Below are 231652 nucleotides of genomic sequence, written 5' to 3'. Positions count from 1 at the left end.
GTGCAGAAAGTCTCAGAAGCCAGTAGAGGTGTTGGGCAACAGTGAATAATAGATGCCAAATGAATATTCATTGAATGACTTGGATGAAACTATAAATGACATTCTTCTCAGGTTTTAGAATTTAACCACACTGGCAAAGAAATAGCTAATTTGTGGAACTGAAGAATGAGAATTCCAAGAAACACTGGAGGTGAGGCTCTAAAGCTGACATTTGATTAGGAACAAATAGGAACATTTTGCTCTTATATCTGTGATCAGAATATGGCAGCATGACTAGATAGCAGGTCATGTGAACAAGATTTAGGGATATTAGTTGACTGTAAGATCAGTACAGGTAATTAAAATTATTTAATTAGGTAATGAAACCTAGAGTAACTATTGCACAGGATGGTTGTTGTTATTGTTTGTCCTTCATTCTCAAAAAAGGACCATGACTTCGGGGAGCTGATTTTATGACTTGCAAATGAGTTACATTTAAATGAGGGAGGAGTGGGCAAGGTCACCTGAAGATCAAAAGTCATATGGATATGTATAAATGTCAACTCCTGCTTTTATTACAGAGATTGTGTTATGTATCATAGATGCCAAGAGGAGGCTCTTCTGGGGAAAATACATATTACATGAGTGAGCACTGTACAAGATAGGGTGTGATGAAAAGCAAGGAGACAGATTAGACAAAGAAAACTAGGAAGACCTGGGAAGATAGAAGAATCAGTGGAATCCTACAAAGAGAAAATATATTCATTCAATGAGCATTTATTAAGGTTCTTCTGTGTGCATTCAGAATTTAAAGACAAAGGGAAACAGTTCTGGCAGTAAAGAAACATATTCTATTGTGAGGAAATAACAAGTGATTCTAGGTCAGGGTACCTGTGACTGGAGGCATCAGTATAGGCTCTGAGCTGGAGGTGGTGCTTGAAATGAGCCTTGGAAGGAGATGGGAATTTTGCCAGAAAAATGAGGAGGAAGAGAGGGTGAAGGACTGTCACCTGGGCAAAAATGACGAGATGAGAGGAACATGCCTGATTTGAGCAACAGCAGATTAGCCAGTTTGGCTGGAAGCTAGAATGTTAAAGACAGAAAATGTCATCTGATCTGATCTGTGGAGTAAGGGAAAGATTCTGAGATGTGGAAATGAGGAGGCAGTGGGAAGTGCAGTCCTGGCAGGGGTTGCAGAGGCAGAGTGTGGGAAGTCAAATTCAGTCTAGTTTGGCTTGAATAGAGAGCGTGTAAAGGAGAGAGCAATACGAAATAAGATTGGGAAGGTGACTTGGAACCAGTAGTGTAAGGGAGGTGGCTCATGGAAAGAGAATTGAATTTAGGATGTGTTAGAATTGCAGTGTCCAAAAAAGAGAATTCATGCTATGGGGGCATTTTCTGCTCTGGGTCAAGCCACTCCCAGTGTATTATGCTAACTTCTGGTTCTGAATTTCAAGAGGGAAGTCAGGAAGACCTAAGTTCAACTCCAGCTTCAGATACTAGCTGTGTGACAGTGGGCAAGTCACTCACTTAATTCTGTTTGCCTCAGTTTCCTCATTTGTAAAATGAGCTGGAGAAGAATGGCAAACCACTCCAGTAGTCAAAAAAGGTCATGAAGATCCACAACTTCAACAACTGAACAACAATAACAGCAACAGCAGCTGCCTTGGGATCCCACTCTGGAGTTTTCAAGGATATAGGATCTCAGATCTTTATTTAGCTGGATGGAATCTTAGAGGTCTTCTGGCTCATGACTTTATTTTATAAATGAAGAAACAGATTCAGAGATGTTAAATGACTGGACAGGGATCCATTTCTTTCTCCACTAAACTAGGCTGCTTTAGAAATGTTGTAGAGGGGATCCTGGTTCAGGTCTATGGGTGCGATTAGTCAATCTTCTTCCCCATAGCAACTGGTAAAAGAAACAAGGACCCTCCATGGTTACCATGTACTTAGAATATAGAAGGAAAGGGGTCAAATTTGGCAGGTTTCACTACATCCAAACATTAGCAAGCAGCCAAAGTCCCAGAAAACATGACGGGAGGGGGGCAGGCAGAGAGGCATAGGGCCTATAATTGGGTTGAGCCAGGGAGGGATGAAAGTGTGATGAGAGGTAGCAGGGGAAAAGGGTTTTGCTCAGGCAAATCTGTCATGAATCCGAGGGATTAGGAAAGCAGGATAAAAATATCGAACAAGACCGAGCCTGATGGCACATCAAGAAGCTCGCCTGATTTAATTGACAAATCCAAGTTTTCTGAGATGTCATGCTGTACACAAGCTCTGAAATGTGGCTCTCTCCAGTGGAGACTGCTAGTTAGCAGTCTTCTGTCTTCCAGGGAGACAAGTTTAAACATTTCCATTTCTTGGGGTTGGATAACAAAATGATCCTGTCTTTAAATCTCTTTTCCAGTATACTATATTTTTGGAGGAAGTCATCCATTTCACTTAAGTTATCAAATTTATTGGCATAAAGTTGGGCAAAGTAACTCCTTATTATTTCTCTAATTTCCTCTTCATTGGTGGAAAGATCCCCCTTTTCATTTGTAAGACTATCAATTTGATTTTCCTCTTTCTTTTTTTTGATCAAATTTACCAAAGGTTTATCTATTTTATTGGCTTTTTCATAAAACCAACTCTTGGTTTTATTTATTAATTCAATAGTTTTTTTACTTTCAATTTTATTGATTTCTCCTTTTAATTTTTGTATTTCGAGTTTAATTTTTGGTTGGGGGTTCTTTTCCAGTATACTAATGATGCAGTTAGGAAATGAATAATTGTTTATCCATCCTAAAGATGACACAAAACTGGCACAAAACAATTAAATCTGTTGGATGACAGAATCTGGATTGAAAATGATCTTACTTGAACTGGAATAGTAGACCCTAAAGGGAACTTCAACTATAATAATCCTGAATGAGGGTTAAAAAAATAATTAAATAAGAATGGAGGACAGGAAGCAGTCATGTGTCACCTGTTAGTTGAAGAGAAGGCATTTTTATGTATTGGTAAAGTGACTTTACTTCATGGAAGTTCCTTGTTCAAAAAAAAAAAAAAAAAAAAAAAGGAAATTTAGCTTAATAGTAGCACATGTGCAAAGACACTCATCCTCATTTACATTTTGAGACTATTAGTCAATAAGCATTCATTAAATACCTATTGTGTGCCAGACACTGTGCTAAGTGTTAGCAATCCAAAAGAAGAAGCAATGTAATTTTGTGAAAAGAACAATGGAATTTGAAGTCCTGAGTTCCTCTCAATTTTGCTCTTTATTGACCAAGTGCAAATGAATTATTTAGTCTGAAAATTCTTATCTTGTTCCTTTTTTGGATCTTCTTTTCTGACTCCTTATATAATCATTTGCCAAATGTTCTTAGTTCTATCTCAGCAATGTGTATTAGAACCCTGGCATAAGAGATTGTAAGATCATCAGTTTCTAACTGGAAGGAAGTGGAAAGGACAAAGAATCCAACCTATCTGTTCTCTCCCTTCTGGTCCCAAGTTTAAAATCTCTTTTTGGTGCAGCTACCATAGTTGCCTTACACCTGATCTGCTTTCTTTCCAGAGCTGTCATTTGGACAACCACATTGGACTTTGCCCTGGAATGCTGAATTCAAAAGTCAGTAGAATATTTGCAATACTTAAATTGAAGAAATACTAGATGTTAGCATCTGTTACTCTTTTGAAATATCCAGTCTTTTACTTCTCTACCAATCCAAACTTCACTATCTTCAAATATACCAAATGTCTTCCACCCTTAAAAATATTTATTCAACATTACTATCCCTTCAAGCCATTTTTCAAAATTCTTTCAATCAAGCTGTCTACATGCCTTTCCTCCACTTCCTCATCTTATTCACTCTTCAGCCTTTTACAATCTGGCTTTCAATTGCATCACTAAATTGAAATTTCTCTATTCAGTTTCATAATTGCTAAATTTAATTGTCTTTTTTTTTTTTTTTCCAATTTTCAACCTTCTTGACTTTGCTGCATTTGACACCCTTTTCTTCTAGATCTTTTTCCTCTTTCCTCTCTGTATTTTCACAACATCATTTTCCTCAAACCTGTTTCACAATGTCTTTTGATGGCTCATCATATTATGTCCCCTCACTGCGAATGTTCCTCAAGGCTTCCCCTTTCTTTCTACATTTTCTCTGTTGCTCTTATAAGTTTAATTATTATTTTTATTCAGACAACTCCCAGATTTATATGTCTATCCTCAATCTCTCTTCTGGGCTCCAGTCCTTATCTCTGCTCACAGAATCACTCTCTTCTTCCATGACGCAAATCAAGTGCCACCATCTATACAAATTCTTTATGGATCCTTAGATGTCCTCCATTCTTAGCTGGGGTTTATTTGATGCCTATTTATTCTGTATATATCTATATGGGTACATGTAAGGTCATTGAAGGAGAGATTATTTAATTTTTTTTCTTTGGATTCATAGTTCTTAGTATTTAACATTGTAAGTTCTTAATAAAATCTTATTGATACTTTAATCTAGTTAGAAGAAAAATACCTCTAAAATGCTCTTCTCTGATGCCTTATTGTGGCATAGTGGCAGCCTTGAATTCTCAAAGTTTATGCTAGCTAAGTATAAATTTTGGCTGCTTCTTCCAATGCTGCAAAATTTTAAAGTGTGACAATGGACCAATTCTGCTGGGCATCCTCAATGGAGTTATTAGTAGGGCACTGATTAGCTTTGGCAATCACTATTCTATAATGGGCCCCACTTTCTCATGACACTATTAATATAGAAATGTAGAGAATAAAAGTTCCCATTTTGATTATTATATGTTGATTATGAAGATAGTTACCAAAGCAATGAAAAAAACCTTTGCCTCAAAGACTTTTTCTTAACAATATTTCCTATCCATACATCAAAATCATTCACAATTTCTTTAAAGCTAAAACAGAAATAAGCTTGTCCACTGTTCTCTGATCTTAAGCCTTAGATGAGGCATAAAATAAATGAGACTCAGTGAAAAGAATCTATTTAAAGTATTTTGCAAACTTTAAAGCACTAAAACAAACAAGTGCTACTATGATACCACTCATTGCAAACAGAGCTGCTACTTTGGGACTTTACGACAGTTCAGTACTCTATCTCAATGTGTTGTTATAGAAGTAGAAAGAACATGAGATAATTAAGCACTGTAATATTAAAGAAATCCATGCACCCAAAGAAATACTAAAGAAAGGAAAGGGACCTATATGTGGCAGAATGTTTGTGGCAGCCCTCTTTGTGGTGGCTAGAACCTGGAAAATGAATGGACGTCCATCAATTGGAGAATGGTTGGGTAAATTATGGTATATGAAGGTTATGGAATATTATTGCTCTGTAAGAAATGACCAGCAGGATGAATACAGAGAGGCTTGGAGATACTTGCATCAACTGATGCTGAGTGAAATAATCAGAACTAGGAGATCATTATACACTTCAACAATGATACTGTATGAGGATGTATTCTGATGGAAGTGGCTATCTTCAACAAAGAAAATCTAATTCAGATCCAATTGATCAATGATGGACAGAATCAGCTATACTCAGAGAAGGAACACTGGGAAATGAGTGTAAACTGTCTGCATTTTTGTTTTTCTCCCAGGTTATTTTTACCTTCTGAACCCAAATCTTCCTGTGCAACAAGAAATTCAGTTCTGCACACATATATTGTATCTAGGATATGCTATAACATAGTTAACATGCATAAGACTGCCTGCCATCTAGGGGAGGGAGTGGAGGGAAGGAGAGGGGAAAATTCTGAACAGAAGTGAGTGCAAGCGATAATGTAAAAATTTACCCAGGAATATGTACTGTAAAAAAAATTATAATTATAAAATTAATAAAAAAAAAAAGGAAAAAGAAATCCATGCATGATTTTCTAGCATCCATCCCTATAACCAAGAAATCTTTTTAAAGAAAAAGGTGAAAAAAAATCAACAAAATCAATTAATATATTAAAAAGTTTATCCAATGTTCCACATTTATGGATCTTCTACTTTTGCAAAGGACAAGGGAAAATATTTTCTTATGCCTCTTCATTAGAGCCATGCTTGTTCTTTTTAATTTTGCAGTGTTTACTATCATTTTTGTAATGGTTCTTTTTATTGACATTGTCTTGTGTATAATCATCTTGTCCCTGCTTATTTCACTCTGCATCCCTTTCCTAACTTCTAACACAATAATATTTCATCATATTTGTATATCAAAATTTGTTTAGTCATTCTTTTTTTTGAGATTTTTTTTAAAATTAACTTATAGTACACACTGTTTTATGGATCATGTTGGAAGAGAAAAATCAGAACAAAAGGGAAAAATCATGGGAGAGAAAAAAAGAAAAAAGTGAGTGTAGCATGTGTTGATTTATATTCAATCTCCATAGTTTTCTTTCTGGATGCAGGCAGCATTTTCTATCCAAAGTGTATTGGGATTGTTTTGGATCACTAAACCACTGAGAAGAACCAAGTCTTTCATAATTGATCATTGCACATTTTTGCTATTATTATATACAATGTATCCCTGGTTCTGCTTGTTTCACTCAGCATCGGTTGGTGTAAATCTTTCTAGGCTTTTCTCAAATCAGCTTGTTCATCATTTTTTGTAGAACAATAATTTGTTTCCTAACAATAATAATTTCCTAACTTCTCTGTATTCATCATACTTTGTTTCTTACAGCACAATATTTCATTCGTGTATCAAAATTTGTTTAGCTATTCTTCAATCTATACTTTGTTTCTAGTTTTTTGCTACCAGAGAAAGTACTGCTATAATTTTTTTGGTGTACATGGAGCCTTTTCCCTCATTGTGACTCCTTGATGTATATGTTTATTAGCAGAGGACTGACTTTCAAGTATCTCTAAAAGGGGAAGATAAATATGATCTCTTGGATTGGGGATGTTGTAGAGCAGCTGTGTTAGAAGTTAGATAGAAAAGGAGGGCATACAAAGGATTAATGACCTTTTTACTTTGTTAAAAAGCTTTCAGTTACATTTTAATCTGGTTCAGGCTGCACTCAGGAGGGTTGCAGACCTGTTAACTGCACAACTGATATCCTTGTAGATTCTTGTTTGGGTGTAGGTTAGACCATGAGGCTGGGAAGATTCCTTTCAATTCTTGGCTTCTGGGATTTCCCCATATCTTTATACCACCCTGACTCCCACCCCTACCACATACTCCTTGATCCAATGACACTGACCCCTTTAATAATTCATGAATCATTTCCTCTTAGCCATGGTCATTTTCTTTGGCTTTCCTTCATACTTGAAATGCTGTTCCTCATCAGCTACCCTGGTCTTTAAATTCCAGGTTAAAACCCCACATTCTACAGGAAGCCCTTCCCAATCTCTCTTGAGTCTCACATCTTCCCTCTGTTGATCATCCCATTCTTATCCTGCCTGTAGCTTGTCTGTATGTAATTGTTCACCTGTCTCCCTCACTGGACTGTGAACTCCTTGTTAGGAGGGACTGTCTACTTCTTCATTAGGTTGGAATTCTGCCAAACTAGTTTAAAAGATGTAAATTTTATAGTTACAGCATTCACAAATTGAAAAACTTGCCGAAATCTCTAACTTGAAATGTTATGGGAGAGAACATTGAAATGTAGATTGGCTGAAGATAACACAGCATCAGTGATTGTAGAACTTACTCAGGATAGCTTAAGGATAAGCCATGTCTTCTTTTTAACCCATCAACAGGCCTGAATGGCATCAGATGAAAAGGAAATTCACAATTTAATCAGTACTTCTGCTCATCCCCTCAGAAAATTCAGGATTTTGGAAATGACTTCAACTAACACTAAGTAATTGGAATGACCTCTCAATTCATTTAGGGGAATACATGGACAGCTAAGCAAATCAGCAGGAACATAAGCTGGGTCATTTGATTTTACATTTCTTAAATTTATGGTAATAAGGAATTTTTTTTTAAACTACTAACATCAAACAATCCCTTAAATATATCTGAGATAGCCAGGTGCCAAAATTGATGGACTTTCTAGCGTTAGCTCTGATTCTATAATGAGGTGCAGTTAGTGTAATTGGTGTAACATTTAAGTTAATATGGTGTTTTATAAATACCAAATTTCAGAGGCATATAAAATACATATAAAAATAATCTATTATCAGGTTGGCTAAGGAGGGAAGTGCTTTGTTTTGTTTTTTCCAAAGCAGCTTTCAGAGAGTTGCTAATTCAGTTGCTAATCTGAATCAATAAAGAATGCCCACACCAATGAAATTGCAGGGCCTTGCATTAGTGTTACTATTAGTTCTCAGAGTGTGACTCATGTATCCAAGATGCATACTGATTTTGGACTGAAAATATATTTTAATAAAATTTGGTAAAGTTCCTAGGTTTGTCCTTAAGGAAATATTGAGCACATAGATTTGTAGCATTAAAATAAAAGAGAAAGACTGAGGTGTCAAGCTAGAGTAAACACTTTTTTTCTTTTTGTATCTTCACTTCTTTAATTTTAGCTAGAGATACAAAGGAACTAACAATAGCTTTTTGTATAGAAAACATCTTATGAGTCATGACAGGTAATTCCTATATGAACATACTCCTTTGGTGATTTAAAATAGGTATAAGTAAACAAATAGGTAGGAGTAAAATAGAATTGGAACACAACATATAGTTGGTGTAAGAAATCTGAGTTTTCATTGTTTTATAATCAGATTTCAAATGGTTTCTGATCAAGGGAAAGCCTGTAAAACTATTAAGATTAAAAAATTGTCATCATTTTTCTTCTTTTCTCTTTTTTACAACATGGTTAATGTGGAATTATTTTTTGGTATCTGCATGTGCATAATGGATATTGCTTTGTCTTCTCAATGGGTGGGAGGACAGAACTTGAACTGAAAATGAAAATGAATTTAACATTTTTTTCCAACTCCTCATTCTCATTTATCCCACAAGTCTAATGTTGAACCTTCTCATTATCTCTGTCTTTCTCTCTACCTATCCAGCCAGTTCAGGCCTTGTCACCACTTGCTTGGACTATTTTAATAGCTTACAAACTGGTCTCCGATTTAAAAAAAAAAAAAAAAAAAAAGGGGGGGGTGGTTTAGTAATTAGGAAGTAATTAGCAGATGCTATTTTCATTGTTCTAATTATAATTGACAGGGCAGTTTTCATTTGTTATTTCTTGAAATAGTGTCTTGGCTTCATCCCTCTCCTTTCCACTTTTCAGAATCCCTTTATTCTTAAATTATCCCTCAGTCCATTTTCCGATTTTCCCATTTTTAAAAAACTTTATTCCAATATTTTTCTTATAAAGGCATTGTTTTTTTTATTTACTTGGTGTATTTTAATTTTTAAGACATCTATTATTTGGGTGTTTTATCCCGTTTCTTGATCCAAGCTATTTACTTTTTCCCTCCAGGGACTTCTTACCTTCTCTTTTCTTTTGAAGACTTCTTCCTATGAATTTCTACTTTCTACTTATGTATTCTGTAGTTTGCATTTTTGGGTGTTTCTGTATCAAATAGTTTACAGTGTCTGGGTTCTCCTATTCATGTACTATCCAACAGTTCCAATTTGGGTATTTTTTGTAGGACCAGACCTTGCCCTATCCAGTGCTTTTGGGCAGGGCATGCATGGTCAGCCCTGCTTGCTCTCAAACTGAAGCACCTGGCTTCCTGGGTGAACTCCCACTCCTGGGGGTTGGTGTCTAATGTGTGCTGGTAGGTTATGAGCTCTGGGTGGTTGCGCTTTGCCTTTTTGGATCCTTCTTTGGCACTTCAGGTCAGAATGCTATGGATCTGAGCTCCTTCTGAGCCTGGGGTTTGAATGATGTTTGTGCATACTGCACTCTGCTGCTCTTGTTGCTCTCCAGATCTGCTCTCTGGGTTTCAGACCACCCAGGGGTTGGCTTTCTTTCTCTTGCTGACTTTTGCAGGCTACAGATGTTCCTGGCTAATCTCATGCTATCACTGACACTTCTGCCTCTTCTAATGCCCATTGGATTCCAATATTTTGTCCTAGTTTGATGAGATCACTATTATTTACATCATTGACTTTTGATCATTATTTGATGTTACTATTTTTTTTCCTAGAGTGGGAATGTGGCAGCTAGTACATTTGCCTGTGTTAAGTCATTTTTGGCAGAAGCGCCTGCCTCTAGTCTATTTCAAATCCATGCTCCACAATTAAAATGATTTTCCTAAATTGTGTCTGCCACTCCTTGACTTAAAGAACTTCAGTTTAACTATCATCTCTAGTATCATATTTTACCTTTATCTCTTTTTTAATCCTTTTTTGGCCATTTTTGTAATGTACATGATCATTGGTACAGTATTACCTGTATATAAATTAAAATTAAGTAAAAATACACATATCATATTATCTGCATGTGTGCTTTACATTCTTAGTAATTCTAAGAATTTAAGGCCTAGATCTGTTCAGATTTGGGACAAATAAATCCCAAATGTGGATGATTGGTGCTTTTGTTCTCTGCTTCCTATAAATGAGAGTCAAAATCCTGTGTAATGGAGAGTTTCTTCTCTGATGCTGGCACTAGGGTTAGAAGATTCCCTGGATTCTGCCTCAGAGACAGCACACCATTATCCACACTTATCTCTGGCTTTAGATGCATCTTTCACCTAATAAATTAAGCACTCAGTTCTGTATCTTGCCCTTAGAAGTCAGAGGAGTTCTTTGGGAGCCCAAAAGTCATCAGATGAAATACTTTTCTTTCTTCTCTTTCTTCCCTTGGACTGAGGCACTCTCCAATTGCAGAGTCATGGCTTCTCCCTCTGGGGACTCATAGATGATTTAGCTGCCTTTGTTCTTTGACAAATGATCATGATCAGGACTGAGAGGAAGGTGCCGAAGACCACTGTGATAATACTTGCAACGACTGCAATGTTGGCTTCAGCTGTAGGAGTCGGGATTTCAGTGGCCTGTAGGAATAGAGTGGATTATTGGCTTTTTTGCTTTTTGGGGAGTTGGGGGTTGGGAGGCCTGTTGTGTAAGCAGTGGAGTAAGAAAAATCCTTCACACTTTTTGACCTGGAAAGGTGGAGGAGAGCCCAGGTGGAGGAGTGTGTGACCCAGGGTATCAGTTTTGGAGACCTTAAAGTGCAGGAAGGCGATTGGACAGTAAGGTTAAGGAAGCTTATAGCTGGCACCCCAGCCCCAGAAGCTGCAAGTTGTGGTCCCTTCAGTGGCAAAGGTGATTGACTGGAAATGTGGGTTTATCTATTAGATTCTGAGGAAAATAGTTTAAATTTTTTTTTTTTTTTTTTTTTTTTTTACTATTTCTATTATAGATTTTACACAGGATAGACTTAAGACAAAGCTTCAAAACCTTTTCCCCTTGAAATGTCTGCTCTATTCCCAGGTAGATTCAAGAGCAATCACATTCAAAAATTTAGGAAACACACATAAAAAGCAACAGACACCATTCAGCAGTGACAAAAGAGTCTGAAAACCGTTGGAAAACAAAGAGAGCTTATAATAATGGGGGGAAAAACAGTTGTGTAACCAATCACTTATTTTCTTTTAAAAACACATAACCACATTAACTTTTTGCTTTATACAACCATCTAGAAACTATGAAACAGTACCACATTGTGCATTTTAAACCTACTTCTCAAGAAGGGTACTCCACACTTCAACAGAATTCTATCCATTTGAGAAGGAAAAAGGAGACAGCTAATAGCGCAGTCACAGTTACAGCATGAGTCCAAGCAAGCGGCAATTCTTTGTCCTCACCATTTCCACTTAACCAAGAGTGGAGAGAAAGTGAGAAAGAGAAAGAAGAGAAAAGAAAGAAAGAAGCACCCGCGGAGGACTAATCACATTTTATAGTTACTTTTGACAACTACAGTTTAGGGCTTCAGAGAATAATCATCATTCAGACCAACACAGCACAGGAAGGGTGAAGAGAAAGGTAATAGTGGAGGAGAGGCTCGAAGACAAATACATTTTTCACCTCATGCCCCTTCCAAATACTGTTCATTGATACAAACCTCTGTGCTAAATCAGAAAAGAGCAAGAAAGTTAATTATCACATAATGTTTTAAAAGCCGAGGTGCTTTGCTGTCCTTGCTAAAGGGCTCACAATTCACTTTACAAACTCAAAAGAATAACATTGTCACAATCTAGTTGTGTTCCTAGGAATTCCTATAGTCTTCCTCCTTACTCCCACCATGCTGGTATTGCTACTGGGCACAAGGAAAGAAGGTCAGACTTTGGACTCCAAGGATAATGAGAAAGAGATATTATAACATCATCCTTGCCCTTAAAAGTCTGCACCTTTCTCGTAGTGCTACAGTTCTCATTAAACTTGTGGTGGTGCAGGGGAAAGAGAATAGGAAGAACTAAGGTTGTATGGGTTATGTTACAGTCAAGTAACTGGTTTTAATGTATACAAGTTGTCTATGTGATTACCAGACACATTGAGAGTCCAAGGCAAACAATGGGTTATTTGATTGTCCTCATTAAGTTGATGGCACCACAAAGCAGAACAAGATTGATTTTTTAAAAATTGCAATGATGAAACAAGTTCCAGCTTAAAGTTAGTATAATAATTCCTCTTATTTCAGGACAAATCCTCATTTTGTTCCTCATGCCTACTAAACAAATTAATTCAGGAGGGTGGTTCCTCAGGAGACGATTGTTTTCCTCTATACTACCAAAGCATTCAAAAGAAGGGCAACCAATTAATGGGTATCCTCTTCCTGGTCAAATTTGTCTTAAAAAAACAAAACAAAATAAATAAAGGAAGGCTGGTGATATCCACATCAAGCTCTTCCAAAACATGTTTTTTCTTTATTAGCAGAGGGTGAATAAGTGCTGGTTACATACTGGCTTGCAACTCCCAAGATAACATTATTTTCTCAAGCCCCCATTTATCTCCATATCCTATACCCAACACCACAATAACCTAATTTTATAGAGATTTATAATAAAATGTATAAAATTAGGAGACTAAAATCAGTAAAGAATCTAAAGTGGTTTCTAGACTAGTAAGGATGTTGTCTGGATGGAGGGCTATTTTTTTTTTTTTTAAAGTAATTTTCAAGGTTCTGTAATTCAACTTTTTTTTGATTTAGTTAAACCAGGCCACACATGTGATCAATAGCAAAGTCTAGATCCTCTGGAGAGGGATAATAAGACAAGCTGATCAAAAGAAGAGTGAACCTGATTTTCTGTTCTCCCAACTTTTAAAAAGATATTTCAATGTTGTTGATTTTTAGAGGAATGTTTATCTTTTAGTTGACATCAGGTTTATATAAAAATTTTAATAGGAATATTGAGAATGGAGTCAAGCAAATCACTAATGTAGAGTATTCACTTTTACCTGAATTGTTAAAATTCAAGAATATAATCGAGTTTAAAAAACATTGTGATTTGGGTGGCAGCAATTCAGAGCAATGCTGTTTTAACTGAATTTATTTTCACCGAATGAAGCATAACTGAAATAGGGAATTTCTAGGGAGTCTCAGGCTTGAAGCCTTCATATGAAGTACCTCTGGAGTCAATTTAATCAATCAGTGTCAATATATCAAGTCCTGTAAAAGGCATGGACTCAATAGGAAGAAAAATGTATTTATTTGAATATTCTTCTGAAAAACAAATTATTTTCCTGCCAACAGTTTAAGTTTTTTGTTTTCTTGTTTTGGTCGGGGCTAGCAGAAAAAGGAGAAATTCCTTTTAGTCATTTATTTCTAAAATACATTTGGGTATAATGAACTCACTCTAAACAAGTGACTACAGCAGAGAAATGAACAGGAAAATAAAAGGAATTGTCCATTACTAATGCATGGATTACTGGGAGAAAAAAAACCTCAAACAGGAGCTAAAAACAAGCAGGTTCTTAGCTGTCCTACTTCTATAGAGTATCAGACTGGTTAATATCTTATATGCTTTGCTTTTTAGCTCTTGCTACTCACAATGCATTTTTCTTCAACAAATGGCAATAATGGTTCACTTTTCTCCAGTCTTGCCTCACTTTATTTTGTCTATTAAGAGGTAGAGATAATTTTTTATCCAGATGTTCTGATTGTATTTAGAATTGTAGAATAATTATGGGTGGGTATAAATTGCAAGCTATCTCAAAGGAGGAGGTTAGAGTTGTGTCTTCAGAACTTTCCTTATATTAATGAGATTAAACAGACTTGGGGGAGGGGGGGGAGGAGTGGGGAAGTACTATCATCATTAATCCTAGGAATTGGGATGTCTTATAAGGCTACAGGATTCATCCTCTCCAAGACTACATATTTTGAAAATGGGAATTTAGTGGTGGAATGCTAAAAGGATCAAATAAGAATGTGGAAAAACAGTAAAAGGATAGATTGAGGAATGGGATTTTGACTTCTCCACATTCTTATAGAGGATTTTACTAAAAGCAATTTCATCTTTGATTACAGTAAGATATGAAACCATTTGTCAAGTCACTCACTTAAATCAAATACACAAACTTATTTGTACATAGAAAATTTTTTTTAGCTTCCTAACCTCTTTCTACATTACCAGTTTTTCTATGCCACCTAACCATAAAAGTAAAAACAAATATTTAATCTTAATTCCTTTATCCAGGGGATATTTTAATTGATTTTTTTTCCTGAAGCAAGAACAATATTAGATTATTTAAACATGTGAATTTTACCAGGGGCTGGGTTGTTTATCCTTTTAATTTTTTGATTATATGACTAATTAATGTACATTTCCTTAAATAGATAATTTGTTTGTGGAGAGCTTTAGGGAAAACTCTCTTAAAAAAACCACGAAATGGGGCTCAGCATTGGGCAAGCTTTCTTGGGTTTGGCAAATGGAGCAAGAAATCAGAGAAATTCTGATCACTTGGCAAAACTGTATATGTTACTTAAAAGAATAGCACAGTCCATACCTTTCTATTAAAAAAGAAATTTAAATTCATGTAGTTTGATCAAGATAAATATGAGAAAAAGCTCTTTGTTCCTTTTATGCCTTTAACAGGAGCACAAAATAATAAATTTAAATAAATATTACATATCTAATATGGTAGCTAAAAGTCTTTTTATTCTAAAATGGATTCTGCTAACTGGACAAATGTGTCCCTGATAATTAAAATTTAAATATTTTTATCTCCTAAGAGAAATAATCCTTATTAGGGACTAAGTTCTAAAATTTGAACAAAGACCAAATTGGCAGTGGGGTACATTGAGGGAAAAACAAACAGACCATCAGGACTCCTACATACTGTAGGCCAATTGCAGGATTTTATGGTAATACATTTTACAGAAATCCAGAAGAAAAATGGATGTTAGTTTCATTTTAAACTGATTTTGGGAACACAGAGTACTATTTATTCCATTTGTACAGAAAATAACCAACCCATCAACTGATATTAATAATTCAATTATAGTAACTCATGTTTCTTGGCAGACCAGTAGTTTATTCCTATGGCTCTAGAGTATACAACAAAATAGTTTAAGTCCAAGTATGAACTCTAAAACCCTTAATCTACCAAGAGCCACTAAATTACTACCACTGATTACTTAAAAAGACTCAGTTCTAAAAACTAAAATTAAAGGAAACCTAATTAAAATACTTCCCCGCCCCTCCATTTTTCTGGCAAAGAAAAATATTTGGCAAAACACAAAAAGAAGGAATAAAAGCCACAATATAAGGTAATGATCCAAAATTTCCCTCCCCTAGATTTATGGTGGGAACAAATTTAGGGAAGATTACCCATATTAAACAGAAAATAAAGAAAGCTCTTTTAAAAAACAACTATTTTTCACATGTTTACTCCTTGACACAATAGTATTAATAGTAACTTCTTTATGTGATCAACCTGTATGATCGTATTTTGGATACAGGGAAGAAGCACTAAGAACAAGGAGGCCATATTACAGATACAGTAGCCATGTTCTTAAAGATTGAATTAGTGATTACAGCTGCCTCTATTAATTTGTGCCTTAGTCTAAAATTAAGGCTGAGAACAATAGAAGTACTTTACTTCAATGCAATTACTGGTGTTGATTATGTACAGCAAGGCTAGCCAAGAAGAGGATAGTTGATAGCTAACTATAAATGTTCAGTGTTACTTCTGCCAATAAAGCCAACAAAGGTAGAGATGGACACTTCAAAATTTTGATTTGGATCTTAGAATTATAGAAAGCACATTGTTGTTTACATTGGTACTAGTTTCTATTATTTGTTGGTAGATAATTAAGGTTGGTCCTTTACCTCCAAATAATAATTATTTTTTTTTTTATGACTGAACTGTCAATCAAGGCTTTAGAACTTATTTTGATAGGTAAGGGAAGTCATAACAGGATAAAGACTAAGTAAAAATAACACAGGCAGTGTGTAGAAGTCATAACTGAATAATGGAACTTTCCTTTAAATGGCAGACCTAACAAACTGAAAAGTATAGTCCCCCTCCCTATGGAAGAACATGAGATCCAATGATCATACATCTCTTATAACCTCTGGGATGAATGGCTATAAAGGCTTCATGAGGCCAATGCAGTATGAAAGATAAAGGTTAATTTGTTCTATGTGCTCAGGAAGATTTCCCCTCCTAGGCAGATTCCTATTTGCTCAGAATCTGGTGTAATTAAGTGAAACCTTTAGGGACTCCCTGTTTAATGAGGGTGTAGAGTCTCTGAAACAGCCTGGTCTCCTAATCCAAACTCTGAGATAGCAAAGATCATGCTACAACTATCCTAAACTCCAAAGCTATGTTATGATAGAAAATCTGGCTACTTCTGCAGTTGAGTATGGAGTATGGGTAGATGTATTCCATCTCTCTCTCTCTTTTTTTTTTTTTAATTCTCAGAATCTTTTTCACAATTTTCACTCAAAAATGTGAAAATGTGAGGATGGACCTGTCATGAGAGGCATGTTCAGGTTTCCAAAGCAGCAGCAACTAAAAAAAAAAAAAAAATCAGAAACAGAAACTTTGGTTTAAAATTAAAAAAAAAGAAAAAAGAAAAAAGAAAGAAATTATCAAACAAGTACAAGTTGTCTCATGAAAGAGGCATTGCACGATGGAACCTTATGAAAAACATCCAAGGATAGATTCCCCCTAACTTTTTTCTTTACTGTTATTATCTTCATTGCACAGGACACAAGATTATTCTCTTATGGTTAAGTATCATAAATAATGAGAAAATTATATATAACAAATACATCCTATTTCCCAGTTTCCTCCCTTTCCCTCCCTCCCCCAAAATAAGAAAAGTTACATCAAATTAAAAAGTAGCTTCGTGAATGAAGGTACTGCTCTAAGTGCACTTTCCCTGCAAGTGCAGCCAGTGCCTTTGCGCTGGATATGAAGGAAAGGAAAAAAAAAAAAAAAAACTCAAAACAAATTTAAAAATCAATGTCCGGTTTTAACCAGTCAAAACCGGGCCAAGCAGAAGCCGAGTAATCTCGGTACTGTCCCATTATTGGGTCCTCGCTGTGCCTGTTCTTCATCCGGATAGTTTTCTATGTCCTTGTGATTGTAAACAATCCTTAAGATAACTTGTTTTGTTTTTGTTTTTTTTTTTTCCTTAAAATGTCCTCTGATTGGCAAAATGAAGTAAATATTTATTTTAAAAGTAGAAAATTAAAATTAAACCAGAAGAAAAGAAAAGAAACACAGTGAGCTTGTTTGGAGTCCATAGGATCCGATCCAGAAGAGCTCGGAAAATGTGTTAAATGTCTTCTCCTGTTTTTAGCTGGAAAGGTACCAGAGGCTGAGTTGGTCAAGGAAAGGGTTGTTGAATAGGGGGAAAAAAGGATGTAGATTTAGATTCAATTCATGTGTTAGCTTCATCATCTGTGTCGTCTATCAATACCTTAGTATCACGAGCCTTGGATCTGGGAATAAGAAAAGAAAAAGAATTACAAAGCTCAGTTATTAAATATAAAAATACACCAATGATGTCCAGTATCTTCTAAAACATACTAGTTAGAATCTATAGCTTGATATTAGAAAAATAAAAATCTGTGCTTATTTCTCACTGTAAGCACTGTCTCATCAAGTCTATAAAGATAATTCTCACATCTATAGCCAGCACTCCAGCTTCATATCATCAATGGCTCATTGGACATTTCAAATTGGATGTCTTATAGGTTAAATATATCCTAAACTCATTTTATATTATATTTCCTTCCAAGGCCACCCCTCCTTTTCTATTTTTTAGACTACACTAACATTTTCTTACTCAGCATATTCATTTAGTCATCAAGTTTTGATAATTCTACATCAAAACATCTGTAACATCTATGTCATCATTTATATCATATCTATAACATCTATATCTACAACACCTCTCATATCTGTCATCACGTTTACCAATGAAATCCAAATCTTTATCACCTCTTGCCCTTCACTTTAATTTTAAAGTGTTCCTTATTTTTTTTAAATTAAGGTTTTTCATTCAGCAAAAATACATTTTCCCCTTCCATAATTGAAAATGAAAAATAAAATGCCTTTTACAAACATGTATATTCAAACAAAACAAATTTCCACCAAAAAAATATGTCTCATCCTGTACTAAGTATTCTCTATTAAGAAGTGGGTAACATGTTTCACCATCAGTTCTCTGATATTGTGGCTGGCCATTATATTGATCAGAGTTCCTAAGTCTTTCAAAAGTGTTGTTATCAATGTAGAAATTGTTTTCCTGGATATATTCACTTTACTCTGTATCGGATCATACACATCTTCCCAGGTTTCTTTGAACCATCCCCTTCATAATTTCTTAAAGCACCAGTATTAAATAATATTTATATGCCATAACTTGTTCAGCCATTCCCTAATTAATGAATACTTCCTCAGATTTCCTTTCTTTGCCACCTCAAAAAAAGCTAAGAATATTTTTTGTATGTTCTTAAGAGGTTGTTTTGCTTAGGGGTAATTCTTCCTTACTCTACCCTCCCTCCAGTTCTTCCTTCTCCCTTTCCCCTTACTTCCAAGCTTTGAATGAAATGTATTAATGTACCTAATTCTCTATATGTATATGCAAATTCTTCCTTCCTTTGAGAAGTTCAGATGAAAATGAGATTCAAAACTAAGTCACAACCCTCATATCTTCTTCCTTGTTTGTAAAGATGTGTACTTATTAGGGACAGCTAGATGACTCAGTGGATAAAGCACCTGAAGTCAGGAGGACCTGAGTTCAAATCTGACCTCAAGACACTTAACATTTCCTAGCTGTGTGACCCTGGGCAAGTCACTCAACCCTAATTGCCCCAGCAAAGAAAAAGGGACGCCTACTTGTGTACCCCAAGTATGTGAGATAATTTCCCCTAATCTTCCTTCGTTTCCCTGTCATCCCTCACCCAGGTATTCATCTTACCCTCTTTTCATTTTTCTCTTACAATCACCAGGACAAAACAGAACCATTCTTAGACTTTGTCTGATTATAGACTCTTTCCTACAGACTCTGATGAGGATAGAATTAGGAAGGATGAAAATATCATCTTCCCATATTTAAATGTAAGCAATTTATCCTTGTTGAGATTCTTAAGATTGTCTGTGTTTCAATATAGCTCTGGTCTTTTCATCAAGAATTCTTGAAGTTCTTTATTTCATTAAAGATGCATTTTTCTCTCCTGTAAGAATAAGCCCATATTCTTTGTCTTTTGGAATACTGATTCAAGTTTTTTGCTTTCTAGTAGTGGCTGCTAAATCATGTGGGATCATAGCACCTTGGTAATTGAATTCTTTCTTTCTGATTGCTTGCAGTACTTTTTCTTTGACCAGAAAGTTCGGGACTTTGTCTATGATGTTCTTGGAAGTCAATTTTGGGTTTTCTTTCAAGGGGTTACTGGTGAATTCTTTTTATTTCCATTTTGCCCAACTAAAGTCCTAATTCTATAGAAAGCCTTCCCTAATCTCAATTTCAATGCTTTCCCTCTTTGAATTATTTCTGATTTTATCCTATACATAACTTGCTTTGGTCATATGTTTACATGTTGTCTCTCTCATTAGATTGTAAGCTCTTTGAGGATATAAACTCTTTTGCCTTTGAAACTTTTTTTTTTAAGGAATACTTTAAAATTAAAGTGAAGAGCAAGAGGTGATAAAAGATTTGAATCCCATTGGTAGACTTGTGATGATAGATATGATTTATAGATGCATTATTAAGATGATATAGAGCCATTATAGATATACAAGCATCAAAACTTGACAACTGAGTAAGAAAGTGGGGAGAACTGAGCATGATTAAAGTTATAAATCTCACTGGCTGGGACAATGTTAATGCTCTCTATAAAAATAGAGGAGGGCTGGGCTCGGAGGCAAAGATAATGAGTTTAGGACATATTTAATCTATGAGACATCCTGTCTGAAATGTCCAATAGTCTGTTGATGATGTACAGCTGGAGTTCAGGAGAATCACTGAGTTGAATATAAATATGGGAGTTATCTTTTACAGATAATTGAACTCATAGGACTTGATGAGCTTTTATTTTGGGTCATGGTGTTCAGTCTACTGATTCTTCAATTTTTTATCCTTGATCTGTTTTCCAGGGCAGTTATTTTAACTATGAAATAACTTATATTTTCTTCTATTTTTTTCAATCTTTTTCACCTTAATTTTTCTTATTGTCTCACACAATCATTTGCTTCTATTTGGTCCATTCTAATTTTCAAAAGTTTTCTTTTTTTGGGGCAAGGTTTTGTATCTCTTGTGTCAAGCTATTAATTCCTTTTCCAATTATTTCTTCCATAAATCACATTTCCTTCTCAGATTTTTCTCTCTAGTATTCTTATTTCATTAATGAATACTTTAAAAAAAGAAAAAGGAAAACACAAAAATAAAGTGAGAAGAACCATGAGGATATTATACACAGTAACATTAATATTGTATAAGGACCAATTGTGAGTGACTTAGCAATTCAATGATCCAGTACAATTCCTAAGAATTTATGATGAAAAATGCGATCCATCTCCAGAAAAAAGAACTGTTGAAGTCTGAACTCAGATTGAAGCATACTCTTAAAATTTTTCTTTCTTTCTTTTTTTTCTATTTATATTTTCTTTCACAACAAGACTAATATAGAAATGCACATGTGTAACCTATATCAAATCCCTTGCGGGCGGAAGGAAGGAAGGAAGGAAGGAAGGAAGGAAGGAAGGAAGGAAGGGAGAAAGAAAGAGAATTTGGAACTCAAAATTTTATAAAACAGATGTTAAAGTTACTTTTACATGTAAATGGGAAAAATAAGATATTAAATATGATGTCATTTTGTTGGTCTTAATCATTCTAGCCTTCTTTCTGATTTGAATGTGATGTTAGGGCCGGACTTGATGTACTTCTGAAGGGTAAGTCCTGTTAAACTACTGTCTTGCAGTTTTGACTATTGAATTGTTCCAACATTTAGGGGTTTACTCAGGTTGAAGACCTTTTTTTTTTCCCCTCTGAGGCTGGGGTTAAGTGACTTGCCCAGCGTCACACAGCTAGAAAGTGTTAAGTGTCTGAGAACAAATTTGAACTCAGATCCTCCTGAATTCAGGGCTAGTGCTCTATCCATTGAGCCACCTAGCTGCCCCAAGACCTTTTTGTTGATGATTTTTTTTTTTTTTGGTTTAATATTTTTTTTCTCCAATTGTAATGTAATGTAAAACTAATCCCTACTGAGAAGGCAAGCAATTCAATATGAACTATACAAGTATAGTCATGCAAAACACATTTCCACATTAATTTTGTTGTGAAAGAATACACAGTCAAAAAAAAAAAAAAACTCAAGAAAAATAAAGTTTGATAAGTATGCTTCAATCTGTATTCAGATACCATGAATTCTCTCTCTGGGGACTGAACAGCATTTTTCATCATAACTCCTTCAAAACTGTCTTGGGTCACTGTGTTGCTGAAAATAGCTAAGTCATTCACAGTTGATCATCTCACAATATTGCTATTACTTTGGACATAATACATGTCACTTTGCATCAGCTTCTGAAAGTCCAGGTTTTTCTAAAAGTATGTTGCTTATAATTTCTTATAGCACAATAATCCATCACAATTATATAACATTACAGCACAATGCCCAAATGATAGGCATTCCCTCAATTTCCAATTCTTTGTCACCAGAAAACAACAGCTATATTTTGTGTGTGTGTGTGTGTGTGTGTGTGTGTGTGTGTGTGTGTATAAAATCCTTTTCCTTTTTGTTTTTTAAATCTCTTTTACAACACAAACCTAGTAGTAGTAATATTGTATCACTTTGTATAGCTCTTTAGGCTCTACAGAATGGTTGAATCAGGTCACAGCTCCACCAGCAGTAAATTCATTCATGCCTCTTTTTCCCCACATTCCTTCCAATATTATGTGTCTTCAATCAATAGTGATTAAGAATATTTTTTCATACAATCATAGATTTAATTACTTCATTAGAAAAATGTTCTTATCTTTTGGTCATTTATCAATTGGGGAATGACTCTGATTTTTATAAATTAGGCTCAGTTCTCTATAATGTTTGAGAAATTATGCCTTTATCAGAGAAACTTGCTTCAAAATTTTTTTCATGGTTAATATTTTAAGTGTATTTCCTTCCATCCTATTTTCCTCTGTTTATTCTATTTTCTCTGTCTCCTTTTACTGTATCATTCTTCAAAAATGTTCTGCCCTCCTTTCTGTCATCCCCCCACCCTGTTCCCCTTATCTCATTTCCTTCCTACTTTCTTATAAGGTCAGATAGATTTTTCCCTCCTCTTTGAGCCAATTTCAATGCAAATAAGGTTTGCTCACTCATTCTCATCTTCCCTAACTTCTCCTCCACTGTAAATTCTTTTTCTTGCCTTTTTTATGTGATATAATTTGTCCCATTCTACCTTTTTCTTTCTCCCAGTGCATTTCTCTTACATCTTTTAATTTTATTTTTTAAAAGATATCATTCTTTCATATTCAACTCACATCTGTGTCAGGCTGGCAAGTCCTCTGCTGGAGTCAGTGCTTTCAAGAAGTATGATCTAAGGCAAAGTTTGATCTTGAGCTCTATAAGTTCTTAAACTGAGTTTTGAGTCTGAGCAACAGTAGACTGGTGCTGGACTCAATACATCATCATCAAGATGGGAAGCTCTGCTATTTCAGTGACAGAACTGGAAGTTTCACTTAGGTCTGTGATGCTGGTCCTGGCTATTTATTTGCAGGCTTCCTTCTGAGCTAGAAGCTGGAAGAGAGACCCTCTCGCACCTAAAGGTCTAAGCCATATTATTCCTACTTGCTTTCAGACGTGCTCCTTTTCAGTATACTGCCCAGGGACTTTCATCATTCTTTACCCCTTTGTGTATGGCCTCTCCTCAATCTATCTGGGATCTGTGACCAGAACTGAATTGAAGAGTGGTTGACAAAGCTTTTAGTTTGCACCTGTTCCTGGTGCCCTAGCACTTGCATATATGTCCCATGGGACACATTTTTTTTTTTTTTCCCCCACGTTGGAGTACTCTGCAGCCAGATCTCACTGGAGTGTCTATGGACCTCTCTTATCTGTCTCTGTCTGCTGATCTGGAGTAGGAAAATAATTCACTGTGACTTTTTCTTGTATTTCCATATGGAATTCAGTCTGGTATACTTTCTAGGTCTGTTTGGAGGAGTCTGGAGTAAAGCTCACTGTACTTCTTCCTACTATCTTGCCATGTTGGCTCTGCCTCTTGCTGGCACACCAGCAGATACTCAGTATAAACTAGTTGACTGATTTCCTGTGTTCCCTGTCTCAAGTTTCTCTTTTTGCTAATTTATTTTTCACATAGATGATAAAAGGCTAATCTTTTTTTCCTTTATTATTATTTTTTTTTTCTGCAGTTAAATGTAAAAACCCTTCCTGTCTTCCCAATCCTTCTCATTGAGAATGCAAGCAATTCAATATAGGTTATACATGTTTAGTCATGCAAAAATACTTCCACAATAGTCATGTAAAAGAAAACAGATCAAAAAAATCCTTAAGAAAAATAAAGTTTAAAAAAAGCATGCTTCAATCTATATTCAGATACCACCAGTTCTTTCTCTGGAGATGGATAATAACCCTTTTCATCATATGTTCTTCAGAGTTGTCTTAGATCACTGTATGGTTGAAAATAGGTCACTCACAGCTAATCACCTTACAATATAAATTGCTGTTACTTTGTATACAGTACATTTTCTAAAGGGCGATTCTTAAAGGATACTTTTTTGCTCAAAAAAAATTCCAGTGGCTTCCTATTAGTTATAGGGTAACATAGAAACTTCTTTACAATATGGCTCTAGTCTACCTTTCCAAAATATTACACACATGCACACCCTGGACCAGACAGACTGGTCTACTGGCTTTTCTTCACAGACAATATTCTATTTCCCAACTCTGTGTCTTTGTACAGATTCTGCCCTATGACTGGAATGTATTTATTCCCTCTTAACTTTTGCCTCTAGGGCCTTCCAAATAAAAGCCAGCTCTTATATGAGGACTTTCACAGTTTCATTAGATATCGAACTTTACATCTACTTGTAAGTAAACATCTTACTTATTATGATAGATAAAGTTCTTGAAGAAAAGGGTTGTTTTGCTTTATACCTTTGCATTCCTAATACTTAGCACAATGTTTAGGAAAGACTAAAGGCTTAATATATGTTTGCTGAGTGAGTACATTAACAAAATTAAGGTATCTAGGTCACTGAAAGTAGTAGTCTCATTGCGATTAAAGTAACAGATTCAATTTGGAGCAGTATGATTAAGAATCAGCAAGGAAAACAAGAGCTTATTTTAAAGAGGAGAGTCAGAATGGTAAAAGGCATGGAAAATAAATTCCTAAAGAATAGTTGAATAACTGATGTCATTTAGCACACAAAAATTAGCTATCTTCAAATATTAGCAGGCATGTCACATTGAAAGGAGAAGATGTGTTCATCCTTTGATGATCTAGAAATCAAAATTGAGACTAATGTATAGAAGTTAAGAAGCAATAGATATTGGTTTCACATGAAAGAAAATTTTCTTGAGAAAGTTTGACAAAGAGAAAACTGGGCTTTCTAGGTTGCATTTCAAGGGAGTGCACTCTATGCATCAGGAGTGTTTCAAATAGAGTCCTGAAGAATTTGTCTGTCTAGACACTCGAGAAGATTTTTTCCTGTATTGGATAGCAAGTTACACAAAAAATCCTGCAGTGTCCTTCAATTTTGATGTTCAATGATTTTGACGTAGATGGCATAGCAAGGTACGTCAGCAAGCCTGCCTCTTTTACTTATTATTGGTGAGACCTTGTATTTACTTAACTTCTATGGGCATCAGGGTCCTTGCCCAGCAAATGAGAAGATCCAAAATTATGACCCTATGATTCTATTTTAAAAGTTTGTATTATTTCCCCCAGAACCTTCTAAATTTTGAAATCAGAATATTGTGGGATTATACTGACCCCTGCTGTTGATGGGTGACAATACCACATAATTTCAAAGAGAAAGACAACTGAATTCATTTTCCTTATTTGATTCTTGTTAAATAGCACCCTGAACAATGAATTCTATTTAGCAAGTACTCCTATATAGTTTCAGAAAAATAGCCTTCATTTCTTCAGTCTTTTTTGTCCTTCTCCTTTATTCCCCAAAGGGGGCACTGCCCTCAGCTTGCTTCCAGTTGTAATTCTTTTTTATGTGCCTTCTGCTGCCTCCCCTTTTCCTCCTCAAGGAAGGAGGAATTCTTCCTTTTCAAACGGAGTTCTCCCCTTGTGCCCTAGATCTGGGCCCTTGTCCTATCAGGTATCTCTTAATTTCTTGTGTCTTCAGTCTCCAGTTCAGTAACTCCTTTTCATCTATCTACAAACAGATTTCCTCTACCCTAAAAAATAAAACCCCCAAAAGCTTTCCCTTCTTTTATGTTACTTCCCCTTCTTCTTGTATTTTTTCTTTAGCTGCCAAATTTTTTTAAAGTGACCTTTGATTGATGCCATCATTTTCTTACCACTGCACCTTCAAACCCCTTATTGTTTCCCTTTCCCAATTTTAGGGGACCTGATATTGCTAGCCCACAGATTAAATGCTTTTCTCTAAGTCCCATAAAAATGTTGAATAGTGTAGGCCCAAGCATAGATCCCTAGGGGCATTCTGCTAGAGAGCTTCTGTTAAATTGAAATGGCCCTATTCGGATCATTTTTAGTTCCAAATGACTAGTTCTAAATGTACCTAACTACTATCACTCAGCCCACACTTAATCTTGTCCAAAAGAACATCAAAAATGACCTTATCAGATTTTAAGTGAGTGTTGCAATGCTGCTAGATAGGAAACAAGGGGTATTACAACAAACTTTCTCTACTCTGAGCTTCTACTTGGAATATTTATGTTTGTGTCGCTTTCCAGGTACCACATTTTTGGAAGGACACTGGTGAAAGGATAATATTGAAAGGTCATGAAATGAGAAGCCGAGAATATTAGCTTGGAGAAAAGAGGACTTTAGGAGGGACAAGAAAGCTGTCTTCAAATACTGAAAAGACTAACACAGACAAGACTTAGCCTTGTTTTTGCTTGATTTTTAAGAAAATCTATTAGTGGAATTTAGAGAAACTTAGAGAAAGACACATTTTGGCTGGACATAAGGAAAAACTTATGAAGAATTAATGATAGCTGAAGAGAAATAAGAGGATACCCTCAACCCATGCTTTCCCAGAGAAAGGAGGTCCATAGGTGTTAGACCCTGAAATGTTTTCAGACCTTTTTTTTTTTAATGTATTGATCAATTGGACTTTTTTCCCCTTTAAAAATATTATGTGGTCTCGGGGGGGGGGGGTCAAGGGAAAGAATACTGGGGACAAACTATGAGGATGTAAATAAAGACTTATTAAAAAAAAAAAAAAAAAAAAAAAAAAAAAAAAAAAAAGAATGATTGCCCAAAATGGCTGCCTTGAGACTGAAGGCCTTCAAAAGGTAGCTACATAACTACAACTTAGGAGCATTAGAGGGGGGGTATTCTGTTCACATACAGTTAGATTAATGGATCTTTGATGTCCCTTCTAAAGCTAAGATTCTCTGACTTTAATTAGGAAGTTAACATTTATATACAAATATGTGTTGTAAGGGCATCTAAGAACACTTCAACCTTTCAGATGAATAATTCACAAGTAATTTTAATTAGTTTAGTTTCCTTTCCCCAAAACAAAGGTAGCTCAAAAGTAGATTCCAGGTCAGGTAAAAATGAACTGAACTGCCTAGTGGAGGCCTCCAAAAGGTAGTGATTTGAGTGTGCTACAGAGAAGAAGTGAACTTATGCCAAAGTTTTAATTAGGAGGTTTCTGCTATAATGAGATTTTATTATATGTATAGCCAGTATCCTTAAAGTCTTACTTTTAAGCTTTCATATTTTAAAACTGCACCAAGAATCTTGAGGCCTCCTCTGCAGAGGAGGATTTATGAAATCTCATTTTCCTAGTCTAAACATTACTTTCTGCTAGAATATAAAAGAACTAAGTACCCTGAAAATAGACATGATACATACTGAGACAGGTAAGGTCGGCGTAGTGTCAGGCTCTGGTTATACTTCCACGTCCTGGTCTTCTGACGGTTCCGCACCCCCTCCTCCTGGTCCATCATTTGCTCTAGCAGGGTTTGATCATCTGCATTCATGGGAGCTACAGAGATGTCCCGCACAGCACGAAATTCACCACAGTTGTTTAGATGTTCATTCTCCAATCGGAAGAAATTCCATACAAACCGTCTTTAAAGGGAGGGGCAGAATGAAGAAAGGAAAAAAAATTATAATGTCAAAATGTACTTCAAAAATATTTCCTCAACACATCAATCCATATCACCTTTAAAACCCCAAGTATGGAATTAGAAATCTAGTACATTTTTTAAGAACAATAAATGGTCTACAGAGCAACTAGCAAAAACTCCATACAATATTACTTTCTATACAGTAGTCCAAAGGATGAAATCAATCAGTTTTAAAGATTCATATAATCTGACATATGCAACCTTTTGAATTACCAAATTTCCATTTTTAGAAATAAAATTGAAAGTAAAAAGGGGGAGGGGATAGAAAAGAAGACAGGGAAACTCAGTTCTAAAATATCTTGGCCCCATCAGTAAAGAAATTATTTAAGATTTGCACATTTAGAAGTAATTAAAATAATTACCATTTCTATCACTAGGGAAAATGTGACAATACAGGGGAACTTGCTGGGTTTTGATTTAGAAAACCCACTGTTTTCTGAAGCATAGGACAAGGATTAATGAAGTTTTCTTAGTGTATGGAATGCATATATAACAATTATGGAAACTTCTATTTACTAAAACTTTATGGCCTTGTAAAGTGCTTTCTGCATAACAATATGGAGTAATTTTATCTCCACTTTATACATGAGGAAATTTAAGCTTTAGTTTCTTCAAGAAACATGTCTATATTACATGGTCACAACAAGTGATCAGAAGAGCTGGGACCTGACCCCAGGTCTCCTGATGGCAAGGTTAGTATAGTTTCCACTACTTTCTCTATGAAGGGAACAATGTCAGATTAGTCTTGAAAGGGCCTTTAAGGCTAGAATTAGGGGTTTATGGTTTTTAAGGAGGAGGGTGAAGTGATCAGAGGAACTGCACATCCCAGAGATTAGAACAATGCTGGGAGGGCCAGTGGCTGGAATGCAGAGGAAGCCAGGTGAAGGCGGCCTGGGTGTCCCAGAAAGGGAAAGAAGAGTCAGTGAAATGCACAGGTGGGTGAGAGCCAGAAGGGACTGGATGAGGAGGCAGGAAAGGAGACAAGAGAGGAAAGAGAGGGAACAGAACAGTTAGCATTACCGACACTGAGAGAGATGGAAGACCAGGACAGGAAAACAGACCCTGAATTCAGTCATTAGGAAGAGAATGTGGATCTTACAGCTATTTCTATAGAGTGACTAGACGACAGCATGTGAATGGAGCAAAAAGTCTGCAAGAGACAGAGCAGGACTTCAGGCCTATCTCTGAGAAGTTAGTTACCAGTGCATGATCCCGGGTTGCAAGGGGGGGGGAAGAGATGAGGGGGTAGCGATGGAGGAAGCACTGGGTCTGGAGTCAGGAAGACCAAGTTGAAATCTCCTCTCAGATACTTCCTAGCTGGGTGACCCTGGGCAAGTTACTTAGTCCTGTTTGCTTCAGATGAGGAAACTGAGGCAAACAGGACAGGACTAAGTAACTTGCCCAGGGTCACCTCCTCTGTAAAATGAGCTGGAAAAGGAAATGGCCTTCCATTTTCCAGTATCTGAGCCAAGAAAACCCCAAATAGGGTCACAAAGAATTGCCCCAACTTAAATGAATGAAGAACAACATGACCCAAATCACTTAAGTCTTCATTTCCTCTTCTGTGAAATGGGTACTTTCACTTCCCAGATCTAAAGGCTAAAGTAAAGATCAAACAAGAAGACCTGAATGCTTTGCCAACTTCAAAGTACTCCATTAATACCAATATTATTATTATTATGCTCCATTATGGAGCAGTGAGGAAAAGTTTGAAGAATAAATAACTGGTGAGAAAGTAGCAGCAGAGTGTAGAATATTCTTTTGGGAAAGAAACAAGTTTGAGGGAAAGCTTTTTTTGAAGGACTAGTGAGACCTGAGAGCATGCCTGAGGAGCCAATAGAGAGAGATGATTGAGATTAGGTATCAAAGTCAAGAGGGATGGTGAAGACAATTTGCTCTGGGATATAACCTATAATATCATTCTCAGACTACTGAAGAGAAGCTGAGGATTACTGAGAACTTTAGAGGAGCAGAGAGGAGAAATGAAGTGACTCTCCTTAGCTTCATCTCTTTGGTAAAGTAGAAGGGAGGTTCATCCACTCAAAGTAATGTGAGAAGGGATAGAGTTGAAGTTTGGAACATCTATGGCAGGTAACATGGTACAGAAATGAATAACAGTTAGCGTGAGCCCCAAAAAGGCAGAAATCTTTTATTTATAATGTAGGACTTCTTTTTTTTTTTTTTTTTTTTTTAATTTTTTATTTTATTTTATAATTATAACATTTTTTGACAGTACATATGCATGGGTAATTTTTTACAACATATAATGTAGGACTTCTAACATAAATAATATGACATCCTGAAGGGTTTTAGATAAATGTCAATAGGTTTCACTTGTCAAAGACAACTTTCTGTTATTACTGCTAATGTCTTGCTTTTCGGAAATACAAAAGACAATTTCTATTAAAATGAGTTAGTGTGTGTGTGTGTGTGTGTGTGTGTGTGTGATATATATATATATATATATATATTTTTTTTTTTTTTTTTTGGCTGAGGCAATTGGAGTTAAGTGACTTGCCCAGGAGTTAGTATTTTTTAAAAAGAAGAAAACCAAAGAAGTTTTTGTTCTCTCCATGTTCCAACCCTGGGAAGTCTGACTGAGGCTTCAAGGGTTCAGCTCTATTTGGCTGCTTGTGGAAGCTGGGTAGTGATAGAGCCAGCACTGAAGCTGGGAAGCCTAGCTGTTCAAGCCTCGCATGGGCACATGTATACTCTGTAATCCTGGGCATATGCCCTAATCTCTCTGAAGAAACTCTCTGAGACTTGAGTTGCAGTGAGGATACTCATCTGCTTTAATAGAAGGAGTTTCATCATTTGGAAGTTCCCAACAACAACTATAGGTCTAGTCACTAATTATCTTTTGTCTAATATAAAAACTAACTTTTTATCAGCATAAGCTGGAAATTCAAATTCTAATTTAGAGACATATTATTAGAAACAGCCAGTTTGTATGTCTTGAATTAGTGGTTTTCTAATTTTTTATCAAAAAAAAAAAAAGTTTTCTTCCCTGGTTAAAATAAATCTAAAAGAAAATTTTCAGTTCATTCACTTACCGAAAAACCTCAAGGGGAGCAAATACAGTAGAGATGATATCCCCAACATGAGGAGTGAGATTTAGGGTGATGACATAGATTTGGATAGTCCAAGAAAAACGCAGTATCACATCCTCAATGATGGCTGAATAATAATAGGCCTGAAATATAAGAATAAAAAGGAAATTATGATATACTTCTTACAAAGCAAAGAATAAAAAATTATATTAATTTTTTCTGCATTATACTCCACAAGGTTTTATTAAAGGTCCTCATCTCATTAGGAAGAAGAGAAAGCTGAATTTTCATTTCTAATCTGAAGCTCAATTTTACTTATAGAACCAGTAAACAAATGGTTCACATAGAGAAATTAAACCAATTTAACACATAAGCTCAAACTATAATTGCCCTTCCTCAGACAAAAAATGCTACATAGTAATCTAGAGTAAACGATTACAGAAACAATTTATGCCCAATTTATAAGATTCTACATATCCATGTAATGACTAGTTAATTCCATAAGAAATTTCCATTTATTAACTTGCTATATCCTTCTTTTATATATATATATTCTATATATACACATATATAGATAGACAGACAGATACACAATACTGAATTTGAGAATAATTAAACTAGTTTTACCTTAAACAAGAATAAAAACATTCTGATCACTTTAAGAAATTAGAACTTTTTTTCACTTCTCTAAGATTTTACTCTTTTGCCTCTCCTCTCTTTTGGGATAATTTATTATTTCTAGTACTATAACTGTTGTATGTTCAGTCTGAACTCTTTTGTACAGTACTTTTTTTAAAGAGTAGCAGCCCAGATAAATCCCTGACCATGCATATCTCAGCCTGGAAAATCTACCTCTTCCTCCATATGCCATCAGGCCAGCTTCTTTCTCCTGCCCTTTTTCCTCCTGCCTATGACTCTGACTTTCTGAATTTCATAGCACTTTAGTACTTTCCTTCTTTCTTCCTCTTGCTTTTAAGCTCCCTTTTTTGTGTCCCCTCTCCCCATTAGAATGTATCCTTGGGACAAGGACTTTTTTTCTGCTTGTTTTTGTACTCCCAGCACTTGGTGCCTGGAACCTGCTGTGCCATCATTGAAGACTGCTTGCTACACTGATTGGAAAAATGAAAGATGGGAGTTCAAATCTTGTCTCAACTCTATATGTGTGACCTTAGAGAAGTCATTTCACTGCCTGAGCTTTTGTTTCCTTCACATTAAAAGAAAAGTTTGTACCACATGGTTTCTGAGATTCCTTCCAATTCTAACTTTAACCATGCCTACAGAAAGATATAGATTAAATCATTTTATGTCAAATCTCAAGTGATTAATCAATAAGTTAATCAATAAACATTAAGCACTTTTCACTAGCAAAGAATTGATCTGGTTTGCTGAGGATACAAAGACAAAATTGTAACAATTTTTGCCCTCAAGGAGCTTACATTTTTTTGAGGAGATAAGAAGTATATACAAATACAAAGTAAAAGGAGGGAGAGTGTTAGAAGCTGGAAAGAATCAGTAAAGTTTTCATAGGGAAGTTGCATTTCCACTAAATTAAAAAAAAAAACCAAAACAGCTACTAAGAAGCACAGGTGAGACAGAAATGCATTACAAACATAGAAAGCAGTCAATGTCTAGGCAGAGAGATGAGAGATAGAAATATTATGTGTAAGAAACAACAAGAAAACTAGTTTGGATGGAGTATAGTATAAGGAAAGGGGAAACAAAGTAGACTAAAATGGAAAAATACAATATTTATACTTCAAGAACCCATGACTCCAAGTGCCCTTTTACATGATAGAGACACTGTCACAGAGAGGTGGCCAAGGCTAAAAATGTTTTCAAACATGGCTGGGATGGCTTTGAGAGCACAAACAAAATAGCCTACTGCTGGACAGGTTGCTGTGAGCACCACAGCACACACTCTATCCCAAAATCTGTTCAGGCTCACATTCATTATTCCCATGACACTATCTATCCAACTCATCTTCTGCCATCCCTTTCTCTTTCTGCCTTCAATACTTCCCAATATTAACGTCTTTTCCAGTGAATCCCGTCTTCTTCTTATGCGGCCAAAGTACTTAAGTTTCAGCTTCAGTATGTCATTCCAATGAATAGTCTGAGTTAATTTCTTTAAGTCTCCTTACTGTCTCAGGGACTCTCAAAAGTCTTCACTAGCATTACCACTTGAAAGCACAGATTCTGTGCTTCCCTTATAAGTTCAACTTGCATACTCTACATTATTAATGGAAAAATAATAACTGACACCATGGATCTTTGTTGGAAAAATAATATAAGTTTTTTTAGTGTGCTGTCCAGGTTTGCCTTAGCTTTCCTTTTAAGGAGTGAGCATCTTTTAATTTCATGACTGCAATCATCAACTGGAATGATTTTTGAGCTCAAGAATATAAAATCTGACACTATTTCCATTTCTTCTCCTATTTACCAGGAAGTGAAGGGACCACCATATGCTAAGGCCTTAGTTGTTAATTTTTTTAATATTAAGCTTCGATTTAGCTTTTACATTCTTGTATTTCACCCTTGTCAAGAAGCTTCTTATTCTTCACTTTCTGAGACTGTTGATATTTCTCCCAGCAATCTTTCTTCCAGCTTTTTATTTGTCTAGCCTGTAATCCTGCTAGGGGACAATATATAGTCTGGTTGTATTCCTTTCCCAATACTGAACCAATCAGTTCTGTTACTTCCATTGCTTACTGATTCATATGGGTTGCTTAGAAGACAAGATAAACTGGTACCAACTCCCATCTCCTTGAGAACTTGCCATAATTTGCCACCCACACTTTAAAAGGCTTTATTGTAATCAATGAAGCAGAAGTAGATGTTTTTCTGGAACTCTCTTGCTTTCTCCACTATCCAGTGAATGTTGGCAATTTGATCTCTAGTTCTTCTGCTTCTTTGAAAACCAGTCTACTCTTCTCATAATTATTGATTTACATATTGCTGAAACCCATCTTGCAGAATGTCAAGCATAACTTTAATGATTTGTAAATTGAATGCAATTGTTTGACAATTTAAACATTCTGATATTGCCCTTCTTTAAGAATGGAATGTAAGCTTCCCTTTTCTAAGTCAGTAGGCAATACTGAGTTTTCCAAATCTGCTGGCATTTTGAATGCAACACTTTAACAGCATCATCTTTTAGTATTTTAAACAGTTAAATGGGTACTCCATCACTTCCAGTAACCTTATTGTTTAACAGTGCTTCCTAGAGCCAACTTGGCTTCATTCTTCAGGATGTATGGCTATAAGTCAGTGAAAAAATGAAACATATGATCTGATGATTTTTCCTTCTTTCAATTTAATCCTAAATTCTGTAACAAGAATTTTGCAAATTACTTACAACAAGCTCATAATCTGAGCTTCTACAAAGTACATAATCAATCTTATTTCAATATTGACCATCTAGTGATATCCATGTGAAAAGCTGAAAAAAACATGCTATAACAAGAATTATCTTGATGAAATTCTATTAATCTACTCTAAGGCCAAACTTGCCTATTAGTCCAATTGTCTTTTGATTGCTTAATTTAGCATTCCAATCCCCTATGGTGAATAGGATATCTTTTTTTTTTTGATGTTCTTTCTAAAAAATGTTGTAGGTCTTCAGAGAATTGAGCAACTTTAACCTCCTTGACATCAGTGATTGGAACATAAACTTGTATTATTGCTATTATGCTGAATAGTTTGCCTTGGATTTGAATAAATATCATTTCATCGGTTCTGAGATTATACCCAAGTATTGTTTTTCTCACTCTTTTATTCACTATGAGGGCTTCTCCTTTTCTTGTAAGGGATTCTTGCCCAAAGTAGTAGATGTAACAGTCACTTGAATTTACACACACCCATTTTCACCCATTTAAGTTCAATGACATTTAAGTGTCTAAAATCTTTCCATTTCTTGTCTGATTACATCCAGCTTACCTTAGTTTATGCATTTCAGGTTCCCATGTGATACTGATCTTTCCAACACTTGACTTTCCTTTTGTCCCCAGACAGATCTACAATGTTTTGGTTTTAAACCCCTCACTTCATTCTGGAATTATCTGTAATTGTAGTGGCCTGATGCTGGCAGACAAAATCTTTTTAGCTGAGTAGACGTTGACAGAGCTCTATCCCACTGACACAACCTTGGAAAACATAGGCTCACTTCCATACTTTGCTAAGGGCTTTTATACAATCTTTATTAGTATTCACATGATTTGGTGGGGTGTAAATTAGACAAGAATCTAAAGTCAAAAAAATTTTATTACGTAAAGATTACATTTTGAGCTAAGCAGATACTGTTCTCTGTTCTCTTAGAAAGATATAGGATCATTAATTTGGGACTCCAATTTTTGTTTTGCTAGGAAGGTTCACATAAGAGATCACAGGAAAAACACTGCTAGCTTTTCAACTATTCCATTCCTGATCATGGCATGACAAGATGACATAGCCTAATAACATAATAGATAATTAAAATGAGCTTTGTTTGAACAAAGTACCTAAACATTTTATTTTATCCATTCTCACAATAATACTCAAGAGGGAGGAGGGAGAGGATGTGTATTTGTCATTTCATTAAAGGAGGGAATTCTCTGATAGGCACATTCTCTCCACTTAGAAAACAAGAGTTATCTAGGAAACTTGCCCAGGCTCACAGCAGGGTATGTTAGAGATGGGCAGTACTCAGGGCCATTCTCTAACTACATATCACACTGCCTCACATCTTCAGTAGGTACTTAAGTAGTAGCATCACTCTACAGAAAACCAAAGTTAAGGCTCAGAGACATTAAGTAACTTGCTTTAAGGTTTCTAAGCTAGCATGTAGCAAAAATGGGACTTATCTCCAAGCCTACTAGCTCGTGTCTCTTCAGCGGTCCTCAGTAATGCTGATACAATACATTTGTCTGGCAAAAAAAAAAAGACATTTAATTATCACAGCAAATTATCTCTCTAATTTGGATAAAGATAGGATTTTTTTTTCATGGCAGCCTAATTTTGTAAGTTTGGGAGTCAACATGAATTAAGTTGTTTAGAAGACGTCCAGGCAATTCTCAGGGATAATGATGAAATCACTTCATTGGTTTTAGTCATAGCAGCATAGTGGAATAGAAAGAACATTGAGAATAGAGTCAGGCAGTCAATAAATACTACTCAGTATCTACTATAAGCCAGGTTTAAAGACACAAATGTGAAAAAGACAGTTTCATAAGGAACATATAATCTAATGGGAAAAGACCACACAAAAGGTAAAAGCGGTGTTAAGAGGAAAAGGAAGATATCTAGTGTAAAGGCATTGTGGAGAAATCCAAAGAAATGCTCCTCCTGAAATAAGAGTTGGAAAAGGAGTTATTTATTCTGCCTTTCAATCAGACCTCAGATTATAAATTCTACTATTTACTATTTGTGACTGTGGACAAGTCACAACCACTCTAAACCCAGTTTCCTCTCTTAACAGAGATAATGATATTTATAATCATTGCCAAATAGGCTCCACCTCAGCAATCTCCACAACCATCTACTAATTTGTAGAAGGCAATCTGTGCTGGTGAAGGAAATATTCACACCAAAGAAACCAGAATCCTGAAACGGTGAGATAATATGTGTACCACCCAGACAACACCAGTCAGGGGTGTTGTACTTTCCCTCTAATGATCCTAAATTTTTTTTTAGTGACTGCTACTCTAATAAACATAAATGTTAACATCTACAACCTAGAAATGAGGAAAAATAACATTAGCTAACACAATGCTTAATGTTTTGACTTATAAGGTATTTTTCTTTACAATTATCCTGATTAAATTTCTTTGGATGTGATTAAGTCTTTTGGATTCTGTATTAGTTCAGCATTGGTTATATATTTCCACTTCCTATCATCTGAAAATTTAATAATAAAGTATGTCACTTATACCTTTACCTAAGGTATGAAGAAAAAAAAAAAAAAAACAAACCCAAGCAACACTGGGCCTTCATTGACTCCTAGGGAACACCACTCCTCCCTTTAGTTTTAATCTGAATTATATAATGGTCCAGGCCACATCTATGTTCTTCACAAGAATAATGTGAAAGTACCTCTCAGATTGGGTAAGATGAAAGGAAAAGATAATGATGAATGTTGGAGGGGATGTGGAAAAACTGAGATGCTAACGCATTGTTAATGGAATTGTGAACTGATCCAACCATTCTGGAAAGCCACATGGAACTATGCCCAAAGAGCTATCAAACTGCATTCTCTTTGATCCAGCAGTGTTTCTAATGGGTCTGTACCTCAAAGAGATCATAAAAGAGGGAAAAGGACCCACATGTGAAAAAAATGTTTGTGGCAGCCCTTTTTGTAGTGGCAAGAAACTGGAAAACTGAGTGGATGCCCCATCCATTGGAGAATGGTTGAATAAATTATGGTATGTGAATGTAATGGAATATTATTGTTCTATAAGGAACAATCAGCAGGATAATTTCAGAAAGGACTGAAGAGACTTACATGAACTGATATACTAAGTGAAGTAAGTAGAACCAAGTAGAACATAGCAACAATAAGATTATGCAATGATCAATTTTGATGGATGTGGCTCTTTTCAACAATGAGATGATTCAGGCCAGTTCCAATTGACTTGTAATGGAAAGAGCCACCTGCATCCAGAGAGGACTATGGGAACTGAGTGTGAATTGCAACATAAGATTTTCACTTTTTTGTTGTTTTTTGCTAGCTTTTTGTTTTCTTTCTCATTTTCCTATGTTTTTATTTGATTTTTCTTCTGTAGCATAATTGTGAAAACATGCACAGAAGAACTGCACATGTTTAACATATATTGGATTGTTTGTCATCTAAGGGAGGAGGTAGGGGGGAAATTTGAACATAGGGTTTTGCAGGGGTGTATGTTAAAAACTATCTATGCATATGTTTTTAACATAAAAAGCTTTAAATTGAAGAGAAAAAAAAAAAGAATGTAAAAGGCTACTACAACTTTGTATATGCCAGATACCGTATAAAGTGCTAACAATCTAAATGAAAGCCAAACCAGTCCCTAACCTCAAGAAATTCACATTCTAGTGGGGGGAATGGGAATAACTAATATATATAAGAGGGGATATAGGAGGGAAAGACTCTGGTATCTAGGGATGTAAGAAAGTGGATTATCCTTGAGAGATGGGTTGAAAACTTTCATAGTTACCTCTGAACAGACCATCATCAATCAATACTGAAACCCCTGACTGTATATCTCAGGCTTAAATCAATTCTTTTCTAACTGAACTTCCAAATGAAGAAGAGGAATTGAATGTCATTAGGCTCCTGTCATATGGCAAAGTACTTGGTGTTGGTTTCATTCCAGTAGAGATTTACAAGGCAAGATCAAAATCTTAATGATTAGATGGCAAGAGGAGGTGACGCCCCCAAAATCAAGGATGCCTCTATTGTCTATCTCTATAAAGGAAAAGGAAATATTTAAAATAAGTTATCCTGTGACAATCACAAGGAGAAAGAGGTGTCTTTCTCTTAGAATCTTGCCAGAGTCCTCTTTAATAGGCTGATCCTTTATCTGGAAGATGTTCATCTACCTGAGAGCCAATGTAGCTTCAGAAAAGGCCAAAGAATGGTCGACATGATATTTGCTGCTTGACAATGCCAGAAGCAGAACAGAAATCTCTATCCAATGTTTGTCGACCTAACCAAGGCCTTTGATATCAGCCATGAAAGGCCTATGAAAGATCATAGCAAAATTTGGTTGCCTAGAGAAGTTCACCAATATTGTATGCCAGTTTCGTGATGGCATGCTTGTACAGGTCCTGGATAATGAATGATATTCTTGTATTTTCCCAGTCCCCAATGGAGAGAAGGAAGCAGGGCTATGTATTTTGTTCCCACACTTTTTAGCATGATATTTTCAGCAATGTTGTCAGATACTTTCAATAAGAAGGAAGACATCATCAAGACCAACTACACAACGATGATAAGTTATTTAATTTGAAAAGACTGTAAACCAACCTTAAAGTGGAAGGAGAGTTGGTATGTGAATTTTTGTTTGCAGATGATGGCTCATTCAATGTATCCTCTGAGGCTGAGATGCAGAGTGTGGATCAATTCTCTGCCACTTGTGCTAATTTTGGCCTCACAATTAATCCCAAGAAAGCAAAGGATCTCCACCAACTTGCACCAGATCAGTTACAGCAAATGGAGAAATTCTGAATGCTCTGGATAAGTTCACTTAATTTGGCCATATTCTTTCCAGGAAGGTACACATGATGAAGAGGTGGATGCATACATTGCCAGTATTTGAGAGGCTCCAAAAGAATTTGTGGGAGACATGTGCAAAAATGTTTGGGGCAACCCTCTTTGTAGTGGCAAGAAACTGGAAACTGAGTGAATGCCCATCAATTAGGGAATGGCTTGAACAAGTTGTGGTACATGAATGTTATGGAACATTATTGTTCTGTAAGAAATGATCAGCAGGATGATTTCAGAAAGGCCTGGAGCGACTTACATGAACTGATGCTGAGTGAAATGAGTAGAATCAGGAGATCATTATACACGGCAACAACAAGACTATATGATGATCAACTCTGACGGATATGGCTCTCTTCAACATTGAGATGATTCAGACCAGTTCCACTTGTGCAGTGATGAAAAGAACCATCTACACCCAGAGAGAGAACCATGGGAACAGAAGGTGGAACACAACATAGTGTTCTCACTTTCTCTGTTATTTGCTTGCATTTTGTCACTTTTTTCTCAGTTTTTCTTTTTTTTCCCTTCTTGATCTGATTTTTCTTGTGCAATTGGATAGCTGTGTGAATATGCATATGCTTTGTGAATAAAGGCTTTAATTTAAAAAAAAAAAAAAAAAGGAAAAAAAAGAATTTGTGGGAGAGAAGAGGAGTAAGAGCAAACTTACCCAATTGAAAGTCTACAGAGTCTTTACACTGCTCTCACTGTAGTATGCCTGTCAAATCTGGTCTGCATGCCAGAAAATTGAACCGAGTCCAAATGAATTATCTTAGGACAATTTTAAAAATAAGAGAAGGTACTGGACCTTGAGGTCTTTTCTGGAGCTGAACTACTAAGCATTCAAATTCTGCTGCAGAGAGAACAACTCCCATGGACTGGGTCATACTGTTCAAATGTGAAACATGCATGTATATAAAAGACTACTTACTACTTTACAGAAAATAACGCCCTCATGGTGGTCAAAAGTGATTCAAGGATACTCTCAACTATTTTGTATTGATTGTGAGATATGGGAGGCATGAGCACAGGCTTATCCAACATAGCACCTCCTCATCAAAGAAAGTGCTGTGGTGACTCAAAAGCAATGTTAGATGAACACAATTTAGAGACAACCCCTTCCCAAATAGTCATACGGCTTTTGTTCTATCTTTACTGAAGAAATGTGGAGAAGCTGGACTGTTTTGACTCCTGCTACTTTACCATCACTACATTTATCTCTCCGTCCGCTTCTCCTATAAGTTCACCTTGTCCTTTCAGCAGCCAAGGATGCAGCTCATCTGTGCTAGGTGACTAGACTTATCAAGGGTATTTACATGCTTTCTTCCTATCTTAACACTTTTTTTGAATACCAATTTCTGTCCTTTCTCGTGAAAAGATGATCTCTTATCAAATTGTATCTCTCTTGGCATTATTTGCAGAATAAATGTGGGAATTGAGTCAAAAGCACAGATCATTCAATTCACACATAAAGAGAATGCCTCCTATAACATACATAACAAATAGTCAACCAGCCTTTCTTCTAAGAACTTCATTTGAGGGTACTCCCCCAACTTCTGAGATAGTTCATTTCTATTTTTGCATAGCTATAATTATTAGGACAATTGTCATGACATCAAACTAAATTTGACCTCCATTACTTTCATCTACTACCAGTCCTGGCAACAAATCTAAGTCTTCTTCCACATAGTAATCTTTCACTTGAACACAGCTGTCAGGTCTCCTCTAAAACTTGTCTTTATCTCAAGAGGAAATGCTCCACAATTTGGAACTATGTTCAAAAAGTTATCAAACTGGGCATACCCTTTGATCTAGCAGTGTTACTACTGGGCTTATATCCCAAAGAGATCTTAAAGAAGGGAAAGGGACCCTTATGTGCAAAAATGTTCATGGCGGCCCTTTTTGTAGTGGCCAGAAACTGGAAACTGAATGGATGCCCATCAGCTAGAGAATGGAAGAGTAAATTATAATATATGAATGTTATGGAATATTATTGTTCTGTAAGAAATGACCAGCAGGATGAATACAGAGAGGCTTGGAGAGACTTACATCAACTGATGCAGAGTGAAATGAGCAGGACCAGGAGATCATTATATACTTCAACAACAATACTATATGATGATCAATTCTGATGGAAATGGATATCTTTAACAATGAGAGGATCCAAATCAGTTCCAACTGATCAGTGATGAACAGAACCAGATAACCCAGCAAAGAACACTGGAAATGGGTGTGGACCACAACATAGCATTTCCACTCTTTCTGTTATTGTTTGCTTGCATTTTTGTTTTCCTTCTCAGGTTATTTTTACCTTCTTTCTAAATCCAATTTTTCTTGTGCAACAAGATAACTGTAGAAATATGTGCATATATATATATATATATATATATATATATATATATATATATATATGTATGTATGTATATATATATACATACATATATATATATACATACATACATATATATATATATATATATATATACATACATATATATATATATATATATAGTATTTAACTTATACTTTAACATATTTAACATGTATGGGACTATCTGCCATCTAGGGGAGGGAGTGGAAAAGTTGGAACAGAAGTTTTTGCAAGGGTCAATGTTGAAAATTTATCCATGCATATGTTTTATTTAAAAAAAAAAAAAAAAAAAAAAAGGAAATGCTCCAGTTCTTTCAATGATTCTCATAGAGCATTTAATAACTCTGGCTGCTTTGCTTTGAATATTCTACAGTTCATCAATGTCCTAAGCACTGTGGTGAGCACAAATGAACACAATCCTCCAGAGGTGGTCTCAACAAGGCAAATTATGGGAAGACCATCACTTTCTTAGCTATGCTCTCAATTTAGCCCAACTTTGTTTTATCATTCTTTGTTGCCATAGAACACTGCTGGTTCATAATAAATTTGTAGTCCACTAAAATTCTTAGATTTTTTTTTTTTGTGGAAAAATTGCTATCTAATCATTCACCTTCCAACTTATACTTTTGAAGTTGGTTATCTGAACCCAAATGTAAGATCTTTACCCCCTAATGAGTTTCATCTTCATGTTCTTCCCTGTTAAGATCCTTTTTGGAAAACTCTTGACTCTATCCATCTATTTAATGAGCATGCTATACATGCCTTAATTAAAATAACTAAGAAACATTTTAAGAAATCCATTACAGAACCTTGGAACATTCTAGGCTTTTTTCACAGGCTGATATAAAATCATTAAAGATTTCGTTTTGGGTCTCGCACTTCAAATAGGTCTGAAACCATCTAATTCTATATCGTCTAGCCCATACTACACCACCTTTTCTGAAAGAACATAAAGAAAAATTATAATTTATAATATATGTAATTATAATTTACAAAGAATTTGTTTAAATTTAGATGGGTTATATCTACAATATTCTTCTGATCTAATTGTTCCTCAAACTTGAAAATTCATTTCATACCCTCCATGAATTCATTATGTCTAGAATAGATTTTACTCCTTATCTCTACCTCTGAGAATTTTTGTCTTTTTTCAAGATTTGTCTCAGATGATGCTTTCCTCACAAGGTCTTAATTCCCTTAGTTGTCAATATTTTTTCCTGATCCAGAACATGTTCTATTATACTTATTTTTGTCTATGTTGTATCCTCTGCATCTAGCACAATGTTTGATATATAATAGGTAGTTATTAATGAATGATTTTATTAATGACTTTTGAATTATATAGTTAAATAAAGTAAGAACTGTGTTCTCCCTTTCCTTCAAAATCATTTCCAGCAGACTTTTAAGGAACAAATTTGCATTATCACTACCATGAATTGACAGCAGCACTTGCAAATATCTGAAATTTCCATAAAGAAATATTCATTTATTCAAATAAAATATTCTTATAAGCAACTAAAAAAATAAAAAATGAACCAAAAATGTATTCCTCATCTAGACCATAATTCTTAATCTGGCAAGAGGTCTGTGGATAAATTTCAAAGGAGTCTGTGAAGGAATATTGGGAAAAAATGAAATCTTTATTTATATTAACCTCTAACTTAAGTTTAATATGTCTTCAATTACTGAATAATTGCTTAATTATTTCATCAATAATATAATATAAAAACAGTCTTTTGAGAAGGTGTTCATAAACTCATGAAATTAAAAAGGGAGTACATGACACACACAAAAGGTTAAGAACCTCTTATCTAGACAATGAGTATTAGTAAAATAAGTTAAGAAAGTCTTTATCAATATGTTTCAATCATCAAATAATATGTACTACATAAGTTTGTTTTGAGGAAAGCACTCAGTAAACTTTAGATACCTTTAAAAAGGTGATTCATTCCTATTATTGTAGCTTGCTTATTGTTTTTCTCATTGCTATTAATAACTAATAGCTAATAATTATATAGCATTTACTATGTACCAGGCACTGTGATAAATGCTTTTTTATAAATATTATCTCATTTACTACTGTGAATTTACCTTCCTCAGCCTTTCTAGAGTCACTGTTGATTCTTCCATCTTTAATCCTTCATCTATATTTGAAATAGCCCCCCTCTTTCAATTAACATCACAGCTCGCAGATTCTTCACAGTACAATGTAGACGTTTTAATGGCATTCTGACATAGCACAGGAAAGAGACCCATTTAAAAACCAAAATCAAAAACAATTCCTTTTTTACTCAATCAGTGATTTCTAAATGTTTTCTCAAAGAAGTTATATAAAAATTTTATGGGTTCTTCCAAAGAGTATTGGATGTGGTGAAAGAAGACTTAAATTTATAACTCAGCTTTTCCATTTATTAAACTTGTTTCACCTTGGACAAGTCACGTAGACACTTTGGACCCCAGGTTTCTCATATGTAAATTGAAAGGACTTGACTAGATGGTCTCTGAGATCTCTTATAGCTCTAAGTCTATGATTATGACAAATATATAAATTACATCCTGTTATAATGAATTCTAAATGAATATTACAATTGTTTGATAGATGTAATGGGATTTGGTTATAAAAGCTTTGTGGAAACTTTTAAGTTTTCTTGGTTAAACCAACTTGCTTTTTCATCATGTCTGCTGCATTAGGATTTGATCTCTAGAATAAGAAAGCTTTAGTATGAAAAGTAAAATAACATAATGGAAAAAGAGGTAGAATTGGAGTAAAAAAAATCATGGGTTCAAGGCAGCTGGATGGCGCAGCAGATAGAGCACCCACCCTGAAGTCAGGAGGACCTGAATTCAAATCTGGCCTCTTAACATTCCCTAGCTGTGTGACCCTGGGCAAGTCACTTAACCCCAACTGCCTCAGCAAACAAACAAACAAACAAACAAAAACCAACTTGGGTTCCAACCCTGGTTTTGCCACTTGTTATCTTTGTGACCTTGGACAAATTTCCTAATCTAGAAACAAAGATTGACCTAGATCAACTTTTTGCTATTTTAACAAATGAAAGATGAATTTACTGAGGAAATAAAGGTTTGCTCTTTCAAGACTATCAACTTATTAAGCAATGAATGTCAACTGCTTAACAAACTAGGATGAGACCACCTCAGCTTAGGCATGGACCCTGAATACAGGGGGAAACAGATTTATATACATTTAAAAAACAATCAATTAAGATTAATTAATTAATTAGGGGCTTTCCAAAGTGAGTAAGGGGAGTAGGACACAGGTGCAATTCCCTTAATTCTCTAAGTGTCTGTATACAATCAAAGAAACATCAAAAAATAAGTGATCAATATGGGGTTAGTTTTTATATGACATATGCTTGAGATGAATAACAAAATTCCCTGAATCTGTCTTTGGATCCGACTAGGCTGTTGGTCAATATGACCAAGGTCCTTGGTTAAGGGTCTCTAAGCATCAAAGAGAAGAATCCAATTTCTTAACCATGCAAGACTACATTCAAATAATGCAATTTTCCCAATACCTACAACAGAACAAAATTTTCTCTTGTACAAGACAGAATTTAGACTAGATCCATAAGTGAACAGAAAGAGAACTAAGCTAGTTCCAGAATTGAGTCATGTGATGGAATCAGTGGCTCATTCAATTCCCATAATTAATCACTGTTCTAGTCCCCTCCATTCCCCCTTTTATAGTCTAGAAACCTACAGACCCTAATCAGGATCATAATTTTAAATGTGAAAAACACTAAAGATTGTAAAGGAAATCAATGATATTGAAATAAGAATGTAAGTTTAACCATCTAAGTTTATGGATCTCAAAAACTGATCCACAGACCCCAGGTTTAAGACTCTCTATCTCTAGCCTAGATAATCTCTTCCAAATTTAAATACATGATTTCTGATACCTTCTCATGTCCTGATAAAAGTTTTTACAAACAAGAGCATTATAAGTACATACCTTTTGGGGGTAGACAATCTCTTCCCGAAGGAAGGTATTTTCCCCAGCATTCCTATCAAAGAGACCCCAATCCATCTTCAGATCCCAGAAGAGAGTATAGCAGGAGCTGATGACATAGAAGACAATCCAAAGATAAAAGAACACAGAGGAATCTGAGTGATCTCGAGCTGAGGGAAAAAAAGAATAGGAAGAGAGGAATAGAAGAAAAATAAGCAGATTTTAATAACAATTATTCATTAATTCCCAATAATCAATACCATAATTCTTTACCAAGTTCTCATAAAAGGTCAATGAAAGAAGCTTTTCATTTAACAGAGCAATTGCTTAATGAAGGCCAGATAACAAGAATCATTCAAATGAGTAGGGGTTTTATACATACATACATATGTATACATATACATATATAAATATAAATATACAAATACATAAATACAAAAATACAGAGAGAGAAAGAGACAGAGAGAGAGAGAAGAGAGAGAGAGACAGACAGACAGACAGACAGACAGAGGAGGGAAGTTTTTGTAAGCTCTTTGCTATGTATCAACACAAAAATGAAATCCAAACACTACTCTGTAGGGTAGAAAAATGTTATTTTCATTCTACTAGAAGATGGCAACTTAAGATAAAGTCTAAAATTCTTTTGACAAAATCGCTGATAACACTGGTTTAAGGAACTTTTAGATTGTTTCTATTATGTACAGAACAGCAGACCTTTCATGTACTTAGTATCTTTTTTATAGTGTAGGCAAGTAGACCACATTCTAAATTTAGATTAAATTGCAGGGAAAGTGGAAATGGAAATAGAATGATAGAGAATTTTCTATATACATGACTTCATCTTTTAAGTTAATGATAGCATCTTATATCAACTTTTCTTTGAGTCTATTTTGTGATACACACAAAATCTTTTTATTATGCTACACTTTATACACTATGCATTAGTGGAGGTAGTGCTCATGTTAATGAAATCATAAAAATCACTGACATACTGAAACATAATTTATTGGTGTTTTATGTTATTGTACTCAATTGGAGAAATAAAATGTTAAATAAGTACTACTGAATCCTTCAGAGGTATACTGTTCTCAAATGTTTCATACTATAGAATGCAAGTTTTAGAACTATCCCTTAGGATATCTTCAACATAGAGAAGATCTAATTCAGTTCCAGTTGATCAATGATGGACAGAAACAGCTACACCCAGAGAAGAAACACTGGGAAATGAGTGTAAAATGTTTGCACTATTGTCTTTCAACCAGGTTACTTATAACTTCAGAATCCAATTTTTACCGTGCAACAAGAAATTGTTTTTTTTTTTTTCCTTCCCAGATTATTTTTACCTTCCAAATACAATTCTTCCTTTGCAACAACACATATATATTGTACCTAGGATATACTATAAGATATTTAATATGTATGGGAATGCCTGCCATCTAGGGGAGGGGATGGAGGGAAGGAGGGGAAAAACTCGGAACAGAAGGGAGTACAAGGGATAATGTTGTAAAAAAAAAAAAAAATTACCTATGCATAATGTACTATCAAAAAAAATGTTATAATTATAAAATTAATAAAAAAAATCGATTTTACACACATATATTGTATCTAGGATATACTGTAACACATTTATTATGTATGGGATTGTCTGTCATCTAGGGGAGGGAGGGGAAAATTTGGAAAAGTGAATACAAGGGATAATGTTGTAAAAAAAAAATTACCCATGCATATGTACTGTCAAAAAATTATAATTATAAAGTTAATAAAAAAAAGAACTATCATTTAAAAATGTTCTCAGTAATTTTGTATTGTTTTTCTAACATGAAAACAGGTCCAAATATACTATTTATACTAAATTTAAACTGGGTATCTAATAAAAAATTTAAAATGACTCAGAATCTATTACAGCTTAGTCATAATGTTTTTCATTTAACATGTTCCAAGATTCAAATATAATGGATATATTCAAATGTCACCAAAAATAAATGTGATTAAAAATAGGAGACAAAGTGTTGCGATGCAAGTAGTATTCTTAAAGATGCAATGGAAGAGGTGTGATAGACCAGAAGCAATCTAGCATAAGACCATAGCAGTCAATAAACCGTAGGGCTCCAAAGACTGAGATAAGAAAGAAACAAACTATGAGACAAAAACTGCTGGGAAAACTGGAAAGAAGTCTTAGAAGATTAACATTTCGTACCACATGGAACAATAAGTTCTAAAAAGATACGTGAGCTACATATAAAGATCACATAATAAACAAGAGGTGCCAGGAAGGAGATGACTTCATAACCATGGACAGAGAAGAAAAGAGTTCTTATCTAAGCAAGGAATAGGGAAAATCATAGGAAATAAAATAAACAATTTTAGTAACACAAAATTAGCTATTTTATGAACAAACAAAATCACTGCCTTGGCTCTAGATGAGAATTACTTAAAGAGGGATTTTTTTTTTGGGGGGTAACAAATTTCTCTGATAAAAGTTCAATATTTAAGGGTTACAGAACAGGTCAAATATATAGCAAGAACCATTCCCTAAATAGATGAATAGTCTAAATATATGAAGAGGCATTTCTCAAAAGAAAGTAAATCACTAGCAATAATATAAATGCAAATCTGAACAATTTTTAAGGTACATGTATATAAAAATATTTGGAGCAGCACTTTTTTGTTGCAGGAAAAGACTGGAAACAAAAGGCATGCTAATTAAGGAACAAATTTTGGTAAGAGAATGTAATGTAATCTTATTACACTAAGACATGATGAAATTCAGAATCATAGAAGAACTTGTATGAACAGATACAGACTAAACAAGAATTAGGAAAGCAATTTATGACTAAAATGACATGAAGTCAAGTTATTATCAAAGACTTAGCTGACCTGCAATGACTGCTAAGGTCACAGATGAAACATATTTCCCATTTTTTGAATAGACAGATTACACCAGTGAAACATAAAACTGTTTTCCTGACTATGCTTCTTATAAGACAGGAGAAACTATAGGGAGGCAATGATAGCAATACTTGAAAAAAGGAAGAAAAGATCACCAATGAACTACTAAAAAATAAACCAAAAAAGAAGAAATTTCAGAAGATGACACCAAGGAGCAAGAAAGTGATGAAATTATTACTAAACTAAAATTGAATTATTAATTCTACCAAGCATTTAAAGACAATTAATTTCAATACTACATAAACTATTTGGAAAAATAGTTTAAGAAGGGATACTGCCAAATTCCTTTCATAATACAAATGTGGTACTAATACGTAAATCGGGCAGAGCAAAAACAGAATAAGAAAATTACAGACCAATCTTTCCTAGTGAATATCAATGCAAAATTTTAGAATAAATTATCAGCAAAGAAATTACAGCAATGTATCAGCAGGATAATATACTGTGATCAAGTGGAATTTATAATAGGGATGCAGGGCTGGTTCAATATCAGAAAAACTATTACCATAATCGACCTTATCAATAACAAAACCAAAAGAAATCATATGATAAACTCAATAGATGCAGAAAAAGCTTCTGATGAAAAACAACAACCATTCCTATTAAAAATACTAGCAAGCATAGGGACAAAGAGAGCTTTCCTTAAAATAAAAAAGAGAATCTATCTGAAACTAACAGTAAGTATTATTCGTAATGGAGAGAAACTGGACACATTCCCAATAATATCAGTGGTGAAATAAGGTGCTCATTATCACCACTATGAACACCAACTAGAAATGCTGGCGTTGGCAATAAGAAAAGAAAAAGAAATTAAAAAAGAAAAAGAAGACTCACTCTCTGCAAAGAATATTATGATATACTTAAAGAATCCTAGAAAATCATCCAAAAACCTACTGGAACCAATTAATTGCTTTAGCTAAGTTTCAGGATATACAATAAACCCACAGAAATCATTAGCATTTCTATATATTACTGACAAAGACCATCAGCAAGAGATAGAAAGAGAAATTCCATTTAAAATTACTGTAGACAAAATAAAATACTTGGTGGTCTATGTGCCAAGACAAATCCAATATGAATACAATTACAAAACACTTTTCACATAAAGTTAGATCTAAACATTTGGAAAAATATCAATATTATAGTAAGATAATAAAAATGACAATTCTGCTTAAATTGATCTGCCTGTTCAATGCAACACCAATCAAACTGACAAAAAATTATTTTATAGAACTAATAAAAATAATAACAAAATTCATCTGGAAGAATAAAAGGTCAAGAATATCAAGGGAATTAATGAAAAAAAATACTAAAGATGGTGGCTTAGCAGCACTAAACCTAAAACTATATTATAAAGCAACAATCATAAAAACCATTTAATGGCTAAGAAACAGAGTGGTGTATCAGTGATACACATGACACAATAATCAAGGCCTAAAGTAATCAATATTTGACAAGCTTCCAAACTTCAGCTTCTGGTATAAGAATTCACTATTTGACAAAAATATCCGGGAAAACTGGAAAATAATATGTCACAATCTTGGCATAGACCCACATCTCACATTCCATACCAAAATAAGGTCAAAATGGATTAATGATTTGAGTATAAAGGATGATGCCATAAACACATTAGGAGAACAAAGAATAATTTACCTATTTTGGATCTTTGGAGAAGGAAGGAATTTATGACCAAAGAAGAACTAGAGAACATTATGAAAGGCAAAATGGACAACTTACATGAAATTAAAAAGGCTTTGTACAAACAAAACCAAAAGAAACAAGATTAAAAGGAAAGTACAAAGCTGGGGAAAAAAATCTTTATAGCCAATGTTTCTAATAAAGGTCTCATTTATAAAATATATTAAGAACTATGACAAATTTATAAGAATACAAGTCATTCCCCAATTAATAAATGGTCAAAGGATATGAACAATTTTTAGATTACAAAATTAAAGCCATCTAAACTATATGAAAATGCTCTAAATCACTAATGATTAGAGAAAAATACAAATTAAAACAAACTCTGAGGTACCACCTCACACCTCTCAGACTGGCTAAGATGACAAGATAAGGTAATGATAAATGTTGGGAGGGGATGTGGGAAAACTGGGACACTAATATATTGTTGATGGGGTTGTGAAATGATCCCGCCATTATGGAGAACAATCTGGAACTATGATCAAAGGGTTATAAAACTGCATACCCTTTGACCCAGCAATGCCATTACTGGGTCTATATCATTAGGAAATCTTAAAGGAGGGAAAAGGACCCACAAGTGCAAAAATATTTGTAGCAGCTCTTTTTGCAGTGGCAAAGAGTCTGAAAATGAGCAGATGCCCATCAATTGGGGAATGGCTGAACAAGTTGTGGTATATGAAGATAATGGAATATTATTGTTCTATAAAAAATCATCAACAAGCTGATTTTAGAAAGGTTTTGAAAGATTTACATGAATTGATACTGAGTGAATGAAATAAGCAGAATTAGGAATACATTGTATACAATGACAGCAAAAATGTGAGATGATCAACTATGAAAGACTTGATTCTTCTCAATAGTTCAATGACCCAAAGCAATCTCAATAGGCCTTGGACAGAAAATGCCATCTGCATTCAGAAAAAGAACTAAGGAGACTGAATGTAAATGAACACTTTATGCTCATTTCTTTTTTTGTTGTTTTTTTCTCTCTCCCATAGTTTTTTTTTCCTTTTGCTCTGATTTTTCTCTTCCAACATGATTTATAAAGCAGTGTGTATTAAAAATAAACACATTTACTAGAACAAAATTGAATTATTAAAAAAAAAAGCTGTCTATAAAGAAATTTCATGCTTTCATATACAGTTCTATTTTTCTGTTCTTTATATAGGGAAATATTAACATTTGTAACTTTTACAATATATATATTTTTAATTTCAACATTCTAACTTGTTTTTATTATGTAAACACTTTCTGTTCTTGTCAAAAGATTAATTCTTCTGAGTCATTTTCAGACTACAGTTATTTATGGTTGTCTCAATTTTATAAATCTAAGGAAATCTATTAACTTGGCTCAGTCAGAAATGTTTAGGCAAATTGTCATTTTTGTTAGCTGAGAGACCTGGGGAATAAATGAATAACATTGAGCAGCTCAACTTCATTTCAAAATCTTGCAGTTTTACTATTGTTGAGGTTTACAAAGACAAAATTACAAACAAAACACATATTATACTTTAGCATATCATTCATCTAGCTAAGGACTTTCCCAAAGCAAATACTCACAATAGAAAATATATTTTTAAAATGTTCCCACAACGCCATGCTGTGATACATACTAGCATTTTGTTTTCTAGTAGGGAAAAGAGCATTAAAGAGAAAAATGTAGTAAGAATTGACAAATGAGGTTTCCCAGTTGAATTTTCTGAAGCAAAATGTCAAACATTACTACTGCTTGAAGTTATTTTTTTCAGTTTACCTACTGATGGACAATTAAATGTAAACTGTAATAGGAGGGAAAGTAGTAGGGGAAAAGATTTTTAAAAACTGCAATTAGATGAGTAATTTCTGAAAAATAAGTAAGTTTAATGGAATGGGCCAATTTTTAGAAATTTAGAGATTCTTAAAACTGGAAATAACTATAATAAGTTCATTTCATTTAACCATTTAAGTTAAGGAACATGAGGTTCACAAAAGTTAAGTAATTTTTATTACATAGCTGGTTAAAAGAATACTTGGAATTCATTCTGCCCTTCAAATGTGTTCTGCAGGATTCTTCAAAAGCCACTCACTTTCTTTCTCTTAAGCCCATCTTACTACACATTAAACAAACAATACCCTTATAGGCTTCAAAACAAAATAAACTCTGAATATCTCAAGAGTTCATTTTTAGTACCCTAAAATTATGTTGAAATGATGTCTTATTCTATGATATTCTTTATGTTTTGGCCTGATTTAATCTGCATCCTTCCTTTTTACCTTCATTTGATCTTTCTGATCTTCTCAAAACTTGTGTAGTATCATCCTTTCTTCATCTGCCTTCATTGGCATTTGGATAATGCACAGTAAATAGCATATTGCTCTAGGCAAGCAATTACATCTTAATTTCTACTGGCAAAATCTAGTAGCCTGTAAAGAGCTAGAACTGAGCAATGCACTTGGATAATGAAGCACATGAGATTAATTGCCAATTGGACAGTTCCCTATTAACTTGTTTGAAGGTTGACCCTCCCCAGCTGTTCTGTGCTGACTTGATTGGTGGGACAAAGAGGGGGGAGTGACGTGTGTGTGTGTGTGTGTGTGTGTGTGTGTGTGTGTGTGTGTGTTTAGACGTTTAATGATCCTGACTCCGGCTGATTTCTGGGAAGACAGAGTTCCAGCAGTAGCCCACTTAAGTTGAAGCTCAGGAGGACAAAAAAATCAAGTCATTGCTATTCTATTGTAAGTTTCATTTACTACAGACCTGCTACTTTAGAATCAGCACAATCAAGGGGGACAAATCTGTCAAGACAAACACAAATGATTTAAGAATTCTGCATCCACTAATTCCGTTTTGGATGATAAAATAGCAGAATAAACTAGAAGAAACCACTAAAAAAAAAAAGTCCCTGTCAGTCAGCAACCTGGTTTTTAAAAGTACCTAGTATAGTCAAGCACTGATCGGGACATAAAGGCCAAAAACTGTCTGCTCTCAGCTGTGTGCAAATAAGCTATATACAGTATAAATTGGGAGTATTATCAAAGGGAAGGTGTTAAAATTAAGAACTGGCAAAGGATGGTCTTTCTCCTTGCTAAGGTAAATCCCTCAACATGCATGCTTAATCCCATTCCATCTTTTCCAGCAGATTGCACACACTCATTTCCATTTTGTCTAATCTTCATGTAATCTCTCCATACCCAGCAACTCCTTCCTAGATACCTACAAACATACCCATGTATATCCCATCCCTAAAAAACCCTCACTTGATCAAACTATCCCTGTTAGTTGCCATTCTGTATCTCTTTTTCTTCTCACTGAAACTTGTTGAAAAACATTTACACTTGCTGCTTTATTTCACTCTTCTCATTCGATTATAAACCCTCTCAGTCTGTTCTTCATTCAAATGAAACTGCTTTCAACTTGTCAATTTATTTTTTAAAACTTCCTAATGTTTTTTCCTTCCTTTCTTCTCTGGACATGGACAAAACTTTTCATCATAAGTCCTTTGTAACTGTCTTGGATCACTGCACTGATCAGAGTAACTAAGTCTTTTACAGTTGATTCTTTATACAGTATTACCATTACTGTGTTCAATCTTTTCTTGGTTCTGTTCAGTTCACTTTGCAATATGTCCCCCAGGTTTTTCTGAAACCACTCCCTTTGTCATTCCTTATATTTGAGTATTTCATTACATTCATGTGCCACAACTTAGTCATTCACCAAATGAAAGGCATTTTAATTCCCAATTCTTTGCCATCACACACACACAAAAAAAGCTGCCATAAATATTTTGGTAGATAAAGATCTTTTTTCCTTTGATCTCTGTTGTATAGCCCTGTTGGTATGGTTCTGAAGTGTTCTCTAGAATGGTTAGACTATTTCACAGATGCACCAACAATGTACTAGTGTCTCTGTTTTCCACATCTCCTCTAGCATTTGTCATTTTCCTTTTCTGTCATATTAGCCAATTTGAAAGGTGTGAGGCAGTACCTCAGAGTTGTTTTAATACGCATTTTTCTAACCAACAGTGATTCAGAGAATATTTCATGTAACTATTGATAGCTTTGATTTCTTTTTCTTTTTTAAAAATTAATTAATTTATTTATTTGCAAGGCATATGGATGGGTAAGTTTTCCAACAATGACCCTTGCAAAACCTCTTGTTCCATGTTTTCTCCACCTTCCCCCCACTCCATCCCCTAGCTGGCAGATAGTTCAATACATGTTAAATATGTTGAAATACGTGTTAGCTCTAATATATGTATAATATTTATACAGTTATCTTACTGCACAAGAAAAATCAGACCAAGAAAGAAGGGGAAAAAATTTGAGAAAGATAACAAAATTCAAGCAAATAACAACAGAGAGAGGGAGAATGCTATGTTGTGTTCCACACTCTGTTCCCAAGGTTCTCTATCTGGTCCACTGCATAAGTGGAACTGGTCTGAATCCTCTTGTTGAAGAGAGCGGCGTCTATCAGAATTAATTATCTTATGCCTTGTTGTTGCCGTGTACAATGACTCCTGGTTCTGCTCAGTTCACTCAGCATCAGTTCATGTAAGTCTCTCCAGGCCTTTATGAAATCATCCTGCTGGTTGTTTCTTACACACAATAATATTCCATAACATTCATATACCACAATTTATTCAGCCATTCTCCAACTGATGGGCATCCATTCAATTTCCAGTTTCTGGCCACTACAAAAAGGGCTGCTACAAACATTTTTGCACATTTGGGTCCCTTTCCCTCCTTTAAGATCTCTTTGGGATATAAGCCCAGTAGAAACACCACTGGATCAAAGGGTATGCAGAGTTTGATAACTTTTTCAGCATAGTTCCAAATTGCTCTCTAGAATGGTTAGATCTATTCACAGTTCCACCAACAATGTATCATTGTCCCAGTTTTAATAATGAACTTTTAAAAGTGTAACTCACTTTTTATCATGTTAAAATGAATCTGTGAAGGCTGTGTCTATTTAAACCACCATGTACATATTGTAAAACATAACTTGCTTTGACGTGTCATTATTTAACTGAGCTTCCATTCTTCCACTGAGGAGAAAAACCCTAACTGAATATCTTTTTAACAATTTAGTGTTTGATTACTATGTGTAAAACAGTAGGACTTAAACTATATTACATGAAAAAAAAAATACCTATTCTGAATTCTGTTAGGTTAAGGAGATCACCACAAAGTTTATATTATGTGATTCTTAGTTTCAAGCCTTCAAGGACCACAAAATTACTGCAACAGGTACAGGAATCAGCATTGGAATTTTTAAAACAAACCTGCCTTCTACACTGAATACATATATAAACATCTTTTTTCAAAACTCTATAGCTGCTACTGTAATTAAATTAATTTAATAAAAGTTAGTGAATTTGTGGTATTTTACATTATATTTATTCACATACATTAATATTTCCTATTAATATACAGAATTAATATGTTTTATCATGTATTTTTTTCCAATTAGATGCCACAATTGTAACTACTATTATGTAGTGCAGATTAATGAAATCTGATTTTAAAAGTTTGTAAGATTAGACTAATTTTTTCATGAAACTAATAATAACTAATATTTATCTGGTAATGTTATATCATTTCATTCTTATAAAAACCAAGATAGATGCTATTATTGTAATAATCAGTTTACAAATGAATCATCTGAAGGTTAACTGGAGATTGTACTTAGGGACATAGAGGTCTGGTGCAAAATATGAGCTTGGAACATCTGGAGTCAATGTTGAGTACTTAAAAATTAGATAATACTCAAAAAGTACCAGGCAAACCATCAAGCTCTACATTGCTATTATCTTGACAATGCCAATATGACAATAATGCAAGAATTAAGAGGCATTTAGGATAAAAAGTAAATTTTTAAAAAATTTTGGTTATTGGGAAAGTTTTCTTCTTTCCCAAGGTTAAGGGGTATGTCAGGATGCACAGCAGGTCTATCTTATCACTGAGCATTATCTAAGTTATTAATTATGAATCTAATCAAAAGAGGCATAGGATGATCACTGGCCCAAGAGAATAGTAGGGAACCAAAGGGTTTTTTTTTGTTTTTTTTTTTTAGCCAACCACTCATTTCAATAAGATTCTTTTCTGTCACCGAATTGAACTACAGGCCTAAATATCATGTAATAATCAAAGCTGAATTATTTAGTTCTGATTTCTACTTAACTTTAACTTGCAAATACACACACACACACACACACACATTTCATATATATATATAAATCTAACTTACTGGCTTCTATACATGAGAATAAGTTGAAATATTTGTATCCTCCAGCTTCTGCTAACTCTGAGGACTAAAAACATGTAAACAGGAACAGATGCATCTATCTAAACATATTTTCCTGCTGGTAGCCCCCTAGCAACAAAATAAATGTCATAGTCTTGGAAAGTTGAAGGATATTCATTGAGCTTTTCAAATGCAAATTCCATTTGCCTTTTCCCAATGAGGGTGACCTCAGAAAACAAGATCTCTTTCAAGATTTTTCTGAAGAACAACTGACCAGTTTCTCTAAAGGACTAAAGAATGAATATAGACTTATTCTGCATCTTAAAGTCTTAAAGATATTTCAGTAGGATTCCTGACTTCAATATGTTGAGCCAGAATTCATCATTTCCTCCTAATAATCTTGTAATTGCTAAAAGTACTGGTCTTTTTTTCTCTCAATCCTCATCCTTCTTGACCTATCTGCAATATATGAAACAGTTGATCAATATTTTTCCTAAATATTTTCTCTTCTCTAGGTTTTGTTGTTGTTGTTTTGACTGAGGCAATTGGGGTTAAGTGACTTGCTCAGGGTCACACAGCTAGGAAGGCTGGGGCCACATTTGAACTCAGAATCTCCTGATTTCAAGGCTGGCGCTCTATCCACTGCACCACCTAGCTGCCCCTCTCTAGGTTTTTTTATTTGAATAGACTCCTTTCATCTTCATTCAGGTCACATTCACTAATGATGGGTATCCTCAAGGCTCAATCTTATAACCTCTTCTCTTTTATACTATCTCCCTTGATAATTTCATTAGCTCTCATGGATTGATTTCTCATCTCTATGCAGATGACTATCAAGCTCTAGCATCTCTCTAGTTACAGTTCTGTATCACCAACTTCCTATTGGTTATCTCAAATTCAGAATATCCAAAAAAAATGAACATATTATTTCTCCTCCTCTCCCCCTGAATATCCACTCTCCTCAACTTTCCTGTTACTCTTGAGGACATCACCAAATTCTAGTTACTCAGGCTTTCAACTTCAGCATCATTCCACCTCCACACTTAATTCCCCTGTTCAATCTGTAGCCAAGACTTCTCATATAAGCCCTTTGCTCCCCCTTGCACTGCCAATGTCTTGTTGTAGACTTTCATCACCTCCCAATTGTACTGTGGTTTGTGTCTCTACCTCAGTCACTTCCCACAAAAAAACATCCTCCACCGATCTGTGAAATGACTTTATTAAAATGAAAGTCTCATGTCACTTCTCACAATTCTTTGTTTTAAATTAAACTTCATTTTTTGTTTGAATCAGCAAAAATTTGATATTCTTTCGTCCTCTCCTACCTATCAAATTAAGAAGGGGGGAAAAAAAAAACCTTCTTACCAACATGTATAATCAGGCATTTTTTTCCACTGACCATATCCAAAAGAATTATTGATATGTGTGTGTGATGTATGTGTGAGAATGTACTTATTATGTGTCTCATTCTGCACTCTTGAGTCTTTCACTTTTCCATCAGGAAGTAGATATAACATGTTTCATCATTGGTACTCTAGAATTAGAGTTAGTCATTATGACAATCACAGTTTCTAAAATTTTCAAAGTTGTTTGTCTTTACATTGTTGTTATTGTATTCCTCCTCAGCATTTCTTATAATGCAATAATGTCCTATCACACTTATATTCCATAACCTGTTCAGCCATTCACCAATTGATGGGCACCTCTCAGAATACTATTCTTTGCCCTCCAAAAAGTTCGATTTTTGTATGAACTTACTTTATTTTGCTCAGAACTACTTTTAACCTACCCTCCAATTTCTCCTTTCTCTCCTATTTACCTGTTGAGGGAAATATATTTCTGTAGCAATTGTTGGTTATATGTATTCTTCCTTCCAGTGACTAGATCGAATGAAAATGAGGTTCAAGTATTAGCTGTGCTTCTCCCTCCATGGTATGGTAAGATTTACCCTCATTTTCCTCCTCCTCTTCTTATTCCATTCTTTTAAGATCTTCAATTCATAAAATAATGAATCCCAATCTAATTATACTTCCTCTATGAACCTGATGGCAGCATTTGTAGTTGATACATATATCATCTCCCTATATTTAAAGATGTTTATTCTTTTCACATTATGATTGTTCGTTTATATTTATCTTTTTATGTTTCTCTTCACTCCTATGATTGAATATATGTAATATTGAATTCTATATAGTGTTGATCTTTTCATCAAGAATACTGAGATGTCCTCCACAGAGCAATTTCTACCCCAGTAGGATTATATTCAGTTCTGCTAAATTATTCTTGGTTGTAAACTTGTATCTTTTGTCTTCTAGAATATTGTCACAAGCTCCTTTAGAGTGATAGCTAATAAATGTGTGATCTTGACTGTGACTCTTTGGTACTTGAATTCTTTCTTTTGGGATACTTGGAATATTTTTTTTCTTGGACTTGGAAGCTCTGAATTTTGGTTATGTTTTTAGGTGTTTTCATTTTGAATTTTCTTTCAGGAGGTAATAAGTGGATTCTTATTTTCACTTTGCCATCTTGTTCTGAGAGATCTGTGTAGTTTGAGGAGTTTTTGAAATAGACCATCTACGTTCTTTGTTTTTGGTAATAATGTTCACAGTCCAATGATTTAAAAAATTTTTCCTTTCATGACTAGTTTTCCAAGCCTGGGTGGCCAAACCAAGATGGGTAGCCAAAAGGGGTAAGGATTTTGGTAGTGAACATGTGGGTCTTCTGACCAGGTGCTCACTCGGGAACCAACAAGTCAGGGCATCAAGTCAGGGCATTATGTGAGTAGGTAAATAAAGGCTTTTAAGATTACACGTGACTGTTCTTGAATGCGCTACCGGTCATTAAGCTATAGATTCAAGAGATCAGAGACCTTTGAAGGCCTCAGAGGAGGTAAGCCGGGTAGAGTTGACACTGCAAAGGTCAGTGGTCAAAGGTACTCTGTTGGGCCTAGGGCAGACTAGTAATTCTAATTGCCAGGTGGGCATGTTACAAATGGCTTTTGTTATGAGATATATTTTTTATTTTTCAGGTGTTTTTTTTTTAACTTGTTTTTTATATATTGTGTTGTCACAAAGCACCATTGGCTTCCTTTTGGTACATTCTAATTTTGGGGGGGAGGATTGCTGTTTGGGCAAAATTTCACATCTCTTATACTAATTCCCATTCCAATTCTTTCTTCTACAACTCTAGTTGCTCACATTTCATTTACAGAAGAATTTTAAAATATTTTAAAAACTTTTTAAAAATCTTTTTTCACAACATGACTAATGTGGAAATGTTTAATATGATAAAACAAAATTACTTGTTTTCTCTCTTCCAAGAATTCTAGTTCAATTTGTGCCCAAAGCGATTGTTTCTTTAAGGTTTTCTTTTGGATGCTTTGAAATTATTCTTTTCTTCTGGGTTTCTGTCTTGAGCATCCCTGTAACAATAATAGCTTTATATGGTGGGACTGAGTTTTGTTTTTATTGTTTGCTTATTCTTTCAGATTACTTCCTAACCATGGATTTGATGTTAAAGCAAGGTTCTCTCTGTACTTCTGGAGCAAAGGTTTCAGCTGGTTTTGTTTTGGCTTTCATGGGGTATTGAGTTTTATAGTATTCTAGGACTTTAGGAACAGTTCAGTCTGGGGACCTGAAAGTTTTCAGTGCTTCTAAAGTGGCCTGAGGCAGAGCAAAGTCTGATCCCCTTCCCCCTTCCTCTGATTTCTGCAAGTTCTTGACCTGAATTTGGGTCTGACCAACAGTAGACTATTGCTGGACTCAGCCTAAAATATTAGCCAGTTGAGAAGCTCTGTAGTTTATGCCCAAGTTATTCCTCCATAGAAATCTGAAAGCTAGAAATGAGACCCACACTGGGTAATAGAATGGTCAACTGAAACCTATTTTTGCAACTGGCACAAAGTAGGGTTCTTCTATGAACCTTTTCATGGGACCTATTTTTATACTGTTTCACAGCTTCTCCTTGCACTCTAAATGTTCCTGTCCCATCTATCTCTTTTACACATTCTGTTTTCTCTGCCATAGTCATTCCAACAAGACTCAAATGATTCCTACGAAATAAATTCTGCCTCTTCATAGTGGATATCCTGTTCCTTCTGCTTGTTGCCTAATTTTTTGTGTTTTGTGTGAGACATTGAGACAATGGGTTTTATTACTAACCAAAAATCTCCATCTTCTACCTTGGTAACTTGATAATAAGATTTCAAAATAACAAGTACCTCCACTTCTCTAGGCCTCGGTTTCCTTTTATTAAAAAAAAAAAAAAAAAAAAAAAAAAAGTTTTATTGATGTGTTTTACTTTTACATTACAATTACAGGTTATTTTATTTTGAGAGAATTTGCTTGTAATAAAGTAAAACAATTAAGTAAAACTAATAATAGATAGGCCTAACCTGAAAATGTATGCAACATTTTACATTTATAGGATCCACTCAAATCCACTTAAAAATAATTAACAAATCTATCTTCTTTCTCTGTAATATTCTTCTTTAAAATGTAATCTTTTCTGGGAGCAAGTTTCTTGGGGGGCTCTGGAGGCAGCCTTAGTTTCAGTTCAGTGTAATATTCTTCTCTAAAATATAATGTTCTCTGGGAGCAGGTTTCTTGGGGGGCTTCTGGGAGCAGCCTTTGTTTTAGATTCAGTAATCACCACAAATGCAGCCAGGAGTTTTAGTCCAAATCCTTTATTGTCTCCTTCAAAGTCTTATCTCCTTCACATGGGGCTCGGCTAGTTTTTCTTAGAGGTCTTCTGTAGCCTTGGTTCCGAGAGCTTAAGCTGCCTTCTCTGGCTTGTGAATCTTGACTGAATCCTGGCTGAGGCTCCGAGAGCTTCTAGTGGGCTTGTCCTTTCTGGCCCTGACAGCTCCTTCTAATGTATTCCACACTAAGCACAGTGATCATTATATCACTAGGAAACCATTATTTGTTGTAGGATTAAATAAATGCTAAACTAAATTTAACCACTGTCTCCTCAATTCCACTTACGTAGCACCTTGTAAGAAGCTAACATTTCTCCCTCCTATATCCCCAATCATTGGAAGGGGGAGGGGGGAAGAGGGAGAAGAAAAGGAGAAGAGAGAAGAACTAATTTCTTTTAATAAACACATGTAGTCATTATTAAAAAAAAATTCCCTCACTGGCTTAGTCTCATTGTGCTCCTAAATGTATTACATCTGTATAATGGATAGCATGTTTCATCATAAGTTCTCTGGAATCATCAATCATTGTACTGATAGAGGGCTTACAATTTTTAAAGTAGCTTGTTTTTCACTGCTGTTATTGTATAAGATGTTTTTTTTTTCCTGCTCATTTCATTCTTCATCAGTCTACAAAAAGTCCTTGAAATTGTTTGTGGGTCTCAATTTCCTTATTTATAAAATTAAGGGTGTGGATTAAAAGACATCTAAGGTCATTTGCAGCTTTAAATTTGTTTCTAAGATCTTAAGAGAAAGTACCTATTGACAGGTAATCTTTTAAATGCTTCTAAGGATTTATTCAAATGTCCTGAATTTAAATAACTTAAATGTGACAGAGTGGTAAATTGGTAAATATTGAAACAATTAGTTTTCCAAAATAAATTTTAAAAAAAGTTACATATTTTTACATTTAACCTGCATTAATATTTTCATCATTTTTACAAGTCTACAAAACAAATCAGAGCCATATATGTAGCACCTGCCCATTTATGAAATGTAAATAAATACTTATAGTGAAAAGTTAACAATTAGCTCTTCTAAGCTGATTTGAAATAGCTCTAAGCACCCTCCTAGTTACAGATAACATAATTTACATGCAATCTCATACAGATTTCAATGACTTATCATTTCATTGATGCAGATATTTCCTCCACTTATTATGCAGACTATAACCCTCCATAAAGATGTAGAAGTATTTTTAAGAAGGAAGACTCAGCATTTGGTAATGAGTATTTCCAAAGTTAGGCAGATTAATCTTTGGGAAATAGATATATAGTTTGTTCTTAATCTTACATTCAAAGTACCTCCAGTTTGAAGAACAAGTTAGATCCTGGATTTTACTAGTATTGTCTTTAAGAACCTGAGATAATAATTGTGGAAATATATATAAAGGAGTTGTTCATGTTTGGAACACAGGGATGGCTTTGCAAGTGTGGATGTTGAGAACCATCTACGCACATGTTTTGAAAATAAAAAGCTTTAAGAAAAAAAAAAAAAAAAAAAAAAAAAAAAGGAACCCGAGATCATTTCCATATATTTTTCTATAGCACAAAACAGTTAATATTGGCTTTGATAATTAAAAATGTCATCCAAATGATCTCTGAATTATTCTGCCAGAAGAAAACAGTTTATTTTTCTAGCTACAATATATATCAAACTACATTAGTAATTAGTTTACTCCTTGGGAGCTTCCTGTACTCACAGGTCCAGATTAAAAAAAAGGTTGTGAAATAATTCCCATTAAATCCTCGTCTATTAATCAATCAATGAATATTTACTAAGTCCTTTCCATGTACAGGCCTTCTATGCAGGAAGACAAAAGTGAAGCTATCTTATCAGGGAAACTAATTTTCACAAAGCACCCTTCCTTCTCCAGCTTCTTAGGTGAATATTCACTCAGTTCATTCCACTAACTGTGGGGGCTACTGAGGCTCCTTCCTTTTGATCTTCCTCTGTACCATTTCACTTGATGGTCTTACTCAGCTCCAAGGGTTTCAATTAACATCTTTTGCAAATGGTTCCATCTCTAATCTAACAACTCTGATTGCTTTATTAAAGGCAGCTAGATCCCTGGTCCTGGAGTCAGGAAGACTTGAGTTCAAATTCAGGCTCAAATATTTATTAGCTGTGTGACCCTGGGCAAGTCATTTAACCACTGTTTGCCTCGGTTTCCTCAACTGTAAAATGGTAATCACAATAGCAATTACTTCACAGGATGTTTGTTGTGAGGATTGAGATCTTGGTGTCTGGACTCTAGTAGATGCTTAATAAATGCTTATTCTCTTCTCTTTCTCTTAAACTAGATGTCTTTTACAACCACATTAAGCTCCATATTTCCAAAACTGAACTCATTCCCTTTCCCCTCTTCCTAAGTCCCCTATTACTGTTAAAAGTCCCTCCTCCTCCCCCTTCTATTCCCCTAGGTTGCAGTGCAGGTGCCAACCTCTCTTTGTCCCTCTCACCAAGAGGTAGCTGGTGGATAGAGTTCTGGGCCTTGAGTCAGTGAGACCAGTCTCAGACATTTACTAGCTTCATGACTCTAGCAATATAATCTATCTGCCTTGGTTTCCCTGTAAAACAAGGATAATCTTCTATCTATCGCCTATAGAGCAGGTGGCAACAACAATTGCTTTGAGGATCAAATGAGCCACCTGCTTAATAAAAAAAAAAAAAAGTACTGAGCGCAGTGCCTGACATGATACAGCACATCCTTCTCCCAATTCCACCCCTGTAGTGTCTCTTGCATTTGCCCCCTGCTCTCTGGCAGTACCTTGGTATATCCTAAATAAATACAAGCAGTTTTGAGAGAGGGAACACATTAACTGTCGGATGATAAGGAAAGGCTTCATGTAGAAGAGTTTGATTTAAATCTTGGAGAAGGTAAAAAGAGAATAGCTCAGGCCCTGTTTTACAGCTAGTATAAGGGCACTGAGATAGGGGATGGAATAAACAAGATAAGGAATGGTAAGAAGGATCATTTGGCTGCACTATAGAGTGTAGAAATTTCACTGGGTTTATGTCAGTCCATTGTGCTACATGCACCTTCTCAGGTCACCTTACAGCTTGTCCACAAGATTTGCTTTGATCCCTTTGGGCACCTTCCATATCTCTTTTCTAGTCTTGGAGAACTGCTTGATGCCCTGGGACAAGACTACCAAATTCTGAATCTTCAGGATAATGATAATCAACCTGATCTCATTCCTCAAGATGAACATCTTTTCCCTCTGTCAAATTCACCTCACTGCTGTGATTCTGAAAGCCCCACTGCCAGCTCTCTTATTTCCATCCCCATTTGACAAATATACATCTATGCTCAGGAAAATCAACTTGGCAGCCAAAATGAAGACTATTACAATGGCCCAAGAATGAAGTGATGAGGCCTGCTATGTAGGTGAGTAGTAAGAAAGGGTTGTGACGGTAAAAGCAGCAAGAATTGGCAACTGATGGATAAATGGAGAGATCAGAAAGAGGGTAGGACCCCTCTGGAAGGGGGATATATTTGTGGAAAAGATAAGTTCTATTTTGGACAAGTTAATTCTGAATTAGTTATGCAGGAATGAAATAGAGGAAAAAGTCAGGAACTGGACTTAGAAGATGGTTTGTGAATCATCTGCATTGAGCAAATTCCACACATGTAGTCTTTCTTCTTTCTCCAAGGTGGCAGTGAGTTTCTCCCTTAGATCCACACAGTATATTTGTTGCTCTGATGTACTTCTTATGTAATGTTGTATAACATAGATATCTAGGTTTGTACCTTATTTTCCTGATTGACTGAGAACAGACATTCTTATCTAAACTCGGCATATTCTTCAGTACTTTGCACAATGCTTTGACAGTGCAAACAATACATATTTATTAAATGAATTAATGTAATCAAGTAAATAAGCTGTCATCACAACAACAACAAAAAAGTTTGTTACTAGGAATCTCTGCAGAAGAAAATTAAAATATCCAGTTTATAGCATGTTGTTATTTCAGATAATCAACATGGAAATAAACTTAATACTGAAACTTAATAGATGAGAGGAATAATTTCATGGTTATAAGAATTACCAGGAATGTAATGGGGTATTAAAGAAATTTTCCTAAAAAAGTTTTAAAAACAGGGTAAGTACATAATCAGATTTATTTCAATAATATTGTCTGGGGTTAGAGGAGGGGACAATTCTCTCTCAGGGTTCATTTAAACAAGCATTTATTAAATGACTACCAAGACATTGAGCACTGTGAGATTTAGAATACAGGAAAACAAAAGTCATTTCGCCTGCTTTCAAGGAATTTACATTTCAATGGCAAAGGTAGGTAAAGAGATATAATGTACAGAAAAATAATTATGATCCAAGACAGGAAATTATAATTATGATTCCAAGACAGGAAAAAAGATGAAAAGAGACAGCGTTCCAGGAAAATCAGAGCAGCAAAGATCACTTTCAACTTGCAGACAGAACTCAGTTTATTATGCCATTTTTCTTTACCACTATAAATAAAATAAGGAACAAAAATAAAGGGTGGTGGAACCATTACTTAAGGAAAATAAATTTTATATGGATATGACTAATGCAATTAACAAGTGAATTTACTTATTAAATTGTTTTTATATTCAATTCAATGTTCCAACAGATGTGAGAGAGAGAGAGAGAGAGAGAGAAAGAGAGAGAGAGAGAGAGAAAGAGAGAGAGAGAGAGAGAGAGAGAGAGAGAGAGAGAGAGAGAGAGAGAGAGAAGAGAGAGAGAGAGAGAGAGAGAGAGAGAGAGAGAGAGAGAGAGAGAGAGAGAGAGAGAGAATGAAAGGGGGAGAGAAGAGAGGGAAGGAAAGGGGTGGGGGGGAGAGAGTTCTGGATTATAGTTTGTCCTCTACTCTCCTATACAGCTCAATATAAAATAAATACATATTAGTAAATACTTCTTCCTAAAATAATACATTTCTATGTGACTGGCACTGTAGTTATTAAGGAGTACTTTATTCTCTAGTGTGTCGAGACATAAATTTTTTTTTTTTTTTAAATCATGGGGTTGGAGATGCTTTGGCATGATGAGAGGGAATTTTTTTTCTTCTATCAAATATCATTGATTCACAAACCATTCTCCAATTGATAAATGGTCAAAGGATATGAACCAATTCTCAGATGATGAAATGAAAGAGTGTTCCAAATCTCTACTGATCAGAGAAATGCAAATTAAGACAACTCTGAGATACCACTACACACCTGTCAGATTGGCTAAGATGACAGGAACAAATAATGATGAATGTTGGAGGGGATGTGGGAAAACTGGGACACTAATACATTGTTGGTGGAGCTGTGAAAGAATCCGGCCATTCTGGAGAGCAATTTGGAACTATGTCCAAAAAGTTATCAAACTTTGATCCAGCAGTGCTGCTATTGGGCTTATATCCCAAAGAAATACTAAAGAGTGGAAAGGAACCTGTATGTGCCAAAATGTTTGTGGCATTTCTTTTCGTAGTGGCTAGAACTGGAAGATGAATGGATGTCCATCAATTGGAGAATGGTTGGGTAAATTATGGTATATGAAGGTTATGGAATATTATTGTTCTGTAAGAAATGACCAGCAGGACGAATACAGAGAGGCTTGGAGAGACTTACATCAACTGATGCTGAGTGAAACGAGCAGAACCAGAAGATCGCTGTACACTTCAACAACAATACTGTATGAGGATGTATTCTGATGGAAGTGGAAATCTTCAACATAAAGAAGATCCAACTCACTTCCAGTTGATCAATGATGGACAGAAACAACTACACCCAGAAAAGGAACACTGGGAAATGAATGTAAACTGTCTATCTACCCAGGTTACTTATACCTTCGGAATCTAATACTTAACATGCAACAAGAAAATTGGATTTACATACATATATTGTATCTAGGTTATACTGTAACACATATAAAATGTATGGGATTGCCTGTCACCTAGGGAGGGGAAGGGAAGGAGGGAGGGAGGGGAAAATTTGGAAAAATGAATACAAGGTATAATGTTATAAAAAAAATTGCTCATGCATATATACTGTCAAAAAAATTTATAATTATAAAATTAAAAAAAAAAAAAAGAAAATAAAACAATCACCAGATATACAATAAAAGTAAAGCACAGTCATTCAAAAAACCAATTTTTAAAATTTTAAGCAATTTTATATGGGTATGATGAATGCAAATAAGTGAATTTACTTATTAAATTGTTTTTATATTCAATTCAATGTTCCAACAGATCCACAATTTAAGTGAATCTGATATTTAAGAATAAGAATAAATTTAGGGATGCAAATGGTGATGTAATGGCTAAGAGTATTGGATCTATAGTTAGAAATATATGAGTTCAAATCCAACCTCTGACACTTACTAGCTGTGTGACTTTAGACAAGTCACTTAACATTTGCCAGTTCCAATTTCCTCATAATAACAGTACTTGCCTTCCAGCATGGTGAAGGTGAAATGAGATTATAAATAAAGCAATTTGGAATCTTATAAAAATACTAATACTATAAACATTATCATCATTATCATGTCTTTGTACTCAAGCTAAGTAAGAAATAAAACAATTATGCTTCAAATAATATCAGACAATCAGGGAAGCACAGGAAAGAGAGGAGCAAAGGGAAATTAGCGAGTTCGAGAGAGGAAAGGAAAGGCCACCTTTCTTCCTGAAAGTCAAAATTCTGTCTTAGGGGTTTTGCTTGAATTAGTCATTTTAGTTAAATCTATTAATCAAAATATTTTTTAAAAATTTTAAAATTTAAGTACTGGTATTATGGTAAATGCTGGGAATACAAAGAAAATAGTGAAATCACTTCTTTTTTCAGGGAGCTTTCATTCTAATGAATTGACAACGTCCACAGGAGGACTTCTCTAAGAAAGCTCTGACACCAAGAAGTTTTTAAAACTTGGGGAGAGAATCACTATACTGACTGCATCAAGACACTGAATATTACAAGATCTTCACAACAGTTACTTGAAAGTGATTGGTTTTGCACCCAAATAGGGGGAAAAAAACCAGATAAGTAAACAATGTATATTGTCCAGATCATGATATAAAAGTAGTTGGGTTGACAAATGGAGTTATTAGTCTTTTAGAATTTATATTTTGGATTGAACTCACTTAACTGATAATGAGCTGGACTTAAAACTTAATATGAGAAAGCAAATTGGATTGCATTTTGAAAACTGTTTTTTTTTTTCAATGAGTCCAAGCTCCTCTTGGACAGAAAATCTTATCTTTAATATCAATATTCCAATGATACTATGTATCTGCAAATCATGTGATATTAGTCTCCAAAGAATGAAAAGTACAATTACCCGAAGGGCAACAGATCAAAATCTGTTTAATTTAACAGATTCAATTAATCAATTTAATTCTTATATTAATAATTAATAGTATTAACATCTTAATAATAAGATATATTATATCTTAATTTATAAGATTACTTATGTATAAGTAATATATACTTATATAAGTATATGTGATATACTTATAGTATATAAGTACTATAGTACTTAGTGTACTATACACTACAGTGTATAGTGTGTGTATAGTGTATAGTTATACTATAAGTATAACTTACTTATAGTGGTTGTAAGTAGATATAAAAGATATCAAGGAAATGAATGAATGAGTAAGGGATAACAAAGTCACAGTCTGATGAACACTGGTACTCATTCCTTGTTAAAATTTCTAGAGGAATACTACCCATATTTGAAAGAAATCTTCTAATTGTGAAGGCATGAACATCAATTGGATACAATAAGGCAGCAAAATGGACTGTGATCATACTACACACAATCACAGATTTAGAAAAGGCAGAAATTTTAGAAGCTATGTAAACTAAATTAAACCTCTTATTTTAGAGATGAGGAAATTTCTGATTACTTTTCTTATTCAAGAAAATATTCAACATCTGATTAAAAAAACAGCTGGGAAAAATGGAAAGCACTCTGGCAGAAATCAGTTTTAGACCAAGACCTTACATCACATTCCACAATTCATTATAAATGGATATGTGAACATAATATTAAAGATCATACTATTAAGAAAATTAGAAAAGATTATATACTTCTCATAACTACAGGTAAGAGATGTATTTTTAAGCAAGCAAGGGACATAGAGGCAATTACAAAAGACGAAAGTGAAAGATTCTGCAAAGGCAAAAATAATGTTCCTAAGTAAGGAAACAGTCAAATGGAATAAAAAATCCTTTCATAATATTTCTCTGATAAGAGCTGGTATCCAAGATATATAAATAATTAACAAATACATGAGTATGTATGTCAAATAGCCACTGATCAATAGATAAGTGATCAAGGGATATGAATAAAGAATTTTCCAAAAAAAAAAATTACCAAATATTAACAAGCACAAAAATAATGCTTCAAATCACTAATGTTAAGTAAAATGAAAATCAAAACAACCCTGACATTCTACTTCAATAGTTTGCAAGTTGGCCCAAGACTGACAACAGTAAACATTGGAGGAACTCTGGGAAGAAAGCTACACTGTTGCACTGTTGATATGAATTGGTAAAACCATTTTGAAAAACAATTTGAAATTATATAAATTGACAAAAATGTCCACATTTTTTTAATCCACGAGAATTCCATTACTAAGCTAATACCTGCCTCCCTCAAAAGAGCCATTAGTAATACAGTCCTCATATGCATCAAAGCAATTACTCCTGCACTTTTTCGACAACAAAAAGTTGGAAAGTGGATTCTCATCAATTTGAGAATACTAAACAAATTCTAGTACATGTTTTTAGCATGTTTCTGTGGTGTGTGATGAATACTAAGAAACATGGGAAAAATCTATATAGACTAATCCAGAGGGAAGTAAGCAAAGCCAAGAAAACAATATACTGCCACAATGCAAATACAAAAGAGTCCCTCCCACACACACAAGTGAATGCAGCAAAATTACAGAGAACAAACACGACTTAAAAAGTGAAATGAGAGGATGTGTCATGAAGTGGTAGGTTGTAAGATCCACTTTTGGTCTTTTTCAATGTAGTGATCAATTGTGCTTAATTTTTCATCTTCTTTTTATTGCTTTAAATTATTATTTGTTATAGGAGAAAGTTCTCTGGGAGGGGAAAAGGATACTAGGGGAATACTATGGTGGTGTAAAAAACAAGACATCAATAGATCTAGAGATTTTACTTTTAAATAATATTCCCTTCATTTTCCTTATAGAATCTATCAATAACAAATAACTTGATAATTATAACTTTTACTCATTATGACAACTCTAGCTATAACATAAAATTTAAAGTAGGCAATAAGTAAAACTATAAAAATATGTCATAAAGAAACCATTTAAAAATTCTCTATAATTGTTTCCCAGACAAACTCCTCCATATGTTGTAGTCATAATCAATTTACAACTTCACTTATTTTAGGTAACACAAAAATCACCCTTTTCTCTTTTCTATGCCTCACTACTATATGATGTATAAACATATCCTGTCCTTTATGTACATGAGCATCTTAAAAAAAAAAAAAAAAAAAAAAAAAAACTAACTACATGGAAATGTTAAACATCAGCTGTTCGTAGTTAATTCAGTTTTAAAACAAAGTTAACTTAAGAAAAGACACCCAAGATGTTATTTGGCTGGGAGAATCTTTATTTTTAAAGATAAGGACAGGAATTAGACCTCTCATCTAAAAGGAATGCCAGGGTATATAAAGTCCCTCTATCAAAGTAGGTTAGTCCCTTTTCTCCTTATAACCTTAACTAAGATTTGCCTAGAAGCCTGAGAGGTTAGGGGACTTTCTCAGAGTCACTTGGCCAGAATGAGCCAGAACAAAGAAATAAGCTCTGTTTTAAAAAAAATTACATCATTTATAATTAGAAAAAGTAATGAAATAAAAATTTTCAATTAGAAATGAATTTTTAAAAATCACCTAAAAATAGAAAAAAATCTGTATCATTTCCCTTAAAACAATTTTATCAGGGTTAAAATCATATTTGGGCCAAAGACTCAAACTAATTTAATAATTAGTTCATTACAAAATACTTGAATTTTCTGAAGTTGTGACTTTTTTATAACAAGAAATGTAATTGAATATGATTTTTTTTTTTTACCTTAAAGTCAAAGTAAAATTAGCATTTCTAACTTATTCAAAAATAGTAAGTCTGAAAGTTTGGCACATGATATACAGTATGGAAGTAGGGTAACAGACTGGCTACTTACTGATCCAGAAAAATGACACTTATTCAAACAACTGAGAATTCCACTACAATGGCCTCAAAGAAATTTTGAACAGAGAACCATTTATATCACAGTTAGATACTAGGGAAAAATATCCTAATATAAAATATTTTCCCTAATGTTTTAAAGAATAAAATCACATTCTTGAATTAGTAATAAGAATCTAACAAAGAAACCTCAAGCAAAATGAAAAATAATTGTGAAGATCTGATTTATTCTATACAGTCAGAGTACCAAAAAGTGAAATATACAAAGATTGTATTAAGACTGATTAAATAATTTGAAAAGAGAAGTTAGAATCTATCAGAAAAAACCCCCAGAAAATTCTAACCAAAACATCATTTTCCTTGACAGGTTAGAAATTAGAGCACCATGGCTTATTCAATTATTTGATCTCCAAATAGGTTCTCCCTAATTCTTTCTTAGATGACAGCCAAGAAACATCAAGGACTATAAAATGGCCACTTCATAACAGCCAACTTTTTGTCCAAGAAAAAAAAAATTTCAAGACCTCCAAATCTTTTGGAGTTTGCCTCCAATTCATCTTTGCATTGAAATGTCAATACTTAAAATATGGACACCATCTGACAAGCTAAAGAGGGTTTCTTGGGTTTTTTGGCATATTAAATCAAAATCAAGAATGCTGAAATTTTTATACTGTTCCTTTTTTAACACAAAAGGTGAAGACTGTTTATTAACGTTAATACACTTAAATCTTCTAGGAAGAAGCTGCCTACTCTTTTATATATATATGATCTAGAGGTGTAGAATTAATATTCTTCATTCTTATAAAATCACATAGTGAGTGACATAACACAACAAGAAAAATAACCTTTGAAACAATCATGAAAATGCCTCCACCAATGTTGTTACCATGGTAACTGCTACAGGCTGTTTCTCAGGAAAACATCAATGTCACTAAATCCCTAATACAAGGTTTTCTTATAAAATTCTACTTTTGCAATATACTCCTAACTTGATGAAAAAATAACTACAATAGTCATAAAAATGTATTGCCTTTTATCTAAAGATATCTAAACTCCCTTACTAATATAGTTTTTCTGAGTACTTACTATCTAAAAGAAATAATTAAAAATTAAGTTCTAGCAGCAGCTATACCAATTTTAGTCTAACTCAATATTATTGCCAATAAATGACAAATCATATTTCTATTTAATTTCAGGGTTTTAGTATAGTTTAAAATAAAAAAAAAAAACACAATAGAAAATGCAACATATTTCACACAACTACATATAAGGTACAAATAACCAGTACTTCAATTTTTTAATCATACTGTTACATGATGTTTTTATTTAGTTAGTGATTTGAGGAGAATTAGCTATGCTAGAAGCTTAAGCTCTCTAATTAAACTCTAATACTATCCTAACTCCCAAGTAGTGTATCCCCAAATCAAGCAAAATCCACTAAGCACACACCTGGGTCCTCAGGCTATATATCCTAAGGTAAAAGCTATTTTATTCCCCGAGGAGCTAATGGGGAAGAAAGCTAGCACAAAGACAAACAAGAGAGAACTATGGAAACCGAATGTAGATTGACACATGCTATGGTCACTTATTTTTTTCTTTAAACTTGACTTATTTCGATGGTAAAGATTCTTGTTCACAACAGAACCTTAGATGACTTAATAAGAATGATGAATAGTTATAAAGAGTGGATAAGATTTATTCCAGAAGGTTTTAAACTTTGTTATTATCATCAATAATTCCTATTAGACTTCAAAAACATTAATTTAAAAAAAATTAATTTGACTCAGATAACAAGAAGACTCAACATAAGGAATGCTGCTTCTAAATGTAACCTCCAGCCATTATGGAATAATTCATATCCTATGAAGAATACAGGAAGACAACCTGAGGACTTCTAATCAACAACAGGGCTTTCTGAATACTCTAAATTTCCAAAATAAACTAGTAAAACCTAAATCACTTTTTTCATACACATGAAAAAAGCTTCAAATCAAAGTAAGAGATGGAAGGAAACCTCTAGAGGCTATCAAGTCATTTTACAGACAAAGAAACTGAGGCTGAGAGACGCTAAGTAATGTGAAAGGGTCACAAAGCCAATTAAGTGCATTATGAGGCAGGATTTGAACTTGTGTGTGTGTGTGTGTGTGTGTGAAAATAAGCAGGGGGCAGCTAGGTGGCACAGTGCATAGAGCACCAGCCTTGAATTCAGGAGGACCCGAGTTCAAATCTGGTCTCAGACACTTAACACTTCCTAACTGTGTGACCCTGGGCAAGTCACTTAACCCCAGCCTCAGGAAAAAGGGGGGGGAAAGAAAAAAAAGAAAGAAAATAAGCAGCCCAGGATTCAATGTGCCACCTAAACAGTTTTCAGAAATTGATTTCCAAAATAACTATAAAATACTAAAAGATCAATTATTTCTCAGAGAGGAGAAAAAATGATCTCAATCATATTATTTTCTGATGCTTATAACAAATGAAAGTAAAAGCACTTAGCTTTCAGAAAAGGAAACAAAAACAGACTATCATCTCACACTGTCTCTAGGACATCTTTCCTGGACACTTCATCTCTACCACTCGCATATACCTTCTGAACTCACTGTGTTTACTGGTGGTCAGAGGTAGCCAGGTGACACAATAGACTTGGAGTCCACAAAATTAGAGTTAAATTTCTGCCTCAGAAATCTATCAGGTATGCACCAGGGCAAGTCACTTAAGCCTTCTCAGCCTGAATTTTCTCATCTGTAATATGGGAACAATGGCACCTACCTCTAACAGTTATTGGAAGACAAAAGATAAGACTTAAAGCACTACATCTTGGTTCCTCTCTTCCTCCTCCCACCATTTACCTTTTCTCCCATGTCTGAAACCTTGGCATATCTTCTTTCTCCTATTCCATTAGCACGTCCCATGGATTCTATCCTTAACAACATCTTTTACATCTCTCCCTGTCTATTATCTCACATGGCTACCTCTGATCACCAATAAACATAGGGCATTTAGAGGGCACGTATAGGTAGAAATATCTAGACCTTGACAAGCTGTCCTTGTTCTTTTCTATCCCCATAGTCATTGGTCTAATACAAACTCTTCTCATCAGCTACTTTGGACTATTATAACAGCCTTTTTAAAAAAATTCATTTAGGGGTAGCCAGGTGGTACAGTAGACAGAGAACCAGTCCCAGAGTCAGGAAGACCTGAGTTCAAATTTGGCCTCATAATACACTCATTATTTATTCATCTATTTGTGAGGCACTTGGCATCACACCATCTAAGTAAGTGTTTAAGTGTCTGAGGCCGAATTTGAACTCAGATCCTCCTGACTTCAGGGCCAGCACTCTATCCACTATGCCATCTAGCTGTCCCCTATGATAACCTTTTAACAGATCTTCTGCCTTTGTTCTCTTTTCCTTTCAAGAAATCCCCCCATTAGAACTTCCAAAATGTTATTTTACGTAAATCATGCACTTATATTGGTGTAGTAGAAAGAATATTAATTTTGGTATCAGAAGACCTGCATCTGATTCCTGGCTCTGAGGCCTATCCTAGGCAAATCATCTATCCTCTGTGGGTCTCAGCTTTCTCATCTGTAAAATGTGAAAATAATGTAGTACTACCCACCTAATAGTGATAGTATAAGAAAAGTACTTGGTTAACCATAAAATACTATTTTCAGAAATATATTTTATTTTAATTTTATTGTTTTCTAGATATATGTCATATCCTCTTATAGTGGAAATAATACAGGATTTGGAGTCAGAGGAATTCTGCCCCACCTCAGTCACCTACCACCTATAAGAACTTGGACAGTCAATCAATAAATAATTGTAAAATACTTGCTATGTGCTAGGCACTGTGCTAAGTGCTAGGGATACAAAAAGAGGCAAAAGACAATCTCTGTCCTCAAGAAGCTTATAATCTAATATGGGAGACAACCTGCAAATAAATACATACAAAGCTAGTCACTTAAGTTTTCTGGCCATGGTTTCCTCACCTATAGAATGAGGGGGTTGATCTAGATCACTCCAAGGTTCCTTCCATTTGTAAATCTTTAATCCCATGCTTTTACATATTCTATATCATCCTGTGACTTGACTGTATGTACTTGAAAATAGAGACAGATGCTGAATTATGTAAACTTGCTCTATCTTTCAACAGCAAAATGTTCTGTATATGGTACAGTTTTAGTAAGCTGTTTTTAAACTGAATTCACATGATTATTATCTAAGTTTTTGGAAGGATCTAACATATGTATATACATGTATACATTTGTCCATGTATACAAGTATATATAGAGACATATATATGTGTATATATGTGCGACATGCATATGGAGAATTAAACATTTTTTGCTTGGGTTCAGAATATAAGCTTAGACAATGTTTACAGGGAGACAGACTTACATAAGAAAGAACTTCCTAACCATTAGAACTGTTTAAAAAAAGAAAAGAAAAAGGGAACCAGATACTGAGAGGTAGAGTTCCCTAATACTGGTGATTTTCAAAGAAAGATAGTATTTACATATCTATTTATAGGCAGAAATAGATATCTATACAGATATCTAGAAAGTATAAATAAGTCTGGACATCTCTCTTGAAAGAGATATCTTTTTATTTATACTTAGAGACAAGAAGGAATTCATTCTTTGAGAAGATTCAGACTAAGGGAACTCTTGAGATTCCTTGCAACTGTGAAATATATTTTATCATTTGTTCTGTTGGCCTAAATTTATAGTTTATATAAGGTCACAAATGTGACCTCCCAGTTTTCTATGTACTATAAAACATATTTAGTTTTTCTTTGAAGTGCCAGTTGTGAAGACTGAGTTAGCTCCCTGTTGACCTCAGGATCAGCAAAAATCTTTGGTCTTGAGGAAGAGAAGTAAAGGAGATGGACGAAACTCCACGAGGTTTAACACCAACCTCCTCTCTCCTAGAGTTCTGGTCCAAAATGACTCTGGCTTATCTTACTCCACCCCCTAATCCCTCCTACAATTATCTGTATACACCAAAAGATGAAGCTAGCACAGAATACTGAGAAGGGTCATTTTCCAAGCAAATGTTAATAGAATATTGTCCAATAATGAGTCTTAAGTGCTGGGTTGTCTGATTCCAGTGCCCCTATTCAGAGTTTCAGCCCTTTACACCAGTTGAGTAGCTTAAAATACTCTCAAAGAAAGAATCTCACCAACATAAATTAAAAGCAGCTGATAGTGCAGCAGGATAAAGCTTCTGGCCTGGAGTCAAGAAGATCTTAATTCAAATCCAGCCTCACATACTTATTAGCTATGTGACTTTGGGCAAGTCACTTAATCCCTGTTGGCCTTAATTTTATCATCTGTAAAATGAGGATAATAATGGCAAATACCTCTTGGGGTTGTACTGATAATTAAATGAGATTACATTAAATGCTCTACAAACACTACACAAATGTTAGCTATCATTATTTTTCAAATATCCTCCATAACTTGCAGATGAAAATTTATTTCTGTAGACAAAAAGGGTGTACATTTGAGTGAAATGGAGGGAGGCTTTGAACTAATAATACTTGGGGAAAGGTTAAAGAAAAAAAACAAAAACAAAACAAAAACCAGTGATTGCATGCAGTTTTTGAGTTAAAAGCTTTCTCCCCTCCTTACAACACAAGAACAAATCAGGTAATAACTGTGGTTTCCACGGAGATAGGGAACTAGAGGGATCAGGGAGCTCAATTTGCAGTTAAATGGACTGGAAACAATCTCCAGAACTGGAAGAAGAGACAGATAAAAATATACATGACAGCCAAAGGGGACTTTTCCCAACAATTTTCTTTTCTCTCCTGGCTTCAAAAAAGAATAAGGAATCTGACCAAAGCAAACAGAATGCCAAAGTGTCAGAGCATAGGAGCTAATGCATATAAATCACGACCTCTCATTTACTCAGTAGTTCTCCCCATTCTGAGTTGCTAATTTGCTTCTTTTCACTCCGTAATTATGCATTTACTGAATAGTAGTAATACTAGGATATCTTGGAAGGGCAAAGCAGATAAAAAACTACTACTAAGCCCACAGGAGACTTAATCTTAATGAGAGATAACTATAACAAGTGGATATGGGGTCAGAATAAGAAAAAAAACACACAGGGTCTTCAAAAACCTTTTCATAATCAATATACTACCTTTATGAGTACTGTAAAGAGCTGCAAATGTCACCACGAAGAAAGTTGTGGAGTATTTGCCAGCATTAGCTAAGTGAGGAAAGGCCCTTTTCGTGTCTCGGTACCGGCGCAGGCACTGGACGAATCGCAGCCATGCTGGAATGCACTGAACAATGGCTCGCACTCCATAGGTATATGAGTGGCAAACATCTCCTCCTCCTGTGAAGATTTCAAAGGAAGAAACAAATCATAAATTTAACTTTTTTTCTTTTCTGCATTCTCATTCTGCCTCATTCTCTTTACATTCTCTGGAAAGACAAATTAGCTTACCGCTCTCCATAACACAACAAAATGAAATTTTGTCACACTATTTAACTTCGTGTTCACATTACTTAGCCTCTTAGTATTTAACTACTGGTAGCAGATCTATAAAATGAGGAATGATGAATTCTCAGATTATTTCCTTCTCTATAATAGTTTTATAGTCAAAACTTTTTTAGGAGTCAGTTAGTTCAACAAGGGAAGAAAGGCTGTTGGAAAGCTGTGATTTCTCATTTTTCTCTAGGCTCCTGCTCTGAAATTACTCAAAAAGTCTTCCTGTAGAGTGTGTGAAGGCTATGGCTTGTCTACCTAAAACTGCAAAGGCAACCAGTTCATTTGATAACCAAAAGTTTTGGGGGTTTTTTTTTGGGGGGGAAACACAAAACTACAACCACTTCTTTCTTTACCACTTCTTTAAAATCTCAGCATTTTTTAATTCACTTAGCACAATGCCTTACTAAAATGAAGCAGGAATCAATGCAAGGACGAAATGTAATTGTCCTGCAACAATGCAGTTGCAATACAAATAGAAAGATGCTATAAAAATCTACTCTTGGTTTTCACAGTTCTTAGAGTGAAACTATAAGTCTCCTAGTAAATAGATTGAATTTAAAGCATCCACAGGATCAAATGTGGTCCTACACCTTATACTTCACATTTTTGAACCTTGGCTAACTTGTCTGTCAATAGTAATAATAATAATAATAAATATGAATAAGAATAATCAATTATATTTGCATTATCCAATTCAAAATAAATTAGTGAAAAGCCTAAAAGAGATAATGCACAGCAAAATATTTTATGAATTGTAAAGCATTATTTATAATATGGTAAATATTAATTACAATTATTACAACACAAAATTTACAAACTAAATTATATCAGATGAGTATGAATGCAAAAAAATATACAAAATGTTGAGTTTTTGATATTATGCTTTCACCACAATTCTAATCAGCATTTCCAAAATTTTCAGGAAGTTTAGTCTTGAGTGTGGATGCACGTTTTTCCCCTACCTCCCATTTTATCTGGCAAGAGGCCTTTGCTTTCATCCCATTTGAGCTCAAAGCTGTAGAAGCAGATCATATATTCCAGGTCCATAAGTAACACCGTCAGGCTGTTCAGCTGATCGGCCAGCCAGAAATCAGCAAAGCCTACCTTATGGAAGGGGGCTGTGAACACTCGGAACTGGGAGAAGAAAAACAAGACACAAATATGGAAACATGAAAAACCAATATATTTTTAATTTCTCCAATTCATGGCTGTTGGATCGTGCAGCAGATAATTGGTTAGGCTGCTAACACAGAGACTGCTAAACCAATCACAGATAAACAGGAATACCTGGTAACTGTTGGCTGACTCAGTACCATAGCTCACAAGTGAGTTATATGGGCAGTTGTGTGAAGGAGAGTCAGTGTGAGAAGTTGAGTAGAGAACTAAGGGAAACAAAGAAGGGAAGAGACTCTCAATATGGAGTGGAGATGGAGGGCCCCTCTGCCTCTCAGGGATGACTTGAGCAGGGGAGGATGCTCTGATCCAGTGACTCCTTTGGGGTTCCATTTGACTCTTGAAAGATAGTTATCAAGTGTGAAATTCACCAGGGCATCTCCTGGCTGCCATCTACCTCAGTACCTCAACCCAGTGAATCTTCTTCTTTCTCCCATCCAATGAATACAAATTTCCTTTTGAGGAGGGGAGCCCTAAAACGCTTTCTCTTTCTCTCTCTCTGACTTTAGGGGGAGGAGGAAACACTAAGCTCTCCCCTGAGAGACCTGCCCCAGGGAATCAAGATAAAGTGACTTCATTCTATTACCTGAGTAGAATCCAACTCTGTTGAGTTGGAGTTTAGCCCAGAGACACTCATTCAATTCCAAGATTCTCTATTTTGATTCCAGCTCAAACTGCTCTCAGTCCCCACCAAGAATTGCTCATAAAACAAGTTTCCTTCAATCCATCTCCTTGCAGAGGACCTAACATGCCATGCTAAGGAACCTCCCTCTCCCCTTTGCATAAGCTGCAATCCTCTGCCCAATGAAATTATATTCTCTTTCAGTATTACTGTGTCTTTATCTTTCTCACTTATTTCCCTAACAAGACCTTATTCACCTCTGTTGGGATTTCTCTGTTAGAAACTCTCTCTCTTAGGTTTGGAGAGACTTACATCAACTGATGCTGAGTGAAATGAATAGAACCAGAAGATCACTGTACACTTCAATGCTGTATGAAGATGTATTCTGATGGAAGTGGAAATCTTCAACATAAAGAAGATCCAACTCACTTCCAGTTGATCAATGATGGACAGAGGTAGCTACACCCAGAGAAGGAACACTGGGAAGTGAATGTAAATTGTTAGCACTACTGTCTGTCTGCCCAGGTTACATGTACCTTCGGAATCTAATGCTTATTGTTCAACAAGAAAATGGTATTTACACACATGTATTGTATCTAGGTTATATTGTAACACATGTAAAATGTATGGGATTGCCTGTCATTGGGAGAAGGGAGTAGAGGGAGGGGGGGGATAATTTGGAAAAATGAATACAAGGGATAATATTATAAAAATATATATATTAAAAAAAAAAAAAAAAAAAGAAACTCTCTCTCTTTCTCTCTCTGCCGGGACTGCCAGGACTCATCTGCTAGATGAATTCAAATTATAAACTGTGTTTGCCAATTTAACTTTTCGGGTTTGTAAATTCATTTACAAAGGATCTGCACCGCCAGAAGTGGGTTCTCACAACTCCCTGCCCTGCACCAAACCTTATCATTTGACTCTTTGGGAACCGAGGAGAGCTGAACCTCATCACTTTGTGCCCATATGACATGGGAAAGGGGGTGGAAGACTCGTACTCATATTGATGGCAGCAAGAATGAGCATTGCCACAATGAGGAGGATTCCTCACATGATTATGCAATCAGACTGCCCCGAAATGCTTGTTATGGGACATAATGATTTTGTAGAAAATCATTCACTATTAGAAAAGGGACATGTGCCACTGTGGTAGATTGTGTGTCATTATAGTTCCCTGGCATGGCAAACATTCAAGAAACTCTCATCCCTATGCTATAAAAGGCTACTTGGATCAGTTTTATGCGAGGTGATAGGCAGGCCCCTTTGTCCCCAGCAGGCACACTCACTCCTTTCTTCTACAAGAGAGAATGGCCTTCCATTTCCTAATTACTCGCTCTTCTTTCTTTACTGTGAAGGTTCAGCATCAGAGTGCTAGGAGTATTCATACCTCTGTCTCTATCATAATTCACGACATTCTGTTAGACTTTGTTTTGTCTTTTGTTTATGGGCATATTCCCATCAAGTTTGGCTTTTTTTCTTTTCTCTTCTGTTTATTTTCTCTTTCGTTTCATTTGTTCCACTGAGGTTATTTTTATAACTGAAACTGGGTATTAGGTGCAGAGATGACAAGTATTTGCCTGGAGAGGTCTTGAATGCCTATGGTGATTAGGTTTGAGGACTTTTGTTAGTAGTTGATAAATTTAATACAATAAATGTTTAAATGTTCATAAAAGATTTGTTCTCTGCATGAGCCCCTGTTTTGGTAAGCACACTAAGGAAACCTAATGGTAGGCCTAAGAAAGGTCATCCTGACTGAGAATGCTAGTTAACTAATCATGCATGATAGGCTCTGATTCTAGATTTTACAAGGTTTGGTAGGCTATGTTGATATGGGTTTGAACTGAAGCAAGTTGTGTGGGAATCTAACTTTGGTTCAAAACTGCTCCTGATGGGTCTAGTAAACTCAGATCTGTCCCTTACAAAGAATCTCTTACATGAAGAGCTTCTATCACATGCCATCCTCCTCATATTAAATGTTTTAAAATGAGCCTCCCAAATTCAGGTGGCTAAATCTATCCTTAAGCAATGTGGTACCAGGAAGAGAAAGGCAGACATGGCCCTGGAAGATCACATTCCAACCATCACCTGACTTTATGTCATTATATAACCTCAGGCAATAGGTAAAATCGGGTTCTTTCCCTTCTGATAAAAGAGAAATTTATACCAAATGATTCCCTTTCAGACCTAAATCTATGACCCCTCTGGCAAAAAGAAATGTAAGGAAAAGATTCAAAGGAAGTAACATAGTTGGGAGCATAACATCATCCTGCACAGAAGGAAAACAAAGTCTGACACAGTCTTAGGGCATCAACTTGTGATAAAGTAAGAGCAGTCTAGAACAAAGATCCTTTTTCACATTGTCAAGGTATATACTGTAATTCCCCTGACACTGAGCGAGTCAAAGGTTATGTCTGTAGCCTGGAACCTTATTGGAGCAAAAGGGAAAGAAGTAGAACAAAATAAGGAGTAAAGAAAGAGAAACAAATAGAAAGAAGAGAGTAATGAGAAAAAGGAGAAATTGAGAGAAGTAGGAAAAGACAAGGAAAGGAGTTGATGGAGTAAAAAAGATGAGAGCAAAAAAATTGCTTATACTTTTATCTCTACTATTACTATATTATTATAAAAACAATGAGGAAAGACACTATTGATTCTATTTAAAATATATCATGCTTCTGAGACCTATGCATACTCCAAAGTCCTTTATATAAGAAGAAATCTAGGATTTCCATTATTTTCTCATAAGAACAATCTACTTTTCTTATTTAGTTTCAAATGCTTTTCTAAATCTTTTTTTTTTACTGAAATTTTATCAATATTCACCTAAGAAATTCTACCAGTTAGTCTTATACTTCCTAAGAATTCCCTTTTTGGTGAAAATTCTAAATCAAGTTGTCTTTTGCCCAAACCTTTTAAAAGTTCTTTATGGATTTTGATTGAGGTGGAAATAATTTATATATTAAGTAACATCATAAATATCATGAGAAAAGAGCATTCTACATATCTGTTATTAAATACTATAACAGCAAATCTTTCCTTTAATACCTATTGTAATTCAACTCAGCATTTACTAATAGCCTACTGTGTGAAAAGCATTATGTTACAGATGATGAGAATATAAAGACAAAAACCAAAGGAATCCGTTGCCTTAAGGAACTTCCGTCTGGCCATCATTCTAAACTCCTTCTCAACTTTTAACAGTGTTGATACTTTATTAGTTATGATCAAAGTTGAACATATCTAACTGTTAAATGAAAACACTATAGTTTAGAAAGTTTTACAATTTCACCATTGCTCTTTCAATTAATATACTAATTAGTAAGAACTACTTTTCAAAGAAGAATGTGATTATAGTAAAGAACAAACTAGATGGTTGAATGCCATGATTTGAAAATTTACAAATTCTATTTTAGGATGACCAAATATTCTAATGAAATTAATAGAATTCTAGTGCTCTATTTCCTTAAGATCCATTCACTCAATCTCTTTGAAATTTAATTTTTATCCTCACTATTCTACTTAAATTACAAATTCAATTTTCAAAATCATTAATGTCCAAATGCAATATCCTTCCCTTCCTCTTCCCCTTCTCCAAACCCTGTCCTGATTTCATTTTGCTTGGCTTTTCTGACCACTCTGTTCCTTCTTGTTACTCTTTTCACTTCCATGCCACTAGGATGGCTCCATTTTTAACTTAAACTATTCCTTTCCTAGCTCTTTCTCCTCTTTTGCACTTTATATCTCAGAGTCTACTATGTTATTAATTTTAGCAATCTCTCTTCTCTTTACAAACTTTCTCTTGGGAGACTGTTAGGATTCTTAGAAGGTGCTAAGTCACTGGAATTAATAGAGACAATAATTATCTAATTTAGCATGGTTCAGTATGATTGATCTGATCCTACAAAGAGATGTTATGGGCCAGAACTTGAAACAAGGTACTGAGTGAAATTGAAGAGACAATGGTTAAATCTAATTTAACATTGATTTAATCCTATAACAAATAATGGTTTCCTAGTGATGAACTGATTGGTGTATACTCAGTGGGCAAAATATAAGCAGGAGGGCCAAGGAGGACTCTGGGAGAACTTCAAGGGAACTTCGGGAGATTCAGAGTCAAAATTTATTCCCATTTCCACCTTTGTGCTGGATGGAGACATTTGGACAAGGGTTTTCGGGAACAAAGGAGAGAGGAAGGCCTTCAGAAAACTAGCCGAGCCCCAAGTGAAGGAGATAAGATTTTGGAAGAGATAATAAAGGAGCTGGACTTTAACTCTTGGCTGCATTTGGGACTATTGAACTGAACTGAAACTAAGGCTGCTTCCAGAAGCTCCCCAAAAAGATCTGCTCCCAGAGAAGATTACATTTTAGAGAAGAGAACATTACAGGAGACCACCTTTATGTGAATGATTAAAAGAATGACATCTCCTCCTGAATCTTCCCCCTAAGTTTCAGACATATTTTCAACTGCCTCTGGACTTCTCTAAAAATGGAAAGATAGGAAATATATCCAAAACATCATCTTTCTTCCTATGCTATCTCTCTTCCTTATCTCTGCTTATGGTACTAATATTTCTCTACTTTTGAAAACTGAAAACCCAGGAAGTCATATCTTGATGCTTTCTTCTCTTTACCTCCCACTTCCAATCAGTTCCCAAATTCTATAAATTCTACCTCTAAAAGTATGCTAGTCATCTTTAACCTTTTCCTTCCTACTGTCACTCTAGCTTATATCATTATTAGCTTAACTTAGAATATTATAATAGGCCTTTAATCTAGTCTCCCCCTGCTCGAATCAATCCTTCACACCAATGCCATAAACATTTTTTCTATTTTCTCTCTAATGAAAAAACTTCCACTGATTATTAAATGCCTAATAAATAAAGTACAAACTCTTTAACTTGGCAGTTAAGGCTCTCTACAATATGGCTGTCAATATATTTTACTAGATTTATTTCTGTTCATGAAATCTTCCATCGGAATTAGGCTATTCATTGTTCCCAGTCTCACCCTGCTTTCTGTGCTTTTGCTCATGCTATTCCAAAGGAAAAGATTTCTTCCTAATTGCACCTCTGTTTAAAAAAACTAAACAAAACCAAACTAAATCTAAACTCTCTTCTTTCAAATGCCAGCTGCCTGTCTCATGAACCTCCCCAACCCCCAACTTACCTTTATGCCCTCCTCTTCCACCCTACTTTGTACAAATTGAAAATGAAGTCTTCTTCCTGAAATGTCTCACAGTACTTTGAATCTCTTCCATGGCTTACCATTGTCTTACAGATAGCATAGCCTTAATGAATTATCTGCAGAATACTATTCATTCATGTGGTTCCACTCTTCTAGAACCTCTATTTTAAGGATGGGCTCAAACCAGGCTGCTTTCCAGTACTAGCTCTTCTGATGCTCCAGACTTTGCTACCATGTCTCAGAAGCCTTCTCACCCTTCCAACCTTCTCGGTGATCTTCTCATCCTGGAATATTTCTCTATCCGCATGCCCCCCTTTTTATGTATGATATTTGGATAATAGAGCCATTTGGTACTTAATGTGTATATTATAAGAAAGAAGAGTCAAACATGTGGCCCATGCAATTTATTACATTCCCAAGTATAGTCTGAACTAGATTAAAATATAATTGGAATATTCAATAAAATAAATATGTACTATGTTACTACATGGTTTTCTAAGTCAAACCCATAGAGATCCCTCTTTAGTACCCCTCTTTTCTTTTTTTTCCCTTTTTTTTTTGAGTTTAAAACTTCTAGTAAGACTGCTCTAAATTTATTTTTCAATAACTTTTTTTTCCAGTTTTTTGTAAAGCAGTTCTTTTTCTTTATTTTAATTTAATTTTATTTTTGATGAAACAATCAGGGTTAAGTGATTTGCCCAAGATCATACTACTGGTATGTGTTAAGTCTGAGACTGAATTTGAACTCAAATACTCCTGACTCCAGGGTCAGTGCTCCCTCCACTGTCTATCTAATTGCTTCTTTTAATAATTCTTGAAGAAAAAAATCACTGTCTCAGTAATCTGTGTTCATGGATTTACTGTAAACTAGATTGCTTTGTGTATTTGTTTCTGGGTCTTGCTTAACTATTTGTTATCTAGATCAGATCTAGCTTTGCTCCTCATTGTTAGTGTTATAGCTTGAGATCTTGTAGAAACATGTCTCCTATTCCCTACTCCAAATGCATTGATGTTCTTGCCTAATTTAAAGTAGTATGTCTTTGGTAATTTGGTTAGTATAGCAATAAATGTGTATAATAATTTGAATATTACTACTCTAACACTATCAGTGTTTTATACTATGTTTTTGTTCAATGATTTTTCATTGATGTATAACTCTTCATGACTCTTCTTTGGGATTTTCTTGGTAAAGATACTAAAGTGGTTTGTCATTTCCTTCTCTAGTTCATTTTATAGATAAGGAAACTGAGGCAAACAGAATTAAGCAACCTGTCCAAGTTCACACAGCCAGATTGATGAGTCTTTCTGATTCTAGGCCACTATGAATTTCCTACATATTCCTTGCAATCTTTTTAGTTGGCAAAGTCAATCAATAAAGTTTTGTAAATCACCTACTACATGCCAAGTACAACGCTAAGCTGGGGATACAAAAGACATAAAAAGACAGTTCCTGGTCTGAAGAAGCTCACAATCTAATGTGGAGTCAATAAGTAAATAAATAAAATCAAAATGAATTATATACTGGATAAATGGTAAATAATTTATAAAGGGAAGAGGCTAAAATTAAAGAGTTGGGACTTGAAGGAAGCCCAAGAAGCCAAGAGGTGAGAATGAAGAGGGATAGGATGCTGGGAACAGGGGTCAGCTAGAGAAAAGCCCCTGAGATGAGAGAGAGAGACAGACTCGTTCATGGAACACCAGAGAGGCTAGTTGCCCCAGACTGTGTGAGAGTTGAAAGAGGAATGGAAAGGGGGGGTGGAGAGTCACTGGCATTTACTAAGTTAGAGGTGGGTGTGGAGTGATAGTTAGATTGCACTTAGGAAAATCACTTTGGCAGCTAAATAGAAGGAAGACTGGAATGGGGAGAGACATGAGACAAGCAGGCTCCCCAGAAATGGGATAGTCCAAGCATGAGGAGATGAGGGCCTGCCTGCCTTCATTAGAATGGTAGCACTATCAGCAGACAATTTTCAGACAATACTCAAACATTTTCTTCTAAATCAGAATTATTTTTTTTTATTCTTCAAAATTTTCTGCTCAGTCTTCAGATTCCCATCACTCCTGGGCTACCAGACATTGTCGAATTTTAGTCCATAGGCTCTGATCTCTATTTCTCTAAGTCCTTTGAAATCTGATTTCTAAAAACCTAACATGGACATCAAACTATTTTTTCAGCTTTCCTCTTCTCTAATACAAATTCTAATATGTACTGTTCATGTTTCTCAAAAGTTCTCATCATTATAACTTCAGCAACTTGTTCCTCATTAATAGCTAACCTCTGATAGCAAAATTACTTACACACACACACACACAGACTTATGTATATCCACTAACATTTATTGATTGATTGATGGAGATAACTAAATACAATGGTTCTAAAACACATTTTAAGCTCATGTGATGTTAGGATTACAAGGTGAGAACTCAGGTTGTCTGGAAAGCCTGAGTTCTCACCTTGTAATCCTAGCATCTTCCCCTTTCTTTTGATTTAGAACATAGGGTGGTCATGACCTTGAAACATAAATCCATCAATATGGGAGGTATTATACATAATTACATAAATTACATAAACACATAATAACATAGTAACATAACACATGTTAGAAGTGATGTAACAAATAAATTAAGAATTTATAAATGTCCATTGTCCATTAGTCTCATCTTGTGTTAGAAAATCCAATGATAATTCAGCCTGAGTTCTCACCTTGTAATCCTAACATCAGAGAACTGTCCAGACAACCAGAGTTCTCACCTTGTAATCCTAACAATGTCTAAGAAGCATTTTTGGCTTCAAATATTTATGAATTTACTTAAATTCTACACCTGGCTTTACTTACCAAGAGTTTAAGCAGCCAAAACCGGGACTTGTAGTAGAAAGTTTTGGTGGGGTTGATAAGAAAGAGAACCATAAATCCATATAGTGCAAGTGGGTAAACTTGTATGGGAATAGCACTGATTGGAGCAAATAAGCATGCCAGCAGGCTCAAGCACCACAATATCCCAAGAAATCCAGCAATCTGGTGAAGAAGAGAGGAGTGCAAAATTAATCATATCCCATTATTCACAGTTCTCTGAATTTCTTTTTGTCAGCAGGATAAAATGATAGCACTTTTGGCCACAGATTCAAATAATAGTTAAGAAAAACATTTAATATACCTAAATTGTGTTAAAGGTGTATACCTTTTTCTTCTAATTACCTCAAAGAGATGCTGATGGGATAAATTGTTGCGGGGATTGAGTTCAAATATGAGCACATGATTCACTCCTGCTTGCCTCCAACCATAGGTATTGATGCCCAATAGAAAAAGGAACTCAATTAGGAGAAAGCCACCTCGATATATTCTTATTAGGGGCCATATCATCTTATCATCACCAAGCTTAAATGCACCTAAAGAAAAATTAATTTTAGTGATTAGTAATAAGTATAACATTAAAAAAATCTATTTCTTCTTTTCAATTTACATTGAAAGCTCAAATATGATCACTACATTTCACTTCTACCATTCATTATCTGGCAAGAAATCACAGAATTTACTTGGACCTTATTTTTCATGCCTATAAAATGATAAGACTATTTAAGGTTCTTTAGCTTAGCATTGAACACCTTCCGAAAATGGAAACCAAATTAATCCTAAATGTCATTTTCTTCTTTATTCATCCTCTAAAGTTGAGTCAAATCCTGTTTTTTTCATAATTGACCAATTCAACTCATAATTTCTGCCTCCTCTAAGCTGTGTCATCTTAATTTTTTTTTTGTATCCTTAACATAGTTCAGGTATTCAATAACCATTTCTTGAATGAATGAGAAATGATTCTCACTTTTCCCTTCCATTTTTAAAGAAGCATTTTGATAAAATACCACTGCCCAAAATAAATCTTGTGCTGAGCATCTTCAAAGAAAACAATACTAGCCCATTAGTATGGCATGTGATATGATTTATTTTTACTAAAAACAATGACGAAAATGATTTTCACTAATTTATCCTAGATTATATATAATCTGTGACCAGGGACAGAGAAAATCTAAAAAGATGATCTACAAATAAAATTCATGACCCTAGCTTCAATTAGCACCATATTCTAAACATCTGAAATGTAATTCACAGGCAGGGAAGTGTAATATATTTTAAGTGATAAATTCACAGTCCTCTCTATATTGTCTCCAGATCATTTTAAGCAAAGGCTACCAATGTTATGAAAGGAACAGCTAAATAAATAAAGGCTCAATTAAAATATATTAAGCATTATATGTTAAATGTTTAGTAGTTTCAAATTAGTTCCAAGTTTCTTTAAAATATAAGGCAAAGATTCTAGAGAGGTCATTTCCTTTTATTTTGAAAAAATCAGAAGGTTCTATACACATATTAAAAAAAATATATGTGTATATACACACACACACACACACACACACACACACACACACACACACAGAGATATATCTTATAACATTGGACAGGGGTTGATGGTAGAACACTTTTTTTTGAAAAATTATAATTTGATTCACCTGAAGAGCTAAAAAATAAAAATGTTTCACAAAACATTTGTAAGTTAGAGTGGTACAGTGAGGAAGAGACAGATTTACAGATGGAACCCAGAGTATGAACCATGGTTAGGTCATTTACTAGCTCAAAAACACCTTGGGCTTCAATTTATTCAACTATAAAAATGAAAGGTCTGGAACAGATGAGTATTTTACAGCTTATAGCTGTTTAAAAAACAAAAACAAAAACAAAAACAAAAACAAAAACAAACTTCTAGCTATCAACCTATAAATGATCTCTTTTAGTTTAGAAAGGTGAAATCTAAGAAAGACAAGAATTGATTTTCCCCACCCACCACTATCTGCTCTTTCAGGGGAAAAAAAAAAAAAGTATTATCTCTAAGATATAAAGTATTTCAATGCTCCATTCTTTCTTCCTTTATTCTTTTACAAGATGCTACTATATTCTTATTTTGCATTTCAGGTAAATGGAACTCCAGAAACTTGTCTGCAAAGTTTTATATTTAGTCCTTATTGTACCAAATATCCAGTGGTAACAAATCATGAAAGAAGTAAAAGAATAAAAATTAAGTTGCTTATAATTGTAAGATCTTTAACTATAATATACCCTTGATGACATGATAAATTAAACCAAAAAATGATTTCCCATAAAACAATGCCAATTATGAGTAAAATTTTGGTGTGAATGACAATAAAAATATTAATACTTAATTTTTTTTTTTCCGAGCTAGCTGAAATTTTAACAAAATCTAGTGCTGGCTTCAAATGGTTAAAAGCCATTAATTACATCCACACATAGATCATATAAGCAACTTTATACATATGGATAGAGTTCAAAATTGTAAGTACATAATTAATCAACAAGTAATTACCAGGAGCCTATTATGTGCCAAGCATTGTATTAAAAGACTGGATACGTGGGGGGGGGGGGGGGGGGAAATCAATCCTTGTCCCACAGTGTGCTTACACTCTACTAGACAAACATGACACAAAAGGCATGACAAGGCAGTCAAATACATAAAAAATAAATACAAAGCAATTTCATGCAAAAAACAGTGTCATCACTGTAGAGTGTGTATGTGTGTGTGTGTGTGTGTATGTATACACACAAAAAAACCTCATATAGTGCTTGATTTGAGCTTATATGGAAACTACAGATCAAAAGGGAGGAAGGTGTACATTCTAAGAACAGGAATTATCCTGTGCAGAGGTTCAGAAGAGGGACAAAGACCACCATTAATGGGGAAGAGCAAAAAAAAAAAAAAAAAAAAAAAAAAGAATCCTTATTTGAATCAAGTGTCAATAGTGAATCCCTGCAAATTACTGAACATAGGAGTGACATAAGACCTGTGTAAAAAAAACTATCAGTCTGGCAGGTATGTGAAAAATAGACTGGGGGTGGAATAGAGTTTAAGGCAAGGAGACTAATTAAGAAGCAATTAGGGGACAAGAGGAAACACTGAAAATCATAAAAACACAAATTAGATGCTTATAAAATTGAGTAAAAAGAAAATTTGCCTCCTTTCATAAAAGAGCATTTTCTTTAGACAGATGGACTAAGTTATACATTAAAAAAAAAAAATAAAACTTTTCAGCTTTTTACAACATTAAAAATGCAATGATTTTCCCTCTTATAAATGATTAAGATATTTACTGCAATTTTGATTTACTTATGTCTCTGTCTTCTCTCAGTACATGATTCTAACTGTAGAATCACATCTTTCTGATGACACAGGGATATCACTACAAACAACATTATAATATCATACTGTCCCATTAGTATCTGAGTTATGTAAGACTTTTTGTCCCTTTATTAAATGAACTCAACCCACAAAGATTTTCAAAATCTTGCTATTTTATCATTTCTGGCTTCTTCACTATAACCATATTTCTGTTTGCTGCAGGGTCTGCCTGCTTCAAGAAGTTCAAATGATTCCATTTCTAATACATTATCTACAATATAGACTGGACTACCAAACCAATAACCAATGTTGTTAGAATTAGATACAAAACAACAAAATATAGTGTCTTGGTAAAGGACTGATGGGCTCTCAAAAGTAAAATGCATAAGCATTTGAGCCTCTATTTTAATCACCTTATTTTTGGTTTTTGGTTATATTTTAGACAACTGAAGATGCTAAATAATTGAATTTTGGACAAGAGAGATATTACTATATGAAGAAAGCACAGAATAATAAAGGAAAAAAGAACATTTAACTAGTTATTTCCTAAAGAAATAAATATAACAAAATGCCTTTGACTAATAAGCACAATTACAAGCTGAATAATCAAAGTTTCTTTTTGGTGATTTGGTCTTAGCAAAGGGATATATGTTTAGAAACATTATAGTCAACATATTTTAAGATTCAGATTCAACCAAAAGTTATTCTATTCAAGATAGAAGATACCTACCTGTGAGAACAAGGGCAACATTCAACACAATAAATATTCCACAATACAGGCCAACTCTAAATGTAGTCCAGGCAGGTGCAGGCTGAGGATAAAAGAGAAACAAAAACAAAATTTTGGTCAAATAGCAGAAAATATTTAATATCATAAGATTATTTTTCAGGGGGCAGCTAGGTGGCATAGTGGATAGAGCACCAGCCCTGAAGTCAGGAGGACCTGAGTTCAAATCTAACCTCAGACACTTAGTACTTCCTAGCTGTGTGACTCTGGGCAAGTCACTTAAACCCAATTACCTCAGGGGAAAAAAAAAATATTTTTCAGTTTAATTCAATTCAACTCCAAATAGTAGCCGCTCAGAATACAAAAGCAAAAACAAAATCATCCTTGTTCTCAAGGGATTTACATTCTATTGAAAGATGAGGGAATAGTTAAAGCATTTGCAAAGAAATGATATAAATTATATAGAAGTAATACAAATAACTTCAAGAATATTAATAAGTGGGAAGATCAAGAAAGACTTGAGTTAGCATTGAAGGAAGTTCTAGGATTCTAAAATGTGAAGGTAGGAGAGAACATACTTGAAACATGGATGATCAATTGTGTAAAAGCAATTGGGAACAATTAAAAACTTTTTAGTAGGGAAAAAATGTGATCAGATTTATATTTTAGGTTTATCAATTTGGCAACTATTTGGAGAATGAACTGGACAAAATAAAAGTTAAAAGGAATAACAATTAAACAATTACAATAGTTAAGGTGAAAGGTGATGAGATCTTGAACTACGGTAAAGGCTATGAGAGTGTAATATGATTCCATATATAATTCACATTAAAGTATTTGTTATGAACTGAAACTAGGGAAATTCACACAACAGGTTCTCCAAGAATATCTTAAGTAAGAGGGTAGAAGAAAGTAAAGGGAAGGGGAAAAAAAGAAAACATTTATTAAGTCTAATATGTGCCAGGCACTGGACTACTAGCTTTGCAAATAACTCAACAACCCCAGAAGGTAGATATAACTTTATTCTCACTTTACAGATAAGAAAACTTAGGCAAAGAGATATTTTTAAAAACAAAACAGTGATTTGCCCAAGATCACATAGCTAAATGCCTAAAGCCATATCTGAATTCAAGTTTTCCTGATTCCAGGCTGGACAGTATTACACCACCAAACTGCCTAAGAAACACGATAATTTATAGTGGTTGTATACCCAATTTTTTTCTTGGATTCTTATATATATATATTTTTCTCTTTCCTAGTTGGAGGCATTATCATCAAAATTTCTTAAAAACTCAGCAATCAAAAGAATTCTTATTTCTTGTTATGAGTCCCACCATCACTATGCTTCTGTGTTGAAATTTTTAAAATAAAAACTCCCCAAAGAAAGGGACTGTTAGCAGTTTGGTTAATTTTGTATAACCACTCATAGATGCTCCTTAATAAATGTCTTTTCAGTTATGATTAACTTCTTTTAATCTTAAGCCTTTGAAATCCTGACCCAAAAGAAAACACAAAAATGTTATGTAGTAAATATGTTTCACAACTAAACAGCCTGGTTTAGAAATTAAGTACATCAGCTAAGAGACAAAAAGTGTTGACAATAAAGCCTAACCTGAGCTGCTCCCAAAGGAGGAACCCGCAAACGCTTCATGGCCTTCTGTCTATCTCCATCTTCCAGTTCATTGGTCACTACAGCCTAGGAAAAAAAGCAGAAGTTTAACATAAAGTTCAGCATAAATGTAAAATGTCTAAAGTAAAAAACAGACTTAAAATATCTATAAAATGTCTTCCGTTAATTTGTGACAATTTCTGAGTGGATGTTAACTGGTGAAATCATCAAATTTCTAATTCCAAAAGGCAAAAATGCTCACAGCATGCCTGATTTGGATGGAACCTTAAAAGTTATGCAGTTTCAACTCCCTCATTTTATAGGCAAGAAAACTGAGACCCAAAGAGTTGGGGAACATGGCCCAAGGTCAGAAAGAAGCCAGACAGAACTGAGAATGTCTGGTACAGAAGGGAGAATTATTCTACCTCTGTCTCAGAGATAAGCTGGTTGATTTTCTTGCATGTGTAAAATGGTGCCACTTCGACATGAGCCACTCTCCAATCTGCTCCACGAGATGTGTCCAGGATCTTGTCGTGCTTTTTAAGGATTTTACGAAACCCTGTAAAGTTCAGATTCTAAAGGAGAAAATAAGAAACAGCATTCTAAGTTCTACCCAGTCTAAAAGGATATTCAATAGAATTTTCGCATTATGCCAAAGAAATTTGATAGAGTTAATTCCTAACTCATATGGAAATAATAATGTTTGATTAATTCCAAAGCTTACATTATTTGGACTATTCTTTTTTGTAAGTAATTCATTTTATATAAGATCATGGGGAGTGGGGAAAAGTGGAAGAAAGAGGAATAAAACAATTTTCAACATAGAAAAATATGACAGAACAAAGGAATAGGACAAAAAAGGAGTGATGAACAGTACAGAGAGAAAGGCAATTTCAGAGCACTAAGGAAGAAACATTTTTTCAACTAAAAAAAAGTAGGAATATAAAATATGGGAATTGTGTTTAGTGTTGTTAGGGATGAGATATGACTTTTACTGGTAAACCATATTCCCTTATGACAAAACAAATAACTTAAGCATGGTATAAAATAAATCAAATCAAACAATAACTCTTGAATGAAGGTTATAATTCAGTTGCTTTTAAAAGAACAATGAATTTTTTTATGAAAAGAGAATTTCGATGTGTTACCTATTTTTTAAATTGAGGAAATAAGATAAATGGACTTTATTTTATTTGAGTAGTTTTATACAACAAAAAGCAATAAATTTATAATAACAAGGGGGGAAAAAAGTCAGAATGGGAAAAAAATAGATCTTTGTTACAAACTTCTCTGACAAAAGCGTGTTGTAACATAAAAAAGTGTGACAGAAAGATGCAAGAAGTTCCATTCTTGGTTTTTTTTTAAATAGCTTTTTATTGACAAAATATATTCATGGGTAATTTTTCAACATTGACCCTTGCAAAAACTTCTGTTCCAACTTTTCCCCTCCTTTCCTCCATCCCTTCCCCTAGATTGGCAGGTAGTCCCATACATGTTAAATATGTTAAAGTTTATGTTAAATACAATATATGTATACATATTTATACAGTTGTCTTGCTACACAAGAAAAATCAGGTTTAAAAAGAAGATAAAAATAACCTGGGAAGAAAAACAAAAATGCAAGCAAACAATAACAGAAAGAGTGTAAATGCTATGTTGTGGTCCATATTCATTTCCCAGTGTTCTTTCGCTGGGTGTAGCTGGTTCTCTTCATTACCGATCAATTGGAACTGATTTGAGATCTATTCTTTGTATAAGTACAACAGACAATTGGTCAAAGATATACAAATAGGCAACTCTTAAAAAAAAATACAAATGATAAAAAACAAATTGAAAAAGTGTTCAAATTCTCTAATAATCAGAGAAATCCAAATTAAAATATCTGCGATATCAATTCATGTTCATTAATTTGGCAGTTTTTTAAAATATACAATTCAATGCTGATGCTCTTATGACATTGCTGGTTGAGCTATAAATTGGTATAATCTTACTGAAATCAATATGGTATTAAGAGCTCCCAAACTGTTCACACCCTTTGTCCTGTAATCTTACTACAGTAAGTATGTGATTAACCCTTCCCCCCCAAAAAAGAAAGATCTAAGTATAAAAAATATTAAATTTTTACTTGCTTAGGTTTACCATGACTATTGGAAGATAAAGTGGAAAAATGTCCCCTGAAAACATATTTCTTGTTGCCTTTATCATGAAACTGTCCACTTTTTTACTCTCTGAGAATCAATTTTAAGTGGTCCTTTCATATAGTTGCAACATTTTTAGATCTCCTAGTTGACCTCTATGATATTCTCAATAGAACATCATCCTTGGCTATGGTTAGTTTCTCCCAAAGATGTCAGTTTGGCATTAGATAAAGATCATCAATAAATATTTATAGAAGAGCCTTAACGCCATCTATTCTTTTTCTTTTTTTAAAACTAATTACAGTCATTGTCATAATTGAAATAGAGAAGGGCTTCCCTAGACAGAAGATCATTTTTTTTTAAACTGTTTTACAGGTCATCATAGCCAAAAGAAAATACATTAATTGGTGTTTGACCATCTTGTATTGACTCTCTCTGTATTATGTTTTTAATAATAGCAGGCTTAATCTATCATTCATCCTTCTTTAAAAAATTTATTTCCCCACCAATTACATATTAAAACCAATTTTAATATTTTAAAACTGAGCTCCAAATTCTATTCCTTTATTCTTTCCCTTACCCTTTTTGGAAATGGTAAACAATCCAATATAAGTTATATGTGTGTAATCATCTAAAACATTTTCACATTAGTCATTTTGTATAAGAAAATTCTAATAAAAAAAGAATGAAAGAAAAGTGAATATAGCATGTTTCAGTCTGTTTTCAAACAGTTATTAGTTCTTTCTCTAGAAGTGGCAGTCTTCAAGAATTCTGGGTCATCTCCCTGACACTATGAGAATAAGAAATAGGACATTTGTTGATAAAGGATATCTTTAGAAAATATTTTGGAGCTAAAATTGTGACACATTAATCAGTCCCTTTGCCTTTCAAATACATATGTATGATTTTTAAAAGCCCCTCCCCCAATACAGCATATTGTTATGCCATCCTATCAAAGAATTGTTTTAGCTCACCCATTTTGCCACTATTATTTCCAACTAATTACTATTCTGTTTCCATTAAAGAAAGGAAATTAAAGAAGAGAATTTATCTAGAAGAATGATGAAAAAAAAATTATGCTAGGCAATTCTGAGAAGGTAAGCATAATGGCAAAAGGCCTTCAAATTCATACTCTATGAGGATCACTTGAAGAAACTACAGATTTGAGCCTAAAGAATATTAAACTTGGTGGTAAGGAGGAGTCTGTCTTTAAATATCTGAAGGGTTGTCACAGAGTAGAATTAGATTTACTCCACTTGGCACCTAAAAACATAACTTAGAAGAATGGAAGAAGATGGCAAAAAGGCATATTTACGCTTGTTGTCAGCATAATAGAGCTTTCCATCCAAAAGTGGAATAAGTTACCTCACAGGTTATTTATGCTAATAGCAAAGATTAATTTTGGAATTATAACTTGGATTATATGGCTGCTTCCAACTTAGAAATTCTGTGATAGGATAACACTAAGAATCACCCACTAGAAGTAGATAAGAGGATAATCCTTTCTGCTATTAAGATATTAAGATATACTTGGCTTGCATTTATTCTCTAATTTCCCATTTCTGACTTAGTCTGAATAATTAAAATAAAGTAAAAAAAAGAATGTTAGAAGAGTGTGTGTAAAAAAATCATTTTTTTCCAGACAGAACCTCAAAAACAATACACTTTGATGTAAGAGGTTCCCATGTTGGGGGGAAAAAAAGCAAGTTAGAGCAAATTTTGTTTATAAATAATCATGATACCTTTTTTGTTTAAGAAAGAATACCTCATAGTGGTCAATTCAAAAGGGAAGCCCTTGAAAAATTATATACGATATAAACAATGTAGCATAGTACTAACAAAACAAATGAATTATTAGTGGAATATGGAGAGACATTTTCTATAATAAAGCAGGAAGAACAGGAGGAGGTGAAAGAGAAGTTTTTATTTTTCTTACAATAAAATACAGATTTGTATACCTGTTGTTAAAGCAAAAAAAAAAAAAAAAATTATTAGAGATCAGAAAAAAGCACACTAAGAGAATTTCTCCCACAATTCTGTTAAAGCTACTTTTTTGTTATTCTATTTGAATATTAAATATTAAGACAGAAAGAAATGAAAAGTAATAGAGAAAGAAAATGGAAATAAGCCAATGTGATAACAGCCGACATTTAATGCAGGCATGAGACTTAATTACTTTCTATTAGAAAAAAAAAAAAAAAAATTTAGTCCTGCTCTGGGACAGTTATCTTTTTCATAAAGTCAAAATGAAAAATACATGAAAATGATCATTTTGGACCTAATAATCTTTTGTGGCTCTAGCAAAATAATTCTGTTGAAATATATCTAACTTAAGCCTTTACCTCCTTTTAAAAAATAATCTGCTACAATAAAGTTCTGTGTGATATCACTGTACATATATATTGGAAATAGTATGGCTGCAAAAATATGTATTTATTGTGGAAGAAGGTAAATGTCTCAAAATGACACAAATAATGATAGTGACATGCAGCTTAAATGACCTAAATTCCAATAAAAATCTGGAAATAGTTTGCCTATAATTTTCTATGCTTTCTTGGTTATCTCTAAATAAAATTATGTTCAAAAAGGTCTTTCTTTTAGAGGTGGGTCTTTTTCTTTTTCAACTATATGGAAATCATGCAACTTAGATATAAACATATAGGCATGATAAAAATAAATGGCACATTTAGTTTTTTTTAATTTTTTTCAGTGAATAATATAACAATGAATAATAGAAACAAATGTAGATATATTTCTCAAGTTAGAAAATACATAAAAATTACTCATATTTTTATCAATGCTATACATTAAAAAACTGAGATACTTACATATTATATTTACTTTTTGATAACTATCAAAACTGAGTTTTCCTGCATAAAACTATATACTGTATTTTATCTAAACATCCTCAGAAGCCTTACATAAACTGTTTATTTATTTTTTTCTTCTCAATATTACTTTGAGGAATGAACCAAAAATGGTAGTTCTTAAGAAATCATTAAAGAAATGATTGTTTCTTTAATCACTAAGTGACTAGCTCAGAGTTACATAAGAAATTTCAGTTTAATATTAGGTCTCAACCAAGTTTCCTTTTTTAAAATGAGTCTTTATTAATGTCTTGTTTCTTACAACATTATAGTTATCACAAGTATCCTACCTGCTGCTCATCACAGACAACTACCTAATATTACCCTTTGGAGGGAAAAACAAATTAGCAAAATTGACTGATATAATGAAAAAGTTGGAAAACATGTACTACATGTAGTATGCATGTACCTGTAGTAGTCCACATGCACCTGTGGACCTTCCTCTATGAGAAGGGATAGATTGGAGTTGTCCTGTCATATCTCTTCATTTGCTTAATCTTTATAATTATAATCTTTATATTCACTTTTGATTTCTCAGTGTCATTCTATCCATTTACATTATTGTAGTTGCTATATCTATATTTATTTATTTATTTTCTTGGCTCTGCCTACTTGCTTTGCATCAATTCATAGAAATCTTTTCATACTTTATTCATCACATACCTTATTTCTTACAGTACAACAATATTCCATTTTATTTATGTACCACAATTGGTTTAACAATTCTCCAATCCATGGGGGATTATTTCCAATTTTTGACTATCGTAAAAAGTGTTAATATACATAATGGAATCCTTTGATGAAGAAGTATGGATAATTTGCACAATTGCAAAGTGTTTTACAAAATGGCTGAATTATTTCATAGCTCCATTAACAATGCATAAGTGCCTGTCATTCTACAATGCCCCAACATTGACCACTACTAAATTTCTGTCATTTTGCTATTTTGCATGGTATGAGATGAAACTTTAGGATTGAGCTGCAATTCTCTTATAATTAATTAGTCTTCTGGAGCATCCTTTTATGTGGTTGTAAATACTTTGCAGTATTTCTTTGAGAACTGTTTGTTCACTAAGATGGCAGAGTAAAGGCAGGAACTCTCTGAACTCTTCCTTAAACTGCTCCAAAATCGTTTAAATAATGACTCTAAACAAATTATGGAGAATCACAACACACCAAAAACCAGGGTAGAACAATTTACCAACTAAAGACAACTTGGGTCAACAGAAAAGGTTTTTGGCACCAGGGTGGAAGTCTACCATGTAGTCCCAGTGCAGGACACAGAAGTGCTACCTGGGCCCTGGCCTTAAGTCTTTGCCCCAATAAAGCAGTAACGTACTTGGGGGACTCTGAATCAGCAGCAGTTCTGGTAGTTTCCTAGACCTCTCTGCCCAGAGACACCCAAGGAAACTTGGAAAGTTGGAAAGTCAGCAGGAAAGGTTTGCCAGTAGGGTGAGAGGGCCTTGGGAAACCAGCAAACTGGGAAGAAAAGAGGTGGAGGTGGCAGCCACAGCTTTCAGAGGCCTCAACCCATAGGGAAGCCCCTTTCCTAGCACTGAGGAAGGACTCTGATGCTTTAGCACACTAGAATTTACAGCCACAGTGGAAGCAGGGAAGTTTCTGCTCCTCACAGCTCCAAGGCAGAAAAGAGTGCTTGTGGTCAGGTCCCTAGAAGGAGCTCTGAAAACAGGTGCCCAAAACCCCAAAGCTTGGGATAGCGCACCCTCCACCCGAGTAATAGGCTAGGAAAATGGCAGAAAAAAGAAAAAGTTTCTAACATAGAAAGTTACAGTGGTTACAACAAATATCAAAACATACGTTCAGAAAAAAATAGCAAAGTGAAAGCTCCTACATCAACAGCCTTCAACAAAAATATGAATTGGTATGTGGTCACAGAAGAGCTCAAAAAATATTTTGAAAATTAAGAGAGATAGAGGAAAATATGGGAAGAGACTCTGAAGAGAAGTGTAAAAGGAAATACAAAAAACTAATGAGAAGAATTTCTTAAAAAGCAAAACTGGGGCCAGCTAGATGGTGCAGTGGATAGAGCACCAGCCTCAAAGTCAGGAGAACCTGAGTTCAAATTGGGCCTCAGACACTTAATATTTCCTATCTGTGTGACCCTGGGCAAGTCACTGAACCCCACTTGCCTTGGGGGGAAAAAAGAGCAAAACTAGCCAAAAAGGAAAGGAGATACAAAAGCTCCCTTAGGAAAATAATTCCTTGAAAATCAGAATTGAGCAAATGGAATCTAATGACTTCATAAGAAATTATAAGACAAAATAAAACAAAACTAAAAGAATGAAAAGGAGCAGGGGGAGAGATTGTAAAATATCCCACTGGAAAAATAACTGATAGATCTAGAAAAGATAATTTTTAAATTATTGGTCTATGTGAAAAAAAAATCATCAAAAGAAGGGCCTGGATATTATCTTTCAAGAAATTATCAATGAAAACTGTCCTGATATTCTAGAAGCAGAGGGTAAACCGGAAATTGAAAGAATAGACCAATATATGTATTTTACAATCCAATTTGCCATCAATGTTCCTAGCAAAATAGAGCAAATGGGGGTGAGGAGTTGTTTTTTTAAAAATTTAGCTTATTCTGGAATTTATGATTAAGTTTCAGATCCCTAAGTAACACAGAAGCACACTAAAGATAAATTTTTTTGCTGTTTTAGAAGGTTAAATTATATAAATATTAATTATGTAGGTTTTTTCCCCTCATACTTACAAAAAGAAATACCATAGATTCGCACACATCAAATATAGCTTCAAAAAAGAGAACTGAGAACAGAAGACTGGCATTCATTATATGCTTATTGCAGTGGTCCTCAAACTTTTTAAATAGGGGGCCAGTTCACTGTCCCTTAGACTTCTGCAGGGCCCTACTATAGTAAAAACAAAACCTCACACTGCCTCCGTTCCCCTCAACCCATTTGCCATAACCCAGCAGGCCACACAAACATCTTCAGCGGGCCGCGTCTGGACCCGCAGGCTGTAGTTTGAGAACCCCTGATATTGTGTATTTGCTTTGATTTTGAGACTGTTTTGAGATTAGTGACTGTTTCACTAAGCAGTTGCATCAGAATAATCCTCTTCTGATGCAGTGGTAGAAACTATATTCCCTAGGACTTTCAAACTCATTTATAACTCCCTTGCACCTTTAAATCTGTAGTCCGATTTAATATGTTTTAAGTGAAAAGGAAAATATATATTATTTTAAAATTAAGAAAAATATTTAAAAACATGACACCTTAAAACTTAAATAAGCTTTTATCTAAGCAAGTGCAAACAGAACTATACTATGTCTATATTCTCTAAATTTGTTAACATAGTACTTTATTCATTATGTGATGCAAACATTTGATGATGAAAAGGATTGCTTTATTACCTCATTTTTCTCTTTGGAAAGTGAAATGTAAATAAATTCTTTTTAATATTTTAATAAAATTTGTAATAAATAGCTTCATAAGATCCTCTATATCTATTACAAACCATAATGATAAACTCATAAATACATATATACCCTTTAATCCAATTTTGACAACTATGGAGACTTTTATTTATTTATTTTTTTTAAATTTAAAATGTTTCTCAATATAAACGACAGGGCAGGCTTTCATTTTTTAAATATTATTTATGTTGCTAATCATTGAATCCATGAATAAAGATGATTAAAAAGTTTCACAATTATGGGATCTGTTGTAATAAAGCTTTTTCTTATCCCCAAATGACAAATAGCATGGAGTACATTTTAATTATCAAACGTGACACTTTACTCGTATCCATCATGACCTATTTTCTTTGCTTTCTTCTCTCTTTAGCATGGTTATATTGTAGCCTGAAGAGATAATCATGAATATATGAAGAGATAATAAAATTCAGAGGACAATTCATTTTTAAGGCTGGAAAAAAAGAGAATTGAAACTTAGTTTTTGTGTTCCTGGTTTCTTTCAATTGGAACACATAATCACATGCTTTTGTGATGTCCTATTGTTTGTTAAAAAAAAAAAAGCAACATAACCATGAAAGACATGATAACTATATATTTATTTATTTACTTGAATCCAAATTATCAACATCATAGCTAGCCTTCAGAAATAAAGACCCAAGATGGATTTTAAAGCATTTATGTCATGTATCTATAATGTTTTTTTCTCCTTTCTGAAGATTTAATTGTATTTTAGGGTTTTTTCAGTTTATTATTTCCCTATTGATATAACACAAATGTGATTTCTGTTCAATTAAGCTTTTCCATTTACTTAGGGGTACCTTATTCCAGAGCTGTCCTCAGATAATTAATAGCTTATTATACCTGATAGTTCTGCAGCAGGATAAGACTGAGGTAGAACTCACTGAAGGCCAGTTTAAGGTCTCTAATATTCCTATGTTGAACACGCTTTTCATGGGACAAGTGGAAAACTGGACTTCTGCGCTTACGAAGTGAAGACACAACACTTGCTTCTTTCTGTACATCCAATGAGGAATGAAGTTCATTTTGAAGGGTAGAAAACCTGCGTTGAGCTTCTGCAAGCTTTTCTATAAAGAAAGAAAGAGAAAATTTCAAATGGAGAACACTTGAGAAGTAAATGTTTATCAACCAAAAACTACAGGTGTTTTGCCCTGGTTTCTATTTCTTTTAGGGCTTTAATAAACAAGAAAAAGCCTGTAAGCCTTTGTCTTACACTTTATTTCCCAGATTTTGAAGGGAAAATGTCTATTCAAGATTACAAAGAAAGATTGCAGTGAGAAGAATAAATTTACATATCAGAGTTCACAACGATCATAAGTTGTAAGTTGATGCAAAACTCCCTCATGAGGATGACATATGGCTATGAATGATACAATACCATAATCTGATGCATGTGCTTTCCATCTCCTCCTGCATGTCTACCCTGAGGGCAGATAGCAGGGGACTAGGAAATTTTCACCTGCACTCAAGGACCATCTCTCTGAGCCAGGAGTCTATGACTCTCTTCTGTACCACATAATCTACAGCCTCAGATAAGATGAGGAGATAAGACCATTCTCTGATTACAAGTCTTCTGTCTCCTGCTGGACATGTATCTGGGAAATAGGTGTGGAGAGACAGACTTGAGCTGATTTCCATTTGGGCATGCACAAAGCAACCTCCATCTCCTGCTGCCAGTCTATCCTACCAACAGCAGAAAACCTTAGGTACAAAGAGAAACAATTTTCTCTCTTGACTTCCCATCCTTCTATTCCTGCTGTGCCTTACTCTGGAGGGGAGAAGAAAACTGGTAGTTAACTGAGATTCCTTCTGTTGTGTAGGTTCAGCTTCTGCCTACTATTGTGCTATTTACTACTGCTCAATCTCCAGCCTTCTTAGGAGAGAGAAGTAATGAAAGGAGGTCTCCCATCTGACCATTTGATTTTGTGCTTTTTTCTCATGCTATATTTGGTCAATATTCAAATATTGATATTGAGCCAGCCCCTTTTCTTCCATTCAGTGATGAACAGTCTTATATCTGGTCATACTTTAAACATCCTAATGATTCTGAACCCTGCAGGACAACCAAAACCCATTCTCCATCCTCTACCATCTAATTCTTATTCTCCTCCTTAAATCTCCCACCCCAAATTTTTAAACACCCCCATCCCTTTGCCCTCTGAATGCCTGCTTCATATCATAGACAACAAACTTCCCATCTTAAAGTTCTTCTCTTTTCCTTTCTAGATATTAGAAAACTTTGGATCTCTTGACAAGTGTTCTACCACTTGCTGTATTCTTCACTCATTCTCCTTTCACCAGCGCCTAAGTAAGGAGAATTAGAATACTTCCTGCTCCCCACTGCCACTTCCAAGTCCTCTCTCTGCCTCCATTACTCTGTAGCCTCCCCTCTTTTGAGATTCATTTTATTTATCTCCATCACCTAATCATAACCTTGGTATTTTCTGACTACAGGATTTCAGGCTATCTCCTTTAATCCTTGATGAATTCAGCACAAGGTTTACAATTTTTCTTTCCTCCCAACCCCTGCCCCCATTACGAGTCTATTTCAACATACATATTGACTTTTTCTCATACACCCTAATTAATCTGTTTCTCACCCTACTCACTCCCCATATCTTACTTCTCCATCCCACCTCAAACACAAATATAGTCATACCCGCTGACCTGTCATCACCCACAAAGGCACTGCCTCTACATATATTCCTTATCCAATCATATTATTCTGACTTTCCACTTTTCCCTCTTATCTTCCCTTACTAAAATTCTTCTTCATCTATACCATGACCTCCAATTTCATCACTCTCCAATTATCTCTCATACTAGCTTCTTTCTCTGCTTGCCTCTCCTCCTCCGCCCCCCCCCCCCCCCCGCAATGTCCCAGGCTTCCTTGTTGTTGTGCCAGTTATACCTTGCAGAATTTAACGAAAGTGTCAGCGGAGATAGTGTGTGTGTGTGTGTGTGTGTGTGTGTGTGTGTGTGTGTGTGTGTGTGTGTATGTACACATATGTATATATAAATATATCCTTTCTTAACTATAGCCTGCTGGGAGGTAGTGGGAGGAAATAAAAAATGGGGGGAAAAGGGGGGCGGGAATAAAATAAGATGCACAGCAGAGAACAAAAGAACAATTTACAAGGAAGTAACAAAAAGATGGACACATGAATATAATTTCTTCTATTAATATAAACTTTCTTAAATTAGTATTTGTTGTTATATATGTTGACTCCTCCCTGATGTTCTGCTGGGCACATGATAAAATTCTCTTTTGTTTCATGTCATTTTGATTTGTATTGCTTTTCTGCTTTTCTTTTTGCTTATTCTGCTTCTTCAAATAAAATAAATTTTATAAAAAATAACAACAAGGAATTTCTTCTTGAAGTGTAGTAAAAAAGAGAAATATCACTTACCTGAATAAAAGGTATTAATTTTGGCAAGTTCCTTTTCACAAGTTTGGAAAAATTTCTCTTCAAACTTGGCAAAATACCTCTTCACCGTATCTTCATCTGTAACTGAAATGCAAGAAAAACAATTAGTACAGAATTATTAAAGTTTGAAAAGAATATAAAGTTGGAAGAAAAGTCTATCACTATTTTTCAGCTCTTCAAAATCGAAACTACAAAAATATTTCTCAGGAAAATGAACTCTGCTTGTATTGTGGAATAATATATTAAAAAAAAAGAAAAAAAAGAAAATCATGTAACTCTTCAAGAAGATACACTTTTATTTGCATGAGATTATTATATGATTTTATAAAACTAAAATTAAACTGTTTTATTTACAATGAGCAAAGTAAGCACTCATTTCTGTGCAATATGCGAACATAACTAAACACTTTAGTTTCACAAACTTCAAATCAAAATAAAAATGAAATATTTCAAATTGACCTACCAATTACTCTTAAAAATCTATTTTATTCATTTAAACTTAATAGGAAGGCAGTAAAATAAATCAACATTCTTTAGCAAGAAATAACATTATGCTTAAAAACATTGTTACTCATTCAAGGTGATTATTTACATAATACAATAGAAGCTTGGTAGTCAGATGGGAAAAACATAAGGTCAAGAACCAGAAGTAACCAGATCTGTACCTTTGGGCAAGCTACATAATAAATTCAACTTAAAGAACATATTTGAATTTACACAATATTCTCTAGGGTAGTCAATGTGTTATTAATTCCATTTTATAGATGAGGAATTAAGTTCCCTTAAGTTCAGGGATGTTAAGTGATTTGCACATAGATTACAAAAAAGTAAGAAAGCAGAGCAGGATCTGAATAACCAAGGATTTCTAATTCTAAGTAAAATATTCTTTCTACTGTACTATAAAATAAGTAGTACAAATATTATTACTACAATTTTACAGATGAGGAAAATGGGTCTACTGAGTTCAAATGGCTTTGTAGTCAAATTTCATCACTCAATTGAAAGTATCTTCGCTAAAGTTATCTGCCAAATCAAATGGTCCCTTTCCAATCATCTCCTTCACTTTGTTGCAACAGTGATCTACTAATCATCTTTTCCTAAATGATCTTATCTTTCTGGCCACTCCCCATTCCACTCTATTTTAAACTTATTTACCAAAATAATTTTTCTAAACTTCCAGTCTGACCATGTTATGTTTTACTCAATAAACTCAAATGTCTCCCTATTAGCTCTAGAATCAAATGCAAGCTCTTTGGTTTGGCTTTAAAAGTACTCCCTAACTAAGATTACAACTGACCTGGGCACCCCTATTATACAACAATCCTGACATTCTATGATTGGAGCAAACTAATTGTCTATTCCTTACCAATAACCAATGCTATTCTCTATCTTGATATCTTTCTACTGGCTGTCAATTATGCCCATAATGCCCATATTCCATCCTCTTTTTGGAATCCCTAGTTTAAAATTCTATTCAAGTTCTATCTTTTATATGAAGTAAAAAAAAAAAAAAAAAAATTAGCATGATTTGGCTCTTCAAGGTAATTCCAATAGACTTGTGATGGAATGTACCATCCACATCCAGAGAGAGAATTAAGGAGACTAAATATGGATCAAATCAAGTATATTCACCTTTTTGTTGTTGTTGTTATTGTTTCTTTGCTGGGTTTTTTTCCCCCTTTCTTGTGTTAATTAAGTGTTTTGACAAGGAGAAGAGCCATCTCTTCCCATGAGATGAGTAAAGGTGGAGAAAGTGGAAGAAGGCATCTGGTTTATATGAGATGAGGAGGACAAGAGGAGAAGAGAGAGGTCTCAGTGAATGGCCTCCATTCAGTAAAAAATAACAACAGGGCAAGCCTCAATAAATGCTCTTTTTCATTTATTCATTCAATCAACCAAAACATTGGTGCCCTGGTCTTTATGGATGAATGCTCTGTGTGGAGGTTGGAACAGATAATCTCTAAGGGCATTTCTCATTCTCCAGTGCTAAGTAGCAAACACACTCAAACACAAATCTCATCATTCTGAGTCTAATAGTCTTTTTATTACATATGAGATACTTTTCTTTGCTTTACATTTAAATGAAGCAATTATACAGAAAGTAAACTCAAGAGGACAAACATTTTGTTATTTGGTTCTTTAGTGTTAGGATTCTTACAAGGTGCTAAGTCACTGGAATGAATAGAGACAATAATTATCTAATTCAATATCATTGATCTGATCCTACAAGGCGATGTTATGGGCCAGAACTTGAAACAAGGTACTTACATACTTAGTTCACACCTTTAAAGGAGTTCGATCATTGGTTCACACATTAGACTTCACACCTTTAGAGAGCATATAAAAGGACAAGCCTAATGGGAGGAGAGTGGGATCTAGGATTTCAGTGGGGAGATTCGAAAGTCCAGGAGATTCACAAATCTAAAGGAAAAGCCTGCTCATGGACTTCTAGGAGATTTGGAACTAGGATTGACTTCCGGGGGATTCACAAGGCAGAAAGAAACCCACAATCCCACTCTCTGGAAGGAAGAGTCAAGAGTCATTCCAACTTCCATTTTTGTGCTGGCTGGAGACATTCAGATGAGAGCTATTGGGAACCAAGGAGAGAGAAAGGCCTCCAGAAAACTAGCCTAGCTCCAAGTGAAGAAGGTAAGATTTTGGAAGAGACAATAAAGGATTTAGACTTTAACTCCTGGCTGCATTTGGTGATTATTGGAACTGAACTGAAAGGAAGGCTGCCTCCAGAAGCTCCCCAAGAAACCTGCTTCCAGAGAATGATTATAATTTAGAGAAGAGAACATCACACTTTAGGGTGGCTAATAAGCTATAGTATGTATGTATGCAAGAAGGCCCATATTCCTTACTCAGCTCATGCCTCAGATACTAGCTAACCCTGGGCAGCCACTTTACCCAGTTTGCTTCAGTTTCTCATCTATAAAATGGGCAGGATAAGGAAATGGCAAACTACACTAGTATCTTTGTCAAGAAAATTCCACATGAGGTTACTTAAGAGTCCAATATAAATGAAAAACATTCCATTTAATGTCAACAGAAAATATCTAGCCATGAACATACAAATTTCATGTGAAGCTTCAAACATGATTTTCCCTAGCCCCACAAAGATGGTATTAGCAATTGTCACAGGTGATACTATCCTGGAATGCTTTCTGTATTTACAAACACCAGAGTTATTTGCAAAGAAAGAAAGAAGGTGGGGGGAGGGGAGAAAGAGAAAAAAGAAGGAAAGAAAGAAAAGAAAGAAGACAATTAACCATTACATTTTCCTTCCTTCTTCCTGGACATAATTTTCAACAATTTTAGTAAAAGATGATCTCAGGCAGCCACTACACACTTAAAATTAAAGACATCCTTGTGAAATTTATTTTATTATTATTGTGATGTGTGTTTTATATATATGTTGTCCCAACAATCTTAGTGTAGTTCTAAGTATTGCTGGGATATACTGTATTTATTTCTGTGAATAAACTGCATTTCACCCATACAATACAGGATCCTTGAGGGCAGGGACCATTTCATTTTTACATTTTTATTTCTCTTATATGGCAATGGTAGAAAGTAGCATATTAACATTTATTGAACTGAACTGATGGCACCATGCTATGCACTGGAAATATGGTAACAACAAAAAAAGATATTGAATGAGTTCATAATCTATAAAATTGTTAATTTTATATGAATTTAATTGTTAGAGAGTAAGATATAAAATTTTCTCCTTAAACTTAATACAGGTAAAAACATGTTACTTCAAAAGTAATTATAGTTTAAAAATATAATGGGATAAAATAAACATCTAGAAGATATTTGGAAAAAAGTGGGGCAGCTGGTGCTGGCTAGCTATTTATTCATCCAATAAGCATTTATTAAGCACCTTCTACACTCTAGGTATACAGAATCCAGACAGCTGAAGTCTACTGGTGGCATGAAAATGAAAATGAAACACCTTACTTTCAAGTAATTCTTGAGGGGAAAAACACTCCAAAAAAGACATGTATCATAGGTTAAGTACATTAAAATGATAACTTTCTTGGAAAGTGAAAAAACTGGCATAGACTCATTAATCTTAAACTGCTCCCAGATCTCTTTAGAAGAATAAATCAAGACCACAGTATTTCTCCTAAATAGCATACATCCTATACTATACACCTTGTGTAATACTCCTACCATAATCTACTCAGTACATGTCCAACAACAATACTCAAAAGTTAATCAACAGGAAAAGATTTTTATTGTATATTTATCCAAATTGTATATATTTACCTATTGTGTTCTCAACATTTCTGATTTAAAAAAATAATTCATACAGGAATTGGAATATAAAGGTGTTCTTGCTTTATTATCAAGCTAGCTGTTTCACTCATTTGTGTGTCACTCAGACCCTCCAGTGTAGTGCAATTGCATCTCTGAGGCTCATTACCTAGATCTTTGCTTGCTGACTGAATTTGTGTAAAGTTTCTCACTTTTTCACAAAGTGATATGAATGTACTTTACTTATGAATACATTTTTTCCCTAATAGAATATAAGCTTCTTCAGAACAAATTTTTAATCACTCTCGGTTCATTACTGGATTAGGTGACTTCTAAGGTCCCTTCCAGTTTTAGATCTAGAATTCAAACATCTCTATTCTATAAATTGTGAAATTTATCCCCTAATTCTCAGTGTTAGTGTTGATTCTCTTTGGTTTTAATCTTCAACTTCTGGGTTAACCTTGGTTTACATTTTTCAAAGATTATTCAAGCAATTCTTGGTAACAGTAAGTAGGATATATGCTGCAGGAAAGGTTAACAGAAATTCTTCCTCTTTTAAAAAAGACTTCATTTGTCACATCTTTTATACTTTCTCCTAATAACTGATTAATTCTATCTTCAAGAATAGTCTCCCATATATAAGAATAGTAGCCTAGAGTAGAAAGGTGGATCTATTTTATGGAGGTTATGGATGGTGTGGTTTCCCTGAAGAGAATGAATACTATTCAAATTCAGTTTTAAAAAATTCTTTTCTATAATTATGTTTTTTTAAATGGTTAGCAAGAAGGTAATAAGCAATTACTAACTAAAAGGAAAGATGTTTCCAGGATACCAAGGTGAAATGATACAGGGCTATTAAATAATATTTTTGTATTATTTCAATAATGGAAATTTGTAGCCAAATAACATTTAAGACTGACAGACTTTTCAACATTGTACAAAAGGAGATTTTATTGTTCACTGGATTTCATACAATTAAAAGGCTCAGTACTAATTGTTCTGAACAACAGAAGATAATAAATTACTGTAAAAATTCATCCACCAAAGGATTCAAATAATACCAGGGGATTTAGAGGAAAAAGAGACATTATAAATAAATCCAACCCCCATCATTTTATACATGCATAAAGTTGAGGCTCCCAGAAATTACATGACAGCCAAGGTCACATGGGTGATAGATGATAATCAGAAAAGTACTAATTTATTAAGCAACTACTAGGAGCAAGGCACTGGGGAAACAAAGATAAATGTGAACCAGTCCTTGCTCTCTCAAGGAGCCTCATTGTACAAGAAGACAAGTCCATGGATAAGTATGTACAAAAAACATAGAAGATAAATACAAGGTGATTTTTGAGTGCTACACAACCAGTGCTTTCAAATTGTAGTGCTGGAGAAGACTTTTGAAAGTCCAAATCAGTCAACATTTAAGAAATTAATTCATTGGAAGAACTAATGAAGCTTAAATATTCTGGTCATATAATGAGAAGACAGCACTCATTGGGAAAGACCCTGATGTTGGAAAAGACTAAAGGTCAAACTAGAAGGAGATGGCAGAGGATGAGATGGAGAGATCGTGTCATGAAAACAATAAATGTGAGCTTGGACAGACCAGTAAATAATGGAGGATAGAAGGGCCTGGCATGTCCATGGGGCCAAAAAGAACTGAACATTGAATGAACAACATGATGTTCTACTTTGTGGTCCGTTAGCTTACTAAGGAGTTGAAATTTTATTGGTAACTGCAAGCTTTACCAATACGTTGAATGTGCTCAGAACTCTGTGCTTCAGTTTGCTTAAATTTCAATCACAATATCCTAAATAATCTCTCCACAAAGTATAAAAAGTATTTTAGAAGAAAGTATAAAAAGAACAATTCATGTACTAAGCAGATCTAAACATGTTCTAAAAAGATAAAAAATCTTCATGGATTAAAATATAAACATTAGATCTGGAAGGAATCTAGAAGGTTCTTAACTAGGAAAACCCCATATAGGAACTTGACCAAAGAGATCCACTGCAACTCTAATGTTCCACATTAAGCTTGGCACAATACAAGCAACATACAACAACAGAAAAATAGCTAGAGAGTAAAAGGATATGGGATTCAAATTCTTCCTTAATAAGTTTCTATGTGACTTGCAACTAGGAATTTGCTATAAACTGGATTCCATTTGTTCATCTGTAAAATGTGTGGGTTGCCAGATAGTTCCTTCTAGCTCTAAAGCTGGACCTAATATATAATTGCTTGCTAAGTGATTCTTAAATAGTAGGAAAGGTTTCACATGTAAAACTATTTATAGAGACATTTTTGGTAGCAACAAAGAATGGTGTGTAGTATATGAATGCAATATGGCATTATTGCATTGTAAAATATGACAAATTATTGATTCTGAGAAACTGGGGAAGATTTATATGAACTGATTCATAGGAAAGACAGAAAAGTAGAATAATTTACATAATAATGTAAAAGAAAAAAAAAAAACCTAAAAGATTTGACAACTGATCAATGATAACTACATAAGATTTATGGTAAAGCATGGGTCCTGCCTCAGCAGAAAGGTGTTCAACTCATTTATTTTATTTAACTATACCTATTATTTGGAGGACTGACTGTGTCAGTCTCTATTCTAATAAATTCCAGTGGCTCCCTGTCATCTATAGGATCAAAGATAAAATCTTCTTTTAACTTTCAAAGCCCTTTGTAACCTAGTCCCTTCTTATTTTTTCAGTCTTCTTATACCTTACATACCATTTATTCTCCAATCACTATTTACACTGCAATCCAAGGACACCAGCCTCATTTCTGTTTCTCACTGTGTGGGCTGTGGCAAGTTACTTAACAGCACTGGCCCTCAGTTTCTTTTTCAGCAATATGGAGTTAGAGTAGATAAATGTTGCTATACAGGAACCACCTGCCAATGGCTCAGGTCAAATCAGTAACTCACACCTGTAGAATGGATCTCTTCATGTGAGAGGATGATGACGACGACGATGATTACAAGGAAACTGAGAGGCAATTGCTGTTCTCTGACCTCTCTCCTCTCTACCTCCAATTTATTTCATTCCCAATCCACAAGGAACATCTGCATCAAAGGCTGCTTTGCACCTCCTTCAGAATTGACCTGCCCCTTCATCCAGGCATGGTCCTTAACAGATAAACCTAAATTATTTTCCAATTCTAAGATTTTGTCCCTTTGTTGAGAAATCTTTAGGTATGGATTAGTCTGGATGGAGAAACTAAGTGGCACAGTGGATAGAGTACAAGGTCAAGAGTCAAGAAGATCTAAGTTGAAATCTGATTTCAAATACTTACTAGCTATGTGACTCTGGGCAAGAGTTTTCTCATCTATAAAATGCGGATAGCAATAGCACCTACTTTCCAGTGTTGTTGTGAGGATTAAATGCAATACCTATAAATTACTTAGGAAAAAAGCCTAAGAAAAAAATACAGTGGTATATCTCAAAATAAAAGATTCTACAGTGTTCTAGGGCTTGATGAAATGAGTTCTAAATTAAGTAGAGACAGAAGTATTTGCAAGACAGAATGATATATGGGGAAAAAAATCAATGGATTTAGAGTTAAAGCCATTGAGTTCAAGCCTTGCTTCTGTCACTACCTTGTGTGAGCATAAGTAAGATACTTAATTTTCCTGGATCTGTTTTCTCATTTGAAAAATAATAAGGCTGAACTATATGGCCTTTTAAGGTCTCTTCCAGTTCTAAATCTCTAAACCTATAAATCTCAGACAGTGCTAAATACCAATGGGCACATTTCTCCCTACTTGTGTTTCCTATTTCATAGTGATAATTAGAAAATTGTTAAAATAAAGTAATCTTTGTAGTTGTCTTTATTAAAGAATCCTTTATGATTTTAATATATGAGGGGAAGATACTGCTCCTAGGTTTATAGGGTTAATACCAAGAGCCAGAAAAACAATCAGTTTCTTCAATACAATTTCTAAAAAGCAATCAACATATGCTCTTTAACGGGATAAATATAAGGTAAATATTATCTCTCTTGTTTCTAAAAAATAAAACCTCATAGACCATTCAAATGCATTCCAACAAACTTTTCTGAAGGTCATAAGCTTGAACCCAGATGAATAGTGAATATAGGGAAAGGAAAAGCTTCTAAGGTCCCTTCAAGTGCTTCTAGATTAGAGGTATATTTCTCTTGAGGCTACAGAGCATCCATGAGTCCCTCTACCAATCTTCTCCAGGCAGATACAAACATCAGTATCCAGGGGCGTGGGGGTAGGACTCACATGACAAGTCTTAGGCAACAGGGTTACCTGAGGTTAGAGGATGATTTGTCTTTGACTTAAGAGAGAAAGTAGTTCATTTCTGACACCATGTCCTGTCAGCAATCCCATTGTTGAAACATCTTTGAAGATTTGGGAGCACTAATCTGGCCAAGGCATATGTGGTGATGGTCAGTCTTTTTCTAATTCATGATTGGTCTGTTAGGTAAATTCAGCCTTAGCATATATTCAAGGCCCTCAGCAGTCTCATCTGAACAGGAAAATTTGTGTGTAGGAGGGGAAAAGGGAGGAGAGGATGGGTGAAGGGAGGGGGGGAGGGCTAGAGATAGGGAGAAGACTCTCATAATTAGCATAGTATAATGATAAGATACTCAGTGGCCCTGGGAGAAGGGCAGGACACTTACTAGCTGAGATGCTAAAAAATATCTTGAAAGAAAATTAGAGGTATTGAATAGACTTTTATTTTAAAAGAAACACAATGAAAAAAGAAAAAAAATATTGTTGAACTGTTGGCGTGCAAACTGAAATAAAGCACACTTAATACAATTTTTTTCCTTAGGAAATAAGTCTCCCAAAATGGGACCCTGTAAAGGGATGAAACTCTGAATAGGTGCACTGGAATCAGACAACGGAGCACTTAAGGCTAATTACTTATTGGACAATACTCTATTAACATATGCTTGGAAAATGGCCTTTCTCACTAGTCCGTGCAGGCTGGATCTTTTGGTACATATAGATAATGGTAGGAGGGATTAGGGGGTGGACTGAGACAAGCCAGAGTCACTTTGGAGGAGGAGAAGGAGAAGGAAAGTGGGTGGAGAGTGTGTGGCAGTTTTGTTGATCCGGTTCACTTCCCCACTAAAGACTAAGGACTTTTGCTTACCCTGACTCAGGCTGATTCTGGGGCCTCCAGGGAGCTAGCATGAACTTCACAGGGCTCAAACTTATCATTTTAGTATTGAGTAGTAGTAGCAGCATTAATAGGGTTGTACTAATACAAAATATTTAAATTAATTGATATTAAATGCTGAATTTTTCACAGCATGGAGTTAGGCCTATTATAATTCTGCCTAGAGTTAAATATCTCTCTCTCTCTCTCTCTCTGTCTCTCTCTTTTTCTGTCTGTGTGTGTGTCTCTGTCTTTCACACACACACACACACACACACACACACACACACACACACACACACACACACCCTCTCTACAAGTTTAAGAGGGAGTCAAAACAAAACATTTAATTAATTTGACATACATAGACAAAAATCAAGCTACATGATGTGAATGAAAAACATTTTAAGAGGTTATTTCATCTTGTGGTATATTTCTCCAATGAAGTCAGAATATCATTTGGATTCATAAAGTATAAAATTCTTAAAGTGCACTGAGAAAAAATAGAGACCCAAAGGCTCAAGAGCAAAACTGAATCATGAATAAATGAAATATTAATTAATATCTTAAGTGTCCTTCTAGAAAAACAAATCAAAGTAAAACTGTCAAGGAAAAGTTACACTTGAATGTTAAGAGGCTCATTAGCATTTTGAATCAAAGCTGATTGGGAAGAACATATTTAAAGCAATTAAGACTTACCTACACAAGACTAGCTTACACCTTTGTAAATATAAAAAGGACCATAAGAGATATGTAAAATATTCTTTAAAAAAATACATATTAACAAAAGTCAGAATTCATGGCCTTAAATGCATGTATGAAAATATTAGAGATTTGGAGTCAAAGAGAAGGAAAAATAAGAATAAACAATTTTAGCATAAAATTGATAACACATTAGAAACACTTCTGTAATAAGACATGACATTTCATCAAGCAGTAACAAAAACTTATGTAAACAGAGGTATTCAATTTTATTGAATTTGCTGAAGGTTTATCAAACTGCTTATTCTGGATGGAGTTTACAAAATATCTAAGATCCAAGAATGAAATCAAAAGGTCTTCCACCAGGAGTAAGATGCCCACACAAACTCACCACCAAGAAGCTGAAATGTCTTGAGTCATACAGAAAAGTATAGATGGGGTTCTAGTGGCAATCAGAGCGTTATAGTCGGAGGCACAGGTCCTTCACAAACCAGAAATATTAAGTGGCAAAAAAAAAAGGAAGTTTATTGTTGGATGAGAAGCCAGCTCTGCTAGAAAGGACTGATTTCTTCAGAGGCAAAGTCCTGGCAGAGAAATAACAAAAGGTTTTTTGCTGAGAAGAGAATGTCTTCTCAGTGGTCAGGGTCCTGGTAGCTATGTCAAAGAGGCAAAGAATGCTACTGCAAAGAAATGAGAGAGCAGAAACCTATTATCTAGAGAGAACAGATCTTGGCTGATGGGGTGGGGCAGTTTGAGCAGAACAGACCAGGATCTCCCAATTGAAATTACTTTGCAGGCTTTTTCAGCCTGAATTTGAATGGAGATCCAGCTACCAAAAGAGGTGATTTGCCTTAGAAATGGCCCAGCCTGAGAATCTCTCTCAGACTCCACTAAGCCTGGGAAACCAGGAATCAAAGAGGACAGAATTTCAGTGTTAATTTTACATTTCAAAAGGGAACACAGTTTAGCACTCCGTCAGTACAAAATGTATGTCATTATCATCAGAAATTGCAGACGGAGCCAAAAAATAGTGACAAATATAGATTATATGCAAAGACATGGTAAGGCTTATACCTCTCTAAAGGCTGTAAACAAATTTAATAACTAAGAAAAAAAATCTAGCAACTAGAGAATTATATACATCATAATGTCATTTTTCATGGGCTAACAAATGACAAATCTCAACAATACAAAATATAGACCTCAAAATATCCTGGAGAATTCAACAAAATAGAGTATACTAGAATCAGACAGTTATCACAAGCTAAATTATTTTCCATAGATGTGTGCACAAAGTAACATAATCAGGAGAAAATTCACACAGCAATAGCAATATTACAAATATAATCAACTGTGAAAGATTTAGCAACTCTGATCAACACAATGACCCATCACAATTCCATAGAACTTATGATAAAAACTACTTATCAATCTCCAAATAGAGAACTGATGGACTCAGAGTGAAGATGGAAACATATTTTTCCCTTTCTTGTCTCCACCCTTTTGAGGGAGGGAGAGATATGACTAATGAGAAAATCTGTTTTGTAGTAATATGAATAATGGGTTTCTTATTTCTTGCTTTCTAAATAAATGCAAGGTGAGTGGAAGAAGAGAATTTGGAACTGGAAATAAAATTGAATTAAAAAAAAAAAAATGTTTTTGTTGAGGCAATTGGGGTTAAGTGACTTGCCCAGGGCCACACAGCTAGGAAGGATTAAGTGTCTGAGTTCATATTTGAACTCAGGTCCTTCTGACTTCAGGGCTGGTGCTCTTATCTATTGTGCCACCTAGCTGCCTCTAAAATTGAATTTTTTTAAAAGAAAAATAGAAAACAAATATAGGCAAATAATATCAGGATCATATTTGATATTAGAGATAAGATAAAATTACACAAATTTTTTTTTACTAGAGCCCTGAATAATGTTGGATAGTCAATAAATATTTGTGAATTCAGGAAGATAATATTAAAATAAGCTGCAAATACTTATACATGTTCCTTTAAGACACATTTTTTCACAAAATATGATATGCAGTACTCAATGCTATTTTCATCATAAGCCTCCCATGAAGTTCATGTTGTAGCAGAGTACTAGGCATATAACAAGTGCTCAATAAATGCTTGATTAAAAACAGAATTAAAGTATTTATTATTGACTCTACACTAATATGGAGGGCCAACAGAAACTTGCCTTCCAAATTCAAGTTAGAATTCATTTGTCTATGGATTTGTTTAGATGAAACTAAGACTTAAAGAGGGTTAAATGCACAGATTTGCATTTTTATTTGACGTTCTGTAGCTTGATGAATAGAATCAATATGTCATCTACAAGCATGAAAAATCTGGAGGACCTCAAACTCAAACCCCCCTTTATCTTGGATTCTGTTCTGGATCTTTACTATCACAGAGCTGAATACCCTCATTTTATTATAAGAAAATCACTGAATATTTCTATTGTTTTATCTTTCAAAGAATATAGACTGATTATATTCATTCAAATTATTTTAGACATTTTGAAGTTCTTTTGATTTTTGTAAACATACTACTTATGTGAAACACTAACATATGTAATCTCTACTCTTACTATCTTCAAAATGGAAACCTCATTTCAGCAGGAAAACTACCCTGAGGGACAACCATGTTAGCCTGAGAAGCAATGTGAACTCTATTTTGAGGGGTATATAATGACCACAGGCATACAATTTTACAAAGAAAAAAAAAGAAATAATCAACTATTACAAGAGAAATTGTGTGAAAAATACATGATAAAATTATATTTTTATTAAATGGTCACATTAAAATTCTAAGTTTATCAGAACAAAGATAAGATTATTAGCATATGCCATACCCTATATGTAATCTATACTCCGCTTTATTTTGTTTGTGTCTGTCTTCTATATGTCATTCTCTTTCTTTCTGAGGTAGATATATGATTCATTAGTATCTACTAATTCAGTACATGATCTATTCCGAGCTTTAAAGTTTTAGAGAATTGCTTGGGAAACTGAAAAGTTAAATAACTTAACCAGGATCACAAAATCACAAGTACTGGTCAGAGATAGAATTTTAACCCAGATCTTTCAGATTCTACCAAAATTTACTCTTTCTTTCTTGATTGGTGTTCAATAAACTCTCTTAGTTGAAACAAGCACAATGAAATCCACTTAAAATATTATTTAGTCCACCCAAACTGAACATTTTGCTGTCACAATCATCATCTATTTTACATCTCTGTGTCTTTGATCAGGTGCTGGATTGCCTCTTTCTCTCAGAGTATTCCAGTTTAGGTCAAACATAATATCCTAGCAGAGAGTTCAATAAATTTTAGGATTCCAAATTCTGGAATAATGACTTATAATTTGAAAAAAAACTGGTGGGAAAACTAGAAAGCAATTTGGTAGAAATTAAAGTTAACACCTATGTTTAACTGTGGGTCACAATAAGCTCAAAACTGATACAAGACCTAGATGTAAAAGTTCATACCATAAACAAATTAGAAGTGAAGGAAAGGGTGATATGGAGGGGAAGAATTCCTACCAATTAACAAAAACGATTGCATTAGTCAATTTTGATAACTTAAAATTGAAAAACTCTGCACAATCAATGTAGTTGGAATTAGAAGGGAAATGGTTAACTGGGGGGAAGAGGAAAGGGAATCTTTACAGCAAATTTCTGATAAGTGTGGGCTAGCATAACCAAGATATAGGGAGCTGACGTAAAATCAGCCAATTCTCAACATTGATACATGCCTTTAACTTTCATGACTTTTAAACATTCACATGATTTTATCAACAACTTCATTTTTATTTTTGCATTAGCAATTGTGCATATTCAGCTATGCACACTAGGAAAAAATGAGAGACATGAAGTGCACAAGTTTATGGAGCAGGTAGTATTCTACTAGATTCTACAGGGGTCTTGGTCCCCCACCACTGTGAAAAAATTTCCCTATGCATTCACTGCATATTTTCATTGTTTGCTTTTACAACTCATGTTTTGTGTTGAAAGCAAAGTGCAAGTCTTTGGGCTCTAGATCCAAGTGTGCAAAGTCAGTGATACAGCTTAGTAAGAAAATAAAAATGTCAGATAAACTTCATAAGAGAATATTTGCCTCTACTATTGGCTACAATTTTCATGTTAATGAATGTCGATTTGTTACAGGCTGCAAAAAAGAACAGTATTTAGGTACTGTAGATTTCATGCATTAAGAAAAGTGAATAGTTTGAAATCAATATTTATTAAATTGACATGCTAGCAAAAAGGTCACAGAATTCTAGGAATTACCAGGAAGAAAAATGCTATGTTACCAATTTTATTTTATTTGTGTACTACATTTTTATGGGTTTATCATTATCATGTATTTCAAAAAGTGAATATTATCAGAATTAATATTTTGCTATAAAGAGTTGTATACATAATAGTGTACTTTCAGCAATCTAGCAAAGATTACATTTTTTTTTGATGGTCACAGGAATCTAAGTTCTTATTTCCCATAAGTTCAACATTTTTTATTTGCATTTTTTATTTTCCATACCACAATTTTCTAGGTTCTTGCAAAAGTTGGGGATTGATTGTATATAAAAATAGGCATTCTCCAATAAGTAAAAATGCCAAAAGTGGTCTGGTAGAGAGATTAGATTTATACTAATTGATGGCTCAACTGTACTGAGACACTTCTTAGATACGTAAATGTGGACAAGCCACTTAAACTCTGTCTCAATTTCCTCATCTGTAAAATGAGGATAATAATAGCACTTATCTCCCAGAATTATTAAGATTAAATGAGATTTTTCTAAAGCACTTAACACAGTGCCTAGAACATAGTAGTCTATATTTAAGCCCCTGCTTACCAAATGCCCAACAGAGACATGGCAGCATACTTCAGACCTATGATCTTGACTTTGAGCTCACTCTCCACCATCATGATGGTGGAAAGAGCTCTTATAAAGAAGGAAGCTGCTGGATCCCCATTGCAATCTACAGGGCAATGATCACCCTGGGAAGCAACCTAGATGCTTGTCACCAAAGTCCTGAGCATTGCTAAATGGTCAAACATCAGAAACTGATATAATTTTGTCAATGGAAATAACTTTAAGAGGAGGGTTTAGCATTTGCTTTCTTACTGAATCTACTACAATGTGCAAGTCACTATGCTAGGCATTGGAGATATAAATGAGGCAAAAATCAGTTCTAACCTAATCTAATTTTAGAGACAGGGAGAAATGATGTAAAACAAGCTAAATGTGGTTTAAATAGGAAACAAAGAAAGGTGCTGGAATTAAAAGGGGTTCCTGAAAGATGGAATTTCAGCAGCAAAGTAACGAAAACCAGCAAAGCCAAGAAGTAGAGCTGAGGAGGGAGAGTGTCCAGTCCAGGAGAGCCAAAGAAATTGCCTGGAGCCAAGGGAAGAATGTTCCTGGATCAAAGAAGATATGGCAGGAAATAAGATATAAAAAGACAGGAAAGGGAGTGGGAAGCTAATTATTGATGACTTTGAGGACCAAATAGAGAATTTTGAGTTTCATCCAGGCAGCAATAAAGAAGCCACTAGAGTCTCTTTACGAGACAGGGAAGGAACTGATGTGGTCACAGATTTGCACTTTAGGAAAGGGACTTTTGATGGCTGGCTGGAGGATAGATTAGAATAGAGAGATACTTAGGGCAGTACATCAATAAAGCACTCAAAAAGAAAAATTAAAACCTGTGCCACAGATTGTTAATCCCTAGTATATAAATCAAATGTTCTCTACCAAGTTACAAAAGAAGTAATTTTCTGCCTAACCAATTTTTTTTTTCATTTATCCAAGTTTATGTGGCATAATGTTCTAATATGGGCAATTCTGTTGTAGGATGTTAACTTAATAACAAATGTTGTGGGGTTTGTTTGCTTGTTTTTAATCCTATAAAACTATCACTGGAAGTTAAGATAGTATAGTTTAAGCCTTTCCCTGGAAGAAAACCTGCTGAAAGACATTTTCACTTTTTAAAAATAGCAACATATATTGTTCCATAAGAAATGATGAGCAAGCTGATTTCAGAAAAGCCTGGAAAGACTTACATGAACTGATGTTGAGTGAACAGAACCAACAAAACAGAACACAGTTAACAAAATTATGTGAAGATCAGCCGTGGTAAGACTTAACTCTTCTTAACAATGAGGTGATTTGAGGCAATTCCCACAGACTTGGTATGGAAAGTGTCAATAGCACCCAGAGAGTGAACTATAGAGACTGAATGTGGATCGAAGCATAGTATTTTCATTTGTCTGCTTGTTTATTTTCTTTCTTGTGGGTTCCCTCCCCACCCATTTAGTGTGATTTTTCTTGCACAATGTGACAAATATGGAAATATGTTTTTAAAAAATAGCAATATCTCTAAATTTAATATAGCTTCATCTCTCCATATTGAAAAAGAGAGCTATCCTTTATAGCTATAGTAACATTTACTAAAAATGAAATAGCAATATGCACAAGATATTTTAGAAAATTTACAATAATTAAAGATTGTAAAATGGGATTATAATATGGAGACTACTCACTAATTAAATGAAACAAAATTACAAGGTGGTTAAGACACAGGTAGACAAACCTGATAGCTAAGTTTTGAAGATGGTACCAGAATGAACATGATACTACAGAGCCCAATAGGGCACAAGAAAGAAGTGTTTTCCACAAGCAAATAAGCTAACTATAATATCACTATAAAAATGCCTATGATGTTGACTGTTTATACGTTTGGATTTTTTTTTTTTTTTTTTTTTTGGAATTTCAGCAGATTTAACATAGTACTAATTGAAGGGGTTTCTAAAATCATTTATAACACACTCCTTTAATCAGTTCTGAGTAATTAATACTAAAACACTCACCTTCTATATATTCTTTAAAATTAGCCTTAAAGGGTCTTTCCACCTTCCTCTCTAATAAACTAATTACACCATGATAACAAAATCACCCAAGAGAAAAGACACAAAGAAGCCAATTTAGGAATCCTTATGTTTGGAAGTGACCTTGAAGGTGCTATATATGCTCAAACTATGACAACTATGATATATCAGCCTGATCTATGAGATCATGTCTACCAAAAAAGCTGTACTTTACAGAATAATGTGGAATGTAGTTCCCTGAGGCAGAACCATCTCACTATATCAGGAATACGTTATTAGAAAAGATATGGACACTCAGAAACACTACAGCTCACATAAAAACTGATCATCCAAATGATCATGACAGATAACTACTGAAGAGCTGCTATTAAATTAAGTCACATATATGAACCACTACATACAATTCCCAATCCCTCTACTTTTGTCTGCCTGTATTTCTGGTTTCCTTCACAGGCTAACTGTACACTATTTCAAAGTTCAATTCTTTTTGTACAGCAAAATAACTGTTTGGACATGTGTGTGTGTGTGTGTGTGTATATATATATATATATATATATATATATTGTATTTAACTTATATTTTAACATATTTAACATGTATTGATCAACCTGCCATCAGGGGGAAGGGGTGGGGGGAAGGAGGGGAAAAGTTGGGATAAAAGGATTTACAATTGTCAATGCTGAAAAAAGTATCCATTCATGTATCTTGTAAATAAAAAGCTATAATAAAAAAATTTGTTAAGTAAATAAATTAAGTTGCATAAAAAGAGATAGAGATTCTTGAATTCAGACTTAAAACTCTCTCCTAATCTTCTCTCACATCTTCAGTAGTCTACTAGATGTATTGAACTGGATGTTACACAGATATCTTAAATTCATCATGTCTCAAATTGATCACATTGTCTTTCACCTAAAACTCTCCTTTCTTCCTAGCTTCCCTGCCTCTGATGAGGATACCACCAGCTATCTAGTTACCTGGGTTGCCAACCTAGATGCCATCCTTGAGTTCTCATCATCTCTTAACCTACTCCACACCCCATATATCCAACTGCTACTAAGTTATGTTGCTTCTGTCTTTGTACCATCTTTCACATATACCCGGTCCAACACTCCCACTGTTCCGGCACATGCCTCCATCACCTCATGCCTGGACTATTGCAATAACCTGATTAGTTGGTCCACTTGCCACCAAGTCCTTCCTCATTCTGATCTCTCCTTCCATGCAGCTGTTCACAGTGATCTTCCTAAAAGGCAGCTCTGACCACATCACCATAGATTCAATCAATTTCTTTTTACTCCAGGATCAAATATAAAATCTTGTTTGGCCATTTCCTCTCTCTAGTTTTCCTATACTATACCTAGCTCCTTTCCACGTATTTTGCAATAATAGTGGCAATGGCCTCCTCACTCCACACTCCAGAAAGTCTTGCTTGCTGTCCCCTTGCCTAGAAAGCTCTCCTTCTTTATCTCCACCTCCTGGATTCCTTCAAGTCCTAGCTCAAATTCCACCTTACACAAGACTTTGCCTTTCTTCTTAAAGCTAAAGCTTTCCCTCGGAGATTAACTCTAAATTACCCTATAAAAGATCTCTCATATAGTTGTTTTCAGACTGTCTTCCCCATTAAGCAATGAGTTCCTTGAGAGCAGAGACTGATTTTCTCTTTCTTTGTAACTCCTGAACTTGACTATTCTATGTATTGGTTCATAGTCATCTCCCAGAGTTTCACTGGGTGTAGCTGGTTCAGTTCATTACTGCTCTATTTGAACTGATTTGGTTCATCTCATTGTTTTTGTTTTTAATTAATTTTATAATTATAAAAATTTTTTTTGACAGTACATATGCATGAGTAATTTTTTAAAAAATAATATTATCCCTTGTATTCATTTTTCCAAATTTTCCCCTCCCTCCCTCTACTCCCTCCCCTAGATGACAGGCAATCCCATACATATTAAATGTGTTACAATATAACCTAGATACAATACATGTGTGAATCCGATTTTCTTGTTGCATTAAGAATTGGATTCCGAAGGTATAAGTAACCTGGGTAGATAGACAGTAGTGCTAACAGTTTACATTCAATTCCCAGTGTTCCTTCTCTGGGTATAGCTGTTTCTGTCCACCACTGATCAACTGGAAGTGAGATGGATCTTCTTTATGTTGAAGATATCCACTTCCATCAGAATATATCTTCATACAGTATTGTTGTTGAAGTGTATAGTGATCTTCTGCTCATTTCACTCAGCATCAGTTCATGTAAGTCTCTCCAAACCTCTCTATATTCATCCTGCTGGTCATTTCTTACAGAGCAATAATATTCCATAATATTCATATACCACAATTTACCAAATTGATGGATATCCACTCAGTTTCCAGTTTCTGGCCACTACAAAGAAGGCTGCCATTGCATATACAGGTCCCTTTCTCTTTAAGATCGCTTTGGGATATAAGCCCAGTAGTAATACTGCTGGATCAAAGGGTATGCACAATCTGATAACTTTTTGAGCACTGTTCCAAATCCCTTGCAATCACTTCTGCCCCAACTTTTCCCTTCCTTTCCTCCACCCCCTCTCCTAGATGGCAGGCAGTCATGTATAACTATATAGTCATATAGTTATAGTCATATGTAGTCTCGTATATATAGCCATGTATAAACATGTTAAATATGTTAAAGTATATCAAAAATACAATGTGTGTACATATTTATATAGTTCTCCTGTTGCACAAGAAAAATATCTTCCCTGTTTATTAACAAGACTTATAGTACAGGGCCTAGCATAAAATAAGCACTTAATGTTTACTGATTGATTGATACCCCACTTAAGGCAGTAATGAGCAAATACCAAGTACACAATACAACTGACCCACTTTATACTAAAACATAAAGCCAATATTGTGTGCCACATGATTTCTGCTTTATCCTTTGTTTTCTATTAATTCAACAAAAAGTTAAGTACCATGCACAAGGCAAAATATTAGGAATAGGGAATATAAAGGACAAAAAAAAGAAAACAGTATTTGCTTTCAAACACTTTACATTCCACAAAAGAATGCTTTTTATTCCCTCTCTCTCAATTGACTAAATCCCTATATTCCCTATTTATTTTTCCCAAATGTGAACCAATTCCATTCTATTTTCACTGTGTTCCTGTGCTTCAGTGTCCAACTTCAACCTGGCACTATTACTCCAGCCCAAAGCCCCTGGTACTTGGGATTGATGATGATAAACTACTATTTCTAGCCTGACCCAGATCCCTACAATGCTGCAGCTTGGTCAACCAACACTGCTATTACTGGAAATGGCATATGATAAATCAATTGCTCTATGACTACATTCAACAACTCTTTCTTGACTTTCTTTAACCAAACTGCACACTCCACTTAGTTATGTGCTTCTTTTTACACTGAAATGCATGCCTCCTTTTAACAAGGGATCATTTTACTTTTTCTATTTTATATCTTCAATGTTTATCAGAGTACTTGGGTACAAAGTAATCACTTAAGGTTTCAAAATCCACATGCAAATGTATAAATATGCAAATATATCTTCTGTGGATAGAATATGTACTTCATATACATAGAAACATACTTATAATGCTATTTTTCAAACATTTATGAATGCTACTATAATATTTTAAATATAACTTCATTTAAAATAGAAACCCAGCTTTTGTCACATTTTCTCTATCAAAAAAATGCTGACTACTAGTTCTATCATAAAGATTTTAACATTCAGAGGAAGTTCTTATACTTACAAAGCACTAAATCTAACTAATACATATACTTAATTCCAATACATATACTTAATTATAACTAATATTAGTTGCCAGCACTTAGTCATTTAAGATTTGCAAAGTGCTTTATATACATCTCTTCTAAACACTCAATATCTCACTTGATTAAAATCATCCAAATATTCAAATCTATTTGTCATCAACATAGATATCCCTTCTGTTCAAAGAGAAATTTATTCATGCCCTTCTATCCTAAAAGACTCTTATTCACACCCTCTCATAAATTCACTACAGGGGATCTATCCAATATTAAAGGCTAGACTTTCTTAACCATCTCCTAATAAATTAAGGATATCAGTACAAGACATGGGCTGTCCACCTATTATTCTTTCCTCTGGCAATGACATCAGTCCATTTCCTTTTTTCAATCATACTTTTCTTTGAAGGCACCTGATGAGGTCCTAGGTCACTGGGGGTGGGGAGTGGGTCACTGAAATACTGATAAAATTACTCCCTGAGGCAAGTAGGGAAGGGCACTGATCAGTTCAACGATATAGTACCACTCTCTGTGGAGCTACGGGGTAGCCCCACCTTGTGGGTGTCCAGTCAGAAATCCAAATTATACCAAACTCCAGAGGTTAAATTTCTCTTAAAAGTCTGCCCATGGCCCACACCATCTTTGCTGAATCCCTTTTAGGTTAGCCTGCCATGGGTTCTGCCTTATGGTGTCTTTCTTCAATTAAGGTGGTCCCTTTTAGGATTTAGCCTGCCCCACCTCACGAAGGAGAAAGGGAGAACTGTGAATTCCACTAGAAAACTCATCTTTTCCACTGTTAATTATTAAAACCCTTTTCCTTGCTCACTATATGCTCTTCCAACTCTATTTCATATTTAACACTCCTGGTGCCTATTTCTTCATTTTGTCTATAACCTCTTCAAAGTAAATCTACCTTTTGTCAAAGTGAATGGCCACTGTGAATTCTTCACATGACCGAACCCCAACATTTGGTGTCTGAATATCATTCTCATCATTTGGTGCTGTACCTCAAACACATTGGTATACTTTACTTTTGTTCTTCGTACTTCCTTATTGATTTTATTTTATTTTTGCTGAGGCAATTGGGGTTACCCAGGGTCACACAGGCTAGTAAGTGTTGTGTCCAGAGGCCAAATTTGAACTCAGGTCTGCGCCTTCTAGCTATCTAGCTATCCCTACTTCCTTACACCTACCATAGGCCTCTCTCCATTACCCACTAAACATAGATACTTTTAATTCTTTGAAGGCTATAATGTTGTATGAATCAAAGTTAAAAAACAATATGATAAAACAGAAATGTTTTAGAGTAAAATAATATAAAGCTACTACACAAAAGCCTAATCTCAGTGATAGGTAATGAAGAAGAACCATTCAATGTTTTCTTTCCATGTCCTAGAGACTATAAGCCACAAAATGAGGTAATTAAAGAAAAAGAGATTAAAATTTAACAGAATAAGACTAAAGCTGTGTTGGAACTCCAAATGCATAGTTCAGTCTCACTTTACAAATACTTATTCACAAAGCTGAATTGTAACATTTGGTAGGCTTCACACCCTACCAACTCCAAATACTGCCAACACCAGTTCAACAGCCAAGCAAACAAAAAACCCTGACAACTTGAAATCTACAGAAAAGCTAAAAAAGGTTAGAATTCAAAATTTAAAAAAAAAAAAAAATTTAAAGAAAAAACTGCCTTAGGTGGTTTTTTTTAAATTATTTTGAGGAAAACAAAAGCAGAAACTGAGAGCCCACATTCTAGAAAACTCCTGAAAAACATCTTTTGTTTCTTAAAAAATAATGTATGTATATTGTATGGGGCCGAAAAGACCCCTACCCAAAATAACTACTCAGAGTTCACTCAAAGTAGAAAGCAGAAAGATTGTTTAATATAGCAACTCATGAGCTGTGGGCCAGTCCTGCTGAGAGATAAAGAGACTCACAGCAGGAGGCCCCAGACTCAGTGGATACACACTGTTTTTATAGGTTTTTGTTACAAAAGATTACATCACAAATCAGAAAGCATTAAGAAGCGTAGGGTCTCCTAATGGGATATCGCTATCAAAAACTGGGAATGGAATGTTTCAGTTTCCCTGAAATTCCCTGCTTTTTAGAAAACCTTAAATCAGCAGTTAACTAAATTGACAGTGTTTTTAAACCAATAGGTTAAACAATGTCAGACATTGATAAATGCCACCAGTTTAGGTTAAGTAAATGTGTCTGTAAATAGAGGCTTATACATAGGTCAGAGGGAGATCAGAAATAATGAAAATAAAATAAAGAAAAAGCATTCACACATCCCTATAAGTTCATCTCATCTTTCCGTTCCATATAGTATCATATCTCTCTCCTCTCCCTTCCTCCAGAACCTTTCTCAAGTTATTTTCTTCCATTCCCTATATTCTCTCTCTAACTTTTCTTACTAACTTTTGATTCTACTAGTTCTGTTTCTGTTTCTATTCCATTTCTGCTCATCTCCCTTTTTCTTTCTTTAATAATCACTTTTTGTTTTCTGAAACAAAATTTTCATCCCCCCACCCCCCACCTTTCACTTCTCCTCAGAACGTAAGGACATCAACAAGCATCAGTAGCAACAACTACAAAACTAGAAAACAAAGCAAAATCACAAATCACTCTCTACCCTTTTCCCCCAGAGATTTGACTTTCTTCCTATCAATAGTTCTGAGGAGAGGCTTTCCCATGCTCTATTCCCACATAAAGAGAGAGAAAGCTTTAGTAAGATTACTTCCCAGTTCCTAAACTCCATCCAAAATGGATTGACAAATTTTTCTCCATTTCCTCCTATATGCTCCTTTTTACTAATTATATCCTGAATCACTCTCACCCAATAATTGACCTCTTCCAGAAAAAAGCCTTTTCTCTCCCCCTGGGCTATTTCACCCTAAAACTTTGGAACCTTTTCTTTTGTCATAATCCCAATGAAAGTTCTGATAATTCTTTTAGCCATGTCTAACTTCTTACTCTCAGAAGAGAACCTGCCTTTTTTGTATTACTTCTACCTTGGACTCTAGGATATATGTTAATTATCTTAAGAAACAGAAAAGCCCTTTGTCCCTCCAACTTCCTCTCCTCATTGGGGAAAGAGAATCCTTCTACCAGCAATCTCCTCACCTCACCGCCTGCTTCTCCAACTAGCAGAAGAGGGTAGTGAGCATCAAACACATTCTCTGCTAGGCTCTTGCCACACTGACCCTTGAGAGAGCATAGAATGCCGGCTTTATAAGCTAAGTGCATATCACAGTAAGAACGTTGGGGCCGAGCCCACGAGTGCAGGTTGAGGTGGTCGTGTAAGATAGCCTTCTGTGTAAAGCACTTGTCGCAATTATCCCAGGTGTGTGACCTAACAAGGTGGACATTTATGTGACAGCTGGAGTTGCTTCTTTGGGTGAAATGCCTCCCACATCAGGGGTACATGAAGATGAATAACTAGGCTTTCATGGGGAGCACAAGCTTTTCCACACCCTGAAGCAATTCATGCATCCGATACCCTTGATGTTCTGACAGATTTCCCTCTGGGGAAACCCCTGATATAGGGCTCCTGCTGCCCCCTAAACCCCTACTAATTCTATTGCTCCAGAACATAGTGGCTAATGCTAGGGCTCCATTTCCCAGCCCTAGAGTGATGCACTCCCCTCTTTGATCTCTAAGAAACAGTGACAGACACCCCCCCCTTCTGTGGGTCCTATCAGGCTATAACAACCCTAGAGGGCTGTACTATCATCAAGGGCATCAATAGTTTCTCCAACTTCACTGATGAGTCTGCTATTTCCCTCCCAAGGGTTTCTGGAGGGTTAACATCTCTGTGCCACCTCCAGTACTGATTCTATTTTGACAAGGCAGAAATCTAATGATGTGGTGGTGGCTTAGGAAACCAAATTATATGATTCAGGAGAGCATCAAACTGAGACTGAGGTGGGGGGCACCAAATGTTGGGGTTCTGTCATGTGAAGAATTCCACACAATGGTCATTCTCTTTGAAAAATACTTATTTAGAAAATGTAGTTACAGACAAAATGAAGAAACAATGGACAAAAGAAATAGAAAAAATGGAATAGAGTTGGGAGAGCACATTGTTAGCAAGGAAAGGGGTTTTTAACAATTAATGATGGAAAAGACAAATTCTCTAATAGAACTCACAATTTATCAGGAAAAAGGGAACACCCCATGGGGCTGGAGTATACCTTTAGCTGGCAGGCTAAATAGCAAGATATTTAGCATCCTAAAAGATTAGTTAGCTATAAGGAGAAAGACACCATGAGGCTCAGTGCCATTCAGCAAAGATGGCTTGAGCCATGGACAAATTTATAGAGGAAATCTGATCTCAGGAGTTTGACATAACCAGACATAGCAAGGTGGGGCCACGCCCCAATCTCCACAGAGGGCAGGATCAGGATACTAATGACCTCTATCAAGTGCCCTTCCCTGCTTGACCCAGAGAGCAATTCCATCAATGCTCTAGCTCCTCTCAGCTAAACACACTCAATTACTGAGGACCTCATCCTTACCATCTCCTCTTACTTATCCATTATCCTCCTCTTCTACCTTTTAGCTCAAGGTCCTCAACGGGGGTGGCGGGGGAGGGGGGAATTCTAGCTTCACTGGTGAAGAGGAGGAGACAGGGGAGAGGAGTGACTTGGTAGAGCTGATCCCAGCTGATCCCATCCTTCCAATAACTCTGTCCTCCAGAGCACTGTTGAGAATGGTGACTTAGCTCGGGGCATTTCTATGTTCCTCCCACACAGCTCCATTTGGAGGTGGGAGGTGGCAGTCAAGCAGGTGGCAATGAACTCCAAAGTTCCAATATACCAGGAGAGGAAGGAGCCAGCAGGATGCATTAGTGAGAATGCTAGCTCTGATCTGGGATTGCGGAGAATCTGGTCACCAAAAAAAATGGGGAGCAGGGTGCCAAGATTACCTTATGGCCCCAGAACTGGAGGCTAAAAGTAACATCACATAAGTGTTCCTCTGCCTGGAAATGTCCCCTCTTTCACAGGGTGGCAGCCTGGCAGCCTCATGCCCTGGGACTAAAATCCAAGATTTCCACTCTAGAGGCCATGGTACTGAGTTTGCTAGGAGGGAATTCCTTGCCTCAGTTTCAAATCAAATTAAATTTAAAAAACCCAACAGTATCTATATTAACAGTTAAGTCCAGTAAACATTGAGCCCTATATGCTGAGCCCTAAACTCTCAAAAAAATTTTTCAATTTAATCTTTGTCCTTTGCATTAAATATTGGATAAATAAATGAACTATTAAAATCATTGTCATATGACTTTTTCAGCTAATCAAATCAATTAACAAGCATTTACTGCATGCTAAGATACTGAGATGAGCTTCTGGTATACAAGGAAAAAAACCACTCTCCCCTCAAGGAGCTTTATATTTAGAAATATTAACCATATTTTTTTTTTTTAAAGAAAACCATTTTTATATATGTATAAGATTTATCAAACTTCAAAATTAAGAAAAGCAATCAAAACCATGTTCAATATAAATTCAAAATAGAGCCCACGTTTTTTTTTCCCCTCTGAGGCTGGAGTTAAGTGACTTGCCCAGGGTCACACAGCTAGGAAGTATTATGTGTCTGAGACCAGATTTGAACTCGGGTCCTCCTGAATTCAAGGCTGGTGCTCTATCCACCGCGCCACCTAGCTGCCCCTAGAGCCCACATTTTAATTATGATTCTGTGGAAGAGATTCCTTAAAAGAAAAGAGAAAAGCTATTAACATGTCATGTGTATGTTTAAAAGAATTAAAAAAAAAAAAAAAAAGTGAGTGTTTTCTATCTAGAAAAAGAAGATTCCATTAAAAGGGCTATTCTAAAAACATTCTGGGGCATTCAACACTTTGACATAAGGCTACAAGTGAATAGATTCTAGTGATCATACCTTGCTACAAAAGCAGACACATGAAATGCTAATAATAATTATGTGAAACATTCATGCACCTAATAACTGGAAAAACTGCAATTAACCTAGAATATTTTCCCCCAAATAGTTGTCAAATAAGAGTTAGATTACCAGTCTCTGTTTTATACTTGAGTAAACTGAGGCCCAGAATTATGTGACTTACTCAGGATCATACACTTAAGAGGATCTGAGGCAATGTTTAAATCTAGGTATGAGATTCAGAAGACTTCAAAATCCAACAGTCAAACCACTACATCTAATAAATTTGTTTTCTAATAATTTCTATTTAAATTAAGGAATTTCAGTGTATAAAATTATATATATTTATTTTTTTTTGGGGGGGGGGGTCACGTCCTCAAAGTCTTCATTTGGATTTTTCTTTGTCCTTTGTTGCTCATTTACTTTTCTGCTTTTATGATCATATAAGTTCTATACTCTCTTCTTCTAGCTTTCCCATTTTCATTACAGAAAGTTTTCATGACATAAAAGCCTTCGTAGACTTTAGAATCTTCATACTTTTTCACTCTGATACCATTCTATATGTAGCACAATTTATTTTATCATCCTCCTACTGTTATACATTTAAGTTACTTTCTTTGGTGCCGTTAGGTTTTTAAAGAACAAAACCATTATGAAATTCTTTGAAGACAATCCATTTTCTTTTTTTAATATAATAATACTTTGAAGGTATGCTCCCAATAATTGAATTAAATGCTATGTCTACTCTCATATTTCCTTGAAGATGCAGGTGCCAAGTTGATTTTAAGACATTACAAGCATCAATTAACCAAGGAAGGAATAAAAATACCAAAAAATAAAATTAAGTAATAATCATAATAAAGCCCTAATCCATGAGGGGAAGTAAGAGAGTAAAATTGTTTCTGGGGTCATTAAAATGGATGGCACCAATCTTTATTAAAACCCAAGATTGCTATTTGAAGGTCTTTGTTTTTTATAATAACTTTTTTATTTTTTCAAAATACATGCAAAGATAGTTTTCAACATTCACCCTTGCAAAATCTTGTATTCCAAATTTTCTCCCTTCCTCATCTTTCCCTTCTCTAGAGAGCAAGTAATCCAACATATGTTAAACAAGTACAATTCTAACAGATTTCCATATTTGTCATGCTGCACAAGAAAAATCTATTCAAAAAGGAAAAAAAAAAAAAAAAAGAGAGAGACACAAGCAAGTAAACAACAACAAAAAATGGTGAAAATACTATGTTGTGATCCACATTCAGTCCCCAAAGTCCTCTCTGGATGTAGATGGCTCTCCCCATCACAAGCTTATTGGAATTGGCCTGAATCACCACATTGTTGAAAAGAATCACATCCATCAGACTTGATCATCACACAATCTTGTTGCTATGTACAATATTCTCTTGGTTGTACTCACTTCATTCAGCATCACTTCATGTCAGTCTCTCCAGGCCTTTCTGAAATCATCTTGCTGATTGTTTTTTATAGGACAGTAATATTCCATTCCATTCATATATGTCGGTTTTTGAAGTTTGATTAACTACAAAAACCAAAGTCAGGTAGGTGTTGAGGGGATAGGGCACTGGGCTTGTAGTAATGAAGTCCCGAATTCAAATCCTACTGTGACCCTGAGAAAGTCATAGCAGCAAAATAGAGGTAAGAAAAGCACTTCCTGATGCAGTCTCTACTTTACAGAGGACCAATACAGAAGGAAATACAAGGAATAAATGTACTTGCTTTGCCTCTAACATAGGAATGGAAGTTCTAAAGTCTGCTCAGTTAAGTTCAGAACTTGACACAAAATGAAGCATTTTCATTATGTACAAGCAGCATGTCACAATGGATTGTGTTGGGCTTAGATATGAGTTCAAATCAACTTCTGAAACTTATTTTGTATAATTCTGGACACATGATGTGACTTGTGACTCAAAAAACTCCATACAACTTATTTACTAAGATGTGTTGCTAGAGGAAATACTCAGCCCTTCTAGTAGTATTCAATATATTCAATATTCAATAGTATTCTATAAAACATTACCAAGAAGTATGAATAGAGCACTGAAATGCATTATTACAACCAATTAGTCAGGAAGTTTTTCTAACAGGTAGCTTCCACATTGAGCATGGCATGGAATCAGATTCTAAGGCAGGAGAGAGACAAAATGAATGTTTAAGCCTGAGTAACCTCTACTGGGCATATTAGCTAATTGCAATGTCTTTACAAAAGAGGACTTGGGGTATATCAAAGTCTATGTTTAGGTCTCATTATCTCATTGCAGTTTCCTGACATGTTATTTTCACTGTTAAGAGCCTTTGCAAAGAAAAATTACTAATATAAATGTATTCTGCTGAACATCTGCTTATTTATTTGTATATTATAAAGGCTACAGTAAGAAACCTGATTTTTTTTTAAGCAATTCCTTCATTCTTTTAAATAAAATTTCCCAGTCTCACCAAAAGAAAACAACTGCATTTGAAATAAAATTATAAATACACTGGTTCCTATAAAATTGAAGTGTATATATAGTACAGTAAGGCCCAGATTCCATGACACTGGCTTCTTCTGTTAAAAAGTTCTACATATATACATACTATTTTATATTAGAATACAATATTTTCTGGATGTTGGCTATAAAGAGCAGGACTATGATATATGAGGCAAAATTCTTTCAAACTTTCTCCTTACCTTTAAAACTACCAATATAGTTTAAAATGCATAACTTATCAAATACAGCTAGAAACACAAAGTTGCAACACATTAGTGGAGATACTTAGAGATTATCAATGGGCTCAACAGGTAAGATATTAAGTTCTGGAAGGTAGGGACTATGTTTGCCTTCCCTTGTATTCCCATTTATGCTTAATGCAAAGCACTAATAGATAAAAAGGTCATAAACTAAAACAGCTATGGTCAAAAATTTCCATAATAGATCTATCTTTCTATCTTTTTTTTTTTTTGACGCAAGAAATACTAATAAGTCAAAAACTAGCCACTTAAAAAGAGAAAAAAATGAGCAGATTTAAGACAAAAAGCAATATTAACACAAACTGGGGGAAGAGTAAAAAACTGATAGATTTCTATACCTTTATAATACACTAAAAGAACATTTTACCTGTTTCATCAATATAAAAAAAAATCCAAAAAAATTAAAAGATTCCCCCTCCCCTCCCCGCTGGGGTTAAGTGACTTGCCCAGGGTCACATAGCTAGGAAGTGTTAAGTGTCTGAGACCAGATTTGAACTCGGGTCCTCCTGAATTCAAGGCTAATGCTCTATCCACTGCACCACTTAGCCGCCCAAAATAAAACATTTTTAAAATAGCATTTCTGTAAATTATAAGTTGATACTTATCAAAGTGTTAATTTTTAAAATTCTCCCATTTTTCTTCTCAGAACAACCCTGTAGGGTTAAATACTTTTGAGTAATTATTTCCATTATGCAGATAAGCAAACTAAGGCCAAGACAGATTAATTTACTTGTGCCAAGAATCACAAAACTAATTGGGAGACAGAATTTGAATCCTAACACTCTTATCCAGCAAACCAATCTATGGCAAGTGCTGTTAATGCACAACACAACAAAGGGAATTTGATATTGTATCTATCTCAAAAATCACAGTATTTACATAAGATCCTTCTAAAAACCACACTTTTATTTAATATTATATTTTTCCCAATTATATGTAAAGATAATTTTAACATTTTTTCTTAATTTTGAATTCTAAATTCTCTGTCTCCCTGCCTTCTTCCCCTCTCCAGATTACTGAGAAATCAAGCAATTGGACACAGACAATGTAAAAGCATAAAGTACAACTTGAGACAAAAAGAATGTTTTTTAAAATCTTACTAAATAAAGGTATGTTTACTATGACAGTTTATTAAACTCACCCTTCACAGGTAAGGCTTAGAAAAATCACTTAAACTTGTCAACACATTTTTACTAAGAAAAAATTTCTATTACAACCCTATAAAATGTGGAAGAATACATATTGTACATATTAGTAAACAGTTTTACCTTCTTAGGAGTTAAGTGCTAGATGTATTTGGGTTTCACGTAAAACATGAACAGCAGTATTATTATTCCATTGTTACTATATTTGTGGAACTAAATAATGTTAAGTTACAGTGGTTTTCATTTGGAAAGATATTTACTTTATTAAAAGAAGTTCTTTCCCTCTACAATGATGACATCAAAGATTCAGATCCTATTCAAAGTATCTATTTATACAAATATACTCTAAGCCAGTCACACAACCTCCCTAAATTGCCACTTTTTCTTCTGTAAAATGGGAATAATTTTATGCATACATGACACTGATAGGATTCTTACAAGGTGCTAAGTCACTGGAATGGATATAATTATCTAATTTAGCATGGTTCAGTATGGGACTGATCTGATCCTACACGGAGATGTTATGGGCCAAACTTGAAACAAGGTACTGAGTGGAATTGAGTAGACAATGATTAAATCTAATTTAGCATTGATTTAATTCTACAACAAATAATGGTTTCCTAGTAATGAAATGATTGGTGTGCACTCAGTGGGCAGCATATAAGCAAGAAGCTCTCAGGGCCAAAGAGGGCTTCGGGAGGACTTTGGGAGAATTTTGGGAGATTCATTCCCACTTCCACCTTTGTGCTGGCTGAAGACTTTGGGAAGAGGAGAAGCTGAAGCTGGCAGAGGCAAAGGACTAGCAGCAAGAGCTCTCAGGAACCAAGGAGAGAGGAAGGCCTCCAGAAAACTAGCTGAGCCCCAAGTGAAGTAAATAAGATTTTGGAAGAGACTAAAGGATTTGGATTTTAATTCCTGGCTGCATTTGAGGTGACTATTGAAACTGAACTGAAATTAAGGCTGCCTCCAGAAGCTCCCCAAGAAACCTGCTCCAAGAGAACGATTACAAATTTAGAGAAGAGAACATTACATGATATCTACACAACAAACTCATTGGGAAGGTGACTGAGGGAAAAAGACAAGAGAAAATTCCTCAACTTCAAAGGTAGAAAATCCAGTAAATAATGGTACCAAAGAGAGAAAGTTTACTAAGAAAGGAGAGAAAGTTCAGGGGCAGAAAAATCATAAACTCAGTGTTAGACAAGCTGACTTTAAAATTGCATTAGGAAGGACATTAAGATAAAACATCTTAAGAGGCAGTTGTATGTATATATGGTTGGGGAACTCAGAAGAGAGGTCCAGGCCACAATCACAGATTTTGGAGCCAATTAAGGAGATGTGTAACTGAAGTTGAAGAAGTACATTAACTGACCCAGAGAAAAAATATAAGTTGTCTCAAAGTCTTCAGATAGTTTTAAGTTTAAATAAACTTACTTATATAAATGCTTAACACTGTACTAAGACTTTTTGAGAGACTCTCTATAATAAGGAAACAAAAGACAAAACCTTTAGCAAAATTCACATTAAAAGATCAGGAAAAAGAAGAGGAATCAATAAATGATATAAATCAACATTGTCACTGCTACTAGGGAAAGTGTATAACCTTTACGGCTCCTTTCATCATCTCTGTGACTTTCCAAACCAGATTATTTCTACCCTAAATTCGAGGCTACTATATCTCTCAACATGTCTTTCCCTCAATATAATGCAACTCTTTGAGGATAGGATGACCCATGATTTGCTTAAATAGTAAAATATTAGCATAAAAAAGGCCTGATCTATATCTGGCCACTGCACCCAGATGGTTGTAGAGTAAAAAGTGGGGCAGGTGACTTTGCTCAGCTCTTGTGCTTAAATCTAATTCTCACTTCCCTGATATCATGATCTTCTTCAAGAACAAAGTATAAAAAACACAAGTTTTTGCAACAGAAGAAATAGTGATGAGGCACAATGACAAGGGAAGAAAAGTTAAAAAAAAAAAATTGTAAACTCTTGGCTCCCAGGCTTTTTTTCCATGAGAAAATGCTCATTAAAATAATTAGTTTTAAAAATATTGGACCAAGTTTCTTTAAATGCTCAGATTGCTAACAAGCATGCACCTCATGAGGCATTTTCTTCACAATTCAGGGGTATATACTGTGTATATTTACATCTGGGAAAACAGAAGCACAGAAAAGTTTCTTACCTAAAATTATCACCACTAATAAGAATTGAATCTGGGACTGTTTTCCCCCATACAGTACTGCCTCCTATTGTAGATGTGAAAAAGGGTTGCAAATTTTGTTGTCCTGACCTGAAAAACAATGATTCCCTTTCTTTTTGTTTGTTTGTTTTATGCTTAAACACTTTTATTTCTAGCCACTTCAATTACAAGTTTTTCTTCAAGGGCTAGGAGGAGAAAAAGAGATTGAAGAACGTGATAGACAGAATTCACCTACACTGATGAGTTCTTCATTTTCTTTAAGATTTGAGGTGAAGAATAGTTTGTCACCTAGGAAACAGAGTGCCAATATATCTAGTTCCAAAAAAAAAAAAAAAAAACCTGACCAGCTATAATAAGCCTGTAACAGAAGATGCTATCAGTGAGAATGGGAAGAAGAAAATTGCATTTATATTGTCATGTTATCACAAGCAATTAATTTTGCATTTATCTATGCTCCAAAGCATCCAAATCATATTAAGGGTGGAAATGTGCATAATTTGCATTAGGATACTAAAACTGCAGAATGATTACATTAATTTAAGGGTTCCTATTGCTCTACCATTGCTCTGCAGTTCCAAGATACATTTCTATTATACTCTATAAAATGAGTATACTATATACTCATTACCATACGAAGAACGAAAATGGTTTTCATTATGTGCATAGTAAATGTTAATGTACAAAAGAAGAATGCCTAGCATAATACCTTATAGACAATAGACATTTCAGAAGTATTTTAACAAGTATATTTTAGAAATATACTTCTAAAGAATGCCTTGGGCTCTCTGAGCAAAGTAGAACTGCTATAGTTCAAAAGAAAAATAAAATGCAAAAGTTAGCGACATCTCTATCTCAAATGTCCACAGTAAGTACGCAGGCCTGACCCATGGCAGAGCCTTTTGAGCATGTTTTATTTGGCCTGGGCAGCCACAGTTGGTCCTCTTTGAGAATGGAGGGACAACAACCAGCATGTTCTCCTCCTTCCACTCCAACCTGCAGCTCCAACTCTACTCCAGGAACCCTAGTCTCTGAACGTTCAAGCCTCGTACACCACTTGTCCATCAAGCCATGACACAGGGCACATAGAATCCGTCAGTTAACCAGAATTTATTAAGCACTTATTATGTGCCAGGTACTGTGCTAAGTGCTGGGAATACAAACAAGGCCAATTAATTAATCCTTGCTTTGAAGAGGCTCAGCCAGAGGGAGATAAAACCTGCAAACAACTATGCACAAACAAGCTAGATAAGGAAAAAATAAGGAATAATCAACCACTCAAAGGCCCTAAAATTAAGATATGGAAATAGCTTCTTGCAGAAAGGTGGGATTTTTACTGAGACTTGAAGGAAATCAGGGACACTCAGAAGTAGAAATGAGAAGGGAGAAAGTGCCAGAAATAGAAGAAAGCCAGTGAAAATGTCCAGAGTTGTGAGAAGAGCCTTGTATGAGGAACAACACAGGCCAGACTGGAAAAATATTAAGGAGGCATGTGATGAAAGGTTTTAAAAGCAAAATACAGGATTTTAGATTCAATCCTGAAGACAGGAAAGAATCACTGGAACTTAATAAGGGAGTGAAAAGGTCAGGCACACATTTCAGAAAGATCAATCTGATAGCTGAGTGGAGCATTGATAAGACGAGAGAAAAGTGAGGTGGCCACCGCAACACCCGCTAGGCCTGAGGTGACTGGAGAGCCCAATGACTAAGGCAGGAGACAGAGAGGCGGGAGAGACAAGACTGGACAACAGACCGGCAAGAGGAGGTCAGACAGCAAGGGGGCAAACCTGAGTGACAGGGGGCATGGGGACCCTCCACACTAACAAGAAGTGAGCAAGGGCAGAGGGTTTGAGGGGAAGAGGTCATGAGCTCTTTCCTACATGCTGAATTTAAGATGTCTAAGAGATATCTAATTCAAGAAATCTAACAGAATAACCCCAAGATGTATGGCTGGAAATTAGAAGAAAAGGTACAGCTGGACAAATTGATCTGTCATCTGCATAGATGTTAACAGCTGAAACTATGGGAGCTGATGAGATAACCAAATGAAATACTATGCAGGAGGAAAAAAAGTGGGCCGAGGACAGTCTTGTCAGAACTGTTATGTTTACAGAGCATTACCTGAATGAAAATCCAGAAAATGAATTCTTTCCATGACCTCTAGATGCTATTTTAGCATCCTTCTGAGATTACTTTCTTTTCTTTTCTTTTTTTTTTTTTCCTTGCTGAGGCAGTTGGAGTTAAATAACTTGCCCCCAGGGTCACACAGCTAAGAAGTGTTAAGTGTCTGAGGTCACATTTGAACTCAGGTCCTCCTGACTTCAGGGCTAGTGCTCTATCCTGAGATTATTTTCAATATACTCTGTATCATGACTTATATGTTTGCCTATTCTCTTCTCCCAATAGTAAGTGAATTCCTTTAAGAGACTATTTTTTGCTTTTCTTTGTATTCCCCAGAACTTAGCATGCAAAGTGCTGAAACAGAGGAAGCACTTAATAAATTTCATTTGATTCCTTATCTCTTACCCCAGTGTAAGGGCTGAAACTGAGATGCACTTGGATAACCAAGCACTAGAGGCGAATGACCAATTGGACGATACTCTATTAACATATGCTTGAGAATGGCCCTGCCCAACTATTCTGTGCTGGCTCAATCAGTGGGTATATACAGTGAATGAAAAGAGGGATCAGAGGGTGGAGTATGACAAGCAAGTGGGAGGGACTTTTTGGCAGTGGAGAGAGAGAGAGAAAAAGGAGGTGTGAGGATTCCTGTGTCCATTCCTCTCATTTCGACCAAGAATAAAGATCAAGGACTTTTGCTGATCTAAGGCATCCAGGGTATTAACTCAGTCTTCACACCCTTTGCTTTTCAATTCTAGCTCTGAGAACTATAAATTAATAAATAGTTAGAAAAAGGAAAAAAAAAAAACCAAAACCCACTACCATTCCAAAAAGAATATCAATTGTTTTCCTTATCACTCAAATCACATTCCCTATTATTTCCTACTTCTACAACACAATTAATTCTTGACCACCAATTTACCTCTATGTGCTCTCTTCCCCTATCAGAATATAAGATCCTTAAAGTCAAGGACTATCTAGCTTACTTTCATTAATATCTCCAGGGCTCACTATGCCCAAAGAGCCACAAAACTGTGCCTTTGATCCAGCAGTGCCACTTTTGCTGGCACTCCCAAGGAAATCTTGAAGGAGGAAAAAAGACCCGCATGTGCAAAAATGCTTGTAGCAGCTCTTTTTGTGGTGGCAAAAAATTGGAAAATGAGTAGATGCTCATCAACCAAGGAATGGTTGAATCATGTTATATGAAAGCAATGGAATATTATTGTTCTATAAAAAATGATGAGCAACAAGCAAAACCAGGAATACATTGTGCACAGTAACAACAAGATTCTACAATTATCAACTATGAAAGGCTTGGTTTTTCTCATTGGCTCAGTGATCCAAGGTAATTCCAGTAAACTTTAGATAGAAAATGCCATCTGCATCCAGAAAGAGCACTAAAGAGACTGAATGTGAATCAACACATGCATGCTGTTGAATGAGATGAGGTGAGATCTCTCAAGACAGTTGCGAAAATCGAGTAAGGCTTCATCTACTTCAGAGTTCAAGTAGGCCTGAAGGACTCTGAAGTTCAAGCAAAGGGCATAATTGCCTTCCCCTCCTATGATATCTCCCCTATTTCATCCAAATATAGGCAACTATGTACTTATTGGTCAAGTTCAATTTCATGGGTAGATCTCGAGTTTAGAATGTAAGACTCTCAGCCAATGAGGATGAGGGTCAGTGGTGGGAGGGGGTGTTTTGCGTTAGGGACGCCCTTCTCACGAGAATGTACAATAAACTTTGCTTTTCTCTAGAGCTCTCTCCAGCTTTTTAATTAAATGGTGACCCCTCACCATTTCCGTACCACACACACTGTGTTCACTTTTTTTTTTCCTCTTGTGGTTTTTCCTGTTAGTTCTTATTTTTCCCCCAACATGATTCATAAAGAAATGTATATTTTAAAATTTAATATACATGGATAATCAGAAAAAAATAAAACAAATTTTTAAAAATTTAAAAACATCCCCAGGGCTCATCACAGAGTCTGGAACTTGGTCAAAGTTCATACTACATGGTTCCAAATCATGTAATATCAGAGTCTGTCAAGACTTAAAGAAGAAAATCACCCAAAGGGCAATGTAGAGGTACATAATAGAAATGAACACATCAACCAAGAATCATATAAAAGTAGTAGAAGTAAAGAATGTCATCACACACACACACACACACACACTTGTCTTGAGGGCAAAAATCAAGAAATAAAAATAACTTATGGACAGGTTATATGAAAATGAGAAAGAAGCATAGAAGAGAATACAAATGGAGCAATTCTGTTGCTAAATAGTTTTTTTTAATATTTAAAAGAATTTCATAAAAGAAATTAAGCTTCTGATATACTACTCTCTTTGATATACTACTACTCTTCTTTCTGTATGAAATGTTAGTCTGATAGCATGATATTTATTAAGTCCATTTTTCTTTTTTTAAATAAAACCTTTAAAGAAAAATACATCTTCCATATCAATTAAGACCAGGACAAATAACTTTTTGTGCTTCTTGAATTTATAAACAAACATAAAGAATTAGGATTAAGGTTAGTGAAGATAGAAAAGAATTTCATAATTTTAAAAAAATAAAACACATTTTTAAAAATAGTTACCTTAGATACCACTACACACCTCTCAGATTGGATAAGATGACAAGAAAAGATAATGATGAATGCTGGGGGGGTTGTGGGGAAACTGGGACACTGATAGACTGTTGGTGGAACTGTGAATAGATCCAACCATTCTGGAGAGCAATTTGGAACTATGCTCAAATAGCTATCAAATTGTGCATACCCTTTGAATAGTGTTACTACTGGCCTTATATCCCAAAGAGATACTAAAGAAGGGAAAGGGACCTGTATGTGCAAAAATGTTTGTGGCAGCCCTTTTTGTAGTAGTAAAAAAATGGAAACTGAATGGCTGCCCATCAGTTGGGGAATGGCTGAATATATTATGGTATATGAATGTTATGGAATAGTATTGTTCTGTAAGAAATGAACAACAGTAGGATGATTTCAGAGAGGCCTGGAGACATTTACGTGAACTGATGCTGAGTGAAATGAGCAGGACCAGGAGATCGTTGTACACGGCAATAACAAGACTATATGATGATCAATTCTGATGGATATGGCTCTCTTCAACAATAAGATGGTTCAAACTAGTTCCAATTGTTTAGTAATGAAGAGAGCCATCTACACCCAGAGAGAGGCCTGTAGGAACTGAGTATGTACCACAATATAGCATTTTCACTCTTTCTGTTATGGTTTGCTTGCATTTTATTTTCTTTCAGTTTTTTTTTCCTTCTTGATTTGATTTTTCTTGCGCAGCAAGATAACAGTATAACTCTGTGTGTGTGTACATGTGTGTGTGTGTGTGTGTGTGTGATTTAACAAATATTTTAACATATTTAATGTATTAGATTACCTGCCATCTAGGGGATGGGATGGGGGAAGGAGGAGAAAATTTGGAATAGAAGATTTTGCAAGGATCAATGTTGAAAAATTACCCATGCATATGCTTTGTAAATAAAAAGCTTTAATAAAATAAAATTTTAAAAATATATATTAGTTACTTTGGAGGAACAAATATGCTGAACATACTAGCAAAAACTCACAGAGGAGTCAACTAAGAACCACTAAGACCCCTAAAGAAAGAGGCATAGATGGGTGCATTTTGAATAAAGGTGGAATATTCAGAAGAACTATGAAACATGAAGGTAATAAGTAAGGAAAATATATTAATATGAAGTCCTAGAAATTTCAGCATGAGAATAATGGAAATGTCAAAAAAGAATAGGCTACCAAAAATATATTCCTTTATTTCTTGACTGAATCTCAGTTGGCTCTACTACCAAACCAAAAGTCAGTCTCCAAATCAGCTGTGTAATGAATAAAGACCAGTAATGAGCAAAGTGCTATTTGTGTCCTGATCTTGAATGGTACAAGGGTAATCTATAATAGGGATCATCTACACATGAGTAATCCTAAGCAACCTGATTATACCAACATATGAATTTATTCTAGTGTTTCAAATCATGGTCAAAAGAGATAACTTTCTGACTAGTTCAGAATAATCTTTTTGGAAACATCAAATTTACCTGAAGTACATGAGCTTCATTTCCTACTCTGATAATGATTTTCAACTTTTTCTAGTTAGTTTAATGTTACTGCAATTAGCTTCTACCATTCTTTTTTCTTCTTTCCTACTTCACCAAAAAAAAGTGTTGCGATATATATTTGTCAACAGAAATTAAGAAAATTTGTTTTTGAGAATTTGGGAGAATATTCATGATAGCTCTTCCAGAAGTTGAGACAAAACAAGCTGAAATCAACTTCTTTTAGGATACTTATATTTCATAAATATATATCCTCTCTATTTCTATTTACTATTCTGAAACAGGGCAGCTAGGTGGCATATTGGGTAGAGTCCTGGGTCTACAGTCAGGAAAATTCCTCTTCCTAAATTCAAATTACAGCCTTAGGCATTTATAAGCTGTGCAACAATCCTGGAGCAAATCATTTAATTCTGTTTGCTTCACTTTTCTCATTTGTAAAATTAACTGAAGAAGGAAATGTAGTCCAACATGTAGGCCAAGAAAACTCCAAATGGAGTCACAAAGAGTCAGACATGACTGAATCACTGATTCAGAAACATACATATATCACTATAGTGGAATATATCAAGATTACTGAGGTATTCATCACTTGTTTCCCAAAGAAAAATAAGATTTTCTATGAGGAGAGTTTTACAGTCTTATCCATAAGCCAATCCTTCCTCAGTAAAAAAGGAAGAGCAACTTTTGATATGCCATCAAAAGCATGTATCATTCCTTCACCTGAATCTACATAGGCTTGTAATTCTTCTAAGTAAAACATATGATAAATTAATTATTTTAAAGCAATATCAATGATTTTTAGCTTCCCTCTTACCCTCACTTTAATTTCATTTAACTCTGGTACCTGTCTTTCTGTTTAAAAAAAGAAAAGAAAGAATGAAAGCAAGGTTCAGAATAAAATTCACTTGCAATTTTGTAATTTCTTTCTTTACAGAAGCTCCTCATCCAACACCGTATTTCCTGCCCGCAGTATCCTCCTAGTAAGATTCTCTATCTCAAGTCTCTCCCCATCCAAGGGAGGAAGGAAGAGAGGAATGGAGGAAGGAAAAGAAAAACAAAAATATTAATACATTAAGGAAATCTGGGATCTAAAAAAAGTGACACTACTACCATTCTTAGTTAACTAAGAATGGTTTCAAATGTAACAAATTAAAAATCCTTTCCCAAACAAAATGTTTTGGATTCTGAATCAACATCATGTAAATAATTAAATGAAACAATACCACCAATTTACAAGGTAGCAAACTAAAATTAAAAGAACAAAACAAAGACTCAGATATCATTAAAAATAAAAACAGGGAAAGAAACCAATCTATTATAAATTCAATTGATCTAAGTGTATCCCTATACAAAAAAATAATGTCTTTAATACCTGGAATGAAACTGAAATTTCATTATCTCTAGAATTAAAAGCAAACAAACAAACAAAACAATCTCATATCCTTCAAAACAACAAAGAGGGCAGAGTTCAGAAGGGATGATCCCTGTCCATTCAAGCATATAATCAGAATGAATAATTTACAAACATACTTTCATCTTCAATGCCACTGAGAACAGTTGAATTCTAAGGAGCTTGGGGAGACACTAACACATCTGCTAACCAAGTGGAATAATCAAAAGCCAAAGCTACAATGCTTGAGCAACATGCTTATAATCTTTGGAAAAAAACAGGCAAAAAGAAAAAAAATAGCATAATTTTTTAACAGGGAGCTCTACATTTGATGTCCTAAGTAAATCCTTCAGTAATATTCTCTGTGTATGGATCCTAGTTTAATGTACACATTAAAGGAGGGAGAGAATTCTAAGATCTGAGGAGATAAGATAAAACCTCCAGGGAAGAGGTAGAAAGTGAACTGAGTGAGAAGTGAAAAGGAAATTATCAGGTCACACTGAACAGCTGGTATAAAATGCACAAAGATAGAGAATGTCAAAATCAGGGACTAGGTAATAATCAGTTTAAGATAGGGCAGAGATTACAAAAAGAGGGAAAGGAGAAGTTTGACATAAAATAAAATTGCAAAGGGCTTCAAATGTCTGAATGAGGAATGTATATTTTACTCTAAAGGCAATAGAGATGATTTTTGAAAAGATTACTAAATGGTCAATCTTCTGCTTTCTCCAGTAATCTGATAAAGAAACAATTTATCAAAGAGGTAAAGATTTAACTGAATTTTTTTTTTAATTAAAGCACTTTTTATTACAGCAAAGAAATAGAGGAAAATGGCTACACACCAATTGAAGAATGTCTAAACAAACTGTTTTTAGGAACATAATGTGATATTATCATATCATTAGGAAAGATAAACATGAGGAAAACACAAAAATTCAGAAGAATAAGAATAATTTACAAGACACTCAGGATAATGGAAAGTTAATTATAAAGTAAATGTAAAGTATCATCACATTGAAAGATGCCAAAATCTGATCAAGCGATAAATAATCATGATTTCTGAGAAATAACAATGAAAAAACATGTCTCCTATCTATGGTCAAAGAAGTGACCTATAGTAAGTAATGAGGCACATATTAAGTTACATCAATCTAACATAACCTAAGTATAGAATAGAAGTAAAATGTACAACCTGGCTCACTCACCAAACCTCCTCTACAAGGATTTTTAAACTCACCAGACCAAATTCTGATCAGGAAATGCAAGAAAAAGTGACAATAAGTCATTTTCTAACTCATGACAGCTTACAGAGTCAAGTCAGTACCCATGGACTGAAAGACAGCCAAGAATGGACTCTTAAGTTAGGAAGATAATGCAGAAAATCCCTAAGTGTTGAATGCAGGAAGGATGCCTATATATGGCAGCTCCATCACATAATATCCAGCTTTGGGTCACAGATCCTGGTGATGAGGAAGAGTTGACAAGAAGCTCTTATGATGTACTACACGCCCCTAGCTTTAGGACTGGGGAAAGAAGTTCAGAAGTAAACAGTAGTTATAGGACTCTGATTCCAGAAACAGAATAAGGAATTGGTCTAGGAAATGAAAAAATGACAAGAAAACAACTCCTTTAAAAGTAGAACTGGCCAAATTGAAAAAGAGGTTTAATTAAAAAGGATAATGAAAGAAAATAGTTCATTAAAAACTAGAACTGAAGCTAATAACTATCAGATATCAAGATGCAGGCAAACAAAATTTAAAAAATGAAAAAATAGAAGAAAATGTAAAATACCTCATTGGAAAAACAACAAATATGGAAAAGAAATGCAGGAGAGAGAATCTAAGAATTACTGATCTACCTGAAAGCCATGATCAAAAAAGAACAGTATATTTCTTTCAAGAAATCAAGGAAAACTACCCATATATCCTAGAACCAGAAGGTAAAATAGTCCTTGAAAGAATCCACTGATCAACTCTTGAGAAAGGCTCCAAAATGAGAATTCCAAGGAATACTGTAGATAAATTCCAGAATTATCAGGTCAAAGAGAAAATAGTGCAATCAAAAAACAAACAAACAAAAAAACCAAATTGAAATATTGAGGAGTAATAGATGATCCAGCCTTAGCAACCATATTAAAGAGAACCTGGAACATAGTATTCTCTAGAATGCAAAGGAGCTTGAACTACAATCAAGAATCAACTACCCAGCCAAACTGAGGATAATCTTTTAAGGCAAAAGATGGAAATTTAATGAAATAAGGGATTTTCGATCATTTCTGATACAAAGACCACAGCTGAACAGAAAATCTGTTCTTCAAATACAAGATTCATGAGAAGAATAAAAATATAAAGAGAAAAAAATGTTATTTAAAGGTTATACTGTTTATATCCCTAAACAGTAAGATGATACATGGAACTCTTGAGATCTGTATCTGTATTAGAACAATTAAAAGGGCAATATCATGGACAAAGGCTGTGGGTATAAGTTGACTTTGATGTGATGATATTAAAAAAAAAAAAAAGAAAGAAAGAAATTAAAAGAAATGAAGGATCATACTGCAAGAAGAGGAAAGGGGAGGTAAAATGGGGTAAATTATTATCACATGAAGAGGCACAAAGACCTATAAGGGAAAGAAGGGAGGAAATGAACATTATATGAACCTTAATTTCATCAGATTCTCTTTAAAAGGAAATAACACATACTTAGTTGGGCATAGGAATTTATCTTGCACTATGAGGAAGCTGACGGGGAAAAGAAGAAAAGAGGGGAGGCTGATAGGAAGGAGGAAAGAAGAGGGAAAGGGGAAAGAAAAAGAAATGCTGAGAAAAGGCAACTGAGGGAGATGTAAGTCAGAAGCAAAAGACTAGTAGGATATAAACAGGGAAAAATAAGATGGGGTAAACACAGAGTTAGTAATCATAACTATGAATGTGAATGGGATGAATTTTCCCAGAAAAGGGATTAAAAATCAAAATCTTACAATATGATATTTATAAGAAACATATTCAAAGCAGAGAGATACACAGAGAGGACAGGTAAAAGGTAGCATAATAAAAAAAAAGCATAATATATAATAATAATAATAATAAATAAAAATAATAAAATAATAATAAAAAATAAAAAAGCCTAATATATTATGCTTCAGCGGAATTTTTAAAAAAGCAAAAGCAAAAATAGATCTAATTAAAAAAGATAAGGAAGGAAATGCTTGCTAAAAAATACCATAAATAAGGAAATAATATAAGTACTAAACATATATGTACCATCCAAATTTCGAGAGAAGTTATGTGAGTTACAAGAAGAAATAAACAACAAAACTACAACCTCTCTTTTCCTCTCTCAAAACTAGATAAATCTAACCACAAAATAAAATGAGAAAGAAGGTGAAGAGAATTTTAGAAAAGTAGATATCATAGTCCTCTAAGGAAAACTGAATGGGAATAGAAAGGATACGTTTTCTCAGCAGTACATGGCACTCACACAAAAACTGACCATATGTTAATGGCAGGGGTAGAATATAAAGGCTGCAAAACCATTTAATAAGGGATGATGAGTTGAAAGCTAGGTACAACAATCTCCCACTGATTGAGTTCTGTAAGTTGATAATTTTGCATATCCTGCCAATGATGGTATAAATATCCAAATGGCCCCTTCATAGAAAAAAGGTTCCCCACCCATGTGTTAGGGCATAAAAACTGCACAACCAAATGCAGAAAGGCAGAAATATTAAATGGATCCTTTGCAGATCATGATGAAATTAAATGATGTATAATAAAGGGCCATGGAAAAGCAGACCAAAAATTAATTGGAAATTAAAGAATCTAATCCTAAAGAATAAGTAGGTCAAACAATAAATGAAAGAAACAATAATTTCATTAAAGAGAATGACAGTGAGACAATATACAAAAATTTATGGAATACAGACAAAGAAGTCCTTAGATGAAATGTTATATCTCTAAATACTTACATGAACAAAATAGAGAAAGAGAAAATCAATGAATTGGAAATGAAAAAAAAAAAAACTAGAAAAAAAACCAAATTAAAAACACTCAATACCAAATCAGAAATTCTGAAAATCAAAGGAGAGATTAATTGAAAGAAGACTATTGAATTCATAAATGAAACTAAGAATTAGTTTCATAAAATAAATAAATAGACGGGATAGGTAAACCTAATTTGATTAAAAAAAGGAAAGAAAAAATCAAATTAAAAGTATCAAAAATAAAAAGGGTAACCTCATCACCAATGAAAAGGAAATTAAAGCAATCATTAGGACCTATTTTGCCTAACTGTATGCCAATAAATCTGACAATCAAACTGAAATGTATGGGTATTTTAAAAAATATAAATTGCTGGGGCAACTAGGTGGCACAGTGGATAGAACACCAGCCCTGAAGTCAGGAGGACCTGAGTTCAAATTCTGATTTTAGACGCAACACTTCTTAGCTGTGTGACCCTAGGCAAGGCACTTAACCCCAACTGCCTCAGGAAAAAAAAAATAACAACTATATATATATATATAAATTGCCCAGAATATTTAACTCCATTTTAGAAAAAGAAACTTAAAAAGCCATGAATGAATTTTCCTAAGAAAAAATCTCCAAGGGCCAAATGGATTTACAAGTAAATTCTACCAAACATTTAAAGAAAATTAATCCCAATACTATATAAACTATTGGAAAAATGGGGGAAGAAAGAGTACTGACAATTTTTATGGCACAAATATGGTGCTGATACCTAAATCAGGAAGGACCAAAACAGGAAGAAAATTATAGATCAATTTCTCTAATGAATATTGATGTAAAAATTTTTAAATAAAATGTTAACAAAGAAATTACAGCAATTTATCACAAGAATAATACACTATTACCAAGTGGGATTTATACCAGGAATGCAGGGATGGCTCAATATCAGGAAAATTACCAGTATAACTGATCATATCAATGACAAAACTAAAAGAAATCATATGATTATCTCAATAGAGGCAGAAAAAGTTGTTGAAAAAATACATCACCTATTCCTCTATAGATGATGGCATTTTTAAAGAATCCTAGTGAATCTACTAAAAACTATTTGAAATAATAAACAACTTTAACAAAATTTCAATATGTAATAATAAATCCACATAAAAAGCATCACCATTTCTATATATTACCAACAAAGCCCTGCAGCAAGAGATAAAAAAATTCCACCTAAAATAACTGTAGACAATATAAAATATTTGGCAGTCTACCTGCCAAGACAAACACAAGAACTATATGAGAACAATTTTTTTTTAATATATGTATAGTATTTTATTTTATTTTATTTTTTATTCATTTTTCCAAATTATCCCCTCCCTCCCTCCACTCCCTCCCCCCAATGGCAGGTAATCCCATACATTTTACATGTGTTACAATATAACCTAGATACAATATATGTGTGTAAATACCATTTTCTTGTTGCACATTAATTATTAGCTTCCGAAGGTATAAGTAACCTGGGTAGATAGACAGTAGTGCTAACAATTTACATTCGCTTCCCAGTGTTCCTTCTCTGGGTATAGTTATTTCTGTCCATCATTGATCAACTGGAAGTGAGTTGGATCTTCTTTATGTTGAAGATTTCCACTTCCATATAAGAACAATTATAAAACACTTTTCATACAAATAAAGTCAGGTTTAAACAATTAGAAAAACAACTGTTCAGGGGTAGGCTAAGCTAATATAATAATGACAATTCTACTCAAATTAACTTATATTAAATTATTCAGTGCCATACCAATCAAACTGCCCCCAAAAATTTTGTTAAGGAAATTCATCTGGGGGGGCAGCTAGGTAGCACAGTAGATAGAACACCAGACACTTAACACTTCCTAGCTGTGTGACCCTAGGCAAGTCACTTAACCTCAGCCTGGGGGGGGGGGGGGGGGAAGGAAGTTCATCTCGAACAACAAAAGGTCAAGTTTATTAAGGAAATTAATGGGGGGGATCTAGCAGCGTCCACATTAAAAGAACGAAGGGCCTGGAACATGATATTCCAAAAGGCTAAGGAACTTGGTATGCAGCCAAGAATAACTTACCCAGCAAAAATGAGCATCGTTTTCCAGGGAAGAAAATGGACATTTAATGAAATAAATGAATTCCATCTATTTTTGATGAAAAAACCAGACCTACATAAAATGTTTGATCTTCAAATACAGAACTCAAGAGACTTCTAAAAAGGTAAAAAGAAATCTTGAGAACTATACTTCTGTCATAAAAATATGTAAAGAACATATGTATAATTTGTCCTAGAAACTAGAGGTAGAAAGGAAATTACACCATAAAAAAGTGTAAAGTGGTGGTACTACATCTCATGAAGAGGCAAAGGTAACCTATTATATCTGAGAGAAAGAAAGGAAGGAGATGAACATAGTGTGTATTAATAGACATATTCGATTTATGGTGAAACTTTTTCCACTTCACTGAAAAGTGAAAGGGAAGGAGTAAGCTAAGGGGAAGGGAATACAGAAATTGTGAGGAAAAGGGGTAAAATAAGGGGAGGAACTTTAAGGAGGGGGAGGGATCCTAAAAAGGGAGGGCTGTGAAAAGCAAGTGGTGTTCACAAGTTTAATACTGGATAGGGGGGTAAGAGGGAAGGAAAGGAGAAAAGCATAAGCAGGGGTTAATAGGATGGCAAGCAATATAGAATTAGTCATTCTAACTATAAATGTGAATGGGGCAAACTGCCTCATAAAGAGGAAAAAGTTAGCAGACTGGATTAAAAGTCAGAATCCTACTATATGTTGTTTACAGGAAACACACCTGAAACAGGGTGAGACATTCAAACTAAAAGTAAAAGGGTGGAGCAGAATCTACTATGCTTCAGGCAAAGCCAAAAAAAGCAGGGGTGGCCATCCTCATCTCAGATCAAGCAAAAACAAAAATTGATCTAATTAAAAGAGATAAGGAAGGGCATTATATCCTGTTAAAGGGTAGCATCAATAATGAAGCAGTATCAATATTAAACATATATGCACCAAGTGGTGCAGCATATGATTCTTAAAAGAGAAATTAAGAGAGATGCAAGAAGAAATAGGCAGCAAAACTATAATAGTGGGAGATCTCAACCTTGCACTCTCAGAATTAGATAAATCAAACCACAAAATAAATAAGAAAGAAGTCAAAGAGGTAAATAGAATACTAGAAAAGTTTGATATGATAGATCTTTGGCAAAAGCTAAATGGAGACAGAAAGGAGTATACTTTCTTCTCAGCAGTTCATGGAACCTATACAAAAATTGATCATATACGAGGGGCATAAAAACCTCAAAGTCAAATGCAGTAAGGCAGAAATAGTAAATGCATCCTTTTCAGACCACAATGCAATCAAAATTACATTTAATAAAAAGCCAGGGGAAAATAGACCAAAAAATAATTGGAAACTAAATAATCTTATACTAAAGAATGATTGGGTAAAACAGCAAATCATAGACACAATTAATAACTTCACCCAAGAAAATGACAATAATGAGACATCATACCAAAATGTGTGGGATACAGCCAAAGCAGTAATAAGGGGAAGTTTTATATCTCTAGAGGCCTACTTGCATAAAATAGAGAAAGAGAGGGTCAACGAATTGGGCTTACAACTAAAATTACTAGAAAAAGAACAAATTAAAACCCCCCAGACAAACACAAAACTTGAAATTCAAAAAACAAAAGGTGAGATTAATAAAATTGAAAGTAAAAAAACTATCGAATTAATTAATAAAACTAAGAGTTGGTTCTATGAAAAAACCAACAAAATAGACAAACCCTTAGTAAACCTGATTAAAAAAAGGAAAGAGAAAAAGCAAATTGTTAGTCTTGAAAATGAAAAGGGAGAACTCACCACTAATGAAGAGGAAATTAGAACAATAGTTAGGAGCTACTTTGCTCAACTTTATGCCAATAAATTCGATAACTTAAATGAAATGGAAGAATACCTTCAAAAATATAGCTTGCCCAGATTAACAAAGGAAGAAGTAAGTAGTCTAAATAGTCCCATTTGAGAAAAAGAAATAGAACAAGCTATTAACCAACTTCATAAGAAAAAAATCCCCAGGACCAGATGGATTTACATGTGAATTCTACCAAACATTTAAAGAACAACTAACTCCAATGCTATATAAACTATTTGAAAAAATAGGGATTGAAAGAGTCCTACCAAATTCCTTTTATGACACAGACATGGTACTGATACCTAAACCAGGTAGATCGAAAACTGAGAAAGAAAACTATAGACCAATTTCCTTAATGAATATTGATGTTAAAATCTTAAATAAGTTATTAGCAAAAAGACTTCAGAAAATCATCCCCAGGATAATACACTATGACCAAGTGGGATTTATACCAGGAATGCAAGGCTGGTTTAATATTAGGAAAACTATTAGTATAATTGACCATATTAATAATCAAATTAATAAAAACCATATAATCATCTCAATAGATGCAGAAAAAGCATTTGATAAAATCCAACATCCATTCCTACTAAAAATGCTTGAGAGTATAGGAATAAATGGACTATTCCTTAGAATAATCAGGAGCATATATTTATGACCATCAGTAAGCATAATATGTAATGGAGATAAACTGGAACCTTTCCCAGTAAGATCAGGAGTGAAACAAGGTTGCCCACTATCACCATTACTATTCAATATAGTACTAGAAACTCTAGCCTCGGCAATAAGAGCCGAGAAAGAGGTTCAAGGAATTAGAGTAGGAAAGGAGGAAATCAAATTATCACTCTTTGCAGATGACATGATGGTATACTTAGAGAACCCCAAAGACTCTGCTAAAAAGCTATTAGAAATAATTCAGAATTTTAGCAAAATTGCAGGATACAAAATAAATCCACATAAATCCTCAGCATTTTTATACATCACCAACAAAATGCAATAGCAAGAGATACAAAGAGCAATTCCATTCCTAACAAATGTTGAGGGTATAAAATATTTGGGAATCCATCTACCAAAGAAAAGTCAGGAATTATAAGAGCAAAATTACGAAACATTTGCCACAAAAATAAAGTCAGATTTAAATAATTGGAAAGACATTCAGTGCTCTTGGATAGGCCGAGCGAATATAATAAAGATGACAGTACTCCCCAAACTAATCTATTTATTTAAGGCTATACCAGACTCCCAAGAAACTATTTTAATGACCTAGAAAAAAATAACAACAAAATTCATATGGAAGAATAAAAGGTTGAGAATTTCAAGGGAACTAATGAAAAAAAAGTCAGAAAAGGGTCTAGGTGTATCTGATCTAAAGCTATATTATATAGCAGCAGTCACCAAAACCATTTGGTATTGGCTAAGAAATAGACCAGTCGATCAGTGGAACAGATTAGGTACAAAGGACAAAAAAGGTTACATCTATAGCAATCTAGTGTTTGTCAAACCCAAAGATACCAACATTAGGGATAAAAATTCATTATTTGAAAAAAACTGTTGGGAAAACTGGAAATTAGGATGGCAGAAATTAGATATGGATCCACACTTAATACCATATACCAAGATAAGATCAAAATGGGTCCATGATTTAGGCATAAAGAATGAGATCATAAATAGATTAGAGGAACAGAGAATAGTCTACCTCTCAGACCTGTGGAGGAGGAAGGAATTTATGACCAGAGGAGAACTAGAGATCATTATTGATCACAAAATAGAAGATTTTGATTACATCAAACTAAAAAGTTTCTGTACAAACAATACTAATGCAAAAAAGATTAGAAGAGAAGTAACAAATTGGGAAAATATTTTTACAGTTAAAGGTCCTGATAAAAGCCTCATTTCCAAAATCTATAGAGAACTGACCTTAATTTATAAGAAATCAAACCATTCTCCAATTGATAAATGGTCAAAGGATATGAACAGACAATTCTCAGATGATGAAATTGAAACTATATCCACTCATATGAAAGAGTGTTCCAAATCACTACTGATCAGAGAAATGCAAATTAAGACAACTCTGAGATACCACTACACACCTGTCAGATTGGCTGGCTAAGATGACAGGAACAAATAATGATGAATGTTGGAGGGGATATGGGAAAACTGGGACATTAATACATTGTTGGTGGAGCTGTGAAAGAATCTGGCCATTCTGGAGAGCAATTTGGAACTATACCCAAAAAAGTTATCAAACTGTGCATACCCTTGCATACCCTTTGATCCAGCATTGCTGCTATTGGGCTTATATCCCAAAGAAATACTAAAGAAGGGAAAGGGACCTGTATGTGCCAAAATGTTTGTGGCAGCCCTTTTTGTAGTGGCTAGAAACTGGAAGATGAATGGATGTCCATCAATTGGAGAAAGGTTGGGTAAATTATGGTATATGAATGCTATGGAATATTATTCCTCTATAAGAAATGACCAGCAGGATGAATTCAGAAAGGTTTGGAGAGACTTACATGAACTGATGCTGAGTGAAATGAGCAGAACCAGAAGATCACTATACACTTCAACAACAATGCTGTATGAAGATATATTCTGACGGAAGTGGATATCTTCAACATAAAGAAGATCCAACCCACTTCCAGTTGATCAATGATGGACAGAAACAACTACACCCAGAAGGAACACTGGGAAATAAATGTAAATTGTTAGCACTACTGTCTATCTACCCAAGTTACTTATACCTTCAGAATCTAATACTTAACATGCAACAAGAAAATTGGATTTACACACATATATTGTATCTAGGTTATACTGTTAACACTTGTAAAATGTATGGGATTGCCTGTCATCTAGGGGAAGGAGTAGAGGGGAAATTTTGGAAAAATGAATAAAAGGAATAATGTTATTAAAAAAATTACTCATACATATATACTGTCAAAAAATTTTATAATTATAAAATTTAAAAAATAATAATAATAAATAAAATTAAAAAAAGAGGAGAGAGAGAGAGAGAGAGAGAGAGAGAGAGAGAGAGAGAGAGAGAGAGAAGAGAAGAGAAGAGAAGAGAAGAGAAGAGAAGAGAAGAGAAGAGAAGAGAAGAGAAGAGAAGAGAAGAGAAGAGAAGAGAAGAGAAGAGAAGAGAAGAGAAGAGAAGAGAAGAGAAGAGAAAGTATCTTCATCAGCAGGTAAAATCCTGTTAGGATTATTTTCAAAGGTCTGAGCACACAACTTTCAATTTTATTGGGTCTTCTTGGATGGGGATCTTCCAGTAGAGGGTGGTGACCATGCCCCAGGCCAGGATCTCCAACTGAATTGTAGGAGGAGATTACTTATCTAGGAGTTTCTCCGATAAACAGGAGGGTAGGGCCCCTCCTAGTGGGGTCTGAGATTTCTAACCCAGGACCATCCTTCCCCCCCCTCCAAGATCAGGGGGGACAATTTACATCACTATAAAACTGAAAACATAAATTAAGAAAGAACTCCTTATTCACTAAGAACTAAGAAAATTAGAATCTAAGAGAAATTAGGTTTAGCCCAACAAAGTATATTATATCCCACAATCAATTAAAAAATAGATAACATGATTTAAATATTATAGATCATAATTCAAAAAATTTGGAAGAAAAGCAGGTAAAGCAGATAAAAGATTACATGACTTTCAGAGCAGTAACTAGGGGATTCCCTCCCCAATAGTATTTTATTTTTCTAAATACATATAAGGATAGTTTTCAGCATTCATTTTTGTAAGACTTTTTGTTCCAAATTTTTCTCCCATCTTCCCTTAACATTGCATCCAATACAGCAATTTGATATAGCTGTTAAATATATGCATTTCTTTTAAACATAGTTCCATATTTGTCATGTGACACAAGAAAAATCAGAGCAGAAGGAAAAAAACATGAGAAAGAAAAAGAGAAAAAGAAACAAACAAACAAAAAAGTGGAAATACTATGCTTCGATCCACATTTAGTCTGTCTCTGGATGCAGATGGCATTTTCCATAGGGAATAAATTCTTAACCAAACAAGGAATACAAGCAATAATGAAAGATAAAATAGATAATTTCGATTAGATAAAATTGAAAAGTTTTTATCCAAAACGAATACATCTAGAATAAAATAGTGTTCAAATGAGGGGGGGAAATGTGTAAAATTTCTGTTTAATTTTGTATCTAAGACATATGAAATACATTTTTTAAAAAAGGTCATTGACCAATAGATAAATGGCCAAAGAATATGAAGAGATAGCTCCCAAAAGAATAATAAATTATTAATAAACATAAAAAAATGCTCCAAATCTCAAAAAGTAAGAGAAATGTAGATCAGAACGACCCTGAAACAGGCAGCAAATCGGTAAAGATGAGAGAGCCAATACTGGAGGGGTTATAGGATGACTAACACACTAGCACATTATCAGTAGAGCTGAGTTTAATAAAAACATTTTGGAAAGTAATTAAAAATTATGTTTAAAAAGTCATTAAAATGCCCATATCCTTTAACCCAGTGATTCTACTACTAGGCATTTACATATCAAGGAGGTGATTGACAACAAGAAATCCTCATTTATAGCAAAATATTTATAAAAGCATTTATGGTAGCAAAGAACTGGAAATAAAATAAATGATATTAATTGGGAAATGCTAGACAAAACTGTAGCACATTAATCCAATTACCATGCTAGAAGAAATTATGATTATGATGAATATAGAAAAAAAGATTTATATGAAATGGTGTAAAGCCTATCCAGGAAAACAGTAATATACTGCTAAGAAGTCCTAGTTAACGATACAGAAAAGTATAACAATGGAAATGGAACGAACCACCAACACAATATAACTGAAAATTAATGTTTCAAAAAACAAACGTGGCTCAAAAGAAGAGACGTAAGAAGATACATCCCCCTCATTACTTTACAGAGTTAGGAGATTCACAGGCATGAAATGTTGCATTTATTTTAAATTTTTCCACTGCATTGATATTTCAGCTGATTATTTTTCTTATCTTCCTCTTTCATCCTTTAAAAAAATTCTTTGTTATCTGAGATAAGATGGCTCTCTGAGTCAGAAAATGTGAAAACAAAAGAGAATAATGATTATCCTGATGTGGGAATCTTCACAAAGATGAAATGCTTTGTAGTGTTCAGGCTCCAAATTTCACTTATGGCAATATTTACATTTAGATTCTTGTCCAAGTAGTCATTTAGAAAAGACTTTATAATGCAGAAAAAGGTCAGGGAAGGAGAAAAAGTTTGGAGCACAAACTTCATCCACGCTGGAAGTATCGCAATGATTCACAGGCCTGATCCCAAAGTTTTGAGTAACTCAGTTTTCAACCTTATTCCTTAGGCAATTGCCTTCTCTTCTCTCTTCTTCCCCTTACAGTTCTAGCTCGCTACAATGGTGCTAGATACCAAGAGCTTTATTTAGCTCTAGTGTAGTACAGAACACCCAAACTCAAGTAAACTACCAGCCTCAGTTTCACCTAGTAGTAAAAAGAAATACAGGTATTCATTATGCTAAGCAAAAATTTATCTTTTTTTTTTTTTTTTTTTGAAGAGTACTGTAATCTAGGGGGAAGTGGATGAAGATTTGAACTAGGAAAATGGCTATATGAATGTAAAGGAAGCAGAAAAAAGATGAAATGGAATTAGACTTAAGGGCACTTAATAACTGATTGGGTATAAGGGATAAAAAGAGAGGGAAGATCAAAATGTTGGTCTTGGAGTCCCTCCAATGCTTATTAACTACATGACTGGGGAAAGTCAATCTCTCAGCCTCACTTGCTCATTTGTAAAATGGAGATAATAGCACCTAATTCACAAAGTTCCTGAAAGGATGAAAAGAATTAACATGTGCAAAATGCTTCACACACCTTAAATCACTGTATGGAGGGGCTAGTTATTATGATGATGCCAATGGTGAGTCCAAGGCTACAAAACCCAGAATAGGAGAATAAAGGTATCCTCCTCAATGAAAACAGGAAAGTTTTGAAAAAAGACAAAAATGAGTAAAGATGATTTTTCCATTTTGAATATGCCTATTTGAGTCACAAAAAGGACATTTAGGAAATGCTGTTTAGCAGGCAACTGATCTAAAACTGGAATTCAAGAGAAACATTATGGCTGTGTGTGCTATATATAAACAAAATTGTTTGGGAATCATTTGTATATGGGAACAGATGAGATCATCAATAAAACACAGTACAGGGGCAGCTAGTGCAGTTCATAGAATACTAGCCTTCAAGTTAGAAGAACCTGAGTTCAAATCTGGCCTCAGATACTTAATACTTTCTAGCTGTGTAACCCTGGGCAAGTCACTTAACTCCAATTGCCTCAGAAAATAAAACAAAGAAAGAAACAAAAAAAGACACAAAGAAGGAGGACTAGGTTAGTGTTTTAAACAAACATCATTACTGAAAGTCCAAAAGTTAGATAATGATTCATCCAGCAAAAAATTATCTGAGAAAGAAAACTAAGATGAACAGAAACAACAAGGAGAGAGTAGTCATAGAAGCCAAGGAAAGATGTTGTGCATTTTCTTATATTCCACTGGGCAACCTCTATTTTTTATGAAAGTGATTTTAGTACAATAGGCATCAATAGCATTTGAAGTAGATGGGGAGAAGTAAAAGAGCAGAAACTGTGTTTCCCCTGGTGGAGGGAACTCCTACTAAGGAAATCCTTACTATTAGTACAGATAGGCAATAATTCTTTAACTTACAGTCGTAAGAGATACAGGAGAGAATATACATACAGAGATAAGGAGAGAAAAAATAAAATGGAAGAAATGAGATAGGATTAAATGATTTTCAAGAGCCTTTCCAGTTCTAAAGTTCTATGATCATCATCTTCATCATCATCATCTGTATTTATACATTGCTTTAAAGTTCAAAAAGTGCTTTACCAATGTCTCATTTTAATCTCATGTCCATGCCCTAAAAGAATTTATATAATGAAACATTTTGCTTCTTAAAAAAAAACTTAAAAATTAAAGGTAATATTATTTGAACCTTCAAGTCAGATCCAATCTTCAGTGTAAAGAAGGGAGAAAGAGATGGAAAAGGAGAAGTCAGACAATGGGAAGATGAATAAACAACATGAAAGGATATCCTCATTTAGGGCTATAGTTGTGAAAATCCAATATAACTTTTTGGAGCAATATCCTAAAATGCCACAAGATGGGGGCATTATAACAGGAAAGTCTGTGTCTCTTGCTTTATACATGAGTACCTCTCTGTATATGCCTTTCTGTTTGGATGTATATTTTCTGTCATCTTTCTGGATACATCTGTTGCCACTACTTCAAAGTATGTCTCACTCAATATATCTTATCCCAGTACCTCTGCATTTGCTTGTTGCTTTCCCTTAAATTTTCTAAATAAAGAAATTAAAACTAATTTTTATATTTCCTAGACAATGTTGTGGGTTTTCTGTCCATTTTTAAATGAATGAGTGGCTTTGATATTGGTCAAAATTAGTAGATCAGGGCAATAGAACAGATAAGAGAGGCTAAGACCCAAGTAAATTGTACACAATGTTTATAAACTTCAAAAGGCACTGAGAAGACTTCCTTTTTGATAAGAACTTCTGACAAAACCAGAAAAGTGGTTTGGCAGCAAACAGGTTTGGACTGGAATATTACAGAACACCTCAAAAAGGTCAATATGCTATAAGTTTTATGTAAAAGATCATGCAATTTTTTTTTAATTAGACAACAGGAGAAGTTATTTTTCAAAACTATGGCTGATAGAATTCATAATCAAACAAAAAACTAAACATATGAGAAAAATAGACACCAATTAAAAGGCTTTTGCATGATAAAAATATAAGTGAGAATAAGAGAAAAATCTGTCAACTAAAGAAGATAATTGCATCAAATACTCAAATGATCCATGATGTCGACCACTTTGGGAGCTCTCTCTAAATGAAGTAGATAAGAATATAACACATCCATGTGTGATGGTCCATAGACTTCTGTCCATATTTCCCCAAAAGTATGACCTAGAATATCAAGTCAATATGCATTTAAGTATTTAATATGTCAGAAAAGTACTAAGCACTATAAATATAAAGAATGGCCAAAAAAAAAAAAAAATAGTGCTTGCTTATTAACATATTAATGGGAAGACAAGATGCAAAGAGCTAAGCATATACACATTTATGTACAGTTTAAACTGGGGATAATCTCAAAAAAATAAATGAATAGTGGGAAGATCAGGAAAAACTTGCAAAAAAATGAGATTTGAGCTCAGACTGGAAGCCAAGAGTCAGAAAAATGGAAGGAGAACATTCCAAAAAGATTACATAGACTCCTGCAGTTGACTTTCTCAAAGAGTTTAACCATGAAATGGGGGAGAAATATAGGATGATAGTGGGGAAACAGCTGGATCAAGTAAGAGTTTAAGGATAGGAGAGACATGAGCCTGTTTGTAGGCAACAGGGAAGCATTAAATAGATAGAGAGACTGAAGATATATGAAAGACTGACAATGATAGGTGGGTCAATCATCTGACAAAAACAGGTATCAGGGATCACTTGGACACATAGAAAGGATAGCCTTGGCAAAACCCTCATAGTAAGTAGGATAATAATTGATTAAGGATATGTAAAAGCACTCACTGCCTTGTAGCAGCCAGGGCCCGCTGAAATCATGCAATAAATCAATAGTGGAAACAGTATATAGTTTCACAATTTTTTCTAGCTTCATTCAGCAGCATGTGAATAGGGATAATGACAGAAATAATAGAAGTTTAGGATTTGACAATCTGTGATCAGCATTGAAACACAGGTGGGAAAAGGACTTGAATGAAAAGATAGGTTAGAGTTGAAATGGTCCATCAAGAAGTCAAGATAGAGAAGAGAAAAGAATGTTGTCAAAGAAGGAATAAGGACTTGGGAAAGAACTAAATAGAGGGATTGGAAATAATGGTGAAGACAAAGAACAGCATTAGGAGTTATAAAGTAGAAGAAAAATGGAACAACATTATTATCAGATAAAGGAATTTCAGAGTTCATGAACATGGAAGTAGAACACTCAAGGGTAATGGCAAGATCATAGGTATGACCATCTCTGTATGACAGAGTTAGAGTCAAGAGTAAGTCATGGGAAATGAGTGAACTAAGGAAGAGGGAAGTTAAAGTATTACATATGTATGTACTTCAGTGTTGAGGTAGAGACAAAGATTATGAGCCAGGCACTGAATTCATGAGAAAGGAAGAAGGATATCCTGGGACTAGTAAAAAATAGCTACCTAATATTATCTTGACTGCATGAAAGATACATACTGAATGAGCCTTTAAAAAAAAAAAAAAAAAGGCGTTAATAAATGTCATTGGTAGAGGAAGTGTGTAAGGAGCAATGGGAAAGAATATTGTAATTCCTTTACCACTACTAGTAATTGGGCTGATGTGGGAAGTGGGGGGAGGGGAGGAAGAGAATAGTGCAGGGAGGAAGCATCCAGGAATGGGCAGAATATGATTAAACATATAACAGTATTAGAAAGGGTGATTTAAAGTACTGAGACAATAGGAAGGATCCAAACCTTAATGAATGCTAAGTGACAGAAGGAATAAGAAAGAAAAAGTTTAAGATGAAAGCAATTTAATTATGGAGCAGCCATTCTAGGAAGGGGAGTTAAGTATGGAATAGGATATTAGAGGGGTAGAACTGAAGAGAATAAGAGAAAAGAGAATGAAAAAGATGGAGAATAGTGTCTGTACTATGTCAGCCAGGGATTTAAGTTTGCCAGCCTGGGAGTATGCTAATCATTGAGGAATGAATTCAGGCAAATTAGCAGAGACTGGAGAGAAGTCCACAGAAGAAAGAATTCATTAAAACTATTCAAAGTGCTCCCTTGATGTTCAATGTTGTGGCAGGTGATGCCTGTTAAGTCCAGGAAACTCACCTCACAAATAGGTGCAGGTAATAGTATAGCCTGGGAGAGTCTGGACTGGCAGCAGTAGCTGCAATTTGAGGTGGGGGGGGGGGGGGTCTGATCTGGTCTGGGAATGGTCTCTGGGAGACCAGGTCTATAGGGCAGAGACCTAAGATCTGAATCCAAGGTTGATATTTAACTACCCTGGAAAGACATAGCAAGAAGAAAGCCATAGTCTTCTTTAGAAGACTGAATCCCAGACTAATGCAAAAATAAAGGAAGAGGCCAAGAGAGGGCAGGCTATATATTCAGCTCCCCAGGAAATCCCAAGAAAAAAAAAAAAAAAAAAAAAAAGGACACTGATGGGCCCACTGGATCAGGGGTAATGCAACTTTTCCTAGAAAGTCACCCAGTATGCTAAAGGAACTTCTTTCCATTCTCCAGGCAGTACTCTGGCTGTTTGTCTGTCATCCTGCATTCTTGCCATATATGCAGTCCATTCTCTCTCCATATCATACAATTTCTTTTTTTTTTGAGGTTCATTCAGTATGTATCTTTCATGCAGTCAAGATAATGGTAACTATTTTCAACCAGCCCGAGGATATCCTCCTTCCTTTCTCATGAATTCAGTGTCTGGCTCACGATATTTCTCTCTACCAACACTGAAGTACATGCATATGTAATGCTTTAACTTCCCTCTTCCTCAGTTCACTCATTTCCCATGACTTCCCTCCTTTCTTCTTCAGAGTTCCTCACATGGGGAAGTCTTCTCAGAACTATGATGGGTCTATCTGTTGTCCTCCATGTGATACTCATTTTTAGTTCAAAGTCAGTGGTGTTACATAGCTCATGCCACAAAGCAATATTATCAAAATGTTAGTTTTTTTTAAAAATGGGTCTTTGTTTTCAGGGGAAACTCACAATAAGTAAGTACAATAGTTATGCTATTTCCTAAAAACAACCTAGCCTGCTTTCATTATGTTCAACTCTGGTCCCAGTTCATTAACCCCCATTTGTCTTGTCTGTCCTAGATATATATACTATTAGACAGGCTCCATTGTGTGTCTATACAAGTGCATGATTAATAATGAACAATAAATAAAATAAAAAACCACTTGGTTTTTTCTGTGGACGAATGGGCCAAACTCTTTAAGTGATGACAGATCTCTTCAAGGATGCTCTGCTGTGTCTTGTGATGTGATAGAATCAATACAATATCTGCCACAACAGGAGTCTCTTTCTTCATCACTGCCCTATTCAATAAAACCACAATGGTTCCCTGTGACTTCTAGGATCCAATATAAAATTCTTCATTGAGCTTCTAAAGCCCTTCACAATTTGACTCCTTCCTACCTTTCAAAGCATCACCTAACATTCTCTTCCAACACCCTGTGGAAGAACAATACAGTGACACTGCCCTCCTGGTTGTTCCTCAAACAAGAAAATCTCTCTCCCAATTACATACAATTTCCCAGAACACTTTCCCTCCTCAACTTTCCAGGTTTCCTTCAAGATTCAATTAAAATCCCACATCCTTCAAGAAACTTTTCCTCAAATCCATTAAAAGTACTTATTACCTTCTTTCTGAGACTACTGCCAGTTTATCCCTTATGTGTCTTCTTTGTATGTTTGTTGTTTGCATGTTGTCTCCCTAATTAGATTGTAAATTCCTACACAGCAATAATTATTTTTGCTTTCCTTTGTATCCTTAGTACTTATCAGTGCTTGTTACATAGTAAGCACTTAAATCTTGATGAGTTGGACTAGACTTTATACTAAATTATCTCCTCCATAATGTTGATGAATATTTTTTCTGTTTTATGTCTGATGCTTATATATTACAGGGTCATTACAAAAAGTTTTTTTTCCTATTATATAATTCAAAGATCCTGATTATCTCAATGTATAAATGAAAGATACTTTACTATATAAAAACTTGTAATGTTATATCTTGATCTGCCAAGTCAAATGCTTTCTCATAATTAAGAAACAAGAACAATACAAACCCTTATATCCTTGATATCTTACAAATAACTGTAAGATGGTTAAAAATGTTATCCACTGTTGATTATCACTTGTGGAAGCTAGCTTGTTTCCTAATAATATCCTAATTAAAAAGGCCCTTAATTTTGAATTGGTGACTCTTAGTAAGATTTTGTATAGATTGGAAAGAAAGCATTTAGGTCAATAGTTACTCATGTTCTGTTAGTCAACTATTTTTAAAAATAAGGAATGAAGGAATATTTTAAGAATACGGGTAATTTGTTTCTATTTTTTTTCTTGTGGCACTGAATCTCAAGAGTCAGTTCAAGATTTTACTATCTTCTACTCATTTAAAATTAGTCCCCTGTAACTACAATAGTATGCCTTCTGGAATAGTGTATAGATACCTTTATAATATTTTTTATTCATATAAATGTCATTTTCATTAATTCTTAGATTCTTTGCATAAACAAGCCAACTAATTTCCTGCTTTTTTATACAATCTTAGCTATCTTTTTTTGTATGCACACACAAGTAAGCTTTTGCTTACATTTATTTTTCTTCATTATTGTAGGCTACATTATTTAGAGGCACATAAAAGTACAAACACATTCTATTCCTTTTGCACCTGCTCCAAGATTTAAGAACGTATATTTTATTTTTAGGATTTTTCTTGACAGTTACAATGAGACAACTTAGCATGCTAATCAAGCCACCAGAAGCCAAAAGCTTGATAGGACAGCTTTCTGGTCATGACAACAGCAAATGAACAAACACTGTTGGGTAGCTTAGGGTAATTTTATTAGAGTACTATTACTTTCTTTTATTTCTCCCATTTTTTGCTTTTTGATTACAGTTTGGATAGAACTAAGATTTATAACTGCAAATGCCATACAACTTCAAATAACGGAAATATTTTCTCACAAGAAGTTTTTTCATGTTTTAAACTTGCCAGTATGCTTTGGGTGGTTGCCATTAAAAACTGATCTGCAGTTAACAATTTTCTATACATTTTTGGATAATTGGCAAATAAAAGTAACATATGATAAAAGTCCCTTTTAGTTTTCTTTCAGGTTTTTTTGTTTTGTTTTGTTTTTGTTTTTTTGCTGAGGCAATTGAGGTTAAGTGACTTGCCTATGGTCACACAACTAGGAAGTATTAAGTGTCTGAGACCAGATTTGAACTCAGGTCCTCCTGACTTCAGGACTGACACTCTACCCACTGCACCACCAGATGTCCAAGGTGTTCAATTTTTAAAGCAGATCTCATAGTAGTAATGGAAGTTAGAAAATAGTTACAGAGATATATTTCCTCCTTTTAGATAACACTTAGAGGAGAAAATGGCAAACCAGTCCAGAGTCATTACCAAGTATCCAGTATCATTGTTTTATCCCTTTTTTTTAAGTCTCCCCAGTGCTTAGCACAGGGCCTGGTACACAGCAGACATAATAAATGCTTGTTGACTGACTTGACTGTCCTTGGATAAGTTACTTAATGCTATGGGCTTCATTTCCCCTACAACAAAGTGATAAAGTCTTTCTAATTCTAAATTATACGATTCTTGATTAAAAAAAAAAAAAAATCATCTTTTTTGAAAAAGTTCAATGTGAAATTGTAAAAGGAACACCAAAATTCAAAAGGAAGAATCCTGACTTGTTCACTGACATTTTATCTCATGACTTAACCCTAAACCCAAAACAAGACTAAATATATAAACAACAATTTAACAAGTAAAAGTTAAACAAACAGAAAAAGTAATGACCCATTAGATATAATTGGAAAAATAAGAACCACTGATATCAAGTTCAACATTAGGTACCAATTATCAAGTGTGGTAAAAATGTTCTGATGTTACTGCAGTACCACATGTAAATGCGGATAAATGCAAGGTTGGAGCAGTGAGGAAGCGATACTATTCTCATCAAAAAGGAGGCAAATAGAAGATGAATACTTTTAAGGTAAAAATATATAGATAAGGAAGCACGACATATAGAGAAACTCATGTTTAATTCTAAAGTGATATTAAAGCATTATCTGAGAAAAGAAAATTAAGCTATCCTAATGGTCCATGAGTACATCAATATTAAAACCACAAGCTTAGACTAAGAGAAAACTAGATTAAATGATTTAGAAAACATTACAAATATAATATATATTATTATATTACATATATATTACACAAGTACAAAGCATAAAGAATATTAATATGAGTATATTAAATATAAATATGTAAAATATAAATATAAAAAACAAAAATAGTAGCATATATCTAAAAGTTTTACATTTGAGATTTTAAGGGATCAATAAAATCAGAAATTTAACCTAACTATGTAATTTAAAAGGGTTTTGTTGGGTTTTTTTTAAATAGAGAATTATATTTACTCTTTACATAAATTCAAGGAAATTCGTTCCTTACCTTCCATAGATGGTGCTTGGTCCTGGGCTGAATATAGCATATCCTTAAAAGCCTGTGAAAGGAAAAAAAAAAAATAATAATGGAAAAAAAAAGTTTGACAGACACATGTTTATGGATAAACATATATCTTAATATGCTTTATAACAGTAATTCTCAAACATTTTTGTTTGCTCACTACACAGTATAATATATTATTCCATGGTCTAGCCTCAAGTTTCTCTTCCCACTCAAAAACATCTTCTATTCAGTTGTCAAAGTCATTTTCCTAAAGGAAAAATCTAATCCTATCAACCTATTTAACTTCAGCATCTCCCAATCACCTCCAAAATCAAGTATAAACTCTTCAACTTAGTATTTAAAGTTCTTCAAGTTCTTCAGTTCTAGACCTCTCCTCCCTTTCTAATACAATTGGTGACACTGGCCTTATGGCAGATGACCTCATCCAACATTCCTTCTCCCATCTCTGTGACTTTTCATTGGCTCTCTAATCCTCATACCTGGAATGGCCTCACTTATTCACTCTGCCTCCTGGATTTATTCCTTATTTTTCTTCAAGACCTAGCTCAAAACCTTTCAGCAGGAAATCTTTCCTGGTCCTATTCCATCCATCAGCCCCCAAAGCCTGACTTCAGAGAATAACTTCTATTTACACTGTAAATATCATATATGTATAGTTTAGCCAGTTACTTCTCCCTTAAGTGCCCTGAAGATTAAGAACCATGTGCTTCCCTTTCTTTATATTTCCAAGGCAGAGCCTAGCCTATAGTAGATACTTAATAAATACATATACACTGACTTTTGCAAACCAATATGACTGCAAACATAACTTTCAATCCTATTTGGAGCACATTTAGAAAACTTCCTGATATACATCCTTAAGAACTGCTTTACTCAAATCCAATCCATATTAAACAACTCCCGAGAAGGAAGAGACAAAAAAATATGAAAAGAATAAATACAGCCATGTGGCTATCATTACTTCCTCCCCAAACTTATTCTCTTTTCTAATATAGTATCATTTAGATAGAATCAATCATTCTGAAATGTAAAGTTCTATAAGATATTTAAAAAAAAAAAAACACAAAAACCCCAACCCAACAGGCTATTTTTTTTTGTGATTCCCAACTTAAACTCAAAGAGATTCTGAAAACTAGTGAATTATTAAAACTAGTGAACTATTCTAATTTCATACATTCAAGTAAAGTGCTGTAAAAGGACACTCCTTTGTCCTGCTACCTCAAAATAAGTATATGGTACTAGTAAACTAGGGATTTCAAAATAATAAGTAATTAAAAAGAAAAAAATTGAGAACTATTACCTCATTCTACAAAAAGTCATTATTATTCAATGCAAAATGAAGAGAACATAGACCTATGAATTAAAAAGATTTGGGTTCTATCTTGCCTCTTAAACATACTGGCCCAGGACACTAAAACCAGAATACTTAAATTCTAAAGTACCCTAAGCCACCACTGGTCCCCAAACTGTTTTCAAACTTTTTTGATGACACACCACTATCAGTTTAAAAAAAAAAAAAAAAGTCAATTTAACCCTCCAATGTATTTACTTATTCATAAATTACACATATAGAATATGATACATGTACTCTAAAAATTCACTCCTCTGTAGTCCCTGGCCCTGGAATGCCTCCTCCCCTCTCATTAAAAAGAGAGAAAGGTTGATGACTCTTCCAGATGTCCACTTAAGGAGAGAGCTCAGGGCAGTCACTTCATCATCTCTCACCCAAATAGAATACATCATGATGCAGAGTTACACTCCTACACCTAACACAACCTTCTATGTCCCACATCTTACTGCCCTGCTTTTTCTCCCTCATTGGATTGGGAGCTCCCTGAAGAAAAGCTATCTTTTCTCCTTATATATATCTCCAGTGCTTGTCATATAGTAAGCATTTAATTATTTATTGGGCATTAACTTACTAATACATTAATGTATATATATATATATATATATATATATATATATATATATATATATATATATATATATATATATATATATATACATATATATATATATATATATATAATAAAACTTTAAAAGATAAATATTAAAATCATAAAATAATCATTTATCTGAAGTCATTGTAAAGTCCCTGGAATGTACAAGTATACTAACTTGAGAGGGAGAGAGGATGATATGGTGGTTCTTGCATTTTCAGAAAATCTTTTAGAAGATAACTGGAAGATGAAATAGACACAGTAAGGTGGCACAGTGAATAGATGATGGGAACTTAAGTCAATAAGACCGAGTTTAAATTATGCCTCAGAAACTTACTGCTATGTGATCCTAAGCAAGTCATTTAACGTCTGGCTCCCTGAATTTACTCAGTTATTCTGTCTGAGAATCAAATGAGGTATTTACTTAAAACAACAACAACAAAAAGCACTTAGCACAGTGCCTGGCAGCTAGCAGGAGCTAGGTAAATGATGGTCTCTTTCCTCTTCCTATGCTTCCCTCCTCCCATCCAATTGCAAAAGTCAGAGGTGATAAAGGTCTGACCTACAATAACGGCCATGTGAGTAAAAAGGAGGAGGCAGTATAAGAGGGGTACTATAGACACAAAAAGAACAAGATTTGGCAAGTAATTAGTAAAGTAAGTAAGAATGTGTAATCTCAGATGATACCAAGGAAGCCAACCTGAGGTGGCCACAAGTATGGAAGGTTCCTTAACAGAAATAGGGCAATTCACAAGAACTTTGGATTAGAAATGGGAGTAAGAGAGGGAAAGGTTCAGAAATCAGATTGCAATATGTTGTGAGAGTATGATGAGGTTAAGATGAGGTATCAAGTTATAAATGGGCTATAACTGCCCTGAACAATCAACCACTAAACAATGGAAGGAAGGAAGAACTTGCACTGTGGAAATAATCAATGGAATAAAAGAATTTTGAAAGACTGAAGAGTGAGTGTATAAGAGATAAAATCCCACTGCTGACTATCCCCAAAAGAATGGTATGCAACCCACCCTCCCATAGTGCCAATTACACATCCCCTGGAGTCAACCCAGAGAGAAGACAAGGGAAGAGGAACAACAATGCATACCAGCACTGACCCAAGCTAGAATATACTCTTCCTTTCCCTCTGTTCACCTGTTCAGTCCCTACACATCCTTTAAAGGCCACCTTAAGTGCTAGCACTTTCTCAGTTGGTAAATGATCTTTCCCCAGAGAAAGGGTAAAGGAAACAAATAAGTATTTAAATAGCACTTGCTATGTCAGGCATTAGTATATACTAAATTCTTTTCTTCCCCCCCCCCAGGCAATTGAGGTTAAATGACTTGCCCAGGGTCACACAGGTAGGAAGTGTTAAGTGTCTGAGGCCACATTTGAATTCAGTTCCTTCTGACTTCAGGGCTGGTGCTCTATCCACTGCTCTATCTAGCTGCCCCTATTCTTTTTATTTTTAAAAATAAAATTCTTTCCCTTCTGATCCTCACAATAATCCTGGGAGATAGATACTATGATTGTTCCCATTTTACAGTTGAGAAAGCTGAATCAAATGGAGATTAAAAAAAAAAAAATGACTTGCCCAAGGGGGAGAATAAACTTGAATTTAGGTCTTCCAAGCCCAGCAATGAATCCAATGTATCCACTAGCTGCCAACAGATCATTTTACTTCTAATCTCTCCAATTCATTTATATAATATTGTATACTGTCATTACTATTTGGGGTGTTTATACAAAGTCCAGGAATTTGACCACTAATATCTCTCAAGAAAATAAAAAGTTATCATAAACATATTGTCATTTTCTCAAACTTCATAGATTTTATTCATTTCTACAAACAGTTGATTCCTAGATTCCTAGAATGACAGAAAGAAAGGGCTTATTTTCAAATAGTTCACAAGCTCATAATGGGAAAGACAAGCACACATAGAATCAACATAATGAGTGAAAACGAAAGGCCCTGACCAAGCGCTGAGGAATTTGAAAAGATATTGTGGAATATCAGACAAGACTTTCTTAAACGAAAGGACACCTTGTAATTTAAGAAAAGGCAGAACCTTCAACTGACAGAAGCAGGAGGGAAGGGAAATAGAGAAAAGTCCTTTCTGGATAGAGGGAAATGAGAGCAAAAGGCATGAAGAATATTAAGAAAGAGAACCATAAGTTTAAAAAAAAAAATCCAGGATAACTGGAACTAAGACTAAATGATAGGAAATATGTAATGACATAGATTGGCACATAACTTAGAGCCAGGCTATAAATATCCTTCAACACCAGGATTAATAAACAAGTTTATTATTAATTTGATAAGCAATAAGAAGTCCTTAAAGACTGAAAAGAGGAGTAAGGCAATCCCAGCACAGTGTCAGCACCAAAACCAAAGAAGAGGGGTATAATCTGGAGGCAGAAATGCTACCGGGCAACTATTTGAGTTAATGTTGGTAAGTGGTTTTGGTGAGATTTGAAAAGAGGGGTTAAGTATTTCTCATGCTTCGGATTTAATATGCCATTTCTCATCTAATAGGATTTATTAACCAATTAAATTTGAGGGATGAGGGAAAAAGAAGAGTCAAAGATGACCCCTAAATTATAAGTCTGAGAAACAGACTGCCAGCTTGGGAGAGATGAGCTGCTTACTTTTGGATATGTTAAATTTGAGGTGATAGCAAACACGACCACATGGAGATCCACCCAAAAAATTACAAATATGAGACTGGAGGCTCTAAGGAGAGGTTGAAGTTTATTTAAAGATAAAGATTTGGGCTTCATCTACATGGAGGTGATATAGAAGCCATGGGAATAGATGAAATCACCAAGGAAGGTCAAGGACAAAATCTTGGTGGACAAATCTCCTTTCCTAATACTTTCCTGGGAACTGGGGCAAATGTTGCAAAGGGCACAAAAATTGAGGGAAGCTGGTAAATTAACCAGTATATTGCCTGCTTTGGTTTAAATATGTAAAATAATAACAGACTATATTCCAAGCAGTTACTCCAGGGATTATCTTCATTTCAGACTAGGTGAGATAGAAGAGATGGACATTCTATTATAGTTCCCTTCTTAATATTTACTAATACAGTTTTGGGGATATCTCTGTTAATTAAGAACATGATAATCATTTATATAATTTAGGCTACTCCCCTTGCCAATACATTCAACAAACACACTGAGTTTCTTATGACACTCCCACTGCCCTCAAAACTGTCAGGAACAATAATCCTAAGCATTTGCAGTCAAGCATCCACAGACAATCATAAGTTCCCCAAGGAGGCAAGGGTAACCAGAGTGGGACTCCTGGAATCACTCTAAGAAGCAGCAATCTTGGAGAATCCCCTTAGGATATACCATAAGCTTTCAGGACTTTCTATCAGAATCCACTTCCAGTCAAGGTATCTATGAGAGGGTTTCCATCAAAAGTCCATTAAAATAAAAGGCAGCAGAGAATAGCAGAAGAACCATAAAGAAGGAACCAGGAGACCTGCTTCTGGCTCTTTTGTAACTCCCTATGAGATCTTGCACAAGTCATTCACCCTTGCTGGATTATAAAAAGTGGCATTCAAACTTAGGCAACAGCTGAGATCTCTGCTCACTCTAAAATGACATAACTCACATTTTAACAACTGAGTGTCTTTAAAATTGAGAGCTTTGACTGATCCTTATCATAACAGTGGTATTTCAACTAGAATTATTTCATTATAAAGTTTCATTTCCAAGTTATAAAACTTCTTGAAAAATGTGTGTGGACTAACATTATTCTCATCCCCCTTTCATTTTAAAGGTACAAATGAAAATTATGTATCTCCATTGAACAAACTGAAAAAACTCTAATTCATTCTTTTGGTAAAATTTATCAGACTGAAAAGTAATCAATTCAGCATTTCTTGGCAAGGAACTAGAAATTGAATGGATGCCCATGTATTAGGGAATGGCTAAATAAGTTATGAATGAAAAATTATGAACAGGATGATTTTAGATAGGCCTGGAAAGATTTACACAAACTGATGCTAAGTGAAACAAGTAGAACCAGAAATACAGTGTACACAGCAACAGCAAGAATGTGTGATAATCAATTATGAAAGACTTGGTTCTTCTCAGTGGTTCAGTGATTCAAGGCAATCCCAAATTTCAGATAGAAAACACCATCTGTATCCAGAAAGACAACTATGAAGAATGAATCTAAATCAACACATGATATGCTCACTTTTTTTTCTCTTTTTTTTTTCTTGCATGTTTTTTCCCTTTTGTTCTGATTTTTTCTCTTCCAACACAATTCATAAAAAAAATGTGCATTAAAGATTAATGTACACATATAACCAGAAAATAATTTTTATAAAAAGAAAAGACAAGCAGGTTTGAATTGATGCTTAGTGAGGTGAACAGAACTAGATGAATACTGTACACAGTAACAAGATTGTGTGATGATTAACTATGATAGGCTATATTCTCAGCAATACCATTGTATTCAAGACAATTCCAATAGACTTGGGATAGAAAATGACACCTGTATCTCTCAAAAGAACTATGAAGACTGAATACAGAAACTACTTTCATAGTATACTTCCTTTCATACTACTTTTAACTTTTTTTGCTATTGATTTTTCTTTTTCCTTTTCTGATTTTTCTTTCACAACATGACTAATATGGAAATATATTTAAAATGACTGTATATGTATAATCTATACCAAATTGCTTATTGTATTGAGAAAGAGGAGGTAAAGGAAGGAGGGAGAAAAAAATTTGTAACCCCAAATCTTACAAAAATGAATGTTGAAAACTATCTTTACATGTAATTGGAAAAACAAAAATATTATTTCACCAAATTAAAAAGTTTCTGCACAAACAAAACTAATGCAAACAAGATTAGAAGGGAAGTAACAAATTGGGAAAAAATTTTTACAGTTAAAAGTTCTGATAAAGGCCTCATCTCCAAAATATACAGAGAATTGACTTTAATTTATAAGAAATCAAGCCATTCTCCAATTGATAAATGGTCAAAGGATATGAACAGACAATTTTCAGATGATGAAATTAAAACTATTTCCACTCATATGAAAGAGTGTTCCAAATCACTATTGATCAGAGAAATGCAAATTAAGACAACTCTGAGGTATCATTACACACCTGTCAGATTGGCTAAGATGACAGGAACAAATAACGATGAATGTTGGAGGGGCTGTGGGAAAACTGGGACACTGATGCATTGTTGGTGGAGTTGTGAAAGAATCCAACCATTCTGGAGAGCAATCTGGAATTATGCCCAAAAAGTTATCAAAATGTGCATACCCTTTGACCCAGCCATACTATTACTGGGCTTATACCCCAAGGAACTACTAAAGAAGGGAAAGGGTCCTGTATGTGCCAAAATGTTTGTGGCAGCCCTTTTCATAGTGGCTAGAAGCTGGAAGATGAATGGATGTCCATCAATTGGAGAATGGTTGGGTAAATTATGGTATATGAATGTTATGGAATATTATTGTTCTATAAGAAATGACCAACAGGAGAAATACAGAGAGGCTTGGAGAGACTTACATCAACTGATGCTGAGTGAAACGAGCAGAACCAGAAGATCATTATACACTTCAACAATGATACTGTACGAGGATGTCTGCTGATGGAAGTGGATTTCTTCAACATAGAGAAGAGCTAATCCAATTCCAATTGATTAATGATGGACAGAACCAGCTACATCCAGAAAAGGAACACTGGGAAATGAATGTAAACTGTTATTTTTACCTTCTGAATCCAATTCTTCCTGTGCAACAAAAAATTCGGTTCTACACACATATATTTTATCTAGAATATACTGTAATATATTTAACATATATAAGACTGCTTGCCATATGGGGGAGGGGGTTGGGGGAGGAAGGGAAAAAATCTGAATAGAAGTAAGTGCAAGGGATAATGTTGTAAAAAATTACCCATGCATATGTACTGTCAAAAAAATGTTATAATTATAAAATAAAATAAAAATTAAAAAAAAATATTATTTAATGAAAAAAAGAAAAGTAATCACATCAGCATTTCTTGAGGGTAAACTTAATTCTTTTTAGCACAGAAAAAGTATGTCACTATTACAAGGCATTTATTGGTACCTGGGCAGTGACTAAAAGAACAAAAGTCCAAAGAGCCCAATCCACAGAATTCCACCTAATATTTGTTAAATCTATTGAATTGTTTAAGCAGCTAATTACAGTTCAAATTCTATTGGGTTTTTCCCCAACAAGACAAAGAACATTTCACCACCTAGTCTAGTACCACATTCTATACTTAAATTACTTTAACAAAAGTTTAAATGAATCTCTGCTTCCAATCTCGTTCCTTTTCAATATATCCCATACATTATTAGTAGTTCACAGAAACACGAAGCCTACCTTTCAATCACAAAAAGGTTTCAAATACATTGTCTCAATTGGTCCTCAAAACAATCTGGTAAAATGGGTAGATAATAGAAACTGAAATGTAGAGAAAGACCAAGTGATTTTCTCAAAGTCACAGTAAAGCAAATGAGTATGCTATGGGACTGGAATCTAGGGATTCAAATCAAATCTAAGGTTCTTTCCATACCAATCTTCCTCATCCTCATTTTCAACACAAAACTTTTTCAGAAAATTACAGTAGTCAAAATCTGTGATGCTCAACTTTTTCCATAACTGGGCTTCAAAATTAACATACTCAACTCTACATGCTACCCCAATTTTGCCCCTATATCCGTGTTTGAGTTTTTCTAAGTATAAAGTACCAACTAACATCTTCACCTTCATTCCCAATACAATCTAATCTATATTTAACCTTTCCTATCAGTCTGAAAAAGAGGTATGTCTTCTTTTCTAAATTCTTTCTCTATACTCATTCTTTGTCTCCTCTGAACTTCACCCTATCAATTTTATCAATCTTTTATCACAGGTGCATTCCTTTTTACATTGAAATGTTTCACAGGTCTTCCTATCTTAAAATATAAAGGGTTTTTTTTCCCTTGACCCAGCTGTCCTGATTACTGTCATCTGATTTCTCTCCTCTCTTTCATTGCCAAAATTATGAACCATGTAACCTACAACCACTGTCTTATATTCTCCTCTCACTCCCTATAATCTGCTTGTATATTCACCATTCTGCTTATCTGTTCTCTCAAACAGTGCTAAGAATTTGGTAATACTTGTCTGCCATATTTGGAGAATATTAGGTCCTTCCTTTTGATCAGTTGTAATGGTCTTTTCTCAATATTCATCTTCCAACAATCTTTCTGGAGCATTTGATGATACCACAAGAATCTAGAAGTGTCTAGCTAATGCAATGAGTAGAGTGCTAGACCTGGAAACATCGAGATGAACTTCAAATCCAGCCTCAAACACTAATTGCATGACTCTGGACAAGTCACCTAATCTCTTTTTGCCTCAATTTCCTCCACTGTAAAATGAGAATAATAACCTCCCTTGAAAGATTGTGAGAACTAAATGAAATAATATTTAGCACAATGCCTGGCACATAATAGGCACCATCTTAAATGTTATTTCCTCTCTTCTTTCTATTACCTTCTAAAAACTCACTTACCTCTTGATTTCTAAATCATTCTAGTTCACATCTTACCTTTCTAATAACTTCTCTATCTCCTTTATTGGAATCTCGATCCTTTGTTGGTTTCTCAAATATGAAAAATTGCTTATCTCTCACTTTTGTTCAAGTTCCCCAAATCCTCAAGTGCCAAAAGGACCCCTCTCCTTATGTCTCACCATTACCTCAAATCTAAAATGCACAAAATCTGTTTGATCATCTTTTCTCTTCCAAAACTCTCCTTTGCAACTTCTATCAATGTTCCCTTTTCTAGCTAGAAACTGGGAAATACCCCTAAAACTCTCTTCTTTAAATACTCCCATCTTTATCTGTTACCTTGTCTGTCTAGACTTTTCTAACCAAATAGTGTATGTATACTTAGCTCCTGAGATTAAACTTGTCCAAATTAAGTCACTTACCCTCTCAAAGTCCCAGTTTTTCTATTTTAAAATGGGAATAAAATTCTGTACTATCTGTTTCATAGATATGGTATAAGAAAAGCCTTCCATAAATTTTGAGATGTTCTATATGTTATTATTACATCTTACTGCTCTTGCTTCTTTCATATTATTAAAAATCATTCTAGATAGTCATTAAAATACCTATAGATAAAACTGATTTATACTAAATATTAACTGCTCACCAAACTACTCAAATAGAGTAAGACAACAAAAACAGATAGGAAAAAAGGTAAATCTTTAATTTATTTACACACTATCTTGGGTCCTTCAAAACCCTTTCGATGACTGAAACTTTACATCACTGAAATTATTTTGAATTCCCAATTTTTTAATTATCAAATTATTCACTAAATCCTACTTCATAAAATTGCAAACTAGTTTTTAATCTTTCTGAATCACCTATCATCACTTTTTACCTAAGCTTTCCCTCCTCATTATCTTCTTTTAATCCATTCACTAAATCTTCTAATTGCTTCTCTCAGCCTTTCTTTGGTGTACCCTGGAATCTGAATGAGCAAATTTGGCATAGATTTAGCTCCATCCTACATGTTTTTCTTCTGTCATTTTAGAACTTTCTAGATATAGTAAAAAGCCCACTTCCTCTATGAAATGTAATTCTAAACCAAAAAAAACCTTTTTCTTTCTTTCTTTTTTTTTTCCCCCCCTGAGGCTGGGGTTAAGTGACTTGCCCAGGGTCACACAGCTAGGAAGTGTTAAGTATCTGAGATCAAATTTGAACTCGGGTCCTCCTGAATTCAAGGCTGGTGCTCTATCCACTGCACCACCTAGCTGCCCCCCAAAAAAAAAAACCTTTTTCAAAGGGTGTTTCTTCCAAATTATATTTCCATATCCCTTTTTAATGATTATACTTCCATTATTCTACAAATCATTTGCCAATTCAGCCACTAGAGGTCTCAAGTATCCAAGAAAGTCTACTCCAAGCCTCAAACTAATAAGCATTTATAATAATGATAACAACTAACATTTAATACTTATTTTGTGCCATGCTCTATGCTAACATTTTTACAATTGTTTTATTCAAACTTCACAATGTCCCTGCAAGGTAGATGCTATTATTATCCTCATGTACTGATTTAAAAAAAAAAAAATTGAGGCAAAGATTAAAATCCCAGTGGCACAGTAAGCATCTGAAGCAGTTTTTCTGACTGCCGGCCTATAACTCTATCCACTGTACTACCTAGCTGTTTCTACAAGCCTCTAGCATTAGAGCAGAAAACGGTTGTTGAGCCTCATCATTCTGGCATCAGTATCGCTCCAATATACATTTACAAAGAGCATTTTATGATCATGGTCAAAAAAACAAACAAAAAACAACAGATAAAGAGTGGTACTGCTGGATTTTTGTTTTTGTTTGATTGAATCCATTTTTGCCCTATGAGTTTAAAAACTAAGGCAAATAACCCCAATAAATATCAAACTGATGAACAAAAATTTATCATGTTGTATTGGGTACAAAGTACTGGAAATGCAAATAGAATTAAAGCCCTACTCTTTAGGAGCTTACATCCTAATAGGGGGATATATTAATATGTATGAGTATACATACTATGCAAAACAAAAGTAAGGTAAATAAAAACAAAGACATACAAAGTTATTAAACACAAAATGTTTTTTAGATGAAGGGCATTGGTAAATAGTAGAATCAGGAAAGATTTCTTTTGTATTTTAGAAAAGTGGTGTCTGACAACTCTGAGATACCACTACACACCTCTCAGAATGGCTAAGATGGCAGATAATAACAAATAATGGCAGGAATGTGGGAAAACTGGAACACTGAGGCGTTGTTGTTGGAGTTGTGAACTGATCTCATCATTCTGGAGAACGATTTGGAACTATGCCCAAAGAGCTATCAAACTGTGCATACATACCCTTTGATCCAGCAGTTACTACTGGGCCTGTATCCCAAAGAGATGTTAAAAAAAGGGGGAAAGGACTTACTATAGTGATTCTGGCAAGTTATCAATTAACCTGTCTGCCATAAAAATTCCTCATATGTCAAATGGGGAAAATAAGAGCACCTATATTTCAGTGTTGGGAATATCTGGGGATAAAATGACATGCTATATGTAAATATGATGATGAGAATATCTGGGGATAAAATGACATGCTATATGTAAATATGATGATATAGACTATCAGATTTGGCAATTAAGAAACTGTTAGTAACTGAAGAGAATAGTTTCACTTGAGCGAAAAGGTCACAAGCCAGACCAAAATGATTGAAGAGGGAAAATCAAGGTTGATCAGTGTAAGAAAAGATTTTTTTCTACTGACTTTTGTTTGGGAAAGGAAGGATATAGGACAATCAACTGAAGGAATCATAAGGTCTAGTTTGGACATGCTGAAAAGCAGATGAGGAACCATTAGGGAAAGGTTGAAAATCAGAGAGAAAATGGGTAAGTGCAATGTGCAGGAGAAGATGGTTTTTAAGCTGAGTTCCATGAACCTGTTTTATTTAATATATTAATAATTATATTTCAATGTATTCTGTTTATTCTTAATTCTGTGCATAATACTTTATGCATTTAAAAATATTCTGAGATGCATTCCTATAGGCTTTACCAGATGATGAGAAAAGTCCACGTCACAAAAAATTCTTGGGATAAAAGATGTTCAAACATTTCTAATGAAAAGACCAGAGCTGAGTACAAATTTTAAAATGCAAACATAAGAGTTAAGAAAAACCTAAAAAGATTAAAATTTTGAGCAATTGGGAGAGGCTATATATAATGATGTAGTATTAACATTTTAATAAAAAGAGAAGAAAAAAATGTTCCTTCAGAACATTAATATTTTTATAAAACATTGGGAGGAAGGGCTAGGTATGAACTGATTCTGTGCTAAGGAAAAAAAAGAGAAGACGAGAAATATATTAGTGTACATAAGGGTACATGAAAAATGGCATATACAAATATGGATAAAAGTGAAAGGAATAGGCATCAGATGAATCCCAGATTTACCTGAGCTTGATAAAGAAGAATTAATCATGCACACATATACACACAAACATACAAACACATAAGTATATACACATTTACATGTATATACACACATACATTCCCCCCCCCCATATACACATCTTGGTACATCTATACATCAAATTCAAAAAGAAACCATTTCAAATGAGAAAAATTGAAGTTAAGATGATTTGTCCATGGGACAGTGCTCAGCACATGGTAGTACTTACTAAATAACTGATTGATCACTGACAGTCTATACCAGAAATTTCTTTGAAAGTCTCAAAGAGATCTTATTCCTACTGGCAAATCTCAACTTAGATCTACTTGGCTACTGGCTTTGACCATAACAAGATAAATGGGAAGGTTTTCAAACTAGCACCTCCGATTCTTTCTAGAGCTTGCTTTGGTAGCTTCTGCAGAGCTCCTCGCTGTTTCTGATGGCTTTTGCCTAGACTTTTTACCATCCATAAGCCTCACTTTTTGTTAACTATCCTCCTGGTTCTTATCTATCTGGCTTTGAATCCATTTCTTGTTTTAACTTTTATCATTCACATGTGCCTTAATTTCAATGTAGTCTTTTCAGATTTTTTAAAATTTATTATTTGTAGGATCACTTCGGGCTTTGCCCATCCGGGACACACAATTCACTGTCATCCAAACCTCTTTGGATAGGAGGATTTGTAGTAGGAGAAATGAGACCTAATCTCAATGGATAGAGCACTAGACCAGGAGTCAAGAAGACCTGAGTTCAAATTTGACCTCAAAGAATTAATAACTGTGTGATCCTGGAAAGGTCACTTAAACTCTGCTTCAATTTTCTCAACCACAAAATGTAGATAATAGAACCTACCCTATTAATTTGTGAGTCTCAAAGGAGAAAATATTTGTAAATCACTTATCATAATGCCTGGCAAATAAATGTCTCCTTTCCTTCCTTCTATCCAAACCCTCTAAGTCAAACATTTACTATATATAAAGAGAACTTCAGGCCTCACCAGCTTTGCATTTGATTCCTGCCACCCTGGGATAGTTCCCCTAAGAGTATCTCGTTGAAAACAAACAAAAAAAAAGCTGAAAGGATAAATGTGCTTTAATAACACATTACCGCAAAAGACACAATTATCATAAAATGCAAGATGAATAATTTTGATTAAATTAAAAAGCTTTTGCACAATCAAAGCCAATGCAACAAAGATTAGAAGGGAAGCAGAAAGATGGAAAACAATTTTTATAACCAGTATTTCTGATAAGATCTCATTTCTAAAATACATAGAGAACTGAATCAAATTTATAAGCAAATAAGTCATTCATCAATTAACAAATGGTCAAATGGCATGAAGAAGCAGTTTTTAGATAAAGAAATATAAGTTATCTATAGTCATATGAAAAAATGCTCTAAATCACTATTGATTAGAGAAATGCAAATTAAAATAACTTTGAGGTATCACCTCATAGCTATCAGATTAGCTAATGTGATAAAAAAGGAAAACAGGAAGTGTTAGAGAGGATGTGGGAAAATTGGAACACTAATGCATTGTTGGTGGAATGATCCAACCATTCTGGAGAGCAATTTGGAACTATACTTAAATCAAATGACATAAGTCATTTCCATTTTTTTTTTCCTCTTTCCCTTCATCTCTCCCCAAGATGGCAGTCAATCTGGTATAGGTTATGCATGTACATTCATATGAAACATATTTCCACATTAGCCATGTTGTAAAAGACAGAACAGATTTCCACATTATTCATATTGTGAAAAAGGGAAAAACCACAAGAAAAAAAAGAAAAATATTATGCTTCAATCAAAATTCAGACTTTATAATTCTTTCTTATGCATTTTCTATCATGAGTCTTTCAGCATTGTCTTAGATCATTATATTGCTGAGAAGAGTAAAGTCTGTCCAAGTTGATCATCAACATAATGTTGCTGTTACTGTGTACAATGTTCTCCTGGTTCTACTCATTTCACTCAGCATCAGTTCTGTAAATCTTTCCAGGTTTTTCTGAAATCAGCCTGCTCATCATTTCTTTGTTTTTTTTTTTTAATTTTAGAATTATAAATTTTTTTGACAGTATATATGCACGAATAAATTTTTTGTTTATAACATTATGCCTTATATTCATTTTTCCAAATTATCCCCTCCCTCCCCAGATGACAGGCAATCCCATATATTTTACATGTGTTACAGTATAACCTAGATACAATATATGTGTGTAAATCCAATTTTCTTGTTGCACATTAAGTATCAGATTCCGAAGGTATAAGTAACCTGGGTAGATAGACAGTAGTTCTAACAGTTTACATTCACTTCCCAGTGTTCCTTCTCGGGGTGGAGTTGTTTCTGTCCATCATTGATCAACTGGAAGTGAGTTGGATCTTCTTAATGTTAAAGATATCCACTTCCATCAGAATACATCTTCATACAATATTGTTGTTGAAGTGTACAGCGATCTTCTGGTTCTATTCATTTCACACAGCATCAGTCGATGTAAGTATCTCCAAACCTCTCTGTATTCCTCCTGCTGGTCATTTCTTACAGAGCAATAATATTCCATAACATTCATATACCATAATTTACCCAACCATTCTCCAATTGATGGACATCCATTCATCTTCCAGTTTCTGGCCACTACGAAAAGAGCTGCCACAAACATTTTGGCACATACAGGTCCCTTTCCCCTCCTCAGTATTTCTTTGGGATATAAGCCCAATAGCAGCACTGCTGGATCAAAGGGTATGCACAGTTTGATAACTTTTTGGGTATAGTTCCAAATTGCTCTCCAGAATGGTTGGATTCTTTCACAACTCCACCAACAATGTATCAGTGTCCCAGTTTTCCCACATCCCCTCCAACATTCATCATTATTTGTTCCTGTCATCTTAGCCAATCTGACAGGTGTGTAGTGGTATCTCAGAGTTGTCTTAATTTGCATTTCTCTGATCAGTAGTGATTTGGAACACTTTCATACGAGTGGATATAATTTCAATATCATCATCTGAGAATTGTCTGTTCATATCCTTTGACCATTTATCAATTGGAGAATGGTTTGATTTCTTATAAATTAGGGTCCGTTCTCTTTATATTTTGGAAATGAGACATTTATCAGAACCTTTAACTGTAAAAATATTTTCCCAATTTGTTACTTCCCTTCTAATCTTGTTTGCATTAGTATTGTTTGTACAGAAACTTTTTAGTTTGATATAATCAAAATCTTCTATTTTGTGATCAATAATGATCTCTAGTTCTCCTCTGGTCATAAATTCCTTCCTCCTCCACAGGTCTGAGAGGTAGACTATCCTCTGTTCCTCTAATCTATTTATGATCTCATTCTTTATGCCTAAATCATGGACCCATTTTGAGCTTATCTTGGTATATGGTGTTAAGTGTGGATCCATATCTAATTTTTGCCATCTGCTCATCATTTCTTAAAGAACAAATCAAAATCTTATAAAAGTGAATGCCAAAAAAATAAGTTTTTTGGAAAGATACAATTATCCAAATCCCTTTCTTTAAGGCAAACAACCCAATTCTGGAGATATAATTTCTAGCAAAGAGGTCCTTATGCTTGCTGTGGAAAAAAAAAGCATTTCTAATCTTCCATCTTGTAAAGTGCCTGCTAATATGGAATTACACACAAAGGACTATAAAACTAAGCATACCCTTTGATGCAGTAATACCACGACTAACCCTATATCCTAAAGACATTTCCCCCTGCCAAAAAAGTAAAGGTAGTAGGGGGAGGGAAGGGAAAGATGTATCTGTACAAAAATTTCTATAACAGCTCTTTTAGTAGGAGGTAAGAATTGGACATCAAAGGGATGCTCATCAATTAGGGAGTGGCTAAACAAGCTACGGCATATGATTGGAATGAAATATTATTGTGCTGTGAAAAATGACAAGCAGGATTTCAAAAAAACCTGGAAAGACTTACATGAACTGATGCAAAGTGAACAAAACCATGAGAACATTATATACAATAACAAGAATATTGTACAATGAAGAGCTGTGAATGAATTAGCTGTTCTTAGCAATATAATGATACAAGACACTTCCAAAGGAATAATATTTTCTACCTCCAGAAAAAGAACAGATTGAATACAGACTAAGGCATTGCTGTTTTCACTTTCTTTTATTCCTTTTCTTTTATTAGAGTCTTTTTGTGCAAAATGACTAAGTTAGAAATGTTTCATAAAACTGCACATATGTAATCTATATCTGATTGCTACCATCTCAGGGAAGGGGGAGAGGAGAGATGGAACTCAAAACTTTTTTTAAAAAATGTTTAAAAACTGTTTTAACATGTAATTGGGGGAAACGTGTGTATCCATATATATGTATGTGTGTGTATATATGTAAAATGTAACATTAAAAACTATTAACACAAATGCCAAAAAAATAAAAAGACAAAGTGCCTGTTAACTCAAATCTTCCATTTTGGGGGGTATCTAGTGACTCAGTTTTCAAGCCAAATTTTGTGATCTTAATACATACATACAAAATGCAATGAACAATGCTTCTAACTTCAACAGATAACCATCAATTAAAGATGAACTCCACTGCAGACTTACTCCAATGTCTCTGGAAGGATACAGAATTTAGAATTACAAAAAACTTTTGTGATCAACTCCAATCCCCTCCTAAATGGAATTCAAATTCAGATCTCTTTTGCCTCCAAAAGACACCTAACCCCCAAGAAAGAATGATTAAAGGGTTCTTTCATTAGAAATGACAACTAGGGAAATGCTCTATTACTCATACTACTAAAACTGATCAAAGGATTGAATAAATTTGCCAGGTGAGGGAAGATAGAAAGAGAAAAGAAGGAAAATAGGTGTCAAGGGTATCTATATTAAAAGACATTAAAAGATGAATCACATAAGTTGGTGGAGACAAAAGTTAGTGACAGGACTTGCTGGGAACATGATAGTAATCTTCAAATGTTCAAAGGACTGTCACAAGAAAAATGGATTAACCTTTTTTCCTAATAGTGGGATTCTTTACAGGAATTCAATTCCCTTCGCCTGTATTCTTTAAATGATGTCTACATGATCTCTTATCTGACATGTTATATATAGGGGATTCTTTTCTTCAAATACAAACTGGTTTCATTCTAAGACTAAGATTATGTAGTACTAAAACTAATTCATGAAATAACATAATGAAAAAGCAGTTTAGTGTCATAGGAAGAGTATTAAAATAAGAGTCAGGAGACTAGTTTCTTTCACTAATCAGTAATGTGACAGCAAAGTATACTTTAAAGGAACAGATAGGCAAGTAGGAGAATCAGAAAATGGAACAGCACAGAAGCCAAGGGGGGGAGGAGAGGGAAGAAGAGAGTCCAGAGGGAGATCAAAGTATCAAGGTAACCACTTAGTCACTAATCTTCAAAGTGAATAAACTGATTTGACTAGTTCCTACCTTTTTTCCTAAGGGATAGACAGAATTAAGAGCTTGCAGTGTTTGTTCTACTCACAGGGCAAAGAGTAAAATTTAATGGATAGCCATTAATTAACTTTTGCCCCCAAATTTTAGTCTTCTTGGCTTGATTTGTGATCCATTTCTTATCCTTACCTTGCCTTATTTGAGCATCCTCTGGCTTTTGTTTGCCTAGGTCTGACTCACAGAATCTTGCTCTGACCTCCAGAAGCCGTTTAATCTTTCAAACATGCTTCAGTTCATGCCCCCACTTAAGCAAGAAAATAAATAATTTTCCATACAGAGAGCTTCAAAATTTTGAAATTGTCAATCTCATCCTTTAGTCTTTTAAAATGCAAACAATACAGAACTTTTAAAAGCTGATTTTAATGTGACTTAATAGTTGCAGATTCAGTTAAATCCACCATCTCACTTAAATGAGTAATCATTCAAACATTTAAATCCACACTGTAGAGAATACAAAGAAAATCCATTCTCAACAACTTAACATAAATAAAATTCATGAAATAACATAATGATAATCAGCTTAGTGTAGCATAAAGTACTATAATAGGAGCATGAGAGAGAAAGAATCAATCTTGCAGAGAAAAGGCAGAGATTCACCTGAACCCTCCCAAATTCCCCTCCTAGCAACTTTAAATAATGCCTCAAAACAAATCTTGAGTGGTAGAACCCACAAAAAAAGGACAGGGTGAAATAATTTTCCAGCCAAAAGCAATGTGTAAGGTCTACAAAAAATATCTCCCTGAAGTGAGTGGAGCACTAACTCAGGCAGACCAGCAGTAACCCCTGGAAGCAACTTCTAGTTGGGTGGGTGGCAGCTTCTAATAAGGAGGTAAGAAGTCAAAAAAGATTGCTGGGATCCGTCCCTTAGTTGGCAATGGGGAGGCAGGAGTCTCTTGTATTGCCCATACAAAGATCAGGATTCCAATCCTAGGTAAGAAGGAACCCCAGCACACCAGAGCCTGCAGCTCCAAGGGAGCAGGGACCTTTGTCATAGTTCAGGACAAAAAAGAGTGCTGGTGGTTAGTCACAAGACCAGACAACAGGCCAAAAAATAATAAACACACCTCTCCAGAAAGATACCACCTCGCAAGTCTCCCAAAACCCTGCAGACTCCCAGAATTAGCTCTGAAAACAACTGGACAAAAAACCTGAAGCTTGGGATGATGCCTCCTACACCAATCAAAGGAGCCCAATTTTCAGGTAAAAGAAATAGGCTGGGAAAATGAGTAAACAACAAAAAAGAACCTGACCATAGAAAGTTACTAAAGCAGCAGGAAAAGATGAGAAAACAAGCTCAGACAAAGACGTCAAAGTCAAAACTGCCCAAAAAGGACTTTTTCCAGAAGGCAAAGGATCTAGGATCACAATCAAGAATCACCTCCTCAGCAAAATAGTAAATCCTTCAGGGAGAAAAATGGATATTCAATGAAATAGAGAACTTTCAAGCATTCTTGATGAGAAGCAGAACTAAAAATCTGACTTTCAAATTCAAGATTCAAGAGAAGCATAAAAAAAGTAAAGAATAAGAGAAATCAAAGGGAATTCAATAAGATTAAACTATTAATATTCCACCATAGAAAAATACTTATAATTCCTAAGAATGTTCTTATTAGGACAGTTGGAAGGTGTGTAAATTGACAGAGGGCATGGGTATGAGTTCAATGAGATATTAATCTAAATAATTATTTAAATTTAAATCTAGATAATATAAGTATAAAATTAAATAAAGGGATGAGAAAGAATTCATTGGGAGAAGAGGGAAAGAAAAGATAGAATGAGGCAAATTATCTTACCTACAAGACAAAAGAACTTTTAGAGAGGGGGAGATGGAGGATTTAAGAGGGGGGAGGAAATCTTAATCTCATTGGAATTGATTCAAAGAGGAAATAAAATACACATTTAGTTGGGTATAGATCTTACCTGAAAGGAAAGTGGGAGAGGAAGGGGATAAGAAAAGAAGGAGTGGTTTGGGGAAGGTAAATTGGGTAAGGTGATAGAAACAAAACACTTTTAAAGAACAACAGGATATCACTCTTTGCAGATGACATGATGGTATACTTAGAGAACCCCAAAGACTCTGCTAAAAAACTATCAGAAATAATTCAGAATTTTAGCAAAGTTGCAGGATACAAAATATTTTTTTATTATATATATATATATTTTTTTTTATAATATTATCCCTTGTATTCATTTTTCCAAATTACCTCCCCTCCCTCTATTCCCTCCCCCCGATGACAGGCAATACCATACATTTTACATGTGTTACAATATAGTCTAGGTACAATACATGTGTGTGAATACCATTTTCTTGTTGCACAATAAACATTAGAATCCGAAGGTACATGCAACCTGGGCAGACAGATATTAGTGCTAACAATTTACATTCACTTCCCAGTGTTTCTTCTCTGGGTGTAGCTACCTCTGTCCATCATTGATCAACTGGAAGTGAGTTGGATCTTCTTTATGTTGAAGATTTTCACTTCCATCAGAATACATCCTCATACAGTATTGTTGTTGAAGTGTACAGTGATCTTCTGGTTCTGCTCATTTCACTCAGCATCAGTTGATTTAAGTCTCTCCAGGCCTCTCTGTATTCCTCCTGCTGGTCATTTCTTACAGAGCAATAATATTCCATAACCTTCATATACCACAATTTACCCAACCATTCTCCAATTGATGGACATCCATTCATCTTCCAGTTTCTAGCTACAACAAAAAGAGCTGCCACAAACATTTTGGCACATATATGTCTCTTTCCTCTCTTTAGGCAGCCAGATCGCCCTCACATCCGATACAAAATAAATCCACATAAATCCTCAGCACTTTTATATACTACCAACAAAATGCAACAGCAAGAAATAAAAAGAGAAATTCCATTTCAAACAAATGTTGAGAGTATAAAATATTTGGGAATCCATCTACCAAAGAATAGTCAGGAATTATATGAGAAAAATTACAAAACACTTGCCACAAAAATAGTCAGATTTAAATAATTGGAAAGACATTCAGTGCTCTTGGATAGGCCAAGTGAATATAATTAAGATGACAATACTCCCCAAACTAATCTATTTATTTAGTGTTATACCAATCAGACTCCCAAGAAACAATTTTAATGACCTAGAAAAAATAACAACAAAATTCATATGGAAGAATAAAAGGTTGAGAATTTCAAGGGAACTAATGAAAAAAAAGTAAGATGAAGGTGTTCTAGGTGTACCTGATCTAAAGCTATATTATATAGCAGCAGTCACCAAAACCATTTGGTATTGGCTAAGAAATAGACCAGTCGATCAGTGGAACAGATTAGGTACAAAGGACAAAAAAGGGTACATCTATAGCAATCTAGTCTTTGACAAACCCAAACATAGCAACATTAGGGATAAAAATTCATTATTTGGAAAAAACTGTTGGGAAAACTGGAAATTAGTATGGCAGAAATTAGATATGGATCCACACTTAACACCATATACCAAGATAAGCTCAAAATGGGTCCATGATTTAGGCATAAAGAATGAGATCATAAATAGATTAGAGGAACAGAGAATAGTCTACCTCTCAGACCTGTGGAGGAGGAAGGAATTTATGACCAGAGGAGAACTAGAGATCATTATTGATCACAAAATAGAAGATTTTGATTATATCAAACTAAAAAGTTTCTGTACAAACAATACTAATGCAAATAAGATTAGAAGGGAAGTAACAAATTGGGAAAATATTTTTACAGTTAAAGGTTCTGATAAATGTCTCATTTCCAAAATATAAAGAGAACGGACCCTAATTTATAAGAAATCAAACCATTCTCCAATTGATAAATGGTCAAAGGATATGAACAGACAATTCTCAGATGATGATATTGAAATTATATCCACTCGTATGAAAGTGTTCCAAATCACTACTGATCAGAGAAATGCAAATTAAGACAACTCTGAGATACCACTACACACCTGTCAGATTGGCTAAGATGACAGGAACAAATAATGATGAATGTTGGAGGGGATGTGGGAAAACTGGGACACTGATACATTGTTGGTGGAGTTGTGAAAGAATCCAACCATTCTGGAGAGCAATTTGGAACTATACCCAAAAAGTTATCAAACTGTGCATACCCTTTGATCCAGCAGTGCTGCTATTGGGCTTATATCCCAAAGAAATACTGAGGAGGGGAAAGGGACCTGTATGTGCCAAAATGTTTGTGGCAGCTCTTTTCGTAGTGGCCAGAAACTGGAAGATGAATGGATGTCCATCAATTGGAGAATGGTTGGGTAAATTATGGTATATGAATGTTATGGAATATTATTGCTCTGTAAGAAATGACCAGCAGGAGGAATACAGAGAGGTTTGGAGATACTTACATCGACTGATGCTGTGTGAAATGAATAGAACCAGAAGATCGCTGTACACTTCAACAACAATATTGTATGAAGATGTATTCTGATGGAAGTGGATATCTTTAACATTAAGAAGATCCAACTCACTTCCAGTTGATCAATGATGGACAGAAACAACTCCACCCAGGAAGTGAATGTAAACTGTTAGAACTACTGTCTATCTACCCAGGTTACTTATACCTTCGGAATCTAATACTTAATGTGCAACAAGAAAATTGGATTTACACACATATATATCTAGGTTATATTGTAACATGTAAAATATATGTGATTGCCTGTCATCAAGGGGAGGGAGTAGAGAGAGGGAGGGGATAATTTGGAAAAATGAATACAAGGGATAATGTTATAAAAAAATTACTCATGCATATATAATGTCAAAAAAATTTATAAATAAAATTTAAAAAAAAAGAACAGGATAAAATGGAGAGAAACATAACTGAAAAAAAATTTATAGCATTTTTCTGATAAAGACCTCATTTCTCAAATATATAGAGAATGGAGTTAAATTTATAAAAAAAATAAAAGCCATGGGGCAGCTAAGTGGTTCAGTGGATAGAAGACCAGCCCTGAAGTTCAAATTTGGTGTCAGACACTTAATACTTCCTAGCTGGGTGACCCTGGGCAAGTCACTTAACCCCAATTGCTTCAGCCATAAATAAATAAACAAAGGAATGAATAATAATTGATAAATTGTCAAAAGATATGAACAGGCAGATTTCAATAGCAGTAATCAAAGCTATGTATAGTCATATGAAAAAAATGCTCTAAATCACCTCTGATAGGAGGAATGAAAACTCAAACATCTTTGAGGTACTACCCACATCTATTAGATAGGCTATTGTAACAGAATAGGGAAATGACAAATGCTGAAAGAGATGTGGGAAAACTGAGGTACTATCTTTGGTGGAATTGTGAACTGATCTAACCATTTTAAAGCAATTTGGAACTCTGCCCAAAGGCTATAAAAACTGCATAGTTTTTAACCCAGCCATACTACTATTGGATCTCTATTCCCATATGGATAAAAAAATATATACAGCAACTCTTTTAATGGTATCAAATAATTAAAAAATTGAGGAGAGATCTATCACTTGGAAGTGGCTGAACAATTTATGGCATATGATTGTAATGGAATACTGTTGTACTGTAAGAGATGGCAAGCAGAATTCTCAGAAAAAGGCTTACAAGAGATGATGCAAAGTGAAATGAGCAGAACCAGGAGAATCTTGTACATAGTTACAATACTGTACAATGATCACTTGTGAGTAACTTATCTATTCTCAACAATACAATGATCCCAGATAATTCCAAAGGACTTAAAATGAGAAACACTATTCACTTCCAGAGAAAGAATAGATGGAATCTAAATGCAAACAGAAGAATTTTTTTTTTAATTCTCCTTGGGTTTCTTTGATGTTTTCTTGTACAACATAACTAACATGGAAATGTTTTGCATGATTACATATGTATAACCTATATATCAAACTGCTTGCCTTTGCAATGGAGGAGGAGTGTAGGGAAGAACAGAAATTTAGAACTTAAAATTTTCTAAAATGAATGCTAAAAACTCTTATTTACATGTAATAAAGGGAAAATAAAATATGTATACATATGTTTATTATATGTGCATATATATAAATTTTTTAAAAGAAATACGACACCAGGAATCTAGTGTGGTACCTTCCACTTATCATTTATGTGATACCAAATAAATTACCTTACTCTGGTTCTATCTCAATTTTTTCAGGTGCAAAATGAGAAAACTGGGATTGAATCGTCTTGTGCCTATCATTTTTCAAATCTAAAAGTCTATGACTGACATCTAAAACTAGAAACTCAAGGTAATCATATTGAAGAAATTTACTGCAAAAATAAAGCTACTTAGTATAACATTTTAAAAACACATACTCCAGTTATAAACTCTTGACTCTTAATATACAATAATCTGACAAGTTCTGGAGCAGAATGTCTACTCTTATGTAACTTTCAAATGGATGACTTCTAATTGTAACTAAGTAATTTTGCCATCGATATTATTTTAGTAATAACTATTTAACATATCAAAGTCTAACTTTCCAATTTAATAATTCTAAGAAAGCATTGTGAAGTAGAAAGCAATAAAACTCCAAAGTAGAAAGCAATACTATATACATGTATTAAGCAATAATATATACAGTGTAAGAAAAAAAGGAATTAAATCTGTGGGTAAATAAGCTACTTTGCTGCAAAATATTTGTTTGTTATTTGTTGACAGGATTAAACACAAAAGACAGTATGGTGGGTGGGAAGCCAGCCTCAGAACCAGGAGGGGCTAGGTCTAACTTGTAACACAATTTGGTTGTGTGACCCTGAGCAAGTCACTTAATTTTTCACTAGACAATTCAGTCAGACTATTAATTGCAGAGAAATTAATGATTTGCAAAGACAAGAGTTTCATCATCCAAAAGTTCCTTACACTGATAATCACAGGTCCATTCCCTATCTCTAATAAAAATTGCTAACCAAAAATAAATTAAATAAATCACATAGGTAATTAAAAAAAAAAAAAAAAACTGAATGCAAACTAACTTATAGTTGTCATGAAGATTTTTGCTTTTACTAATCCAATTCACAGCCATATCACTACCATCCCCTCAAATCCTATCCATGACAGGATGTCTCAGGCTCTGCTGGAGGCTCTATCGTTTTAAGGGGTTGATATCCACATCCTCATTTATTCATGCTTCAATTTCCTCACGTATCAATCTAACAATAAATATTTATTAAACTTGCCTACTACATGGCAGGCACTGTGCTAAGCATTGGGAATACAAAAAGAGAGGGAAAAAATGGTTCTGGACCTCAAGAAGCTTATAAAACTAAGAGGAGAGGGGAAGGGGGAGGATGACAACAGATAAAGAAATAGACACAAAGCTAGCTACATATAGAATAAAAAGAAAATAATTAACATAAGGAAGACAAGGCACTAAAATTAAGAGAGATTGGGATCAAACATTTACAACAAATAATCTACAAAATAATCCATAGGTAGGTAATAAGGTTAGGTGTTTTCTGGCTTTTATGTTAAACATCCCTCATAATATTCAAATAAATCTTTCTTCTACTCCTACCAATTAACTTAACAACTGTTAAGAGATTTTCCTATCATTTCTCTAGGAACAATAGACCATTCAGTATATCAGAGTAAACTATTGATCAGGGATGAACAGATAGCTAAAAAAAAAAAAAAAAAAGTAATTACCAAATGTCTCTTATAAAATAAGATCTAAAAGACATGGTAGTTTTAAAAAGTTGAATAAAAATATATTACCTTCTATGAAATTCTCATAACTGACCTCAATTAAGATAGATTATTCAGGCTAGAGTCCTTAATTGGTTGAAATCTTTCATTTCCTTACCTCATGTTTAAGGTGAGAAAAGAAGAAAGAGGTATCAACAAAGAAGTATTTGAACTAGAAATGCAATAAATTTTGTCAGTTATTCAACAAGCATTTAAAAAAGAAGATAAGGAAGGGCTAAATTCCCCATCAAGGCAAATAACCCTAACAAATTTCACTTTACCTACCCAACCTTCCATGTTCCATGTCAGCTAAACCACAAGCCTGTTCCTGACCTTTGTATTTAATAAAAGAAAGGCGCCCTCCATGTTAAATTACTGGAAGCCAAAAGTCACAATTCCTGCTGCTTTCCTGGAGTTCTTTTCCACTCACCTCTTGCCATAACTCATCTCTGGATGAACAAGCTTAGATTGTTCACAGCCGACCCAAAGACTCACCCTGAACTCCGTCCAGGCCTACTCCAAAAGATCCCCAAGAAGTCAATTTGCTTGAGGGAAAAATCTAGGCTTTGTTTAGGCAGCTAGGAAGCATACCAGCTCTCAGGTCAAAAAGCCTGTAGTTCAAATCTAGGGCAAGACACTGAACTTCCTCATCTATAAAAGGGAGATCATAATAGTATCTACCTCCCAGGATCAAATGAAATAACTGTGAAGTGCCTGGAACATAGTAAGCACTTAATAAAGGTTTGTTTCCATTCCCTTCTACTTCAGCGCAGATAAAAAAAGGCCTGAAATCTCTACAGGGCATACCTGGATCAGTCTCTCAAATAACAAGATTTCCAGAGGGAAAATGAACTTGAGAATAGGCCAGTTTCTCCAGAGTTGGCCCAGAACTAACCAATCCTAAAGCCAAATCTTATGGCTCCACACAAAAGAAATCTTTGCTCATCAGACTCTTTTCTGAGGACTCATTCTATATGTACTTTAGAAAACCTTCTAAAACTTAAAATCTTTCATTCAACAAATGTTTTCCTAGTTACTGTTCTGGACACATCCATTTGCTCTAGTGTTGTAATTAAGACAACAGCAACAAAACAAATTTACATGTGGGATAAACATGAAGGAAAAGTTATGAGTTGTAACATCACTTGGCTAAAATAAGAGATTTCTCACAAATTCTGGCAAGGCAACTCAATAGCTCTAAATAAACAATACTTTGAGAAATTCAGGTTTAATTTTGAACGACTGTTCTCAAGAGTGTTCTATCTATAAAAGTCTAAAAGAAGAAAGTCAACCAAGTGCACCTACTAGGCACTTGGCAATAACAAAGGTAGTAACATTACCTCAAAAAGCTCAACCTCTAAGGGTTAAAAATATTTTAAGGATAAAATATACTGAGAATAAATTGGAAATAATAGTCAAGGGAAGGCACTCGCAATCGGGGAGTCACAAAAGTCTCTTGGACAAGGTATAACTTTAGCTGAGACTAGAAGGCAGCTAGAGAAGCAGAAGACAGATGAAGGAGCACTGTAATAAAAATGCAGCTAAAATTGAAAATAAAGCACACCTGTTAAAAACCACCTTTCCTTTTCCTTGATCCCATCTCTTCCCCCTTCTCTACTTCCCTGGTCTTTTCTCTCTCCTGTTCATCACATCTCAAAACCCATGCTTTTTCCCTTGCTGAGTGAGCCTCATGCCTAGAATCTCCAGCCCTCTCCAATCTTACTTCTCTAGCTTCTATCAAGACCCAGCTTAAATCCCATCTTCTTAAGCAAGCTTTCTTGCTTCTCTCTACACCCTAAGTACCTCCCATTTACACTGAATCTATTTTGTGTGTACATTCTTGCATGCTGTCTTCTCTATTAGAACATGAGATCTTTGAAGACAGAGACCCAGTTTTTTACAAGTACTTATCACAAAGCGCCTGACACAAATTAAAAGTTTTTTTTTTCCACGTACCTTCTCCAAAAAAAAAAAAAAAAAAAACAACCAAAATTCACAAACAAGGGGGGAAAAAACTGAATCTAAAAGTATAGGGATCATCTTTAAAATAGCCAAATAATTATAACAGCTTCCTTCACCTATGTCCCAGGAAAGCATATCATCAAATTCTGGATGTTACAGAGAGAATTTCTGCACTGAGTTAGAGGTTGTACCTCTTAAGATCCCAAAGATTCATTTGGGGAGAGGGGGAAAAGAAGGGAAACTGGCATGCTATTAGGAAGATTCATTTTTAAAGGAGCACATTCAATTGGATTGAATTTTTTTATTCTGATCTTAGTAGTTTGCTTTTTGAGTACATGCACTAGAAAGATTATTATTCTTTGGAATTTGAAATAACCCAAGAAATAAGCTTCTGGAAAAGACTGAAGATCTAAGGTATCTCAGAAATTTTGTTTCTTTTTCCAATAGCCTATTGTTTGAAACAGGACTAAGTTCTGAAATGACTCAACAGCAATAAAAGAACCAAGTTCATTCTGATTAATTACAATGCTTTGAAAAACATATAACCATATAAGCTATTCCTTTTTCTTAAATTATTAATCCTTTTTTAAAAAATCTAAAATCAGATGTCTTTGTAATTCTAGTTTCCCAACATCTACTCCCTCCATTTTTCTATTTTTACAGGCTCACACTGACCTAATTCAAGTCCCCCATCATCTCTCACCTGGACTATTATAATGACCTGCTAACTGGTCTCTTCCCTCTCCAATTCATCTACCATGTGTTTACAAAGTTATTCAAATAAAAGCCTAAGTACTAGTCTAAGTTTCTTTTAAATTAATTCCTATTATCTCAACCTACCTTTTTTCATATAATTCCCATCTCTGGCATCTGCATCTCCCCCTTCCATCTAAGAATATTTATTTTTTCAGACTAGGTTCAAATGTCAACCAGTATATAGATTTTCTCCGACCCTCCCAACCATAAGTACTCTCTTATTATAATTTTTTTCTGTACTTACTTGTGTATAAATTACATCTCTCTGTCCTACACCACCCCAGTCCCACCCAGAACATAAGCACTTTAAGGGCAGGAGAGGTTTCTTTTCTTTTTCTTTTTTTTTTTTGGTCTATATATTAAACACCAAACACAGAGCCTTCACATAGTAGATGCTTAAAGGTTTAACTGAAATGAACTGCAGGTGGAAGCAAATTTAAAGCTTATATAGATAGTCCTACCTCTTTACATATTAGGAAACAGGCCCAAAGAAATTAGGTAATTTACCCTAGTAAAAGACCAAGGGATTATTTCTGATCCAATGCACTCTTCTATTACACTGCCTTCTTTCTTAAGATGGAGAGTAATAGACATTGCTGATTCCCTTTTGCCATTTGTATTCCTTTTTATATTATTCTTAATGAAATTTCTTCACAAACGGCTCAAATTTCCTTATATTTTTTCCTTTTTTCTCAATGTCCCACTCCAGATCTACCAACCCCTTAGACTGAGCTCTCTGGAACAAATTTGCTTTCATTTTAAACCATTTCCATTTTCAACTGTTTGTTTCATCACTGAAACTTGGTTCCCACCTGTGGAACTTTCCTGATCATTTTAACACTAGGAGCATATAACAATCACAACAGCTGTCATTTATCTCACGTTTTAAGGTCTGCAAAGTATTTTACAACAACATTGGGAGACAGATGCTATTATCTCATTTCAAACAGAGATTGGGACAGATGAGGCTCAGAGGCTGAATTTGAGTTCTCATCTTCCGGACTCCAGGTCCAGGGCTCTAGCAAGTATTGACTGAGACCCTTCAAACTCTACTCATGAGGTCCAGGAAGTTGGACCATGGCACTGTTTCCCAGGGTCACTTCGGGACCCCTCCCTCTGCCTCCTCCTTTGAGGTTCATTCAATCCATATTTATCTACTAATGAAGACTTTATTAGCTTTTATCCATTAACCTTCCCTCCATCTCAGGACCCTCTCCTTTTCTCATGTAGTAAAAGCTCAGTCTTTTTCTCCTCCCCAATTCCCACTTTCATAACAGGAGAATTCAACATACATACCATTAGTCCCATCTAACACCTGATGTTCCCAGTTTCTCAATTGATTTGTTTCCCAAGATCTATTCCTCCACTCTATCTTGGCTACACATACCCTCAATAACCCAACAAATGCAACATTTCCCTCTTCAGAAACTCTTTTCTTCACCTTCACCCCAATCTCCAGTCTTTCCATCCCTTCAGCTCTTTGTCCCAAACCATCATTGCACTGGCACTGGCTACATTCCAATTACTTAGCCCCTCATCCCATCACTGATCATGCCTTGCCAAACCCCAAATTTGGATTACTCCCACCATTTGATGTCTTTGCTCCTTCCATGGCTCTGTCTTTTCTCCACCTTTTGACTGAGAACCTAGTCTCTTATTTCACTAAGGGGGAAAAAAAAGAGGCTGTTCCACAAACCTCCCCTTCTCTCTCTACTCCCCTAACACTCATAAGTCTTCCCTCACCATCATTCTCACCTCTGCCAACCCCCATAATTGCACCAAGGACCCTCCAGCAAACCATCCCTCCTATCTCTTATCTATCTCTCACTAATCTTCAGTCTCTTCCTGTCTGTTTCCTGTCCATCTCTCTCATCTTTTTAAAACAGACTCTATCACCAAATTCTGTCCCTCTTTCTTGTTACTAAATTCTCTAAGGTAACCAGGAGACCTGGGGCCTACCATCAGCTCCTCTTCCATTATTCCCTTCTCCCTTCCAATCTCACCATTCAACTGCAAACACCTTCTCTAGAGTTACCATTACCAAACCGAATAACCTTTTCAGATTCTCATCCTTGCTCTTGACTGCCTCTGACTGCCATTCATCCTCTTCTACTTGGATGACTCGGCTTGCTTCTGGCTCTCCTTTGGCCTGCCTGACCTTCTCTAGCTCCTGGGCTGGATCTTCATCTGGCCCTCCAAGTTGGTCCCCAAGCTCTGTCCTAGGCCCTCTGCTCTACTCCCTCTACACCAACTCACTCCTCCAGATTAAATTACTGGATGCTTCTAAGATCTATTCAGAATATTATGATTCTGTCTCAACATCTACATTAACTTTGCATATCTATTGCAACTGCATATTGCATATCTAGAACTAGATATGTTAAGAGACATTTTAAACTCAATGTATTCAAAACAGAACTCCCCCAGACTCTACTAATAACCTTCTAGTTGGTATTTTCTTTCAAGGTTCTCCCCACCCCAGGCCATCCTCCATTCCACTGCCAAAGTGATCTTCCTAAAGCTTAAGTCTGACCATTTCAAAAACCCATCTTCACCCTGACTCAATAATCTCCAAGGGTAGTCTGTTATGAAGTTAGGTGGCGTAATGTTTAGATATTACTGCTGAATTTAGGAAGATGAGAGTTCAAATATGGTCTCAGACACTTGCTAGTTTGGTGACCCTGCTTGAAGCCTGCCTCAGTTTCCTCAAATTGTAAAATGAGAATAATAACACCTATATCACAGGGCTGTTTTGATGATCAAATGAGATATTTATAAGGCATTTAGCTGTACAGAAGGTTACTTAATATTTATTCCCTTTCCTTCCTTTATCTTATTATTTCCACAGAATCAAATATAAAAATTCTTTTTGCCTATATTTCCAGTGTTCTTACACTTTACTCACCTTCACGTGTTGTACAATAACACGGGTTATTCCCTGTAAGCACTATCTCCTGACTCCATGCATTTTTAGGAGCTGAGCCCCAAGTCTAGAATGCTCTCCTCCTAGTAGCCACTAGATTCCTTCAAGTCTCAGCTATAAATCTTCCCTGCAATAGGCTTTTTCTTGTCTCCCTCAATGCTTGTACCTTCCTTCTGAAATTACCTTCAAATTATCCTGTATATATCTAGCATATACACAGTTGTTTATATGTGGTCCCCCCATTGGAATGTAGCACTTTGAGGAATGAGACTATTTTTTTCTTCCCTTGCATTCTCAGTGGACAACACAGTACCTGGCACACAGCAAATGCTTAATAAATGCATGTTGCTGGCTGCATAATTATTACTATTAATAACTAAATTAATAACTAAATTTTCATGAAAAATACTTGACTAAGTTTAATTTAAAATAATTCTATCCTTTTCATGACTTTTACATCATTTTGAGATAAAATTAAGGTTCTTAAAACTGTGCAGTCATTTTAATAGTAACTATTAAGATTACATCTAATTATAATATATACCATTGCTTTAAAAAAAATACCTTTTTAATACAAATTTTTTCTAAGGGCTGTCCCATTAATATCAGATAACATTCTAGATAGTAAAATTATATTGACAATGTTCTAATAGTAACTAATAATATCAGATCTCAATAATGTTCCCAGAAATTAAGAGGGACTGAGCAAACATAGTTTTATAAAGTATGGGAAATATAGCACCACTAAATTGAAAAACATCTCAAAGCAGATGTTCTAAACATCTTGGAGAAGACAGAGTGGTATAGTGGAGAAGATACTGCACTGTTAGTGCCACTTAACTGTTGAGTAAATCTGGTCAACTACTTATCTCCAATATTTAAGTCCTCAACTGTTAAATAAGCCAAGTTCCTTTCACTTCCAATGTTTTATGATGTTCATTTTCATATGTGATGAACCTCAACACATTAATTACACTATGAATGGTTTCCATAAAAACTATCAAAAGACTCATGAATAATTCTACAAATCTTTTATTTTATTTGTACTTGGTTTTAGAAATAAACCTTGTTCTATTTTCTCCAAAGTTTTCAGTATTCCAAAATTTTTTGAATCAACTGAACTCCAAAATATTTTTTTCTTATTTTAAACTGCCATCATGAATTCAATCAGGTGAGGTGAATTCAATAAACACTGATTATATGTTTTAATTCAAGAAACTGGATCACGTACCATTAAAAAAGATGCTTAACTCAAGAATAAAAAAACTTACATCATCTCATAGTCACAAAGAAAACTGTCCTTTATTTAGTGTTTAATATGTCTAATATGCAGAATTAGTCATTATAACCTGAGATTTCCAAATACATATCAATACAATCAATTAGCAATAATCTATCAGGATGGGGAAAAAAGTGGGAGGTTAACAAAACAAAAAAATCTAGAATCATTTAAGTGGGACTTTGGGAAATAATCATATATACATGACTTTTTATTCACAGATTCATTCAACATTTATTAAGTGCCTACTATGAGGTGGACACTATGAAAGGCTATGGGATTTATAAAAATAAAATCAAAACAGTTCTTGCCTTCAAGGAGCTTATATATTCTAGGAAAAAATAAGGGAAAAACATTATATATATATATATATATATATATATATATATATATATATATATTAAACACTGATTTAAAGTTTGTTAGTGCTTTACAAATAGTAACTCATTTTACCCTCACAACAACCCTGGGAGGCAAGCATTATTCTTTGTCCCAATTTACAAATGAAGAAACTGAGAAAGAAGAAAGTTAAATAAATTCCTTGCTCAGAATCACACAGCTAGTGTCTAGTGTGACATTTGTCCTCGGCTCTTCCGTAGTCCAAGTTTGTTGACCTATCTACTGAGTCACACAGAAAAGATACCAAGTAATATGGGCTGGAGGGGGAGGAGCTAGAGCGTGGGGAGAAGGAGGGTAGACAATAGCAACCAAGTAATCAGGGAAGGCCTCCCGTAGGAAGTGATAGTCTGAAGGAAACTAGGAATGCTATGAGTAAAAGTAGAGGAAGAATTGTATTCCAGAGACGGGGAAGCACCTGCGCAAAGGAGCAGAAACTAGAGATGGACCATGTGGGGAACAGCAAGTAGGCCAATTTGGCTAGACTATAAAGTGCATTAAGGAAAGTAATGAGCAATAAGCCTGGAAAGGGAGGCTCATGATAGATGTTGACAGGATCTAAGAGCCAAAAGGAGTTTTTATTTCATCTCAGAGGCAAGAAAGAGCTACTGGAGCATCCTGAACAAGGGAGTAACATGATCAGAACAATGCTTTAGGAAAAATGCAGAGGATGAATGGGGAAAGGTAGACACTGATGGCAGGAAAATGCAACAAAAGTCTATCTAAGTCATCCAGGTGAGAGGGGACAAGGGCTTGAAGTAGAGTGGTGATCACACTGGAAATGAAGGTGGGAGATGTAAGACTCATTAAGAAGCAAGAATAGTCAAGATATGTCAACTCATGGGGTGAGGCAACAAGGTAACTGAGTCTGAAAACCTGGGTGGACTAGAAAAACGGCAGTGGCCCTCACAACAGACAACAAAGGGAGGCAGAGGGGAAGAAGGGCAGGAAGGGACTATCTGGATGTGCTGAGTTCAGGTGTCTGTGGGACATTTTTGGGAGGATTTCTAGTAGGCAGCTGATGACATAAGTGTGGAAGAAAGACAGGGACCCAGCCCATGGTGGGGGGAGGGAAGAGAGAGGAGGTTCTGTATGCTCTAAGAAAGGAATATGAAAAGAGAGACCAGACAGGTGGAAGGAAATTAGAAGAAAGCCCATGGAAGTATCAAAAGAGACAACTGCCAGGATGGTCAACAGTGTCAAACCCTACGGAGCAACAGAGAAGGATATGGATTGTAAGGGGAAATTTTCTATCACAGTTAACCCTGAAGAGAGAGAGAACCTTTTCAAGTGAAAGACAAGGTCAGAAGTCACACAATAAGAGGTCAAAGAGTGGGAGGTGAGAAAAACAGAGGCAATTTATGACAGCAGCTTTTTCTGGGAGTTTGACTAAGAAGCGGTTACAAAATGTTAGACCACAAAGATACTTGGATCAAGGATGGTTTTAGGTTCAACTTCTCTCCTGGACTGTCCCTGAGTTAATCAATTTAGTCTAGGATCCTGGGGCAAAGGAGAGCTAGAATGACAATAAATAATCCCCAAAGTATGCAGGGATTCCAATAATTTACATTTACAACCCAGGTATCCCACAGTTTATTCCCTTTCCCAAAAATATTACCAAATTATACCCTTTTCTATATTAAATAATCCCATGGGATTCACTATCCATCATTACATTACATATCACTACAAACATCATGCTAGATGCATACATACATGTGTAAAAGCATTTGTGTGCACGTGTATGTGCATGTGTTGTGTGCCTGCACATACAGGCATGTGTGTATATATACATAGAGAAACACGAATGGTTGCCTCAACATGCTTCTCAACTGCCTCCACAAAGACCTGACAGTGGTACTGAAAAACACTGCCCAGAAAGATAAAAGAAATACTCCCCCTTTCAATAAAAACCACAATCTGGACTAGAGCCAAGGTTTTTAAATTGACAGAATGTTATTAAAAACAATAAATCACAAAGACTCTACAGGATAAAATGGTGGTCTCTCTTACAATTCTCAATCACAGAAGAGCCACGAAATCCTACCAAAAAACTGAACTGATATGAGATAATGATTCTCTGCCATTTTATTTCAACCAATAATCAAATATCTTACGTTGCGACGGGATTTTTCCCAATTCCTTTAACCGTCCTACAAACCCATCTCTAACTTCTCCAATAATCATGGTGGTTTACATGAAAAGAAACACCTCTATCACTGGAAACCAATTTTTAAAATCAAGCTTCTATTATAACAAGTGGAAGGATGAATCACTGAATTCCGACATCTGCATCCTAGGTTCATATTGATTTTACACTCTTTGTTCAGGAGATGAACTCCCGAAGCTTGGGGATACTGTTGCTCTAAAATAATTTTTCTCTCCGCCCAGGGTCTGTCTGCCCGGCCAGCCCTTCTTCCACTCGGGGCTTCAAGCCCTTCTAGTGTTTTACTAAGTATAGGGAGCCTTTGCCTTATCTTTATTTTCCTTATGTTAATCTGAAGTGACCGCCAGTACTTTTATCGTGACATTTAACGTTCTCGAGGAGCTATCGTTCCCTCCCAAACTAGGGTGATTGGAGAGCGGGCTATAAAGTGTGCTGTTCATAATTAAGAAGCCCTCCAGGAACCGATTTCTCTTCCGAGCAAATAAAAACCCTACGAAGTGGGGGAGGGGGCTGCGGTGAGAGTGTGGGGAGGGGGTGACGAGGAGGAGCAGACCTTAAAATTAAAAATTAAAAGGCACTACGAGGCAGACCTCCAAAAATATATAAATAAATAAAAGCCACGCATCGCAGTCTCCTTCCTTCCTCCCCCTTCCACAAACAAGAACGCGACACCAACGCCGGACCCGGCTACTTTGCATACTTCCACCAGAAAGAAGGGGCAAAGCGGAGTGCTCTTCCCACGGACAAAATGGGACACTGGATGGAAAGACGTTTGTGTTTACACGTCGCGTGGATGGCACGGACGGGCTGGGGGGAGGGGAGCCGGCTGTCAGTCGGCGTTTAAATCAAGTTAGAAAGGCTCGGTCGGCGGCAGGCAGGGCTTTGGCGGACCACCTGAGAGCCAGTCCGGGGCGCCGGCTCTGCTCCTTCCCCCTCTGCGGGGCGCCCCTGGCCCTCGGGCCCGCACCTCGCAGGAAGTGCACATGCGTCCCCGCAGATCCGTTACACCGGGGGGAGGGGAAGGGCAGGCCCCGGGGGGCACCGGCGCGGCGGGCGGTGGGGGATGCCGCAGTGGCTCCCCGCCGCGCCGGCTCGGCTCCGGCCCGGGCTCCGGCTCCGCTCGGGACGGGCACAGGGGACGAGGGAGGGAGAGCTCGGTACCTCATACTGGATGTACTGCTTCCTCCACTCGGGAGTGATGTGCGCGGAGAGGTGCTCGGCGAACTTCATCCTCCTGCCTTTCCCCCCTCACTCCCACTCGGGTCCGGCTGACACAAGCGGTGGCAACGGCGGCTCCGACTCCTCCCCACATGGGCCCGGCGCGGCGCTGTGCTGTGCGGTGCGGTGCTGGGCTCCTCGGCTCCCGCTCCCGCTCCTGCTCCTCTCCCGCTCCCACTCCCGCTGCTGCTCCTCCTTCTTCTCCTCCTCCTCCTCCTCCGCCTCCTCCGCCTGCCACCGCCCGCCGCCGCCGCCGCCGCTACCCGCCGCCGCCGCCGCCGCCGCCGAGCTCGTCCTCAGAGCCGCCCTCCCGCCATCTTCCTCCTCCTCGTCCCCACGGCCCCGCCCCGTACCGCCCCGCAGACGTCATCGCCATGGTAACCCCCCTCCTCCGCAACGCGACGAAAGAAGGCGGGGAAGGGGGCGGGCTGGCAAAGAATGAGGTCCGTAGGGGCGGAGCTTGATCAAGGGCCCGCCCCCGACCTCTGCCCCTTGTTTCTTATTGGTCATGCCGCTGTCTAACTGGCTGCCTGGGAAGTAGCAAAGTTCTGGTGGTAATTAAAATATTAATTTCGAAGAAACAGTTGCGCACCTGGGACTTTTTTATTTACAAAGTTCGACGAAGATATTGCAACTAATTAATCATTGATTATATTAATTAGACTTTCGGCGGTTTTAGCAATCCAATCCATTTCCCCGGACTGGTATCTATATCGCCCTGTGCCGAGGGTTCCCGAGCGCCGAAACCTGTTCCCCAGGGGGTGGAGAGCGGTGATGTTGTTCGCGTCCTCCAATGAGGGCGACTGTTCGTGACCCCTTTCGGGATTTCCTTGGCAAAGGCGGTTTCCTTCTTCAACTCGTTTAATGGATGAGGAAACTGAGGCAAGCAGTGAGGTGGCTTTCCCAGAGTCTCACAGCTAGTAATTGTCGCAAACACAGTTGAACTCTGGCTGACTAATCTTCCTGCCTCGGCGGGGCGCAACGGCTGCCCCGTATATCTGTACTGAGAGCAAATAACAGTATCCCGTGAGTCCCTGGGCAGCGCAAGAGATGGACTGGGAACTCGTAGTCATGGAGACCCGGATTCAAATGCTACCCCGGATGCTGGGTACCTGTGCGACTCTGAGCTTCAGTTTCCTCATCTGTACAACGGGGATAACCCCCTAAGGTGGTTGTGAGGATTGAACAAGATATTTATAAAGCACTTTGCAAATCTTAAAGAATTGTGTAAATGTTAGCCATTATCGTAACTATGATATAGGGAAGAACGTGGTAAATGTCAATGCAAAAGAGCAATCGAAGACATTGTCGGTGAGAAATTTGAGGAGAGCATTTTCAGGTGGGTACGGCAAGAGAGGTAGGTAAGGAGACGGAGAGAGAGGAGGAGGAAGAGAAGAGAGGGAAAGAGGAAGAAGAGAAGGAGAGAAAAAGGGAGAAGAGAAGAAGAAAAGAGGAGAGAAGAAGAAAAGAGGAGAGAAAAAGAGGAAGAGAAGAAGAAAAGGAGAAGAGAAAGGGAGGAAGAGAAGGAGGAAATAAGAGAGAAGGAAAGAAAGGAAGAAACAATGGAAAAAAGAAAGGAGATGGGGGGGGAAAGGAAAGGGATGGATAGATGATAGCATGATTAATCATGATATGGATGCAAATAGATACCCTCTGACCTTCTTAACCGAGGAAGACGGCCTATGAAATAGAACTAGAGAGGTCAGAGAGAAGGTGTGAAAAATGGCGAGCAGTAGAGTGAAAGCAGAAGAAATATTTTGGTGGTTTGTTGTTTTTTTTTTAATGGGTTTTCTTCCACTATTAGAATGTGGTGTGGTATTCTTTATAAAAATTCTTTAGGGCGGTTCAGAGCTAATCCAAGATTATGAAATTAAAATTATTTAGCTAGTGGTTTTATGATAAGATAATACTCTACTAAGAAAATAGCTTACTTACACAGAAAGGTAAATATGAGATAATGAAAACAGCTCCTATAGTTTGGAACTGAAAAAAATCTTTCTTGTTTCTAGCAAAGTAGCCTTGAGCATGTCACTTAATTTCTCTAGCCTTCAGTTTCCTTCTTAATGAAATGGAAACAGAATTGGGGTTGAACAAGGTGATCTTAAAATCCCTCTAGTTCCATGTATCTAATTGCAACATGGAAGTGAACACCCCAAAAGTCGGTGTTGTATTCCATTGGAGCAAGGTTAAAATTAAAGAGATGAAAAGAAATAAAAATAAAAACAAACAAACAAAAAAAGTAAAGAGATAGTTCTCTTAAGGAAACTATGTTTTTTAGATTTGGATTGCCCCTGAAGATATCTGTCCAACAGTCTTTGTAGAAGCCTGTTTTTATTTCTGATCCAGGAGTTATGATTTCATCAATCATTAGAACTCCCAGTAGGAAAACTCCTTCTACCCATAGAGATTAGTAATTCACCTGTACCATATAGTTTTGTTGAGTTACTTGAGACACTGAGATGTTAAATTTCTTGCTGCCAGATAGAACACAGGTCATAGTCAAAGGCCAAATACAGGTTCTTTTTCAAAGTAGCAACTTGATCTTTTTTTTTTTTTTTTTTAATTTTTAAGGAGAAAAGGAAAAGGAAAGAAAGTCAGTCTCCTGACTGCTGCAAATTCATGTCATAACAATGCACTAGTTTTGCCTTGTGGGGTTAATCCAACTCTTAAGATATTAAGACTCAATTGTGTCTAGGGCCTGGTGTAACCCATCAGCCAACAGCTGAATTGAACTTGAGATTATTTAGACTTGTCATTTTTGGAATCATTTCAATATCATTTACACACATTTCCAAATGCAAAGGACCATACAGTTGGGAATACACAACTTGTTTGGGCTTCTTAGAACTTTTGTGATAAAGTTCATTCTGTAAAGACTTCTGCTTTTAAGAACCCCATAAATGAATTGGTCAAGAGGAAATATTTCACTTTTCTTCCAATGTTGACATTTTCAAAGGAGGGAGAGTTTAATTATTTGTTGGCTCAGTTGGTGTAGTCACAGAATGTACTTTTAACACCTTAAAAAGGTATAAAATACCTTTATGAGATTATGAGTACCTATTTGATTTGTCAAGAAGGGAAAGACTCCATTGGCTAAGAGAACAATTATCCACACCTTTGAGGGCTTTGCAGAGCTAAGCCCCAAACTGACAGCTTCACACACAGTAAAAGTTCCCAGCTGGTTGGTAGAAGTGGAAGAAATCAAGTTTCTGAGAAGGAATCCCTTGGAGAAGAGAAGAGGATTTTTTCCCTCTCATCTCCCCTTCTCACTGACCAGGATGCTTCTAAGTGGATCTCCTTCACCAGGAAATGACACTGAAATTCTAGTCCTACATGACCGCAGAGAGACAGTCAGCAAAGAAGCAGCTCCTGACCTCAGAAAAGAGACCAGAGCCAAAGAAGAAGGTCCCCTGAACCCAGATCCCCACCCCACCCACAGAAAACTGCAGTGAGGAAGGGGGATTTTCAGGCCCTGGAGTTGTGGGTTGCCTTTGCTGTCCATGTAGTCTCCGTGGATGCCTCAAAAGCATTACAGCAGAAATGCGATTCCACTATCCCCATGAAGGATGTATTTGGGAAAGAGTACAGTCTGGGTTTATGAGGGAAATCTTTTATAGCTACTGTCTACTGTGGCTTATTAATAAATCCCTTTACTAAGAACTAATTAGGTCCATTTGCTTACTGTTAATGAGAAGCAGTGGGGGCTCCTAAACTTCTGTGCTAGAAGCCCAGCCTTATATGGTTACCCCTAGAAGCTAAGTTTAGTCACCTTGCTGGAGACTCAATCTGTAATCAAGTGTAAGGTAAGTGTGAGGGGAGGAAGGAGGGAAAGATTTATAAATAATAATGAATTCCAAGTTTGTTGCTTCTTAGGACAACATGAAAATTGGACCATGCAAAGAAAATCACTGCTGTTTGTTTTGCTTTTTTTTTTTTTTTTTTTTTTTTAAATAACAGCTCACATTTTTATGGTGCTTTAATGAATACAGATATAAAAGGGGATGGTGCAGTGGGTAAAACCTGGTTCTGGGAGCACTTGGATGATTGGTAAGCCTGCTTCCAGACATTCATAATGGAGTGCTTCTCAAATAGAAAATCTCAGAGAAACTGAGGCTTAAAATGGTAAAAATGATTAATTAGAAGTTCGAGTCCAGGATCAAACCAGGTCTCCTCCCACTCAGTCTAGCACATTTCATATGACATAATGCCACACATGATGAAAATCAAGGAAATGGTAGTGGAAGGAGAGGAGAGAGGCACTGGCACTGAATTTGGAATCACAGAACTTGGGTTTGAATCTGGGCAAGTTGAATTACTCCATCTCTCCTTGTCCCTTTCTTTTCCTTATCTGGAAAGTTAGAGAAGTGGGCTAAGTGCTCACTCATGTCTCTTCAAAACCAATTTTGGTCACAGGCCATTGTATCAGAGTGAGTTACAATCCCCCAATATTTAAAGATATTGATCCAAGGTGGAATCAAGATGGAATTCTTCCAGAGAGGCCAGGACTCTGAACCAACTTGATGGGGTATGTCACAGAGAGACAAAGCACTGGAGGCTTTGCTATGCTGCTGTCAGCTGAAGGGCACCAAAGCTATTCCTCCACTGTAAAGGGGGAAAGGTGTCAAATAAGAGTTTCTCGTGGTTTTTGTTTTTGCTTTTTGGCTCACAACTCAGCAGATCAGGTGTACCATTGTAAGAAATCTTTAGGGTTTTAGACAGTAGGGAAGGGGGTTCCCCATCAACATGGGCTGGTCTGCATCAAACTGATCCCAGTCCCAAACAGGAAAATGACTTTTGTATATTAACCCAGAAGCAGGAGTACATTCATAATGAGTGACAGAGACAAGTTAAAGCAAACCAGTTTGGGAAGTCCCTCTGGATCTAATATGTTCAACTATGTGTCTCATATTGATAAACACACTCTAAATGTATGAGGGTAGTTGAGTGTACTTTAGAGCCCAGAGCCTTTAAAGGAATTCCTTTGGGTGCTGAGAGGAAAGACAAGGGGAGGGGGTGTCTGTGTCAGAGGATATTTAAAATTTAGACAAGGATTTTGCTTTCTCATTTTTTTCTGTTTTGATCTGATTTTTCTTGTATGGCATGATAATTGTGGAAATATATATAGAAGAATTGCATATGTTTAACATATATTGGATTGCTTGCTGTCTGGGGAGGGAGTGGAGGGAGTGGGGAAGGAAAAAATTTGGAACATAAGGTTTTGCAAGGATAAATGCTGAAAATTTTGAAATAATTGAAAATAAAAAGCTTTAATAAAAACAAATAAAATAAAATAAAATTTGGGCAAGGGTAAGGATTGTGGGGATGAATGGGCAGATGTGCTTGAAAAGTAGCCCTTGGCTTTTTACACACAATATATGAGGGTAGAAGGAAGAAGTGGAAATTGGGGGAGGAGACATGAGGGAGAGGAAGCACTTGGTTTTTAAAAAATCATAGTCATCACTTCCTGTTTCTGCTTTCTGTGCATCAAGGGCACATCACTGCCAACTGGTTTCTGATGACAACTTGAAAAACCCCTTTCATTTATACACTTCCTGGAATGAGTTCCCAGTACACAGCCTCAGGTAAAAGGCAAACTCAAAGAAAGCTGACTTTTGTATCTCAATAGAGTTTAGGGGTTTAGGGAGCCCTAGGCCCAAGACCACTTCTGTATTTGGATTAGACTCTATAAACCCCAAACAAGCAAGCCCTTACTAATAGCCTACTGAATGGAAGGCACTACCACCAGAAATTGCTGTCCAACTCTCCTTGTCTCCTTTGGGGTTTTTCTATGTAAAAATATTGGAGCACTTTGCCATTTCCTTCTCCAGCTCATTTTGGAGATGAGGAAACTGAGACAAGCAGGATAAAATGATTTGTCCAGAGTCACACAGCTAGTAAATATCTGAGGCTGGGCTTGAACTCAGGAAAATCAGTCTTCCTTAGTTCAAGCCCAGAGCTCTTATCTACTGACACCACAGGTGCTCAGAAATACAAAGAAATTAAAAAAAAAAAAAAAAAATGATCCTTGCCCTCAAGGAGCTCACATTCTGCCAAGACTTGTAAACATATAAACATGTGTATTTGTACAGGGACATTGTGAAGAGAAAGAAAAGAAAGTATTAAAGACTAAAGGGATCAAGAAGGTCTTCCACTTGGAAGAGATAGTGGCTGAGCCTGGAAGGCAGCTTGAGATTCTGAAAGGTGGAAAAGAGGAAGAAGGGCACCTCAAAGGCATGAGGGTAGAAAAAGGGGCTACTTGCTGAGTTCAAGACAGCAAAGAGATCCCAGATGTATTTCCTAATACTTATTGTACCTGGTTTATAATAATGACATAATATGATATTATTAAAACTAACAAGATAAAATTGATAGCAGTATTTATAATAACTGGTATAACAAATTAATGTCTACTAATTACCACAAACAAGGGCAACCCCAATTCCAATGATCTTATGATGAAGAGAGCCATCTGCACCCAGAGAGAGGACTGTGGGAACTGTGTTGATCACAACATAACATTTTCACTCTTTTTGTTGTTCACTCCAATTTTGTTCTCTTACTCATTTACTTTCCTTTTTGACCTGATTTTTCTTGTGCAACAAGAATTGTATAAGCATGTTCACACATATTGGATTTAACATATATTTTAACCTGCATAATATATATTGGATTGCTTGACATTTAGGGGAAAAGGTGAGGGGGAAAAGGTGAGGGGAAGGTGGAGAAAATCTGAAACTCAAAGCCATGCAAGGGTCAATGTTGAAAAATTTTCCCTGCATATATTTGACCCTCTGTGGCCAATCAAAAAGCCTTTCCAACCTAATGAGGCTAGTCCTAAAATGTCAGAGGCACACCTGGGTATGTCTACCCTGAAGTAAAGAAAATTTAGGAAAGGCTTAATGGTTGTCTTCAACTATTTGAAGCTCTATTTTGGGGAAGAGGGATTAGTCTTGTTTTGTTTGACACAGATTCTGTTCATGGACACAAGCTGCAGATTGTCAGATTTAATGTCATTAAGAAATGCTTCCTAGGGGAGGGGTGGGGGGAAGGAGGGGAAATTTTGGAACCCTAGGTTTTGCAAGGGTCAATGTTGAAAAATTACTCATACATATGTTTTGTAAATAAAAAGCTTTAATTAAAAAAAAGAAAGAAAGAAAATGAAATGTTTCCTGACAACATTAAGAGCAGTCCAAAGTAGTAATAGCACTGGCTTGTCTCAGGAAAAAAGTCCTCTCAGTGGAAGGCTTCAGACCCAAATGGGCACTTGGCAAGGGTAGCATAGAAGAAATTCTAAGATTGGATTAGAAGGATTCTAAGGACTCTTCCAGTTTTTAAATTCCATTATTTTGTAGCCATAGACAAGCAAGCTGCTCTAGTGAATCAAGAATCAAGATAGTTCAATAACTGAATATCCTCTGTAAGTCTTCCTTTGTGTTCTTTGGTCTAGAGCAAATGTGGAGGAGCAGGGGGCTTCAGGAAGCTTCAACACTCCTGAGAGGAGCCAGAACTGAATTTTTAAATAACCAAAAAAATAAATTAACAAATAAGAATGTGACATAAGTAATGTGAATTTGTGGTGTTCTAAGATAACATGCTGTAGGGGATCCATCTCTGAGTGTGGAGCTCCTGTACCAGAATAGGGAGATGTTAAAATGGTTTCTAGTAAGAAAATCTGTGGTAACTACCTGACCTAGCACAATGATGGGGTGGTAGTAAACACTGGAGGACTACTTAACTTAAATTTGGATTAATTGGTTAATCCAAACCAAGAGGGCTTTGGAGTATAATTGTTTGTTGTTTGTCCTTTGACCTGGAAAAGGACCAAGGTATCAGGGAGAGGATGCCATGATGTTCATTTAAGTGAGGGGGGGCTGGGCCAGGTCCTGTGTCTCACTTTCCCCTCCAGAGCCTTCTGGAGCATAGATGGAGATACACATCAGGACAGTGGAGATGGCCCTGAGTGCAGTGGGAGACCTCATTAGGCTAAGGTCTTCCACAGGTCTCAGTTTGGCTAATGCTGCCCCCATTCAGAGATTAAGACTAGGGAGCAATTGAGGCAAAGAATGGCCTCTTTCACCCAATCAAAAAAAAAAAAAAATTTTTTTTTAAATAAATAAAACTTGGACGGTAAGACCCTCAGAGTTTATGGTTATGGTGGAAGCAGAAATGATTGCTGTTTCCATTCAATCTGAGTCAATCAGGACCCAAACAATGACCAAACGGGACTTGGCCTAGGACCTTTTGGTGGCCAATGAGAATCAGAGTGTTTTTGATTTAAGGCCTGGTCCTTAAGAAAGAAATCTAGCCAGTAAAGCCGGAGATATCTTGGGAAGGTTCAGAGTATAAATGATAGAGAGAAAGGTACAACATTGGAAGGAAAACTATAATTGAAAGCACACAAGTATTAACACATTCATAAAATCATGGGCAGGGATTATCTGTTATGATATTCATCCCAATCTGATAGAAAGACCTCAGAGCTCTGATTCTGGAGACCTGATTTAATTTCCCAGACTACCATTACAACTTGGATGACCTTGGGCAATCCATTTCACCCATAACGGGGAAATCTCCAATCTTTGCACTGACAATTAATTATCCCTTGCCTGGAAAGCACAGAATTCCTAATGTCATTCACAGTGTTTATCCTGATTCCCCTAAACTAATAGTGCTCTTAACTTCTCCAAGCTATGTAACTACTTATTTGTATTTTGTATTTAGTTTATTAAACATCTCCATAGTATAAAGGAGAGGTGAAGAATGGACTCTGAAAACTAGGAAGAACTGATTTTTAATCCTATTTTTAACATTTGTGCCCCGAGGAAAGTCATTTCATCTGCTCTAAATAACTCTCATAAATTAAAGAGGTATTTTGCATTTCAGGAGTCCCTATCTTTTATCCTGTGTTCCGTATATGCTTATAGAGTGCACATGCATTTTTTTCTAAGCAAATATAAACTTGAAACAGTGTTTCCTTTTTATCTTTGGAGCCACAGTGCCTAATGAATGGAGAGGACCTCAGCCGGGAGACCTGGACTGGAGTCTGACCTCATTCTGCTTGAGTAACCCTAGCAAGTTACTTAAACTCTCAGCCCCTCAGGCAGTTTGCATACCTACTTTGGCGAAAGGAGTTTCCTCACCCTATCCATATCAATGAGATCATAGCTCCAGCTTCTGGTCATATCTTCCTATCCCTTCTTGCCAGAGTTATATATAGCAGGAGTTTAATGTTTGCCCAATGATTGGTTGATTGGGTTTCAACTAATCCCTTTACAAAACGATCTCTAAGGTTGACATCAAGGTAGCTCAAAATCCCTGGATCTCTCTGAAGCATTTTTAGCTCGAGACTATGAAAAGGGAGAATAGAAAAGCCAAATGGAGTGAAGTCTTAGAGAAGAACCAGATATGCAGGTTTTGAAGCTACAAATATTTTTTACCAAGTCAGATATGGAGGGGTTATTAAGAATGAGCCCTGCAGCGACAATTTTGCTTTTTATTGTTTGTCTAGGATGCCTTAAACATAAAATAAAATTACTTTTCGAGGACTTGAACTGTGCTGGGCTTGAATTTTTCAATAGAATAAATTTTAATTTCATTTAGTGATGATTTTCCAAATATACCTAACCAGTTACCATCCAAATTCTATTTTTCTGGCTGGGGCTGCTACTGCAACTTGGGTAAGATCACTCTGAGGCTTACTTATCTTTTAGCAACCAGATGCTCTTGTTTTCTCCTTCTCACTGACTCCCGGAGGAATGAAAAGACCCTCTCTTAGGTGTGGGTGGCAATTATCCATTATTATTGCATATTTAGAGAATTCAAAGGTATTGTAAAACTGTAGGATCTGATCCTAGGAGAGCAGTCCTATTGCTAAGCAATTGAACAAATGATTCCGCAGTGTCTGAAATTTAGTGGGGGAAAGGGATAGGAGGGAGGGGGGGGAAGGGTGGAGCTAACTGCGGAGCCAGGAAAGGTGTGAAATGTTAATTGGCCCCGAGGGAACTTCTGTCATTCTTGCTCCTTGGGAATGGGAAGGGTTGTGAAGCCACAATTTAGTGGGAGGTGCCAGAGAAAGCTTGAGCTTTGAAACCAGGGGAAAAGAAAAGGGAATGGATACTAGACTTAGTGGATTGTTAGAGCTGAACCCAACCTTAGAGAGTAGCTAATCCAACCATCCGCTTTGTTTTATTTTATTGAGTTTTTAAAAAATGTTTATTGATGTATTTTATTTATTTTTCACACTATATTTGTGCCTGGCCACCACCATAAACCCCTGTAACAAATTAAAGCAATCAAATGAAACCAATCTAAAAATAGGTATTTCTGACAGCATATGCAAAATAAAAATAATAACAGCAAGTGTAATCACTAGCATTTAGCTTACATAGAGCTTTTCATTATTCCTTGATCCTCACAATAACCCTATGAGACAGGTGTTATTATTCTTATTTTACAGATAAGGAAACTGAGGCACAGAGCAGTTAACTGCCTGGCCCAAGATCACCTGACTAGAAGGTAGCTGAGTCTTTAGCTCCGCCCCCCCAAAAAGAAATACATCTTTTTCCATCTGTTCTAAGAGAACCTAAATTCTCTAGTTGTCCTATAGTGTCATTTATCTTTAAGTTCCTATAGTCATTGTGTACTTTGTAATGTTAATTTACTTACTTCATTACCTTATACAAGTCTCCTTTGTTTCCCCAACTTCCTCATGTATGTCATCTTCTACCACGCAATAATAGAGCAAATCCAGTCACCTCAACAAGCATTTATTAAGTACCTACTATATGCCAAATACTCTATTAAGCTCTGCAGGCTCCCTAAAACACTGTTACCCAATCTACCTTTCCAGGTTTCCTTTACATCTCTCCCTTCAGCACTATTTAGCCTAGCCAACCTGGCCTTTCTGTTATTCCTCATGTACACACTATTCCTCCTTCTACCTCTGAGCCTTTCCATCAGCTCTCCTCCATGTCAGGAATGTCCTCCTTTCTCAGCTCCACTTCCTAGACCCTCCGGTTACCTTCACAGCTCAGCTCAGGCTCCCTCCCTCTTACCTGAGATCTTTTTGTATCTCTCTAGCTTCTGGTCTAAAAAATTATTTTATATTCATTTTGTACATACTTATAGGTATGCATCTTCTCTCCCTCTCTCTCCATATGTGTATATAGGTACTATGTAGATAGACATATGTGTATGTGTGTCTTATGTATATGGAGAGAAAGACAGAGAAAGAGAAAGGAAAAAACAGAGAGAAAGAAGGAGAGAGAGAGAAAGAGAGAGGGAGAGAGAAAGAGAGAGAGAGAGAGACAGAGAGAGAGAGACAGCGACAGAGAGAGAGACAGAGAGAGACAGACAGAGACAGAGACAGAGACAGACAGAGAGACAGAGAGAGAGAGAGACAGACAGAGAGAGAGAGAGACAGAGAGAGAGAGAGACAGAGAGAGAGAGAGAGAGAGAGAGAGAGAGAGAGAGAGAGAGAGAGAGTGAGAGAGAGGAGAGAGAGAGAGAGAGAGAAAGAGGGACAGAAAGGGAGAGGGAAAAGAAAGACCAGCAGAAAAAGAGAAATATACATCTTAAAGGGAGGGACTATTAGGTTTCATTGTAGTGTTTGTATTGCCATGATCTATATAGGGTGGTGAATTCCTGCCTGGGACCATCATTTCAGGAAATAGCCAGATGATCCACTTGTTTGTCCATGAGCAAGTCACTGAAGTTGTATAAAACGGGGGAAGCTCAGAGAGATTCTCAGTCAAGTAGGAGGAGGAAGGATTCACTCTGAGGAAATTGTACATCCTTGACATCTATGTCCCAGCTCTGTTTCCCTCATTAGAAGATAAATTCCCTGAGATTAGGGATTGTCTCTTTTTGTTTGTATTTTTATTTTGAACTTTTTTTTTTTTTTGCATGATGGCTGACCTGTTGTTAATCCTTAATAATTTCTTTATTTATCTGTCCACTCTCCATATCCTAGCAGTTAATAAATCCTACCCATTCTACCTCTACAAGTATCTCATATCTTTGCTCTCCTATTGTAACCACCTTCTTTAGGACCCTCATTCATTAGTCTATTTTAATTGCCTTCTTGTCATCTTGCATCTTTTCTATCTTCTCTCATTCATACTTCACATGGTACTTGTGTAATCTTTCTCTATTTTAGCATAGGCCTGACCCTGTTCCATCTCCTACTTAAAAAAATTCACTGGTTCCTAATTGCTCACCAAATAAAGTAGAAAGTCCTACTCTTGTTAATTAAGGAGCTTAACAGTCAGGTTCCAGCCTCTTTTACTTTACATTACTCCCCTTTACATGATGTCCTATATTTTAATGCAGCAATGTCAAACTCAGATAGAACCAAAGACCACCAAACTGTATATAAGGATCCCCGTGGACACATATTGACTTAGAAAAATATGAATTTGTATATATATGTATATATATATATTTTTATTAATATATCAACACATTAAAATAATGTAGGAACTATATATTAATCTGGTTCAGTCAGCATTCAGGAGTGTGTGGTGGGCCCTTCCTGCGACATTTCTGTTTGAATGCTGATTATTCCCAATTTTGTTCTGACCTTTTCCACCTTTGGCTCATGCTGATTGCCTGATCTAGAAAGGACTCCTGGCTCCCTTTTGCTTTCCAAAGCCTCTTTCTTCCAAGCCCAATTCCAGAACTATTGCCTCCATTAAACTTTTCCCACTTCCCTCTCTCGGGCACATTTCTTAACCTCTCTTTGTACTTATCTTCCTCCCTTCTGGATCACAGTTATCTGTGCACATTTCTTACACACACAAATGCAGACATACAAGGATGCATATGAAAAGGGTCTTTAAAACAGTCTTTGCACCCCAGGGCCCCGCACAGCTTCTCACATAGATGTCAAGGATGTACCATTTCCTCAGAGTGAATCCTCCTTCCTCCTACTTGGCTGAGAATCTCTCCGAGCCTCCCTGTTTTATAAAACTTCTGTGATTTCCCAGTGGACAAACAAGTATTAGGGTTAGTTTTTATTTACTTACTCCCAGATCTAACGCTCTATTCATGTTTGTTAAATTGGGGTTGGGGGGTTTAAGATCTCTAGGCCTTAGTAAACTGAACAGTCTTAAGCTTCTATAGTTTAATTTTTCTTAATTTCACTTCCTCCTTCATTCACTAGTAAAGCATTTTTGTCTTAACCCTGTCTTGGTTGAATAAAGAAATACAAGTAGTTTTCCATGTCTGGGCCTGGAGGTTCCTTGGTGATCCCCAGAGTGTCTGGGGTCAGACAGGCGCTGGTGACAGCAAGAGAGTGAGAATTGAAGTAATCCTCTGGGGCCCTGGCTTTGGCATTCTGCTTAGAAAGCTATTTCCATTCGCTTAACACCTTCTCAAGGCTGCTTTCCTTGTCTCAGCCGGAGCTTCTCCCCTCTCCTGCCAGATCCTCAGGCCAGAAAGGCCAAGAGTATATATTTCCTGGTCTCTCTGTCATTTCCTCAAAAATATTAACATTTTAAAATACAGCCTTTAATGATGTTCAATCCACCCATGATTTGGGAGGAAGGAATATGTTTTTAGTTTGGGGTTTTGATTCTTTTTGAACCCAGAGGATACATCCCAAACAGAATGAGGGAAGGGACTGTTTCATTTTTGCCCCAAAAGGCAGCAGGGGGTGGAGATCCAGGCTTGAAGCTGAGAAGTTCAGCTGCTGGGGGTAGGAGATGGAATATCATGTATAGCAAACAGTCAATCTAATTTGGAACCTAGTGAGTGAAGCACTATGAATAGTAATATAAAGCACTAGTATTAGTATATTAGAATAAGAATATGAAATCTGGAAAGTTAAGTTAGAGTGTGGAGAGTTTAATATATAAAAGTAAGGAGCTTATATTTTTTCCTAGTCAGTGGGGAGCCACTAATGGCTCTTGAGCACAAGAGTGATATCTAATGCTTTACAAAGATTTTTTGGCAGATATGTGAAAATTGATTTGCAGAGGAAAGATTGGAAGCAAGTAGGTAGAGGAGGAGGCAACTGGCTGCTGGGGGGGAGTCTGCCTGCCCTAGGGGTCTCTCCAATCCAATCCAGCTTCCTGCCATTAAAGTGATTTTTGAAGACCAAGAACATCTGCAGGGGAGGTTTTCCCGGGGTGTGGCCACTGCACATGCAGTGTGGCGAGTCAGGTTCCAAATTCAGATCTCCCAGACTCCAAGTTCAGCGCTTTCCCCACTGGTCACAAGAGATTATAATAAATAACAAAGGCCACAGGAGCTGAACTGCCCTTCTGTCACAAGCCCAGGTTATAAAATCAAGATTCTCTCCATTTTAGGCACCTTTTGTGAAAAAATCAGCTCATTTTGCTCTGTCTTCCACCACAGCAAGGCAGATATTTTCTCCTTAATAACATTCCTGCCCATGGGCATCTCTTAATTATGTTTGCCACCAAGAACCAGTTAATGAATGGATATTTCATGGCCTTCAGCAGAAACCTCAGACTCAGCTAGGAAGAAATTGAAAGCCTTGACCTCAAGCCAATCTCCACCCCAGTCTCCAGCCTGATACATATTTCAGAGGCTTCTAGGTTTTAAAACATGGATTACCTTTGCAAATGGATAAGCCAGCAGACAAAAGCTTGGGAGTGTCTGCTTCCTCAGGCTTGGGAGACTTCTTGGCTTGTTAGGTTAACTGGAGGGAGAATTTCTACGGATGCAGAGAAATCATTAGTTTAGTTCCCTTTTCATTGTTTTCTGTGGATTCTCTTGGGATTTCAAATGTATTGTATATTGATTCCTATACAAGATTTCCCTATCATCACAGCATGAATATTTCAGCATACTGAAATAATTATTTATATTGATAAAATATTCACTCACCACAGCTCTAGGGATATTCCACATCCAGCAAACCACAGAATTATTTTTCCCCCCATATCTGAGTCTTGCATATTACCCCTACTAGGGTAAACGCTTTAAAAAAAATCATGAACCTTCCTGATTAAAGAACCATTAAAATAGAGGGAATTTAATATATAACTGCACTGAGTTGGGAGAATTTTGAGCTCTGCTCTCTCCTTTCCCCATCTACTTAAGAGAATTATGGTAGGATCCCAGCTGCTTAAAACATCCCCTCTAACTCCACACCCCCGTTCATCTAGTTTGAGGAGTAAGGACTGGGAATGGTGACTAATATTTGCCACTAATAGCCTTAGGTGATATGACTAATCCCATTCAAGTGCCTAATTAAAATGAACTGGAAGAGGAGCGGGGTGTGCAGACAGTGGGGGAGTAGCCCTAATGGAAAAGTAAGCCTGGATTTAAAGTCAAGGGGGCAGTGGAAGTCATGAAATTGAAATCTACTCCTCCCTCACCTGCATCTCTAGCTCCACCTCCTACCTCTGAACCCTCCCCAGATGTCAGTCCTCTCCCTACTCCCCAGTCCCATTTCAGAAAGTGCTTTTTTTGTCCAGGTATATTTACTTATCTGTATTTCTTCCTAAAGAGCAGCTGTAAAGCATATAATCAATCACTATGCATTTATTAAGGACCGGCTGTATAACCATGCACTGCATTAGGTGCCAGGGGGATGAGATCATAAATTGTAGTAGCTGTAAGAAGCTTTGGGAGAGTGATGTTCATTTTTTAAAGTTTTTTTGATCTCCAGAGTCTTGTACACAGTAGGCACTTAATAAATGCTGAATTTAATCAAAGTGCACAATTCACCTACATCCAAATACATGTGTGTATAGGCACCATACACATATTGCTGTACCCAGCAAAGCTGGAGCATTGGCCCCTCTATATGTCAGGGGCTTCTTATTTGTAACCCCATAAACACAATCTGGAGGGAATCCTAGAGAAGTCTGCCCTTCAAGAAGGAGGGAGGAGGGTCTGTCCCACATGTTCTCATTCTTTACCAAGCCAACTTTAGAGTCCTGGAAAGAATCACTTAAAGTTTAAGTCTGCTTTACGGCTAAGGTCTGTGGCTCTCCTGGGATTTAGAATATATTGCATATTGATTTCTACCTAGGATTTCCCTATCATCACAGAATGAATATTTCAAGATACTGAAATAATTAGTTATATTGATAAAATATTCATTGAGTAAAGCTCTAGAGGTACTTGACTTCCAGCATTCTGCCGTGGATGGATGGAGGGGCTGATGCAAACTGAGGTACCCAGGAACAATTGTACACAGGCTATATGATAAGGTAAAGTATATTGCAAAATGATAGTTTTACCTACTGAATACAAAGAGATAGAAGATAATTTTAAGGGACTATCTGCCATAAGTTACTTTGTTGGGAAGACAAGACTTATATACATACATGAAATAATTAGAGAATGTAACTATACTATACTTTCTCATCTTAAGGACTTATGCAAGTAAATCTTTTGGATATTCTGCACTAGAAAATAAATAAGGAGATTAAATTATTTCAATATATAATCCTATCCTTAATATTTGTACTGTTCCATTGAATTTCTAAGTCTCTGAATCCAAGGAGTTTTTTTACTCCTTGTTTGATCAACATTCTTTCATGCACTTGCCCATTTTTAGTGCAGCAGAAGCATGAGGCATTTTAAGGTAAAAACCCTGGAAAATGGCATAAAACCACATCAGCCTAGTATTTCTCACTTGAGTAGAGCTCAACCACAGATCTTTTATGACCACAGAAGGAACCAAAAATCCTCCCTTGCCATTTCTTTGGAGGACAGTGAGTTTTCCACCTTATGTGGAATGAAAGCACCTTGAGGGTAGGAACCTTTTCATTTTTGTCCTCATACTCCTGGACCCTAATTCAGCGCATGGTATACAGTCGGTCTTTAATAAATACAGAGTGATCGATTTTATACTCTACAGGAATAGTAGGAGCTCTTACTTCTCAGGGTTGTTGGAAAGATCAGCTAAGTTAATATTTGTAAAGCTGCTTGGCATAGTGCCTGGCACATAATAGGTATTATATAAAAGCTAATTATTATTATTAATTATTTTTAACAATAGGAAGGTACGAGGAGGGTAGGTCCTGGGCCTATAGATCCAGAATTAAAAACTCACAAATATTCAAAGAATGTAACAAATTGAAAATTTCCACGTATGATCCATAGCCCTATTGTTTTCCAAGTCATGAATTCTTTTTGATTGTTGATTTATTTTGTTTTTGTTTTTATATATTTTATTTAAAAAAATTTAGATTATACATGTACATTCATTTTTTTATATATTTCCATATGGGCCAAGTTGGGAGAGAAAAATCAGAACAAAAGGGAAAAACCATTAAAAAAAAAAAAGAAAGAAAGAAAGAAAAAGAAAAGTGAAAATAGTATGCTTTGATCTACATTCAGTCTCCATAGCTCTTTATCTGGGTACAGATGGCATTTTCCATTCTAAGTTCATTGCAATTACTTCGAATCTGATCATTACACAATCTTGTTGTTGCTAGGTACAATGTTTTCCTGGCTGTTTGCTTCACTTAGCATCAGTTCATGGAAATCTTTCCAGGGTTTTAAAAAATCAGCCAGTTCATCACTTTTTAAAATAGAACAATAATGATCCACATCGTAATGGAATGAAATTGTATGAATTCTTAATTCCTAAACCTCACCTCCCCACAATCCCCTTGGACTTGTTTGTGATTCTCACAGTTTCTGCTATAATTTTCAGGTCCTTTCGTTTCTCTGATCTCTAGCCCTGGCTGCCCATACCACTGCCTCTAGTTCTTTCCATCACAAGTCATTTCTCACTTTGAGGTCAGATTGGCCAAGATGACAGGAAAAGATAATGATGAATACTAGAGCAGATGTGAGAAAACTGGGACACTGATGCATTGTTGGTGGAGTTGTGAAAGAATCCAACCATTCTGGAGAGTAATCTGGAACTATGCTCAAAAAGTTATCAAACTGTGCATACCCACCCTTTGATCCAGCAGTGTTTCTACTGGGCTTATATACCAAAGAAATCTTAAAGAAGGGAAAGGGACCCAAATGTGCAAAAATGTTTGTGGCAGCTCTTTTTGTAGTGGCCAGAAACTGGAAATTTAATGGATGCCCATCAATTGGAGAATGGCTGAATAAGTTATGGTATATGAGTGTTATGGAATATTATTGCTCTGAAAGAAATGACCAGCAGGATGATGTCAGAGAGGCCTGCAGAGACTTACATGAACTGATGCTGAGTGAAATGAGCAGAACTAGGAGATCATTGTACACAACAACAAGATTATGTGATGATTAATTCTGATGCACTTGGCTCTTTTCAAAAGGTTGGTGATTCAGACCATTTCCAATAATTTTGTGATGAAGAGAGCCCTCTGTACCTAGAGAGAGGACTGTGGGGACTGAGGGTGGATCTCAACATAATATTTTCACTTTTGTTTGCTCTTTTTTTTTCCCTTTCTTGTGGTTTTTCCCCTTGGGATATGCTTTTTCTTGCATAGCATGACAAATACAGAAATATGTTTAGAAGAATTGTTTGTGCTTAACCTATATTGGATTGCTTGCTGTCATGGGGAGTAGGTAGGTGGGGAAGGAAGGGAAAAAATTTGCAAGACAAGATTTTTTAAAAAAGCTTTTTATTTTCAAAACATATGCACAGATAATTTTTCAACATTGACCCTTGCATAGCCTTGTGTTTCAGATTTTCCCCTCACCCCCTCCCCTAGCTGTCAAGCAATCCAATATATGTTGCACATGTTAAAAATATGTTAAATCCAATATGTGCAAACATATTTACACAATTCTCTTGTTGCACAAGAAAAATCAGATCAAAAAGGAAAGAAAATGAGAAAACAAAATTCAAGTGCACAACATCAAAAAGAGTGAGAATGCTCTATTGTGATCCACACTCAGTTCTTGCAATTCTCTCTGTGGGTGCAGATGGCTCTTTTCATCATAAGATCATTGGTATTGGCCTAATTCATCTATTGTTGTGAAGAGTCTTGTCCAATCAGAATTGATCATCTTATAATCTTATTGTTGCCATGTACAATGATCTCTTAGTTCTGCTCAGTTCACTCAGCATCAGTTCATGTAAGTCTCTCCAGGACTCTTTGAAATCCTCCTGCTGGTTGTTTCTCACAGAACAATAATATTCTATAATATTCATGTACCACAATTTAATCAGCCATTCTCCAACTCATGGGCATCCACTCAGTTTCCAGTTTCTGACCACTACAGAGAGGGCTACCACAAACATTTTTGCACATGTGTGTCCCTTTCCCTTGTTTAAGATCTCTTTGGGATATAGGCCCAGTAGAAACACTGCTGGGTCAAAGGGTATGCACAGTTTGAAAATCTTTTGGGCATAATTCCAGATTGCTCTCCAGAATGGTTGTATTCATTCACAACTCCACCAATAATGTATCAGTATCCCAGTTTTCCCACATCCCCTCCAACATTCATCATTATCTTTTCCTGTCATCTTAGACAATCTCACAGGTGTGTAGTGGTATCTCAGAGTTATCTTAATTTGCATTTCTTTGATCAATAGTGATTTAGAGCACCTTTTTATATGATTAGAAATGGTTTTAATTTCTTCATCTGAAAATTGTCTGTTCATATCCTTTGACCATTTATCAACTGGAGAATGGCTTGAATGCTTATAAATTGAGTCAACTCTCTATATGTTTTAGAAATGAGACTTTTATCAGAACCTTTAAATGTAAAAATGTTTTCCCAGTTTATTACTTCCCTCCTAATCTTGTCTGCATTAGTTTTGTTTGTACAAAATCTTTTTAACTTAATATAATCAAAATTCTCTATTTGGTGTTCAATTATGAGTTCCAGTTCTTCTTTGGACACAAATTCCTTCCTTCTCCACAGATCTGAGAGGTAAACTATCCAATGGAACACAAGATTTTGCAAAGGTGAATGTTTAAAAGTATTTTTGCATGTTTGGAAAAATAAAAGACTATTGGAAAAAACAAAAATGACCTCTGTTCTGTTTGCTCAGACTGTAATCCCACCTCCTACCTTTGCAGAATCAATTTTTTTTGGTAAGGCTCTGCCCCACTCCCACATACTAGAAATCTTCACTCAGCACTAATCAATCTTGCTAAATCCTAACCCCAATTCTGCTAAAGGATAAGGCCTGAGGGAAAGAGTGTACTTCCAGATGGAAATCTTCCAAGGACTTTCCTCCATGGTTTTATGACAGCTTGACCTCTGTTCTATAGATAAAAAAGCCAGTCAAACTAATCATATGCCACAAAGGTGGATTGATGATTTGTTTATAGAAGCAGGGTGGGGACATGTAGAAAAAACATTCCGTTACTCCTTGGACAACTTGGATAGTTATTCCCACTCAATGATTGATTAACTTGTTATGAAAACTGTCTCTGATTAGTTACTCCATGCTAAGCTGGGAATCATGATACATTACCTGATTCTTACCTTATTCAGTTGATTAATAAATCAACAAACATTTATTAAGCACCTACTAATGCCAGGCGTTGTGTGCTAACTTACATAGACAAAAGTGAAAACAATTATTAGGTTTTTTTATAATATGATAATATATTATACATAATCTGTATTACATAATAGTATGTATATAACTCATAATATATAACATTTATTAAAATATACAAATATTAAATAAATATAAAAGTATATATGTTAATTATATATAATTTAATCTAAATATAAATAAATAAAATAGCTAGGAGAGAGAGGTCACCAGTAATTGGAGAGATTGGGAATAGCTTCATGTAAGAAAGTGGCACTTGATGTGAGTTCTAAAGGATTCTCAAAAGTACAAGGTGAGGAGAGAGAATATTTTAGGCGTGGAATGGAAGTCAGAGATGGAGGATCATGTCTGAAGGACCACAAGGAGCCCAATATCACTTGATCAAACAGTGGGTGGACAGGGGAGAGGGATTAGGATGAAGAAAACAAAACCAAAAAAAAAAAAGGAAGGGGACCAGATTACGAAGGACTTTAAAAGCATAATAGAGTATTTCATGTCTGATCCTGGAGGCAATGGGAGCCACTGAAGTTTATTAAATAATAAATACCTGAGCTTTAGGGAGATCAGTTTAACAACTGATTGAAGATGGATTAGAATGTGCAGTAAAATGTAAGAGAACTGGAAAGAAAGGGAAAAGCTCAAGTTGTGAGGAACTTTAAATGCCAGAGGTAATATGAAGGGGCAGCTAGTGGAGCAGTGGATAGAGCACCAGCCCTGAAGTCAGGAGGACCCCAGTTCAAATCTGAACTCAGACACTTAATACTTCTAGCTGTGTGACCCTGGGCAAGTCACTTAACCTGAATTGCCTCAGCAAAATAAAATAAAATACAGAATGGCTGAATAACAATAAAGAGGCAGTCTGAAGCCAGTGAAATTTATGAGTGTGTGTCTGTGAGAGACAGAGAAATTTAACTTTAATAAATAATTTTAGCAGCTATGTGGAAGATGGATTAGAATAGCATGAGATTTGAGAAAAGTAGAACATCAAGGAAGATATAGTATGTAATATTCTTTTAAGAGCTTGAAAGAGCTATATAGATCTATAGGAAGATCTATAAAAATGCCTTACAATTATATGGCATCAGTAAGAGACAATCACACATTAGGACATTATTGTTCTTCTACTAAATGCTTAACAATCACTGTTATACGGAAATGGAATTGTAAAGATATGGCCAATAATACCTTTCATTTATAGATGGTTACAAAGATCTGTGTGTACATTTTTCATCTGTTTCTTTTTACAAGCCCCCTATATTCAAGTTCTCCTATGCCTATTTTACAGATAACCAAACTGTGATGCTGACGGATAAGAAGAGGTTTAATAGAGATCTCACAAAAAGTGATTAAAAAAAGAGCTATTCTTCTGATTCCAGAGTCAGTGTTCTTTCCATTACACCCTGATCCAGGGTAACTTGCTGAATCAAAATGGTCCTTCTTTCACATTCAAGTATCCCTATTGCTGGACGTGTTTTTGCTCTAGGATAGTTAAATTTAACTTTTTAATAAGTATGAATTTAACTGAAAGCTAGCAATGTTGTAGGGTTCCAACAATTCTTTTCCCCTTCTAATCCACCATCCACAAAGCTCCATATATATACATATAAATATACATATATATATATATATATATATATATATATATATATCAAACATTTTCTTTATGTTGTTCACCCTTCATTTTTGAAGAAAATCAGTGACATCAAAGGGCAATGCAATAACTTGTATATGAATTGGATATAAATGAGGTAGAATTGCTCAAATTCATCAGCCCCATTCTCTCCTCCAGAGTCACCCAAGACAAAGTCAAGAAGATTGGCAATGGGTCAGAGTGCAGGGGATGATGCTGGCTTGGATGTCTGACTAAGCTCTAAGCACTCCACAGCAGCTGCTCCAGCCACCTTTATGGCCATTAGAACAAATTGTGAGGAACTTTAAATGCCAGAGGTAATATGAAGGGGCAGCTAGTGACTTCAGGGCTGGTGCATTCTTTTCTGTGCATTCCACGGGAAAGTCTTTGAGTGCTTGGAGCAGATATCCCCCTGTCTCACCAATGGGTCTGTTGGTTACCCTAACCTGGATTAAGCATCTTCCAAAATGGTATCAGGTTGCAGCCGTACCACAGATGAGTGGGATACTAAAGTTAGATGGGCCTTGAAAAGGGCTCAGCAAGCCCTCATACCAGAGGGGCTAATGCTAGTATTATATATGAGTATGTGTGGATATATATAACACATATATACAATTACTCTGTATATAAAGTCTGGGTCTATGATCCTAGAAGTATTAATTTAATCTAAACAATCTGTCTCTCATCTACCATTCTGACCCTCTTTCCAGGAGCCTAGATTTTTGGAGCTAGAAGGAACTTTAGCTACTATTTATTTGAACCTCCCTGTTTTTATATCTAGGAAAGCTGGAATCACAGAGTCTGTGACTTGCTTATTATAACCACCCAGCTAATGTCTGAGGTGAGATTGAAACCTGGGTTTTCTAGACTCCAAGTTTAGAACTTTGCTTAACAATCCGAACTCTACTAATTCTTCCTTGAATTTGACATTCCATCTCTTGCCACACAGTGGAATGGGATGCTCACACTCTTTCCTGTCTCTGCCCCTCAGTCTTATCCTATTTTTCAAGGCTTAATATACATGTTTTTCCCCAGTGAAATCTCCTTCGAATCTCACTTATTATTGCCTTTTCTCTCCTCAAATTGCATTATTTATTCATCTGTGTAAATGCTGTGTTACTCTTATTATACTAATACCCACTTCTCAAAGTAAGCTACGTGGGACAAGAGTTATTTGAATTTTTGTCATTTGTCTGAAGAAACCAGCACAATATTTGCACGTGATAGATGCTTAATAAGTATTTCTTCAAAATTAAATCATTTTAATATTCACCTGTGGTCCAGGAGGATCCCTAGCTACCGTGTCCACAAAGGGACTCTAGTTTTGAAATCATATAGACCACTTCAGTTGTGCTGGGTTCCTGATCCAAAATAAAGAAGGAAATCAGATTTTCCTCCTATTCTTTGCTTCATTATATCACCCCGCCAGAAGAGAACTCTATGGAAAGATAAATGAATGAAAAGGCGTTTATTAAGTGCTTACTATATGTAATGCTCTGTGCTAAACTTTGGACTACAACTAGAAAAGCAAAACAATCCCTCCATTTTACGGAGTTCACATTTTAATTGGGAAAAACATAAGGACATAAGGAGATTTTAGTTGTAAGCTGGAGGGTAGAGACAAAACAGATGGTCATTCATCTCCTTTAGTGCCATTGCCATTGATAAAATCACTGAACCGTTTGTCAACGCTCAGAACTTTGGAGGTGAAAACTTTCTTTAGCAGATCTTCAGCAGCTGTGGATGCTGAGGAAGCAGGTGCTATGGAGAAGAAACAAGTGCCCTTCTCCTTGATAATGGATTCAGGGACCAGGCTAAGAAGAAGAACGAGGGGGTCCATGAGTAACTGACTCCAGTGGGGTCCAAGAAGAAGGAATGGCAACGTACTGGCTACTAATGGCCTGACTCACTTGACACAGGCTGCTTCCTGTTTCTTCCTAGGGCTGACCTGCTTCTTCAGCTACTCTGACTCAACTGTCCTGGCTTGTTGGGGGCAGCTGATAGCCATTTGGTGATGGTGCCGGTAGTCACAAAGACAATGGACCCTTTCTTCTCAGGGTTTGACCCCAGGGACTCTGCTGGAAACCTAGGAATGGCTAAGATCTCCCTAAAACAGAATCCCTTCTAAAAAGATGTATCTAAAAAAATAATGGTTCTTAATTTTTTTCACTACAAAAGAAATATTTAAAACAGAAAATCTCATAAATCTCTATTGACAAGTCCTTAAAATAAGAAACAATAAGTTATAATTCTGGGAGGTAGGGAGGATTACTAGGAGACTCGTGGGATGACTGAACAGATATTTCTCATTCTCAAAATTTGTCTGAGATAATTCAAAGGTCTCTATCTTCCGACTAGCCAAGCGTTCAGCCTGTTCCTCCTATCACAAGTACAGTTACGGGGAGTCTCTCCCACTGATGCTGAGCTTAAAATGCAGCGTCAAAGGTCCAAAGGGCTTCCTCAGGGAAAGGATCCCAAAGGCAGCCAGGGATCCGAGATAAGCAAACTACGGAGCTTTTGGGGGAGGGGTTGTCCTACCAAGGAGCGGCGATTTTGACTGTGCTCTGAGTGTGGGAGAAGGCAAAGAATTGCCTTGCTGCTTGGGAGATCTGATTGAAAATAGATAACATAAATGACTGCAGACTCAGGCAACACACGTGGAGAATTTCCTTTAGCTCCATGGAGCCGCAGGTGAGGGAGAGACAAAGAACAAACGGTGGGAATGCTCCCCAGGTGGGATCTGGCAAGACGTGAAAGGACAAGCAGGAAGGGGCTTGGAAGTAATGGTAGAGTGGGGCAAGGCTGGGAAGAAGAAGAAGGGAGCAGAAGGGCCTCCATGCTTCTCTTCCAGCTGAGAGCCAATGGAACTCTCTTTGTGGACAGAGGACAAAGAGCAGACACCAGAAACAGAGCCGGCTATAGAGCAGAAGGCTGAATTACCAAAGGGTTCAGGGAGAGTGAGCAAAATCCTGGCCTCTGTCCTGCAGGCCCAGCTCAGTCGTGGGGAAATCATCTCCAACGTTTTCCGTTTTGTGTTCTTCAGTCATACTAGCTGGGAGTCCGGATGGGGAGGAAAGGACGATTCAGCCTCAGCTTTCAGGCCCATCAGTTTTCTGTATTATTCTGTACATCTAATAAACAACATGGCCCTAACAATGAATTGTTGAATCATGTTTGAAGGTGATAGTCAAGCTGGAGGGAGCCCAATGGGGAAAATGGGAGCTTGGACTGATTAGGGGATTTAAAATTTTTTGGTAACAATTAGAAATTACAGAGAACTCAAGGTTTACAGGCCAATTTACCTGTATTACCTCGTTTTAGTCAGTCAACAAGCATTTATTGAGCACCTGCTGTGCTCAATAGGAATTGTGCTAAGGGTCAGGAATACAAACATGAAAAAGAAAGACAATCTCTGCCCCTGAAGAATTTATAATTTAACACACAGCCACCCAATAAGATAGGTTCTCTCATTACTCCTATTTTATAATCAAAGAACATTTATTAAGCACTTGCTGTGTGCCAGGCATTGTGCTAAGTGCAAATATAAAAAAGAAAGACAATCTCTGTCCTTGAATTTATAATTTAACACACAGCTACCCAATGAGATAGATTCTATCATTACTCCTATTCTATAATCAAAGGACATTTATTAAGCACCTGCTGTGTGCCAGGCATTGTGCTAGGTGCAAATATGAAAGACAATCTCTGCTCTTGAAGAATTTATAATTTATATTATAGTATATTATAATTTATAATTTAACACATCCAATGAGATAGGTTCTATCATTATCCCTATTTTATAATCAAAGAACTCAAGGTTCAGAGAAATAAGGGCACACAGTTTATTCTCAGTATACTCCAGAACATCCCTATTCTACTGCCTTTGAACATTGGAGAGAAAATTAACAAGGAGATGGGGAGGGGAGGGATGGGAAGAGTAGTGTATCCCTTTAGCATGGCTTAATCTGGCATCCGATGACAGCATCATCCCACATACCCCAGCTCTGATTGAAAGGGAATCCTGTCTGAACTAAATACGGGACATCCTCCAGGACTCCGGAAAGACCTTGGGTGTGAGGACAGTAGATTTAAATGTTTTTCTTTGAATACACATTCCTTTGCTATTCTGAATTCATCTGGATGTCAGTTACTCTCCTCTTCTTTTTTTTTTTTTTTTTTTTTTGTGAACTCCCTGTATTATTTCTAAGTATATGATTTCTAGGGTGATCGAGTAAACACTTTCAATGAACTTTCTGGGTTATCAGACCCTTCACTGAAATATGAAGAAGGAAAACAAACCATTTAAGACCGGCACAGGTTCTGCCAAAAGTAGGTGGTATAAATAGAATAGCTGTTGATTTGGGCTCAATTGACACATCCGCAGACCTGTAGAAATGCTAAATAATAAATTCATATCCTTTAATAGATTCTTCCTTGCTCAAGATAAAATGGCAAAAAATATGCTTTAGATGAGTCATTCATTTGGAGTGTTTTTCCCCTTGGTTTACAGGAGTCATTAGGAAAAAAAAAATACAATACCCAGTGAGTAATTTTCCATCTCTCTCAGCTCAGCTCCAGATATAAAACGTTACACAGGTCTTCCGAATCACAAGGCAGCTTAATGAAAACACACAGACACTTCTCCTTCCCTGCCCCTCTGCGAGTCCCGTCCCCTTCAGGGAGCCGAAATCAAGTGAATCAAGGATGAGCCAACCACCTTGTGCTTCTGTGTCATCCTCTCTGGCCTGGGAGGGGATTCTCTGGGCAAGCACAAGGCCATTCAAATGGGTCATGCTCCTCCTTGCCAGACACTCTCCTGTCCTCCCTATGCACTGGGGAAAATGCAAAGGTAAAATGAAAGCTAAATAAAGCTGCAGCAAGGCAGCCACCCACACATTGACTGATCCTGGGGAGAAAAAAGAACTCCCATTCTAGCTCAAAGACCAGGGGGAGAGGAGATGGAGAGGAAGATGAGGGAGGAGGAGATGAAAGGGGGAGAGGAATGGGAGAGGAGAATGAGACAGAGGAGGAGGAGGAATTAGAAAAGGGAAGAGGGTGGGAGGGAGGGGATGGGAAAGAAGGGGGTGGAGAAAGAAGATGGGGAGGAAGAGGAAAAAGAAAATAGAAGAGGAAAAGGGATGAGAGAGGAGAAGAAGAAAGAAGAGGAGGAGGAGGGGGGAACAGTAGAGGAGGAGGTAAAGAAAGGAAGAGGGAGGAGGATGGGAAAGAAAGGGGCAAAAGAGGAAGACGAGGAGGAAGAAAATGGAAGGGGAGAGGGATGAGAGAGGAGAATAAAAAAGGAGAGGAGGAGGAGGGGGGAATAGTAGAGGAGGAGGTA

The 231652-nt window shown here is 35.5% G+C and overlaps 1 protein-coding gene across 2 annotated transcripts; it reads right to left on the bottom strand.

The window, feature by feature from the left end:
- Positions 1-10187: 10187 nt before the first annotated feature.
- Positions 10188-204423, bottom strand: XPR1 (xenotropic and polytropic retrovirus receptor 1). 2 transcript variants are annotated; one of them, XM_074308511.1, is made up of 15 exons: positions 204185-204423; positions 167469-167520; positions 104901-105002; positions 102334-102557; positions 93436-93585; positions 93014-93097; positions 91405-91486; positions 87689-87879; positions 87329-87508; positions 78475-78646; positions 77159-77356; positions 45244-45410; positions 30688-30827; positions 27357-27575; positions 10188-10873 (listed from the first exon to the last, which is right to left on the bottom strand). In XM_074308511.1, exons 1-15 carry the CDS (start codon positions 204251-204253, stop codon positions 10780-10782), a joined length of 2124 nt encoding a protein of 707 aa, XP_074164612.1. In that variant the 5' UTR covers positions 204254-204423; the 3' UTR covers positions 10188-10779. The 2 variants fall into 2 exon arrangements, with proteins under 2 accessions (XP_074164612.1, XP_074164613.1); XM_074308512.1 differs by lacking the exon at positions 10188-10873 and adding an exon at positions 15242-17773.
- Between the last annotated feature and the right edge of the window lie 27229 nt (positions 204424-231652).

Source organism: Sminthopsis crassicaudata, chromosome 4 (genome assembly GCF_048593235.1).
Source record: "Sminthopsis crassicaudata isolate SCR6 chromosome 4, ASM4859323v1, whole genome shotgun sequence".
NCBI lineage: Eukaryota > Metazoa > Chordata > Mammalia > Dasyuromorphia > Dasyuridae > Sminthopsis > Sminthopsis crassicaudata.
Note: the sequence above shows the minus strand (reverse complement) of the source record. Positions and strands in the feature narration are given on the sequence as shown.

Coding starts and splice junctions, on each gene's coding strand:
- XPR1 (XM_074308511.1), bottom strand. CDS start 204,253: ATGAAGTTCGCCGAGCACCTCTCCGCGCACATCACTCCCGAGTGGAGG. Junction 167,521..204,184: donor AGCAGTACATCCAGTATGAG/GTACCGAGCTCT, acceptor TTCCTTTCACAG/GCTTTTAAGGATATGCTATA. Junction 105,003..167,468: donor CCAAGCACCATCTATGGAAG/GTAAGGAACGAA, acceptor CTTGCATTTCAG/TTACAGATGAAGATACGGTG.